The sequence below is a fragment of the Oncorhynchus gorbuscha genome, linkage group LG01, assembly GCF_021184085.1.
Source record: "Oncorhynchus gorbuscha isolate QuinsamMale2020 ecotype Even-year linkage group LG01, OgorEven_v1.0, whole genome shotgun sequence".
In the NCBI taxonomy this organism is placed as follows: Eukaryota; Metazoa; Chordata; class Actinopteri; order Salmoniformes; family Salmonidae; genus Oncorhynchus; species Oncorhynchus gorbuscha.
Genome location: NC_060173.1, coordinates 41,852,003 through 42,139,244, shown reverse-complemented (window position 1 = coordinate 42,139,244; position 287,242 = coordinate 41,852,003). Strand labels below are relative to the sequence as shown.

Here is a 287,242-nt window from a genome sequence, read left to right as displayed (position 1 = left end):
ACTAAAGTAAAAAATAAACGAGCAACAATAAAATAATGAGGCTATATACAGTGGGTAACGGGAATGAGTCAATGAGCGGGGGTACAGGTTAGTCAAGGTAATTGAGGTATTATGTACATATAGGTAGGGGTAAAGTGACTGCACAGATAAAACAGCAAGCAGCTGTTTTATGGATATAGTCCGGGTAGCCATTTGATTAGCTGTTCAGGAGTCTTATGGCCTGGATCCACAGACGATGCAATCTCTATTGCACTCAACACTTCCCTAAATAGACCTTAGCACGGGTTCTTCCAGTTTGAGTTTCTGCCTTTCGGAAGGGAGGAGAAGGTTTGCTGAAGGGAGGGCGGGGGAGGACCATGTAGCCATCCCGGAAGGGAGAGTATATGTATTTACAGTACCAGTCAAAGGTTTGACCACACCTACTCATTCCAGGGTTTTCTATTAGTCTACATGTAGAAAATAGTAAAAATAACAGTGAAGACATCAAATCTATGAAATAATACATATGGATTCATATTTTTTTTATTTTGTGTTGACTGTATGTTCGTTTGTGGGACTGTTTTGTCACATTGCTTTGCTTTATCTTGGCCAGGTTGCAGTTGTAAATTAGAACTTCTTCAACTGGCCTACCTGGTTAAATAAAGGTGAAATAAATCAAGTAAACAAAAGTGTTTGAAACAAATCAAAATATATTTTGAGATTCTTCAAAGTGGCCACCCTTTGCCCTGATGACAGCTTTGCACACTCCTGGCATTCTCTCAACCAGCTTCATGAGGTAGTCACCTGGAATGCATTTTAATTAACAGGTGTGCCTTAAGTTAATTTGTGGAATTTCTTTACTTAATGTGTTTGAGCCAATCAGTTGTGACAATGTATTCTTTTAATTTAACCTTTTAACTAAGCAAGGTCTAGGAACAGTGGGTTAACTGCCTTGTTCAGGGCCAGAACAGATTTTTACCTTGTCAGGTCAGGGATTAGATCTAACAATCTTTTGGTTATCCTGAAAAAAATGAACTTGTACTATGATTAACAGATTTTTTTATTGTTAAAAAGATAGTAAAATACACATGATTCACTGAACTGACAAATCGACAGTTCCAGTTATACTTGAAATATGGTGACTGCTCTGTGAAATCTTCACTGTATCCAGTAGCATATTGTAGTTTTCACATGGTCGTAGCCTGGATTGATGCAATGATGATGTATTCAGTCATGTTTGGATACTTTAAATTCTACTCCTAATACATGTATTACAACTGTATACAACCAGCAATAACACATTTCTGACTGCAATTCAGTGCATTAGGCCTTCATTTTCTTAAACTCAATCTGGTTTTTGCTCTCACAAAAATTAGATGTAGAACCACTCTCCTCATTGAGAACCCGGCATTGAACAAGTACTGCAGGGCAATCTTCCCTCTAAACTGCAAGTGGGTACGCAGTAGCCCAGAGACTGCCGTGCAGCTCCCCCGGGACTGTGGAGCAAAATAAATATCAGCCCAAAGAGAGAGAAGCATGGGATTAAACTTCAGAGTTTTCCCCGTTAGTTACACTGATAATGTTTTCCCTTTACTCTGACAATTGTGATCGAATCAACACAATATTAGCCACTTTCAATGCAACATACTGAAACAAAACAAACTATGCAAGAGATTTTGTTATTAAGCAGAACGCATCAGAGTAAGATTCTATTGCATTGACACTGCACGACTCAGCCCATACTCTGCAGTCTACACAGACCAGTGTGGCATAATCAGAGCTGCAGTAAGCCTATTTGCAAATAAAACATTGCCATATATGGATCTGTGCCGTTTCCTTTGAACTGGACTGTGTTTACAGCATGAGTGGTCGTTAGTAGATACGCTTGTGTTGAGATCAAAGCAAGAGCTGCATGTTGCCATGTGTGCACATTTTGTTCATATCCTTTGCTAGTTATTGAGTTAAGTAGCCAATATAGAGAGGGTAGGATAATTTGTCTTTCTGTAATAATGGTATGGGAATAATAAATGCATTTTATTTTGTAAAGTGGTTTCTTGCATCAAACTATATTTTTTGTCACCTTGTCTGAAGGACAAGTGGATAAACAAGTTAATGTCAAACCCTGCATGTTTTTTTCTAAAGTCTTATGGAATGTAGCCTACATTGAACACCACACATTAGCTGCTACTGTAGGCTGATTGATAGCTGTTCTATTTCCATGTTACAGGATGCATGTTTTCATTGTTTTTGATGGTAGGCCACACTGATAGGCCTACATTATGTTCAAATAGCAACAGTAGCGTACTTGACCACTGTTAAAACTAACTTAAAGTGGGTACATCCTCAGTGTTCACAGTAAATGTGAGTTCTCACAACATTCAAGTATGTGCACAGCAGACCTGACATTTGCCCAGTGCTGGAAAAAAAGAGGGAACATTGCTCTAGGGGGTGATAGGTTAGCAGTGTGTAAGGAATGTAAATAATGTGACACTACATAAATATGTGTTCCTAGGCATCATTTAGCCCCATGTTGGCCAGGACAACCTTCTCCCCAGGTTTAAAGGCAGGCATCCCAAGATACGGACAGCTGGCACATCGGAAGGCATCACCCAGGTAACACTGAAATACAGATCAAAAGGTCAGGTCAGCAACTACAAACTGGCTTCACAAAGGAGACATGTGCCGACACAAAGCTACAGTATGATGGGAAAAGAGTGACACTCACACTTCCACACGCTGACTTGGGCTGGCTGATCGTCTGGACACCCTTGCTTTCTTGTTCTAACTCCTCAGCAAGACCACAAGAGCTACATAAGAGGAGTAATGACAAATTACAATTATGATACAAGGCAACTATGTGTGATTATCTCCATATTTGCATAAGGGATATTCAATAATCAGTTGAACTTCATCACTCATGTCTCTTGGTTATGACTCCAGCAATCTTGTTGGTGTATGGATGAGCCCTCTTTTCTGTAACCAAAGAAAGGGTGAGGGGTGTTTCTCACCAGTTCTTGCAAGCTTTCTTTTTCTTGGTTGTTCCGTCACCACAAGAGGGCGCCTTGAGGGAGGCTGCATCTGGCTTCTTTAGATCATCTGCATCCAGGAGAGCATCGGAGTCCACCAGGTCCTGAAGGGACAGGTGAAAGGCATATTGAGACCACCATCGAATGCAGTAAATCATAGATTTATAGATCTACACACAAATACAACCAAACACACACCACATCATCATCATCCATGTCATTGGCTGACAGGGTCCATGCCTTTTCAACATTGGGGTCAAGAGCTGGTTTGTCTTCTGCAACAAGAAAAGGAATACATTTGTAAAGGCCAGAAGCAAGAGGAAAAGTTTGAAATAGTAACAGAAGGAAGGAGAACTTCACATACCTGGTTTTAGTGTCTTTTTCCCAAAGGAAAGCTTCAGCTGGCTAGAGGAGCCCACCTCAAAGTTGGGTTTGGAAGCAGACATGCGCACCCTGGAGAGAGTGTTCCCCTGGAAGCCTGTAGATGTCCTCAGGGCAGACAACATTTTTGGAGTCAGGGGTCCTTTACTGATCTGCCAATGTTGGTAAACAAAAAATGTGTCAGTGTATAAAGAGCCTGGAGGAGTGGATATTTACCAATCCAGTGCTGGTTTACTCACCTCAGTGACAGACACCAGGCCAGACAACTTCAAGGCTGACATAAGCTTTTCAGCAGTCCTCACTTGTTGGTCATTAGTTCCTGAGAAAAAGGACAGGTATCAAGTGTCAAGAGTCAGTAATTTACTATGTGTCCTCAATAATGACCATGGAGACTTTGCACTCTTCACCCCTCTTACCTGTAACAGGTTCCTCTAGCACTAGTTTCCCACCAGGTTTTATCACTCTGGCCATCTCTGCTAGCGTCTCTGAGGTGTGAATGGAAGCGCTGTCAGGGAGTAGACTTGAGAGGACCCAGTCATAAGTTGATGCTGCATGTGAAGCTGAGGAAAGGAGAGGATTGGCAGGCATTTTGGTGGCTCACCTTATCGTTGGAGTAGCAAGTACAATTTTACAATACAATGCCTTTTAACAAGTGCATAGAACATCAGAATGCAAGAGTTTTGATATAGCATTGGCCAACTGTTGAAACAGAACCTTAGGAAAGGGTCACTCACACATTAGAAGTCTCTCCATATTCTCCAGTGACACTCGGCCCTCAGAGCCAACCATGGACCCTAGACTCTCTGCCAGCTCCTTCAGGGCTGTTGGGGATGAGGGTTGGCGCCACACCAACAGCACCTTATCCCCCGCTTTTACACCAAGGTCTGCCATGGTCTCCTGCAAACAGAACAACAGTCAATACATTAACACACTTACTAGCATTTTAAGTTAAATCAATCCAAAGAAACCACCAAAATGTGGACACTGCCCCCTAATTGACTCCTCCCAAAATTGAGATACCCAAGCAGACAGAACATACAGTGCATTCAGAAAGTACTCAGACCCTTTGACTTTTCCATATTTTGTTAAGTTAGTCTTTTTCTAAAAATGGATTTAAATATTCAGACCCTTTACTCAGTACTTTGTTGAAGCACCTTTGGCAGCCTAGAGTCTTCTTGGGTATGACGCTACAAGCTTGGCACCCATGTATTTTGGGAGTTTCTCCCATTCTTCTCTGCAGATCCTCTCAAACTCTGTCAGGTTGGATAGGGAGCGTTGCTGCACAGCCATTTTCAAGTCTAGGCTCTGGCTGGGCCACTCAAAGACATTAAGACACTTGTCCCCCAAGCGTGCTGTCATTTTACTGAGGAGTGGCTTCCGTCTGGCAGGTTCTCCCATCTCCACAGAGGAACTCTGGAGCTCTCTCAGAGTGAGCATTGAGTTCTTGGTCACCTCCCTGACCAAAGCCCGTCTCCCCCCAATTACTCAGTTTGGCCAGGTGGCCAGCTCTAGGAAGAGTCTTGGTGGTTCCAAACGTCTTCCATTTATCAACTCAAATTGTATTTGTCACATACACATGGTTAGCAGATGTTCATGCGAGTGTAGCAAAATGCTTGTGCTTCTAGTTCCGACCATGCAGTAATATCTAACAAGTAATCTAACAATTTCACAACAACTACCTTATACACACACAAGTGTAAAGGAATTAATAAGAATATGTACATACAAATATATGAATGAGTGATGGCCGAATGGCATAGGCAAGATGCAGTAGATGGTATAGAGTACAGTATATACATATGAGATGAGTAATGTAGGGTATGTAAACATTATATAAAGTGCCATTGTTTAAAGTGTCTAGTGATACATTTATTACATCAATTTTTCGATTATTAAAGAACGATGGAGGCCACTGTGTTCTTGGGGACCTTCAAGGCTGCAGAATTTTTTTGCTACCCTTCTCCAGATCTGTGCCTCTAGACAATCCTGTTTCGGAGCTCTATGGACAATTACTTTGACCTCATGGCTTGGTGTTTGCTCTGACATGTACTGTCAACTGTGGGACCTTAGGGAGGTGACCAAGGCACAAGGGTGTGCCTTTCCAAATCATGTCCAATCAGTTGAATTTATCACAAGTGTAGAAACCTCTAGGATGATCAATGGAAACCAGATGCACCGGAGCTCAATTTCGAGTCTCAAAGAAAAGGGTCTGATAAGGTATTCTAAAAACCTGTTTTAACTTTGTCATTATGGGGTATTGTGTGTAGATTGATGAGGAAAATGTTACATTTAATCAATTTTAGAATAAGGCTGTAACGTAACAAAATGTGGAAAAAGTCAAGGGGTCAGAATACTTTCTGAATGCACTGTAACTGTCATGCTGATAAGACACCAAGTGTTGGGGACAGAGGAGTAAACTCAACCACCCAATAGTTTATCGGTACCTGATAGTAGCTGTCTCATGAGTCGTAGATTCAAGATTGAGAAACAGAAGTGAAAGTGACCTTGTACCATACAGAATGCTTTACTGACTTCTGTTGGGATATCAAAATTGTTCTGAATTGGTTACTGCCAGCACCATTTACAGACATAAGGATTAGGGTTAGTGTAAGGTGACCAGCCCTCTGTAAGAAAAAGTTTAAATTGCGGTTGATATTCCAATAATCAAACGCTGTATCCAATCAGATTTGCATTTACAAATTATGTCTATCCCTGTACCAACAGCATAGGCTACCAAACATGGGTGACTAAAAAATATACAAGGTAGGCCAAAAATGTTAAAACAGTGGAGGGGTAATCAATTGCTGTGTTATAATTAATAAAAGGACTATAGTGAAAATACATTTGTAAATTTAGTTCCATGTCATTGTTTTTTCCCACCAAGCTAGAAAAATCAGATCACCTCACCTCAGCAGTTCAGAGTCCAACCTCATGAACACACGTACAGTAGAAGTTGGAAGTTTACGTACACCTTAGCCAAATACATTTAAACTCGGTTTTTCACAATTCCTGACATTTAATCCTAGTAAAAAATACCCGTCTTAGGTCAGTTAGGATCACCACTTTATTTTAAAAATGTGAAATGTCAGAATGGTAGAGAGAATTATTTATTTCATCACGTTCCCAGTGGGTCAGAAGCTTACATACACTCAATTAGTATTTGGTAGCATTGCCTTTAAATTGTTTAACTTGGCCAAACATTTTGGGTAGGCTTCCACAAGCTTCCCACAATAAGTTGGGAGAATTTTGGCTCATTCCTCCTGACAGAGCTGGTGTAACTGAGTCAGGTTTGTAGGCCTCCTTGCTCGCACATGGTTTTTCAGTTGTGCCCACAAATTTTAGTTAGGGTTGAGATCAGGGCTTTGTGATGGCCACTCCAATACCTTGACTTTGTTGGCCTTAAGCCATTTTACCACAATGTTGGAACTTATTTATGGCGGTTTTGGAGCAGTGGCTTCTTCCTTGCTGAGACGCCTTTCAGGTTATGTCGATATATATATATATATATATATAGATATAGGACTCGTTTTACTGTGGACATAGATCATTTTGTACCCGTTTCCTCCAGCATCTTCACAAGGTCCTTTGCTGTTGTTCTGGGATTGATTTGTACTTCAAAGTACGTTCATCTCTAGGAAACAGAATGCGTCTCCTTCCTGAGCGGTATGACGGCTGCGTGGTCCCATGGTGTTTATACTTGCTTATATTTTTCTGAAGTCTTGACTGATTTCTTTTGATTTTCCCATGACGTCAAGCAAAGAGGGACTGAGTTTGAAGGTAGGCTTGAAATACATCCACGGGTACACCTCCAATTGACTCAAATTATGTCAATTAACCTATCAGAAGCTTCTAAAGCCATGACGTAATTTTCTGGAATTTCCCAAGCTGTTTAAAGGCACAGTCAACTTAGTGCATGTAAACTTCTTACGCACTGGAATTGTGATACAGTGAATTATAAGTGAAATAATCTGTCTGTAAACAATTGTTAGGAAAATGAATTGGGCTTTGTTTTGTACAGTGCCCCTCCTCACCACAAATGACTTAAATGATGGCAGTCTCAGACTCATTGTGTTTAAGACCTAGGACATCATGAGTAGCAATCTCTATAGCTAACATTCCACTCCTTGTCGTTGACAAAAAGACTGGTCTTTCAGCAATTTAAACTTTCAATATGCGCTTGATTTACGGCAGAATTGCTTAAAGGGTTGTTGGAAATAACATGAATATTTTCTACGACAACATGTGGAGCCTGAAATAGAATTGGAATTTATAACGTCAAAAACATTTATCTCTTAGCTAGGCAAATGGTTGAATTTTGAGGCTTAAACTCTGAATGAAGCAGTTTTGTGGTTCAATTGCAAAATGTAACTATTTAGTTTGAGAATTTAGACATAATGAGCTAGCATCTTTTGACAAACTGGTTTCATCTACTCTGGACAATCAAAAATCGGTTGCTTAGCAACGTGTTCTGTGGAGAGAAAAAAGTGATATAGTTCCAATATTTGCATTATAGTTGTACTTTGAGCATAGCTGAGGGTAATCAAATCAGGATCACGTCCTCTGAACTCTAGCTCATTAATGATGGAATGTTCATATTTGAAGACGGCAGAAAGCAGTGGAGGTTACTCAAGAGGGGGAGGACCATCCTACTCAGTGAATTTCCGAAAAATAAAAAGTGAAACAAAAAAGTTGTCCTTTTTAGATAAAACTCCACTAAATATATTCAAGGCACCAAATAATGGTTTAAAACACACTGTTTTGCAATGGTTTACAGTGGCCTCAACAGCACTCTCTGTGGTAGCACCATGGTGAAGCCAGAGGACAGCTATTTTCCGCCCTCCTCTGGGTACAACAAACTTCAATACTAAACCTTGGATGCTAATGGTTCCCACCCCCTTCCATAGGCTTACACAGTAATTATGATGACTTCCGGAGGACATCCTCCATCCTATCAGAGCTCTTGCAGCATGAACTGACATGTCCACCCAATCAAAGAATCAGAGAATTAATCTAGTACTGAAAGCATAAACTACAGCTAGTTAGCACTGCAGCACATCAAATTTAAAGACTTAACTTAAAGAGAGAAAGACAATAGTTGGACAGTTTTGAACAAATTAATGTCTTAAATTAAGAAGAAAAAGAAGAGATTTTGTATACATTTTTCCCACTTACTTAGCTAATGCACCTAGCTAATTTAGAGTTTTCAAACACTTGGATCAAACAGAGGTATTATATGTATGTTAAGCTAGCTGGCTCACACGGAACCCAAACAGGCTGCTTGCGTGCGCCATCGTGCATAAATGTATTTTGCCCCCCCCCACACCAAATTCGATCACTACACGCATGTTAAAATATCAAAACAAACTCTGAACAAATGACATTAATTTAGGGACATTAAACAAGCATTAAACATGTATGGCAATTTGGCTAGTTAGCTTGCACTTGCTAGCTAACGTTAATTTGACCTATTTAGTTAACTTGCTGTCGCTAGCTAATTTGTCCTGGGATATAAACATTGAGTTGTTATTTTACCTGAAATGCACAAGGACCTCTATTCCGACAATTAATCCACACATAAAACGGACATCCAAATCGTTTCTAGTCATCTCTCCTCCTTCCAGGCCTTTTCATTGTTTAATTTATATGGTGATCGCATCTAAACTTTCATTGTATTACCACGACTACCGGCAAAACAGTTCATCTTTCAATCACCCACGTGGATATAACCAATGAGGAGATGGCACGTGGGTAACTGCTTCTATAAATCAATGAGGAGATGGGAGAGGCAGGACTTTCAGCGCGATCTGCGTCAGAAAGTATTTTTTTATTTAACCAGGTAGGCTAGTTGAGAACAAGTTCTCATTTACAACTGCGACCTGGCCAAGATTAAAGCATAGCAGTGTGAACAGACAGCAACACAGAGATAGACATGGAATAAACAAGTCAATAACACAGTAGAAAAAAGAAAAGAAAAAAAGAGTCTATACACATTGTGTGCAAAAGTCATGAGGAGGCAGGCGAATAATTACAATTTAGCAGATTAACACTGGAGTGATACATTATCAGATGGTCATGTGCAGGTAGAGATACTGGTGTGCAAAAGAGCAGAAAAGTAAATAAATAAAAACAGTATGGGGATGAGGTAGGTCAATTGGGTGGGTTATTTACCGATGGACTATGTACAGCTGCAGCGATCGGTTAGCTGCTCAGATAGCAGATGTTTAAAGTTGGTGAGGGAGATAAAAGTCTCCAACTTCAACGATTTTTGCAATTCGTTCCAGTCACAGGCAGCAGAGAACTGGAAGGAAAGGCGGCCAAATGAGGTGTTGGCTTTAGGGATGATCAGTGAGATACACCTGCTGGAGCGCGTGCTACGGGTGGGTGTTGCCATCGTGACCAGTGAACTGAGATAAGGCGGAGCTTTACCTAGCATGGACTTGTAGATGACCTGGAGCCAGTGGGTCTGGCGACGAATATGTAGCGAGGGCCAGAGTTCTATTTTAGCCCTTGGCGTCGCAGATGCTCGTTGGCGCAATAATTGAATAATATGGATTTCTACATTTATTTTGCGACGCTCGAGCATGCGACGTGTCCTGTCTGGTCAGCATGTAAGGCTGTCCAACACTGGAACTCTTCCAAGTCAAGGTAAGCTTTTGGTTGTATTCATTTATTGCCACTGGGGCACGCCAGTGTAATTGATAAACTGTTTGCTGTACTGTGGGTTTACTAAGTACCTGGTCACAGACAGCTATTGTGGTGTTCACTGAAGTCCACAAGCGAAGGAAAAAAGTGAGAGGAGAGTGCATAGATGTGAGAAGGAATTATACAACAAGTAAAGCGATGATGCTGTTTGTATGTGGCTGATATGAATGTGATCTGTGGGTGCTGCTGATCAGGGGTGTATTAATTCTGTTGGAGAAAAAAATAAAATAAATCTTAAACGGAAGCAAACCGAACAGAGAGACTCTCGTTTTGGTTGCAAAGCGTAACTGTTTGGATTTATGATTACACCATAGATCAACTAGATGCAGGCAAGAGCGTGCAATGAGATACTGAATGTGTCACTCAGTTAGCTTGATTACATCCATTTGTACCGACATGTGCACCTACGTTATAAACTTGAATTCGTAAACTAGGTTATAGCAACCTCATTATAGGTCGAGTATCATATAGTAGTCTTAACCCATCGATGTTACATTGAGCTGGGTGAATGGAATATGAATGACAGTCATCCAATATGCTGTAATAGAAATAAAGCCATGCTCTTTAAAAAAAAACCTCTCTAATCTTAAACGGCACAGTCTGTAACCGTCAGAAAGGCCAGTCTCTTTGGCACATGACAGGGAGTAGATTAGCTAAAGAGACTGATATCCAGGCTATCAGGTGTAACTAGAACGTAATGACTAGAAACCGAACGTTTATGGCAAATGTACTGCCAGTCATACAGACATCATCAAGCCCATTTTAGCACATCACGTTTAATACATTGTCTTGGTCTTGACTCTTAATTAAAGATGTTCAAATGTGCTTTTCTCTTCGTGACAAGTTACCAACCAGCTAAATTAGTTAGCTAGTAAGCTAACGTTGTTTAACGAACAGCTAACAAAACGTCCACATCAAAATGTATGTCTTCGCTGTGCAAATTCACTGTAGATTAACAAAACCTGTGTGTGGTAGTTCCGCTTTGATTGTGAAACTTTCTGAACGTGAAATAAGGCAAAAAGGTTTTCGGTCAATGTTAGCTGACCTGCTAACTTACCTCTCCGGTCAAAGCAATGACGTGTATTACGTGCTGCGTAAGTGAGTCGCGTAAAAATGATGCGTCTGATGTCTAAATATCTGTTAGCAGCTGGATATGGCGGCGCTGCTACGAGGACTACGAGTTGGAAGGGCCCTACGGGGTTTTGGCAGCGGTGAGCCAAGACTTGCTAGTTGGTCTTTGTCTGTAGGCATTAACCAGTAGCTCAGGGACTTGACTTTAGTAATCGTGTACATTGATTTAGGTCTAAATCGCGAGAGAACTTGGGAACTAGCTAGCCAACCAATGTCACTTTAAGCAGAAGGTGATCATGAAGGACAGAATCTGGTAATATAATGTTGGCTACTCATTGTAATCTAAATCTCAACGCAAGAAAACACATGTAGTTATCACAACTGCAAGTGTTGAGCTCTTCGATCCAATAAACATAGTTAGCTAATTAGGCTAACCCCGTAAATTGTGACGGGGGTTACATTATCCAAGTATTTTCACAAACTGCTCACATAGAGACTCCTACCGAGAAACTACCCCCCCGGTCACAATTTACGGAGCTTTAATTATTTGCCAATATTAGGCAATTTAGTTCATACGTGTGCTCAGTCAGAATACAGGATGCATCGTGTCAGTATGAACATCATTAGAGCATACTTTTCTGATTGTTTCTCGTAGTGGTAGTTCCAAAATCATCCAGTCCCCAATGCAATGGCCTGAGACGAGGCTTCCACTGTGCTGCACTTCGTCTTCAGGAGGACAAGGACAAGTCCATCCCTGTCCCCCCATCCTCTGCTGCATCCTCAACTACAACCTACCACGAGCATTACCGAGCCCACCCATTTAAAAACAACACTGCCACATATACGCAGGAAGCGCCTGCACCCGAAGCTGATGCTAAGGAGGCTCCCCAGCCCAACACTAGGTTAGGTTCCACCAAACTGAACTGACACCCATTTTACCAGTGCATAATAACATTACAATACCATGTTGTGGTTTTTCCCTCTGAAACATTTATGTGACATTTTGCTCTTAAGTTACTTATGACGTGTGCATGCCAATGGTCTATGCTGTGTGCTCTCTATTGTCACTGCAGTTATGCAGACCAGAGTGGAGAACAAGGAGAAGAGTATGAAACAGAGGAGCAACTGCAAGCACACATCCTTAACGCTGCACTGGACTTTGTCCAACTACATGGTTGGACTCTTGAGGCCATTTCAGCAGGGGCTGAGGTAAGTGAGTGGAGGGAAGTTGGATTTACTGTAGTTGTGTGGATGGAGAGATTTACCTACGTGACTAAATGTAATTGTTTCTTTCCTGTTACTGTTTTTCTCGGAGCAGACACTGGGCCTCTCAGCAGCCTCCAGTGGAATGTTCCAGAATGGAGCAGGGGACCTGGTTTTGCACTTCATTGCTCAGTGCAATGCCCAGCTAACAGAGCAAATGGCAGAGCAGCACAACCAGGTCCAACTTGGTCAGGCTGAGTAAGCTCCCTCACACTCAAATTAGCAGGTGCAAGAATAGTGCACTTTTCGTGCGCAGTTAGGATTTAAACATGGATGTGATTGTTATTGGTGTGTGTGAGCATGTGTTAACCACGTGATTTCTTGCAGACCAAAGAAAACTGCTGAGTTTCTTAGAGATGCTGTGGAGACTAGATTGAGGATGTTGACACCATACATGGATAATTGGCCACAGGTATCTTGCACACAACACAGTATAACAATTAGATTTTAGACATCAACTAGACATGTGACAGTTAATCTCTTCACCTTAAACCAGTTCAAGCTACTGATTGGTATAAGGTAGCCTAATCTTGTAACATCGTCTTGATACACTAGTAGAGGCAATCATTTATTACATCTGTGCGTAGATGTGCCATATAGCTTACATGATCGAATGTATCACTTTGCCATCTACATTAGTCTCCCTCAAATTATTACACTCAGTAACAGACATCTGTTTTTTTTCCTGCTGATTTTAAAGTATATCTTCCTTTCTCCTCTCTCCAGGCTATGAGTATTCTGCTCCTCCCACACAACATCCCAGACAGTCTGAAGCACCTCTCCACCCTGGTGGATGATATCTGGTACTACGCTGGAGACCGTTCCACAGATGTGAGTCGACCTTCTCAGCCTAAGTACCCCTCTCCCAATGTCTTCCTCACCCCCGTTCATCAGGCACCTCATACTATCCGACCAGCCTCTGCGAAGGTTACTACTCGCCACCTATCCTCACACTGCACTCTCATTGTCCCTTTCACCTTTAACTCTGTCTACCCTATTAATCTCCATATTATATGTCCTCTCCTCTCATTAATTGTACATGTGCGCACAACTGACATGATTTTGTCAATTGTTTATAAATCAGCCCAATCCAAATGTTTCCTTTTTAAGTTTTTGTCTTTCAACAACCACTTTAATAGTATGTCTATGTATCAAAATCTTTGTTATTCAGTTTTCACTTTTTTCCTATATCAGTTGAACTGGTATACGAAACGGGCCGCACTGACAGGGATCTATAACACCACTGAGCTGGTGATGATACAGGACTCCTCAGAAGACTTCCAGGACACCTGGAACTTCCTTGAAAACCGAATCCAGGATATTGTCAACATGGCTGGCGCCGCCAAACGGGTACCATTTCCTTAGTCTGTGCATAGTCCCCTTAATTAGGTAACAGGTCACTAGTGATCAAATATAAATCATTAGAAAGAACTCACTAGTATACAACCTATATTAAGGGAACTCAATATGTGTAATTGACACCTATTTTGCTATTGTGTCCTGTAGGCGGCATCTACAGGAGAAGCAGTGGCGCAGGGGCTTTTGGGGGCTGCTGTTACGGTGAGGGTGCTAGAGAGATAAAATCCACAAAACAAAGGATTATTATTATGAATTGACTTTTTAAACACTTCTCCAGGCATTGTGAAGATCTGTTGTATCTGCGCAGAATGTGTCTTGAACATGTATAGCAGCATTGCTTGGAACCTTGGATTACTTTTTTTCAGAATCCTAGATTGTTTAAATGTTTTAAAGTCATGCACTGTATTTGTTTAATACCAATTGTATTCTGTGTGTTTAGTAGTGACTGGAGATTTTTTTCTTTTTTCCAGCTGAAGAATCTAACAGGGATTAACCAAAGACGATGAAAAAATATGCCTATTTCTGTTCCACCATCCCCTTCCCCTCTGATCTCTGCCAGTCAGTGGTTTGTGTGTGTGGCATTGAAGATCAGCTTCTGTGCTCACAGCTCAGACATTTCTTCTCTTATATGTAATACCCTATAGTGTTGGTTTGTTTTATTGCTTAGTCGCCTTTTATCCACAATACAAATATAATTGTGCCTTAGGTCTGGTATGAGGTTTCACTTTCATCCAGTTTGAAACGGTTTTCCCTCACATCCACTTCCTATCCATTTTTCTTTTTGTATAAAGGATGCAAAAATAGAGATTGTATTTTAAATGCTTTTGGTCAGCTCCATTGAGAGTTCCTAAATAAATCACAGATCATTTACAACAACAATCTTGTTTATTTTTTTCAGTTATTGATTTAGGATGAGGGGTCCTTGGGATGAACAACACTGCATGGATTTTACCATGTAGTCATACGATGCTGTTGGTGCTTTCAAGACAACTGGGAACTCAGGAAAACAATGATGACATCAGTGATCTTAAGGTCAGAAAGTCGGGAGTTCTGGAAAGGTGCCAGTTTCGATGAACGTTCAAGTTGATTTTTCCAAGTCAGAGTTCGGTTTTTTTCAGGAGATCCCAGTTGTCTGGAACGTGTCATTAAGTGTTTTACCTAGGCGCACTAAACTTTTATTTTGAAACATCTTTCTCGACGTCACGGGGGAAAGGTGTGACCCGGATGTTAAACACGCCCACCACAAATTGGTAACCAATCACAGACTATTTTATTTTGGCCAATGAGGACGAGTCGTCCTCGATTGAGGCTTTCGCGCCGTGCGGTTTTTTTTTTTTTTGACGGATCGATGAAGAATTTATACCTGTGCTTTTCTCATACTTTAACAATGCCGTATGCTAACCAGCCAATCACATAATTTACGGATGAGAATGTTAAATTTGTCATAGAGAACACCGATCTGTCGTGAGTAACCATTTAAATGAATTATCCAAACGTTAGCTTGCTAGTGAACGAGCTCGTTACGTAGCTTGTGAGAGCGTAGCCAGTGCAATGAATAGCTGGCGCCCGCTGATACTTGATTAATTTAAATAACTACAGCATGACATATGTCCATGTTTTAATATTTCTGTATGCACGTCAATGATGACGCAGCAATGGAATATTAGACAAAATCATGTGTAAAGTTACATAGCGTTAGGTCACTATTTGGCTTGCTGGGAGGGAGCAGCCGAGAGACGGGTTGCCTCCCACGATGTAACCAATGTATGTTCCAACATACATTGAATTACCGAAAGTATGTGGACACCTGCTTGTCGAACAACTCGTTCCAAAATCATGGATATTAATATGGAGTTGGTCCTTCTTTTGCTGCTAGAACAGCCACCGCTCTTCTGGAAAGGCTTTGCACTACACGTTGGAACATGGCTGCGGAGACTTGCTTCCATTCAGCCATGAGCATTAGTGAAGTCAGGCACTGATGTTTGGGGATTAGGCCTGGCTCACAGCTGGTGTTCCAATTCATCCTAAAGGTGTTCAATGGGCTTGAGGTCAGGGCTCTGCACAGGCCGATCAAGTTCTATCACTTTGTACACAGGGGCATTGTAATGCTGAAACAGCAAAAGGCTTTCCCCCAAGCTGTTGTCACAAAATTGAAGCACAGAATTGTCTAGAATGTCATTGTATATTGTAGCATTAACATTTCCATTCACTGGAACTAAGGGGCTTAGCCCAGACCATTATACCGCCTCCACCAAACTTTACAGTTGTCACTTTGCATTTAGGCAGGTAGCATTCTCCTGGCATCCGCCAAACCCAGATTCGTCCGTCTGACTGCCAGATGGTGAAGTGTGATTCATCACCCCAGAGAACGCGTTTCCACTGGTCCAGAGTCCAATGGCTGCGAGCTTTACATCACTCCAGCCAACGCTTGGCATTGCGCATGGTGATCTTAGGCTTGTGTGTGGCTGCTCGGCTATGGAAACACATTTCATGAAGCTCCTGACGAACAGTTCTTGTGCTGACGTTGCTTCCAGAGGCAGTTTGGAACTCGTAGTGAGTGTTGCAACCAAGGACAGACAATCTTTTCCCACTTCAGCTCTCGGCTGTCCCGTTGTCAAATAAAATATTTTGTGAGCTTCTGGGGCCTACCACTTTGCGGCTGAGCCGTTGTTGCTCCTAGACGTTTCCACTTCACAATAACAGCACTTCCAGTTGACTGGGGCAGCTCTAGCAGGGCAGACATTTGACAAACTGGATCCTTTGATGGTGCCACGTTGAAAGTCACTGAGCTCTTCAGTAAGGCTGTTCTACTGGCAATGTTTGTCTATGGAGATTGCATGGCTGTGTGCTCGATTTTTATACACTTGTCAGCAACAGGTGTGGCTGAAATAGCAGAATCTACACATTTCAAGGGGTTTCCACGTACTTTTGTATATACAAGGCAGGTCTGGGATTTTCGAAACAAGCGCAGAGTAGTAGTGCCTGCTCATCACCCCGAAGGGCTAGCTAGATCATAAGCTTAAATATTACATGAGACTGCTATTGGCTGAAGTTACAATTTTAATGTGTTCTTTCACATGTGTTGTCTGATTATACAGGGTTGCAAATTCCATCCGACGTGTCTTTGTCAGAGGTTGCAACAATAGGTAAGATACTCTATCGCCTGTGCTTGTTCTTATTAATAATATTATGAATGTGTAGCGGTTTGTAAGATCCATGTCCTCGCCACAATGGTTCGTGTAAATGTTAATCTCATGTCTCATTTCAGCTATTGATTGGATTCAAATTGATGCAAATTCTTCTGTGATCCACGATGAGTTCATTGCTCACAGAGTGGGAATGTAGTGAATTGTACAACTTTGTTTTTGTGCCTCCAGTGTTCCAATATTGCACTGATAACTATGATCACATTTTCAGGTCTTTCCCCCTCACAAGTGATGATGTTGTGGACAAGATGCAGTACTCCAGAGTAAGCATTTGAACACCTGATGAAGATGGCTGAAAGTATCATTGCCAGCCATGCTTACTTGAAGATGAAGCTCCTAATGCTTTGTCCCTCTCTTCCCCTCTACCGCAGGACTGTACATGTGACGATTTCTGCCCAGAATGCTCTGTTGAACTGACGCTGGACGTTCGCTGCACAGCGGACCAGACACGGCATGTGACCTCACCAGACCTGCTGTCCAACCACCCTTGAGTCATCAATGATCCCATTGACTGTTGAACAGGATGGTGAGCTGCTCTTCCCCATGATCTTATATTACAGCATTTTATTATAAATATTTGGTGTCTTACACACACTACCTCTGTTTCGCTCTCTCGACTCTGCCTCCTTCATATTGTCAGACATTTTGCCTGTGAAGCTTCGAAAGGGTCAGGAGCTGCGTCTCAGAGCTTATGCCAAGAAGGGCTTTGGCAAGGAACATGCCAAGTGGAACCCTACAGCCGGTGTATCCTTTGAGTATGACCCAGACAATGCACTGAGGCACACTGTGTACCCACGGCCGGGGGAATGGTGTGTTATTTTGTAATGTTAAGGGACAGAAAAAGTATTCTGTGAGGGAGTGTCACTTATTGTTATCCATTAGAATTGACCCTGGTATTCTCTGTCTCAGGCCAAAGAGTGAATACTCAGATTGAGGAGGATGAGGTGCAAGCCCCATTTGACCCATATGGCAAATATGAGAGGTAAATTACATGTTTGTTATGGAGCATTTAGGGTGTGCATCATCAGCAGGAATGGGCACGGTTATTCAAATATTCAAACAGATATTTGTATTCGATTACTTGGGAGAGTATTCATTTTTGAGGAGAACAAATATAGGCTTATTTTAGCAGTATAAGGGCTTTTTATAAAATGTAATCAAATTCTACACAGTGTCTTTGTAAAGTATTCAGACCTCTTGACTTTTTTCACATTTTATGTTACAGCCTTATTCTAAAATTGATTTTTTTTAAAAATAATTCCTTAGCAATTTACACACAATACCCCATAATGTCAAAGCGAAAACAGGTTTTTAGATAATTTTGCTAATTTATGTGATAAATTCAACTGATTGGACAACAAATATAGGCTTCATGCTAGGGGGATGTTTTTCAGCGGCAGGGACCGGGAGACTAGTCAGGATCAAGGCAAAGATGAACAGAGCAAAGTACAGAGAGATCCATGATGAACTGCTCCAGAGTGCTCAGGTCCTCAGACTGGGGCGACGGTTCACCTTCCAATTAGACAACAACCCTAAGCACACAGCCAAGACAACGCAGGAGTGGCTTCAGTACAAGTGTCTGAATGTCCTTGAGTGGCCTGGACTTGAACCTGGTTGAACATCTCTGGAGAGGTGGCCTCCCGGGTAGCGCAGTGGTTAAGTGCGCTGTGCTGCAGCGCCAGCTGTGCCATCAGAGTCCCTGGGTTCCCGTCCAGGCTCTTGTCGTAACCGGCCGACACCGGGAGGTCCGTGGGGCGACGCACAATTGGCCTAGCGTCGTCCGGGTTAGGGAGGGCTTGGTCGGTAGGGATGTCCTTGTCTCATCGCGCACCAGCGACTCCTGTGGCGGGCCGGGCGCAGTGAGCGCTAACCAAGGTTGCCAGGTACATGGTGTTTCCTCCGGCACATTGGTGCGGCTGGCTTCCGGGTTGGATGTGCGCTGTGTTAAGAAGCAGTACGGCTGGTTGGGTTGTGTATCGGAGGACGCATGACTTTCAACCTTCGTCTCTCCCGAGCCAGTAAGGGAATTGTAGCGATGAGACAAGATAGTAGCTACTACAACAATTGGATACCACGAAATTGGGGAGAAAAGGGGTAAAAATTCAACAACAAAAATAAAATAAAGAACATCTCTGGAGAAACCTGAAAATATATATCCAGCAACACTCCCCATCCAACCTGACAGAGTTTGAGGGTTTGCAAAGAAGAATGGGAGATACTCCCGAAATACAGGTGTGCCAAGCTTGTAGTGTCATACCCAAGAAGAATCATTGCGGTAGTCACTGCCAATCGGTGCTTCAACAATGTACTGAGTAAAGGGTCTGAATACTTAAGTAAATGTATATATCAGTTTTTATTTATTTATATAAATTAGTGAACATTTCTAAAAACCTGCTTTTGTTTTGTTATTGTGGGGTATTATGTGTAGATTGAGGGGGAAACATGTTTAATAAATTTTAGAATAAGGCTGTAACGTAACAACGTGGAAAAGGTCAAGGGGTCTGAATACTTTCCGAAGGGCACTGTATGCGACGATGATACATAGCCTACAAGGATAGACTGTGACATTCAACACATGTTGCGACCCATAGAATAAGTCACCTCTAGTTTACACACATTTCGGTCAATCAAAGTAGCGCTACAGTCGGTCTCCATGTGTAACAAGCGAAGTGGGAGATTAATAATCAATGCAAAATAGAATTGGCCAAATGAGAAGTAGGTGGCTACAATGCTCAACCAACAGGTAGGCCGTTTCATATGAATGGAGTTCTTGTAGACCAGTACGGGGAGCACAGCAAACTTTTCTCAATTAGCCATGCTACTTTAGCTAGCTAGCTAGCTTAGATGGCTACTGTAGCTGGCTAGCTTCTTTAGGTACAAAGATTTGATGCAGTCAAAACATGCACTACCAGATGGTATGATAACCTATGGCAGCAATAAGTTTGCCTAACTAGCGGATGTCGGTTTGGCTACTTTCTCTCCCTCCGTGCACAGACTGCCACACACACTGGCCCATGCTCCTCTCTCGCCCCACCCTTCTGCTGAAACAGATGGCAGATATCTGAAAAAACATATGATTTGAATGGTGGTGAAATCAATTAAAATACCCATCCTTAATCATCAGTGTCCATTCCTATGATGACAATACCAGTATGTGATAGAGGTTTTGATTGTTACAGCAGTATGTGATGATAAAGATGGAAGCGACGTCACGGTTAATTTCTGTTGTCTCAAACTTTTGCAGGTTCTATTACAATGTGGAGACGTGTGGCTCACTGCGACCTGAGACCATCGTCATGTCTGCTTTGGCAGTGTTGAAAAAGAAACTGAGTGATTTACAGACCCAGCTGAGCCACGAAATCCAGAGTGAGGTCCTCACTATCAACTGAGACCTGCAGTTGTAGCCAGTCCTACAACATTGAGACTTGGAGAGCAGATTCAGTTGCAAATCAACCTTTTTGGATGATGACAAACCTGATGTAAGCAGGAAAAAGGTTTATTCAAGAGCTCACCAACTGAAATCAGCAGTTTTTATATCGTCCACCACATTGTGTCCTTTCTCTTCGTTCTCTATGTTAGTATTTGTCCTTTTTGTTGAAGTTGTTTGCGGGAATATGTTTTGAATTGTTTATTTTGTCTACCGAAAGAATAAACTCAAATTTTCATCCAGATTGAATGTGCTTGCCTTTGAATGTAAATAAGGTGATGAATGTGAGCATAGGTGAGCAGTCACTGATGTGGGACTAAATTTTACAAAGAATATTCTAAATGCAAACAAGCCCTATATACCTTCTCTTGCAAAGTGGTCTCAGAACATTTCGTATTATTCTGTATGTAAATCAGAGACTCCATTTAGTATGTTACAATTCATATGATATGTATTATTAATGTCCATCCATTTCTTATGTTACGAATTCCAATTTCTTGTGGCTTACGTTAGCTAGGCTAGGGTTTAGGGTTAGTAGTTGGTTATGTTAAGGAAAGGGTTAGCTCACAGTAAGTATTGCAAAAAAAGTAGTAAGTACTTGCTAATTAGCTAAAAAACAAAAGTTATCCATGATGAGATTAACACGCAACCTTTGCGTTACACTCCTACCAACCACCCTGCTTTCATATTTGCCTTAAACTTTGGTGGCGTCTTCTAAACGAAGCATAAGATTGTATACTACCCAAATAAAGTACATTTCTGTTTCAACTATAAATCCTACAAACATGATAGTACTGTTAGAAAGGTTTCAGATAAAGGTGTCAGTGACTACTGCGGATCCCAACAACCTCGGTCCCCCTGTTGGGGAATAAGTGATTTTTAAAGTGTAAGTGTGATATAACGTGTCAGTTATTGTTCCAAAAATAATAAACATGCGCAAATTCCAATTGGAGCAGGGTTGGCGCAATGTGCCATTTCTTAATTTTTAATCTTACAGAAATTATATACATATGAGGAAGTGGCGGCTGTTGGGAGGAGCTATTGGAGGATTGGCTCATTGTTACGCTGGAATGGGTTAAACACCAAACGTGGAAACCACATGTTTGACTCCTTTCCATTAACTCCATTCCAGCCATTACAATGAGCCCACCCTTCAATTGCTACTCCCAACAGCCACTTATAGGAGAACGCTGAAGCCTCTACCTATTATCAATTTATGTAAATATATACTTTACTATTAATACTGGGGGCTGAGTCACTGGCTTGCTGGGGCTCTCTCGTGCCGTCCCTGGGGGGGGTGCGTCACCTGGGTGGGTTGATTCACTGTTGTGGTCGGCCTGTCTGGGTTTCCCCCCTTTGGGTTGTACCGTGTCGGAGATCTTTGTGGGCTATACTCGGCCTTGTCTCAGGATGGTAAGTTGGTGGTTGTAGATTTCCCTCTAGTGGTGTGGGGGCTGTGCTTTGGCAAAGTGGGTGGGGTTATATCCTTCCTGTTTGGCCCTGTTCGGATGGGGCCACAGTGTCTCCTGACCCCTCCTGTCTCAGCCTCCAGTATTTATGCTGCAGTAGTTTATGTGTCGGGGGCTAGGGTCAGTTTGTTTATCTGGAGTACTTCTCCTGTCCTATTCGGTGTCCTGTGTAAATCTAAGTGTGCGTTCTCTAATTCTCTCCTTCTCTCCTTCTTTCTCTCTCTCGGAGGACCTGAGCCCTAGAACCATGCCCCAGGACTACCTGACATGATGACTCCTTGCTGTCCCCAGTCCACCTGGCCATGCTGCTGCTCCAGTTTCAACTGGCCTGGGCCCTAGGACCATGTCCCAGGACTACCTGACATGAGGACTCCTTGCTGTCCCCAGTCCACCTGGCCATGCTCCTGCTCCAGTTTCAACTGTTCTGCCTTACTATTATTCAACCATGCTGGTCATTTATGAACATTTGAACATCTTGGCCACGTTCTGTTATAATCTCCACCCGGCACAGGAAGAGGACTGGCCACCCCACATATGCTCTCTCTAATTCTCTCTTTCTTTCTCTCTCTCGGAGGACCTGAGCCCTAGGACCGTGCCCCAGGACTACCTGACATGATGGCTCCTTGCTGTCCCCAGTCCACCTGACTGTGCTGCTGCTCCAGTTTCAACTGTTCTGCCTTATTATTATTTGACCATGCTGGTCATTTATGAACATTTGAACATCTTGGTCATTTTCTGTTATAATCTCTACCCGGCACAGCCAGAAGAGGACTGGCCACCCCACATAGCCCGGTTCCTCTCTAGGTTTCTTCCTAGGTTTTGGCCTTTCTAGGGAGTTTTTTCCTAGCCACCGTGCTTTTACACCTGCATTGTTTGCTGTTTGGGGTTTTAGGCTGGGTTTCTGTACAGCACTTTGAGATATCAGCTGATGTACGAAGGGCTATATAAATAAATTTGATTTGATTTGATTTGATTTGAATACTTTTGACAATTTTCACTCCACTACATTCCCGAAGAAAATAATGTGCTTTTTACTTCTTACATTTTCCCTGGCACCCAAAAGTACTGGTTACATTTTGAATGCTTAGCAGGACAGGAAAATCCCTGGTCATCCCTACTGCCTCTTATCTGGCAGACTCACTAAACACAAATGCTTCATTTGTAAATGATGTCTCAGTGTTGAACTGCCCCTGGCTATTTGTAAATGAATAAAATATGAAAATCGTGTCGTCTGGTTTGCTTAATATAAGGAATTTTAAATGATTTATACTTTTACTTTTGATACTTAAGTACATGTAAAACCAAATACTTTTAGACTTTTACTCAACTATTTTACTGTGTGACTTTCACTTGTGTCATTTTATTTTAAGGTATCTTAACTTTTACTATGAAAATTGTGTACTTTTTCCACCACTGATTTAGCCACGATGCTCCTGTACTGCAAATGTCTGAGTGATGGAACACCATCATCCCGGAAACCCGATAACCACTCCAATTCGTATACTGACCCACAGATAACACAATCTGAATTGCACTCTGCACTGCCCTTTCCCACCTGGACAGAAGGAACACCTATGTGAGAATGCTGTTCATTGACTACAGCTCAGTGTTCAACACCATAGTGCCCACAAAGGTCATCAGTAAGCTAAGGACCCTGGGACTAAATACTGTAACTGGAATCCTGGACTTCATCCCTCTGCAACTGGATCCTGGACTTTCTGACGGGCTGCTCCCAGGTGGTAAGGGTAGGCAACAACACATCTGCCATGCTGGTACTCAATATGGGCGCCCCTCAGGGGTGCGTGCTTATTCACATCCTGTACTCCCTGTTCACCAATAACTGCGTGGCCAAGCACGACATAAACACCATCAAGTTTGCTTACGACAAAACGGTGGTAGGCCTGATCACTGGAAATGATGAGACTATAGGGAGAAGGTCAGAGACCTGGCAGTGTGGTGCCAGGACAACAACATCTCCCTCAATGTGAGCAAGACAAAGGAGCTGATCGTGGACTACAGGAAAATGAGAGCCAAACACGACCCCATTCACATCGACAAGGCTGTAGTGGAACGGGTCGAGAGCTTCAAGTTCCTTGGTGTCCACATCAAGACAGTCGTGAAGAGAGCATGACAACACCAATTCCCCCTCAGGAGACTGAAAAGATTTGGCATGGATCTCCAGATCCTCTGAAACTTTTACAGCTGCACTATCGAGGGCATCCTGACCAGTTGCATCCCCGCCTGGTATGGCAACTGCTCTGGATCCGACTGTAAGGTTCTACAGAGGGTAGTGCGTAAGACCCAGTTCATCACTGGGACCAAGATTCCTGCCATCGATGACCTCTATACTAGGCGTGTCAGAGGAAGGCCCAAAGAATTGTCATAGACTCCAGTCACCCAAGTCATAGACTGTTCTCTCTGTTACCGCATGCCAGCGGTACCGGAGTACCAAGTCTAAGTCCAAAAGGCTCCTTAACAGATTCTACCCACAAGCCATAAGACTGCTGAACAGTTAATCAAATGGCTACCCAGACTATTTTCACTGAGCTCCTCCTCCCCCCTCCTCCCAGCTACTCGCTGTTTATTAGCAATGCATAGTCACTTTACCCATACCTACATGTACATATGACCTCAACTACCTCAACTTACCTGTACCTCTGTACATAGACTCGGTACCTGTAGACCCTTTATATAGCCTTGTTATGGCTATTTTATTGTTACTTTTTTACCTTAGATTATTTAGTAAATATTTTTGTAACTCTATTTTTCTTAAAACTGCACTGTTGGTTAAGATCTTGTAACTAAGCATTTCACGGTAAGGTCTACCTGTTGTATTTGGCACATGTGACAAATACAATTTGATTTGATTTTAAGCGGGGATAAATGGCTGTGGCTCTGGTGGCTGAGGTCTCTGATGATCTTGGCCTTCCTTTTGAAGGTGTCCTGGCTTAGGTACAATACTACCACAATAATAGTTGACAACAACTATTGCCCCTGACAAGACCACTAGATTGCGCGGTAGGGCTACTACATCTAGCCACAAAGGTATAAACGTAAACAGACCATCAGTCCCGACCGTGTTGCCTCACCCCTATGTATTGACCATTGAGAGGCTTTGAAGCTACCTTTCAGCCATGTTGGCACTCCCCAGTAGGAGCAGTCCTTCATAGGAATCAGTGGAGAATTCTACAGTATTTCAATCAGTGGAGGCTGCTGAGAGGAAGACAGCTCGTAATAATGGCTGGAATGGAGTAAATGGAATGGTATCAAACACATGAGAAGAAAAAAAAAACATTTGTTTGATACCATTCCATTTACTCCATTCTGGACATTATTATGTGCCGTCCTCCCCTCAGTAGCCTTCACTGATTTGATTAAAGGCAGACTCAGCTATATTTATTTTATTTTTAATTTCACCTTTATTTAACCAGGTAGGCTATTTGAGAACAAGTTCTCATTTGCAACTGCGACCTGGCCAAGATAAAGCATAGCAACAACACAGAGCGACACATACAACAACACAGAGTTACACATGGAATAAACAAAACATAATCAATAATACAGTAGAACAAAAGAAAACAAAAAGTCTATATACAGTGAGTGCAAATGAGGTAAGATAAGGGAGTTAAGGCAATAAATATGCCATGGTGGCAAAGTAATTACAATATAGCAATTAAACACTGGAATGGTAGATGTGCAGAAGATGATGCAAGTAGAGATACTGGGGTGCAAAGGAGCAAGATAAATAAATAAATAGTGTATGGGGATGAGGTAGGTAGATAGATGGGCTATGTACAGGTGCAGTGATCTGTGAGCTGCTCTGACAGCTGGTGCTTAAAGTTAGTGAGGGAGATATGAGTCTCCAGCTTCAGAGCTTTTTGCAGTTCGTTCCAGTCATTGGCAGCAGAGAACTGGAAGAAACCAACCAAAGGAGGATTTGGCTTTGGGGGTGTCCAGTGAGATATACCTGCTAGAGCGAGTGCTGTTATGGTGACCAGTGAGCTGAGATAAGGCGGGGCTTTACCTAGCAGAGACTTGTAGACAACCTGTAGCCAGTGGGTTTGGTGACGCGTATGAAGGCGAGGGCCAACCAACGAGAGCGTACAGGTTGCAATGGTGGGTAGTGTATGGGGCTTTGGTGACAAAATGCATGGCACTGTGATAGACTGCATCCAGTTTGTTGAGTAGAGTGTTGGAGGCTATTTTATAGATGACATCACCAAAGTCGAGGATCGGTAGGATGGTCAGTTTTACGAGGGTATGTTTGGCAGCATGAGTGAAGGATGCTTTGTTTACGATAAGGGAAGCCGAGTCTAGATTTAATTTTGTATTGGAGATGCTTAATGTGAGACTGGAAGGAGAGTTTACAGTCTAACCAGACACCTAGGTATTTGTAGTTGTCCACGTATTCTAAGTCAGAGCCATCCAGAGTAGTGATGCTGGACAGGCGAGCAGGTGTAGGCAGTGATCGTTTGAAAAGCATGCACATAGTTTTCCTTGCGTTTAAGAGCAGTTGGAGGCCACGGAAGGAGAGTTGTATGGCATTGAGGCTCGTCTGGATGTTATTTAACACAGTGTCCAAAGAGGAGCCAGAAGTATACAGATTGGTGTTGTCTGCGTAGAGGTGTACCAGAGAATCACCAGCAGCAAGAGCGACATCATTGATGTATACAGAGAAGAGAGTCAGCCCGAGGATTGAACCCTGTGGCACCCCCATAGAGACAGCCAGAGGTCCGGACAACAGGCCCTCCGATTTGACACACTGAACTCTATCAGAGAAGTAGTTGGTAAACCAGACGAGGCAATCATTTGAGAAACCAAGCCTGTTGAGTCTTCCAATAAGAATGTGGTGATTGACAGAGTTGAAAGCCTTGGCCAGGTCGATGAATAGGGCTGCACAGTAATGTCTCTTATCGATGGCGGTTATGATGTCGTTTAGGACCTTGAGCGTGGCTGAGGTGCACCCATGACCAGCTCTGAAACCAGATTGCATAGTGGAGAAGGTGGGATTCGAAATGGTCAATAATATGTTTGTTAACTTGGCTTTCGAAGACCTTAGAAAGACAGGGTAGGATAGATATAGGTCTGTAGCAGTTTGGGTCTTTTGAAGAGGGGCATGACCGCGGCAGCTTTCCAATCTTTGGGAATCTCAGACGATACAAAAGAAAGGTTGAACAGGCTAGTAACAGGAGTTGCAACAATTTCTGCAGGTAATTTTAGAAAGAGAGGGTCCAGATTGTCTAGCCCGGCTGATTTGTAGGGGTCCAGAGTTTGCAGCTCTTTCAGAACATCAGCTATCTGGATTTGGGTAAAGCACTAATGGTGGGGGCTTTGGCGGGTTGCTGTGGAGGGTGCCAGGCAGTTGACCGAGGTAGGAGTAGCCAGGTGGAAAGCATGGCCAGCTGTAGAGAAATGCTTATTGAAATTCTCAATTATAGTGGATTTATCGGTGGTGACAGTGTTTCCTAGCCTCAGAGCAGTGGGCAGCTGGGAGGAGGTGCTCTTATTCTCCATGGGCTTTACAGTGTCCCAGAACCTTTTTTAGTTAGTACTACATGATGCAAATTTCTGTTTGAAAAAGCTAGCCTTAGCTTTCCTAACTGCCTGTGTATATTTGTTCCTAACTTCCCTGAAAAGTTGCATATCACGGGGGCTAATCGATGCTAATGCAGAACGCCACAGGATGTTTTTGTGCTGGTCAAGGGCAGACAGGTCTGGAGTGAACCAAGGACTATATCTATTCCTAGTTCTACATTTTTTAAAATGTGTCATGCTTATTTAAGATGGTGAGGAAGGCACTTTTAAAGAATAGCCAGGCATCATCTACTGACGGGATGAGGTCAATGTCATTCCAGGATACCCCGGCCAGGTCAATTAGAAAGGCCTGCTCGCAAAAGTTTTTTAAGGTGCGTTTGACAGTGATGAATGGAGGCCGTTTGACCGCTGACCCATTATGGATGCAGGCAATGAGGCAGTGATCTTGATTGAAAACAGGTGTATTTGGAGGGTGAGTTAGTTAGGATTACATCTATGAGGGTGCCCGTGTTTCCGGATTTGGAGCCGTACCTGGTAAATTAATTGATCATTTGTGTGAGATTGAGGACATCAAGCTTGGATTGTAAAGGTAGATATGACGTAGATGCAAAGAGTAAACATCATAGTGGGTCAATTTCTGCAACAACTAAGAGTGTTGAATCGCAAGGCTCCACTTCTACGCTATTTTGGTCCCGTGGCTACCACGCTCTAACAGCCTGAAGCAAACCCTTGTGCAGTGACTGTGTCTTGCATCTGGCTTATTTCAATATCTGCGGTGCTGCTGGTGGCAATGTCATTTCGCTGAGTCCACCTTTAAATGTATCAAGGACAAAATTGCATGTATTTATTTTTTTTATTTTTTATTGTTGTATGGTTGACCGAAACATTAGTGATCTAAATATATATGGGGCGGCAGGGTAGCCTAGTGGTCAGGGCGTTGGACTAGTAACCGGAAGGTTGCAAGTTCAAACCCCCGAGCTGACAAGGTACAAATCTGTCGTGCTGCCCCTGAACAGGCAGTTAACCTGCTGTTCCTAGGCCGTCATTGAAAATAAGAATTTGTTCTTAACTGACTTGCCTAGTTAAATAAAGGTAAAAAAAAAATATATATATATATATATATACTTTAAGGTTTGTGTTATTTTACATGTTTTATGTTTAGCTCACATAATATAGTACAAAAATATGCATTAAGGTGTCTGTAATAGAGGCACGCTGGCTTTAACACAGCGCCCCCTATATGTCATCTAGTGTAAATATAAATCATTGGTCCGGACAAACTGTACCATCTGCATCATGATGACTTGCATGCTAACGGAATGGTGCGTGGATCGTGAACATGCAGAGAAATGGAGGCGTGAGATGAGTAGATATTCATGTTAAAATGATTGCCAATATGTTTTCCACATTTCTTTGCAGAAAGATCATCAATTCGAGGCAATTGATGTCAGGTCAGAACCGACTATTATTGCATGATATCAGTCATAAAAACAGCAACAATGTTGCGACAGAGACGAGGAGCAACAATATTGCGTTTGTTGAACGCTGCCTCGTAATCTACAAGGTGGGGGTGGCTCATGTGCAATTTATTTTAAAGCCTAATAATTCACTATGTAAATTGCTTCCCTGCCTTGACAGTAAAATGAATGAACATTTGTTTTTACTACCTTTGTCATTTTTACATTTATGAAGATTATAGCAATGCTTGCAAGTTGCAACAAGACAATCTCTGCTTTTTGTTTCAGATAGAGAAGTTGATGTGGATATCTTGATGTGCCTTTTCAACTTTGTCTGATGTACTGATGACACCATCAACACAGAGGCAGAGATGTCTGCAGCAGAACCAGAGGCCTGTGCCCTCTCCTCTTCTTCACTTGATGTGGAAGAGAAATGTCAGTACTATGGCAATTCTAGCTCTGATCCTCCCCCTGAACCACATCCAGACATGGACATGTTCTGGTACACATTCATATTAAACCTATATCTCTAAATCTCCAGATATTCCCATGATTTAGTTGTTATTGACTGAATATGTTGATGTCATTTTGTCACTGCAGCTGTCACAGTGTCCAGGATTCCTTACTGAGCTCTGACAGCCGCTTCACAAACTATAGAGGGATTCTCAACTGGATCATTATCCTTCTGGTGAGTCATTCTCTCTGGATACTAAATGTGATCAAGTTATATACGCTATGCAGGGAAAGAGAAGAGACCAATATTGTTTTATTTTGTGTGTTGTTTTTTCCAGATCTTGACCCATGCTCACCTGTTCCTGGATAACTTTATACAGTGAGTACACACACGGACACACACTCAATTAGCAATTAATGTGTTTTCTTTTTTCTCTGACATACCCTCTTCTGAACAGACATGGCTTCTTGATTGACTTGAGGAAAGTCTTGGAGCACCTTATGGAGGACCATTACAACTGGCCGTCTGTCAACCTCATACTGGGTGAGGCTTTGTCACCACTGCACTGTTGTCAGCTTAACCAACTGCACAAGGAATATACTGTTAATGAATTTGAGTAATAAACTCACTCATCCTTCATGCTTCTCTCACCTTTGCAGCTGCCAATATGTTTGCTATTGCTGCTCTGCAACTTGAGAGGTGTCTGGATAAGGTGAGACAGTTCTACCCTTGGCTTTTCAAATAACAGAGGCTAGGCTATGTGAACTGTCTCACAAAGGTTGATATGTGGGTGTTGATTCTAGGGAACACTATCCCCAAGTGCAGGGCACTGTTTACACCTGGGGAACCTGGGATTACTATCACTTTTCCCTGCTGTCATCATTCTATATGATACTTCAATATCAACAGGTAAATACCGCAAGTATGATCTGCACAGATATTGACCTGTACCTGAAATTCCAGGTTGTTATGGCTCCATTGCAATAGAGTATATTTAGCTTTGTGTGGATGTGCAACCTCAATTTAAGATGATGACTCACTCTGTCTGGTGAAACTGTTTCACTATCTGCCTATCAGGGGGAGCATATTTCTCACTCTGGACCTACACTGTTCTTGGGCTCAAGCTTTATTCTTACCAAGAAACCAACAGTTGGTATCGTCAGGGGTCTGTTCCATCTCCAGGTATGTCAGTGGGAACCGTTTTGTTTTTCCTTCGTGGCTGCAGTTACCGCTGGTTGATTTCCTGCAGTTATCACTATAATAATAATAATAATATATGCCATTTAGCAGACGCTTTTATCCAAAGCGACTTACAGTCATGTGTGCATACATTCTACGTATGGGTGGTTAATTGTAATTACTGCTTAGGCTGAAGATAATTCCTCTGTTGTTTGGGATTTCTGGTGTGGTGAATATCTGCATCTGTTTTCCAGGAACGGACAAGTGTGTATTACATGAGACAAAAAAACATATAGAACACCTAAATATTAAAGGTGAGAACGGTCACACTTTCTCACGCGTAATGGCTTGTGCACAATTTATGCCTGTCTAGTTGTAGACTAAGAACACATAGACAGTTAATGACATGGACTGTTCTCTCTGTCAGACCTTTACTACTTTCTCCTGGCGCCCACTTTATGCTACCAGCGAGACTTCCCCTTCACACCGAGGGTCCGTATCAACGTTCTTTGTAAGACACTGATAGAAATGGTGAGATAAACCTCACCCACACAATACCTATCCTGTGTAATTATAATGTTAAATGTTAATATGCATTGATTATCCACCATCTTATTTTGGGCCTCTACATTCAGATGGTCCTTACTCAAATTATTGTGGGAGTTGTGCAGCAGGTGATATGTTTTAACTTCTAGGTTTGGTATTCAAATATCCTTCTGTTTGCAAGTTTATCCATCTATCTAGAATTAATTTGAAATAGCTTTATCTTTGTTACCCATTGAAATTCTATTCCATGCGTACCTTTTGTTTTCCTATCAGTGGATTGAACCCATCTTCCAGAGATCAGAAAACTCCTTCTCTGTGAGTGAAAGCAATATCCCATTTTCATAAAAATGTAATGATATAATAATCTCACATTATTTCCTCTGACTTTTCCTTTCCTCTAGAATATGGACATCACTACCAGGGTGGAGCACTTGATGGAGCTTGTGGTAAGCATGTGTGTTTTAGGGTAGTGGAGCATTATTAGTATGTTTTGGTGGTATCAAACAATAGCTGTGTCAATAAAGAGGTGCAATTTCCTTTACAGGCTCCCAACCACTTCTTGTGGCTGATGTTCTCTTTCCTGTTTTCTCACTCCTACCTGAACTTCTGTGCTGAACTGTTGTGCTTTGGAGACCGCCATTTCTATGGGGATTGGTGGTCTGTTATATCCTAATCTTTCATTTTGGATGATCCACTTGTATGTGTTTATGTGTAATAGAGTAACATATGTTTAATAGATTCATATTTTCATCTGCAGGAATGCTAAAACACTAAAATGTTTTTGGGGGAATTGGAATATTCCTCTTCATAAGTGGTTCTACAGGTAGTAGTGACCCTTGACACCTAAGTAGACTTTTCCCATTCTCTCTCAGAAGAGATATGGACTATGTGTGTAAAACTAACTTCTATCACCTTTTATCCCTCGCTATCTCCGTCTCTTTCTCTTACATAAAGACACTTGTATACACCACTACTGAAAAAGAGGGTGTCACAAAAGCAAGCAGATCTGCTGGTCTTCCTGATGTCAGCTGCCCTTTGCGAGGTAGGACTGGTCATAGTAGGACTGGTTGTTGTTGTTATTATGGTGTAGATGGGGGAGTACAATCAGTTCAGTTATCATGTGCGAAGTAATGATTAGTTGCTAACTGCTTAAAGCTGTCCCCTGTGCTACTATGAGACAATCCATGGTAATGGGTAATGTATTTACATTTAGTTTTTTGTTCCTTGCAGTATGTCATTGCTCTGCCCTTACATAGCTGTCGTCTATGGATCTTCTTCATGATGATCTTTGAGGTGAAGGAAACTGAAATACCATCAAGTATATACTGTATGTGTTTATGCAGTGTGTGTGAACATGCATGTTAACTCCCTCTTTTTCCCTGTCCCAGCTCCTGGTAGATGTTTACCTTGGAGACTATTTCAAAGGAAACTATGGCAATGGGCTGGTGTGGCTGTGCTTTCTACTGGGTCCTCCCCTGGCTATGATGACCTATTTCCATGACCACTACATGAGTCACCATGGCCAACATCCTCCTGGACTGTCCGTTGCTAAGTGTTTGTCATGATCACTGTCGTATACACAATTGGATATAGCACTTTCGGATACCTTTGATAAGACTTATGTCCAGCAAAGGACCATTTGTAGGGACAGTTGGCATATCAGACAAATTGTTCCCATTTTTGTTGAAAAACTCAAGAAATTAACACCTTCACAGCTATTCATAATGCTTTTGAATTTGAACAATCTGTGGATACGTCATGTAATGATATGACTCAAACTCACATGAAAGATATGGCTGCTTATTCACTGTATATCAACATATGGTTTTGGTTCACCCAATGTTACTGTAAGCTTATGGATAATAGCCAACTTATTTCAGACAACATTAACTGCTGGGTGAAAACTATTGGTGAACCACAACATGTTGAATTTAAGCACTGTTTGAAATATGTAGCTTCCAATTGTTGTTACTCAGTATGGGGAAATGTGCTTTTAAATAAACAGCATTTGAAGATTTGTTATCTTTGGTTTATTAAAGGGGCAGTCAGCAGTTGCTACATACAGTTTTGAACTTGTAAATTAATGAAATGTACCCATTGATTCTTGAAGAATATAACATATAATATAACTTATAAATGCCTCATGAGCTTAGTTCAACTGTACCCCCATCAGAACCGAAAATATAAGCTTGTTTTACTCCAATATTTGTAAACAAAGAAAATGTAAAAAATATATATATATATATTTAGCGTCAACATGGTTAAATCTATAATGTTGATATCATGGATGGTCAGTCCTTGCATCCATAGCTCTGTCTATGAATTTATTTGAACGTGGTTACATTTCTCCATCCCCATCCCTCAGTTATGTACCAAAACGAGTCGTGATACCGCGTTAACTGCTGTAAAGCCGTCAGATACAGTACATGTGTTTCATGTTGTGAACCACAATTCAATGCGCTGGCCATTAATGAGAATCACGTGACACCGTCATTGAGGCAGGCGGAAATGAAAGTTAACTAGCTAGTTGAACCAGCGGACCACAGCTAAAAAAAAAGGTAATTACGCTATAATTAACAAAATACGTTACCAACAATGTCAAGTAATATAGTATTGTTTAATACATTTCTTAAATAGTACACATATCCATCTACGTTGACGAGAAAATGTGACAATTATCTTGTCCTTATGCCGACAACAAAGCTGTTCGCTAGCTTGCTAGGAGCTATCATCAATCTTCCGTGTTTTGTTTTTGAGTGCAGGATATTTAAATACGGAGCCAATGAGCCAATTTGAGTTACTGATATGCAGCTACAGTTAATCGATACGTTTAGCGAGCTAGTAGTTTGCAGCAAATGCGATGTCTCACCTTGGAACTAATTCGCTACATCTCTTACAGGCAGTAAATGTTGATGTTCTATTCTTGTCGATTTCGTTGGGTAACGCTGTTTACTAGTAACGTTAGGTAGTTACGGCTAACCGATCCGCTAGCTATATGCTTTCATAGTCGACATCAGTGATGAAATTACAAGGTGATTCACAAGGACTCGGCCACGACCCAATTTATTGGCTAAGAGATAGCAAACCTTATCATACTAGCTAACCGTCTCTTTGCTGATGTATGTGATAGCTAGCAAGGAGTTTGCTATGCTGGACGGAGGACGTGCATTTTAAGACGTGATAACACCCAGATATGAGCCGAAACTATTCGAGCTACTACTGTCTACTATGCTAGCTAGATATATAGAGGAAATAGAATCCACTGCCAGTTGTCTTTGTGCCAGACAGTTCTTTCCAAGGTGGTGAAGCTCAGGTGCCTAGATAGCTAGTATATGATCATTTGGCTGTAGTAGTGTAGATGGCATTGGCATGATATTGTTGGCTAGTTCATGTCTGTTGTAAGGATTCACTGAGACATGCTATTTTACTATGTATGTTGTTGTTTACGTTGTGGATGGTACACAGGGGAAATGCATAACTCATTGTTTTGAATTGCAGTCTGTGATTTAGGTCTACTTTACAGTTTGCCTTCATGTCGGTTATGTGTTTTCTGATTGTGCCTGTGTGTGTGTCTCAGGGCTGTGATGTCATGGCAGCTGCCAGCGTGACAAGACCTGGCAATGTCCAGACCACAGAAAAATCACAGTTGACCTTGAAAGGTAATAATCAATATGAAACTTTTAATTCCTCTCATCTATCACCTTCTATTGTAACCTACTCTAATACCCATCCTCCTCTTCCACCCCCAGCTCTTTTCATCATCCATTGTTATTCCAGTTTCCCATTTGCTCTCCCTGCCATTTATTCCCTCCATTTTGCTTTCTTTTCCCTCAGTGAATTGTTCATGAACTACTAATATGTCACTCATCACTCGCTCCCCCTCTCGTATAATATCAGATAAAACAGGTTTAATTCACCTTGACAGTTAAAAACGATTGGAAGATTTCTGGTCAATTGAAAAGATACAGCAGTAGCCTAACAGTTATTCGGCGCATATTTTCCTTAGCGGATATTTAATTAAGTTCATTCTGACATTGATAGGCAGACAGTTGTGACATTTCGAAGGCCAAGTGAGCATCACAGTAATATGGAACAATCAACAACTAATTTATTAACAGAACATGCAATCCAAGGGGCAATATCCACCTAGTTTTGCATGTATCAGCTAGAGGGCGATATTTGCATTTTTGTGTTTTCTTGCCATACATACAGTTACAAATGCAGAGTAGCTGTAATAAGAATGTTTTCATGGTTGATCAGAGTTCGGTGTACCACAGTCATTTAAATGGTCTCTTTTTGTCATATGCATATATGTTCATCAATTGTTATTTTTTTTCTTGCCGCAGTGGTCTCAGCAAAGCCTCAGTCACCTAAGCTGCCCACCCGTTCCAGACTCAGCTCTTTTGTGGAGGTGACTGCCGATGGCCTGACTAGTGAAACCAAGAAAACAGGAAAACGCACTGGACACCTTGAGTTACAGTGGAACGAGGACCTCACCCTGTGAGCAACCCCCCCCCCCTCACCTTCTCTCAATTCTGACACAACATGTCAATGCTATGCCGCTGTCCAGTAATACCACATGAATGTGTAATGTAGGTTTTTCTGTCTGCGTAACTGAATTTGACTTGTGTGTTGTGTAGGAATGTGACGCCTCAGAGCCACTTAGATCTGAAGTTGTGGAGCTGCCACACCTTGAGGAAGGAGTTGCTGGGAAGTGCCACCATTGACCTACTTGACACCCTGCGTACACATGATGGCAAGAGTAAGACAATAAAAGTGTATTTTTAAAGTTGTTTTAATTTTTATGTAGGCATATGTTCATGGATTGTTAATAGGATTCCTAGTCATGCAACTAAAGTAGTCTTTCCAGTTGAAAATATTTGGGGTTATCCTCTTCAGAAATGAAAGATCAAATTTACACTTGTGAAACAGACTCCCTCAGGATGTGTTTTTATACAAACATGTAAGAAGAAGAGAAAAAGAACTTTGGTTGCCTTTACGCAATTGATAGAGCACATATTATCATCTCTTACTTGCCCCAATCCTTCATTTTCTTTCTCCTTCATATTCTCTTTCTTCACACTCTCCTCCATCTATCCCTCCCTCCATTCAACACTCCCCACTTTCCCTCCAGTGGAGAATCTGCAGCTCAGTCTGGTCTTGCAGACAGAGAACAAAGGCTCAGTTGTAGCAGGAGGCGAGCTGAACGTCTGTCTGGACGGCCTGGTTGTTGATCTGGGATCTTTGCCCAATGGCAGCACAGCAACAGACAGTGAGTCCCGCCTTACAACCCACATTCTCTCTCACACACACACACACACTTACAAAAAAGTACACACTATTCTTAATGCAAACAAAATGCTCCCACACACACTTTCACTCTTTCTTGCATTTTCTCTCTCTCTTGGTCTCTGGTATATATTCACACTCATTACATTTAGTGACATGTTTGTGGTTACTTATATTTGTTCTTTTTCAGACTCCACCCAAACGAAAAGTGGGGCTCATTTGGAAAAAGAGTTTTTACTTTGAAAGTGTGGTGGTCTCAAATGTGATGGAATATGAGTTTTTTTGAGCCATCTTTGCTCGTGTGCAAGTTTGCACACAGTCTTTCATGGGTTTTGGCAGTCTTTCACATGTTTTGAAACATGTGGACAGAAATACTGGGGAGGACTATCTCTGTTTGACCACTTTCCACACTTTCTTGTAGGCCTAGTTGATACTCTTGCTTAACATTCACTAGGCCTATAACTTGTGGACACACTAACAGAATTAGATTTCAACAACAGTAACGGACCTGTCAATAGTTGACTACACGTATCCAAACAAGGGGTGGAAAAAGAGCCCAAACAGCAGACAAACTTTTGTCAGACAAAGATTGGGCTTTCCTCTAGAATAGTTTTTAATGAATAACAACCCATTAAACTTATTTATAGGGGTTGCTTGAGTTTCCCAGTTCATGCATCTCCCATCTTTGTATAAAACAACACACAAGCCTTTTCATACTGAATCACAGAGCCAGAGTGTTTCCTAGTGAATGAGCACCGCACAAGTCAGGGTTGGATCTCTGAGCATATGGTTCATAAATGTGTTACGTGTGTGTTTTATACATATCTAAATATGTGTGCATGAACATTAATATTGTTCTTAAAGCGATGAAAAAGCTTCACATCCTCTGTTCCTTTTGGATCTGTTACATTGGTGTTCTCCAAGCACTGTTTCACACACGCACGACATCATCACGCACAGCCATGCACACTTACGCACATGCTTGGGAGTACTTACGTGTAATTTGTTTCTCAGACTTCTGTAATTGAGTCTTATTTCTGTGAGCTGTGCAGGACAATCAACTCCTGTGATCCAGGACTGGGGGGGAGAGGTGTATTAAGGCAATGAAATGTGCTTTGTGATGTCATAATGGTCTTGTTTGTTGGGGACGGTTGTTAGTGAATAGAGGTCTTGAGTGTGCCCTCTGAGGTCAGATTTTTTTGTGGGGGGGATGTTTTTTCTGGGATGTATGAAGGTCTGGAGTGTGTGCTCTCTGGCAGGTTGGTGTATAAAGGTTCAAGTGTGTGCCCTGTTGCTGGGGGAAGGTATATTAAGACCCTCTGTGTTCTCTCTGAAGGCAGCTCTGTTACTTTAGTGTTTTAAATCATTTCCCCTGGCAGATTTTCTTTTGACACGCTGACACACACTGCCACCATAAACAGGCCTTTGTGCTGCAGCCAGTAAAAAAACACTTAGACCAGACAGTACTCACCTTTATGTACAGTGGGGTCTGAAATAGACACCCGTGATAAAGATGAGCAAAAACTTACTGAATAAAATGCATATTTAAAATACTGAGCTACATGTAACTGCCAAAATAAAGGATACACCAACATAGTGTCTTAATTGGGTGTTAGGCCACCACGAGACAGAACAGCTTCAATGCATCTTGGCATAGATTCTACAAGGGTCGGGAACTCTATTGGAGGGATGCAACACCATTCTTCCATGAGGTGTTTTGTTGATGGGGGTGGAAAACACTTGTCTCAGGGGCGGCTCCAAATTCTCCCATAAGTGTTAAATCCGGCTGTGATCTGGTGACTGAGATGGCATATGGTTTACATCGTTTTTGTACTCATCAAACCAATCAGTGACCACTCGTGCCCTATGGATTGGGGCATATTCATGGTAGCCAGAATAATGGCCTGGCAAGCATTTTTATAAGCATAATGGAGTCTTATGATAGGGAAACATTTAGATTTCTGCCTAAATAGACATACCCAAGCATACATTATTTTCATGAGATTATTATTGGTAATGTTGCATCGTTTTAGGAAGATCGGGAACTCACCTTTTTCAAGTAGTAGGGCTTGGAATGACTAAGATGCTTTCTAAATATAGTAGCAATCAAATAATTAACAACTTACGATAAGGTTTCACATTTCTTATAACTGTAAAATAAATATGATCATACTTAGTGACAGTACAGTATTGGCACTTTCATACAACTGACAAAATATAATTTTCTCCTTAACATCCACTGAGTGGTGCAGAGACACCATTCACATGTGTGCAGACTCGTTACAACTTCAGCTTTAAGCACAAAGTGATTCTGTCCGTCTGTGAGAAAGTGGTCATGTTTCAATGCTATGAAATTATTTAGTATTTCTTCATGTTGAGAGCTCTAAACCTTCCTGTAGGTTTTCACCCCAACCCCAGTTGTAACTAACCTGGTTCAGCTTATCAACCAACTAATTATTAGAATCAGGTGTGCTAGATTAGGGTTGGAGCGAAACCCTACAGGACAGTAGTTCCCCCATGAACAGGGTTGGAGAGCTCTGCGCAAGACTGTCAGATGGGGCTTACTGCCACTATGAGGCACGGGAACCACAGAGTGCTTTATACAATGCATTCGGAAAGTATTCAGACCCCTTCCCCTTTTCCACATTTTGTTACGTTACAAACATATTCTAAAATGTATTACCCCATAATGATAAAGCAAAAACAGGTTTTTAGTAATCTTTGCAAATCTATTAAAAACAGAAATCCCTATTTACATAAGTATTCAGACCCTTTGCTATGAGACTCAAAATTGGGCTCAGGTGCATCCTGTTTCCATTGCTGATCCTTGATGTTTCTACAACTTGATTGGAGTCTACCCGTGGTAAATTCAATTGATTGGACATGATTTGGAAAGGCACACATCTGTCTATATAAGGTCCAACAGTTGACGGTTCCTGTCAGAGTAAAAACCAAGCCCTGAGGTTGAAGGAATTGTCCATATAGCGCGGAGACAGGATTGTGTCGAGGTACAGATCTGGGGAAGGGTACCTAAACATTTGTGCAGCATTGAAGGTCCCCAAGAACACCATTGGACTCTCATTCTTAAATGGAAGAAGTTTGGAACCCCCAATACTCTTCCTAGAGCTGGCTGCCTGGCCAACCTGAGCAATCGGGGGAGAAAGGTCTTGGTCAGGGAGGTGACCAAGAACACGATGGTCACTCTGACAGAGGCCCAGAGTTCCTCTGTGGAGATGGGAGAATCTTCCTCAGACTGGGGCGAAGGTTCACCTTTCAACAAGACAACAAACTTAAGCACACACCCAAGACAATGCAGGAGTGGCATCAGCACAAGTGTCTGAATGTCCTTGAGTGGCCCAGCCAGAGCCCGGACTTGAACCCGATCAAACATTTCTGGAGAGACCTGAAGATAGATGTGCAGTTACACTCCTCATCCAACCTGACAGAGCTCGAGAGGATCTGCAGAAAAGAAAACTTCCCAAATACATTTGTGCCAAGCTTGTAGCATCACACCCAAGAAGACCTGGACTGTAATCACTGCCAAAGGTGCTTCAACAAAGTGCTGAGTAAAGGGTCTGCATTCTTATGTAAATGTGATTTCAGTTTTTCAGCAGAAATGTGTAAAAACCTGTTTTTGTTTCATCCTTATGGGGTATTGTGTGTAGATTGATGAGTGGGAATGTAATACATTTTAGAATAAGGCTGTAATGTAACAAAATGTGGATAAAGTCAAGTTGTCTGAATACTTTCCGAATACACTGAACACCAAAATGTCAGTTGGAACTGGTCCAGAACCACTCATAGTTCCCCATATCGGGGACTTAACATTTTAAGACTCAGTAACCACACTTTCAAAACACTTTGTAACCCTCATTTACTTAAGTGTTTCCATTATTTTGGCAGTTGCCTGACTATTGAGACATTATACTATATTTTCTACTAATACAATTGCTCAGAGAAAGAGAATTTGTTTAACAGGTAATACTTTTTTCTCTCAAAGGTTGAGGTCAAAATCAATGACACCAATACCTTTCAATTCCTCACCTTATGAGGATAATGGCACTGAACCTTTTCCTAAACTGTTTAATGAGTTGGAGAACACGTCGGTAGGGATCTTGGACCATTCCTCCTTACAGAATCCTTCCAGATCTTTGATATCCATCATTTGCACTTTTGGACTGCCCTCTTCAATTCAAACCACATGTTTTCAATGGGGTTCAAGTTCGGCGACTGAGATGGCCATTGCAAAATGTTGATTTTTGTGGCCAATTAACAATTTCTTTCTGGATTTTGAAGTGTCCTTGGGGCTATTGCCTTGCATGAAGATTCACCTGCGGCCAAGTTTCAGCCTCCTGGTAGAGGTAACAAGGTTTTATGGCTAAAATGTCCCGGTATTGGGTAAAGTTCATGATGCCGTTGACCTAAACAAGGCCCACAGGATCAGTGGAAGCAAAATAGCCCCATAACATCAAAGATCCACCACCACATTTTAATGTAGATATGGGGTTATTTTCTGCTCATGCGTTCTGCTGGTGTGCGTGGCCAAAGACCTCTATTTTCATGTATGGGGTAATAGTCTAAGATCCCTCCAAATGTGTTCTCCAACTCTTAATATATACATATTTCTTTAAATGGTCAGTGTCGTTAATCCTCACAAGGTGAGGTATCGAAAACAAGGGTGTCAATTTTGACCCCTACCTAATTTAGGAAAATGAATAGTTAAAATCTTTCTCTGAGCAATTGCATTAGTAATATCCCCCAGAAAATGTTTTTTATACAATATAGCTCAGTATTTTAATTATTTATTTTATACAGTCATTTTTTCTCATCTTTATCAAGGGTGTCAATCATTTTGGATCCCACTATATATAATGGAAACACCAGGCTGAATCGCATCCGGCTGTGATTGGGAGTCCCACGGGGCGGCTCACAATTGACCCAGTGTTGTCCAGGTTTGGCCGGGGTAGGCCGTCTATTGTAAATAAGAATTTGTTCTTAACCTGTCTAGGACTGGGGAACCCCTCGCCAACAGCCAATTAAATTGCAGGGCGCCAAATACAAATCAACAGATATCAAATTTCTCAAATCTACAAGTATTAGGCACCATTTTAAAGATTCTCATTAAAACCTTTACTGACTCCCCATCCCGCATGCGGGAGCGTAATCATTGCCTGAAACAAATTAGCATAACGCAACGGACGTAAATATCCCTAGAAAATATTCCTATTCATGAAAATCACAAATGAAATATATTGAGACACAGCTTAGCCTTTTGTTAATCACCCTGTCATCTCAGATTTTCAAAATACGCTTTACAGCCAAAGCTAGACAAGCATTTGTGTAAGTTTATCGATAGCCTAGCATAGTATTTTGTCCAGCTAGCAGCAGGTAACTTGGTCACGGAAATCAGAAAATCGGTTAAATCGTTTACCTTTGAGCTTCGGATGTTTTCACTCACGAGACTCCCAGGTAGATAGCCAAAGTTCATTTTTTCCAAAAATATTATTTTTGTAGGCAAAATATGTCCTTTTGTTCTTCACGTTTGGCTGAGAAATCGCCCGGAAATTGCAGTCACGAAAACGGCGAAAAATATTCCAAATTAGCTCCATAATATCGACAGAAATATGGCAAACATTGTTTATAATCAATCCTCAAGGTGTTTTTCTAATATCTATTTGATAATATATCCGGAGACAATTGTTTTTTTTTAGTAGGACCGATTGGAGTAATGGCTACCTCTGTATTTTACGCGAGAGTCACCCTGGGAGTCATCAGGTGACCACTTACGCAATGTAGCCGCCTATGGCTATTCTTCAACATAAATGCGTAAAACGACGTCACAATGCTGTAGACACCTTGGGGAATATGTAGAAAGCGTAAGCTAGTTGATGGCACATTCACAGCTCAATAGGGACTCATTGGATCGCAGCGCTTTCAAAATATGGGGCACTTCCGGATTGGATTTTTCTCAGGCTTTCGCCTGCAACATCAGTTCTGTTATACTCACAGACAATATCTTTACAGTTTTGGAAACGTTAGTGTTTTCTATCCAAAGCTGTCAATTATATGCATATTCTAGCATCTTGTCCTGACAAAATATCCCGTTTTTTTCCCCAAAAATGAAAATACTGCCCCTCGAGTCGCAACGGGTTAATCAAATCAAATTGTATTTATATAGCCCTTCATACATCAGCTGATATCTCAAAGTGCTGTACAGAAACCCAGCCTAAAACCCCAAACAGCAAGCAATGCAGGTGTAGAAGCACGGTGGCTAGGAAAAAACTCCCTAGAAAGGCCAAAACCTAGGAAGAAACCTAGAGAGGAACCAGGCTATGTGGGGTGGCCAGTCCTCTTCGGCTGTGCCGGGTGGAGATTATAACAGAACATGGCCAAAGTGTTCAAATGTTCATAAATGACCAGCATGGTCAAATAATAGTAAGGCAGAACAGTTCAAACTGGAGCAGCAGCATGGCCAGGTACTCTGGGGACAGCAAGGAGTCATCATGTCAGGTAGTCCTGGGGCATGGTCCAAGGGCTCAGGTCCTCCGAGAGAGAGAAAGAAAGGAGAGAATTAGAGAACGCACACTTAGATTCACACAGGACATCGAATAGGACAGGAGAAGTACTCCAGATATAACAAACTGACCCTAGCCCCCCGACACAAACTACTGCAGCATAAATACTGGAGGCTGAGACAGGAGGGGCACAGTGTCTGATTTTAAAAATGCTTTACAGCGAAAGCTCCACAAACGGTTGTTAGGTCACCACCAACCAAAAACCCAGCCATTTTTCCAGCCAAAGAGAGGAGTCACAAAATGCACAAATAGAGATAAAATTAATCACTAACCTTTGATGATCTTCATCAGATGACACTCATAGGACTTCATGTTACACAATATGTGTATGTTTTGTTTGGTAAAGTTCATATTTATATCCAAAAATTGTATTTTACATTGGCGTGTTACATTCAGTAGTTCCAAAACATGCAGTGATATTGCAGAGAGCTACATGCATTCACAGAAATACTCATTATAAATGTTGTTCACTCTGGTCACGCTTTTCATTCAAAAGTGAAAATGCTGTCCCCCTATCCCAAATAAGTTTTAACTGACTTACCTGGTTAAATAAAGGTTCAAATATATATACAGTGCCTTGCGAAAGTATTCGCCCCCCCTTGAACTTTGCTTCCTTTTGCCACATTTCGGGCTTCAAACATAAAGATATAAAACTGTATTTTTTTGTGAAGAATCAACAACAAGTGGGACACAATCATGAAGTGGAACGACATTTATTGGATATTTCAAACTTTTTTTAACAAATCAAAAACTGAAAAATTGGGCGTGCAAAATTATTCAGCCCCCTTAAGTTAATACTTTGTAGTGCCACCTTTTGCTGCGATTACAGCTGTAAGTCGCTTGGGGTATGTCTCTATCAGTTTTGCACATCGAGAGACTGATTTAAAGAAAAAAAAAAATATATATATATATATATATATACATACACACACACACATGCACTCTTATGTCCAGTGCGCACACATCATCATCAGAGTATATATGTCCAGAATAATTGTGAGCTGTGAAATTATATGGAAATATTGCCAATGCCAAACAGCAAACAAAATAAACTTTATTGGAGTTGGTGGAGAGGCTGGCTGCTGAGGATTGTTTTTTAGGGGAGCACATGAAATCCAAGAGGCTTTGGCTCAATTAGTTGAAACATTGACTTTTGCGAGAATTTCAATAAGCAGTATTCACCAGCAGATGGTCGACCCTTTAACCACATTCCAACTTACTTTTCCTCCCTCTCCGGAAAGTTAGCTAAGGCAACACAAACAAACATACACTACATATACAAAAGTATGTATGTGGACACCCCTTCAAATGAGCGGATTCGGCTATTTCAGCCACACCCTTTGCTGACATGTATATAAAATTGCGCATACAGCCATGAAATCTCCATAGACAAACATTGGCAGTAGAATGGCCTTACTGAATAGCTCAGTGACTTTCAATGTGGCACTGTCATAGGATGCCACCTTTCCAACAAGTCGATTTGCCAAATGTATGCCCTGCTAGAGCTGCCCCGGTCAACCTGCTGAAGCTGCCCCGGTCAACCTGCTGAAGCGCATAAAAATCATCTGTCCTCCGTTGCAACCCTCACTACCAAGTTCCAAACTGCCTCTGGAAGCAACGTCAGCACAATCATTGTTCATCGGGAGCTTCATGAAATGGGTTTCCTTGGACGAGCAGCCGCACACAAGCCTAAGATCACCATGCGCAATGCCAAGTGTCGGCTGGAGTGGTGTAAAGCTCGCCGCCATTGGAATCTTGAGCTGTGGAAACGAGTTCTCTGGAGTGATGAATCAAGCTTCACCATCTGGCAGTCAGACGGACGAATCTGGGTTTGGTGGATACCAGGAGAACGCTACCTGCCCGAATGCGTAGTGCCAACTGTAAAGTTTGGTGGAGGCGGTATAATGGTCTGGGGCTGTTTTTCATGGTTCAGGCTAGGGCCCTTAGTTCCAGTGAAGGAACAGCGCCCTGACCTCAACCCGATCGAAGACCTTTGGGATGAATTGGAATGCTGACTGCGAGCCAGGCCTAATCGCCAAATATTAGTGTCCTACCTCACTACTGTTGTTGTGGCTGAATGGAAGCAAGTCCCTGCAGCAATGTTCCAACATCTAGTGGAAAGTCTTCCCAGAAGGGTGGAGGCTATTATAGCAGCAAATGGGGGGTCCAACTCATGCCCATGAATTTGGAATGAGATGTTCGGCCAGCAGGTGTCCACATACACTACATGGACAAAAGTATGTCATGTCTCTCAGGCGGTATATGCGGACAACAGCTAGACTAGACGAGCTCTGTTATTATTGGATGATTCATTCAGAGCAATATGACACAATGGTTTCTCCCCAACTAGACCGATATGGCCTCTCACAAGGCCTTTTCAGATGGGTGAAACAGTAGCAATCCCTGGACAGACACACAGGCTTGTTTTTCTCAATGATTACATGTTAAGGTAGGATCTGAGTTATCTGTAAAAACAAAGTATTGAAGCTGTCGAGCTTCAGGAGCCGGTGTTAGACTGAATTCTTTTTTTCTTGGCGATTAGTTACTGCCGCCCATGCCCCACTCCTTATGTGTGTCCCTGTTTTTATAATGAAAAGCATGTTATATGGCTGGGGTTTCAGTCAGGGGAGGAATGGACATATAGACTCATACAGTCACAGACCACATTCGATATCAGTGGAAATGTGTCTCTGTGAAACAGTAACAGTCGTTTCATGACCACATTCTATAGCAGTGGAAATGTGTCTCTGTGAAACAGTAACAGTCGTTTCATGATCACATTCTATAGCAGTGGAAATGTGTCTCTGTGAAACAGTAACAGTCGTTTCATGACCACATTCTATAGCAGTGGAAATGTGTCTCTGTGTCACAGTAACAGTTGTTTCATGACCACATTCTATAGCAGTGGAAATGTGTCTCTGTGAAACAGTAACAGTCGTTTCATGACCACATTCTATAGCAGTGGAAATGTGTCTCTGTGTCACAGTAACAGTTGTTTCATGACCACATTCTATAGCAGTGGAAATGTGTCTCTGTGAAACAGTAACTGTCGTTTCATGACCCGGGGGGTTCTGGAATTTTGATCTGGTGTGATTTCCTCTTTAGATATTGGATGGTATATTATGAAGTTTGATATATCGATGGTGTGTCCTTTGTCTGTCCTGTTTGTACAGAGATGTTGCAGTCGGACAGACAAAACCTACGCAGGACCCAGAGTGAGGAAACCCCCAGTACAGCCAGCGGCCCCCACGGCTGGTGAGCAGCAAACATACACATTTTAATTGACCTGTATACTATTTATACTTTGTTGTATTCATACCCCTACAGAGTACATACTGTATGAACAAACACTTTCACACACATGGTCATATAGATTAATTTCACAACTTAGATGTACAGAGACTCACTGTTTCTCACACATACACACATGCACTCACTCACACTCACTCACTCACTCACTCACTCACTCACTCACTCACTCACTCACTCACTCACTCACTCACTCACTCACTCACTCACTCACTCACACACACACACTCTCAGAACTTACATTTACATTTAAGTCATTTAGCAGATGCTCTTATCCAGAGCGACTTACAAATTGGTGCATTCACCTTATGACATCCAGTGGAACAGCGACTTTACAATAGTGCATCTAAATCTTTTAAGGGGGGGGATGAGAAGGATTACTTTATCCTATCCTAGGTATTCCTTAAAGAGGTGGGGTTTCAGGTGTCTCCGGAAGGTGGTGATTGACTCCGCTGTCCTGGCGTCGTGAGGGAGTTTGTTCCACCATTGGGGGGCCAGAGCAGCGAACAGTTTTGACTGGGCTGAGCGGGAACTGTACTTCCTCAGTAGTAGGGAGGCGAGCAGACCAGAGGTGAATGAATGCAGTGCCCTTGTTTGGGTGTAGGGCCTGATCAGAGCCTGGAGGTACTGAGGTGCCGTTCCCCTCACAGCTCCGTAGGCAAGCACCATGGTCTTGTAGCGGATGCGAGCTTCAACTGGAAGCCAGTGGAGAGAGCGGAGGAGCGGGGTGACGTGAGAGTACTTGGGAAGGTTGAACACCAGACGGGCTGCGGCGTTCTGGATGAGTTGTAGGGGTTTAATGGCACAGGCAGGGAGCCCAGCCAACAGCGAGTTGCAGTAATCCAGACGGGAGATGACAAGTGCTTGGATTAGGACCTGCGCCGCTTCCTGTGTGAGGCAGGGTCGTACTCTGCGGATGTTGTAGAGCATGAACCTACAGGAACGGGCCACCGCCTTGATGTTAGTTGAGAACGACAGGGTGTTGTCCAGGATCACGCCAAGGTTCTTAGCGCTCTGGGAGGAGGACACAATGGAGTTGTCAACCGTGATGGCGAGATCATGGAACGGGCAGTCCTTCCCGGGAGGAAGAGCAGCTCCGTCTTGCCGAGGTTCAGCTTGAGGTGGTGATCCGTCATCCACACTGATATGTCTGCCAGACATGCAGAGATGCGATTCACCACCTGGTCATCAGAAGGGGGAAAGGAGAAGATTAATTATGTGTCGTCTGCATAGCAATGATAGGAGAGACCATGTGAGGTTATGACAGAGCCAAGTGACTTGGTGTATAGCGAGAATAGGAGAGGGCCTAGAACAGAGCCCTGGGGGACACCAGTGGTGAGAGCGCGTGGTGAGGAGACAGATTCTCGCCACGCCACCTGGTAGGAGAGACCTGTCAGGTAGGACGCAATCCAAGCGTGGGCCGCGCCGGAGATGCCCAACTCGGAGAGGGTGGAGAGGAGGATCTGATGGTTCACAGTATCGAAGGCAGCCGATAGGTCTAGAAGGATGAGAGCAGAGGAGAGAGAGTTAGCTTTAGCAGTGCGGAGCGCCTCCGTGATACAGAGAAGAGCAGTCTCAGTTGAATGACTAGTCTTGAAACCTGACTGATTTGGATCAAGAAGGTCATTCTGAGAGAGATAGCGGGAGAGCTGGCCAAGGACGGCACGTTCAAGAGTTTTGGAGAGAAAAGAAAGAAGGGATACTGGTCTGTAGTTGTTGACATCGGAGGGATCGAGTGTAGGTTTTTTCAGAAGGGGTGCAACTCTCGCTCTCTTGAAGACGGAAGGGACGTAGCCAGCGGTCAGGGATGAGTTGATGAGCGAGGTGAGGTAAGGGAGAAGGTCTCCGGAAATGGTCTGGAGAAGAGAGGAGGGGATAGGGTCAAGCGGGCAGGTTGTTGGGCGGCCGGCCGTCACAAGACGCGAGATTTCATCTGGAGAGAGAGGGGAGAAAGAGGTCAGAGCACAGGGTAGTGCAGTGTGAGCAGAACCAGCGGTGTCGTTTGACTTAGCAAACGAGGATCGGATGTCGTCAACCTTCTTTTCAAAATGGTTGACGGAAGTCATCTGCAGAGAGGGAGGAGGGGGGGGATTCAGGAGGGAGGAGAAGGTGGCAAAGAGCTTCCTAGGGTTAGAGGCAGATGCTTGGAATTTAGAGTGGTAGAAAGTGGCTTTAGCAGCAGAGACAGAGGAGGAAAATGTAGAGAGGAGGGAGTGAAAGGATGCCAGGTCCGCAGGGAGGCGAGTTTTCCTCCATTTCCGCTCGGCTGCCCGGAGCCCTGTTCTTAAACTTAAAACACAAATATACTTCTTTGAGGGTAATGGTCAGTGTAGTGATCCAACACAGAGATGCCCTAATCAAGTCAATGATAAGGTTCAGATAGGGAGCGTGCCCACGTGTTAGACAATAGTCTGCTCTACTACAAAGCACAGATTGTATTTTATGGTATTTCCCTGAAAACATTAGAGGGCACTGCTCTGGACCTTTTTTCCCTTATTTTTTTCTCGAACCCGCATTCAACGGCTCCATCCATCTGCCCCCTAAAGAGGGGAGCAGTAGAAAGGGTGGTGTAGATGGAGGAAGGAAGAGACAGGAGTGCAGAGTTTTCTATGTCGTGTTCTTTTGTTGCTTCTGCATTCTCCCATGACGAGAACCATGCCCCAGTGTCGGGTGCTCAAAGTTAATATTTTCTCCTGTCCTTTTCCAAACGGCTGTTCCTCTGTCCCTCTTTTAGTATAGGTAGTTGGTGATTTAAAAAAAAAATTCTGCAAAGACAGTTTCAGAAGCTTTCTAATAAAGTTTCAAATTTTGTACTCAGAATTCCAATGTCTGGGGGGTAAAAACCGACATGTTTTCATTGTATGAAAGAAAAGCTGTATTTAGCTTCAGGAAGATTAGTATATTTTGAGAGAAAAAGGAGCTCACACTGACTCCTCTTTGTGCATGTGTGTCCCGGCGCCTTGTTGTGTGTGAGCTGTGCTGGGCTCTTTTTAACATTTTCTTGGTTGTTTGGGTCATTCCTAAGCAGCACTCCAAAGAATCAACTGCAAACCAATTCTTTATCTTTTACAGTAGAAATGCACATTTACATAAGTAGCTTTGGTTTACATCACATTCATATTCTGTTCATTGTCACACAGTGTGAGTTGAGAGTTCAAGGGTCATTTTGTGTGTTGTGAGTGATTCTGACCCCTCCCCTGTTTCTGTCTGCGTTCTGGTCAGGACTCACAGACACTCTGCAGGGGGTTCGCGAGGGTGTTCCCCGGGGGGCTCTCTGACTAACGGAGAGCTGAGTGAGGACCAGTGTCCTGGGGCTTCTGGTCACCTCCGCTCGGCCAAGAACTCCCACAGCAGCCCTGGGAGTGCAGGTACGATAACCTTGGAGACAAAAAAACATTTTTCTGTCACTCTCCATTCACTTGACACTAGAATTGGAATAGTTTCATAAATCAGCTGTGAACTTCCATACTAAATACAAGTGTTTTAATCATTATGACATGTAGCTTTTTGTTCCTGTGTGGCTCAATCAACTCCTTTAACGACCCACCCCACAGGTAAAGTTGAGCTGACTTCCAACGGGCTGGAGAATGGCCGGAGTGGTCTGGCTCCCCATACACCCCCACCTTCCTCCCCGTCGGTCCGGTCCCCAGCCCCCAGCAGCAGCAGCAGCCCCTCTCCTGGGCCAGACAGCACAGTCCTCCCCCCTCCTACAGAGGCACCCCCTGCCGGCAGCAACCCATCCACTGCTACAGAGCCTGTTCCAGAATCACTACCGAATGGGTAAGATTTTGCATGTGTGTTTCTGTGACAGATGATTGGGGTTACGTTCAATCTCTCTTTCCTCACCTCTAACTAGACATGACCTATTATGCCTTCTGTCTCTCTGTCTCTCTCTGTCAGCTGGGAGCAGCGAATCCTGCCCCATGGCAGGGTGTACTACGTGGACCACAACACAAAGACCACCACCTGGGAGAGACCTCTTCCACCTGGGTCAGTCGGTGGAAAATGTTGAAATCCCAGTGTGGCCCTTGAGTCAAGATTACTGCCCACCCCTGGCCTACACACATAGACCTCTCCTCCTCCTGCCATCAGAGAAGAGTGACCACAGTTAGCCAGCCCAGTGCATGATGGGAATGTCTCTCTGTGGATGGGGAGATGTTGCCGACTTGTGAACATTCCCTGTGAAGTGGGCCCAGCAGGGAGTGGCAGAATCCCCAACTTAGACTATACTATCCAAGTAGAGGAGTCCTTTACTTACAGTATATGCGTGTCAGGTCTTTAAGTGTGTGTTTTATGTGTTTGGGCATCCATACATTAGTGATCTCTCATCTCTTTGAATCACCGGCACTGATTATTTGAGTCCAGTGGTGTTTCTCACTGTGTGCTGCGGAAACCCAGCTCTCTCTTTTGGGTTAACAGAGCCAAGCCTTTTATTGCCTTTTTATTTCTGTGATTATTTATTGATTTTCGCTTCCACTGTGTTTGAGGGAAAGGTCACTCCCGCCCCATCTCACTTTTTCCACTGGAGGGAACGGGCCGGAAAACAAAAGTCCTTTCTTAGAAAGAGCAGATGTATGCAGCGCTACGCTGAGCCCGTCCTGAGGCTCCATTAGCGTCTTGCCTCTTGGAGGCAGGGCTGGCTCTGTTTACAGCTGCAGGGTTTGGTGCTTAGTTCTTTGGCTGCGTATCTAGTCTGAGTTAGCATGGCGCTGCAGCCCATCGTAGTGCAGCTCAGATGAAAGGCGTGTGGTGCGGGGCTGCATTAATGGGCCTTGGGCTGAGCTCTTCTCTAGCAGTGTTGGGTTTAACTGCTCTCAGGTTCCCCCTCTAAGGATGGACTGTATGGGAGGTGTGGTACTGCTCTGTTTGATATAGTACAAGCCATAGTACTCCTCTGTAGGATAGAGGCTGGCACAATTATCATTTAACCCGGTAACCGATGGTTATGGAAAATAAAATGACGGTCATAACCGTAAAAAGGATAGGGGAGCCATAGTACTGCTCTGTAGACGACCTGTTCTCTCAGGGGAACAGCAGCACAGGGAACAGGGAGGGATTTTATGTTGTAGCTCTCAAAGCTATTTTTTGAGGAATTTCTCCTTTTTGAGTTCTGAGTGGTGTGTGTGTTAGCAAATGGAACTCTTAGCTGTTTTCTCTTCCAAATTCTGTTCTGGTTGAGTCAGAGATATGAGAATAGCAACAGCAGCCTCCACACTTGAAAAAACACTGCTGCACTTTGCTGGAAATGTGCTCATGTGTTGTTTTTATGTGTGTGTCTGTGGGATAATGCATATCTTAATCTTGTGTTTGTATATCCAGCCTTGTCTGTGTCCATGTCTGTCTGTTCTGTCTGTACATTCGTATGAGTCTCACTCCCCTCTCTCCGTGTCTGTCCCTCTCCAGTTGGGAGAAGCGTGTGGACCAGCGAGGCAGGTTCTACTATGTGGACCACAACACCAGAACCACCACGTGGCAGCGGCCCACGGAAGAATCAGTCCGGAACTATGAGCAGTGGCAGTCCCAACGCAGCCAGCTCCAGGGGGCCATGCACCAGTTCAGCCAGAGGTTCCTCTACCAGGTAACTCAAACTCAACATGAAATACTGTACTGTCTGAACTTCCTCTTTAGTCCCTTTATTTAGGTGTGGCCCTCTGAAAGCTTCCCCTCAGCAGAGCGTTCTTGGTAAAACGCACGGGTACAAAAGGGCGTTCGTTGAGATAAAAATAATGAATCTGAAATGGGCGTTCCATGGTACAAACAATTACTGAAATGAGCATCACTGTCATTGGGTTCTATTAAAACCTGCCTGCTCCCACCCAGGCTGCTCGACAAGCACAGTTCTGAGTCTCTTTCAAAATAACATCCACCTCCTCGTGTATTCTGAGTAACAATGGGTCTCTGAGAACTGGATAGCATGTCTGCTTCTGATCAGTGTTTCCGCTGCACAATGACACCCCCAAAAAAAATGTATTTATTATTTGTTTTAATAGTTTCTCAGTAAAGTTATTTTTTTTACATCATAGTTCTTCTACCAGACAATGCACATTCACTTTTACTCAGTAAATAGACCATCTAAAGATGATTTATGTCTTTGTGCCACTGTGGCAGCCAAACCTGCCTGCGTGCGAAACACAGTGCACCGTCCTCGAGAGAGAGACCCAGAGAGCCAGCATGACACTCACTGGTTCAGAATAAATATTAGGAACTTCATCATTCCTGTTCCTCAGACCTCACCCCTCACCTAGTCAAGTCTCACCCTTCCTCCTCAGCCATCACTCCTCTCCTAGTCAAGTCTCACCCTTCCTCCTCAGCCATCACTCCTCCCCTAGTCAAGTCTCACCCTTCCTCCTCAGCCCTCACTCCTCCCCTAGTCAAGTCTCACCCTTCCTCCTCAGCCCTCACTCCTCCCCTAGTTAAGTCTCACCCTTCCTCCTCAGCCATCACTCCTCCCCTAGTCAAGTCTCACCCTTCCTCCTCAGCCCTCACTCCTCCCCTAGTTAAGTCTCACCCTTCCTCCTCAGCCCTCACTCCTCCCCTAGTTAAGTCTCACCCTTCCTCCTCAGCCATCACTCAGCCATCTGAGTGACAAAACAAAACATTACTCCTGAATGTGTAATTTTTTTAGAATGTTAGATTCTCCCTGACTGTACCTTTTTTCTTTTTTTTTTGATAATTGTTAGTTCTCAAAGATGATCATCCAAAAAAATATATAGGTCTGTTATCTTTTCTACTTACTTAATCTGGTTTAAGACGTTTAAGATTACACTGAAAGGTTTTCCATCCCAAATTTAAAATACATTAAAAAAATTAGGTATTATTAGGTACACCCATCTAGTACCAGGTCAGAACCCGCTTTGCTTTCAGAACAGCCTGAATTCTTCAGGGCATGGGAACCTTGCTCAATTGATATCAAGGGACCTAACGTGTGCCAGGAAAACATTCTCCACACCATTACACCACCAGCAGCCTGAACCATAGACACCAGGCAGGGACGGGGCCATGGACTCATGCTGCTTATGCCAAATCCGGACTCTGCCATCAACATGACGCCACAGGAACTGGGATTCGTCGGACCAGGCAATGTTTTTCCATTCCTCAATTGTCAAGTGTTGGTGACCGCATGTCCACTGGAGCCGCTTCTTCTTGTTTTTAGCTGCTGGAAGAGAGGACCCGGTGTGGTTCTCTGCTACAATAGCCCATCCGTGACAAGGACTGACGAGTTGTGCCTTCCGAGATGCCGTTATTTGCCTGTTTGTGGCTCGCCTGTTAGCTTGCACAATTCTCTTTTGACCTCTCATCAATGAGCTGTTTTCGCCCACAGGACTGCCGCTGACTGGATGTTTTTTGTTTGTCGCATCATTCTTGGTAAACCATAGACACTGTTGCATGTGAAAAGCCCAGGAGGCCAACCGTTTCTGAGATACTAGAACCGGCGCGCCTGGCACTGACAAATATACCACGCTCAAAGTCACGTAGGTCGCTTGTTTTTCCGATTCTAATGTTCAATCGAGCAGAAACTGTGGATGCCTTTTATATAGCAAGCCACAGCCACGTGACTCACTTTATGTAGGAGCGAACCATTTTCGTGAACATGGTGGTGTACCTAATGAACTGTGAGTATAACTACACAGTCTACAAAATATTAAAAAAACCTTCCTAATATCGAGTTGCGTTACCACTTTTTTACCCTCAGAGCAGTCTCATTTCTTTGGGACATGAACTCTACAAGGTGTCAAGTGTTCCACAGGGATGCCAGCTGATTCTGACTCCAATGCTTCCCACAGTTGTCAAGTTGGCTGGATGTCCTATGTGTGGTGGACCATTATTTATACACACGGGAAACTGTTCAGCATGTAAAACACAGTAGTGTTGCAGTTCTTCACACAAACTGATGCGCCTGGCACCTGCTACAATAAACCATTCAAAGGCAATTAAATCTTTTGTCTTGCCCATTCACCCTCTGAATGACATGCATACACAAGTCACAGTTGTCTCGAAGGCTAAAAATAAATTTTTAACCTGTCTCCTCCCCTTCATCTACACTGATTGAAGTGGATTTAACAAGTGACTTATTCACACACTCATTCCACTCCATGTCGAAAAAAATGAGAACACCTACTCATTCAAGGGTTTTTCTTAATTTTTTTCTTAATTTCTACATTGTAGAATAATAGTGAAAACATCAAAGCAATGAAATAACACATGGAATCATTTAGTAACCAAAAAAGTGTTAAACAAATCAAAATATATTTTAGATTTCAGATTCTTCAAATAGCCACCCTTTGCCTTGATGACTGCTTTGCACACTCTTGACATTCTCTTAACCAGCTTCACCTGGAATGCTTTTCCAACAGTCTTGAAGGAGTTCCCACTTATGCCTAGCACTTGCTGGCTGCTTTTCCTTCACTCTGCGGTCCGACTCATCCCAAACCATCTCAATTTGAGTCCTCTTATGCAGCACTCCATCACTCTCCTTCTTGGTAAAATAGCTCTTACACAGCCTGGAGGTGAGTTGGGTCATTGTCCTGTTGAAAAACAAATGATAGTCCCACTAAGCGCAAACCAGATGGGATGGCGTATCGCTGCAGAATGCTGTGGTAGCCATGCTGGTTAAGTGTGCCTTTGAATTCTAAATAAATCACTGACAGTGTCACCGGCAAAACACCATAACAACACCTCCTCCGTGCTTTACGATGGGAAATACACATGTGGACATCATCCGTTCACCTACACTGCGTCTCACAAAGAAACGGCGTTTGGAACCAAAAATGTCCAATTTGGACTCCCGACTAAAGGACAAATTTCCACCGGTCTAATGTCCATTGCTTGTGTTTCTTGGCCCAAGCAAGTCTTCTTTTTATTGGTGTCCTTTCAGTAGTGGTTCCTTTGCAGCATTTTGACCATGAAGGCCTGATTCACACAGTCTCCTCTGAACAGTTGATGTTGAGATTTGTCTGTTACGTGAACTCTGTAAAGCATTTATTTGGGCTGCAATGTCTGAGGCTGGTAACTCTAATGAACTTATCCTCTGCAGCAGAGGTAACTCCGGGTCTTCCTTTCCTGTGGCGGTCCTGGTGAGAGCCAGTTTCATCATAGTGCTTGATGATTTTTGCGACTGAACTTACAAAGTTCTTGAAATGTTTCCCGGATTGACTGACCTTAAAGTAATGATGAACTGTCATGAAAAACCCTTGAATGAGTAGGTGTTCTAAAACTGTAGAACATGTGTGTGTGTGTGTGTGTGTGTGTGTGTGTGTGTGTGTGTGTGTGTGTGTGTGTGTGTGTGTGTGTGTGTGTGTGTGTATACAGTGCCTTGCGAAAGTATTCGGCCCCCTTGAACTTTGCGACCTTTTGCCACATTTCAGGCTTCGAACATAAAGATATAAAACTGTATTTTTTTGTGAAGAATCAACAACGAGTGGGACACAATCATGAAGTGGAACGACATTTATTGGATATTTCAAACTTTTTTAACAAATCAAAAACTGAAAAATTGGGCGTGCAAAATTATTCAGACCCTTTACTTTCAGTGCAGCAAACTCTCTCCAGAAGTTCAGTGAGGATCTCTGAATGATCCAATGTTGACCTAAATGACTAATGATGATAAATACAATCCACCTGTGTGTAATCAAGTCTCCGTATAAATGCACCTGCACTGTGATAGACTCAGAGGTCTGTTAAAAGCGCAGAGAGCATCATGAAGAACAAGGAACACACCAGGCAGGTCCGAGATACTGTTTCTGCACAGAAAAGTCTTGTGAGGGCCGCATATGTCCAAACGGTATGTAAATAAATATAAAATACACACATACGCACACACAAAGGTTTGGGGTCACTTAGAAATGTCCTTGTTTTTGAAAGAAAAGCTATTTAATTTTGTCCCATTTTAAAATAAAATTGATCAGATATGCAGTGTAGAAAGAATCAGCCTTTCCAGCTACAGTAGTCATTTACAACATTAACAATGTCTATTTCTGATCAATTTGATGCTATTTTAATGGACAAAAAATGTAAGCTTTTCTTTGTTTGGACATATGCGGCCCTCACAAGACTTTTCTGTGCAGAAAAGATTTGGTCACTCAAAAAAATACAGCTGCACCATTGAGAGCATCTTGGCTGGCTGCATCACCGCTTGGTTTGGCATGGCACTACAGAGGGCAGTGCGTACGGCCCAGTACATGACTGGGCCTGTAGCTCCCTGCCGTACTGGACCTCTATACCAGGTGGTGTCAGAGGAAGGCCCTAAAAATGTTCAAAGACTCCAGCCCCCGAAGTCATAGACTGTTCTCTCTGCATACCTCACGGCAAGTAGTACCGATGCAGAAAGTGTGGAACTAACAGGACCCGGAACAGTTTGTTCCCTCAAGCCATAAGTAGTTAGCCAAATAGCTACCCGGACTATCAGCACTGATGCCCTTTTGCACCAACTCCTTTGGCTCATCACATGCACTGCTTCTACTGCTTATTATCTATCCTGTCACTCTACCATCTACCTATATGTACATACTGTATCTACCTCAATTACTTCGTAACCCTGCACATCAACTCAGTACTGGTACCCCGTGTATATAGCCAAGTTATTATTACTCATTGTGTGTTTATTCCTCCTGGTATTCTTTTTCTATTTTTCTCTGCATTGTTGGGAAGGGCCCTTAAGTAAACGTTTCACCGACGCAAGTCACCAGAGCCAGCCCTTTCAGTTTATCTACAACCCCCCCTACTACAATTACCAGAGAAAACACTGGTGCTGATAGTCGTGTTCTGTTTCGGAATGCCTCCTCTGTTGATGGTTTGGTTATTTTTAGGCCGGTCTGTGTGAAAGTGAGTGGAGCTTGGGGAGGTAACATACACCACCCCTCCGTCCTGGGGGTTGACTCCAACCTTACAGCTGTGTGAGCACACACAGTTGTGCGCACACACACACACACACACAGTTTTGTTAAACAAAAACACACACAATTGTGACACAGCACACAATACACCCCAGGGCATATAGAAAGTATTCACACCCTGTGACTTTTTCAAAATGTTCTGTCACAGCCTGAATTTTAAAATAGATTAAATAGATATTGTGTTACTGGCCTACACACAATGCCCCATTTCAAAGTTCTTGTTTTTCGAAATGTTTTCAAATGAATTAAAAATTAAAAGCTGCAATGTCTTTAGTCAATATACATGTACGTAACAAGTCACATCATACGTTGCATGGACTCTGTGTTCAATAACAGTGTTTAACATATTTTTTTATGACTACCTCGTCTCTGTACCCCGTACATACAATTAGGTCCCTCAGTCAAGCAGTGAATTTTGAGCACAGATTCCGCCACAAAGACCAGGGAGTTTTTCTAATGCCTCGCAAAGAAAGGGACCTATTGGTAGATGGGTAAAAAAAAAAAAGACATTGAATATTCCTTTGATCATGGTGAAGTTATTATTTAGACTTTGGATGGTGTATCAATACACCCAGTCACTACAAAATACAGATGTCCTTCCTAACTCAGTTGCTCGAGAGAAAGGAAACTTCACCATGAGGCCAATGGTGACTTTAAAACAGAGTTTAATGGCTGTGATAAGAAAACTGAGGATGGATCAACAACACTTGATTTACACCACAATACTAACCTAAATGACAGAATACAACTTTTACAAAATATGCATCCTGTTTGTAGTAAGGCACTAAAGTAAAACTGTAAGAAATGTGGCAAAGAAATGTACTTTATGCCCTGAATACAAAGCGTTATGTTTGGGGCAAATCCTACACAACACATCACTGAGTACCACTTTTCAAGCATGGTGGTGGCTGCATCAAGTTATGGGTATGCTTGTCATCGGCAAGGACTAGGTAGATTTTTGGGGGATAAAAAAGGAACTGAATAGAGTTAAGCACTGGCAAAATCCTAGATGGAAAAACACTGGTTCGGTCTGCTTTATAAACATACACTAGGAGATACATTCACCTTTATTGTCCAACCTAAACACACAAGGCCAAGTACACTGGAGTTGCTTACCAAGACAACATTGAAGGTTCCTGAGTGGCCTAATTACAGATTTGATTTCAATCAACATGAAAATAATCTATGGCAAGACTTGAAAATGGCTATCTAGCAATGATCAACAACCAACTTGACAGAGCTTGAAGAATTTTAAATGGAATAATGTACAAATATTGTACAATCCTGGTGTGTAAAGCTCTTAGAGACACAGAAAGACAGCTGAAATCCCTTCCAAAGGTGAATCTAACATGTATTGACTCAGGAGTGTGAATACTTATTTAAATAAGATATTTTTGTATTTAATTTTCAATAAATTAGCTATATTTTCTAAAAACATGTTTTCACTTTGTCATTATGGGGTATTGTGTGTATGGATGAGGGAAATAATCTATTTAATCCATTTTCAATTCAGGCTGTGACACAACAAAATGTGGAAAAGGGGTATGAATACTTTCTGAAGGCACTGTAGATTAAGTAACACACACACAGTGGGGTTTTGTGTGAGTGTGCCTGTACGCATTTGGCCAGTAATTGCAGCTGATTAGGAACTCCCGAGAGAGCAGTCTCGGAGTCTTTAACTGCTGTTTCCGGCTCCTCCCAAATCCCCCCTTTTCTCCCTCCTGCTTCTTATTTGCTCTGTCCATTCTCACTAACAGAAGGACACATGCAGTAACACCACTGGAACTGGACCATTGTCTCAGTACTTGACTACCTACTTAAGACATTACTGTACACCTTTCTAAGATACCTCATTGTTATATAACCTGGTTAAAGGAAGTTTTGTTATTTTAGTCACTATCTTATTATGGGTCCTCCTCCTATCACTCTGCTTTGTTTCGCACCATTTGGGTGAACTATCTTTAATAGCGCTAACATTAGTTACTAAATCAGAGAGACACTACAATGTATGCCAGAGTGCAATGTAGGTCTATGTGACTTTTCCCACTCAGTCATTCATAACTGCCCCTTTTTTATGCAATTCTCTGATCCTGAAGTAGGATAGCAGGAGTCTTGCTATTTGCGTGCATTTATCACAAATAATATCTCTACCCAAATGACCTACTTACCACTCCATTGCCATATTTTGTGTTTTAGCGCTTTCACTTTATTATACCAATTTCTTACGACCCCGCTCTTGTTTTCCCTGTCTTTTCCTCCTCCTTTCCCTCTCTCACTCTCTAGCTCTTTCTATCCCTCTTGGAACAGGTTAGGAACTGAATTATCAGGGCATAGGAGATAATGTCTTCATTTCATTCTTGTCTTTTTTTGTTGTCACAAACACAGAAGGGTGGGTCTCATACATATATATATATTGGCTGTTGAGTGAATACATACATTCCCCTTTAACCCCATATGCGTCCTCTTCTTCCTTCGCACTCTTTACCATCGTATTCCTTACTTTCTTCTCAAAGTTTCCATGATGAATTCTAGGGCTGTGATGTTACCAGTAAAAAAAAAATGAACATGAAGCAGACCATGTTTTTGGTCTTTGGTCCTTTAAAAACCTACTGTATGTAAAATAGTGTGTGCTATAGCTTGAAAAATAAATAAATGTGACTGTAGATGGGATGACAACATAACAGAGTATGTGAGTTGAGCGGTCAGAAATCCAGCTCATTGCTCACGGAGTTGTGCAGAGGGATAAACTGCTGCTCCAAATTCACTCCATTCATTTAAAATCACCATTTAACCAACACCCATCTATTTTTGTGACTACCTGGACCGACCATTTGGTATCAAAACCATTTTGGTATTTGAATAAACAACATGACAAGGTGACTGTAAGAAGCGGTCATCATTTCAAAAAGGCTACATGTCGTATTAAACAGCATATAAAAACTAAGTTGACCAGGAGAAGGCTATATTAAGACAGTCTAAATAATACCTTTTTGTAACATGTTATTAGCCTTTTATTTCAAGTTAAATAAAAATCGCCCCTAAATTAAATGAAAAGTGCCTTTTATTAGGCTACAGTGCTTTTTTTAATGCACTTTTAGAAACACAAGCTTGGCCAGAGTCTGTGGCTTCAGGCTCATGTGACGGTGCCCGAAGAGCAGTCCAGTAGCGGAGAATACCCTCTATGCGCTTGCAGAGCCACTGGGGATGCTAAACACCCGTCGGGCCAGGATGGGCAGGGATGCAGAGTTGTTTTTAAAATATTTTTTATATAGGTAGGCCTCAAGGTTTTTGGGCTAATAACCCAATAAAAACAGAAAGCTCCTTGAAATGAGGTAAAATGTCAGGCCTATTGGGCCAAAATCAATGATAGCCTATTGTATAAATAATAAAATGAAAATGAACTAAACTTTTAAGAGATCTGATTTTTTTGTCAATAAATACTTTGCTACAGTGACACACTTAGCTAGCCACCTACCTCGTTCCTTTCTGTTAGCATGTGCACGTAGTACACCATCATGCTTTTGGGATACATTCCTTTTCAGGTTCCACAATGATTCTTTTAGTCGTGGACACTACATCCCAGCACTCCCTCTCTTACTCTTGGTCCTCCTCATCTTTGTAAGTCACCTTGATTTTTGCACCTGTGTTTTATCAGTTTCTTTCTGAAAATATTTAGCAAATTCCATGACAGTAGATAAAGCAAGAGGCTATAGCAGCACTAGTGCTGAGCGATTAATCAAAATGTTTTTTTAAACAACTAATTGATCAACGTTGAAATAAATTTTGCATTGTGAACTCAGTGCACGTTGCACAGTTTCTCTAGCGATAGATAAATCAGATCTAGCTTGAACTGTGCAATATAGTAGGTACAGTGCATTCGGAAAGTATTCAGACCCCTTGACGTTTTCCACATTTTGTTACGTTACAGCCTTATTCTAAAATTGATTAAATTGCCCCTCCCCATCAATCTACACACACAATGGCAAAGCAAAAACTGTTTTTTAGAATTTTATCAAATGTATTACAAATAAAAACCAGAAATATCACATTTACATAAGTATTCAGACCCTTTTACTCAGTACTTCGTTGAAGCACCTTTGGCAGCGATTACAGCCTCAAGTTTTATTGGGTATGACGCTACAAGCTCGGCAGACCTGTATTTGAGGAGTTTCTCCCATTCTTCTCTGCAGATCCTCTCAAGCTCTGTCAGGTTGGATGGGAAGCATCGCTACACAGCTTATTTCAGGTCTCTCCTGAGATGTTTGATCGGGTTCGAAGTCGCTCCTGTGTTGTCTTGGCTGTGTGCTTAAGGTCGTTCTCCTGTTGGAAGGTGAACCTTCTCCCCAATCTGAGTTCCTGATCACTCTGGAGCAGGTTTTCATCAAGGATATCTCTGTACTTTGCTCTTCATCTTTCCCTCAATCCTGACTCGTCTCCCAGTCCCTGCCACTAAAATATATCCCCACAGCATGATGCTGCCACCATGCTTCACCGTAGGGATGGTGCCAGGTTTCCTCCAGATGTGACACTTGGTATTCAGGTCAAAGAGATCAATCTTGGTTTCATCAGAACAGAGAATATTGTTTCTCATGTTCTGAGAGTCCTTTTAAGTGCATTTTGGCAAACTCCAAGCGTGAGGTAATGTGCCTTTTACTGAGGAGTGGCTTCCATCTGGCATTCTACCATAAAGGCCTGATTTGGTGGTGTGCTGCAGAGGATGTTCTCCTTCTGGAAGCTTCTCCCATCTCCACAGAGGAACTCTGGAGCTCTGTCAGAGTGACCACCGGGTTCTTGGTCACCACCCTGACCAAGGCCCTTCTCCCCCGATTGCTCAGTTTGGCTGGGCAGCCAGCTCTAGGAAGAGTCTTGGGGGTTCCAAACTTCTTCCATTTGGGAATGATGGAGACCATTGTGTTCTTGGGGACTTTCAAAGCTGCAGACATTTTTTTGACACAATCCTGTCTCGGAGCTCGGTTTTTGCTCTGACAGGCACTGTCAACTGTAGGCCCTTATATAGACGGGTGTGTGCCTTTCCAAATCATGTCCAATCAATTGAATTAACCTCAGGTGGACTCCAATCAAGTTGGAGAAACATCTCAAGGATGATCAGTGGAAACAGGATGCACCTGACCTCAACTTCGAGTCTCATAGCAAAGGGTCTGGATACTTATGTAAATAAGGTATTTCAGTGGTACTTTTTTTGTTAATTTGCAAAAAATGTTATGGTATTGAGTGTAGGTTGATGTTATTTTATTTAATCCATTTTAGAATAAGGCTGTAATGTAACAAATTGTGGAAAAAGTCTAGGTCTGAATACTTTCCAAATGCACTGTAGTTGTAGTTTACAAGAGGCCAATAATCTCCATAGTTTAGTGTATTGAACGTGGTAATTAACTGCAATGACCATAATCCATTGCACATCTACTAGTCCTGTGTTTCTTTTACACCTGCTACAGAAGAGGCAGAAGAATGCCTGATCGTGAGGGGATATAGAAAGCACCTGTTGCTTCGCTAGATATCTACTTGAAAATACATGATCTAAGTGATTGATAGTTGGTATTCAGCAGGCATAAAAGTATGTCTTATTTACTTTGAAGAACTACAATATAGTGATTTTTGTCAGCAGCAGCTCTATAGAGATGAAATGATGACTTGGAATTAAATTATAAAGTTATCAGATAAAACAAATGTAATATACAAAACAACCAAAATATTTTGTTAAACTAATGTGAATACATGGTTAATAATTGATAAGCATTAATGGGCAGTCACTACCATCATGGGACTTTGATTAATTGTTTTATTCTGTGTATTCAACCCAAATAATTTAAACCGAAATCAGAGTAATAAAATAATAATAAAATAAATAAATACATAATCAAACCGAAACCGAATCAACCTCAAAAATAACTAATTGCCCAGCACTAAGCAGGACACAAGTAGACTGCAAATGCATGCTGGAGCGGGCGAGAAGGCCGACTCTCCAGCCATTGAGGAAACTCGCTCCGCGCTTCAATCAAATTTGGCACGATCCACTCCTTGTGCCGCTCCTCTTTCCGCGCCATCTCCGCTCACATATACTCTGCAACATAATGATGTTTGTTTCCAACATTAGTGCTGTTTTCCTAAAGAAGTTAAATCCGCTTCATGTTTTGTTTCCTTGCCGTCCCGGCCCTAGTTAATTCTCATGAATGGGCACAGTATGAATATTCTGGGGAAATGTTGGGTGAAGTTGTGTGTTCAGTGACACATGGGCTGTTGTGAGGTACGTTTTGTTTCATTATAGGAAGAAATTGAAGACCTTCTGAGGTGAGGAGAATGAATGAATTAGATTTGCTCTGGAATTTTTCATCCACAACTACAACTCTCATAGTCATGAAACCAACAGTATGGGCACTAACTCCTCTCAAACATCTTAAAAATTTAATTTCTACTTGGAGGCAAATGTACACACACACACACACACACACACACACACACACACACACACACACACACACACACACACACACACACACACACACACACACACACACACACACACACACACACACACACACACACACACACACACACACACACACACACACACACACACACACACACACACACACACACACACACACACACACACACACACACACACGTATTCAAACACAAGGTCATACTCATTCAATTAGTATTTGCTATACACATTTTCCATACAGTGCCACATGCACACACACACTCTCTCTTTCTCTGTATGCACAGGCTGAATAAACCACACTGGTTCCAGGGCTGGGTGAATAAAGGTGCTTTTGTCATGAGGGGGTGGGCAGTCTGGAAAATGGATGAATGTTCTCTAAGTTGGCTCAGACTTCGCGCCTCCCTGCTTACTTTCACAGCACATCTAGAAGAGGAGGACCTCTGCAGATGGGTGGGGTAGGGAGGGGTGCCAGGGGGGCAGGAGACAGGGTGGGGCTTGAAGCCAGCCAGTGAGCTCATTGGAACAGCATGTTTTTTCTATCCTGAGCGGGTCGTTTTTGGAAGGCATACGAGCTGCGTCTGAGCCTCTCTGTCAGTCTCCTGTTCCAGCTGCATGAGAGAGGCCACCTCAGCCTTCTGGGGTACCCCACTCTGGGGTACCCCTCTGCCTGCTCCTGCTCCACCAGACTCAGGCTGTTAAACTGTGTGCTTTTTGAGGCATTTTCTGCATTCTTTCTTTCCCCCCTGTATGTTTAGTTTTTTTCTACCTCACACCAGTGTGTGAACTGAGTTGGGAGCTGTGTGGACGGACAGAAGAATTTCACACAGAGCTGCTGCCATGAAGCGAGTGTGAGAAGAAGACAAAGGTGGAAGAAGGTGGAAAGTGTCCTAATTGGAAACGTATTCTCTCTCTCTCTCTCTCTCTCTCTCTCTCTCTCTCTCTCTCTCTCTCTCTCTCTCTCTCTCTCTCTCTCTCTCTCTCTCTCTCTCTCTCTCCCTCAGTCGTCTGGTGTTCCTGCTGTGGAAAATGACCCTCTCGGCGCGCTCCCTCCAGGATGGGGTAAGTGTTCCCTCCACGTACACCTATATCTTCTCACCACACTAAGACTATTCGTAATCAGCGGCCCCCAGTGGTCCCAGGACATGAGACCGGACTGATGAGTAAATGGAGATGCTATTGAGTCCAGTGATGCTGAAGAGGGGCATCGACACCTGCACTGGTTGTTATGAGAGTGGGTTCTGAGGCTTTCAAGGGCACAGGACTTTGTTTTTGTGTTGAGGGGGAGAGCTGGTTTGTGTGTTTTTCTCACGCGTACACTCTCACACAGACACACAGCACTGTTGGCCCACATCTATTGTTTGGTATCTTGTAAACATTGTGATATACATCCTTGTCCTTAATCAAATGAGCTCATACAGAAGATCCTTTTATTCAGCCAAACTCATCTTCCAATTAGTTATTGGTCAACAAAATATGATTTGATTGAATTGTTGTTGTGGATTTCAGTCTTTTCCCTTATATTATTGATTAGTTGTTGGGTCAAGTGTAATCTCAAGGAATTGGTTGTTATACTTGTATGGCCGTTTTGTGCTCTACTCGTATATTCCTATGGCGCTCTGTTCTCATGCGTTCGTATATTCATTCATATTCTCAAAAGCGCATATTCGACCAACATTCCCACCAACACATTTATACAGGGTGTACACACAAACTCCATCACTCAGAATTAATGGTCATTGGCATTTTTTCTCTCCACCTCACATTTTCACATACTTACAGTCGCGCTCACCCACGTGCACACTCATATTTTCTAACCATGATGTGTTTTCAACATGTTGCGGCATCCTAAGCAAAAGCCTCAATTATACATTGGACTTTAATTTGGATGAATTTCCTTTTTTCATGCATTTCTGTGTCATCTGTAAATGCCTTCTTTCTTTGGGGCGTTGAAGAGGGGATGTATTGAAAGAAATTCTTTACAGGAAAAAGAAAGGAGAGAAAGACTTGACCAAGCGCGGGAACAGTCAAATAAAGGAGGGCTAGTGGAATAGAGGGGGTTAAGTGAAGGAGAGGGGGGAAATTAGCAGCCTAGTAAGAGTTGCAGCGTGAGCACTACTGTTCCTGCGCCCTCCACACACATCTGCTAATGAAAACAAGATGTCAGAGAGAGAGTGGTGGGGGTGGAGGGGGCACCAACTATGGTCACAAAATCAGCGGGTCGGGATAGAAGCAGCACAGGGATGCACAAAGTTGAAGATATCAACGCACCCAACACACATTCTTGGTGGAGGAAGTTGACATGGTTGCCATGTTATTATCTTCCATGTAACCATGTTATTATCTTCCGCGTAGCCATGTTATTATCTTCCATGTAGCCATGTTATTATCTTCCATGTAGCCATGTTATTATCTTCCACGTAGCCATGTTATTATCTTCCACGTAGCCATGTTATTATCTTCCACGTAGCCATGTTATTATCTTCCATGTAGTCATTGTTTCCATGTAGCCATGTTATTATTTTCCACGTAGCCATGTTATTATCTTCCATGTAGCCATGTTATTATCTTCCATGTAGTCATTGTTTCCATGTAGCCATGTTATTATTTTCCACGTAGCCATGTTATTCTCTTCCATGTAGCCATGTTATTATCTTCCATGTAGTCATTGTTTCCATGTAGCCATGTTATTATTTACCACGTAGCCATGTTATTCTCTTCCGCGTAGACATGTTATTCTCTTCCGCGTAGACATGTTATTCTCTTCTGCGTAGCCATGTTATTCTCTTCCGCGTAGCCATGTTATTCTCTTCCGCGTAGCCATGTTATTCTCTTCCGCGTAGCCATGTTATTCTCTTCCGCGTAGCCATGTTATTATCTTCCGCGTAGCCATGTTATTATCTTCCGCGTAGCCATGTTATTCTCTTCCAAGTAGCCATGTTATTATCTTCCATGTATTCATTGTTTCCACATAGCCATCTTATTATCTTCCATGTAGTCATTGTTTCCATGTAGCCATGTTATTATCTTCCACGTAGCCATGTTATTCTCTTCCACGCAGCCATGTTATTCTCTTCCACGCAGCCATGTTATCTTCCACGCAGCCATGTTATCTTCCACGTAGCCATGTTATTATCTTCCGCGTAGCCATGTTATTCTCTTCCGCGTAGCCATGTTATTCTCTTCCACGTAGCCATGTTATTCTCTTCCGCGTAGCCATGTTATTATCTTCCACGTAGTCATGTTATTATCTTCCATGTAGCCATGTTATTATCTTCCATGTAGTCATTGTTTCCATGTAGCCATGTTATTATTTTCCACGTAGCCATGTTATTCTCTTCCACGCAGCCATGTTATCTTCCACGTAGCCATGTTATTCTCTTCCGCGTAGCCATGTTATTCTCTTCCGCGTAGCCATGTTATTCTCTTCCGCGTAGCCATGTTATTATCTTCCGCGTAGTCATGTTATTATCTTCCACGTAGCCATGTTATTATCTTCCGCGTAGTCATGTTATTATCTTCCACGTAGCCATGTTATTATCTTCCACGTAGTCATGTTATTATCTTCCACGTAGCCATGTTATTATCTTCCAAGTAGCCATGTTATTATCTTCCATGTAGTCATTGTTTCCACATAGCCATGTTATTATCTTCCATGTAGTCATTGTTTCCATGTAGCCATGTTATTATCTTCCACGTAGCCATATTATTCTCTTCCGCGTAGCCATGTTATTCTCTTCCGCGTAGCCATGTTATTATCTTCCACGTAGCCATGTTATTCTCTTCCACGTAGCCATGTTATTCTCTTCCGCGTAGCCATGTTATTATCTTCCGCGTAGTCATGTTATTATCTTCCGCGTAGTCATTGTTTCCACATAGCCATGTTATTATCTTCCATGTAGTCATTGTTTCCATGTAGTCATGTTATTATCTTCCACGTAGTCATGTTATTATCTTCCACGTAGCCATGTTATTCTCTTCCACGCAGCCATGTTATCTTCCACGTAGCCATGTTATTCTCTTCCGCGTAGCCATGTTATTATCTTTCGCGTAGCCATGTTATTCTCTTCCGCGTAGCCATGTTATTATCTTCCATGTAGTCATTGTTTCCATGTAGCCATGTTATGATCTTTCGCGTAGCCATGTTATTCTCTTCCGCGTAGCCATGTTATTATCTTCCGCGTAGCCATGTTATTATCTTCCGCGTAGCCATGTTGTTATCTTCCGCGTAGCCATGTTGTTATCTTCCGCGTAGCCATGTTGTTATCTTCCGCGTAGCCATGTTATTCTCTTCCGCGTAGCCATGTTATTATCTTCCGCGTAGCCATGTTATTATCTTCCGCGTAGCCATGTTGTTATCTTCCAAGTAGCCATGTTATTATCTTCCATGTAGTCATTGTTTCCACATAGCCATGTTATTATCTTCCATGTAGTCATTGTTTCCATGTAGCCATGTTATTCTCTTCCGCGTAGCCATGTTATTCTCTTCCACGTAGCCATGTTATTCTCTTCCACGTAGCCATGTTATTCTCTTCCGCGTAGCCATGTTATTATCTTCCGCGTAGCCATGTTATTATCTTCCGCGTAGTCATGTTATTATCTTCCGCGTAGTCATTGTTTCCACATAGCCATGTTATTATCTTCCATGTAGTCATTGTTTCCATGTAGTCATGTTATTATCTTCCATGTAGTCATGTTATTATCTTCCACGTAGCCATGTTATTCTCTTCCACGCAGCCATGTTATCTTCCACGTAGCCATGTTATTCTCTTCCGCGTAGCCATGTTATTATCTTTCGCGTAGCCATGTTATTCTCTTCCGCGTAGCCATGTTATTATCTTCCGCGTAGCCATGTTATTATCTTCCGCGTAGCCATGTTATTATCTTCCACGTAGCCATGTTATTATCTTCCACGTAGCCATGTTGTTATCTTCCACGTAGCCATGTTGTTATCTTCCGCGTAGCCATGTTGTTATCTTCCGCGTAGCCATGTTGTTATCTTCCGCGTAGCCATGTTGTTATCTTCCGCGTAGCCATGTTATTCTCTTCCGCGTAGCCATGTTATTATCTTCCGCGTAGCCATGTTATTATCTTCCGCGTAGCCATGTTATTATCTTCCACGTAGCCATGTTGTTATCTTCCAAGTAGCCATGTTATTATCTTCCATGTAGTCATTGTTTCCACATAGCCATGTTATTATCTTCCATGTAGTCATTGTTTCCATGTAGCCATGTTATTATCTTCCACGTAGCCATGTTATTCTCTTCCGCGTAGCCATGTTATTATCTTCCACGTAGCCATGTTATTCTCTTCCACGTAGCCATGTTATTCTCTTCCGCGTAGCCATGTTATTATCTTCCGCGTAGCCATGTTATTATCTTCCGCGTAGCCATGTTATACTCTTCCGCGTAGCCATGTTATACTCTTCCGCGTAGCCATGTTATACTCTTCCGCGTAGCCATGTTATTATCTTCCATGTAGTCATTGTAACCATGTAGTCATTGTAGGACTCCGACTGCTAGAAATAGAAAATAGTCAGCAATTTTCTTTTTCCTGCTCTCCCTCGGTTTCGTTTTTTGCCTTTAACACCTCTGTAACATTCTCTCTGAGGTGGATTGTAGGAAGGGATTTTGGAACAAGCTCGAGTGAAATGCCACACCGACACGTCAGTTTTCAGTCAGCTTTGCCAGATTCAGCCATCCTTTTTTCTCTTTCCTCCCAACAATTCAACGTCTACTGCGGTTGACCTTCACATCTCCCCACACAGTCACTCTGTACTGAAACCAAATAGTAAACTGTTGATCTATCCTGTTGTTAACTGTAGTCACTTCTCTTGGTCCCTGTAGAGAAACGGCAGGACAATGGGAGGGTGTATTTTGTCAACCACAACACACGGACCACACAGTGGGAGGACCCAAGAACCCAAGGGTAAGCCAATCTGTCTTTGCTCCACTGTGAAAGTGTGTGCGCGTGTGTGTGCGTGTGGGTGGGTGTGTGTGTGTCTGTTCATGTTTGTACACACAGGTGTCTCAGAGAAATGCCACCATACATTGCTATTTTGACTGATATTACATTAACTAGTATAGGATAGGGACTGGTAGCTCGAGAGCCCAACGCTATGCAGCACACTCATCAGACATCCTTATAACGATAGGAATTAATCATGTGGAGTCATAGACATAATGTACCAGTAATTGAGATCAATATTTTGAAATCATTCTGCACAGGCCAATAGGGAAGTGTCCTATGTCGCCTCAATTGAAGGCTGCGTCAACATATCTCTGAGCCAACATATCTCTGAGCCGTGTGGGTGGGGTTTAGATTAGTATTGTAAGCTATTGGTCAATGAGGGACCTAGGGCATCTTCCATGGAACTAGTGTGGGTGGTACTGCTGTCTCCTAACATCAAATCGAACAACAAAACTACATCAAATGCGGATGTCCAAAGTATCCAAATTGTATCATTGTGGGTTTTTAGGACATTTTACAGTGTCATAGCATTTTATTCATTCATCAATTAGTTAATTCACTCCCTCATTCACCCCCTCAGTAAAGTTGAGTCATATTTTTCCTCATATATTTATATTTTCATGTTGTTCAACTACATCCATGTGGTCTCAGACGCATCACCACTGAGGTCAGAGGTTTTGAGTCCTGGTCAGGGAGAGCTGATAGAGGGACCGGGCCAGGGCTGGGGCCAGGGGGGGACAGGTGTGCATCGTTTGGGGAGCCTCACGTTTAGGCTCTGCTCACTGCCCTTTCCCTCTTACAGGATGATCCAGGAGCCCCCCCTGCCCCCTGGCTGGGAAATGAAGTACACCACGGAGGGAGTCCGATATTTTGTGGATCACAACTCTCGCACCACCAGCTTTAAAGACCCTCGTCCCGGGTTTGAGTCAGGGTAAATATTATTCTGCAGACCCATTTTTGAGAAGGGCAGTTACAGTTTCTGATCAAATCTACTGATAAAAGCACCGTATTGCTTTTTCCTTCAGGGATGGTGTGTGCAGGGATTCTCTCATCATAGCCTGCTTAAGTTTGGATTTCTTTCCCTTTTCCTTTTTTTTCGAATTTACGTTGACAATCTTTTGGGCATAGATAGCTAGCCTAGATATGAGAAAGGGTATTATAAGTACGCACACACACACACACACACACACACACACACACACACACACACACACACACACACACACACACACACACACACACACACACACACACACACACACACACACACACACACACACACTCTTATGAACATATGTGTCTTGCCTTAAAGCATGGCCCTATTTTGAAATCTTCCCAAAAACGAATGTAATGGAAATGAACAGGGCCAACAAATCAAGTCCAAAGCAGACTGCTCTGCTGTCTGACTCTGTCTGTGTGTACGTATGGATGTGTGTGTATGAGAGAGCGCAAGTGTTCATGCTGATGTTGAAACATAAGGAGGTCTTGGTGTTATATTTTTAGATGAGTGTTCATCTAGGGTTTTTAAACTGTCTTAAATGTTTTACATTTGATACTGCTGCAGTCCATATCTGTAGCCAAAGGGTTGCCTCTGTGGTCTGAAACTTCCTAACCAAGATGTGCCTGGCAGCGTTTGACAAAGCGAATAAGTGAATATTGGAGGCCCCTCTCTCTCTCTCTCCCTCGGGCTCCATATTTCCCCTTCCTTGCCCTCTCGGTTTATCCTCTGCTGACGAGGCACATATCCAGTATGTCTGTAGTGAAGTGGTGTAGCTTCTACTAACACAGCTGCACACCAAGGCATACCTCCATCTCTGGGCTTAACCCAGTTATTTCAATCCTGCTGCACGTCACATCTGACCACTTCAATAGAATACTGCCTCACTTCAATAGAATAAGTCCTCATTGCGCAGCTCGGCAACAGGGCTCAGCTCTATAGCGAGGCCCATTTTTCCAGTCTCTTAAGCATATGTGCATGGGACAGCCATATTGGCCTGTCGTTTCCCAGTACAGCTACAGTATCCTTCGCTGACATGTACAAATGTAAAACCTGGCTTTGAGATTTCCTTTGTTTCTTGCTGGAACAGCAAAAAATAAGCTCATTTTGTTTCTCTGTAGGTCGAGGACAGGTGATTCCCCTGGAGCCTATGATCGCAGCTTCAGGTGGAAATACCACCAATTCCGCTTCCTGTGCCATGTAAGTGCTGACTCTCGTCTCTTTAGACCTCTGTTATGAAAACAGGCTCTTACCTCGAGCCCAGTTCGTTTCTACTATTCAGACCTGAGATCTCTTTGTCTGCCTAGTATTGATGAAATTGATTTTTACACTTCTCTCTGCCTCTCCAGTCCAATGCCTTACCCAGTCACGTGAAAATCTCAGTGTCCAGACAGACTCTATTTGAAGACTCATTTCAGCAGGTAAGAATGACATGGAGTCATTTTCCCTACTGAGGATATTCTATTCTAAATGTTACGTGATTAAACTTGCATGAGGGTTGCTATAGTTGGTTATGTATTCATTAGTACCACCTATTTGTATTTGAACAACTACTATATGGTCGTAGGGTGGAAGTTTATTTCTGATGTGCTGTATGTGCCTGTGTTTTTTGTTCTATTTCCTCAGATCATGAATGTGAAACCCTATGATTTGCGTAGAAGACTCTACATCATCATGAGGGGAGAGGAAGGTCTTGATTATGGAGGCATTGCTAGGTAAGATGACCGTTTCCTGCCTGCATGTCTGGCCTGCTGCCTCTTATAACAGTTGTCTTTCTTTCTACTACCTCAGCTCTTAGTCTTCCTGGTTTACCCTGTATTCCTTACTTAAATGTCCGTCATCCATCGTTCATCATCTCCCTCACAGCCCCTGTTTCTTGCACTGTCATCTGTTGTTTGTGTGTGTTTTGGTGTTTGGGGACTGGTGACAGTGTGTGTCCACTTCTGGTTGATGTCAGCGGTGGGATCCCGGGCTTTGTTCCTCCCCCTCCTCCTCCACGTGGTCTGTGTTTGCGTGTGTGTCTGTCTCTGGTGTCGCGCCAGTGGTTTTACCCTATGGTAGGTTACGTCATGCTGTTCTACCACAGGGTAGAACCACGGACGGGATGTTTGGAGGTGTCTGCACTGCCCCGGTACGACCCCCGGGACTAGCTGGCCGGCCGTGGGGGCAAAGGTCAGGGGCTTGGTGGTGGCCGGGGCTTCATTCTCTACATGCATTTCATGTTCCACATTATACTGCTTGTCTTCATGGTGTTTTGTGTATATGTATATCTGTATGCCCATGTGCTTTGTGTGTACATGTAATGATTTGAAACAACAATTCAGTGATTGGACCATTCCCCAGTGTGGCAGCTTCTCTTTTATTTTTTTACTGACAGAAAATGGACATTTGAAAGCCATTTCTGAGTTTGGTTATGGAGTTGCAATATGAACATTGTTTGGGGTTCATTAGCATACACTGCACTACATTTACACAACTTAGTATGATGCTAAATGGAAATGTCATGACCAGAAGAAAATCAAGACGTGTTCTTCAGGAGTACACGTTTTTGTTGAAACTGCCGAACCGTGAATAACCTCCATATGTAGAATAATTTATGAATTTGACATTTTTGTTTTGCTTGTTTTAGTTGCAGGTGTGTGCATAAACCAGACCCCATTTTGACAAAGTATTTTGAAATTTTACCATCTATTTTAACAACCATGCAACTTTTTTTGTGCTGTCATGTTTGCTGCTGGTGTCAAATGTTGTGTGGTTTTGTAATGTAGGAGAAGTTTTGTAAAATTCTGCACGACTCAATACAAGGAACAGGTATGGCAAAAAGTAACCATTTGTAGCCCTCAAGCATAGGCAGAAGGGTTAAAGGGTTGTAAGTTAGCCTGTACACACCCTGCCTTTCCATGAGGGAAAACAATGTTCTGTCTCTAGATATAGATGTGTAATGCCCTTTCTCTCCCCAATACAGAGAGTGGTTCTTCCTGCTGTCCCATGAGGTGTTGAACCCCATGTACTGTCTGTTTGAGTACGCTGGGAAGAACAACTACTGTCTGCAGATCAACCCCGCCTCCTCTATCAACCCTGACCACCTCACATACTTTCGCTTCATAGGGCGATTCATTGCCATGGTGAGCAATGCTTCATTGGCAAATTTTGCCCAGATCTGCAACAACCGAAGTCAACTACAACAATAGTTATGGTTAGAATTGAGGAACATATGGTGAGGATGTGTAGCACATAGTTTTTTTTTTAGGAACATGAGTGGTGAGGACAGTGTATGATTGTCTGTGGGGGAGTGTTCTTCAGCTGTCAGTCGTTTCTAAAGCTGTGTGTCCTTAAGCCAAGTCTGTTATACAAAGAACCCTCCCCTCCCCCACCGCCCATCTTGCCAAACCCAACTCTCTCTGGGACACTATCCTGAAGCTACAGGCCCCAAAACCAACAGCTCCCCCTCTCAATCCCCTCCTCTCCTCCAGAGCATGACCTCACTGCCACACACATCCCACACCCGCCAATAATGGCCTATATTTAGTCTGCTAGCACACTTCACACAACACCCCTTATAAAGATGCTTGTCTCATCTAGCTCATGTCTTCTCTCCCTCTTTTCTGGGCTCCCTTTCTCCTCTTTTTCACTGCCTTCCATCTCCTCCTGTTCCCCACTTCCGATCTCTCCCACTTTTCCGTCTCTCGTTCCCTGCTTCATGTCCTGTTGCTCAGAGCAGAGGATGACGCTAGTACTGACGTTGCAGACTGAACAGACTGAGTCACACATTGGAGGGTGTCTATGTTGTTTTTGGACAGATATACACTGGGGCTCTGTGCTATTACATTATACAGTCTGGGTCTTAGCAACCGCATTCAGTACTAACTGAATCAATCAGTCTTTTCCACACAGAGACAGACTTGTGACTGACTCTAAGTGTTTGTGTGTGTGTTAACACTTAACTTTGGTTAGGCTAATAGATCAAATTTAATTTGTCACGTGCCAAATAGAACCGGTGTAGACTGTGTCATGAGATGCTTACTTACAGCCCTTAACTTACAGCCCTTAACTTACAGCCCTTAACTTACAGCCCTTAACTTACAGCCCTTAATCAGCAATGCAGATAAGAAAAATAAGAGTTAAGAAAATATTGAATAAATATCAAATCAAATTTATTTATATAGCCCTTCTTACATCAGCTGATATCTCAAAGTGCTGTACAGAAACCCAGCCTAAAACCCCAAACAGCAAGCAATGCAGGTGTAGAAGCACAGTGGCTAGGAAAAACTCCCTAGAAAGGCCGGAACCTAGGAAGAAACCTAGAGAGGAACCAGGCTATAAGGGGTGGCCAGTCCTCTTCTGGCTGTCCCGGGTGGAGATTATAACAGAACATGGCAAACATTTCATAAATGACCAACATGGTCAAATAATAATAATCACAGTAGTTGTCGAGGGTGCAACAAGTCAGCACCTCAGGAGTAAATGTCAGTTGGCTTTTCATAGCCGATCATTAAGATTATCTCTACCGCTTCTGCTGTCTCCAGAGAGTTGAAAACAGTAGGTCTGGGACAGGTAGCACGTCCGGTGAACAGGTCAGGGTTCCATAGCCGGAGGCAGAACAGTTGAAACTGGAGCAGCAGCACGGCCAGGTGGACTGGGGACAGCAAGGAGTCATCATGCCAGGTAGTCCTGAGGCATGGTCCTAGGGCTCAGGTCGAGAGAGAGAGAGAGAGAGAGAGAGAGAGAGAGAGAGAGAGAGAGAGAGAGAGAGAGAGAGAGAGAGAGAGAGAGAGAGAGAGAGAGAGAGAGAGAGAGAGAGAGAGAGAGAGAGAGAGAGAGAGAGAGAGAGAGAGAGAGAGAGAGAGAGAGAGAGAGAGAGAGAGAGAGAGAGAGAGAGAGAGAGAGAGAGAGAGAGAGAGAGAGAGAGAGAGAGAGAGAGAGAGAGAGAGAGAGAGAGAGAGAGAGAGAGAGAGAGAATACTTAAATTCACACAGGAGAAGTACTCCAGATATAGCAGACTGACTCTAGCCCCCCGACACATATACTACTGCAGCATAAATACTGGAGGCTGGGACAGGAGGGGTCAGGAGACGCTGACCCCTCCCAAAGTAAAATAAAAATAACGCACTAAAATTCCAATAATGAGCTTATATGCAGGGGGTACCGGAACCGAGTCAAGTGTGCTGGGGTACAGGTTAGTCAAGGTAATATGTGCATGTAGGTAGGGGTAAAGTGACAATGCATAAATAATAAACAGAGTAGCAGCAACAACAAATATTCCAAGTAGCCATTTCATTAACTGTTCTGCAGTCTTATGGCTTGGGGGGGTAGAAGCTGTTCAGGAGCCTTTTGGACCTAGACATGGCACTTCGGTACCACTTGCCGTGCGGTAGCAGAGGAACGGTCTATGACTAGGGTGGCTGGAGTCTTTGGCCATTTTTAGGGCCTTCCTTTGATACCGCCTGGTACAGAAGTCCTGGATGGCAGGAAGCTTGGCCCCAGTGATGTACTGGGCCGTATACACTACCCTCTGTAGCACTTTGCGGTCTGATGCCGAGCAGATACCATACCAGGTGATGATGCAACCATGATGCTCTCGATGATGCAGCTGTAGAACCTTTAGAGGATCTGAGGACCCATGACAAATATTTTTAGTCTCCTGAGGGGGAATAAGTGTTGTCATGCAGTCTTCAAGACTGTCCTGGTGTGTTTCGACCATGATAGTTTGTTGGTGATGTGGACACCAAGGAACTTGAAGCTCTCGAGCTGCTCCACTACAGCCCCGTCGATGTGAATGGTGGAGTGCTCGCCCCTCCTTTTACTGTAGTCCACGATCATCTTCTTTGATCACGTTGAGGGAGACGTTGTTGTCCTGGCACCACACTGCCAGGTCTTTGACCTCCCTATAGGCTGTCTCATCGTGATCAGGCCTACCACCGTTATGATGTCGGCAAACTTAATGATGGTTTCCTGCTTGGCCGTGCAATCGTGCGTGAACAGGGAGTACAGGAGGGGACTAAGCACGCACCCTTGAGGGGCCCCTGTGTTGAGGGTCAGCGTGGCAGATCTGTTGCTGCCTACCCTTACCACCTGGGGGCTGCCCGTCAGTAAGTCCAGGATCCAATCGCAGAGGGAGGTGTTCAGTCTCCGCTTCCTTAGCTTAGTGATGAGCTTTGAGGGCACTATAGTGTTAAACTCTGAGCTGTAGTCAATTAACAGCATTCTCACGTAGGTGTTCCTTTTGTCCAGGTGGGTAAGGGCAGTGTGGAGTGCAATAGAGGTTGCATCATCTGTGGATCAGTTGGGGCGGTAAGCGTTATTGGAGTGGGTCTATGGGATGATGGTGTTGACGTGAGCCGTATGTGTCTGTATCTAGGTGTGTATTGGCCCATAGGAGGGATGACGCTTATGGTATATTTTAGTTTTGGTATGGTACTTATTGCAACCTCTCCTCCCCTCTCCCTTTTAGGCCCTGTACCATGGCAAGTTCATCGATACTGGCTTCACTCTGCCATTCTACAAGCGTATGCTCAACAAGAAACCCACTCTGAAAGACTTGGAGTCTATTGACCCTGAGTTCTACAACTCTATCATGTGGGTCAAGTAAGTACACCGCCCCTTCATTATGTGTGTTTGGGACTGTTTGAATATGGTCGCCCCTTGTGGCAAACAGTGTCTGTGAAGATGGAAGTGTTTGACATAATTCCGTAGTTTAAAGCTTTATGTGTATGATGGGTCTGTGTGTTATGTCTACAGAGATAACTGTCTGGAGGAGTGTGGAGTGGAGCTGTACTTTGCTCAGGATATGGAGATTCTAGGGAAGGTGTCCACCCACCAGCTGAAGGATGATGGAGAGAATGAGCTGGTCACCTCGGAGAACAAGGAGGAGTACATCAGGTCAGCCATCTCCGTCACTACTTTGACTCCCGTCTGTATGCCTGTCAATCCCTGTGATGCCAGACATTGGCACTCCACAGACTAGCATTAATGTTGTTTCATGTTGACACTCAACTTGTTTCAATAAATATCCTCCCTTGTTGCTTAGAAAATGCTATATCTCATTCCTGTTTCCTCAGTCTGCTGACAGACTGGCGGTTCATGCGTGGTGTGGAGGAGCAGACCAAGGCCTTCTTGGATGGCTTCAATGAGGTCGTGCCTCTGGAGTGGCTACGCTACTTTGATGAGAAAGAGCTGGAGGTATATAAAGCGTCTGCAACAACATGCTGGGTTAGCTAGGGCGGTGTTATAGGTTATGAAGCTTTTGCAAAGTCTTATAAGTTGGTAGAGGGGACTATTTGTTGCAGATTCCCTCTCTTTGACTGTGGATTAATGGTACGGTCTCATTCCTTCCTCCAGCTGATGCTATGTGGAATGCAGGAGATAGACCTCAGTGACTGGCAGAAGAACACCATCTATCGGCACTATACCAAGAACAGCAAGCAGATACACTGGTTCTGGCAGGTATGGTGGCCTCTCTTCACAGCATCTTGTGTGTATATGAGACTGTCTATATCTCACTATGTGCATCCTTGACTTACCTGTCTTACCTGTGTGTTATACAGGTGGTAAAGGATATGGACAATGAGAAGCGGATCCGCCTGCTCCAGTTTGTCACAGGAACGTGCCGTCTGCCAGTCGGAGGGTTTGCTGAACTCATAGGTCGGTTGCTCCACCAATTCGGTGCCTTTTCAGATGTATAACTTGGTGGGGGAAAAACTGTTTTATTTCCCCTAATTTAAACATTCTGTCATATAGAGCACATGTTCAACTTAATAAAAAACATTCTCAAGAGGTTAAAGAAAATAATGACTCTACTAAGTGTATATTAAGTGCCAAATAAAGTAAGTGTTGACAATTTTGTCTTAAATCAGCCTTGTGACAGGGGGAATGGTAGGTTGTGTGCAACAGGAAGTGGCAATGGATGCAAAAACAAGTATGTAGTTAAAACATTTTGAGCCTGTCTATCTATGGGTAACAGGGTTGATGTGTTATTCTAACCTGTCTATCTATGGGTAACAGGGTTGATGTGTTATTCTAGCCTGTCTATCTATGGGTAACAGGGTTGATGTGTTATTCTAGCCTGTCTATCTATGGGTAACAGGGTTGATGTATTATACTTGACCCGCTCAGTCTTCCACCACAAAACACCAGAAAATGGTCAAAAAGAGAATCAGTTCACTGTTTCTTTTGAAAAAAATATTTAAAAAAATATATTTTTCATATTAAAACAACAGTTCAGATCAAGTAACAGGGTTGACCTTAAAATGAGAGACATGTTATTTTTGTCATTGAATGAATCACTAATCACATTAAATTAATAACACTCTTCAGAAATGACTTTGTCAAAGCAACAAAATAGCGAAACCTTTACAATGATGGTGAGAACTTGGAGACATTTTGGGGTCAAGTAGGTTAAAATCTTCCTGTAACCATGGGTTGCACAAAGGGACATGTCAAAATGCAGAAATGGTGCACTTTAGCTAATCTTTATTCAAAGAAAACATGTATTTATTGAATTCTTCATTGCCTGCCGTTGTGCCCTTGAGCAAGGCACATAACCACCCACAACAACTGCTCCACGGGCACTGTGTGGCAGCTCCAACCTCTCTAACGTGTATAAATATGTGTGTCTCTCAGAGGGGTTGAAATAAAGCTGAAGTCAAATTTTGGTTTGGACGTTGTGTACAATTGGCAAATAACTTTATCTTAATACAATAACCACCTTTACTGTCAAATGTCTTTTGACAGAAATGTAATTCCCTGCCCAAGAATCTTACATGGTCTCTCTTTCCCTTAGGGAGTAATGGACCACAAAAATTCTGTATAGACAAGGTGGGGAAGGAGACTTGGCTTCCAAGAAGTCACACCTGGTGAGACTGACATTTTCCTAAATTCCTCTGCCAAAGTTGATTTCTCTTTCCCATGACCATGTCCATTACTTTTGTATCTATGAATGTACCCCTGCTAACCACAAATATATCCCTCACTGTCAATTTTCTTTTAATCTCGAACACTCACACAGCTTCAATCGTCTGGACCTGCCACCCTACAGGAGCCTGGAGCAACTGAAAGAGAAACTTATGTTTGCCATCGAGGAGACAGAAGGATTCGGGCAGGAATAAGGGAGAAAAAATAATAATAATCACATTATGAGTGAGGGAAGGTGGATAGAGAAAGAAGAGTCATTCATTCAAATAGTTTTTTTTTGTCAATCATAGGGGATATGAACTCTCCAATCATCTAGACCCCACTTCCAGATCATGTGTGGTTGGGAGACCATATAGAACCATAGGACTGTGGGTGCCCACCTGTATCTATCATACTAGGCTGTGGAGGATGCTGGGGGGGTACAAGGGAACCAGTAGGGAAAAGGTGTGTGTGCTGAGGGGATGGTCCAGACAGGTTAGTGTTATATTATATGACCATAAACCCCCTCTCCTGACCGAAGACCCCACCCACTGGATCTAGAGACACACCAAAAACATAAAGGATAATGTCTTCAAATAATTATATCAACTGCAAATCGCAACGACAGCACAGCTACAGCAACTATATATCTTTTGAAGATAAATGAACATTTTAAAAAGAAGTCTATGTGAATGGAAGAGAGAAAGAGGTTATAATTAGTGACCTCTTAAGAGGATTGATTGGTGAAATGTGATTTTATTTATTTTTTGTTCATTGTGAAATTCAGCATTACTTGTACATAGCTCAAATAAATGACTCAAATCTTAGTGGGTTGATTGTGATGGTAAGAAATCACATTTTTTCAGAGCCTTGGTTAATTGTTTTCAACTGCTGATACTGACAGGAGACAATGACAATGGAAGCAAGTGATATACATGATGGCACAATCGCCATTGCACTGCACACTGCCCTATCCCATCTTAACAGGAGGAATACCTATGTAAGAATGCTTTCCATTGACTAATGCTCAGCCGTCAACACCATCGTGCCCTTCAAACCTCATCACTAAGCTTGGGGCCCTGGGAAGTGGTGTGTATTCATGGATGCCAAGGGAAGCCAGACTTCCCCCAAAAAATTATGAAGAAAAAAAATGTATATTTTGTCGCTCTGTGTTTCATACATTTCCTTCAGTTCGCAAGCGGCGCATGGTATCTCACCAAAGAAAGCATCCAAGCAAACTAAACAGCGCCCCTCAGTGTCTCTGTGTAGCCCATCTGTGCTGTCTGGTCAAAAAGAGTATGACATTGTTGCCACCTGTAGCATTGAATGCAAGGAAAGCCAGTGAACATTTGGCCTCCCTTGATAATTTAAAAAATAAAATAATAGCCAATCAGCGTTGAGCTAAAGCGAGTGAGCTCAGTTGTGAAAGGTTCTGGCACACCCAAAAAAAAGCTTAAAGGGAAGCCAGTTTGCATTTGGCTTCACACCAATCACATCACGTTAGAAGTCAAACGTCATTGACAGAACTTGAATTGTTGTGTCGTTGTCCTCCGGTGGCTACCTAGCTAGCTAAAATCGTCCCTTTCCTAAATTTTCCATGGATGGAGATAGGGATTTGGACTTGTGGTTTTACTCCGTTCTCCATGCTGGCCAATCATTATAACGGTGATTCGGATCCAACCATATATTGTCCCTGGCCTGAGAGGATGGAAGTTCAACACAGCTAGATGGAGTAACGGCTAATGTTAACTAGCTGGTGCATCGTTGCCCATGAAAGGAAGCAGTTTTAGCAAGGTAGCCTAGGACAACAAAAAATAAGTGTGTATGACAGGGTCATAGACCATTTAGGCAACATGAAATAGTAGGATGGCATTGGCCTTTCTACAAGTAGTGAGTCAACATGTTTTTTTCTAATTGCATGCACACACACATAAATCAGTACCATGGACAGCCATACCATATTTAGATTAGCTTTGGATATTTTTTAATTGTCATTGTATAAGACTAAGCATAGGTGATTAGATTATGTTGAAATTGTGCTACAAAACTGGAGGCAGCGCCTGTTTTCTTTACAACTTACTGTAACAATCCATGGTTCTAAATCAATATTTGTTTAGTAGTCTGAACATGTTGGAAATTTTAACTTGCTTGACCATGCTGTAGGTCATGTAACTGTTTGTTAAATGCAATATGGTTTGTGGACTTCCCCGGACAGCTGTTGCTCTCCGCTTTCGTAATGAAACAAAGGTGTGGTTGAATTTATTCTGCAACTGTGTCTTATTGTCTTGGCCTTAGGCCTATATATCATGGTGTTTTTTCTGGTTTGGCTTCCCTACTGATTTTAACCATGCACCGCTATTGGCCCTGTGTCAGAATCGCACCTTGTACAACTGGGTCCCGGACTTCCTGATGGGCCGACCTCAGGTGGTGAAGGTAGTCAACAACACCTCCACTATGCTGATCCACGGTGGTCTCACAAGGGTGTGTGGTCAGCCCCCTGCTGTATTCCCTATTCACCCATGACTGCGTGGCCACGCATGCCTCTAACTCGATCATCAAGTTTGCAGACAACAACAGTGGTAGGCCTGATTACCAACAACAATGAGACAGCCAACAGGGAGGAGATGAGTGCCCTGACATGATGCCAGGAAAATAACCTAAATGTCAATAAAATGAAGGAGCTGATCGTGGGCTTCAAAAGACAGCAGAGAGCATAGCTAGGTCAGATAAGGAGGTTTGCCAGCCAATGACTTAAATACATACATTCCAAATGCCACATATAGCCTATACAGTGCCTTGCGAAAGTATTCGGCCCCCTTGAACTTTGCGACCTTTTGCCACATTTCAGGCTTCAAATATAAAGATAGAAAACTGTATTTTTTTTGTGAAGAATCAACAAGTGGGACACAATCATGAAGTGGAATGACATTTATTGGATATTTCAAACTTGTTTAACAAATCAAAAACGGAAAAATTGGGCGTGCAAAATTATTCAGCCCCCTTAAGTTAATACTTTGTATTTGTATTTGTATATACTTTGTAATACCCGTCTATATGTTTTGACCATGACAGCTTGCTATCTAGTGTTACACACTTCAATGATGGATCTAAATCCAATAAATCAATTTTATTAGCTGGCAGCATACCACCCTGCATACCACTGCTGGCTTGCTTCTGAAGCTAAACAGGGTTGGTCCTGGTCAGTCCCTGGATGGGAGACCAGATGCTGCTGGAAGTGGTGTTGGAGGGCCAGTAGGAGGCACTATTTCCTCTGGTCGAAATATATAATAATAATATCCCAATACCCCAGGGCAGTGATTGGAGACACTACCCTGTGTAGGGTGCTGTCTTTCGGATGGGATGTTAAATGGGTGTCGTGACTCTCCGAGGTCATTAAAGATCCCCTGGCACTTATTGTAGGGGTGTTAACCCCAGTGTCCTGGCTAAATTCCCAATCTGGCCCTCAAACCATCACGGTCAACCAATAAACCCCAGTTTACAATTGGCTCATTCAACCCCCCCCCCATAACCATTCCCCAGTTTGTTGCTGTAAATGAGAATGTGTGGAAAAGGCATTGTTTGTCACCAAACTGTTCCTTGATGTTTAGGCGAAGTTTCTCTCTGAGGATGTGTTGGTACCATTCTTTATTCATGGCTGTGTTCTTAGGCAAAATTGTGAGTGAGCCCACTCCCTTGGCTGAGAAGCATGGTCTCAGGATGCTTTACTGTTGGCATGACACAGGACTGATGGTAGCGCTCACCTTGTCTTCTCCGGACAAGCTTTTTTCCAGATGCCCCAAACAATTGGAAAGGGGATTCATCAGAGAAAATGACTTTACCCCAGTCCTCAACAGTCCAATCCCTGTATCTTTTGCAGAATATCAGTCTGTCCCTGATGTTTTTCCCGGAGAGAAGTGGCTTATTTGCTGCCCTTCTTGACACCAGGGCATCCTCCAAAAGTCTTTGCCTCACTGTGCGTGCAGATGCACTCACACCTGCCTGCTGCCATTCCTGAGCAAGCTTTGTACTGGTGGTGCCCCGATCCCGCAGCTGAATCAACTTTCGGAGATGGTCCTGGAGCTTGCTGGACTTTCTTGGACGCCCTGAAGCCTTCTTCACAACAATTGAACCGCTCTCCTTGAAGTTCTTGATGATCCGATTAATGGTTGATTTAGGTGCAATCTTACTGTCAGCAGTATCCTTGCCTGTGAATTCCTTTTTGTGCAAAGCAATGATGACGGCATGTGTTTCCTTGCAGTTAACATGATTGACAAAGGAAGAACAATGATTCCAAGCAGCACACTCCTTTTGAAGCTTCCAGTCTGTTATTCGAACTCAATCAGCATGACAAAGTAATCCCGAGCCTTGTCCTTGTCAACACTCACACCTGTGTTAACGAGAGAATCACTGACATGATGTCAGCTGGTCCTTTTGTGGCAGGGCTGAAATGCAGTGGAAATGTTTTCTGGGGGATCCAGTACATTTGCTTGGCAAAGACGGACTTTGCAATTAATTGCAATTCATCAGATCACTCTTCACATTCTGGAGTATATGTATATTGCCATCATACAAACTGAGGCAGCAGACTTTTTGAAAATTCATATTTGTGTCATTCTCAAAACTTTTGGCCACAGCTGTATATTGCTGAGTCGTCAGCGTACATAGACACATAGGCTTTATTCAAGGTCAGTGGAAGGTCATTTGTAAAAACAGAAAACAATCATGGTCCTAGCCAGTTGCCCTGCGGTAAACCACTGAATTTGCATGAGAGAGGCGTTCATTAAAGAAAACACTCTGTGTTCTATTCAATAGGTAACTCTCAATCCATAGTAAGGCAAAGGATGCAAATCCATAACACCAGAGTTTTTCAGCAATAGGTTATGATCAATGACATCAAAAGCTGCACTGAAGTCTAACAAAACAGCTCCCACAATCTGCTATCAATTTCTTTCAGCCAATCATCAGTCATTTGTGACAGTGCCGAGCATGTTGAGTGCCGTTCCCTATAAGCATGCTGAAAGTGTGTTGTTCATTTGTTTTCTGTAAAATATGATCAAATACAATGATTTCCAAAAGTTTGTGACTCTCTAGTGACTCCCCACTCCCCATCCCGCATGAGGGAGCGTAATCATCGACTGACACTAATTAGCATAACGCAACAGACATAAATCTTCCTAGAAAATGTTCCTATTCATGAAAATCACAAGTGAAATATATTGAGACACAGTTTAGCCTTTTGTTAATCACCCTGTCATCTCAGATTTTCAAATATGCTTTACAGCCAAAGCTAGACAAGCATTTGTGTAAGTTTATCGATAACCTAGCATAGCATTTTGTCCAGCTAGCAGCAGGTAACTTGGTCACGGAAATCAGAAAAGCAATCATATTAAATCGTTTACTTTTGATGAGCTTCGGATGTTTCCACTCACGAGACTCCCAGTTAGATAGCCAATGTTCCTTTTTTCCCAAAATATTATTTTTGTAGGCGAAATAGCTCCGTTTGTTCTTCACGTTTGTCTGAGAAATTGCCAGGAAATTGCAGTCGCGAAAACGCCGAAGAATATTCCAAATTAGCTTCATAATATCGACACAAACATGGCAAACGTTGTTTATAATCAATCCTCAAGGTGTTTTTCAAATATCTATTCGATAATATATCCACCGGGACAATTGGTTTTTCAGTAGGACCGATTGGAATAATGGCTACCTCTGTATTTTACACGAGAATCACTCTGGGAGCCATCAAGTGACCAGTTGCGCAATGTAGCCGCTTACGGGTATTCTTCAACATAAATGCGTAAAACTACGTCACAATGCTGTAGACACCTTGGGGAATACGGAGAAAAAGTAATCTGGTTGATAGCCCATTCACTGCTCAATAGGGACGCATTGGAACGTAGAGCTTTCAAAAGATGAGTCACTTCCGGATTGGATTTTTCTCAGGCTTTCGCCTGCAATATCAGTTCTGTTATACTCACAGACAATATTTTTACAGTTTTGGAAACTTTAGAGTGTTTTCTATCCTAAGCTGTCAATTATATGCATATTCTAGCATCTTGTCCTGAAAAATATCCCGTTTACTATGGGAACATTATTTTTCCAAAAAGGAAAATACTGCCCCCTAGTCACAAAAGGTTTTAAGCAGTTGTAACAGGCTGATTGCTCAGCTGTTTGAAACATTAAAGGGTGCTCTGCTATTTTTGGGTACCTGAATGACCTTTGCCTCCCTCCATGTCTAAGGGCACACACCGTCTTCTAGGCTTAAATTCTAGATGTGGCAAGCTGGACTCACAATGTATTCCGCTACCAACCTCTGCAATTTGCCATCCAGGTTGTTGGTACCAGGTGGTTTATCCTTATTTATAGATAGATGGCAACAATGTTTTCACCTCTTCCACAGCCACCTTGTGGAACTCAAAACTACAGTGCTTGTCTTTCATTAGTTGGTCAATTATGCATGAATATGAAGGCACGGCCTTTGTTGTTTGCATGTCATAACTACGTTTGCTAATCTCGTCAACAAAAAAATTATTAGTGGTTGACAATATCAAAGGGTTTTCTTATGAACAAGCCATCTGCCTCAAGAAGAATAGTTTGCCTTTTTGCCTAGAATTTTATCCCAAGTACTCCAGAGCTTTTTACTATCATTCTTTATATAATTTATCTTTGTTCCATAGTATATTTTCTAATTATTTTTGTTTAGTTATGTGATTTCTCAATTTACTGCATGTTTGCCAGTCTGCTGTGTTGTCAGACTTCCAGTATTTGCTATTCTCTTTGCCTCCTCTCTCAGCCATAGAGTTTTTCAATTCATCATCTATCCATGGGGATTTGGCAGTTCTAACAGTCAGTTTCTTGATGGGCGCATGCTTATCAGAAACTGGAAGAAGCAGTTTCATAATTGCAGCATCTGGATATTCCTCATAACACACATCAGATCACCAAATATTTTTCATAGGAATCATTGCAAAACCTCCTGTATTATCGTTTATACACAATTTTAGGTCCAGTCTTTGGAACATCGGTATTTCTAGATATGGCTATTATATTATGATCAGTACATCTGCCAGATATCTACTGTAGGTCCATCCGCCCAGCTAGATAACAAGGTCTGACTGGCCAGATAGCTACAGTTGAAGTCGGAATTTTTACATACACTTATGTTGGAGTCATTAAAACTTGTTTTTCAACCACTCCACAAATTTCTTGTTAACAAACTATAGTTTTGGCAAGTCGGTTAGGACATCGTAACAAAATGTGGAAAAAGTCAAGGTGTGTGAATACTTTCCAAATGCACTGTATATCAGGAAAATATGCAGTCCACAAGAAACCGCAACAGATCATTTAAGATACTAATTGCATAAACAAGGTAACGGGAGTATAGTACAGTAATAAACTCATCTCATTAAAACCACACTTCTATATGTTATGATTATGCTACCATAATCGTTCCATTAACTCAGGTGATCTGAAATTCACCAATGTGAAAAAGGACACTTTTGGAGCCTATAGTGGTTGTTTAGAAATGTTATTTCTGGCCAAGTCAGGATAGGAACTGAGGACCTTTATGTCCATTCTTCCCCTTCCTCGAACATAGCAAAAACATAATTGTCATTGTTTTTCAGCTTATCATAATGAATAATAAACACATATTATGAAGAAGCCTCAATAGCATTTTTTAAATGCTTTTCCTCATTTCTTCCTCCTTTTTCTTCTACCCCCTTTCTTCCCCTTCTTTCTCGCACTTAACATATTATTGTTCCCCAGCTCCACCAGAAGCAACGCCAGGACAGTGGGTTTGATTCCCTGGACGCATGACTGTAAATTGCTTCGGATGAAAGCTTCTGCTCAATGGCATATACAGTATTATTATAATATATTGCACCGTAAACAATTTGCTGTAATTGTGTCACAGTAAAATGGTGGTCCATTCTACTCAGGAGCAAATCCAAAAGATGCAATGCATCCACAGAATTTACACACCCAGCAGCATCGTTGATACATTTTCTGCCGTTAAAGAGTGACCAATCAGATTAAATGCAGTACGTTTTTCATGTTGGACATACATATTGCACCATACATAATTGCCTGTATGCAGTGTCACAGTAAAAGGGCGGATCCATTCTACTCGAGCACTTTTAGTTTCCAAATCCACAGTTTACACCCCAAGGACTGTCACTACTCATATTGAGGCCCTTAAAAAGAGTGGCCAATCAGCCTACACGTTTTTCATATTGAAAATGAGTAGTGACACTCCTCGGGGTGTAAACTCTGTGGATTTGGAAACAAGAAGTGCTCCTGAGTTGAATAGACCCATTTTACTGCGCCACAAAGTAGAGGAAATTATGTACAACACAATATGTAGAGTGACTTATTCCACATTTTGTGTTACAGCCTGAATTAAATTTTTTTAAATATTTTTTATTCACCCATCTACACACAATACTCCATAATGACAAAGTGAAAATATGTTTTTTGAAATGTTTGATCATTTATTGAAAATGAAATACAGAAATATCTAATTTACATAAGTATTCACACCTGAGTCAATACTTTGTAGAAGCACCTTTGGCGGAAATTACAGCTTTGAGTCGTCTTGGGTATGTCTGTATCAGCTTTGCACATCTGGATTTAGGGATTTTCTCCCTTTATCAAGCTCTGTTAAATTAGATGGGAGTGCAGTGAACAGCAATCTTCAAGTCTTTGAACATATTTTGTTATGGGATTTGGTTGGGCCACTCAAGGAATTTCACATTCTTGTTCTGAAGCCATTCTAGCGTTGCTTTGGCTGTATGCTTTGGGTTATTGTCCTGATGGAATTGAAATCTTTGCCCCAGTCAGGTCGTTTGCACTGAATCTCCAGGTGTGCTATTATGTGCCTTTTTCTCGGGAGTGGCTTCAGTCTGACCACACTCCCATAAAGCCCAGGTTAGTGAAGTGCTGTCACGACTTCCACCGAAGTCGGCTCCTATCATTGTTCGGGCGGAAATCGGCGATCGACGTCACCGGCTTTCTGGCCATCGCCACTCCATTTCTCATATATCCATTTGTTTTGTCTTGTTACATTACACACCTGGTTTTCATTCTATAATTATTGCATGTATTTAGTCCTCTGTTCCCCACCATGTCTTTGTGTGTAATTGTTTATTGTTATGTGGATTTTGTCAGGCGCTATACTTTTGCCATGTTCCGTGTTTTTGGCACGTTATTGTTCTTATGTGCTGTCATTTTTGGACCGGAATTAAAGTGCGCCTGTTTATTATACTCTGCTCTCCTGCACCTGACTTCGCCTCCCGTACACACACCTGACAAGTGTTGTAGAGACTGGTCTCCTGGCAGGTTCTACAATCTCAGCCAAGGAACTGTAGTTCTGTCAGAGTGGTCAGTGGGTTCCTGGAGAATATGGTGCTCTTGGAAACATTCAACACTCTATAAATAGTTTTATACCTTTCTGCAGATATAAGCCTCATCACAATTCTATCTAAGAGTTCTACAGACTGTTATTTGGACTTCATGGTATAGTTCCTGCTCAGACATGCACTGTCAACTGTGAGACCTTATATAGATAGGTGTTTCTTTCTAAATCAAGTTGTTGTGACATCTCAAGGATGACTAAAGAAAATTGGATGCACCTGAGGTCAATTTGGAGAGTCAAGCAAACGGATGTGAATACTTATCTTGCCTATGCTGCTCTGTACCATCACTCATTCATATATTCTTATGTACATATTCTTTATCCCCTTACACTGTGTATAAGACAGTAGTTTAGGAATTGTTAGTTAGATTACTTGTTGGTTATTACTGCATTGTCGGAACTAGAAGCACAAGCATTTCGCTACACTCGCATTAACATCTGCTAACCATGTGTATGTGACAAATACAATTTGATTTGATTTATTTCTGTAACACAACACCATTTTTAAATAAGTCAAGGGGTATGAATAATATGAAAAAACAATTGGCCACTCTTTAAGGGCCACAAAATGAGCAGTCTCTCCTTGGGGTGTAAACTCTGGATTTGGAAAATAGAAGTGCTCTTGAGTAGAATGGACCCCATTTTTACTGCAATACAATGTGCAGGAAATTGTGTAGAGTCCAATAAATTATAGAAGTATATACACAAAAAACATCATTGACCATTTAGGCTTGAAAAAATAAGCAAATGAATCACATACCTTGTAGAAATACTTAAAATTATTTGTATGATAACTACAGGTCTATCGATAACTGTACACATTTTCGCCCTAATTATTCATTTACAAAGTATACAGGATTGGACTCTTATTCTGAAGGATTCCATATATCCGTGACCTGGAAGTGATTAGCTATTCTTGCCTGCTTCACACGGAGCATGTCTTGTGTGCAAATAAGAATATGTGTAATGCAATGAATATTGGCTGTATCGTTGAAATACATATATAAGAGAGACTACGAATAACCGTTTTTTATTCACTTTACGTACCTTCAGAACAGGCTGCTGCCACCATAGTTAACCAGATAGCTAGTTTGTTTAAAACTCGCTGCAATATGTGGACCGCCGATGAGATTTCCAAACTGTGCTACCAGCGCTTCAGCGAGTTGCCCAAGAGAGGAAAGCCCGAGCCGGGCAGAGAGTGGACGCTTTTGGCCGCTGTAGTAAAGTGTTCAGTGTCCCCGAATCAAGAGAAAGGTGAAATATAAATGCATGTCGTTAGCTTTGCGTCATCCCCTTCAGTTCATGTTAATACAAATATTGTACTTGATTTTCTACCAGAGTGAATGTCAGTACAACGAAGGCTGTTTTATCTCCTTCACAGTTGAGGAGGAGGTAGTGTCATTGGGAACTGGCACAAAGTGTATTGGGCGCTCAGCCATGAGCTCAAAGGGTTGGTATACCTACACAGCCCCCCACACACACACACACACACACACACACACACACACACACACACACACACACACACACACACACACACACACACACACACACACACACACACACACACACACACACACACACACACGGCATAGACAGGTAGTGGCTCACTCACTTTCTCTTCCAATCAGGAGATGTGCTCAATGACAGCCATGCAGAAGTCATTGCCAGGAGGGGTTGCATTAGGTGAGAGTGTGTCATGCATGAGAGCAAGACCTGTTGGTGACATTTGTTTGTGTGTATGTATGTTTTACCCATAATAACATAAGCCTACTTTGTTTGTGCAGGTATCTGACTGAGCAGCTGCGGATGGCAGTATGTGGGCAAGGCAGCGCTGTGTTCTGTCAGGGAGAGGAGATGGGAAAGTGGAAGGTGCAGTCAGGGGTGTCTTTCCTGTTCTTCACAAGTCACACACCATGTGAGTTTGGTTGTTTGACATTTTGTTGTTCATGAGAACTATAGGCCTTATGGTCAAAAATCAAATCAAATCAAATTGTATTTGTCACATACACATGGTTAGCAGATGTTAATGTGAGTGTAGCGAAATGCTTGTGCTTCTAGTTCCGACAATGCAGTAATAACCAACAAGTAATCTAACTAACAATTCCAAAACTACTGTCTCATACACACAAGTGTAAGGGGATAAAGAATATGTACATAAAGATATATGAATGAGTGATGGTACAGAGCGGCATAGGCAAGATACAGTAGATGGTATCGAGTACAGTATATACATATGAGATGAGTATGTAAACAAAGTGGCATAGTTAAAGTGGCTAGTGATACATGTATTACATAAAGATGCAGTAGATGATATAGAGCAGGGGTGTCAAAGTCAAATGGACGGAGGGCCAAATAAAAAATTTAGCTACAAGCCGAGGGCCGGACTGTTCGAATGTTCATTGAAAATTTTTTAAATGACGCATATAGTCTAGTGAACCTAATTGAACCTACTGAAAACCTAACAAATATATTCCAATATGATCAGATAAATAAAGCAATATTTTCTTATGGCTCTGTCAGTAATCTTTAATTTTCAACAGACACAAAAGACAAATTTCCTTTATATAAAAATCCCCATAACATGAACATTAAATGAAAGAAACCGGTATTCAAGGCACCATCAGTAGCCTATATTTTCTATTTTAGCAAAAGTGGGCTAAATTTACTTCAAAGAAAAAAACAATAATAGCAATTTTCTATCATCCACTCAACTGAAATATTTTTAAAATATAATTGGATTGAAATACAATAAAATAAAGTGCAAAAATCTATTAATCAAAAACAACACTTTGTTTAAGGAGAAGTAACATGCAGTGAAAACAAATATTAAACTTTAACTTTTAAACTTGAACTGAGTAAAAACTCTAAATATGTGATTGCACAGTAATGTTCACTTGTTTGAGGTTGAGGGTGATACTTGGTGGTGTCCCATCTTTTCCACAAGTTCATCAATGTTCGGGGTAAGGCTCTGAGCTGAGGAAATCCTCAGAATTGAGTGGAGGTGTTCAGCAGTAAGTCGACTTCTGTGTGATGTTTTGTTCAAGTTCATCAAAGAAAACAGTTGTTCACACAGGTATGTGCTGCCAAACATAGACAACGTTTGAGCAGCCTGGATGCGCAGCTGGGGCATTGTGTCGGGAGGAAACGGGCGAACTCCGCAGCACCCACTGCCGCATATTTTGCCCTCAGTGCATCATTGCATTGGAGGTCAATCAACTCCATTTGGAGGTTTGGTGGTGAGCTTTCCACGTCAACAGCAAATGGGTTACCGAGCAGTTCCAACCTGCTTTTTTGTGCTTCAAAGTCAGCAAATCGGCGCGTCGAAAGTCAGCGGCAAGCATACCTATTTTATCAGCCAACTGTGCGCTCGGGAACGCACTGGTAGAGAGCTTCTCTTTCATGGTCTGGCAGCTGGGAAAGTGGCTCAAATTTTCTTTCCGCATCTGCGTCTCCCACAGAGTCAGTTTGGTTTTAAATGCCTTCACTGTACTGTACATATCAGAGATGACACGATCCCGACCCTGCAGCTGCAAGTTCATTGCATTCAGATGACTCGTAATGTCACACAGAAAAGCCATTTCACACAGAAACATTTCGTCTCGGAGTTGTGTTGTGTCTTTCCCTTTGCTGTCCAAGAACAGACAAATCTCCTCACGAAGCTCGAAACATCTTTGAAGCACCTTTCCCTGGCTTAGCCATCGCACCTCTGTGTGATAAGGCAAATCACCATGCTCCGTTTCTAACTCCGTCAGAAATGCCTTGAACTGGCGGTGATTCAAACCTTTGGCTCTGATAAAGTTAACTGTGCGCGTGATGATGCTCATTACATGCTCCATTTTCAAGGCTTTACCGCACAACGCTTCCTGGTGTATGATACAATGATAAGCTGTCAGCTCACCTGTCGCGTTTTCCTCTTGCATCTTTTCCCGTATCTTCATTTAACATTACATTTACATTTACATCATCTTCATACATTTACATCATCTTCGTCACCAGTCCGCTCCTGTGTCCACACATCGCAGGTGCTCCGTCGGTTGTCAAACCCACGAGTTTTTCCCAAGGCAGCTCCATCTCATTTACACATCTTGACACCTCTTCATACAAATCATGCCCCGTAGTTGTGCCATGCATAGGACGTAAAGCCAAAAACTCCTCTGTCACGCTTAGGCTGGAGTCCACTCCGCGGATGAAAATTGACAACTGGGCAATGTCAGAAATGTCGGTGCTCTCATCCACAGCCAAGGAATATGCAATGAAATCTTTTCCCTTTTTCACAAGCTGCTCTTTTAGATTGATGGACAACTGGTCTACTCTCTCGGCAATGGTGTTTCTGCTCAGACTCACATTTAAAAAGAGTTGCCTTTTTCTGGGCAAACTTCGTCACAAACTTTAATCATGCAGTTTTTGATGAAATCCCCCTCCGTAAATGGCCGGGCTGATTTAGCGATCTCTTCTGCCAAAATAAAACTGGCCTTGACAGCAGCCTGGCCTTGTGATTTGGCTTTTTTGAACAGAGCCTGTCGAGATTTGAGGCCTCGTTTTAATTCCTCTGCCTTTTGTAGCCTTTGTTCCATGTCCATATTCTTGTTTTTGTCCGCGTGTTTCGTTTCATAATGTCGTCTCAGATTATACTCTTTCAGTACCGCCACACTTTCTCCACACAGAAGACACAGGTTTTCCAGCTACCTCCGTGAACAAATACTCCGACTCCCACCTTGTTTGAAACCCCCGGTTCTCAGTGTCCACCTTCCGTTTTGCCATTTTTGATGGGTATCTGAAAGTTAATTTTACTGTGATGCTGACAACTGCTGTGCCAATAAATATTGAAATGAAGCAGCCTACTGCTCGGTGCGTCACCGTTGCATTGTGGGAAATGTAGTATTGGTGCGTGTAAAAGATCTGCGGGCTGCCGGCTTGCTGCGGTCTGCGGGACGGTTCTAATAACAAATCAAGATCATCCCAGGGGCCGTAAAAAACCTTCTCGCGGGCCGGATGTGGCCCGCGGGCCTTGACTCTGACATATGTGATATAGAGTACAGTATATACATACACATATGAGATGAATAATGTAGGGTATGTAACAATTATATTAGGTAGCTTTGTTTAAAGTGGCTAGTGATATATTTGACATAATTTCCCATCAATTCCCATTATTAAAGTGGCTGGAGTTGAGTCAGTGTGTTGGCAGCAGCCACTCAATGTTAGTGGTGGCTGTTTAACAGTCTGATGGCCTTGAGATAGAAGCTGTTTTTCAGTCTCTCGGCCCCAGCTTTGATGCACTTGTACTGACCTCGCCTTCTGGATGATAGCGGGGTGAACAGGCAGTGGCTCGGGTGGTTGTTGTCCTTGATGATCTTTATGGCCTTCCTGTAACATTGGGTGGTGTAGGTGTCCTGGAGGGCAGGTAGTTTGCCCCCAGTGATGCGTTGTGCAGACCTCACTACCCTCTGGAGAGCCTTACGGTTGTGGGCGGAGCAGTTGCTGTACCAGGCGGTGATACAGCCCGCCAGGATGCTCTCGATTGTGCATCTGTAGAAGTTTGTGAGTGCTTTTGGTGACAAGCCGAATTTCTTCAGCCTCCTGAGGTTGAAGAGGCGCTGCTGCGCCTTCTTCACGATGCTGTCTGTGTGAGTGGACCAATTCAGTTTGTCTGTGATGTGTATGCCGAGGAACTTAAAACTTACTACCCTCTCCACTACTGTTCCATCGATGTGGATAGGGGGGTGTTCCCTCTGCTGTTTCCTGAAGTCCACAATCACCTCCTTAGTTTTGTTGACGTTGAGTGTGAGGTTATTTTCCTGACACCACACTCCGAGGACCCTCACCTCCTCCCTGTGCCTGGAAACAGCCATTAGCCGTGGTACATTGGACATATACCTGGAAACAGCCATTAGCCGTGGTACATTGGACATATACCACAAACCCCCAAGGTGCCTTATTGCTATTATACACTGGTTACCAAAAGTAATTAGAACAGTAAAACGTTACAAATCATACCTGTGGTATATGGTCTGATATTGAACCTTTATTTAAATAGACAAGTCAGTTAAGAACAAATTCTTATTTACAATGACGGCCAAACCCTGGTGACGCTGGGCCAATTGTGCGCTGCCCTATGGGACTCCCAATCACGGCCGATTGTGATACATCCTGGATTCGAACCAGGGTGTCTGTAGTGATACCTCTATCACTGAGATGCAGTGCCTTAGAGGCTACTCGGGAGCCCAAAATACACCACGGCTTTCAGCCAATCAGCATTTAGGGCTCAAACTACTCAGTTTATAATAACTAGTATACATGGGTTCTAGCTTGAAAAATGATTTGTTACTTGACAATTCATGCTACACGCATATAAAAACCACAAAGACTGCCAGAAAGGCCCAAACGCAAGATCGCAATTTTGATGACTCACACAGTGAGCTTACCGAAGCATACTGTACATGGTAAACTGGTGCGCACCAAATTGTACTTCACGTTTTAGTATGGGAAACGGCTGTGAGGATTTTGACAATATTCACAACATATTGACACAATTACAATCTTTATAGAATAAAATGTAATTGAATCAATTACATGTTATGAGTGAACATTATCGAGCCAGCAGCAGATGAAACAAAGTGAATTATCTCCCTGGTTTTAGCTTGCGGCTATCTGTCTAGATGGCCAGCTTTAGGATATTTACTAGCCCATACCAGTGACAAATTTGGATATGTTATCAACGAATGGCAGTACACATTCAAAATCTAGCTCACTTATTTTGCCAGCTAGAAAGGAAACAGACAACTAACTAGCTCCCCCGGCGCCACAGACACCATCCACACACAGAGAGCCCAAGTGCAGACAGCCAGCGGCTTCTTAAACACAACTCATGCGGCAAGCTCCAGAAATGCACTTGTCCCATTGAGCAAAATCCACAATCCACCCCTCAAAAAAGAGAACCTGGCTCCTTTCTCCGAAATGCCACCAGATCTATGATTGAATACATGGCTGACGCATCTCTGTTTAGCCCGACATCTACATAGACACAATATTTTGGCCACAGGGCTCTTTACAAAAACATTGACCTCCATTGTGACCAAATCTACTCTTTTCCAATAGGCTTGTACTATCTATAGCTCTCAAACTAGATTCTGGACCTCGAAGCCAGTTCTACTGCTTTTTTTCATTGTTCCCCTCTAATCAGGGATTTAACCCTGGGAATAAAATGTAATTTAATCAATTACATGTTATGAGTGAACATTATCGAGCCAGCAGCAGATGAAACAATATTCCAGGTGGGGGTACAATAGAGTATCAAGTACAACAGAAAACCAGCAGGCGCCGGACCTCGTAGGGTGAGAGTTGAATATCCCTGATCAACAGTATGACAGCACCAGCAGTTAGCTACCAACAGCTGGCAGACATGTTAATTTGGTTACTTTAGCGTTAATCAGTGTTATTTAGATGGAAGACGTGAGCTAAATGCGATAGGTCTATAACTTTAGTATTGAGGTAGTAAGATAGCTCTTTCACGTGGTAACATACATGGTTAGCAGATGTTAATGTGAGTGTCGCGAAATGCTTGTGCTTCTAGTCCCGACAGTGCTAACAAGTAAGTAACAATTACAATGGGAAAGAATGTTTGTTTTCCCCAATTTCCAACTGAGGTATGTGTTTGCTAGCATTATATATACATACATGCATAGTTGACATACCAGTTTCCTTATGATGGTTAGAAGTTGTTAGAGCTGATATGCTTACTCAGTATGTTTCGCTGTTATGTCTCCAGGTGGAGATGCCTCCATCATTCCCATGATGATTGACCGCCAATCCCAACCCTGCCCACCAATAAGGTCAGATGAGATCATCCCCAATGGAACCAATGAAAAAGCAGAAAGAGTGAACCTGAAACGCAGAGCGGAGACACAGACTGATGGGATCAATAAACATCCTCGATTAGAAGAACCGGAGAAGTCAGAGGATGAGCTACAGTGTGGTGGGAGCCTGGTTGAAAATCTTACTGACAGCCCTGCACAGGCCCCTGCAGAGAGTCTAAGGCTGGAGGGGGAGAATGCGTTGACAAACGTGGTGATAAAACAAAGGGACAATGTTTTGACAGAACAGTCTCTACAGGACATACACCGGACAGGTGCTAAGTGTGTCCCTGGAGGACCAGAGGATCCCCTCCAGCCCGGGTTAGGGTACCACAGTACTGGGCTGCTGAGAGTGAAGCCTGGTAGGGGGGAGCCCACTCTGTCTCTCTCTTGTAGTGACAAGCTGGCCAGGTGGGCAGTGCTAGGTTTCCAGGGTGCGCTGCTCTCCCATTACCTACAGGGGGCAGTCTACTTCAGCGCTATAGTGGTGGGGAGATGTCCATACAGCCATCAGGCCATGCAGAGAGCTCTGATCACCAGGTGAACTAGCTACTACATATGGAAAGAGGGATCCCTTAAGGGTTTAGGACTCTGAAAGAGTAAGATTAATGGAAAGTTGAGAAAAGATGTTGAATGTGGAGGTGGGGCAGCTGGGGTATGAGTACAGTTTGTTAGTAAATACAGAGGGTTACAGTTGAGTGGGAGGGACACCAATCTTTAAATTCCCACCATGTCGTCAATGTCCTGTTCGGCCTCTTTGCTGGCATGTGTTGTTTGTGTGAGCCACCCGCTGTGGTTTTGTTGACCACCATCTCTGGTGGCTCATCATGTTACATGGCTGCTCACTAAGCCCTGGTGGTGTGAACTGTAAAGGAGCAAAGCCTATAACCTGTTAATGATATTGCCTTGCAAACTGCCTTTTTTTGTCCCATATTTGTGTTTTTATGTTTCTGTTTGGTTGTGTGTGTGAGACAGAGTAGGGAAACAGATAGTGATTAGTGACCTGTTTAAGCAGATTTTAGTATAACTAGAAGTGATTGATTGGTTCCTCTGTGTTTCTACAGGTGTTCTGAAGTGACAGCCCTGCCTGCTGGCTACAAAGTGCAGCCTCCAGAGCTCCTGCAGTCCAGCCTGGAGTTTGCTCACAGCCAGGCACAGACTGAGCACAATCATCAGCCCGGCAAGGGCAGAGTCTCACCTTGTGGCGCAGGTGGGATTTAAAACATGTGTTTACCCATCTGTAGCTAAAGGGCCCAATGCAGGCTTTAAAAAAAATGTCAATTTCAAAAAATGATTTATGTTTAACAATTAAGTACCTTAGTCTAGTAGATGTCCATTAAAATGGGCAAAAATAGCTAACATTTTGGGAGTGGTCTGAGTGGGGAGGGGAAAACTAGCTGTTATTGGCAGAGAGGTTTGGAACTCTTTGTCGTTGGTCTATTAACCAATTTACCGCATGGTGATGTCACCATGGAAAGCTGAAACTCCCGCCCATGCAAACCTGTTGATTAGAAGTTCCTGTGTAGATTATATTTCCAACCAGTAACTATCAGGAAATAACACTAATTTAAAAAAAAATCAGCTGTTGTACAATATCATGTAAAAAAAGAGGAAAAATATATGTTTGATTGAAATGGGATTTTATTTTTTAGAAATAATATGTTTTTCGCTTAGAAAATAGATGTGACAATTGCCTGCTACAGTGCCTTTCCATTTAACGGTCTTGTGACAATTTAAAACAGCTTGATGTAATGACATCACACTAAACAAAAAACTAGAATGTGGATAAAAAATTCCACAGGCACACCACACAATTTCAACATTGCTAATTGGGGTTATATTTGGTTTACAGATTGTATTTGGAACCCCCTCGCCCCCGTTGCCTCGATGAATTGGTTTGACCTCTCTTTTTTGTTCAGTGCTTTTAGAAAGCATTAGTTACACCACTGGTGTTTTCAAATGAAAAGGCACCTGCAAAATAATATTATCTGTTTTGTTGTGCTGTTTTGTGTCATTATTTCATGTCCGATGGTGTTGGTCCAATGGTGTTGTTAGATATCATTTGAGCTGCGTTTACCATAAGGGAATTCATTATAATTTTACTTTGCTTGTAAGAACCATGATGCGCAATGGCATGTCTGATTAGGCTTTGAGGTAGCGCAGACTCTGTGAAGCCTTCCATCAGCCTACCAAAGGTTGCACCTTAGCAAACAGATTTCACAACACACTGTGTGCCCTCAGGCCCCTACTCCACCACTACCACATATCTACAGTACAAAATCCATGTGTTTGTGTAGTGCGTATGCTATCGCGTGTGTGTATGCATGTGTCTGTGCCTATGTGTTGCTTCACAGTCCCCGATGATCCATAAGGTGTATTCATATCTGTTTTTTAAATCTAATTTTACTGCTTGCTTAAGTTACTTGATGTGGAATAGAGTTCCATGTTGTCATGGCTCTATGTAGTACTGTCTGCCTCCCATAGTCTGTTCTGGACTTGGGGACTGTGAAGAGACCTCTTGTGGCATGTCTTGTGGGGTATGCATGGGTGTCCAAGCTGTGCGCCAGTAGTTCAAACAGACAGCTCGGTGCATTCAGCATTTCAATACCTTTCATAAATACTAGTAGTGATGAAGTCAATCTCTCATCCACTTTGAGCCAGGAGAGATTGACATGCATATTATTAATATTAGCTCTCTGTGTACATCCAAGGGCCAGCCGTGCTGCCCTGTTTTGAGCCAATTGCAATTTTCTTACGTTCTTTTTTGTGGCACCTGACCACACAACTGAACAGTAGTCAAGGTGCAACAAAACTAGGGCCTGTAGGACCTGCCTTGTTGATAATGGTTTTTAGAAAGTAGAGAATCGCTTTATTGTGGACAGACTTCTCCCCATCTTAGCTACTACTGCATCAATATGTTTTGACCATGACAGTTTACAATCTAGTGGTACTCCAAGCAGTTTTAGTCACCTCAACTTGCTCAATTTCCACATGATTTATTATGAGATGTAGTTGAGGTTTAGGGTTTAGTGAATGATTTGTCCCAAATACAATGCCTGTAGTGTTAGAAATATGTAGGACTACCTTGTCACCCACTCTGAAACTAACTGCAGCTTTTTAAGTGTTGCAAATAATTTCAGTCACTGTAGTATCTGACATGTATGCTGTTGAGTCATCCGTATACATAGATCCATTGGCTTTACTCAAAGCCATTGGCATGTTGTTAGTGACGATTGAAAAAATGAAGGGGCCTAGACAGCTGCCCTGGGGAATAACTGATTCTACCTGGATTATGTTGGAGAAGCTTCCATTAAAGAACACCCTCTGTTCTGTTAGACAGGTAACTCTTTATCCATAGTATAGCAGGGGCTGTAAAGCCATAACACACCTATGTTTTTCCAGCAGCAGACTATGATCAATAATGTCAAAAGCCGCTCTGAAGTCTAACAAGACAGATCCCACAATCCTTTTATCATTAGTAATTTATGTAAGTGCTGTGCTTGTTGAATGTCCTTCCCTATAAGCATGCTGAAATGCTGTTGTCAATTTGTTTACTGTAAAATACCATTGTATCTGGTCAAACACCATTTTTTCCCCCCAGAAGATTACTAAGGGTTGGTAACAGGCTGATTGGTCAGCTATTTGAGTCAGTAAAGGGGGCTACAATGTGATTTTCTGGATTTTTTTTCTAATTTTGTCTGTCATAGTTGAAGAGTACCTATGATGATAATTACAGGCCTCTCTCATCTTTTTAAATGGGAGAACTTGCACAATTGGTGGCTGACTCAATACTTTTTTGCCTCACTGTGGTATGTATGTATGTATGTATGTATGTATGTATGTATGTATGTATGTATGTATGTATGTATGTATGTATGTATGTATGTATGTATGGATGTATGTGTACATACATACATGCATACGTACTGATCATGTGACTCTTAGATTGCACACAGGTGGGCTTTATTTAACTAATTATGTCACTTCTGAAGGTAATTGGTTGCGCCAGATCTTATTTAGGGGCTTTATAGCAAAGGGGGTGAATAGATATGCACGCACCACTTCTCCGTTTTTTATATTATTTTTTTGAATTTTTAGAAAGAAGTCATTTAAAAAAATGTCACTTCATCAATTCGGACTATTTTGTGTATGTACATTACATGAAATCCAAATAATCTATTTAAATTACAGGTTGTAATGCAACAAAATAGGAAAAACGTCAAAGGAAATTAATAATTTTGCAAGGCACTGTATCTATCTCAATTACCTCGTACCCCTGCACATCGTTTTGGCACTGGTACCCAGTGTATATATAAGTTATCATTACTGATTGTGTATCTATTACTTTTATTATTACGTGTTTTATTTTTATATTATTTCTCAATTTTTTTTGTCTGAATTTTTGGGAACGGCCCGTAAGGAAGCATTTCACTGTTAATCCACACCTGTTGTTTATGAAGCATGTGACATTTGATTTATAGTTACGTGATGATATCGCTCCGCATACCTTCAAATTATTTGGCAGTCATTGTTAATTCGAAAATCATAGTTTCCATACTTTTTTAGACCAGTTCTCCTGTAGCTGCTGTTTCAATTACAATGTTTTTTTGCGATATTGCTTTTGTTGAATTAACCTGGGTCAATGGAAACCTGCCTACTGTCTCAACAGGTGACACCTTGTTCTTCATTCTTCACCCTATTTGTCCTCTGTCATCTCATTTAACCTCATGTGCCATTTCTAACCAAATGGTTTCTCAGCCTAAGGGTCTTGTCTGTTTTTATGTGATACATTTGCTGATCTACATTGAGTCATGACTGTTCTCTCCTGTTTTCAGCTATCAGCTGGTGCGCTGTGTCGGATCAGCCACTAGATGTCACTGCTAATGGCTATAAACACGGAGTGACCAAGAAGGCTCTGGGCACATCAAAAGCAAGGTAACAGCCAGTACTTAAAAAAAAACCAAATAGGTTTGTTGTTTAGGCACAAGTTAGAAATATTTTATCTGGCCAGTTCCCTTTTCATGTGTTAACCCAGAATTATGCACCTTTAATGCACAGGCTGCCTCCCTCTCATCACATTGGTATATGTGTTGTGTTAAGTCCCCTGAACTTCAGATTGACGCCTGACTTTGTCTTTTCAGGTCTCTTATTTGCAAAGTGGAACTATTTCATTCTTTCCTGTCACTGCTGGCTGTCACTGACAAGTCCCACCTCCCTGAATCTCTAAGGTAATTGTCCCTCTGAGAAGAATAGATGAATGCCGTCATCATAATGTAATTTCTAAATATCCTGTTCTCAAACACTTATTCTGTTTGATTAGTGGATAGCATGCTGTCTGTGAAGAGCCAAAAATATTCTATTAATTCATTTAAAAGGGGTTTCAATTTCCTGCATATGATTTGCTATTAGATCAAACGTGTGTGTGTGTGTGTGTGTGTGTGTGTGTGTGTGTGAGAGAATCCATTAACAGCACATTTAAACAACAATACCCAAGGATTCACAGGCATTTAGGGTTTGCTTTGCTTTCCCGTTTTTTATTTTATTTTTAACTCATTTCAATTTAAGTTACATTTTTCTTTATCCCACTTACATTTATGTATAAAATATTTACCATACATCATAAAAATATTATTTATGTATACTTTGTTCTGATCCAAATCCTGATTTATTAAGTAAAATATCCTTACCATTAAGCTGAAACCTAGAACCAGTTAAAAATAATGCCCAAAAAATCTTAGTGCCAATACAATCATAGAAAATTAAACTCCAAGTCATTTATTCTATTTGACAAAAAGCACACTTTAAAACAATGTGATTTTAAAATCTTGGAAGTACCTGGTTAACTGGATAAAATAAGTGAATGATTTTAAAAGACACTTCACGGACTTTGTTAGTGACGCAATACTTTCTATTTCAATTCCATACCGCTGGGTGCCTCCCGAGTGGCACAGCGGTCTAAGGTACTGCATCGCAGTGCTTGAGGTGTCACTACAAACCCGGGTTCGATCACAGGCTCTGTCACAGCCGGCCGTGACTGGGAGACCCATGAAGCGGCGCACAATGGGCCCAGCGTTGTCTGGGTTAGGGGAGGTTTTGGCCAGCCAGGATTTTCTTGTCTCATTGTGCTCTAGTGACTCCTTGTGGTGGGCCAGGTGCCTGCAAGCTGACTCTTGAGCGAGCAGTGTGTCAAGAAGAGCCAAAGAAGAGCCGACGCGGCTTGGCAGCGTCGGGTTTCAAAGTATGCATGGCTCTCAACCTTCGCCTCTCCCGGGTCCGTAGGGGAGTTGCAGCGATGGGACAAGTCTGTTACTACCAATTTGGATATCACGAAATTGGGGAGAAAAGCAGGCTCGGTACATATCTTCTGAATATCACTATTAGTGCACTTTTTATAATCCTTGAGGCGCACAACATGTAATGGGATGCTAAAACGTAATTCCTCTCATAAACATAATTTCCCTGTCTTTATAAGACTTGTGGGTATTGCATCAAAAAACTATGGCATACTCCTTCACATCACTGGAATTCCTCTATTCCGACAATTAATCCACACATAAAATCGCATCTTTCAACTTTTGATGACTTCTAATATATATAATAATAATATATGCCATTTAGCAGACGCTTTTATCCAAAGCAACTTACAGTCATGTGTGCATGCATTCTACGTATGGGTGGTCCCGGGGATCGAACCCACTACCCTGGCGTTACAAGCGCCATGCTCTACCAACTGAGCTACAGAAGGACCACTATTACGGTTACTTCTGTAACCGTAATAGCCTTGGTTTCATGCATGTTAACATTAGAAGCCCCCTCCCTAAGTTTGTTTTATTCACTGCTTTAGCACACTCTGCCAACCTGGATGTTCTAGCCGTGTCTGAATCCTGGCTTAGGAAGACCACCAAAAATTCTGAAATCTCCATCCCTAACAACAACACTTTCAGACAAGATAGAACGGCCAAAGGGGGCGGTGTTGCAATCTACTGCAGAGATAGCTTGTAGAGTTCTGTTCTTACTATCCAGGTCTGTACCCAAACCATTTGAACTTCTACTTTTAAAAATCCACCTCTCCAAAAACAAGTCTCTCACCATTGCCGCCTGCTATAGACCACCCTCTGCCCCCAGCTGTGCTCTGCACACCATATGTGAACTGATTGCCCCCCCATCTATCTTCAGAGCTCGTGCTGCAAGGCGACCTAAACTGGAACATGCTTAACACCCTGGACATCCTACAATCTAAGCTTGATGCCCTCAATCTTACACAAATGATCAATGAACCTACCAGGTACCACCCCAAAGCCGTAAACACGGGCACCCTCATAGATATCATCATAACCAACTTGCCCTCTAAATACACCTCTGCGTTTTCAACCAAGATCTCAGCTATCACTGCCTCATTGCCTGCATCCGTAATGGGTCAGTGGTCAAATGACCTCCACTCATCACTGTCAAACGCTCCCTGGAACAACACAGACCTTTCTCATCGACCTGGCCAGGGTATCCTGGAAGGATATTGATCTCATCCCATCAGTAGAGGATGACTGGTTATAAAAAAAAGCCTTACTCACCATCTTAAATTAACATGCCCCATTCAAGAAATTTAGAACCAGGAACATATATAGCCCTTGGTTCTCTCCAGACCTGACTGCCCTTAACCAACACAAACATCCTATGGCGTTCTGCATTAGCATCGAACAGCCCCCGTGATATGCAACTTTTCAGGGAAGCTAGAAACTAATATACACAGGCAGTTAGAAAAGCCACGGGCAGCTTTTTCAAGCAGAAATTTGCTCAAAACAGTTCTGGGGCACTGTAAAGTCCATGGAGAATAAGAACACCTCCTCCCAGCTTCCCATTGCACTGATGATAGGAAACTCACCACCGATAAAGCCACTATAATTGAGAATTTCAACAAGCAATTCTCTATGGCTGGCCATGCTTTCCACCTGGCTACCCCTACCCTGGTCAACAGCACTGCAGCCCCACAGCAACTCGCCCAAGCCTTCCCCATTTCTCATTCTCCCAAATCCATTCAGCTGATGTTCTGAAAGAGCGGCAAAATCTGGACCCCTACAAATCAGCCGGGCTAGACAATCTGGACCCTTTCTAAAATTATCTGCCGAAATTGTTGCAACCCCTATTACTATCCTGTTCAACCTCCCTCTCGTGTCGTCTAAGATTCCCAAAGATTGGAAAGCAGCTGCGGTCATCCCCCTCTTCAAAGGGGGACACACTCTTGACCCAAACTGCCACAGACCTATATCTATCCTACCTTACCTTTCTAAGGTCTTTCGAAAGCCAAGTCAACAAACAGATTACCGACCATTTCGAATCCCACCATACCTTCTCCGCTATGCAGTCTGGTTTCAGAGCTGGTCATGGGTGCACCTCAGCCACGCTCAAGGTCCTAAACGATATCTTGACCTCCATCGATAAGAAACAATACTGTGCAGCTGTATTCATTGACCTGGCCAAGGCCTTCGACTCTGTCAATCACCACATCCTTATCGACAGACTCAATGGCTTTGGTTTCTCAAATGATTGCCTCGCCTGGTTCACCAACTACTTCTCTGATAGAGTTCAGTGTGTCAAATCGGAGGGCCTGTTGTCCGGCCCCTGGCAGTCTCTATGGGGGTGCCACAGGTTTCAATTCTTGGACCGACTCTCTTCTCTGTATACATCAATGATGTCGCTCTTGCTGCTGGTGAGTCTCTGATCGACCTCTACGCAGACGACACCATTCTGTATACTTCTGTCCCTTCTTTGGACACTGCGTTAACAACCCTCCAGGCAAGTTTCAATGCCATACAACTCTCCAGACCGCACCTGCCTCTGGAGAGCCTTGCAGGTGCAAGCAGTGTAGTTGCCGTACCAGGCGGTGATACATCCTGACCGTATGCTTTCAATTGTGCATCTGTAAAAGTTTGTGGGTTTTAAGTGACAAGCCAAATTTCTTTAGCGTCTTGAGGTTTAAGAGTCTCTGTTGCACCTTCTTCACCACACTCTGAGGCGGCAGGTAGCATAGTGGTTAGGGCGTTGGACTAGTAACCGAAAGGTTGCAAGATCGAATCCCTGAGCTGACAAGGTAAAAATCTGTTGTTCTGCCCCTGATCAATGCAGTTAACCCACTGTTCCTAGGCCATCATTGTAAATAAGAATTTGTTCTTAACGGACTTGCCTAGTTAAATAAAGGTAAAATATTAATTTTTTAAATTCTGTCTGGGTGGTCTATTTCAGTTTGTCAGTGATGTGTACACCAAGGAACTTGAAGCTTTCCACCTTCTCCACTGTGGTCCACTCAATGTAGATAGGGGGGTGCACCCTCCACTGTTTCTTGAAGTCCACGATCATCTCTTTTGGTTTTGTTGACTTTGAGTTAGAGGTTGTTTTCCAGGCATCACACTCCGAGCCCACACCATCTCCCTGTAGGCTCTCATCATCGTTGGTAATCAAGCCTACTACTGTTGTGTCATCTGCAAACTTGATGATTTGAGTTGGAGGCATGGGTGAAAAGGGAGTACAGGAGGGGGCTTAGCACACACTCTTGTGGGGCTGCAGTGTTGAGGATCAGCGAAGTGGAGGTGATGTTTCCTACCTTCACCACATGGGGTTGGCTGTCAGGAAGTCGAAGACACAATTGCACAGGATTGGGTTGAGACCCATGGCCTCAAGCTTAATGATGAGCTTGAAGGGTACTATGGTGTTGAATGCTGAGCTGTAGTCAATGAACAGTGTTCTTACGTAGATATTCCTCTTGTCCAGATGGGATAGGGCAGAGTGATGGCGATTACGTTGTCTGTGGATCTATTGGGGCGGTAAGCAAATTGAAGTGGGTCTAGGGTGGCAGGTAAGGTTGAGGTGATCCTTGACTAGTCCCTCAATGCACTTCATGATGAATACTTATTGACTCAATACATTTCAGCTTTTTATAAATTAAAAAACAATTCCACTTTGACATTATGGGGTATTGTGTGTTAAGGCCATTATTAAGACAAAATCTGAATTTAATCAATTTTAAATTCAGGCTCTTTTTTAAATTTGATTAATTTTTACCTTTATTTAACCAGGCAAGTCAGTTAAGAACAAATTCTTATTTTCAATGACGGCCTAGGAACAGCGGGTTAACTGCCTGTTCAGGGGCAGCACGACCGATGTGTACCTTGTCAGCTCGGGGGTTTGAACTTGCAACCTTCCGGTTACTAGTCCAACGCTATAACCACTAGGCCACCCTTCCGCCCCCGCTCTAACACAACAAAATGTGGAAAAAGCCCAGGGGTGTGTCTTACGTCAGTGTGTCGCTTAGGAGTGACATGATCTGATGTAAGACGATGCCCACAGAGGACAGGAATCCTTAGGGCATGTTTCCACACCCTGGAAAAAATCTTTAATTTCCTCAGTGACAAGGGTTCATTCCACATAAATAGAATGACTCATTCTTATTCTATAGTTCATTTATCTAATGTCTTGTGATTGTTAAGACGTTAATATCCCATGGTAACTGCCACTGGGGTTCTGTGTTTGTTGATTGTGTCTGTAGGGGAAAGGAGCTCCAGACGTACTGGGACTACAAGCAGGTGGCTCAGTCGTACCAGCAGGCCTCGCTGCAGCTGCGCTCACAGGCCTTCCCACTGTGGCTCCGCAGTGATCGCGACCTGCTGCAGTTTCACTGAAACACAGCACAACTGTGTACTAACCAGAAACCGGTTAGTACAGAATGTGTGATTATTAGAGGGACATAGCCAAAAACATGTGAAAGGGCACAAACATACTGTCAGGAAGCATTATTTTACTTGTAGATGTGCCAAGGAGACCAAATTTGGCAGGACATGCAAAGACATGAGTTTAGAAAGGGCTTGGAGCTCACATGGTCAGTATCCCCATGTAGCCAACTCAGATATAAATCACTTGGCTTGGAATGTGTTCCACTAGAACAATGCATGACCTGTTTTTCAAATTGATTTATCTGTTCATTCTCATTATGTTCATGAGATCTGCGTCATTGAATTGTGTGACAGTCTTTGTTCCTGTATGTCCAGAATGTTATGTTATATTATTACAGTATTACTTCTGAATATTTTTCTGTTGCTAAAAATGCATTGGTTGTTTTGAATGAGTACAGATAGAGTAATTTAGTGTTTTTTTGTTATTAGGTAGTCTAGCTACCTTTCATATATTCAAAATGTTTGGTATATACTGTCTTTAAAGATAAACAAATCCAATGTTGTTAAATTAAAACAAAAAAGTTATTACTGTATAACTGATTATCTTTAACTGCTAATAGTACTGCAATAACATTGCAAAACATATTTTTCCTTTTCCATCCATCACTACCACAGAGAGGCGGCTGCCTACCTAGACTTGATATCATTGGCCACTTTAATAAATAGAACGCTATTCACTTTAATAATGCCACTTTAAGAATGTTTACATATCTCGCATTATGTTCAACTATACATCTCATATGTACAGTTAGAATTCGGAAGTTTACATACACTTAGGTCGGAGTCATTAAAACTAATTTTTCAACCACTCCACAAATTTCTTGTTAACAAACTATAGTTTTTGCAAGTTGGTTAGGACATCTATTTCGTGCATGTCACAAGTAATTTTTCCAACAATTGTTTACATACAGATTATTTAACTTAAAATTCACTGTATCACAATTCCAGTGGGTCAGAGGTTTACATACACTAAGTTGACTGTGCATTTGAACAGCTTGGAAAATTCCAGAAAATTATGTAATGCATGGTTTTAGAAGCTTCTGACATCATTTGAGTCAATTGTAGGTCTACCTGTGGAAGTATTTCAAGGACTTTTGCTTGACATCATGGGAAAATCGAAAGAAATCAGCCAAGACCCCAGAATAAATACTGTAGACCTCCACAAGTCTGGTTCATCCTTGGGAGCAATTTCCAAACGCCTGAAGGTACCATGTTCATCTGTACAAACAATAGTACGCAAGTATAACACCATGGGACCACGCAGCCATCATACCGCTCAGGAAGGAGACTCGCTCTGTCTCCTAAAGATGAATGTACTTTGGTGAGAGAAGTGCAAATCAATCCCAGAACAACAGCAAAGGACCTTGTGAAGATGCTGGAGGAAAGAGGCCCAAAAGTATCTATATCCACAGTAAAACTAGCCCTATATCGACATAACCTGAAAGCCGCTCAGCAAGAAAGAAGCCACTGCTCCAAAACAGCCATAAAAAAAGCCAGACTACGGTTTGCAACTGCACATGGGGACAAAGATTGTACTTTTTGGAGAAATGTCCTCTGTTCTGATGAAACAAAAATAGAACTGTTTGGCCATAATGACCATCGTTATGTTTGGAGGAGAAAGGGGGGACGCTTGCAAGCCGAAGAATACCATTCCAACCGTGAAGCACGGGGGTAGCAGCATCATGTTGTGGGGGTGCTTTGCTGCAGGAGGGACTGGTGCACTTCACAAAATAAATGGCAACATGAGCAAGGAAAATTATATGGATATATTGAAGCAACATCTCAAGACATCAGTCAGGAAGTTAAAGCTTGGTCGCAAATGGGTCTTCCAAATGGACAATGACCCCAAGCATACTTCCAAAGTTGTGGCAAAATGGCTTAAAGACAACAAAGTCAAGGTATTGGAGTGGCCATCAAAGGAGGCCTACAAACCTGACTCAGGTTACACCAGCTCTGTCAGGAGGAATGGGCCAAAATTCACCCAACTTATTTGTTGGAAGCTTGTGGAAGCCTACCCAAAACGTTTGACCCAAGTTCAACAATTTAAAGGTAATGCTACCAAATACTAATTGAGTGTTTGTAAACTTCTGACCCACTGGGAATGTGATGAAAGAAATAGAATCTAAAATAAATAATTCTCTCTACTATTATTCTGACATTTAACATTCTTAAAATAAAGTGGTGATCCTAACTGACCTAAGATGGAATTTTTACAAGGATGAAATGTCAGGAATTGTGAAAAACTGATTTTAAATGTATTTGGCTAAGGCATATGTAAACGTACGACTTCAACTGTATATACTGTATTCTACGCTATCTATTGATCTTAGCCGCTCCATCACTGCTTATCCATACATTTACATATTCTTATCCCTTTCCTTTACTAGATTGTGTGTTTTCGGGTTTGTTGTGGAATTGTTAGATACTGCTAAACTGTCAGATCTACAAGCATAAGCATTTTGCTACACTCGCAACATCTGCTAACCATGTGTATGTGACCAGTAAGATTTGATCAAATGTACAATTTATAGTTTCAATAGGATACTGAACTCAGCAAAAAAAAAAGAAATGTCCTCTCATTGTCAACTGCGTTTATTTTCAGCAAACTAAACATGTAAATATTTGTATGAACATAAGATTCAACAACTGAGACACAAACTGAACAAGTGTCACATATGTAACAGAAATGGAATAATGTGTCCGTGAACAAAGGGGGTCAATGCGATGTGCAATGTTGCCCCACTCTTCCACCAAGGCACCTGCAAGTTCCCGAACATTTCTGGGGGGAATGGCCCTAGCCCTCATCCTCCGATCCAACAGGTCCCAGACTTGCTCAATGGGATTGAGATCTGGGCTCTTTGCTGGCCATGGCAGAACACTGACATTCCTGTCTTGCAGGAAATCACACATAGAATGAGCCGTATGGCTGGTGGCATTGTCATGCTGGAGGGTCATGTCAGGATGAGCCTGCAGGAAGGGCACAGCGTTGAGATTGCCTGTAATGACAACAAGCTCAGTCCAATGATGCTGTGACACACTGCCCCAGAAAATCCCCAAATCGATCCTGCTCCTGAGTACAGGCCTCGGTGTAATGTTCATTCCTTCGACGATAAACGCGAATCTGACCATCACCCCTGGTGAGACAACCGTGACTCGTCGGTGAAGAGCACTTTTTGCCAGTCCTGTCTGGTCCAGCGACGGTGGGTTTGTGCCCATAGGCAACGTTGCCGATGATGTCTGGTGAGGACCTGCCTTCCAACAGGCCTACAAGCCCTCGGTCCAGCCTCTGTCCGCAATAGGCTGAGAGTCTGAGCACTGATGGAGGGATTGTGCGTTCCTGGTGTAACTTGAGTAGTTGTTGCCATCCTGTACCTGTCCCGTAGGTGTGATGTTCGGATGTACCGATCCTGTGCAGGTGTTGTTACACTTGGTCTGCCACTGCGAGGACGATCAGCTGTCCGTCCTTTCTCCCTGTAGCGCTGTCTTAGGCGTCTCGCAGTACGGACATTGCAATTTATTGCCCTGGCCATATCTGCAGTCCTCATGCCTCCTTGCAGCATGCCTAAGGCACTTTCACACAGATGAGCAGGGACCCTGGGCATCTTTCTTTTTGTGTTTTTCAGAGTCCGTAGAAAGTTTTCATAACTGTGATCTTAATTGCCTACCGTCTAAGCTGTTAGTGTCTTAACGACCGTTCCACAGGTGCATGTTCATTAATTGTTTATGGGTCATTGAACAACATGGGAAACAGTGTTTGAACCCTTTACAATGAAAATCTGTGAAGTTATTTGGATTTTTACAAATTTACTTTGAAAGACAGGGTCCTGAAAAAGGGACATTTCTTTTAGTAATACAGTTTAGTAATACAAATGAATCTGTAACATGATTAATGTTGAGGTTTTTCTTCCACACAAATCTTTCTATTTTGATAGTGATACAATCAAGCTTTTCTGGGAAAAAATGAGGGGGTTGTGTCAACTCTAAAGTGAAGGCCTACAACCAAATGTGTGTTTTCCACTGTACGCCATGCACAGAAAGCCGTCCTCGTCTCTCTCTTTCTCATACAGCTGGCCCATTGTCAGACTGCAAGGCAGTAAAAGACATTGGTCAAACATTTTGAACATACAGTTTCAAGAACACACACATATTTAACACATACATTATTCTCCATCCAAACACACTCAGAACCCAAACCGATGCAAATGCATTCACTCCTATACTAGTCTCGCAATGCTATACTCCCAAGTCTCGTGGGAAAGCTGAAAATCAAGGTTCCTCTTATATGTGCACCACACAGAATACACATGCAGCAAATCATCTGATATCTGAGTCAACTGTGATTTGTTAGAAAATGTCTTCAAACATCAGAATGGCATTGTCTAGGAAAGATGACGCAATTCCAAGGCCTATTCAATCAAACCCGTAACCATGTGTACTGTCTACCCCAGTAATGCATTAGTAGGTACAGTGCCTTCAGAAAGTTATTCCACATTTTGCCTGAATTCAAAATGGATTAAAATGATTTTGTATCTCACCCATCTACACACACACACATGACCTCATAATGACAGTGAAAACATGTTTTATATATTTTTAACACATTTATTAAATGAAATACAGACATGTCTAATTTACATACGTTTTCACACCCCTGAGTCAACACTTTATAGAAGCACCTTTGGCAGTGATTAAAGCTGGGAGTCTTTCTGGGTAAGTCTCTAAGAGCTTGTATTGTACTGGATTGTACAATATTTGCACATGTTTTATAAAATTCTTCGAACTCTGTAAAGTTTGTTGTTTATCATTGCTAGACAGCCATTTTTAAGTCTTGCCAAAGATTTTAAAGACTATTTTAGTCAAAGCTCTAACTAGGCCACTCAGGAACATTCAATGTCATCTTTGTAAGGACCTCAAGTGTATATTTGGCCTTGTGTTTTAGGTTATTGTCCTGCTGAAATGTGAATTTGTTTCCCATATCTGTTGGAAAACAGAATGAACCAGGTTTTCCTCTACGATTTTAGCCTGTGCATTGCTCTATTCTGTTTTTTTTTTTTTTTTTGATAAAAACACCCCAGTCACTCTAACGAGTATACTCATAACATGATGCAGGCACCACCATGCTTGAAAATATGAAGTGGTACTCAATGATGTGTTGTGATGGATTTGGCCTAAATATAACTCTTTGTATTCAGGACATAAAGTTCATTTCTTTGCTTCCTTCTTTTCAGGATGTTTTGGAATATGTTTTATTCTGTACAGGTGTCCTTTTCACTCTGTCATTTAGACTAGTATTGTGGGCTCCTGAGTGGCACAGCGGTCTAAGGCACTGCATCTCAGTGCTAGAGGCGTCACTACATACCTTGCTTCGATCCCCGGCTGTATCACAACCGGCCCTGATCGGGAGTCCCATAGGGCGGTGCACAATTGGCCCAGTGTCGTCCAGGTTAATGGAGGATTTGGCAGGGGTAGGCCGTCATTGTAAAATAAGAATTTGTTCTTAGCTGACTTGCCTAGTTAAATTAAATAAACCACAATGTTGTTGATCCATCCTCAGTTGTTTTCCTATCACAGCCATTAAACTACGTAACTGTTTTAAAGTCACCACTGGCCTCATGGTGAAAGCACTGAGCGGTTTCCTTTCTCTCCGGCAACTGAGTCAGGAAGGATGCCTGTATCTTTGTGGGGACTTGGTGTATTGATACGCCATACAAAGTTAAATTCATTAATCATCCTCAAATGGATATTCAATGTATGCTTTTAATTTTTGTTTTATTACCCATCTACCAATAGGTGCCCTTTGCAAGGCATTTGTGAACATCCCTGGTCTTTGTGGTTAAATCTGTGTTTCGAATTCACTGCTTGACTGAGGGACCTTAAATATGTATGTATGTGTTGGGTACAGAGATGAGGTAGTGTCAAACTAGTATTTTTGTATTTATATTATTGCACGAAGTGTGAGTCCATGTAACTCATTGTGACATGTTCAGCAAATTTTTACTCCTGAACTTACATTACATATACAAAGTATGTGGACACCCATTCAAATGAGTGGATTTGGCTATTTCAGCCAAATACCCATTTCCCTGAAATACCCATTGCTGACAGGTGTATCAAATTGAGCACACAGCATTGTGATCTCCATAGACAAACATTGGCAGTAGAATGGCCTTACTGGCCATTCTACACACCTCCGGGCTCTGTAAGGGCCAATTTACCAAGAAAGAGAGTGATGGAGTGCTGTATCAGATGACCTGGCGTCCACAATCCCCCGACCTCAACCAAATTGAGATGGTTTGGGATGAGTTGGACCACAGAGTGAAGGAAAAGCAGCCAACAAGTGCTCGGCATATGTAGTAACTCCTTCAAGACTGTTGGAAAAGAATTCCAGGTGAAGCTGGTTGAGAAAAAGCCAAAAGTGTGCAAAGCTGTCATCAAGGCAAAGGGTGGCTGTTTGAAGAACCTTTTTGGATACTACATGATTCCATATGTGTTATTTCATAGTTTTGATGTCTTCACTTTTATTCTACAATGTAGAAAATAGTAAAAATAAACCCTTGAATGAGTAGGGGTTCTAAAACTTTTGACCGGTAGTGTATGTGTGTAATTATTTTTGATTAGAATAGCCCACAGTGCATTCATCACAAAGCCCACTGATATTGCAAAGTACTTTAATGACTTTTCCATTGGCAAGATAAGCAAACTTTGGGATGACATGCCTGCAACAAACATTAACACTACACATCCAAGTACATATCAGACCCAATTGTGAAAGACAAGAATTGTACTTTTGAATTCCGTAAAGGATAATAGCAGACGATATTGCCACTCCTATTTGCCACATCATCAATTTAAGCCTAGTAGAGAGTGTATGCCCTCAGGCCTGGAGGGAAGCTAAAGTAATTCCGCTACCCAAGAATAGTAAAGCCCCATTTACTGGCTCAAATAGCCGACCAATCAGCCTATTACCAACCCGTAGTAAACTTCTGGAAAAAATTGTTTCCCCAGATACAATGCTAGTTTACAGTAAACAAATTGACAACAGCATTTCAGCATGCTTATAGCATGCTTATAGGGAAGGACACTCAACAAGCACAGCACCTAATATATGCCACTTCACAGTCCTACACAAATGACTGATGATTGGCTGAGAGAAATTGCTGATAAAATGATTGTGGGGGCTGTCTTCTTAGACTAAAGTGCAGCTTTTGCCATTATTGATCATAGTCTGCTGCTGCAAAAACTTGTGTTATGACTTTACACTCCCTGCTATAATGTGGATAAAGAGTTACTTGTCTGACAGAACACAGAGGGTGTTCTTTAATGGAAGCATATATAATCCAGTTAGAATCAGGAATTCCCCAGGGTAGCTGTTTTAGGCCCCTTGCTTTTTTCAATTTTTACTAATGACATGCCACTGACTTTGAGGAAAGCCAGAGTTTCGATGTATGCAGATGACTCAACACTTTATACGTCAGCTACTACAGCGACTGAAATGACTGCAACACTCAATCAAGAGTTGCAGTTAGTTTCAGAGTGGGTGGCAAGGAATAAGTTAGCCCTAAATATTTCTAAAACTAAAAGCATTGTATTTGGAGCAAAACACTCACTAAACCCTAAACCTCTACTAAATATTGTAATACATAATGTGGAAATTGAGCAAGTTGATATGACTAAACAGTTTGGAGTAACACTAGATTGTAAACTGTCATGGCCAAAACATATTGATGCAGTAGTAACTAAGATGGGGAGAAGTCTGTCCACAATAAAGTGATTCTCTACTTTCTTAAAATCACTATCAACAAGGCAGGTCCTACAGGCCCTAGTTTTGTCGCACCTGGACTACTGTTCAGTCGTGTGGTCAGGTGCCACAAAAAAGGACTTAGGAAAATTGCAATTGGCTCAAAACAGGGCAGCACGGCTGGCCCTTGGATGTACACAGAGAGCTAATATTAATAATATGCATGTCAATCTCTCCTGGCTCAAAGTGGAGGAGAGATTGACTTCATCACTACTTGTATTTATGAGAGGTATTGACATGTTGAATGCACAGAACTGTCTGTTTGAACTACTTGTGCACAGCTCGGACACCCATGCATACCCCACAATACATGCCACGAGGTCTCTTCACAGTCCCCAAGTCCAGAACAGACTATGGGAGGCACACAGTACTACATAGAGCATGGAACTCTATTCCACATCAAGTAACTGACGCAATCAGTAAAATTAGATTTAAAAAACACAGCGGGGACTATGAAGCAACACACATTGGCACACACACACACACGATAACATACACACTAGACATACATGTGGATTTAGTACTGTAGATATGTGGTAGTGGTGGAGTAGGGGCCTGAGGGCACACAGTGTGTTGTGAAATCTGTGAATGTATTAAAATTGTATAAACTGCCTTCATTTTGGAAGAGTAGCTGCTGCTTTGGCAGGAACTAATGGGGATCCATAATAAATACAAAATACAAATACATAAAAAACGTATATGTAGCCTGCACTGGAATAGCAAATGGAGGTTATGTGCAGTTACATTTTTAATATGCAAGCATAGGCGGGGCGTCCATAAAGCTAGGGGAAGCTTTTCCTAAAGTAAATTTAATTGTCAAAATCAAATAGCCTTATTAGCCTACTCCTCTGTCTATACAGAAATAAATAAAAGCATTCAAAATAGGCTACTGAATCATGACTTGGCCACAGAAGATAGGCCAATTTAGCTTATTTGAAACAAATTTCTCGTGGATTGTTTTAAATCGCATTGCCTATAGTTGGAAGGATAGGCAGCGGCACAATATTTCAAAATACAATTGGGGGAAACAGTTTGGAAAGCAAATGGTTATTGCTGTAAATAGAAGACAATAAAAGGACTAATCTGTCTTTTAGTCATCAAAATTCTCAACTTAATTGAGCATTAGTATAGCTTATCAAATTGTCACAAGCAGAGAGCATTGGCAATATCCCTGGTGAGTGCCTACAGCGCGTATTCACTATTTATCATTGTTTAGCGCTACTCAAGTTTTTTTTGGACAATAATTTCTTCCTCCAGTTTAGATGGACGTCATATTATATTTGTGTCTCCCCTTTTAGTAGGCCTATTATATGGAGAATGTAATTTTTATTAATATATTTGTCACTGTCAGCAGAATAGTTAGGCTATCCTTTAATTTGTCATGTTAATAAAAGATTCTGATAATGTCTCCAGTCATATATAAAGTTTTATTTTTTATAAAGGCCACGTTTTTCCCATGCAAAGAAAGAAAGAAGGAAGGTATCTGTTATAGCCTAGACCTACCATATGCTTTTGGAAAGTATTCAGACCCCTTGACTTTTTCCAAATTTTGTTATGCTACAACCTTATTCTAAAATAGAAAATATAATTCTACACACTATACCCCATAATGACAAGGCAAAAACGGTTTATACATTTTTGCTAATTTATAATAAAAAACGAAATATCCTATTTACATAAGTATTCAGACCCTTTATTCAGTACTTTGTTGACGCTCCATTGGCAGCAATTACAGCCTCGAGGCTTCATGGGTACAACGCTACAAGCTTGGCACACCTGTATTTCGGGAGTTTCTCCCACTCTTCTCAGAAACTTGTCCCGAAGCCACTCCTGCGTTGTCTTGGCTGTGTGCTTAGGGTTGTTGACCTGTTGGAAGGTGAACCTTCACCCCAGTCTGAGGTCCTGAGCCCTCTGGAGCAGGTTTTCATCAAGGATCTCTCTGTACTTTGCTCCGTTCATTTTTGCCTCAACCCTGACTAGTATCCCAGTCCCTGTCGCAGAAAAACATCCCCACAGCATGATGCTTTCACAGCCATGCTTCACCGTAAGGATTGTGCCACGTTTCCTCCAGACGTGATGCTTGGCATTCAGGACAAAGAGTTCAATCTTGGTTACATCAGACCAGATAATCTCGTTTATTATGGTCTGAGAGGCCTTTAGGTGCCTTTTGGCAAACTCCAAGTGGACCGTCATGTGCCTTTTACTGAGGAGTGGCTTCCGTCTGGCCCCTCTACTATAAATGCCTGATTGGTTGAGTGCTGCAGAGATGGTTGTCCTTTTGGAAGGTTCTCTTATCTCCACAGGGGAACTCTGAAGCTTTTTCAGTGACCATCAGGTTTTTGGTCACCTCCCTGACCAAGGCCCTTCTCCCCCGATTGCTCAGTTTGGCCAGGTGCCGAGCTCAAGAAAGGGTCTTGGTGGTTCCAAACTTCTTCCATTTAAGAATGACAGAGGCCAATGTGTTCTTGGGACCTTAAATGCTGAAGAAATCTTTTGGGTACCCTTCCACAGATCTGTACCTCGACACAATCCAGGCTCTGAGCTCTATGGGCAATTCCTTTGACCTCATGGCTTGGTTTTTGCTCTGACGTGTACTGTCAACAGTCTGAACTTATATAGACAGGTGTGTGCCTTTCCAAATCATGTCCAATCAATAGAATTTACCATTGCTGGACTTCAATCAACTTGTAGAGACACCTCAAGGATGATCCTTGGAAACAGGATGCACCTGAGCTTAATTTCGAGTCTCATGGCAAAGGGTCTGAATACTTATGTAAATAAGGTATTTCTGTTTTTAAATTTTGTTCATAAATTTGCAACAATTTCTAAAAACTTGTTTTTGCATTGTAATTATGGGCCTTTGTGTGTAGATTGAGAAATACAATTTATTTAATTAATTTTAGAATAAGGCTATAACGTTAACAATGTGTAAAAATTCAACGGGTCTGAATACTTTCCGAATGCACTGTAGGTCCTTGTTTTACAGCCTACTAGGCATACATGTTGAAATGTTGAAGCTTCTTATTACGATAGCCTACTTCAAAACCAAAAGGTACTGTCATGAAAGTAGATGGGGAGTTTGTTAAATTATCTTTATAAACAAATAATTTACGGAGGGAATTTGGAGTAGCAGTTTCTTTTTTTTTCTGTGAACACAGCGATTTTTAGCGGAATAGGGAAAAGGACTTTGAGTTCCGGAGCAGTGCGAAAAGACTGTCATGTCTAGATGGAATCCAGCTTTTGTCAAATGTACATTAAAAGTGTTTTTCTTTTTCATATTAGCTAACCATTTTCCAAACCTTAACCTAATTCAAATCAAATCAAAGTTTATTTGTCATGTGCGCTGAATAGAATAGTTGTAGACCTTACAGTGAAATGTTTACTTACAGGCTCTAACCAATAGTGCAAATTCTCCCAACCTACCAGGTGATTTATCCAAACCTGCTGCATAAGTTCTCAAACTTGCTATGAAAGGTGAATTCGGACAAAACCTGGATACCTTCTGGCCATGACCCGCAAAGACCACTCCTTGTGCATGAGTGGGATTTCCGATTGTCCTTGCTTTCAGGGATCCTTGGGACAAACATGGTCTCTTTCTTGCTTTCTGGAGTAAGGCAGCTCCAAAATGCAGGTGTTTCAGCCGATCTCAGTACTTTCTGAGGTGGAGGGGCAACCAGTGGAAAATGCAGAGCGGAGGCATTGGTAATCTTCTCTAGTTGTGCCGTGATTGGCTCAGTGTTCTGTCACTCACGGGGACACTACCTCATCACAGAATCTACAGGGAGAGCTAGGCAGTTCAAGACCCCTTGGATGCTGACAGGCTGTATTCCAATCACTTAACAGACACACCCTCTCCCCTTAGTCCTCAAATTAAGTGGACACTTCTGATGACATCATGACGTCTGACGAGTTTACACTTGCAGGGCAAGGGGTGAGGGAGGAAGGAATCCATATTGACGTGAAGGTTTTACGTTTTGGCTGAGTTTTCTTAGCGGATGTACAATCAAAGGGAATTGAATTATGGGGCGTTTCAGGCCCCGAAGTGAACATAATTATACTCTCGCAAACTCCAGTAAAAACGAGGGCTGAGGGGCTTACATTGCAATCTTCCCTTTCTTGGCTAATCATTTGGACCGACGACAAATGCTGCTGGGACTCTCCCAAGATCATAAGGCAAGGGAAGTGGACAAGGGTGTGTCTTTTATGAGTTTGAAGCGCAGCCATAGATTTACATTAGAAGTGCCCATCCAAGAAAGCTCAAGGTCATTGGCTACAGATGAAATTACGTCAAATCATGCTATATCTACCGTAGCTTTGATTGGACTGATCATGTCAACATTTTTTAAAACGTATTTTTTACTTATCTATTTTGTACTTAACACTTTTTTTTGTTCTTATTCTTAAAACTGCATTGTTGGTTAAAGGCTTATAAGCATTTCACTGTAAGGTCTACACCTGTTGTATTTGTCACATGCACCGAATAACGATTTGATTTGATCCTACTTTCAAAATCTTAGCATGCAAGCTGTCACATCTGTTCCTGCTACGCCCTCTGGTGGTATTCTGGTGTCTCCTTGACCTACAGTTCTTTCCCTGTTCTCTATCTCCCTCTCTGTTTAATTGTGTGGTTGGAGACAGGTGTGCTGGAGTCAGAGCAGATCCCTACCAGCTGCAACTCATCCATAAATCAAGACCTCTACATATACCCATTCCTGCCACTTCCACTCTGCCAGAATGTAATCTCTGCTCATTCAGTTATCATTCTAGCCTTTTGTCTATTCTCAAGATTCTGTTGCTCTGCTGTGCTCGTTTTCCTGCTTAGGCCATTTTTGTCCTCTCCTTGCAGTTACCTCTCTGGCTCCTGTCTCCTGTTCCACATCTGACCACCAACCACCTTGCTCTGGATATCACTCACCACCATTACCTTGGATTCCCCTCAGGACCTGTTCCCCTGTTCTACTCAGCCAACTCCAACCTCACTCTACACCCCTAGTTTTTGCAACTCATCTGTGCTACCCCGGTTCTGCACTCCCCATTTCTCTGTTCAATAAATTTTTTGGTGCATTCATCCCGGCTTCCTCTTCTGAGTCCGCTCTTGGGTTCCCCCCTTCGCTCATCGTAACACAAGCTAGACAAGCAGTCATCATCATGAATCACTTAGACAATCTACTACATTTACATTTAAGTCATTTAGCAGACGCTCTTATCCAGAGCGACTTACAAATTGGTGCATTCACCTTATGACATACTAGCAAATCCTTTTCAACCCTTGTCATATGAAGATAAATTATAGACAAAACGTATCGGTGCTCATCGGCCATTGGACATTACAACAAGTCGGAAATGTAAAATTCAACAATGAGCAATTCAGAAGTAATCAGTGTCTAACTGCAAGTGTTGCAAAGCAATCACTATGTTGCTTCCCCTGCCTGCTATTCGGTTAAGAGGGTCTCTTTCTAGAGCTTCAACCTGAAGATAACTGGTTCAACATTGTTTTCCCGGTAGTCTTGAAAGGACCATAAATCCAGAGAATGACAGACTTTGATGACAGAGTTTGCCCACAAGAAGGACAGTAGCGCCACATTACTGTTCAAGTGAACATAGCACAACAACAGTCTATGGCTTGGGTGGCTGGAGCTTTTAATATTCTGGGCCCCCCTTTCACACCATCTGATATAGAGGACCTGAATGGCAGGGAGCTCGGCCCCAGTGATGTGATCGAGGGCAGTGCTGTTGCCATACCAAGCAGTGAGGAGGCCAGTCAAGATGGTCTCAATGGTGCAGCTGTACAACCTTTTGAGGATTTGAGGGCTCATGCCAAAACCTTTCAACCTCCTGAGGGGGAAGAGTCGCCGTTGTGCCTTCTTAACGCCTGTGTGTGGACCATTTTAAGTCCTTAGTGATTTGGACACTGAGGAAATTGAAACTGTCAACCTGCTCCAGTGCAGTCCCACTAATATGGATGGGGGCGTGCTTGTCCCCCCTTTCCTGTAAGCCCACGATTAGCTCATTGGTCTTGTTGAGGGAGATGTTGTCCCGCCACCACACCTCCTACTTGTCTCATCGTCCAATGTGATCAAGCCAACCACCATCGTGTCGTCAGCAATCTTGATGGTGTTGAAGTTGAATGTGGCCACGCAGTCGTGGGTGAATAGGAGGGGACTAAGCACACACCCCTTTCGGGCCCCCATGTTGAGGGTCAGTGTGGCAGAGGTGATGTTGCCTCCCCTACCACCTGGGGTCAGCCCCTCAGGAAGTCCAGTTTCCAGTTGCAGAGGGAGTTGTTCTGTCCCATGGTCCTAAGCTTGGAGGGGACAATAGTGTTGAACGCTGAGCTGTAGTCAATGAATGACATTTTCAAGCAATGCTTATTACAAGGTTATTACTTAAACTACGCTATCCTATATTAACTAATGATGAACAGTCTATAACTACTTATAAACCCTTTCCAAGCTCTTATTTGTAGTCAGCTGGCTATTATTTCCTTGGGCCTACATATGGGTTGAATGTCATGAATGAGTTTCTGCATGATGCACTGCTTCTGTTGATCGCCCTGTAGCCTACTTTGATAGGATGGTGGGTTCAATATTTTGTGGGTTGGTTGGATGATGCTCTGGATGAGTGAGACAGGGGCGGAGCACAGCGGCTGTTGGGATACGCTGCAGTGGAGCCAAAAATCTGGGGAACCAGGCGGTCAAACCTAAGGTTATGGTCTATTCTCTCAATAACAATACGCGTTAAAGATGAATATATCTCTTCATCATTGTTTACCACGTATGGTCGGTCGCTGGTCAAACATTTTCAACAAGTTTTCCCTTTTTTTTCTCCTTGCAGGTTGATTGCGACACTGGCGTAAGGTTTCCGCCTCCTCTCCTTTCGGCACTGATTGAAATTCATGCAGATCAAAGATCGCTTTCGTTTACTGTTATGGTAACTCGCAGCTGCGGCAGTTGAGTTGGCGTGCTGTGGGGAAGGAAGGAACCCGGCGGGAACATATAATGGCCTCCGAGCCGGCGGAGTAATGGGATCGGTCGCCTACCGCAGCCATGGCCAGATCAACAAACAGAAGCGCCAAGGATGGAGATTCAAGGGTGTCTGCTTCCACGGACCGGGCAGAGGCGCGGGACCTGAGCGACCCCAGAGAAGTGTCTCTTGAAGAAGTGCTGAAATCTTACGAGCAGCCCATAAACGAGGAGCAGGCTTGGGCGATGTGTTATCAATGCTGCAGCTGGTTGAGAGTGCCGCGCCCGGCCACTGTGACTGGTGGAGTTTACAGGGTGAAGGACCCGTCCTCTATACTCCTACTCAGGGATGGGACGGTTTCCCCAAAGCAAGAACCAGGTAAGAGAGCTCTGTTAGCTCATTTATTTATCTAACTTCCTGACTGCCATGTGCTGCACCAAAATACCTTCATCTAAACTGTAGCCTACAATATAATTTATTATAGGCTTTTCAGCTATTGCTCAATGAATTTGATAGGCTATTGATTCCCTATTTGTAGGCTATAATTGCAACATGGTATATTGTTTTGAATGGGCAATTTACAATAAATGCGTCAGTCGCACTCCCTCCCCACACAGGGATGGCTTGGATTGGCAATTATTATTAAAGTGGAATTCCCCCATGTATCGACTTGTTACAGAAGGTTTAGAGTTTAGACATATTGTGCAGATTTGTAATCTGTTTACCATTCACAAGTGTTTCGGTTAAAGGATCCCTTTGGATGCCAAGAAAATACCTGGGTGCACTATGGGCTCAGGGCCCAAAGAAAAACAATAAAAACAGAGTTGCTGGCGTAACTAACTGGGCCATGGCATGAAAAAATAAAGGATACAATTGGGAGTGGAAAGAGATAGTAGGCTAGTAGATTACGAAATGTTGCAACATTATTAAGGGCATGGAAATAACACAAAGTAGAGAACAATATGAAATCAACTTAGCATTATGCTAATGTTCTATTTCATTTTAAATAGGTTCGTTTGTAAGAGGTAATACAAGTAAAATTATGTCACAAGTTGGACAATAATTCATCCAATAGTTTAGGCTATAGATCAGTTGCTGAGACAGAGTTGTATAGGCCCAAATATATAAATACTTTGTTTTTATTATGATTGATCAACGACAAAAAGTATATAAAGAACCATGTAAATCAGATTAATAACAGAGACAGTATTGATAGCTCACTACAGCCTCACTGGTCAGTCTTGGGAGTTGTTTACTTAGGAGGGGTGTTTCTTGGATGTTTTTGTTTTTGTTTACATTTATGGGACCATTTACAGAAGATAGTCAGTCAATTTAATGGGCTCAACAAAAGGATATTAGTGCATATGTATGGTACATATGTTCTTGCTGATGACCCAATTGTATTGCATTATTGATGCAGTTGGTCTGTATGGGTAGAGTTGAATACATATGTTGTTCTGAACTTTCATCACACATCACAACCTGTCTGGTCATCACAATTACTTAACCCTGGCAAATGAGTGAGTAATGAAGTAGGCTACAGGGATGGTTGGTTAAGGGTTAAGGTTAGCCTACTAAGGGTGTGTTTTATACTGATTATGAATGAGGTCACCAGGAAGTTGGACCTGGTGAGGTCACTAGTAATCTCACTCTCTCTATATTCTGTCCCCCGCCCTCTCTTTTCCCTATAGTTCTCTCTGATATGCTTGTATTTATTTTTTAACTCCCTCTGTTTTTTTTGTACATTTCTTGTCCCCCATATTTCCATGGCAACAGATGACATGGTCCATAATTTGAGTGTGGGGGAAACCACAGGGGCAGCAGAGATAAAACAGTACCAAAATAGATGAAATCTTGAAAATATTGCCTGAAAGAGAAATAAGGCTGTGTTTACACAGGCAGTCCAATTCTCATCTTTTTTTCCCGCAAATTGGTCTTTAGACTGATTGGCCAATTAGTGAAAAAAATATCAGAATTGGGCTGCCTGTCTAAACGCAGCCAAACTATCATCACCAGACATGCACAAGATGAAAGACTACATGTTCTCTCAGAGACGCTGTCTGTTTCATTGGTTACATGAACCTGACCGGCCATAATGAAACCTGTCTTATGGTTCAGAAAGGATCTATTACTCTGCTTCTGATGGGCTTGAATAGAAATGTCTTCACCCTCCTGAAAGAGAACAGTACTATCACTTTGTGTCAGGCAGATTCTTTTTCCCACGGCACAGATATATTTAGATAGCCTCTGTTTCTCTGGGCCTGGCCCTGCTTTCAGTGCTTTGTTCTGGACAGAAAGAGTAGCACTGACCCCTCACCCAGGCCTCTCCACCAGTCTCCGGTTCTGCAGGGCTGCTGTGCTGAACGTGTAGTTTCAGGCCTCCCAGGTGTCATGAATGACATCTGAGCCCTGTGCTTCCCTGTACACACAGAAAACTGAGCCGCTACTGGCTAGCTGAGTTGTGAATGCAGCACATGAGATATATAGAATGTGATGACTGTGAAATTAAAAAGGCGCATTCTAGAGCCATAAAGGGATCAAAGGTGGGAAAATGATGCATCTTGTCTGTATTTTCTTCTGTATATCATATTTTCTATTCATATTTAGACCCAAGAAATGCAAAGTAACCCAACGCTATATTAAGGGAGTTATAATCTTTTTCAGATCTAAGAAGCCAATATTTCTCAGATCAACACAGAATATATTGTATAAAAAATGTGTGAAATTAATGGAGATTTCCAGCCCATGTCAGGGAGGAGAGCAGGCATAAAACACTTTGTTGCCAAGGTAATGCAGCTGCATGCCTACTTTCTTGTCTTCATAGATGACACAGATGGACCTCCCCTTCCACCAATCACAGAGCGCCAGGTGAGTTTTTGAACCCCTCATCCCCACCCTGTAATATACAACCCACTGTCATAGGTGAATGTCAGTCTTTTCCCTCTTTTATCAACTATAAGCGCACGTCTGCTGTGCCGGTCTCCGTATTTGGAGCTGGCCATTTTCCCTCCACCTCAAGGTCTCCAGCGGTTCAGTCCTATTTATTTCCTCTATCACTCGCTTCTGTTTCCTCAGCTGGTTCAGTCTCTGGGCGTGGCCATCTACCAGGCCCTAGACTGGGGACTGGATGACAGTGAGGAGCGGGAGCTGAGTCCTCAGCTGGAGCGGCTCATTGAGCGCATGGCAGGAGGAGATCATAGCCTGCAGGCTGACTCCGGCAGTGGCAATGGAACAACAGATGAGGGCTACAGTGGACAGGAGGAAGAGGAAGAGGAGGGAGAAAAGGGGGCTATAAGACCAGTGTGTACATTCAGCCAGGTGATGACGCTGTGCACCTCCAGATTGGCAAACCCTGTTCTTGCTCCGGAGCACTACCAGGCTGTGTGCAGAGCCTTGTTCGTTGAGACTCTTGAGCTGCAAACCTTTCTGATCAAAATCCGAAATGCCAAGGAGGTATGTTCCCGATTTGTCTCTGTATCAAGGATTACAGAGCTGTCATGTGTAAAGCTCTGAAGTAATTGTTAACTGAAAAGTTGTGTTATCATCAGTGTATTATCATTTCACTGTAGATGTTGAAGAAGATCAATGGAGAGGATCCTCAGGAAGATCAAGCTGAGATCGATGCACTGAAACACACAGACTGGGTGAGATTCAGGGATTGTGTGTGTTGTCTGTGTCACTGTGTGTGTAGGTGAGGATATGTTCTTTCATTGGGTTGATGGGGTGTGCGAGGTACATGAGGGCTTATGTGTGAGAATACACTGCCTTCAGAAAGTATTCACACCTCTTGACTTTTTCCAAATTTGATTGTTTTACAAAGTGGAATTAAAATGGGTTTATAGCTGTGAGGGTTTCTGGGTAAGTCTCTAAGATCTTTGCATACCTGGATTGTACAATATTTGCCTTCATTTTTTTAATTCTTCAAGTTGGTTGTTGATCATTGCTAGACAGCAATTTTCAAGTCTTGTCATAGACTTTCAAGCAGATTTAAGTCAAAATTGCAACTAGGCCACGCAGAAACATTCACTGTCATCTTGGTAAGCAACTCCAGTGTAGATTTGGCATTGTGGTTTAGGATATTGTCCTAATGAAAGGGGAATTTGTCTCCCAGTGTTTGTTGGGATGAAGACTGAAACAGGTTTTCATCTTAAGATTTTTCCTGTGTTTAGCTGTGTTCCGTTTCTTTTTATCCTAAAAAACTTCTTAGTCCTTTCCGATGACAAGCATACCCTTAACAGCCACCACCATGCTTGAAAATATGAGGTGATACTCAGTGATGTGTTGTGTTGGATTTTCCCCAAACACAACGCTTTGTATTCAGGACAAAAAGTGAATTTCTTTGCCACATCTTTTGCAGTATTACTTAAGTGCCATGTTGCAAACAGAATGCATGTTTTGTAATATGTTTATTCTGTACAAGCTTCTTTTTTTCACTCTGTCATTTAGGTTAGTATTGTGGAGTAACTACAATTGTCACGTCCTGGCTATAGAGAGCCTTTTTATTCTCTATTTTGGTTAGGTCGGGCTGTGACTAGGGTGGGTGATCTAGTGCATTTATTTCTATGTTGGCCTGATATGGTTCCCAATCAGAGGCAGCTGTTTATCGTTGTCTCTGATTGGGGATCACATTTAGGCAGCCATTTCCCCACTGGGTTTTGTGGAATCATGTTTTTTGTGTTGATGCCTGTGAGCTCTACAGAACGTCACGTTTTGTTGCTCTTTATTGTTTTTGTGAGTTTCAATGAATTAAACGTGGAACTCTACGTACACAGCACATCTTTTTTCCCTTCCTCAACTGCAACTGAGTTAGGAAGGATGCCTGTATCTTTGTGGTGACTGGGTGTATTGATAGACCATCCAAAGCCTAATTCATAACTTCACCATGCTCAATGGGATATTCAACGTCTATTATTTTTGTACTTTTTTAAAATGTACATTTATCAATCACAAGACATTGCAAGACATTAAAAAAACCTCCCTGGTCTTTGTGGTTGAATCTTTGCTTAAAATTCACTGCTCGATTGAGTGACCTTACAGATAATTGTATGTGTGGGGTACAGATATCATATTAAGAACTATTATTGAACACTGAATGAGTCCATGCAAGTTATTATGTCATTTGTTAAGCACATTGTTACTCCAACACTTTTTAGGCTTGCCATAACAAAGGGGTTAAATACTTATTGACCATAGACATTTCAGCTTTTAAATGTTTTTTTTGTGTGAACATTTTCTACAAATAAAATTCCACTTGGACATTATGGAGTATTGCGTGTAGATCAGTGACACAATCTCAATTGAATCCATTTTAAATTCAGACTGTAACACAACAAAATATGTAAAAAGTAAAGGGGTATGAATACTTTCTGAAGGCACTGTATATGTGTATTTCAGACTCGTCTCTGGGTCCAGTTGATGAAGGAGCTGAGACAGGGGGTGAAACTGAAGAAGGTGCAGGAGCATGAGTTTGACACACTGCCCACTGAGTTCAGCCTCACTCCCTTTGAGATGCTCATGCAGGACATCCGCAGCCGCAAGTTCCAGCTGCGGAAAGTCATGGTGAGCTGGGTATTGGTACTGATAGATTCTTGATCAATGGATTAGACAGAATTAACACAGAATTATACAACCTATAATTCAACCCATTTTCATGGGAAATGTAGTGATTAATGTAGGACAGTAGTTATTTCTCCTGTATGTATCTCCCAGCCCTCACTCATTTTCTCTCTGTAGGAGGATGGTGACATCCCCACACGAGTGAAAAGAAATGCCCATGAGTTTATTTTGGACTTCATCAGGTCTCGCCCTCCACTGAAACCAGTGAGTGTCCCTTCAATTACATTTATTCTGTTGACTAGGGTGACCACATGTCCCGGATTGTGTGGGACAGTCCTGCATTTTGTCCCTTTTTCCCGCAACCAAACAACAATGTCCTGCATTTTATTAACAAATTCAAACACCATTCATTTGGAAGGCAAAAAAAAGTTCATTTGTCCCATATTTCAGTTAGAAATTCCAACCTGTCTCTTGCAGTCACGTTGGCTTATGAACAAATGTATATAATAAGGATGTAGTACTGGTGAGGTTAAACACTTCTCCAATTGTTATTGAGATCTGATATTATGTGTAGCGAGACATAGGCAATGTCATAGGCCTATCATAAACCAATCACATTTTTAAAATCCTTTCGGGCTAAATTCCAGCTAAACTTGGAGAGGACTATGGAAGTCCAAAGAGGACGTATGAATAAAGGAAAGTTGTCACGCCCTAACAATAGTTATCTCTTTTAAAATATTTTGCTTAGGTCAGGATGTGACTAGCGTGAGTACGTTAGTTTTTGTATTGTCTAGGGTTTTTGTATGTCTAGGGTTGTTGTAGGTCTAGGGGGTTTTGTATTTCTATGCTGGCCTGATATGGTTCTCAATCAGAGACAGCTGTTTATCGTTGTCTCTGATTGGGGATCATATTTAGGTAGCCATTTGGTGTTTGTGGGATCTTGTCTATGTGTAGTTGCCTGTCAGCACTCGTTTATATAGCTTCACGTTTCATTTTGTTATTTTGTTAGTTTGTTCTGTGTTCATTCTTTAAATAAATAAGAATGTACGCATACCACGCTGCGCCTTGGTCCCATCCTGACGACGAACGTGACACTCATTATATCGAGATCAAGAATTAATTATCTCAAGATCACGACATAACAAAAGTTGTTTTGTTCACCTTACGAGATAAACTCTATCAATAGGAGTGGACGTATTGATGGTAGATTGACAGCAGTGTCATTGTGGACCAAAGACTCTACAAAGATCTAAGACCTTTCATTAGGGCACATCTCTTGTCGGTAGCCATGTGCTAGTGTATAGGCCTGGGCCTATTTATTTAGAAACCTCAACATGTGATTCACTTCACCTGTTTGACTATTTATATTTTTCTGTACTACTTGTTAATTGTTGTTTGTAACTTTGTTTTTGCTGCTATTGACAGGCCAACCTCCCTATTAAAGAGATTAAACTAAATCTACAATGGTAGACTGGTAAACTTTCGTTAACTTTCATTGGTAGTCTGCAACCACAGTTGTGGTAACTTTTCTTGCACTGAACATTCCAGATTCAATCCGTTTAAAATAGTAATGCAACTGTACTTTTACATCTTTAAAATGGTATTGTATTGGAGTCAAAACTGGAAGCCATCTGTAACTGACAGACATAATGCAAATTCTACCTGGGTTAATCCTTAATCAAAATAAAAATGGATGTGCTGATCCACCATGGGCTCTGCCTCCCCAGCCATACTGTCAATCTATCATCAATAAGTCCACTCCTATTTATAGTTGATCTGATGATCTCAACAACAAAAAATGTTTATGTCCCAATCACAAGAAATGTATTTTGTGATGTCAAAATTAGGGATTTTAAATTGTTTTATTCATATGTCCGCTCTGGACTTCCATGATTGAATCAGAATATGGGAAGGCTATAACGTTTGTTAACACTGCTCTAATGTGCTCACAAAACAGTAACTCAATGCAGATTTGGACGTTTCGCTGTAAAACGTGAAGAATTCTCATTTACGAGAAAGTGATGATGGCCTATTTTGAAAATGAGGTATGCCTAACTTGGTGTTTGAGGGTATGTGGGTATATGCCCACACAGTATGGCAGAAATTGCAATTGGAGGATGCATTTTATGCATATTCTATAATGATATACAATAGGCTACATCTGTCGATCCAAATTTAAGAAATGATGATGTCATTAGCACTACACCATGAGCGGTGGGTGACAAAAAAAGGCTACACTGTGCCACGAAATCATCCCGCATTTGAGTATTTTAAATGCGATCACCCTTCTGTTGATGTGACTGCACTGTGCCAGTACCTTGTGCATAGACTGGTCAGTGAGACACAGTCTGAGACTGGGTCCTGTGTGTCTGTGTTTGTTTCTCCTGTGTTCTCAGTCTACCTGTGTGTTGTGTTGTGTTGCATGCTAGGCGTCAGAGCGCAACCTGCCCCCTCCTCCTCAGGAGCAGCAGTCCCTTCACGAACGCGTCCTTGCTGAAATCAAACAGGAGCGCAAACTGAAGCCTGTGGACTCACCCGGCTCCAAGAGATGTATGGGCATCACTGACAGTGCATTAACACTTAGAACTATATGGGTCGTTCTTCAATTATGGTGGCATTTTGGAAAAAATGTACTTCAGTTTTATTGATTTTTTTAAAATTGCAATATATTCTCATTCTAAATCAACTAATATGGTAGCTTAATGACTTAAAACATTTTTTTTACCATTATGATAATATTGTGCCTCCAGTAGGAGTAGTAACACTCCAGTAGGAGTAGGAACACTCCAGGAGGAGTAGGAACACTCCAGGAGGAGTAGGAACACTCCAGATTAGTAACACTCCAGTATGACTAGTAACACTCCAGGGGGAGTAGTAACACTCCAGTAGGAGTAGTAACACTCCAGTAGGAACACTCCAGTAGGAGTAGTAACACTCCAGAATAGTAACACTCCAGAGCAGTAACACTCCAGGAGGAGTAGTAACACTCCAGAGCAGTAACACTCCAGGAGGAGTAGTAACACTCCAGAGCAGTAACACTCCAGGAGGAATAGTAACACTCCAGGAGGAATAGTAACACTCCAGAGTAGTAACACTCCAGCAGGAGTAGTAACACTCCAGAGTAGTAACACTCCAGAGCAGTAACACTCCAGAGCAGTAACACTCCAGAGCAGTAACACTCCAGGAGGAGTAGTAACACTCCAGGAGGAGTAGTAACACTCCAGGAGGAGTAGTAACACTCCAGAGCAGTAACACTCCAGGAGGAGTAGTAACATTCCAGGAGTAGGAGTAGTAACATTCCAGGAGTAGGATTAGTAACATTCCAGGAGTAGGAGTAGTAACACTCCAGGAGGAGTAGTAACACTCCAGGAGGAGTAGTAACACTCCAGGAGAAGTAGTAGTAACACTCCAGGAGAAGTAGTAGTAACACTCCAGGAGTAGTAGTAGTAGTAACACTCCAGAGCAGTAACACTCCAGGAGAAGTAGTAACACTCCAGGAGAAGTAGTAACACTCCAGGAGGAGTAGTAACACTCCAGAGCAGTAACACTCCAGGAGGAGTAGTAGTAACACTCCAGGAGGAGTAGTAACATTCCAGGAGTAGTAGTAGTAACACTCCAGGAGGAGTAGTAACACTCCAGGAGGAGTAGTAACACTCCAGGAGGAGTAGTAACACTCCAGAGCAGTAACACTCCAGGAGAGGTAGTAACACTCCAGGAGTAGTAGTAACACTCCAGGAGTAGTCGTAGTAGTAACACTCCAGAGCAGTAACACTCCAGGGGAAGTAGTAACACTCCAGGAGGAGTAGTAACACTCCAGGAGGAGTTGTAACACTCCAGGAGGAGTCGTAACACTCCAGGAGGAGTCGTAACACTCCAGGAGAAGTAGTAACACTCCAGGAGTAGTAGTAACACTCCAGGAGTAGTAGTAACACTCCAGAGCAGTAACACTCCAGGAGAGGTAGTAACACTCCAGGAGGAGTAGTAACACTCCAGGAGGAGTAGTAACACTCCAGAGCAGTAACACTCCAGGAGTGGTAGTAACACTCCAGGAGTAGTAGTAACACTCCAGGAGTAGTAGTAACACTCCAGGGGAAGTAGTAACACTCCAGGAGGAGTAGTAAAGGAGGAGTAGTAACACTCCAGGAGGAGTAGTAACACTCCAGGAGGAGTAGTAACACTCCAGGAGTAGTAGTAATACTCCAGAAGTAGTAGTAACACTCCAGGAGTGGTAGTAACACTCCAGGAGTGGTAGTAACACTCCAGGAGGAGTAGTAACACTCCAGGAGGAGTAATAACACCAAGGTCATCAATCCTTTAAAAAATATATAATCAAATTTTATTGGTCACGTACACGTTTTTAGCAGATGTTATTGAGGGTGTAGCGAAATGCTTAATATATATATATTTTTCTTTTAAAAAACTAACCTATGGAGTTGTTTTAAGATGATCATACCACGAATTTGACCTTTACTACTATAGCCCATAGAAACGCATTGAATAACACAGTCATAAATGGCAGAAAAGACAGTCAAAAAATAAATCATGAGGAATAAAGTATTGAAGTGTTTTTAAGAAAGCTCAGGAAGTCGTTTTTTTGGACACGTTTAACTCCTTATTTTTGTTTTCATGAGGAGAGCGATTTTCGAGATTTCTCATGATCTGACAAACACCGCTGTAATTCGGCCACCTTCCACCGCAGATGTGGATGTGGTGAATTGAGACACAGCCCAGGCAAAAGAAAGTTATATTCAGCTTAAACTGACAGATTTTGATTGGGATTTTTCAAATGATGTTACTTAGATTGATGCAGGGGTGCATCAATACACTCTTAATGATTTGAAACAATGCATAAACATAAAGTCTGGCAGTATAAAGGACTTGCATTATGTTTTATCATTGATAAACAGATCAATATAAAACAAAAACATGTATGATGTGTAACTGGTAAGTGTCTTCACTGATATTTTCACCCAGTCTGTAATACCTACATGTTTCAAGCAGACCACCATAGTCCCTGTGCCCAAGAACACCAGGGTAACCTGTTTAAATGACTACGCCCCGTAGTACTCACATTTGAAAGCCATGACATACGTTTTAACAGAGTCCCACTCGGCCTATGTCACAACTCTCCTTCCATGGCAATAGATAACAGTAAACTCCAGCCAGCATGTTTAAAAAGGTAAAAGTGATACCAAATTTCCCAGCTCACATCAACACCATCATCCCAGACACCCTGGACCAGCTCCAAAAATCCTACAATGTGATTTTCTGGATTTCTTTCTCATTTTGTCTGTCATAGTTGAATTGTACCTATGATGAAAATTACAGGCCTCTATCATCTTTTTAAGTGGAAGAACTTGCCTATAGGGAGGAGGTCAGAGACGTGGCAGTGTAGTGCCATGGCAACAACCTCTCCCTCAACGTCAGTGAGACGAAGGAGCTGATCGTGGACTACAGGAAACAGAGGGCCGAGCATTCCCCCGTTCATATTCACGGGGCTGTAGTGGAGCTGGTCGAGAACTCAAAGTTCCTCCGTGTCCATATCACTAAGGATCTTTCATGGTACACACACACCAACACAGTCGTGAAGAGGGCACGATAAAGCCTCTTCCCTCTCAGGAGGCTGAAAAGGTTTTGCATGAGCCCTCAGATTCTCAAAACGTTCTACAGCTGCACCATTGAGAGCATCTTGATCCACTGCATCAACACTTGGTATAGCAACTGCTTGGCATCTGACCACAAGGCACCACAAAGGGTAGTGTGTATGGCCCAGTACATCACTGGGGCCGAGCTCTCTGCCATCCAGGACCTCTATACGAGGCAATGTCAGAGGAAGCCCCTAAAAAGATCAAAGACTCCAGCCACCCTATTCATAGACTGTTTTCTCTGCTACCACACTGCAAGAGGTACCGATGCACCAAGTCTGGAATCAACAGGACCCTGAACAGCTTATACCCCATGCCATAAGACTGTGAAAATAATTTGTTAAATAGTTAACCACAGGAGGCTGGTGGCACCTTAATTTGGGAGGATGAGCTTGTGGTAATGGCTGGGTCAGAATAAGTAGAAGGGTATCAAAAACATCAAACACACGGTTTGATGCCATTCCATTTGCTCCGTTCTAGCCATCATTATGAGCTGTCCTCCCCTCAGCAGCCTCCACTGTAGAAATGATCAGTCTATAACTTTAATGGTAGGTTTATTTGAACAGTGAGAAACAGAATAACAACAAAAAAATCCAGAAAATCACGTCAAAAATGTTATACATTTATTTGCATTTTATTGAGCGAAATATAAATTTGACCCCCTCTCAATCAGAATGATTTTTGGCTCCCAGGTGTATTTTATAAAGGTAATGAGTTGAGATTAGGAGCACACTCTTAAAGGCAGTGCTCCTAATCTCAGTTGGTTACCTGTATAAAAGACACCTGTACACAGAAGCAATCAATCAGATTCCAAACTCTCCACCATGGCCAAGACCAAAGAGCTTTCCAAGGATGGGCTACAAGACCATTTCCAAGCAGCTTGGTGAGAAGGTGACAACAGTTGGTGCGATTATTTGAAAATGGAAGAAACACAAAATAACTGCCAATCTCCCTCGGCCTTAGGGCTCCATGCAGGATCTCACCTCGTGGAGTTGCAATGATCATGAGAACGGTGAGGAATCTGCCCAGAACTACACGGGAGGATCTTGTCAATGATCTCAAGGCAGCTAGGACCATAGTCACCAAGAAAACAATTGGTAACACACTACGCCGTGAAGGACTGAAATCCTGCAGCGCCCGCAAGGTCCCCCTGCTTAAGAAAGCACATATACATGCCCGTCTGAAGTTTGCCATTGAACATCTGAATGATTCAGAGGACAACTGGGTGAAAGTGTTGTGGTCAGATGAGACTAAAATGGAGCTCTTTGGCATCAACTCAACTCGCTGTCTTTGGAGGAGGAGGAATGCTGCCTATGACCCCAAGAACACCATCCCCACCGTCAAACATGGAGGTGGAAACATGCTTTTTGGGGGTGTTTTTCTGCTAAGGGGACAGGACAACTTCCTCAAAGGGACGATGGACGGTGCCCTCAGCCAGGGCATTGAAAATGGGTTGTGGATGGGTATTCCAGCATGACAATGACTCAAAACACACGATCAAGGCAACAAAGGAGTGGCTCAAGAAGAAGCACATTAAGGTCCTGGAGTGGCGTAGGCAGTCACCAGACCTTAATCCCATAGAACATTTGTGGAGGGAGCTGAAGGTTCGAGTTGCCAAACATCACTCTCGAAACCTTAATGACTTGGAGAAGATCTGCAAAGAGGAGTGGGACAAAATCCCTCCTGAGATGTGTGCAAACCTGGTAACCACTACAAGAAACTACAGGAAATGTTTGAACTCTGTAATTGCCAACAAGGGTTTTGCCACCAAGTACTAAGTCATGTTTTGCAGAGGGGTCAAATACTTATTTCCCTCATTATTATTTATTTATCTATTTTCTTTTTCTCTGCATTGTTGGAAAGGGCCCATAAGTATAAATGAAATTTGATTGGACTATTTGTCCTTTAAGTGTTTTTCATGGTTGCAAATACCACCGCGATTCAAGAACGACCCATACACGTAGCATCTACCTAGCGTGGCATGTATTCTAAATGTGTTTGAGAGTTCAGTGTTTGTGTGTTGTGTTTCATTCCCCAGCGTTTGGCTCCTTGCCCTGTCTGGCACCCGCCTTCCTGTGTGATTTCAAATCTACTTCCTGCATTGACCTGTCAGTCTCAGAGCTTAGGTCCCACCCCCCATCTCATCCTCGTGTTCTGCTCAAAGCTCCTACTCTTCAGGAGATGGAGGAGATGAGTATTTTGGAGGTGAGAGGAAAGAGAGAAGATAACTACAACACCATCTAACAATTAAACCTCTCGCACAAGAAGTCATGTTCCATTTCCTCCTCCTCCTGTCTTGTTGTTGCTGCAGGATGAGGAGTCTCCAGGAGAGCTCTGCCGGGCTGAGAGTTTTCCCACATCCATGAAACGGGACCGCTCCTTCTCTGAACATGACCTGGCTGAGCTCAGGGGGGAGATTCTCCCCTCACTGTCCGAATCCGCCCATCTGGGAAGGGCTGTGTTGTGGAGGGGGGAGAGACCACGGTCACACACGCTCTCAGGGGCTGGGCCACACCCCACGCACAGAGGTCAGTATGCTCACTGAGCCTCCTTTCACTGCAGACAGTTTCAGGTCTTGGTCAACAGAGGGATACATTTACTGTATTCATGTGATACTGTAGCTCCAGTCATGAATTACTGTAATCAGTTTATGAAACAGATATTTTGGTATTTTTGTCATGTCAAATATTTATTTATGTTGAAAAGCAAGCCTGACAAAAAAATAATATAATTGCAAATAAAACACATTGGTGTAAACTGTTAAAAAATGTTAAATAAATAAATCAAATGCAATAGAGTTTGTTTTAGGGCTTCATGATGGATATAATAAACATATAAAGCTGTACAGATAAGAACTATATCCATAAAATGCTAGGAGGAAAACAGCTAATGGGTTTGATTGATTTCTTACGCCCCTTGATTGGTGAGATGAGGGAGATGTGTTGACCATAGTTAGTTAGTAAGTAAGTTCTCCATCTCCTTACACAAGCCTTAGCCAGAATGGAGGCCCTTACCCCCAATCTATCCCCTTAACTCTCAACTTTCCAATCTCAGGGCGGACTCTGTAACCACAAGCCGACCGAGTTGGTTTTGACCTGGTTTTGACCATAGTAGGAGAGAACAAAAACAAATGGGGGTTCAGTGAGTTGTCGCCACTCTTTTAGGGGAATGTCAGCCCCTTCTCATCACAGACTTGTCCAAAATGTAGTGATGAGCAGCTGATTTACATTAGCCTACATTTACCCTGCTGTTGTTTTCTAGTTGTTTGGTCCTTGGTCTAATCGTAAGACTTGGCTGTGGTTAAACCCCATAGGAGTCTACAGCCATGTCACAGGGTTAGTCCTCGCTCCTGCTTCCTTTACATTTAGCATTGGCACTTATTTAGTCTTAGAGGTTACATCACATACAAAGTCTTACTACTAATACCTAGCCTAATTTGGATTTACTCCGACCCCAATTTAGTTCCCCTCTTGAATGTCAAAAAAGGATCTGCTGTGATCTTCTTGCAAGTGTTCCTGCATGTGTTATACTCCACCAAAAACAAACAGATAAAAACACTAGATGTCACCACTCATTTATTTCATTGACAGCTCATTTTGTCTGTCTTTGTCTGTCTGTCTGTCTGTCTGTCTGTCTGTCTGTCTGTCTGTCTCTGTCTGTCTCTGTCTGTGTCTGTCTGTCTGTCTGTCTGTCTGTCTGTCTGTCTGTCTGTCTGTCTGTCTGTCTGTCTGTCTGTCTGTCTGTCTGTCTGTCTGTCTGTCTGTCTGTCTGTCTGTCTGTCCCCCCCTTCCCTCTCTTCGTCTCTCCCTCCCTCCCTCCCTCTTCCTGTGCCAGGCTGGGTGCCCCTCTCCCCTGCCCGTATCTCTCTCAGCTCAGTGGATGAGACCACAGAAGGGGCAGAGACTGGCTCCAGCTCTCGGGGTGGCTATAAACCCAAGTGGATGGTGAGTGGCCCATTGTCTTTGATCACCTCTCCACACTGCTTCCCCTGGGTGCTCCACTTCAACCTGACCTGACTAATCTATGCGATCTCCTATCTACCTACTCAACCCCTCTCTATATCCCTGTGAAGGAGGAATTCAGTCACCCAGTGGAGAGTCTTGCCTTAACAGTCGATGAGGTCATCAATGTGCGTCGTGTGCTGGTGAAAGCAGAGATGGAGAAGTACCTCCAGAACAAGGAACTGTATTACAATCTGAGGAGAGGCAAGGTACAGGCAGTTACATCATATTCTTTCATATTATTCTCTTAAAGCCTTATGAGCGAGGTTTTATTGATTGTATATGTATGTGTGTCCCAGGTGTGCTGTTGCTGCAGAATTAAATTCCCCCTCTTTTCCTGGCCATCCACCTGCCTGCTCTGTAAAAGGTCAGTAAACACTACACAGTATGTAGTAGTAGTGTTGCATTAGTACATGCACCTTTTGAAATAACACCATATTCAATTCATTTAAACTTGGTCAAGAAAAACAAGAATAATGTTGCTTTTTCACATACCATTGTGGGTTTGATTGAATAGCGCCATATGTTTTGTTGGCAGTGTAATTCAGGGGATTCTTAGCTCTGTCCCTGTGGTTCTCTCTCCTTCAGGTCTGTCTGTGGATCCTGCAGTGCAAAGGTATCCTACAGCCCCTTCCTATTTGACAGTGTAAATGCAAATTCATGTTTTTGGAATGTGTCATGTTTTCACAGTTCTTTCTGCTAATGTGGTCTGTATTCAATATACAGTATATATCTTTAGACGAGCAAAATATGTTCTGTGGTGGCTCATAATATTATTCTGTGCTTTTAATCATGTCAATTATTTTAATTTGTACCTCAGTCATCAGACCATTTGGATTTGTGTTTCTGTGCTAAATAGGTTTTAGGTCTGGGCTGTTGTAGTTTGTCGTGTGAGATTGTGGTTTGTCTTTGTTGTGTTGTTCTGTTTTGTAAGTTCATGGTTCTGAATATATACTGAACAAAAATGTAAACGCAACAATTTCAACGGTTTTACTGAGTTACATTTCATATAAGGAAGTCAGTCAAATTAAATAAATAAATTAGGCCCTAATATATGGACTTCACATGATGCAGTCATGGGTGGGCCTGGGAGGGCATAGGTCCACCCACTGAGAAGCCAGGCCCAGCCAATCAGAATGAGTTTTTCCCCACAAAAGGGATTTATTACAAACAGAAATACTCCTCAGTTTCATCAGATGTCCGGGTGGCTGGTCTAAGACGATCCCGCAGGTGAAGAAGCTGGATGTAGAGGTACTGAGCTGGTGTGGTTACATATGGTCTGCGGTTGTGAGGCCAGTTGGACGTACTGCCAAATTTTCTAAAACAACGTTGGAGGCAGTTTATGGTAGAGAAATTAACATTAAATTATCTGGCAACAGCTCTGGTGGACATTCCTGCAGTCAGCATGCCAATTGGACACTCCCTCAAAACTTGAGACATTTGTGGCATTGTGTTGTGTGACAAAACTGTATATTTTAGTGGCCTTTTATTGTCCCCAGCACAAGGTGCACTTGTGTAATGATCATGCTATTTATTCAGCTTATTGATATACCATACCTGTCAGGTGGATGGATTTTCTTGGCAAAGGAGAAATGCTCACTAACAGGGATGTAAGCAAATTTGTGCACAACATTTCAGAGAAATAAGCTTTTTGTGATATAGAACATTTCTTGGTTCTTTTAATCCAGCTCATGAAACATGGGACCGACACTTTACATGTTGTGTTTATTTTTTTGTTCAGTATAGTTTGTGATTGTGCTTTGAGGTTCTGTTGAGGTTGATGTTTTGTGACATTGTTTCTCCCTCATTCTCGCAGCTCTGTCTTCTCATATTTCCTCATCTTATTAAGTCTGCCATTTCCTCTTCACTTTCTCCTGCAGATATATGATCTCTCTCAGTTCTTCAAACGTCCTACTCCTCTTCCTCTTTCTCCTCACCCATGCCCATTTTAACTATCTATTTTCCCTCACCCTCTGCCACAGATGAAGATTCCTTCCAAGAAGATGGCCCACATCCCAGTCTACACTGTGGGCTTTCACAGCAGCCCAAAGAGCCATGGTCGCAAGAGTGAGGTTTACAAGTGAGTCTTGTTTACCTGTACAGTATATATTTCAGTCTATTTGAGTTACTTCATGGCCACTGAACTGGATCTCTTTACCTCAGCAGAGGACGTCTTTGCTCACCCCAGCCAATAGTAACTCACGTGCTTAATCCAATCACTTGCCATCCTCTAGATCTCTCAGCATTTGTTATGTAACTCCTCCATTTCACTCAGATCTCTAAGTATCCATTATGTAATATTTACCCATCTGATTACTCCGCAGTCAGTCTTTAATGTCCCCCTTTAGGCCATTATAGATGTGTAGGGCCTAGAGTTGTTCCAAACCATGTGCCCTGACCGGGAAAAACTCCAGGCCAATGCAACCTGATCAGAGTGTTCATGGTCATGTTATATACTCAGAGCACTCCACTGAAGGGTTATAACACCTGTCTCCCTCTCCACAGATCTTTGCGCACTCTCTCCCGCCGGTCTGTGGAGGAGGAGTTCCCCCACCTGTACGCCCATGGCTGCAGCCTGCGGGATGTCTGTGTGGACTGCACCAAGTTTGTGGCTGATGTCATCTCGTCCAGTCGCAAGAGCCTGGACATCCTCAACAACACTCCCAAGAGGGAGAGTGCTACGCCCAAGACACACCCCCAACCTCATGCGTCACCACATCCGCCCACCTTGAAGAGGAAGAACAAGTGAATAGATCGACTGTTGGTTTTTCCTGCGCCTCCTTAACAGGGTTGAACCTGTGCTGCACGACTAGCCTACTCAAATACCCCACCATTCCCCCTAACCTGCAAGTATCCCCTCCTCATGCTGAAGTGCTTGTTAAGGGTTGTTCCTCCCCCACTCCACTGTGGAGGTTCATAGGAGGATATGGACTAGGAACAACAATAAGTCTGCCCCATCGCAGCAGTGATTACTTCACTCACTGGTCTGATGCACAGCTGAAACTGAGAGAGAGGACGTAAGGGAGAAGTGGAGGGCAAGCAAAGGAGGCAAAACAGAGGGAGGAGGAAATAGGTGAGAGAGGAGGAAATAGGTGAGAGAGGAAGAGGTGATTGGAAAAAGTAGATATATCTACTGTAGGAGCCAAGAGTTTGGTTTAGGCTAAACATTTAGCTCCCTAGTTGCCTTGTTGTAGTTGTGAAACACCAAAATAACACATTTGAACTGTAAACACACCTTGCCATGACACACCTTAGAACACTGGATTTTTTTTTCTGGAATTTTAAAATAACACTATGGCAAGCTCAATAGAAGAGATATTTCACTATGACAATAGTTGTTGGAATGTGCTAGGATTGTCTGTGGTCCAACTTAATGATGCATGGTGACATTGTCGGTACGACTGTTTGAATGTAACCGGGTCTGAGAGGACTAGTAAAGGTCAGTTCTGGGTAAAAGAAATCCTGAGAGAGACCATTCCTGTTGGCACCACACGGGACTGGACCCCAGCCGTCTATCTCTGCTGCTTCAGAATGACATTTAAGCCCCCTCTCTCACCCTGTGAGATCTGCTCTAATTTTCTAAACACTAAGTAAACCTTAACTGCAATAAATCTAATGTAACCATGAAGTACTATGTCTACAGTGTGGATCTGTCCATCCTTCCATAGAAGGCTAAGTAAGCATTATACTGTATATTTCTATATAACTGTTGAAACCTAGTTTTCCTGTTGACCGTGAGTGACCATGTGAAGATCTTAAGCTTTGTTAGGGTAAAAGGTCAGATAAATTATTCACTAATAGCATGCGCTAGCCTACATGTTAAAACATTATGATCGTTCATTAAACTTTTAGATACACCTATACAGTGGGGCAAAAAAGTATTTAGTCAGCCACCAATTGTGCAAGTTCTCCCACTTAAAAAGATGAGAGAGGCCTGTAATTTTCATCATAGGTACACTTCAACTATGACAGACAAAATGAGGAGAAAAAAAAACAGAAAATCACATTGTAGAATTTTTTATGAATGTATTTGCAAATTATGGTGGAAAATAAGTATTTGGTATATACCCTTTGTTGGCAATGACAGAGGTCAAATGTTTTCTGTAAGTCTTCACAAGGTTTTCACACACTGTTGCTGGTATTTTGGCCTGTTCCTCCATGCAGATCTCCTCTAGAGCAGTGATGTTTTGGGGCTGTTGCTGGGCAACATGGACTTTCAACTCCCTCCAAGGCCACTCCAGGACCTTGAAATGCTTCTTACGAAGCCACTCCTTCGTTGCCCGGGCAGTGTGTTTGGGATCATTGTCATGCTGAAAGACCCAGCCACGTTTCATCTTCAATGCCCTTGCTGAAGATGAACGTCAACAAAACTAAGGAGATGATTGTGGACTTCAGGAAACAGCAGAGGGAACACCCCCCTATCCACATTGATGGAACAGTAGTTGAGAGGGTAGCAAGTTTTAAGTTCCTCGGCATACACATCACAGACAAACTGAATTGGCCCACTCACACTGACAGCGTCGTGAAGAAGGCGCAGCAGCGCCTCTTCAACCTCAGGAGGCTGAAGAAATTTCGGCTTGTCACCAAAAGCACTCACAAACTTCTACAGATGCACAATCGAGAGCATCCTGGCGGGCTGTATCACCGCCTGGTACGGCAACTGCTCCGCCCTCAACCGTAAGGCTCTCCAGAGGGTAGTGAGGTCTGTACAACACATCACCTGGGGAAAACGACCTGCCCTCCAGGACACCTACACCACCCGATGTTACAGGAAGGCCATAAAGATCATCAAGGACATCAACCACCCGAGCCACTGCCTGTTCACCCCGCTATCATCCAGAAGGCGAGGTCAGTACAGGTGCATCAAAGCTGGGACCGAGAGACTGAAAAACAGCTTCTATCTCAAGGCCATCAGACTGTTAAACAGCCACCACTAACATTGAGTGGCTGCTGCCAACACACTGTCATTGACACTGACTCAACTCCAGCCACTCTAATAATGGGAATTGATGGGAAATGATGTAAATATATCACTAGCCACTTTAAACAATGCTACCTTATATAATGTTACTTACCCTACATTATTCATCTCATATGCATACGTATATACTGTACTCTACATCATCGACTGCATCCTTATGTAATACATGTATCACTAGCCACTTTAACTATGCCACTTTGTTTACTTTGTCTACATACTCATCTCATATGTATATACTGTACTCGATACCATCTACTGTATGCTGCTCTGTACCATCACTCATTCATACATCCTTATGTACATATTCTTTATCCCCTTACACTGTGTATAAGACAGTAGTTTTGGAATTGTTAGATTACTTGTTGGTTATCACTGCATTGTCTGAACTAGAAGCACAAGCATTTCGCTACACTCGCATTATCATCTGCTAACCATGTGTATGTGACAAATAACATTTGATTTGATTTGGTTTGAGGTATCCCACTTTCCCCTTTCCCTTTCTAATATACCCACCACTATAGTGAGAAGGGAGATGGACTGGTCAACATAACATAAAAAGTAAAGATAAGCCTGTCGAGAATTTTTTTAAACCCCGCCTTTCATGAATAAGTAATTTAAGGTCCAATCACACATTATTGAATGTATTGGCTGTTTCTGTCGTCTGGCTCCAAGTTTTCACGCCACAGACAACGGGCTTAAGCGCGCTCAATAATAAGGGAGAGAGTCCGTCAGAGGCAACTGTTTTCCACCATCTGTGCGTAAGTGGGTGTGTCAAATGTAGGGTAGGCTAGCGCTTGGGTACGCGCTCTGAAAAGAAGAAAAAGTTCATAATGACTTTAGTCTGAAACCCGCCCCGGATTTACAGGATGGCTCTCTGGACACGAGCGGACAAAAATGGTCAATTAGACCTTTTGCTCCGGGATCGCTGGATTCGGGTAGCGGGCGAATTGACCAGCGAGACTTTCACATTAACTGCCGAAGCAGAGATAAGCGGGCACGCGAACAACTTGCATTGCAACAATTCAGCGGACCTACGAAATGGAATATCAAACGGAAACGACCCAGGGTTAACGTCGGGAAATTCGAACCATGGTCAAATCTTGAACCCAGAACTACATCCGAACCATGGTGCGCTAGGACGAAGCAGTAGCCCAGCGCACGGGGGAATCAACAGGGGTCACTACGAAGGTTTTAGCGCAGGCTCTAGCAAGTATAATCGTGATAACGGTACGAACTCTGATTTTGGCAGCCCGGGGTCCAGTTACGGTAGTCCTAGATCTAGCTTCAGTTCCAGGCATGGCGAAACTTCCATCAATTTAGAATCCTGCGCATCGGAAGCTGTGCGTAAAGTTCGAGTTGTAAAACAAGAGTCGGGCGGGTTGGGGGTCAGCATCAAGGGGGGTCGGGAAAACCGAATGCCCATCCTAATATCCAAGATCTTTCCCGGACTTGCAGCAGATCAGAGTCGAGCTCTTCGGGTCGGTGACGCGATACTGTCAGTCAATGGAAAGGACCTCAGGGAGGCTACGCATGATCTAGCGGTGCAGGCTCTAAAAAAGGCCGGGAAAGAGGTTACGCTTGAGGGTAAGTTTTCAAACGCAATAGCGGGGATTTGAGAAGGCCAGTCATTCTGACAGCTGCCTCAACCAGGCCTATTACCCTAAACAATGTGCGCTTGATAGCAAAATAAAACTTTATTCTGCTTCGTTCTTGATGAAGGCCTACTATGGAGCTGTGGGCTAAGTATTGCATGTTTTTGACAATCGGGAAATAGACACAGACCTAAATAAAAGAAGATTACGAATAGCCAGTTGGATGATTAACATTCAGTATGTTGAATGTATTGATGCCCAGGATACTTTTTCAATTATTAAAAATTTAGGCAGGATTCAGGCCAAACTTTAGGCTACAATGTTTCCATTCTATTACATTGCCAGACTACAGCACATAGCTATAGGCTACAATGTAACCAGTTCACAGCCACTGACTCATTAGGCTTATTGTAAATAGAAAAGTAAGAACAGTGATTACAAAATTAGCTACATTGTATATGGCAGTGGTTATTCTAGATAAGTCATTGTAGGCTAGAACAGTTAATCATCATGTTTGTGTATTCTTATATTGATTTTGGAGCACTTTGGTGTGAAGCCCTGGGGGTTGGAAACAACTGGTCAGGGGCTGAAATGCACTGTGTGGTGAATCGGCTTAATGCTTTGGAAATTAACCCTTTATGGGTGTAGAGAGTTGGTTTATGTGACACAGTTTGTCTCATTCTGTCAAATGAGGTCTCACTGTAACTCACAAAATAAAGTAGGCTTAATTTTTTTCTGCTTCTCATCTCAAATAGGCCCAATAGTTCAAAATAAGACTGTCTCTCCACTGAGGAACCTAGGAATTTGTTTAAGGAATGTGCCAGTTCCCTGTCAATGTTTGTTAGACTGACAGGGAGTGAGTTGTGATGTTAGTAAAAGGGCATCCTCTGAAGACTCCCATAGGCCTAACCACAGATGGACAAGGTCGAAATTAGATTTAAATTTCCAGACCACTATGCGATGTACACAATACATAAACCCTAGACATTGGGGCAATTAGTGACTTTACATTCCTTAACCAGGTTGCTTCCAAAATCTGCATAAAACTCGCACACAGGCATGAATGTTGTGTTTCTAACAAATACAATAGCTACTTTATTGAGCTTTTCCTAATAAATATGAGCCCATGGTAATGGAAATGTAATAACTGAATAACATTAGTCAATTGGATCGTGGCTGTCTGTGTTTAGTTTTCCTGCTTATTGGTGGATAGAGTAGGAGACCATTGTCCGGTTAAAAGGAATAATTAAAACAGTACAATGAGACAGACTCTAGTCATAAAATGGGGACAGGCCCAATTAGAGAGAGTTAGTTAATTTATGTTGTTCACAAACCAAAACTTACTGACCATTGAACATTTCACTTGAGTATGCAATGCACTATGAGTTAAAGCATTAAAAAAGGGCCATCACATATAGATGTGTGGATCCAGGTTAATGTTGTAACACTACCCGTTTTGATTCATATCAGTGGAACAAGCACGTTTGCTCTCCTTTCCCTCAAGTTGTTTGTGTTTGTAAACAGAAATGGATATCCACAGAAATATCTGAGTATAACCTACTTAGCTAAGATATTTGTGTATGTGGGATTCATTGCAGGAACAGTGAAGCAGCATGCACCTTGTGCATAGTGTTTGTGTAAAAAAAGATCCACCTACTGGATATATACACTCTTTCCACTCATTTCCATGCCCTCCTTTTGTGATCCAGGTCAGGGTGATCAGAGGCGAGGAAGGGGGCAGGTTTGTGTGTTTGAAGGGGAGCAGCAAAGGGGGGCTTTAAAAAAAAAATAGGCCAGATATGTACAGTACCAGTCAAAAGTTTGGACACACCTATTCAATCCAGGATTTTTCTTAATTTTTACTGTTTTCTACATTGTACAATAATAGTGATTACATCAACACTATGAAATAACACATATGGAATCATGTCGTAAAAAAACAAATGTTAAACAAATCAAAATATATTTTAGATTCTTCAAAGTAGCCACCCTTTGCCTTGATGACAGTTTTGCACACTCTTGGTATTCTCTCAACCAGCTTCATGAGATAGTCACCTGGAATGTATTTCAATTAACAGGTGTGCCTTGTTAAAGGTTAATTTGTGGAATTTCTTTCCTTAATGCGTTTGAGTCAATCCGTTGTGTTGTGACAAGGTAGAGGTGGTATACAGTAGATAACCCTATTTGGTAAAAGACCAAGTCCAAGAACAACTCAAATAATCAGAGAAATGACAGTCCGACATGCAGGTCAGTCAATCTGGAAAATGTCAAGAACTTTCCAAGTTTGTTCAAGTGCAATTGCAAAAACCATCCAGTGCTATGATGAAACTGGCTCTTATGGTGACCGCCACAGGAAATGGAAGACCCAGAGTTACCTCTGCTGCAGAGAATACGTTCATTGGAGTTAACTGCACCTCAGATTTCAGCCGAAATATTGCTTCACAGAGTTCAAGTAACAGACAAATCTCAACATCAACTGTTAAGAAGAGACTGTATGAATCAGGCCTTCATGGTCGAATTGCTGACAAGAAACCACTACTAAAGGACGCCAATAAGAAGAGACTTGCTTGGGCCAAGAAACACGAGCAATGGATATTAGACTGGTGGAAATCTGTCCTTTGGTCAGATGAGTCCAAATTTGAGATTTTTGGTTTCAACCGTTGTGTCCTTGTGAGACGAAGAGAAGGTGAACAGATGATTTCCGCAAGTGCGGTTCCTACTGTGAAGCATGGAGGAAGAGGTGTGATGATTTAGGGGTGCTTTGCTGGTGACACTGATTTTATTTTTTATTCAAGGCACACTTAATCTGCATGACTACCACAGCATTCTGCAGCGATACGCCATCCCATCTGGTTTGCGCTTAGTGGGATTGTCAATTGTTTTTCTACAGGGCAATGACTCCACTCACCTCCAGGTTGTGTAAAGGCTATTTGACCAAGAAGGAGAGTGATGGAGTGCTGCATCAGATGACCTGGCCTCCACAATCACCTGATCTCAACCCAATTGGGATGAGTTGGACCGCAGAGAGAATGAAAAACAGCCAACAAGTGCTCAGCATATGTAGGAACTCCTTCAAGACTGTTGGAAAATAATTCCAGGTGAAGCTGGTTGAGAAAATGCCAAGAGTATGCAATGCTTTCAAGGCAAAGGGTGGCTACTTTTGAAGAATCTAAAATTGAAAATATATTTAGATTTGTTTTAAAATTTATTTTGGTTACTACATGATTCCATATGTGTCATTTCATAGTTTTGATGTCTTCACTATTATTCTACAAAGTAGGAAAAAGTAGAAAATAAAGAAAAACCCTTGAATTAGTAGGTGTGTCCAAACTTTTGACTGGTACTGTATATTTGAAAGGAGCCTCTCCAGAGCCTTCTACAAACCCCCCTCCCCACTTGTGGAGTCTGACACACTGTTCTCATTAAAGGCCTGGCAGCACACAGTCTGGGGCAGGAGGAGAGAAAGACGTTCGTGGGGAGGAGAGGAAGGTAGAGCTGGACAAACCACAGGAGGATTGTGGTCAGAAGAAAAACATTGGTCAGGATCTGGGGTGTAGCCAGGCACATAAAGCAATACCCGGGTCAAGTCTACAAGAAGAGAAGAGCAAATGTGTGCATGATCAAACCATGGGGAATGGAGGGGGGTACACAACATACCATGGGTTTGAACCTCAACTCCTTCAGCCAAATAATGAGTTGGAGTCTGTCAGATTCCTCCAGCTCTCCCCTTCCTCCTCGGTCTCATTCCTCTGCATTGCTGTGGCCATATAGGTATGGAGGGAAGGAGGACAAATTATCGCTAGCTATGTGTGATGGCACCTCTAGGGACCCAGTCCCATCTCTTTCTCTCAAAGTCAAACACACACACCTCTGTGTACTGCCCTAATTAAAAGCAGTACGGTAGCTAACAGTTCTAATGAGATCTTTAAACAGCGCCAGCGAGGGACAGCAAGAGCAGCTTCTGGAACCAACTATCTGTCTCTGAACTTTTCACAATTGTTTAATGCCATGGTGGGACTGGGATTAACATCTTCCTTGTTTAGTTCATCAGAAAACACTGCCATAAAACACAACTAGCCCAAACTGCAATCTGCACTCACTCAAGCATAGTATTGACAAATGGAGATGGTGTGGTAAGCCTCCAACATGTATCTTTCCTCTGAGTGTGAGCCAGTGTCATGTTCTTTAGTCACCTATTCTTCAACCTGTGATGGCTAAAGCGTATCCGTAAAGATGTACCAGAGCTACAGTACAGTGGGAACAGAGGAATGAGACCGAGACCAAGCCTGTACTTAAACGTTCCATGGCATTTATAACCACACTGGAACACTGCAGTGATATTGTGGCTGGAAGTCTTGAGTGAGCATCTTTACAGAATCTTTTCAGTACATTGAATCTAGAGTTGTCATTCACTACTTCGTGTGGCTGTGTGTATTGGACATATGACACTCAGTGTAATGTATACTTTGCTAGCTCAGGATTGCGCTGTATAACTGTAGGCAGCTCTGCCCATCTTGATCTCTTCAGGGTTGGGGTTAGGTGGTTTCTAGTCATGCTCTGGCCCATGTCCAGAAGGCCAGCCACTTTCTAAAACATGCATGCACACACATACACTCCAAAAGACTTGGATAAGCAGACATATTCACTGACACTGTTAGTAAGAGCAGTGTGGTTAGCAGGGACTTGGAAAATAGGTTCCAGTCCTTGGCCCAGTGCCTTACCATGACTTCTCTCCTTCTGTCAAATTGCACACACACACAGTCCGCCCATACTTGTACTAGCAGATATTTGGGCCAATTACTTTCACAAGCCTAATCCTCGCCTACATCCGACAATGACCTTGTCTCTTCAGCTACTCGTTTTGAGTTTCTCAGTCAGAGCAGAGCGACCCAGAGCACTAAAGGAAGGAAGGGAGAGGGAAAGAGAATGTGTGAGGTGGAATGGGCCACGGGACCAAATTTGGAAACTGAATCCATGATTTCAGTCAAAACTATTATTCTCCAAGGAGCTGACCTGCTAAGCACACAACTGCCCCACCAACTCTCCAACTCAGAGCAACTCAACAAGAGACTAATACGTCCTTATAAAACATTTATTACTCTTTAATCGAGCGTTGCAACTTTTTCAACCACTGTCTGAAATATATGATCAATCTTGTGTTTCTTTTGGACACACTTTTTTACAACTTGAGGTCTATGCATATTTAATCACTGTTTATTTATTTTTTCTGTGTTTCTGTAGTGAAATATATCAGGGAGGTTTCCCCACTGTTTAAGAAGCCGTCCTTGGTAGCAGACCTACCGTGGGATGGGGTGCGTCCTCAATCCCCTAACTTCAGTTGCAGTGAGGACTCGGGGTCCCCCAAACACAGCGGGGCCAAGGACCGAAAGGTCATCCCCCTCAAAATGTGCTTCATCAGCAGGAACCTGACTATACCTGACCTGGAGAACAGGTAAGACCTGCGTGGGGGTGAGTGTGAGAGCGAATACAAAGAGGAGGAGTGTTGGTTTGGTATGTTTAGTAAGATAATGATAAGAATTAATCATTGAAATTAATAAGTTATTGCATTTTCTAAATTGGTTTTCATTTATACAGAATAATTTTGAAGTGCATATAATTACAAATGAAAACCAAACAGAAATAAAATGGACACAACTAGACACTATGATGATGAGTACTGTTGACTCCTACAGGCTCTTGGAACTGCATTCTCCTGATGGCCAGCACACGGTGGTGCTGCGCTGTAAGGACAGCCCCAGCGCCCACTCCTGGTTCACAGCCATCCACACCAACATTGCTTCCCTGCTGCCCCAGACTTTGGCCCACATCAACTCCTACCTGGGCTCCATCACCACGGGGTCACACCCCCAACTCAAACATATCAGCTGGCTGGCAGAACAGGTACTACACTCATAGGCCTTCAGAATAAATTACACAAACAAAACATTATTTAGAAATAACTAAATTATACTAAAAAGTACTGTATGCTGTTGTGAAATACACTTATGTACAGTTGCACACATACAGTATTGTTTTGTTGTTCAGTCGTGTACCTTACTGCATGTGTACTGTAAACAGTTTGTTTTATAGATGGTCACTATGCTTGTTGTGATATTTTATAGTCTTTTAAATGTGCCGTCTTATACTTTTGCTGTGCAAATCAGAAACAAATCAGAATTTATTTTAAATGCATTTGACATGGGTACACATAATTTAAAAGAACAATAGAGAACAACATTGAAGAAATTTGAAGAATAGGGAAAAGAGGGAAACAGCTGAACAAAATGAAAGCAGCAAATAGTCCACAAAGCAGGTAGTGGTGTAATGTCGGTACGCCTGTTTAATGTATGGATATTGTCTGTGCAGGGTTGTTTACTTGGCCTTGTTGGGGGTTGACAGGAAGTACTTTGAGACAGAAAACCACAGGAAGCTGCTGTTGCATTAACTATTTCCTCTGGGCCCATCTAGCATGACACACACACACCTACACAAACAGACATGGAAAAGCCTTATCAGTAATGACATAAGCACTTTGACACTTTCTCTCATGCTGTCTCTCTTTCTTTATGGTGTAGGTCCAGTTGGATGGTGGGCGGCACCAGTTCCGACCAATCGTCATGGCACTGACAGAGAAAGATATCCTGCTGTTTGAATCAGTCCCATGGAACTGCGAAGCATGGTCCACACCCCTGCTCACACACCCGCTACTCGCCACAAGGTACGTCAACAGGTGGCCAGACAGCATTAGAATGTAGGTTGTATCTCTCTTTGTCTTTTTCTCTCTCTGCCTCTTTCACTCTGAGATGTGTTGGTGTTTTGTTATCATAACTTATGAATCACTTAACTTGATAAAGATCACTCGTGGGAGGAGCAAACGATGAGCTGACCTTGTTTGGTGTGTACCCGTTTCTACGTAGACTGGTGCACTCTGGCAGTGCCCGCAGTTCCCCGGCGCAGGGGGCAGACCTGGTGTTTGCCACTCGGACAGGTACAGGGCGAGGCATTGAATCCCATGTGTTCCGGGTGGAGACGCACTGGGACCTGTCCTCGTGGACCCGGGCGCTGGTGCAGGGGGGGCATTCCGCTGCAGAACTGATTAAGGAGATCTCCATTGGTGAGTGGATGTGTATGTCTGTATCAGTGGAGGCTGCTGAGGGGAGAACGGCTCATAATAATGGCTGGAACGGAGCAAATGGAATGGCATCAAACACCTGGAAACCATGAGTTTGGTATATTTGACACCGTTCCACTGATTCAGCTCCAGTCATGACCACGAACCTGTCCTCCCCAATTAAATCAAATCAAATGTTATTGTTCACATACTCATGGTTAGCAGATGTTCATACGAGTGTAGCGAAATGCTTGTGCTTCTAGTCCGACAGTGCAGTAATATCTAACAAGTAATCTAACAAATTCACAATGACTACCTAATACACGGGGATGGAATAAGAATATGTACATATAAATATGGATGCGCAATGGCCATGCGGCATAGGCAAGATGTAATAGATGGTGTAAAATACAGTATATACATATGAGATGAGTCATGTAGGATATGTAAACATTATTACAGTAGCATTATTTTAAAGTGACTAGTGATACAATTATTGAATCCATTTATTAAAGTGGCCAGTGATTTCAGTCTGTATGTTGGCAGCAGCCTCTCAGTCCCAGCTTTGATGCACCTATACTGATTTCGCCTTCTGGATGATAGCAGGGTGAACCGGCAGTGTCTTGGGTGGTTGTTGTCCTTGATTATCTTTTTGGCCTTCCGTGACATCTGGTGCTGTAGGTGTCCTGGAGGGCAGGTAGTTTACCCCCGGTGATGCGTTGTGAAGACCGTACTACCCTCTGGAGAGCCTTGCGGTTGAGGGTGGTGCTGTACCAAGCGGTGATACAGCCCGACAGGATGCTCTCGATTGTGCATCTGTAGAAGTTTGTGAGGGTTATAGGTGACAAGCGAAATGTCTTCAGCCTCATTCTTCACCACGCTGTCTGTGTGGGTGGACCGTCTCAGTTTGTCCGTGATGTGTACGTCGAGGAACTTAAAACTTTAACTTTAAGATGCCACCAACCTCCTGTGGTCTGTATTTCTAACATTGGTGAGTGGATGTATGTATAACGTTGGTTTGTCTAACTATCTGTGTATATTACTGAGTGAGGCTTTGGAATCACGTGATTCACTTCTTACTGTGATACAGGAAGTGATGACAGAAAAATGTTAATGTTAAAAAAAACTACTGTTCAATGGTAAAAGAAGGGGGAATGTTTCCACTCACGTTGAGTCTTTTCATTCCCGATTCCACTCCAACACAAACATATTCAGACCTCTCACACAGGCACATGCATACTAACACACACACACACACACACACACACACACACACACACACACACACACACACACACACACACACACACACACACACACACACACACACACACACACACACACACACACACACAAAGTTCTCACCCTCTCCTCTGTTCCTCAGGTTGCATGCTGAACAGGCAGGACGTTCGCCTCACGCTTCATTATGAGAAGGGCTTCACTGTGACCCGGGAGTCAAGGGAGCCTGCAGTGGGCACTGTGCTCTTCAGATACCCCTTCGAGAAGCTCAAGATGTCCACAGACGATGGGATCCGCAACCTTTACCTGGACTTTGGAGGTCCAGAGGGTGAAATGGTACATCGGTGTTGGACACATTAGAGCATTTCAGAGAGTAATGGTCTAATAGTCCCTTTAATGTATTGATTGATCTACTGTTTCGTATGTTTTATTTGGTCTTTGTCTTTTTAGGTGTTTGACCTGCACTCTGGCCCCAAGCCCGTGGTGTTTGTTCTTCATTCCTTCCTGTCGGCCAAACTGTCTCGTCTGGGCCTGCTGACGTGAAGAGGCTGGGGTCAGGCACATCAACAAATATTCCTCTTATTACTATGCATCATTCATCACAAGCGTTCCAATGTATATGTGCTCTTTTTATGCATGTACTTTGTTCTTGTCAGGTGAATGAGTGATTTTTGTGAAGAACAGAGTATGTATTTGTTCATCTAAGTATGTGTAAATGCGATTGGGTTTGCAAGTTGTAGATTGAGTGTAAATGACCAAGAGCATACTGCCAGTGTGAATGGGTTTATACTTTTGCATTTGTGTTGGCTTTATAGTGCATGTTACCCAAAAAACAGATAATCTAGCACATGATCTAAAATGACTTATAATCAGGATTGCCAACTGTGCCTTGTTACATGTAGTGATAAATGCTATTTTTATTGTGTAAAAGTTATTTGTCTTCAAAAGCTAATGGGTTTTAAAGCAAAGTAAGCCTTAAACATGCACAGCAATAGTATTATTCTTATACTGTAAACATGTTATTTCTGTATTGTTTATTCTTTGTATGTATATACTATGTTTAGCATGACTTGACTATGGAAAAAGTTATCTTATTTTGGAGCATTTACAAAATCACGGTGTAACACCAGTGACCCCTATGTAACCTGCCTCAGACACCCTTCCCTCCAGTAGGCTAGCCACACCGCCAAACCATTGTCCCATGCTGCCTGAGAACACCACTTCCCTATACCACTCCATTCTGCATTGGCCTTAAGCCAAGTCTTTCTATTAGAGTTCATGATATGAGGTCATACCTAAGCTTCTCTGCCTTTCTACTCTCTTCTTTTTCTGTGTTTCCTGTGGAAGTTCCTCATACACACCATGCAAACATGAGATGTACTGTCAATATGCATCCACAGTAAAGTCCCTGAGGGGTCTGGGTCATGTTTTTGCCCATATACTCCATGGTCATATTACATAATTAAAATAAGCAAAATACTTAGAGCATTCAAAGATGTTCATTCAGCACTATGATATCTGGGAAAATGACATTTCAGCTGCATTATGGCTCATTTGTCTCAAGTCTTCTCTCTCTGTCTCATCTTCAAAACAGGCTTCAGGTCCAGTTAGTAAAAGCTTTGGATACTTTTAATAGCACAAATAGGATGCAATTATTTTGTTTTATCCCTGTGTAAGCGTATCATGCTGTATGTTACCACTGGCTCTGATTGTTACATTATGTCATGGCTCTTCTTCAGACCCTGCTTGACCACATGATCCCCCAGCTTGACTTAATATGTAAGCAGATACTGTAAGTGCCTAGTGGATGCTGCCAATTGTATGTCTGAACTCTATCCCACTTCAGTCTCTGTACTTTTAATAATTTGTAGGTATCAATACAGATCTGTCAAACATTGTTTAATTTTTTTTTTTTATATATCTTTCTTCCATTTTGTTTCGAGCAATGTACTGTTATTGCAAAGCATTTTTTTTAAGAAAGAGTGTTGAACCAAATGTATCTGTGGTAGCTTTGCGTTTGACACAATCATTTAGCAGGACAGCATTGAAGAAACATTGCTGCGGCAAACCTGTTACATGCTAAAAAAAATTGACTTCCAAGCCTGCACTCTAAAATATATACGCAATGTATGATCATCTAAAATGTAAATATCTATAAGAATAAAATCTGTTAATGCCCAGCTGTAACAGATGGTTTTGTCTGATCATTACAGTGGAAAGAACTGGTTTAGAAAACCACACGGGGTAAAAATTACAAAGATTTCGAAATAACTTCCCTTCCTACCCTCGTTTTTTTCCTGACTCCATATCCGCTAGGCGGCAGAACCTCTTTTTTTCTCTCTTCGGAGAGATGCAGGCGTTCTCATGTCTATGGTGTTGTTGGGGGGGTCGTCAGTAGTTACCACATCCACAAAGTCATGACTAATCCCCGTTTATTTCTACAATTTATCTCATTAAAATCTGATTTTAAACCTAACCACACTGATAACCTTATTACTAACTCTAAATTAAGGCCAAAAATGCATAATTTGCGATATATAGCCAATGTTGACTTTGTGGCTGTGGTAACTTGTGAAAACCATTGCTGGGCTGCGGCTGTCACAGAAAGAGGCAAGCGTAGTTACCTTAGTCATACAGCAACCTCCCCTCTGAAAATATTGCAAACATATTTTGAAAGGTAACTTGAATTGGTATCAGAGACAGGAATTTGGGTGGAGTGCAGAGTGAGATGAAATGACAACGTCAACATTACAGGTAGGTTAGCTAGCTAGATATCTAATAACTGTGTAAACAATCTCTCACCATTGATGTGCTAATACTGCATTCATTATGTGTAGTGTGATTAACCAGGCTGTAATAAATTAATTGTTATATACAGCCTGAATCTAATGTATGCAAATAGTGTAAATTACAAAACTTACAAGCCAGAATGTTATATACAATTACATTGGTCGGTTTGTCTTTCAGTTGCTTGTAATTTTAAACAAAATATCTACAGCAAAATATTGTTTACCCGACTTCTGAGAGCGGGTAGGTAGTTCTATGGACGGTTCAGCACCCAGGTAAAATTTGTTTTATATTGGATATTCGGTCTTCTCTCGTCAATTGTTATTGAACCATGCCATGACAATGAAAACACTAAATTAAATACAATTTTATTCGTCACATTTAACCTTTATTTAACTAGGCAAGTCGGTTAAGAACAAATTATTATTTACAATGACGGCCTACCCCAGCCAAACCCTAACCCAGACAACGCTGGGCCAATTGTGCGCCGCCCTATAGGACTCCCAACCAGGGTCTGTAGTGACGCCTCTAGGCTGCACCACTCCGGAGTTGAATACAACAGGTGTAGATGACCGTGAAATGCTTACTTAGCCCTTTCCCAACAATGCAGTTTAAAAAGTAAGGAAATTGGCAAATAAAAATAGTAAATAGCAATTGACTAGTCACGAGTCAATGTGCAGGGGGTACAAGGTAGTTGAGGTAATATGTAGGTAGGGGTTAAAATGATTAGGCAATCAAGATAGATAATAGAGTAGCATCAGCAAATGTAGAGAGTGTAAGGAGTGTGTGTGTGTGTGTGTGTGTGTGTGTGTGTGTGTGTGTGTGTGTGTGTGTGTGTGTGTGTGTGTGTGTGTGTGTGTGTGTGTGTGTGTGTGTGTGTGTGTTGTCACGATAGCAACATTTTCCTAAGGACTTGATACCAGGGCATGTATTACAATACTGAGTAGTATCACGATAGTGAGTAGTATCGCGATACCACAGTGGGGAAATTGAGTGGCTTAGCTTTCTGTTCGCCCCATCCCCCCAATGCTTATTCCTGCTTTCGAAACGTTATGCGCATTTGCTTGGCTACACAAAAAACCTGTCACTGATATTCACACTTCTACTCAATGCAGCACATATTGAATTTAAATTCACACTGTTTACTAAAACAGAATACTGCATAGCATGGCTGATTTACTAATATTTGCAAATGCCTACCTGTGATTTGGCTGGAGGAATAGGAGGAAGGAATATACATGCATAATGATCTGCATGTCATTGTGGCAGTAAGGAGAAAACACTGAATGAAACCTTCTTTACTCTTTAAAACACATTACATTTACATTTAAGTCATTTAGCAGACGCTCTTATCCAGAGCGACTTACAAATTGGTGCATTCACCTTATGACATCCAGTGGAACAGTCACTTTACAATAGTGCATCTAAATCTTAAAGGGGGGGGGAATGAGAGGGATTACTTATCCTATCCTAGGTATTCCTTAAAGAGGTGGGGTTTCAGGTGTCTCCGGAAGGTGGTGATTGACTCCGCTGTCCTGGCGTCGTGAGGGAGTTTGTTCCACCATTGGGGGGCCAGAGCAGCGAACAGTTTTGACTGGGCTGAGCGGGAGCTGTACTTCCTCAGTGGTAGGGAGGCGAGCAGGCCAGAGGTGGATGAACGCAGTGCCCTTGTTTGGGTGTAGGGCCTGATCAGAGCCTGGAGGTACTGAGGTGCCGTTCCCCTCACAGCTCCGTAGGCAAGCACCATGGTCACACACACTCTCCCTCCCTCACACACTCTCTGTATCCCTTTCTCAAATAAACACACACACACCACTCCCACAAAAACACAACCTACACACACTGCTCCCAACTTGAAAAACATTAGGCAACAAACAGAATGTAAGGAGCACCAGAAGGAGATTTATTTTGTATAAATAATGAACAGAAATATAAATGCAAAAGGGAACAATTTCAAAGATGTTACTGATTTTACTACAGTTCATATAAGGAAATCAGTCAATATACATAAATGCATTAGGCCCTAGTCTATAGTCTATGGATTTCACATGACTGGGCAGGGATGCAACCATGGGTGAGCCTGGGAGGGCATAAGCCCACCCACATGGCAGCCAGGCCCAGCCAATCAGAATTTGTTTTCCCCACAAAAGGGCTTTATTATAGACAGAAATACATAATTGAGTAACACAATCCATTTTTAGATACTTCAGGATGATTTGGACAGGAAGTGTAAAAAGTTTATATACAGTGGGGCAAAAAAGTATTTAGTCAGCCACAAATTGTGCAAGTTCTCCCACTTAAAAAGATGATAGAGGCCTGTAATTTTCATCATAGGTACACTTCACCTATGACAGACAAAATGAGGGAAAAAAATCCAGAAAATCACACTGTAGGATTTTTAATGAATTTATTTGCAAATTATGGTGGAAAATAAGTATTTGGTCAATAACAAAAGTTTATCTCAATACTTTGTTATATACCCTTTGTTGGCAATGACAGAGGTCAAACGTTTTCTGTAAGTCTTCACAAGGTTTTCACACACTGTTGCTGGTATTTTGGCCCATTCCTCCATGCAGATCTCCTCTAGAGCAGTGATGTTTTGGGGCTGTTGCTGGGCAACACAGACTTTCAACTCCCTTCAAAGATTTTCTATGGGGTTGAGATCTGGAGACTGGCTAGGCCATTCCAGGACCTTGAAATGCTTCTTACGAAGCCACTCCTTCGTTGCCCGGGCGATGTGTTTGGGATCATTGTGATGCTGAAAGAACCAGCCACGTTTCATCTTCAATGCCCTTGCTGATGGAAGGAGGTTTTCACTCAAAATCTCACGATACATGGCCCCATTCATTCTTTCCTTTACACGGATCAGTCGTCCTGGTCCCTTTGCAGAAAAACAGCCCCAAAGCATGATGTTTCCACCCCCATGCTTCACAGTAGATATGGTGTTCTTTAGATGCAACTCAGCATTCTTTGTCCTCCAAACACGACGAGTTGAGTTTTTACCAAAGTTCTATTATGGTTTCATCTGACCATATGACATTCTCCCAATCTTCTTCTGGATCATCCAAATGCTCTCTTGCAAACTTCAGACAGGCCTGGACATGTACTGGCTTAAGCAGGGGAACACGTCTGGCAATGCAGGATTTGAGTCCCTGGCGGCGTAGTGTGTTACTGATGGTAGGCTTTGTTACTTTGGTCCCAGCTCTCTGGAGGTCATTCACAAGGTCCCCACGTGTGGTTCTGGGATTTTTGCTCAACGTTCTTGTGATCATTTTGACCCCACAGGGTGAGATCTTGCGTGGAGCCCCAGATCGAGGGAGATTATCAGTGGTCTTGTATGTCTTCCATTTCCTAATAATTGCTCCCACAGTTGATTTCTTCAAACCAAGCTGCTTACCTATTGCAGATTCAGTCTTCTCAGCCTGGTGCAGGTCTACAATTTTGTTTCTGGTGTCCTTTGACAGCTCTTTGGTCTTGGCCATAGTGGAGTTTGGAGTGTGACTGTTTGAGGTTGTGGACAGGTATCTTTTATACTGATAACAAGTTCAAACAGGTGCCATTAATACAGGTAATGAGTGGAGGACAGAGGAGCCTCTTAAAGAAGAAGTTACAGGTCTGTGAGAGAGAGAAATCTTGCTTGTTTGTAGGTGACAAAATACTTATTTTCCACCATAATTTGCAACTAAATTCGTTAAAAATCATACTATGTGATTTTTCAATTGGTGGCTGACTAAATACTTTTTTGCCCCACTGTAGGTACCATTAACCAGGTTTCCATCCAACCATTTTATGCGAGTAAAGTACATGTTGGATAAAAAATGTCACGACAGGGCTGATGGAAATTTGTCAGGAAACCTTCCAAAATACGCTAGACCAGATGGGATCTTTTTGTGTCGGTAAAATTAATTATGTGAGAAATTGCATTGGAAACACCTTTATGTGCAAATATTCAGATAATAACCATCATATCGAAGTAAACTTAGATTCACGCAATGTATGTTGTGTGGTCCTCCCACTACGACTGGGGAAAGCATTCAGTTTATTAGGCTACTGATTAAATAAGTTATGATGAACTTCACAGAGTGGTGAAAGTACACGGGTATAAGCTTGATGCTTTTTTCCAATAAATATTGAGGGTCTTATTCTGGTGACATGCAACAAAAACCTAACGACTGACTCAACCATGACTCGTTTCTCAGAACAGGGGGGGAAAAACTCACCAAATTCACTGGGAATACATTACATAGGATGAAGAAACTACATTCCGAGCTGAAGCTCCATACTACATTTCAGACATAGAAAACTGAGATTGTATACTCATTATTGAGGTGGGATTGGCATGAGGTGTGAATGGTCCGTGGGTGGCTTTTGGCCGTTTCTTTGGATTCCTCATGTCTAACTCATTCTTAGTGCAGTCAATTTGCTTAATTTCTCAGAAATCCAATTATATATTTTTGAAGCAGGACTGTTAATTGTATATATTTCTAACAAAAACTAAAAACATTTCAGAACTATCTGAGATGGTGTGTGTCGAAATTCTCATTCTTGTGCTTTTTAAGGTGGAACGAACCCAGGTGCCTTTTGGTCCCAGACTTGGTTCAACGGTACCACTTGCCATGTGGTAGCAAAGTGAACAGGCTGTGGCTGGGGTCCTGACAATTTTCCATGCCTTCCTCTGACACCTCCTGGTATAGAGGTCCTGGATGGCAGGGAGATCGGCCCAAGTGATGTACTGGGCTGTCCGCACCACTCTCTGTAGTGCCTTGCGATCAAGGGTGGTGCAATTGCCATACCAAGCAGTGATGCAGCCAGTCGAGATGCTCTCACTGGTGCAGCTGAAAACTTTTTGAGGATCTGAGAGGCCGTGACAAATCTTAACATTCACCTGAAGGAAAAAGAGGCGTAGTCGCGCCTTCTTCACGACTGTGTTGTGTGTACCATGATAGATCCTTAGTGGCGTGGACACGGAGGAACTTGAAGTTCTCAACCCGCTCCACTACAGCTCTGTTGATGTGGATGGGGTCTGTTTCCTGTAGTCTACGATCAGCTCCTTTTTCTTGCTGAGGGAGAGGTTGTTGTCCTGTTGCTACACTGCAGGGTCTCAGACTTCCTCCCTGTAGGCTGTCACATTGTCGTTGGCGATCAGGCCTACCACCGTCGTGTTGTCAGCAAACTTGATGATGGTGTTGGAGTTGTGAGTGGCCATACAGTTGTGGGTGAACAGGGAGTACAGGAGGAGCCTAAGCACACACCCCTGAGGGGCCTCCGTGTTGAGGGTCAGCGTGGCAGATGTGTTGTTACCTACCCTCACCACCTGTGGATGGCCGTCAGAAAGTCCAGGATCCAGTTGAACAGGGAGGTGTTCAGTCCCAGGGTCCGAGCTTGGGGATAGCTTGGAGGGGACTATGGTAGTCAATGAACAGCATTCTCACGTACAGTAGGTATTCCTATTGTCCAGGTGGGAGAGAGCAGTGTGCATTATTCAATGCACTATATTCTCACATACTTTGCATTCGGAAACTATTCAGACCCCTTGACTTTTTACACATTTTGTTATGTTACAGCCTTATTCTAGAATGAATTCAATTGTTTACACACAATACCCAATAATGATGAAGCAAAAACATGTTTTTAGAAATATCTGCAAAATGTATAAATATGTTTAAAAAAGAAATAATGATAATAATAAATATCACATTTACATAAGTATTCGGACCCTTTACTCAGCACTTTGTTGAATCACCTTTGGCAGCGATTACAGCCTCAAGTCTTCTTGGGTATGATGATACAAGTGTGGCACACCTGTATTTGGGGAGTTTCTCCCATTATTCTCTGCAGATCCTCTCAAGCACTGTCAGGTTGGATGGGGAGTGTCGCTACACAGCTATTTTCAGGTCTCTCCAGAGATGTTCGATCTGGTTCAAGTCCGGGCTCTGGCTGGGCCACTCAAGGACATTCAGAGACTTGTCCCGAAGCTACTCCTGCGTTGTCTTAGCTGTTTACTTAAGGTCGTTGTCCTGTTGGAAGGTGAACCTTCGCCCCAGTCTGAGGTCCTGAGTGCTTTGGAGCAGGTTTTCATCAAGGATCTCGCTCTGTGCTTTGCTCCATTCGTCTTTCCCTCGATCCTAACTAGCCTCTCAGTTCCTGTCGCTGTAAAACATCCCCACACCATGATGCTGCCACAACCATGCTTCACCGTAGGGATGGAGCCAGGTTTCCTCCTGACGTGATGCTTGGCAATCAGCCCAAAGCGTTCAATCTTGGTTTCATCAGACCAATGAATCTTGTTTTTCATGGTCTGAGAGTCCTTTAGGTGCCTTTTGGCAAACTCCTATCGGGCTGTCATGTGCCTTTTACTGCGGAGTGGCTTCCCTCTGACCACTCTACTAGAAAGGCCTGATTGGTGGAGTGCTGAAGAGATGGTTGTCCTTCTGTAAGATTCTCCCATCTCCACAGAGGAACTCCAGAGCTCTGTCAGAGTGACCATCAGGGTCTCGTCAGCCTTTTTACCACAGTTGATCAGTTTAGCCGGGCGGCCAGCTCTATGAAGAGTCTTGGTGCTTCCAAACTTCTTCCACTTAAGAATGATGGAGGCCACTGTGTTCTTGGGGACCTTCAATGCTACAGAAATGTTTTGATACCCTTCCCCAGATTCCTTTTACCTCATGCCTTGGTTTTTGCTCTGACATGCACTGTCAACAACTAACTAACTAACAAATATAGACAGGTGTGTGCCTTTCCAAATCATGTCAAATCAATTGAATTTACCACAGGTGGACTACAATCAAGTTGTAGAATCATCTCAAGGATGATCAATGGAAACAGGATGCACCTGAGCTCAATTTCGAGTCTCAAAACAAAGGGTCTGAATACTTACATTTAAAAAATTATCGAAAAACCTGTTTTCACTTTGTCATTATGGGGCATTGTGTGTAGATTGATGAGTCAAAAATATAATGTAATCAATTTTAGAACAAGGCTGTAACACAACAAAATTTGGAAGAAGGGAAGTGGTCTGAATACTTTCCGAATGCACTGTAGGTATTTCTCTGTGTTCAATAGAGATTGTGTCATCTGTGGATCTGTTGGGGCGTTATGCAAATTGGAGTGAACCTAGGGTGTCTGGGATGATGGTGTTGATGTGTGCCATGACCAGCCTTTCAAAGCATTTCATGGTTACAGATGTGAGTGCAGTCATTGCGGTATATATTGGCTGGCAAAACTACCTCTAACTTCCTTAATACTGCCTGTAATCCTTGGCTTTTGGTGAGGGTACATACATATGGTCACTGTGGGGACGACGTTGTCGATACACTTATTGATGAAGTCCGTGACTGATATGGTAAACCCCTTAATGTTATCGGATGAATCCCTCAACATATTCCAGTCTGTGCTAGCGAAGAAGTCTTGTACCTTAGTGTCAGCTTTTGTCAGACCAATTCCGTACTGAGTGCGTCACTGATATTTCCTGTTTGAGTTTTTGATTCTAAACAGGAAGGAGTATGGAGTCATGGCTTGGTTTGCCAAAGGGAGGGTGTGGGAGGGCCTTATATATATTTCTCTAGGTAGAGTAAAAGTTGTCCAGATTGTTAGCGCCTCTTGTGGCGCAGGAGACATATTGGTAAAAGTGGGGTAAAATGCATTTTAGGTTTCCCATGTTAAAGTCTCCGCCCACTGCCTCTGGGTGTGCATTTTCTTGCTTGTTTATGGCCCTGTACAGCTCTTTGAGTGCCTACTTAATGCTATTCTCGTTTTGTGGTGGGATGTAGACAACAGTGATGATTACAGATGAAAGCTCAGGTAAGCAAAAGCTTGTGACTTCCTTCACACTTGAAGCAGCGCACCAGTTGTTTATGAAGAGGCCCACTTCTCCCCCTTTGATTTTGCTGAGTCCGCTGTCTGGTCACGACGAAGCATGGAGAAACCCTAGACTTTTATGTCCATATCACCCGTCAGCCAAGTTTCTTAAAAGCATAGAGTAGTACAGCTTTTCAAGTCCTGTTGGTAAGAAACTCTCAAACAGAGCTCATCCATCTTGTTCTCAAGTGACTGGACATTTGCCAATAAAACAGAGGGGAGTGCCGGATGATTTTTCTTTGCGTCTAACAAGGACTCTAGCCCTTGCTTGCGGCACTTGGGTAGCCCGAACAGTGGAGTAGGGTCCGGGGTAAACAACGGAACAGCTGAGTCGGAGTTGAAGTAGGAGCCAAAATCAATGTCGAAGTTGAGGTTTGTAGCTGTCGATTCATAGTTTAAAAGTACTTGGCGGTCATAGGTGATAATGGTGTGAGTTTTCTACACAACAAAAGTAAGGTTAAACACAAAGATAGTCACAAAATAACAAAGTCGGGTTGGCGCGGCGCACGTAAGATTTCGACAATCTCCATTGGTGCCATCTTATCTTATGGTAAATTCTGAATCAAGGGATGATGGAGAACAATTGGTAAATTTTGGGGTGTTTGAATTTTCTTTATAATTTATTTTTATTTTTTATCCCACACAAAAAAATGTTGGGATTGTTCTCCATCCTCCCCTGATTCAGAATATACAGTGCCTTGCGAAAGTATTCGGCCCCCTTGAACTTTGCGACCTTTTGCCACATTTCAGGCTTCAAACATAAAGATATAAAACTGTATTTTTTTGTGAAGAATCAACAACAAGTGGGACACAATCATGAAGTGGAATGACATTTATTGGATATTTCAAACTTTTTTAACAAATCAAACTGAAAAATTGGGCGTGCAAAATTATTCAGCCCCTTTACTTTCAGTGCAGCAAACTCTCTCCAGAAGTTCAGTGAGGATCTCTGAATGATCCAATGTTGACCTAAATGACTAATGATGATAAATACAATCCACCTGTGTGTAATCAAGTCTCCGTATAAATGCACCTGCACTGTGTCTCAGAGTTCCGTTAAAAGCGCAGAGAGCATCATGAAGAACAAGGAACACACCAGGCAGGTCCGAGATACTGTTTTGAAGAAGTTTAAAGCCGGATTTGGATACAAAAAGATTTCCCAAGCTTTAAACATCCCAAGGAGCACTGTGCAAGCGATAATATTGAAATGGAAGATGTATCAGACCACTGCAAATCTACCAAGACCTGGCCGTCCCTCTAAACTTTCAGCTCATACAAGGAGAAGACTGATCAGAGATGCAGCCAAGAGGCCCATGCTCACTCTGGATGAACTGCAGAGATCTACAGCTGAGGTGGGAGACTGTCCATAGGACAACAATCAGTCATATATTGCACAAATCTGGCCTTTATGGAAGAGTGGCAAGAAGAAAGCCATTTCTTAAAGATATCCATAAAAAGTGTCGTTTAAAGTTTGCCACAAGCCACACACCAAACATGTGGAAGAAGGTGCTCTGGTCAGATGAAACCAAAATTGAACTTTTTGGCAACAATGCAAAACGTTATGTTTGGCATAAAAGCAACACAGCTCATCACCCTGAACACACTATCCCCACTGTCAAACATGGTGGTGGCAGCATCATGGTTTGGGCCTGCTTTTCTTCAGCAGGGACAGGGAAGATGGTTAAAATTGATGGGAAGATGGATGGAGCCAAATACAGACCATTCTGGAAGAAAACCTGATGGAGTCTGCAAAAGACCTGAGCCTGGGACGGAGATTTGTCTTTCAACAAGACAATGATCCAAAACATAAAGCAAAATCTACAATGGAATGGTTAAAAAATAAACATATCCAGGTGTTAGAATGGCCAAGTCAAAGTCCAGACCTGAATCCAATTGAGAATCTGTGGAAAGAACTGAAAACTGCTGTTCACAAATGCTCTCCATCCAACCTCACTGAGCTCGAGCTGTTTTGCAAGGAGGAATGGGAAAACATTTCAGTCTCTCGATGTGCAAAACTGATAGAGACATACCCCAAGCGACTTACAGCTGTAATCGCAGCAAAAAGTGGCGCTACAAAGTATTAATTTAAGGGGGCTGAATAATTTTGCACGCCCAATTTTTCAGTTTTTGATTTGTTAAAAAAGTTTGAAATATCCAATAAATGTCGTTCCATTTCATGATTGTGTCCCACTTGTTGTTGATTCTTCCCCCAAAAAATACAGTTTTATATCTTTATGTTTGAAGCCTGAAATGTGGCAAAAGGTCGCAAAGTTCAAGGGGGCCGAATACTTTCGCAAGGCACTGTATCATTTTCATTGTCTTGGTTTAATAGCCATTGAACCATATACCTACAGGCTCTCTAAAAAGTCTGGTAAACAATACTATCCTGTGGACCTTTAGTCTCAAATTTCGTACAGCCGAAGGACAAACTGCACAGAAAACCAACAGAGTAAATAAAAATGTTATTGTATTCAACATTCTGGCTTGTAAGGAACATTTACACGATTTTGCAGGCATCAGTTTCAGGCTGTATATACCAATGTATTGTGTAGCTTGCAAGCCACATCATAAATTAAACTTATAGTTAGCGTTAGTTACCAGTTAACCTGTATGCTGTTATTTAGCCCAATAATAGCCTAACTTTTTTCCCCTTTTTTGTTGTTGATTTTTACCCCCTTTTCGTGGTATCCAATTGTTAGTAGTTACTATCTTGTCTCATCGCTACAACTCCCGTACGGCCTTGGGAGAGACGAAGGTCGAAAGCCATGTGTCCTCTGAAACACAACCCAACCAAGCCGCACTGCTTCTTAACACAGCGCGCCTCCAAGCCGGAAGCCAGCTGCACCAATGTGTCGGAGGAAACACCATGCATGCACCAGTCGCTAGTGCACGATGAGACAAGGATATCCCTACCGGCCAAGCCCTCCTTAACCCGGACGACGCTAGGCTGATTGTGCGACGCCCCACGGACCTCCCGGTCGCGCCCGGCTGCGACAGAGCCTGTGCACGAACCCAGAGTCTATGGTGGCACAGCTAGCGCTGCGATGCAGTGCCCTAGACCACTGCACCACCCGGGGGGTCCCTGTAGCCTAACTATTTATAGTCTCTACTTACATATGACATCAAAATAATGTCATAAATGCAAAATATACACTGTTTTAACCGGTTTTAACTTAGTTCTAGCCAACAGTATTTTTCAGTGACATGTTTTTGCGTCCGTCTTCCATTTAAACACAGGTGTTCGGAGATGCAGAAACTAATTAGCACAGATATGCCTCTTATCTTCAGTCTGTTTTGCGTAAACAAGCGCTGTAACATGCTATGCCATCTCTCTTGGAACGCCCGAGATGGCATAGCAGTTCAAACGTCTTTTGTCCTCGTCTTGTCGTGTCCTGTATATATATATATTTACAACTTTTTTTTCACATACATTTTTTTTAAATTTTCCATCAACTCATCTTCAAAACACTCTCCTGCAACCCGCCTCACCAATTTATATTTATAAATAAGTATTATTTACCTCAAATCTGCAATCCTCCAAGAAGCTAGCCAGAAGCTAGCCAGAAACTCCAAGAAGGTAGCCAGAAGCTAGCCAGGAGCTAGCTAGAAGCTAATCAGAAGCTAGTTCAGAAGCTAGTTAGCTTCTTTACTGGCAAATCGTTAGTATTCAGCTAACCACGGTTTGTGGTCATCAGCTATCCTTTAGCTTGAAAATCTATCGCCAGTTTTGTACGGCGCGGCTCGGAACGGAACATACCGGACCAATTTTTCTCTCCATGTCCTTGGATTTCAACTGCTCTCTGGACATTCATTCCCGGATCTCACAGCTAGCCAGCTGCTATCCGTGTGTCTATCTGCTCTCGTCGATTCCGGAGCAAACATCAATTACTCCTCACCTATCCGGACCCGTTTTACTGCCTACGCGGAGCCCCACCGGGCCTTCACAACTGGACCGTGCTTTTACACCTGCATTGTTTGCTGTTTGGGGTTTTAGGCTGGGTTTCTGTACAGCACTTTGAGATATCAGCTGATGTACGAAGGGCTATATAAATAAATTTGATTTGATTTGGTTTGACTGCCGACGTTGTCTACCCGAAGGAGATCCGGCTGGCTCCTCCGTCTCGACGTTACCTGAACGCCCATCTTCGGCCTGCTAACCGTTAGCTGTCTTACCGGCAGCTCTCAGAATAGACAATCGGACAATTTATTTATTTTTATTATTATTATTATGTTTATTCTTGGGCCTCTATAACTATATCTATTGTTTTTATTTTATTTTTGTTGTTGTGTGATTTGGACTAATTCCCTCTACCACACGGAACCCCACTAATCTACTGATGGAACGCAAGAGGTGGCTAACAACAGACCCCCTTCCTATGCTAGCTTGCTACCGATGTCCTGGCTAGCTGTCTAAATCGCCTTGACCCCGAAACCAACCACTCCACTCTCTGGACTCTTTTGATCACTCGACTAAGGATGCCTCTCCTTAATGTCAATATGTCTTGTCCATTGCTGTTCTGGTTAGTGTTTATTGGCTTATTTCACTGTAGAGCCTCTAGTCCTGCTCACTATACATTATCCAATTTATTAGTTCCACCACCCACACATGCAATGACATCTCCTAGTTTCAATGATGTTTCTAGAGACAATATCTCTCTCTTCATCACTCAATATCTAGGTCTACCTCCACTGTATTCACATCCTACCATACATTTGTCTGTACATTATACCTTGATGCTATTTTATCGCCCCCAGAAACCTCCTTTTACTCTCTGTTCCAGACGTTATAGACGACCAATTCTTATTGCTTTTAGCCATACCCTTATTCTTCTCCTCCTATGTTCCTTTGGCGATGTAGAGGTGAATCCAGGCCCTGCAATGCCTAGCTCCACTCCTATTCCCCAGGCGCTCTCTTTTGATGACTTCTGTAACTGTAATAGCCTTGGTTTCATGCATGTTAACATTAGAAGCCTCCTCCCTAAGTTTTTCTATTCACTGCTTTAGCACACTCTGCCAACCCGGATGTTCTAGCTGTGTCTGAATCCTGGCTTAGGAAGACCACCAAAAATTCTGAAATTTTAATTCCAAATTACAACATTTTCAGACAAGATAGAACTGCCAAAGGGGGCGGTGTTGCAATCTACTGCAAAGATAGCCTGCAGAGTTCTGTCCTACTATCCAGGTCTGTACCCAAACAATTTGAACTTCTACTTCTAAAAATCCACCTCTCTAAAAACAAGTCTCTCACCGTTGCCGCCTGCTATAGACCACCCTCTGCCCCCAGCTGTGCTCTGGACACCATATGTGAACTGATTGCCCCCCATCTATCTTCAGAGCTCGTGCTGCTAGGCGACCTAAACTGGAACATGCTTAACACCCCAGCCATCCTACAATCTAAACTTGATGCCCTCAATCTCACTCAAATTATCAATGAACCTACCAGGTACCCCCCCCCCCCAAAGCCTTAAACACGGGCACCCTCATAGATATCATCCTAACCAACTTCCCCTCTAAATACACCTCTGCTGTCTTCAACCAAGATCTCAGCGATCACTGCCTCATTGCCTGCATCCGTAATGGGTCAGCGGTCAAACGACCTCCACTCATCACTGTAAAACGCTCCCTGAAACACTTCAGCGAGCAGGCCTTTCTAATCGACCTGGCCGGGGTATCCTGGAAGGATATTGATCTCATCCCGTCAGTAGAGGATGCCTGGATATTTTTTAAAAATGCCTTCCTAACCATCTTAAATAAACATGCCCCATTCAATAAATTTAGAACCAGGAACAGATATAGCCCTTGGTTCTCCCCAGACCTGACTGCCCTTAACCAACACAAAAACATCCTATGGCGTTCTGCATTAGCATCGAACAGCCCCCGTGATATGCAGCTATTCAGGGAAGCTAGAAACCATTATACACAGGCAGTTAGAAAAGCCAAGGCTAGCTTTTTCAAGCAGAAATTTGCTCCCTGCAACACTAACTCAAAAAAGTTCTGGGACACTAAAAGTCCATGGAGAATAAGAACACCTCCTCCCAGCTGCCCACTGCACTGAAGATAGGAAACACTGTCACCACTGATAAATCCACCATAATTGAGAATTTCAATAAGCATTTTTCTACGGCTGGCCATGCTTTCCACCTGGCTACTCCTACCCCGGTCAACAGCACTGCACCCCCAACAGCAACTCGCCCAAGCCTTCCCCATTTCTCCTTCTCCCAAATCCATTCAGCTGATGTTCTGAAAGAGCTGAAAAATCTGGACCCCTACAAATCAGCCGGGCTAGACAATCTGGACCCTTTCTAAAATTATCTGCCGAAATTGTTGCCAACCCTATCACTAGCCTGTTCAACCTCTCTTTCGTGTCGTCTGAGATTCCCAAAGATTGGAAAGCTGCTGCGGTCATCCCCCTCTTCAAAGGGGGGGGACACTCTTGACCCAAACTGCTACAGACCTATATCTATCCTACCATGCCTTTCTAAGGTCTTCGAAAGCCAAGTCAACAAACAGATTACCGACCATTTCGAATCTAACCATACCTTCTCTGCTATGCATTCTGGTTTCAGAGCTGGTCATGGGTGCACCTCAGCCACGCTCAAGGTCCTAAACGATATCTTAACCGCCATCGATAAGAAACATTACTGTGCAGCCGTATTCATTGATCTGGCCAAGGCTTTCGATTCTGTCAACCACCACATCCTCATCGGCAGACTCGACAGCCTTGGTTTCTCAAATGATTGCCTCGCCTGGTTCACCAACTACTTCTCTGATAGAGTTCAGTGTGTCAAATCGGAGGGTCTGCTGTCCGGACCTCTGGCAGTCTCTATGGGGGTGCCACAGGGTTCAATTCTTGGACCGACTCTCTTCTCTGTATACATCAATGAGGTCGCTCTTGCTGCTGGTGAGTCCCTGATCCACCTCTATGCAGACGACACCATTCTGTATACTTCCGGCCCTTCTTTGGACACTGTGTTAACAACCCTCCAGGCAAGCTTCAATGCCATACAACTCTCCTTCCGTGGCCTCCAATTGCTCTTAAATACAAGTAAAACTAAATCCATGCTCTTCAACCGATCGCTACCTGCACCTACCCGCCTGTCCAACATCACTACTCTGGACGGCTCTGACTTAGAATACGTGGACAACTACAAATACTTAGGTGTCTGGTTAGACTGTAAACTCTCCTTCCAGACCCATATCAAACATCTCCAATCCAAAGTTAAATCTAGAATTCGCTTCCTATTTCGCAACAAAGCATCCTTCACTCATGCTGCCAAACATACCCTTGTAAAACTGACCATCCTACCAATCCTCGACTTTGGCGATGTCATTTACAAAATAGCCTCCAATACCCTACTCAACAAATTGGATGCAGTCCAAAGCCCCATATACTACCCACCATTGCGACCTGTACGCTCTCGTTGGCTGGCCCTCGCTTCATACTCGTCGCCAAACCCACTGGCTCCATGTCATCTACAAGACCCTGCTAGGTAAAGTCCCCCCTTATCTCAGCTCGCTGGTCACCATAGCATCTCCCACCTGTAGCACACGCTCCAGCAGGTATATCTCTCTGGTCACCCCCAAAACCAATTCTTTCTTTGGCCGTCTCTCCTTCCAGTTACATTTACATTTACATTTAAGTCATTTAGCAGACGCTCTTATCCAGAGCGACTTACAAATTGGTGCATTCACCTTATGACATCCAGTGGAACAGTCACTTTACAATAGTGCATCTAAATCTTAAAGGGGGGGGGGTTAGAGGGATTACTTATCCTATCCTAGGTATTCCTTAAAGAGGTGGGGTTTCAGGTGTCTCCGGAAGGTGGTGATTGACTCCGCTGTCCTGGCGTCGTGAGGGAGTTTGTTCCACCATTGGGGGGCCAGAGCAGCAAACAGTTTTGACTGGGCTGAGCGGGAGCTGTACTTCCTCAGTGGTAGGGAGGCGAGCAGGCCAGAGGTGGATGAACGCAGTGCCCTTGTTTGGGTGTAGGGCCTGATCAGAGCCTGGAGGTACTGAGGTGCCGTTCCCCTCACAGCTCCGTAGGCAAGCACCATGGTCTTGTAGCGGATGCGAGCTTCAACTGGAAGCCAGTGGAGAGAACGGAGGAGCGGGGTGACGTGAGAGAACTTGGGAAGGTTGAACACCAGACGGGCTGCGGTGTTCTGGATGAGTTGAAGGGGTTTAATGGCACAGGCAGGGAGCCCAGCCAACAGCGAGTTGCAGTAATCCAGACGGGAGATGACAAGTGCCGGGATTAGGACCTGCGCCGCTTCCTGTGTGAGGCAGGGTCGTACTCTGCGGATGTTGTAGAGCATGAACCTACAGGAACGGGCCACCACCTTGATGTTGGTTGAGAACGACAGGGTGTTGTCCAGGATCACGCCAATGTTCTTAGTGCTCTGGGAGGAGGACACAATGGAGTTGTCAACCGTGATGGCGAGATCATGGAACGGGCAGTCCTTCCCCGGGAGGAAGAGCAGCTCCGTCTTGCCGAGGTTCAGCTTGAGGTGGTGATCCGTCATCCACACTGATATGTCTGCCAGACATGCAGAGATGCGATTCGCCACCTGGTCATCAGAAGGGGGAAAGGAGAAGATTAATTGTGTGTCGTCTGCATAGCAATGATAGGAGAGACCATGTGAGGTTATGACAGAGCCAAGTGACTTGGTGTATAGCGAGAATAGGAGAGGGCCTAGAACAGAGCCCTGGGGGACACCAGTGGTGAGAGCGCGTGGTGAGGAGACAGATTCTCGCCACGCCACCTGGTAGGAACGACCTGTCAGGTAGGACGCAATCCAAGCGTGGGCCGCGCCGGAGATGCCCAACTCGGAGAGGGTGGAGAGGAGGATCTGATGGTTCACAGTATCGAAGGCAGCCGATAGATCTAGAAGGATGAGAGCAGAGGAGAGAGAGTTAGCTTTAGCAGTGCGGAGCGCCTCCGTGATACAGAGGAGAGCAGTCTCAGTTGAATGACTAGTCTTGAAACCTGACTGATTTGGATCAAGAAGGTCATTCAGAGAGAGATAGCGGGAGAGCTGGCCAAGGACGGCACGTTCAAGAGTTTTGGAGAGAAAAGAAAGAAGGGATACTGGTCTGTAATTGTTGACATCGGAGGGATCGAGTGTAGGTTTTTTCAGAAGGGGTGCAACTCTCGCTCTCTTGAAGACGGAAGGGACGTAGCCAGCGGTCAGGGATGAGTTGATGAGCGAGGTGAGGTAAGGGAGAAGGTCTCCGGAAATGGTCTGGAGAAGAGAGGAGGGGATAGGGTCAAGCGGGCAGGTTGTTGGGCGGCCGGCCGTCACAAGACGCGAGATTTCATCTGGAGAGAGAGGGGAGAAAGAGGTCAGAGCACCGGGTAGGGCAGTGTGAGCAGAACCAGCGGTGTCATTTGACTTAGCAAACGAGGATCGGATGTCTTCGACCTTCTTTTCAAAATGGTTGACGAAGTCATCTGCAGAGAGGGAGGAGGGGGGGGAAGGGGGAGGAGGATTCAGGAGGGAGGAGAAGGTGACAAAGAGCTTCCTAGGGTTAGAGGCAGATGCTTGGAATTTAGCGTGGTAGAAAGTGGCTTTAGCAGCAGAGACAGAGGAGGAAAATGTAGAGAGGAGGGAGTGAAAGGATGCCAGGTCCGCAGGGAGGCGAGTTTTCCTCCATTTCCGCTCGTCTGCCCGGAGCCCTGTTCTGTGAGCTCGCAATGAGTCATCGAGCCACGGAGCGGGAGGGGAGGACCGAGCCGGTCTGGAGGATAGGGGACATAGAGAGTCAAAGAATGCAGAGAGGGAGGAGAGGAGGGTTGAGGAGGCAGAATCAGGAGATAGGTTGGAGAAGGTTTGAGCGGAGGGAAGAGATGATAGGATGGAAGAGGAGAGAGTAGCGGGGGAGAGAGAGCGAAGGTTGGGACGGCGCGATACCATCCGAGTAGGGGCAGTGTGGGAGGTGTTGGATGAGAGCGAGAGGGAAAAGGATACAAGGTAGTGGTCGGAGACTTGGAGGGGAGTTGCAATGAGGTTAGTGGAAGAACAGCATCTAGTAAAGATGAGGTCGAGCGTATTGCCTGCCTTGTGAGTAGGGGGGAAGGTGAGAGGGTGAGGTCAAAAGAGGAGAGGAGTGGAAAGAAGGAGGCAGAGAGGAATGAGTCGAAGGTAGACGTGGGGAGGTTAAAGTCGCCCAGAACTGTGAGAGGTGAGCCGTCCTCAGGAAAGGAGCTTATCAAGGCATCAAGCTCATTGATGAACTCTCCGAGGGAACCTGGAGGGCGATAAATGATAAGGATGTTAAGCTTGAAAGGGCTGGTAACTGTGACAGCATGGAATTCAAAGGAGGCGATAGACAGATGGGTAAGGGGAGAAAGAGAGAATGACCACTTGGGAGAGATGAGGATCCCGGTGCCACCACCCCGCTGACCAGAAGCTCTCGGGGTGTGTGAGAACACGTGGGCGGACGAAGAGAGAGCAGTAGGAGTAGCAGTGTTGTCTGTGGTGATCCATGTTTCCGTTAGTGCCAAGAAGTCGAGGGACTGGAGGGAGGCATAGGCTGAGATGAACTCTGCCTTGTTGACCGCAGATCGGCAATTCCAGAGGCTACCGGAGACCTGGAACTCCACGTGGGTCGTGCGCGCTGGGACCACCAGATTAGGGCGGCCACGCGGTGTGGAGCGTTTGTATGGTCTGTGCAGAGAGGAGAGAACAGGGATAAACAGACACATAGTTAACAGGCTACAGAAGAGGCTACGCTAATGCAAAGGAGATTGGAATGACAAGTGGACTACACGTCTCGAATGTTCAGAAAGTTAAGCTACGTAGCAAGAATCTTATTGACTAAAATGATTAAAATGATACAGTACTGCTGAAGTACTGCTGAAGTAGGCTAGCTGGCAGTGGGTGCGTTGTTGACACTACACTAATCAAGTCGTTCCGTTGAGTGTAATAGTTTCTACAGTGCTGCTATTCGGGGGCTAGCTGGCTAGCTAGTAGTGTTGTTTACGTTACGTTGCGTTAAAAGAACGACAATAGCTGGCTAGCTAACCTAGAAAATCGCTCTAGACTACACAATTATCTTTGATACAAAGACGGCTATGTAGCTAGCTATGTAGCTAGCTACGATCAAATTAATCAAACCGTTGTACTGTAATGAAATGAAATGAAAATGTGATACTACCTGTGAATGCGACCGGGTTGTGAGTCTATTCGGTAGAGGTTGGCTAGCTGTCGGCTAGCTGTCTAGCTGTTGGCTAGCTGTTGGCTAGCTAGCAGAGTCTCCTACGTTAAGGACGACAAAGGACGACAAATAGCTGGCTAGCTAACCACGGTAAATTAAGATAATCACTCTAAGACTACACACTCTAAACCTAAACTACACAATTATCTTGGATACGAAGATACGAAGACAGCAAAGACAGCTATGTAGCTAGCTAACACTACACTAATCAAGTCGTTCAGTTGAGTGTAATAGTTTCTCCAGTGCAGCTAATCAGTGGACGTTAGCTAGCTGGCTAGTGAAGACTACGTTAGGACGGCGAAATACGATAATTACGCAATTATCTTTGATACAAAGACGGCTATGTAGCTAGCTGAGAAGAAATTGCTAAGATTAGACAAATCAAACCGTTGTGCTATAATGAAATATAATGAAATGTAATGAAAAAGTTATACTACCTGCGGGAGCGAAGTGCCGATGCGACCACTCGCTCCAACCCGGAAGTGGGTTCTCTGCTGCCAGTGACTGGAACGAATCTGCAAAAATCTCTGAAACTGGAAACACTTATCTCCCTCACTAGCTTTAAGCACCAACTGTCAGAGCATCTTACAGATTACTGCACCTGTACATAGCCCACCTATAATTTAGCCCAAACAACTACCTCTTTCCCAACTGTATTTAATTTATTGATTTATTTTGCTCCTTTGCACCCCATTATTTTTATGTCTACTTTGCACATTCTTCCATTGCAAAACTACCATTCCAGTGTTTTACTTGCTATATTGTATTTACTTTGCCACCATGGCCTTTTTTGCTTTTACCTCCCTTCTCACCTCATTTGCTCACATTGTATATAGACTTGTTTATACTGTATTATTGACTGTATGTTTGTTTTACTCCATGTGTATCTCTGTGTCGTTGTATCTGTCGAACTGCTTTGCTTTATCTTGGCCAGGTCGCAATTGTAAATGAGAACTTGTTCTCAACTTGCCTACCTGGTTAAATAAAGGTGAAATAAAAATAAATAAATAGATAAAAACATGGCCGTGTGGGAACCCTAACCCTGTAAAGGTGTCGTAATTTAACCTTTATTATTATTCCTTACTGATGTGAAAGAAATTCCTTATGTTTCCAAAACCGTACTGCAAGTTCTGCGTTTTAACATTCAGAATGAGCGTTGGGGCTCTTAATAAAACTTCCCCGGCCAGAAGATACCATTGTCAATAGGCGCTAAAGGTAGTTAGCATCGAAGAATGGGTTAGCTGTTATTGAATTGTACATTATTAGCTACCAACCATAGTTTAATCTAGCTAGGTAACTAGCTAGCTACACTTGTCAGTGACACATGTAACTGTTACTTTAGCTGAGAAATCTCAACTCTCCACGTACAGTGCCTTCAGAAAGTATTAACACCCCTTGACTTTTTCTACAGTTTATTGTATTGCAGCCTGAATTTAAAATGTATTAAATTGAAATGTATCACAGGCATACACACAATACCCCATAATGTCAAAGTGCAATGATGTTTTTAGAGATGTTTACAAATTATTTTATTTTTTTAAGCTGAACTGTCTTGAGTCAATAAGTATTCAACCCCTTTGTTATGGCAAGCCTAAATACGTTCAGAATAAAAAGTGTGCTTAACAAGTCCCATAATAAGTTGCATGGACTCACTGTGTGTAATAATAGTTTTAACATGATTTTTGAACGACTACCTCATCTCTGTATCCCACACATACAATTATCAATAAGGTCCCTCAGCCGAGCAGTGAATTTCAAACACAGATTCAACCACAAAGACCAGGGAAGTTTTCCAATGCCTCACTGTCACAGGCCGACTCATAGCCTGTGGCAAAAATGAGGGGACACGAACAACAGGTATAGGCCAATCAAAAAGGTTCTTTATTATAAACCAAACTATTAACTTTAAACAAAGAAAAAGGAATGAGGTGTGAAAGTATCATAATGTAAGGTGTATGTAAAGTGCAGGGATGTGTGAATCTGTGTGTGTGAATGACTGAGTGAAAACTATGCAAAACTACAAAGGCACAAACAAAACAGGATCATACCTGGAGGAGCAGATAGAGAGAGACAAGAGTGAATAGTGAAGCAGTTTAAATACCCTGAGCCCAGGTGACTCCAATCACTAACGACCCTCCTCTGCCTGCAGGAGGAACCGCCCCTGCACTGCAGAGGTGGGGCCGTGACACTCGCAAAGAAGGGAACCGATTGGTTAAAAAAAGCAGACATAGAATATCCATTTGAGCATGGAGAAGTTATTAATTATACTTTGGACGGTGTATCAATATACCCAGTCACTACAAAGATACAGATTTCCATCCTAAGTTGCTGGAGAGGAAGGAAACCGCTCAGAGATTTCACCACTAGGCCAGGTGACTTTAAAACAGTTGCAGAGTTTAATGGCTGTGACAGAAGAAAACTGAGGATGGATCACCAACAGTGTAGTTACTCCACAATACTAACCTAAATGACAGAGCGAAAAGAAGGAAGCCTGTACAGAATAACAAATATTCAAAAACATGCATCCTGTTTGCAATAGAGCACTAATGTAAAACTGCAAAAAATGTGGCAAAGAAATGCACTTTATTATGGACTGAATACAAAGCGTTATGTATGGGGCAAATCCAACACAACACATCACTGAGTACCACTCTTAATATTTTCAAGCATGGAAGTGGTTTTATCATGTTATGGGTATGTTTGTCATCGGCTAGCACTAGGGAGTTTTTTAAAAATAAAAATACATTGAATAGAGCTAAACACAGGCCAAATCCTAGAGGAAACCCTGGTTCAGTCTGCTTTCCAACAGACACTGGGAGACAGTCACCTTTCAGCAGGACAATAACCTAAAAACAAGGCCAAGTATACCCTAAAATGTTTTTACATTGGCATTATGGGGTTGTGTGTAAATTGGTGATAAAAAAAGTCTAGTTAATCCATTTTGAATTCAGGCAGTAGCACAATAAAATGTGGAAGAAGTTGAGGTGTATGAATACTTTCTGAAGGTACTGTACAAAGTACAAGGACATTGAGTGGCAACGAGTACAAAATCTTAAATTCATACTATTGTTTCTGTTTCTCGTGTAAAGTCTGGGCTTTTGTTTGCTGAAATCCATATTTTTTAATAAAACGTTTGTCAAATACAGCCACCGACTGTTTCCTCATTTGGACAATGAGTGTTTGTAAGCCTATGTAATCTGATATTCAACTGGCACATGCATTTGCGCTGAGTTGCCATTCTAGGCTGCATTTACACAGGTAGCGAAATTCTGGTATTTTATTCACTAATTGGTCTGTTGACCAATCAGGTCAGCTCTGAAAAAGATCCAACGTGAAAAGAAAGGGGATACCTAGTCAGTTGCACAACTGAATGCATTAAACCAAATTGTGTCTTCGGCATTTAACCCAACCCCTCTGAATCAGAGAGGTAAGGGGGGCTGCCAAAATCAACATCCACAGCGCAGGCAGTTGTCGGGTCAACTGCCTTGCTCAAGGGCAGAAAGGTAGATCTTTCCACCTTGACTTGCTCAGGGATTCGAATCAGAGACCTTTCGGTTACTGTCCCAATTAACCGCCAGGCTACCTGCCGCCCCCATGTGCTTGGTCAAAAGACTAATTAGTGGAAAAAAAGATCAGAATTGGGCTGCCTGTGTAAATGCAGCCTTAGAGCAACAGAAACGAGAAAACAGTCAGTGGTTGTATTTGGCCAAAGATTGATTAAAAGTATGGGTTTCAGCAAACATCGAAAGGCCGCTTTACACAAGACAAACATAAGTACACAGTAAGGCTTTAAGATTGTTTACAGCTAGTAAGTATCGACTGACAGTGACTCAGTGTAGTCGGAGCACCAGTCCGCCCACACTTGTCACAACTCAAATTCGTTGTACTTGTACATGGAGAGTTGGGATTTCTCAGCTACTGTTACTTAGGCTAAGTATTCCTTAATGGATTGTCTAGTCAAGTCTATTTATTATAGGTATTAGACTAGTAGGTAATTACTTCTGTCAGTGGAGGCTGCTGAGGGGAGGACGGCTCATAATAATGGCTGGAATTGTCACACTCGTCTGAATTAATGGACCAAGGCGCAGCGTACTTAGAGTTCCACATGTTTAATAAATATGAAACTCACCAAAAACAATACAGAAGAAACATGATGTTCTGGGCTGTTCACAGGTAGCTACACAAAAACAAGATCCCACAAACAACGGGTGGGAAAGGCTGGCTAAATATGATCCCTAATCAGAGACAACGTTAGACAGCTGTCTCTGATTGGGAACCATACCAGGCCAACAAAGAAATAGAAAACGTAGATTGCCTACCCTAGTCACACCCTGACCTAACCAAATAGAGGATTAAAAGGATCTCTAAGGTGTGACAGGAATGAAGTAATGGCTGGAATGGAGTGAATGGTATCAAACACATGAAAACCATGTGTTTGAACCCATTCCATTCACGCCATACCGGCCATTATTAGGAGCTGTCCTCCCCTCAGCAGCCTCCAGTGTTGTCTGTAAATGTCAGCTTTTACTTATCACAGTTACTGGACTCTACCATGATGTTTTCATGTATATCGTTCATCCCTTCCTTTCTCTTCACATACGCAGAAAGCGATAGATCTTGTTACCAAAGCCACAGAGGAGGATAAGAACAAGAACTATGAGGAGGCTTTGCGCCTTTACCAGCATGCAGTGGAGTACTTCCTGCATGCTATCAAGTGTGAGTGTAAAATGTCATCTTCTCCTGGCCGCAAGTCCAATTTTTTTAAGTGTGCAGAGGGAAACATAGCTTGTGTTTTTGGGAGGTAAACATTGATTTAGAAAATACTTAATGGATGGAAGGTGGTTAAAAATGAATGTTTTTTAAATGTATTTTCTCCAGATGATGCACACAGTGACAAGGCAAAGGAGAGCATACGTGGGAAGTGTATGCAGTACCTAGACCGGGCCGAGAAACTCAAAGATTACTTGAAGAACAAAGAAAAAGCAGGGAAGAAGCCTGTCAAGGAAGCACAGAGTAATGATAAGTAAGTTGTCACACATTTGTTCACACAGACACTGTCCTGCATTAATAAAAGCATACCTAGGAAATAACACTTTGAAAATTGGTCATAAAAACTGTGCATGCATGCATGCATTGCAGACAATGACAAGGGCCACACAGTCACCAGCACCAAGTAGTTTGTTTCACATTTAGAAATGTATATTCCTTCTAGGAGTGACAGTGACAGCGAGGGTGAAAATCCAGAGAGAAAGAAACTGCAAGAGCAACTAATGGGTGAGTGTGTTTGTCTCCTCTTTCACATGTCGGCTGTCAAAACTGTCTCTCATGTACATGAAGGAAATTAACTTAGATGCTTCACTGATTCTTGTCCTGGTACAGGTGCCATTGTAATGGAAAAGCCCAATGTCCGGTGGAACGATGTGGCTGGACTAGAGGGAGCTAAGGAGGCCTTGAAGGAAGCCGTAATCCTGCCCATTAAATTCCCTCACCTCTTCACAGGTTAGAATGTCTTTATTTCTCCCAAACATAATCTTTCTCACTATCTTCTGCGTGGACGTGTCACCATAATGATATACTACTGTATGTGTATTCTGTCTATTTGTTCATTATGCTTGAATTTGTCTCTGGTTGCAGGCAAACGCACTCCATGGAGAGGGATTCTTCTCTTTGGACCCCCTGGGACGGGAAAGTCTTACCTGGCCAAAGCAGTAGCCACAGAAGCCAACAACTCCACCTTCTTCTCTGTGTCATCATCAGACCTCATGTCCAAGTGGCTTGGAGAGAGTGAGAAGTGAGACATAATTTTTACTTGTAATTCTACTGTTTGTGTAAATCCCCATTATGCATGCATCCACAACTGATTAGAACCATTTTTTCTCACTGATACTTATGTGTCCTGTGAAATGTTTGTGCCTCTCTTTCTCTCTCCATCCATCAGACTGGTGAAGAACCTGTTTGATCTTGCCCGCCAGCACAAGCCCTCCATCATCTTTATTGATGAGGTGGACTCACTCTGTGGCTCCAGGAATGAGAATGAGAGTGAGGCAGCCCGGCGGATCAAGACAGAGTTCCTGGTGCAGATGCAAGGTGAGAGATTAGTCACTACACCCACTCCCCACCATCTGCCAAGACAGCTATTAAACTTCAGACCAAACAAACACCTCATCAGAGAAGACTTTAAACCTAATCCTGTCCATCAGTTGACTTGAACCTTTCTGATTCAATGCACCTTCCATATGAGCAACAGGCTTATATAGAGTTCTCATTCCTCCTCTCTGACTGACAGGTGTGGGCAACAACAATGATGGAATCCTTACCCTTGGGGCCACTAACATTCCCTGGGTTCTGGATGCTGCCATCCGCAGAAGGTCAGTGGTCAAAATAAGAGGACAGGGTCAAGTTGGGATGGGACATAGGTTTGTTGTTTATCATATTCACAAAAGTAATGATAAAGCCTGAATATATGCTGAAACTGTGTGTACCTATTCATGTAGATTCCATTGAGTGGAAGACCAGACCTGGATTTTTTTTTGTGTGTTTGTAGAACAATAGATACGCACCCAAAATGGGATTTTTTGGTTTTGTATTGTTCAAGCTAAAATAATTTCCTAATTTCGTAGAAATATTGGTCCAATTATATTTCTCAGATACCGGTACTTGTGAATTCATATAGACTTTACTACAAAGTAACAAGCCGAGCTGGTCCGTGGATCAACTGTTTTTCCCAGCCCCAGCACACTCCTTTTATACAGTTTAATCCTTACATTACATACATTGTCACTCCACTCTATGTAAATGTTCAACTATTTTATTATATTATATTTATTATATTTGTGGTGCAACTGTGAAAGTTTGGTTAAAGAATAATAGGGGCCCCTACCAGGCTGCAGTCACAAGTACATTCATTATATAGATTATATCAGCACCCACCAGGCTAAAGTCATAAGTACATTAATTATATAGATTATATCAGCACCCACCAGGCTAAAGTCATAAGTACATTAATTATATAGATTATATCAGCACCCACCAGGCTAAAGTCATAAGTACATTCATTATATAGATTATATCAGCACCCACCAGGCTAAAGTCATAAGTACATTAATTATATAGATTATATCAGCACCCACCAGGCTAAAGTCATAAGTACATTCATTATATAGATTATATCAGCACCCACCAGGCTAAAGTCATAAGTACATTCATTATATTGGTTATGACACTTCTTATCGAGGCATGCATCTGGATTACAATGTGTGTCTATTTCTTTTGTATATTGGCTTTTCTTATGCTATACAGGTGTGGTTACAGGTTCCTTTAAAGCTTTTAATGATTCTGTTTCATTACATTATTATTTCACAATATGCTACTGAAAAATCACCATACTAACAGATGCAATAAAGTAATCATCAAGCATTCTCATCAGTACATTATGTCACTGTCAGGTTTGAGAAGCGTATCTACATCCCTCTCCCAGAGGAGCCTGCTAGGTCCCAGATGTTCCGTCTGCACCTGGGCAACACACCCCACAGCCTGAGTGACGCAGACCTTCGTCAGCTTGCCAAAAAAACAGAAGGCTACTCTGGGGCTGACATCAGCATCATTGTACGAGATGCACTCATGCAGCCTGTCAGGAAAGTGCAGTCAGCCACACACTTCAAAAAGGTTATACACTTGATATAGTAACTCCATTGTATTCGATTCATGTACACCACATTAAAGGTGTATCTCTTTCCCTACTATTAAGGATATTTAAGATAGTTTGTTATGCTATTCTAGGTGCGAGGGGCATCCCGTGCCAACAGTCAATTGATGGTGGATGACCTTCTGACCCCGTGTTCGCCTGGGGACCCGGCTGCCATAGAGATGACCTGGATGGAAGTGCCTAGCGACAAGCTGCTGGAGCCCATCGTCTGCATGGTGACAAGCACGCATCCACAACCAGTTCTCTAAAGTGTGACCATTGTGGTCACATATGCTCCTAAATATTTTGCTATGCAACCTGACATTTTATTTTGGGAGTGATGTGCATCTAGATGAATTGTCACCCAGATAATAGTTGTTGTGTTGATAAGGCTTCGCTGTACAGTTGTTTTTGAGTGCCCAAGAGAGAAAGTGAGTGAGTGCAGATTCGTTACTGTCACGGTTGCACCATTGCTACAGGGAAAACGGAGTGTAAAAAGGTAAACAGGTACAAAGATATGATCCATATTACCAACGTTTTTTTGGCTTTAGCCTACAATGTTTTTTTATTCCGATAGTGAATTGGCTATACATTCATAAACCATTTAGCGGGCTGTTCCAAAACCACTCGCGGGAATTTGTTTGGACATTGTTCAATCATGTAACCTCATTAGCTAGCTAATAACCAGGTTACTTGAAGAAGATAGCTTCTTCAGGAAATCAGTGATCATAACTAGGGCCAGTTGTTTGTATTTTTGTGGGGGTTTTACCAGTAATGCCAGCATTATCCACTAGGTTTGCTGCAGGTTAAAAAATCCTAAGAAATGTTCTTTAATTGCGTGAGTGTTTGGTTGGGGATCGCCTAAGCCAGGGAAGGCGGAGCTCTATGAATCTTAATTGCACAAAGCCTATTATTTGTCAGGGAATATTATTTGTAGATCAGTGATTTTTTTATTTAACCTTTATTTAACCAGGTAGGCTAGTTGGGAACAAGTTCTCATTTGCAACTGCGACCTGGCCAAGATAAAGCATAGCAACAACACAGAGCGACACATACAACAACACAGAGTTACACATGGAATAAACAAAACATAATCAATAATACAGGAGAACAAAAGAAAACAAAAAGTCTATATACAGTGAGTGCAAATGAGGTAAGATAAGATAATAAATATGCCATGGTGGCAAAGTAATTAAAGTATAACAATTAAACACTGGAATGGAAGATGTGCAGAAGATGAATGTGCAAGTAGAGATACTGGGCTGCAAAGGAGCAAGATAAATAAATAAATACTGTATGGGGATGAGGTAGGTAGATAGATGGGCTATGTACAGGTGCAGTGAGCTGCTCTGACAGCTGGTGCTTAAAGCCAGTGAGGGAGATATGAGTCTCCAGCTTCAGAGATTTTTGCAGTTTGTTCCAGTCATTGGTAGCAGAGAACTGGAAGGAAAGACAACCAAAGGAGGAATTGGCTTTGTGGGTGACCAGTGAGATATACCTGCTGGAGTGCGTGCTACGAGTGGGTGCTGCTATGGTGACCAGTGAGCTGAGATAAGGCGGGGCTTTACCTAGCAGAGACTTGTAGATAACCTGTAGCCAATGGGTTTGGCGACGAGTATGAAGTGAGGGCCAACCAACGAGACTGTACAGGTCGCAATGGTGGGTAGTGTATGGGGCTTTGGTGACAAAACGGATGGCAGTGTTATAGACTGCATCCAGTTTGTTGAGTAGAGTGTTGGAGGCTATTTTATAGATGACATCACCGAAGTCGAGGATCGGTAGGATGGTCAGTGTTACGAGAGTATGTTTGGCAGTATAAGTGAAGGATGCTTTGTTGCGATATAGGAAGCCAATTCTAGATTTAATTTTGGATTGGAGATGCTTAATGTGAGTCTGGAAGTAGAGTTTACAGTCTAACCAGACACCTAGGTATTTGTAGTTGTCCACGTATTCTAAGTCAGAGCCGTCCAGAGTAGTGATGCTGGACAGGCGAGGAGGTGCGGGCAGGGATCGGTTGAATAGCATGCATTTAGTTTTCCCTGCGTTTAAGAGCAGTTGGAGGCCACGGAAGGAGAGTTGTATGGCATTGAAGCTCGTCTGGGGGTTAGTTAACACAGATTCTACACTTTACTTTGCTCAAGCTGATCCTCTCCAATGGACTTGGAAGAAAAACATTTGTCAATTAGGGGCAGTTTAAAGGGAGAGGGATTAGCTAGGTTTCTATCCATTTGACAACGGATTTTCATGCGAATATTCTAAAATCTGCATAAAGAAAATGTTCCCACCAGTAGTGTTTCCACCAAACAGAGTGGTTGTTTGGTGGAAACACTACTGGTGGGAACATTACACTCAAATGTGCCTACTATGGTATTGGCACGTGCACTCTAGCCAACAGCTCACAGATACAGTGCCAGTAGGCTAGTCTACATTTAGGTATTTGGTATTTTATTAGGATCCCCATTAGCTGCGCGAAAGCTGCAGCTACTCTTCCTGGGGTCCACACAAACATGAAACATGACATAATTCAGAACATTAATAGACAAGAACAGCTCAAGGACAGAACTACATACATTTAAAAATGGCACACATAGCCTATACAGTATAACAATACATACACACAAAATATATTTGACAAATAGGGGAGAGTTGTGCTGTGAGTTGTTGCTAGATCTGTTTTTTGAAACCAGGTTTGCTGTTCATTTGAGCAATATGAGAATCATAGAGCTACGCCTCCCTTGGCTTAGGTGACCCCCACCAAACATTTATGCACAACCAGGCAGGCCGATTGATTTATTGATTAATTGATCATTAATTAATGTCCATTTCCTAGGATGTTCTACCTGCAGAAAACCTAGTGGATAATGCTGGAAATACCAAAAAAAGAAAGAAAAGAAACCAACCAAAACAACTGGCCCTGATCATATTACAGCAATGAACTTGAAGCTCTTAAAGAAACGGTGTACAATGTAATGCATCTCAATAGGTAGTGCTTTAACACAGTGTAGAAACCTAATATTACAAAATTACCTTAACTTCAATTACAGGTGTTTGTATCAATATTTCTGCTTTTTATAATAAACAAATGTCTTTATAGGGTTAGTTTCTAGGGTTCAAAATATCAGTTTCTATGGTTCAAATGTAGCTGGAAATTAATATAAGCCCAATATTGACTGTATCTATAATAAATACAATAATTTAGAGCCACTCACAATGTTCAGTCACATTCTGTTCACACAGACAAGCTGTTTTTCAACATACACATTGAGGTATTACACATTTATACAAATGCTAAACCATGCTCATATGTTTGTCCGCTGTGTGTGAACAGTGCTAATGGTTTGTTATCTGCTTTGTGTCCTCTGCCCTCCAGTCTGACATGCTGCGGTCCCTGTCCACCACGCGCCCCACAGTCAACACGGAGGACTTGTTCAAGGTCAGGAAGTTCACAGAGGACTTTGGACAGGAGGGTTGAGAGAGCCTTGTCATCTGGAGCTTAACAACTCCTTACCCTGTGTGGTGGAAATTAAATATTAATTACATACTATACTGTTTAATTAGACATACTATGCTGTTTTACCTAGAGATTTGTCTATTGTTATATGTTAGTATTTTTACTGATACAGACTTGTCTTGTGTGACTTAGTGGGAAAGTGCAGGGAGGAACAGAGAGTGGTGGCGATATCAGCTATCTTGATCTACACAGACGAGCTAAATTACATTTTATATCTCTGTTCCCCGGGCCTGTTTGTGCACATCTGCTAAACTGCCACATAGACAAAATAGGTTGTACTTTTTCTATGAGAGGAGAGATACAACTCTGTTCATTGCGCTTTCCTAACGATGCACTGATTGAGTGGTTGTTATTGATTGCTTCATTTTGGCTAATCTTATAATGAAGTTGAAGAATACAGTCTCTCTCCTTTTGGTTAGAATTACCACCACACCTGCCACTTCTTCTCTCAAGCCCCATGCATGATGGAGCATTTTAACTTCATGTACAGTATATTCTTTCCCTCCGATCATTCACTATTGCAGTCCTGAAGACAAAAAGACTATTTATTTCTCTGCCATTTTGCACTTTTTAAGTTATTTGAAGTTAATAATTATGAACGAGAGGTATTGAAGCACTTTTGAACAATTACATATTTCATTGTTTTCTTGTCTCTCGTGTGTAAGTGCATACATGTCTTTTATTCAATGTGTCAGACTTAATGTATGTCTTTTATGTGTATGATTTCTCTGTTTGCTTTTTCATTTATTGAGTATTGACTGACCGTAGCTGCTCCAGTGTTGCCACCTCTCCCAATCCCCACTAGAGCTGTCCCTATGTTACAAATAGTGTTACTTACACTATTTATAATTATTTATTTTATTATATTTCATCTCGTCAAGATTTTTGTGTTGACCGACTGAGTACAGTTGTTGAGTGGGGGAGGCGTTTACATTTTAGTATTTCTCTGGGGACGAGCATTTTTGTATTTCTGGATTTGAACGTTGAAAATAATATTTCCACGACAGACACTATCATATCGTTCCAATACTGTTGTCATAATAGTATTGCCGTGTCTCTGTGTAGATGGGGGTATCGGTTCAGTAATACTTAAGTCAGTTCTGGTCCCAAGGGGATCTCACTCCTGTTACATGTAGCTATGATAACCAAGTTACCCTGACTTAATAAATCCTGAATTCAAAAAGAACAAGATGTGCTTTTCATGATTCAATTGTAACTTTTTATTATCCCCTTTATAATATAGATCACCGGCTAATATTTACACCCTTTCCTTATTAATTTCTAGACATATTTTTGTCCACAACTTTTTAATCAAGTAATAATTAAATAAATACATACTGACTGCTTTTCCAATTGATGTGAACATTCCACACAAATATTAATTTAAAAAAGTTTATTATAACTAAACTACAATATTCAAAGGATTAAAAATGGATATATACACATGAATAAAGCATAATAAATCCTCTGGATACTTGAACCTCACTGTCAAAGGTTAACCAACATCCATTCAAACAAAGCAATGTTGGTGAATTCAATTTAACCTATCATGTTAATCACATACTTTGGGGTATTCAGAAACAAAATCAAACTTAAGGCTGAACTGTGGAATAATTGAAAGCTTAATATTACCAAGTGGTGTAAAGTACTTAAGTAAAAAATACTTTAAAGTACTACTTAAGTAGTTTTTTTGGGGGGGGGGGGGGTATCTGTACTTTACTTTTTATATTTTTGACAATTTTTACTACATTCCTAAATCAAATGTACTTTTTACTCCATACATATTCCCTGACACCCAAAAGTACTCGTTACAATTTGAATCTTAGCAGGACAGGAAAATTGTCCAATTCACACACACTTATCAATATAACATCCCTGGTCATCCTTATTGCCTCTGACCTGGCAGACTCACTAAACACAAATGCTTAGTTTGTAAATTATGTCTGAGTGTTGTAGTGTGCCCCTGGCTATACGTCAATATAAAATAAAAATACATTTTAAAAAATTGTGCAAACTGGTTTGCTTATAAGGAATTTGAAATGATTTATTTTTAAGTATATCTAAAACCAAATACTTTTACTCAAGTATATTTTACTGGGTGACTTTCACTTGAGTCATTTTCTCTTAAAGTATCTTTACTTTGACTCAAGTATGACAATTTTGTACATTTTCCACGGCTACTGTTACCCCGTCCATTTGAATAATTACCGCATTCTATGACAATTAACATGCTTTTACAACCAGGCACATATTCAATGTGTAGTAGTAAACATGTGTCCATACAGTGCATTCGGAAAGTATTCAGACCCCTTGAATCTTTCCACATTTTGTTATATTACAGATTTATTCTCAAATGTATTAAATCGTTTTTTCCCCTGTAACGTAGATGATGGGAGTCGTGAAGCAGGTAAGTTTAATAAAACAAAGAATGATACAACATAGGGGTAACGTCTGAACGTGGAACATAAACAATATTGCCTGGGGAATGAACCTGAGGGAGTGCCAGATATGGGGAAGTTAATGAGTGAGGTAATGGAGTCCATGTGTGCCTTCAGGTGCGCGTAATGATAGATGCCAGGACCAGTGGTTATTAAACCGGCGACGTCGAAAGCCGGAGAGGGAGTAGATGTGAGAGTACCCCCAATCTACCCTGGACGCACTGCTCCAAGATCAGGACAATGCCTGCCAGAGGGACGGCCACGAGAACGAGGAGCGGACAACGAAGATGTGATTAACAGATGATGTTGGGATCCAGAATGTCCTCCACCGGAACCCAACATGGCTCCTCTGGACCGTAGCCCTCCCAGTCCACCAGGTACTGGAGTCGACCTCCACGACGTCGGGAGTCCAGTAGAGATCAGATGGTAGAGGTGGGACCTCCCTCAACATTTTGGGCGGCGGGGGAAAATAGAGGGGTGTCGTGGGAGACAACCTCAGCCAGGGGACCAGGAACCACCGGCCTAAGAAGGAGGGTGAGATACGGTAGTCAGAGGGGAGCTGTAATCTATACGTCACCTCATTGACCCTCCGGAGAACCTTGAACGGCCCCACAAACCGGGGGCTCAGCTTCTTGCAGGGCAGGCGTTTATGTCCACATATATGTCCCAGAACACAGGGGCTACGACACGAGAGAAGGGAAATATGGGTGAAATCGTAGAGACAGGACAGGGCATCGGTTTTGGTGTTCTTTGAACCTGGGCTATAGGTCAGCATGGAGTCAAATCTAGTAAAGAAAAGGCCCACCTTGCTTGGTGCGGATTCAGCCTCCTCGCTGTCCGTATGTACTTCAGGTTCCGATGGTTGATGAGGCTGACAAATGGATCCTTGGTGCCCTCCAGCCAGTGTCTCCACTCCTCTAATGCCAACGATCGCCAAAGTCATCATTCCTGTCTGCAGGGTACAGTTTCTTAGAGTAATACATTTTTTTGTGGATTACCTTTTCGTTGAGACAGAACAGCCCCCACGCCCACCTCTGAAGCATCCATCTCTCAACAAAGGGTAGCATGGGATCTGGGTGTTTGAGCAATAGGGCGGTGGTAAAACGTCCCTTCAGTAGGCGTAAGTCCTCGTCAGCTGCTGGACTCCACACCAACCTACGGGGACCACCCTTGAGGAGAGAGGTGAGACGAAGGAGCTAAAGTTCCTGATGACAAATCTCAAAAAACGCTGTAACCCCTTTATGGTGGTTGGGACAGGCCATGACCTAACCGTATCTACCTCCTTGACGTCTTCACTCCTTGCGGGCTGATTTGGTAGCCTAGAAAGGAGACAGCTTCCTGATGAAACTGGCACTTCTCTGTCTTGACATACTGTTGGTTAGCTAGGAGGCATTCCAGAACAACTCGGACGTGAGTGATGTGATCCTCGAAAGGTAGCCAAGAAGACCAGGACGTCGTTGATATACATGACCATCTGACATCCGAGCATGTCCCAGAACACTGCATTGACAAATCCCTGGAACACTGATGGAGCATTGGCTAAACCAAAAGGGGTCACCAAGTACTAGTAGTGACCAGACATCATGTACAATGCTGTCTTTCATTCATCCCCCCTCTCGGATACAGATGAGATTGTATGCACTTTGCAGGTCCAATTTGGTAAAGACCCGGGCCCCACGGAGCTGTTCTATGGCTGCCGGCACCAACGGGAGAGGGTATCGGTACTTGGTGGTAATCTCATTCAGTCCTCTGTAATCAATACACGTCCGTAAAACTTCCATCCTTCTTAGCCACAAAGAAAAAGCCTGCAGATGCAGGAGAGGTGGACGTGCGGATGAAAACTTGTTGGAGCACCTCTTAGATGTACTCTCCCATGACCTTGGTTTCAGCCACCGATAAAGAGTAGATGCGTCTGCACGGGGGAGCCTGCAAGCAGGTTGATGGCACAGTCCCAGGTGCAATGAGGAGGGAGACAGGTGGCCCAGGTTTTGGATAATATCTCCCGCAGGTCCTAGTATACCTCTGGGATGTTGGGCTGAAGGGCAACCACAGAACTCTCAACCACAGGGGATGGGAAAGTAGGCATTCAGGTGCCTAGTCCGTGATCTTAATAATGACAAATATATATATATTTTTTTACATTTTTGCAAATGTATATACAGTACCAGTCAAAAATTTGAACACACCTCTCATTCAAGGATTTTTCTTGAGATAATGCCACGAATGTGCTGTCACAAACGTGAAGGGTGGCTACTTTGAAAAATCTCAAATATAAAATATATTTGGATTTGTTTAACACTTTTTTGGCTAATACATGATTCCATATCTGTTATTTCATAGTTTTGATGTCTTCACTATAATTCTACAATGTAGACCATGTCAAAAATTAAGAAAAATCCTTGAATGATCAGGTGTGTCCAAACTTTATGCTGGTACTGTGTACATCACAGTTGAAGCACCTTTGGTAGCGATAACAGCCTTGAGTCTTCTTGGGTTCTTGGCACACCTGTATTTGGTGAGTTTCTCCCATTCTTCTCTGCAGATCCTGTCAATCTGTGTCAGTTTGGATGGGGAGCATCACTGCACAGATATTTTCAGGTCTCTCCTGAAATGTCCGATCGAGTTGAAGTCCAGGCTCTGGCTGGGCCACTCAAGGACATTCAGAGACTTGTCCCGAAGCCACTCCTGCATTGTCTTGGCTGTATGCTTAGGGTCGTTGTCCTGTTGGAAGGTGTACCTTCGCCCCAGTCTGAGGTCCTGGAGCAGGTTTCATCAAGGATCTCTCTGTACTTGGCTCCGTTCGTCTTTCGATTCTGACTAGTCCATGCCGCTGAAAAACATCACTACAGCATGATGCTGCCATCAAATTGCTTCACTGTAGGGATGGTGCCAGGTTTCTTCCAGATATGAGACTTGGCATTCAGGCCAAAGAGTTCAATCTTGGTTTCATCAGACCAGAGAATCTTATATATATATATATGCCATTTAGCAGATGCTTTTATCCAAAGCGACTTACAGTCATGTGTGCATACATTCTACATATGGGTGATCCCGGGAATCGAACCCACTACCCTGGCGTTACAAGCGCCATGCTCTACCAACTGAGCTACAGAAGGACCTTGTTTCTCATGGTCTGAGAATCCTTTAGATGCCTTTAGGCAAACTCCAAGCAGGATGTCATGTGCTTTTTACTGAGGAGTGTCTTCTGTCTGGCCACTCTACCATAAAGGCCTGATTGGTTGAGTGCTGCAGAGATGGTTGTCCTTTTGGAAGGTTCTCCCATCTCCACAGAGGAACTCTGGAGCTCTATCAGTGTCCATAAGGTTGTTGGTCACCTCCCTGACCAAGGGACCAAGGGGGGCTAACATAGGAGTGGTTAGAGGGGGTGGGATCCCCTGGGCTTGGGGTTCTTCATTTGTCTGTCCTGCTGTGATGTCGAGGCTATGGCCAGGGTCTGGGGCGAACTGAGTCCAGTCTCTAGACAACAAGGTGGATGAAATTAGGGCAAGGTTTGCCTTCCAGAGAGACATCAGAGATTGTAACATCCTCGGTTTCACGGAACATGGCTCTCTCGGGATATGTTGTCAGAGTCGGTACAGACACCGGATTTATTCATGCATCGCGCTTACAGAAACAAACATCTCTCTGGTAAGAAGAAGGGCGTGGGTGTATGCCCTAATGATTAACGACTCATGGTGTAATCATAACAATATACAATTCCTTCTGGTCACGACCTAGAATTCCTTACAATCAAATGCCGACCACATTATCTCCCAAGAGAATTATCTTTGATTATAGTCACAGCCGTGTATATCCACCCCAAGCAGATACCTCGACGGCCCACAAGGAACTTCACTGGACTCTATGTAAACTGGAAACCATATATCCTGAGGCTGCATTTATTGTAGCTGGGGATTTTAACAAAGCTAATTTGAGAACAGGGCCAACTAAATTCTATCAGCACATTGACTGTAGCACTCGCGCGGGCAATACACTGGACCACTGCTACTCAAACTTATGGAATGCATACAAGGCCCTCCCCTGCCCTCCCTTTGGGAAATCCGACCATGACTCCATTTTGTTCCTACCGTCCTACAGGCAGAAACTCAAAAAGGATTTCCCCTTGACCAGAACCATTTGACGCTGGTCTGACCAATCGGAGTCCATACTTCATGATTGTTTTGATCACGCAGACTGGGAAACGTTCCGGGAAGCCCCAGAGAATAACATCAATTTATATGCTGACTGGGGGAGTGAGTTTATAAGGAAGTGTATTGGAGATGTTGTACCAACTGTGACTATTAAAACCTAGCCTTACCAGAAACCGTGGATAGATGGTGGAATTTGCACAAAACTGAAAGCACGAACCACCTCATTCAACCATGGAAAGATGTCTGGGAATATGGCTGAATATAAACAGTGTAGTTATTCCCTCCGCAAGGCAATCAAACAAGCGAAAGGTAGGTATAGGGACAAAGGGGAGTCGCAATTCAAAGGCTCAGACATGAGACATATGTGGCAGGGTTTACAGGCAATTACGGACCACAAAAAGAAAACCAGCCACGTCACGACACCTACGTGTTGCTTCCAGACAAACTAAACACGTTTTGCCCGCTTTGAGAATAATATATAGTGCCACCAAAATGCTTCAAGATGGCCACCATTGTTCCTGTACTCAAGAAGGCAAAGATAACTGAACTAAACGACTACGTAGCACTCACTTCTAAACGACTCCGTAGCACTCACTTCAATCATCATGATGTGCTTTGAGAGACTAGTCAAGGATCATATCACCTCCACCTTACCTGCCACCCTAGACCCACTTCAGTTTGCATACCGCCCCAACTGATCCACAGACGATACAATCACCATCACACTGCATACTGCCCTATCCCATCTGGACAAGAGGAATACCTATGTAAGAATGCTGTTCATTGACTACAGCTTCAACACCATAGTACCCTCCAAGCTCATCATTAAGCTTGAGGCCATGGGTCTCAACCCCGCACTGTGCAATTGATTCCTGGACTTTCTGACGGGCCGCCCCCAGGTGGTGAAGGTAGGAAACAACATCTCCGCTTCGCTGATCCTCAACACGGGGTACCCACAAGGGTGCGTGCTCAGCCCCCTCCTGTTCTCCTTGTTCACCCATGATTGCGTGGCCATGCACGCCTCCAACTCAATCATCAAGTTTGCAGATGAGACAACAGTAGTGGGCTTGATTTCCAAAACTAAAAGACAGCCTACATGGTGGAGGTGAGGTCACTCGGAGTGTGGTATCAGGAAAACAACCTCTCACTCAACGTCAACAAAACAAAGTAGATGATCGTGGAATTCAGGAGACAGCAGAGGGAGCACCCCCTATCCACATCGACGGGACAGTAGTGGAGAAGGTGGAAAGTTTAAGTTCCGCGCCGTACACATCATGCAAAAACTGAAATCGTCCACCCACACATACAGTGTGGTGAAGAAGGCACAACAGCGCCTCTTCAACCTCAGGAGGCTGAAGAAATTTGTCTTGTCACCTAAAACCCACACAAACTTTTACAGATGCACAATTGAGAGCATCCTGTCGGGCTGTATCACTGCCTGGTACGGCAACTGCACTGTACTCAACTGCAAGGCTCTCCAGAAGGTGGTGTGGTCTGCACAACTCATCACCGGGGGTAAACTACCTGCCCTCCAGGACACCTACAGCACCCGATGTCACGAAAGGCCAAAAAGATCATCAAGGACAACAACAACCGGAGCCACTGCCCATTTCCCTCCACTACCATCCAGAAGGCGAGGTCAGTACAGTTGCATCAAAGCTGGGACCGGGAGACTGAAAAACAGCTTCTATCTCAAGGCCATCAATCAGACTGTTAAACAGCCATTACTAACACTGTGAGGCTGCCTACATACAGACTCAAATCATTGGCCACTTTAATAAATGGATCACTAGTCACTTTAAATAATGTAACTTTAATAATGTTTACATATCTTACATTACTCATCTCATATGTATATACTGTATTTTATACCATCTATTGCATCTTGCCTATGCCACTTGGCAATTGCTCATCCATATATTTATATTTACATTTTCCTATTCCATCCCTTTACATTTGTGTGTATAAGGTAGTTGTTGTGGAACTGTAAGATTACTTGTTAGATGCTGCACTGTCGGGAACTAAAAGCACAAGCATTTCGCTACACTTGCATTAACATTTGGACGACAAGGGACAAAAAAAAAATCAGCTTCATGTCATGTGACTGCCAATAATGGCCTCTTCCTATTTGGCTTCAGCAACAGAAACGCCTTTCTCACGTGACCCGTTCTGAACCAGGAAGAGTGTCGTCATACACGGACATCTATACAATAGGGCAATTAGCTCATTTGCAAAGTAAAACATTTTTTTTTAGGTGAAGTGGAACTCAAATACATGCGGACATGGATGGTAAGTCGTTTTCGACTTTTGATATGACGAGGTTGTCATCATATTTTTAACTATGTCGCGCTAGCTAGCCGACATAAGCTAGCACCAGTCGGTGAGCTAAATCACGTTTTCAAGTTGTAATACCACAGCCACAAGTACAGTGAAATGTCTTTAATACATTTTATTATGTTTTACCAAATATAGACGTGTTTAATAGCTAACTAAGATACCTGCTGCTATGTCAGATGTCACCAGAAACTAAGACTAGTTCAAAGAAGGAAGGTTCAGACGAGTAAGTTAACATTACATGGTTATTATTGGAGAGATGATTTTGCTTAACTGTCTGTAAACCTAGATAGCTGTCTAACGTTAGCTACTCCCCACTTTAATTGATTCAATGGAAGGTAGTTAGCTATCATTACGTACGTTATTGCCATGGGAGTACAGTATAGTTTACAGTGATCAGAAAGCATTGACGCCCTATACAATTCTATGATTTGGACACAGAGCTCACTACCCTCACTCTGTCATATTGTCATTGCACAATGTTAGTGCTAAGGAAGGTACGCCCAATTCACTCGGCTGTATCTATCACCCCTCATCGTATTTTTTAAAAATGTCTTTATTTCAGACACACTCTTCCAACTGAAGGTATGTAAGAAATATGCATTATATTTGTGAAGTTTAATTAAACACATCCATATGTTTTTTTTTTACACATCTGAAATGTCTACTAATACTTCTCTCTTTTACAGTTTACAGCAAAACAGCTTGAGAAACTTGCCAAAAAGGCAGAGAAGGATTCAAAATCTGAGCAAGCCAAAGTTAAAAAGGTCAGTAAGAGTGTGCTTTCTGGGACACAAATGTAGGCTAGTAAACAGTTGTGCAGTAAGGAGAAAATATTTTGAAGTGTGAAGGTACTGCCTGAACAGATTTTAGTTTTTTTCTGCAAAACGTTTTGCTATGTGGTGTATACTGTTCCCTACTGAACACGACCCCCGTTATGGGTATTAGTGTTGAATGGCAGGAACTGGGTTACATGCTATTCTACTCCATTTTCCCTGGATAAATAACTGCGAGAAATCCATCAATTATATATATCAACAATATGGAGTGAAATGGAACTGTTAAATTATATGCAATGTCTAAATCTGATTTCTCTACTGCCTCTGCATGTTGAATCATCAATGCTTAGGGTGGGGCCAGAGCCCATCTCAGTATGGAGCGCAGTTCACAATGCATGTAAACCTATCATCTCATCATGGTAACTTTTCTTATTTTCTTGTGACAGGTAGGCCTGCATTTTCTGCAGCATAGTCTATCCTACAGTAATATAAAGACCGAATTAGCATCTAATTTACCCATCTCCATCTGGCGTTTGGGGGTCACCATATTTTTAATTGTGAAGATCTTATTTATTGCAGCAGCAGAGTTTTAAAACAGCCTATCACTTTATTATCGTTGCTTTAAATCAGAGCACGCGCGAGCACTCTTGCAGTCTCCATTTTCATCAACTCCATTGAAATTGATATTCTTGTTCTAGATTGATATATAGCCCTATATATAAACTCAGCAAAAAAGGAAACACCCTCTCACTGCAGTTGTTATTGCCGTCCTGTACCTGTCCCGCAGGTGTGATGTTCGGATGTGTTACACGTGGTCTGCCACTGCGAGGACAATCAGCTGTCCGTCCTGTCTTCGGCGTCTCACAGTATGAACATTGCAATTTATTGCCCTGGCCACATCTGCAGTCCTCATGCCTCCTTGCAGCATGCCTAAGGCACGTTCACGCAGATGAGCAGGGACACTGGGCATCTTTTGGTGTTTTTCAGAGTCAGTAGAAAGGCCTCCTAAGTTTTCATAACTGTGACCTTAATTGCCTACCATCTGTAAGCTGTTAGTGTCTTAACGACCATTCCACAGTTGCATGTTCATTAATTGTTCATGGTTCATTGAACAAGCATGTGAAGCAGTGTTTAAACCATTTACAATGAAGATCTGTGAAGTTATTTGGATTTTTACGAATTATCTTTGAAAGATGTGGTCCTGAAAAAGGGATGTTTATTTTTTTGCTGAGTATAGATGTTCTAGGAAAAAGACATGTATAGATGTCCTAACCTAGCCTACCTCTTTCAGGTAATAAATTAAATTCAGTATTAACCTTTTATGTTTAGCTAATTAATGCGTTCCTTAGCTATTGGCGGCCCATGCAGTCAAAGTTAGGCAAGAATAGTTTGCTGGACATTTTTTTTTCTGAATTTCTTCTACCAATAGACTATTCGAAGAGGGACGCAAGCTCTTGTTTGCTCAATGTTAAATACTGCAGCCAATAGAATTCACAGGCAGTTTGAAAGAAGAGCGAACACGTGATGGCGGTAGCCATTCAATCTTCATGAAGAGAAGTGAAAGCCTTTTCCATCTCATTCTAGTCCTATATTATTCAAGGATGACGTTAGAATGATGAAAAATGAGGACGACAACAATTTATAACAAAGTGAGGAAGGAATGATGCAACAATAGAGAGAAAGGGGAGGTAGGCTAATAACATTAGGGGAAATATTATGGAAGATGTATATATGCTTCAGCCACTAATCATGCAAAAATACCTCATTATATTTAAAGATCAAATGTCTAGCCTATACTTGTAACTTCGTAGGCCGCATCAGCTGCACCAGAATCACATTCTCTCCCTGCTTTATCCTTGTTTGAACAATGTGTGTAATTCCAGTCCATATAATAGCATACAGTAATACAGTTCACTCAAAAATATTAGCCTACTGGAGCTAGTTTCAGTTATTTGCCCAAGAGCGCAAATAAAGTGCTTTCGGGAAGTATTCAGACCCCTTGACTTTTTCCACATTTTGTTAAGTTACAGGCTTATTTTAAAATATATTTTTCCCTCAATTTACACACAATACCCCATAATAACAAAGCAAATACTTTTTAAAAGTATTAAAAATACACTGAAATATTACATTTGCTTAAGTATTCAGACCCTTTACACAGTATTTTGTTGAAGCACCTTTGGCAGTGATTACAGCCTCGAGTCTTCATGGGTATGACACTGCAAGCTTGGCACACCTGTATTTTGGGGAGTTTCTCCCATTCCTCTCTGCAGATCCTCTCAAGCTCTGTCAGGTTGAATGGGGAGCGTTGCTGCACAGCTATTTTAAGATCTCTCCAGAGATGTTCGATCGGGTTGAAGTCCAGGCTCTGGCTGGGCCACTCAAGAACTTTCAGAGAATTGTCCCTAAGACATTCCTGCATTGTCTTGGTTGTGTGCTTAAGGGTCATTGTCCTGTTGGAAGGTGAACCTTTGCCCCAGTCTGAGGTCCTGATCACTCTGGAGCAGGTTTTCATCAATGATCATCAGCTCCAAGCAGGCTGTCATGTGCCTTTTTTTACTGAGGAGTAAAAAACTCTACCATAAAGGCCTGCTTGGTGGAGTGCTGCAGAGATGGGAGAACCTCCCAGAAAGACAACCATCTCCACAGAGGAACTCTAGAGTTCTGTCAGAGTGAGCATCGGGTTCTTGGTCACCTCCCTGACCAAGGTCCTTCTCCCCCGATTGCTCAGTTTGGCCGGGCGGCCAGCTCTAGGAAGAGTCTTGGTGATTCCAAACTTCTTCCATTTTAAGAATGATGGAGGCCACTGTGTTCATGGGAACCTTCAATGCTGCAGAAATGTTTTTGTTACCTTTCCCCAGATCTGCCTCGACACAATCCTGTCTCGGAGCTCTACGGACAATTTCTTCAACCTATTTTTTTTTTTTTGCTCTGACATGCACTGTCAACTGTGGGACCTTATATAGTCAGATGTGTGCCTTTCCAAATCATATCCAATCAATTGAATTTACCACAGGTGGACTCCAAGTTGTAGAAACATCTCAAAGATGATCAATTCAAACAGGATGCACCTGAGATCAATTTCCAGTCTCATAGCAAAATGTCTGAATAATTATGGAAATAAGGTATTTTTGTTTTATATTTCATACGTTTGCAAACATTTCTAGAAACTTGTTTTTGCTTTGTCATTATGGCTTATTGTGTGTAGGTTGAGGGAAAAATGATATCAAATCAAATTTATTTATATAGCCCTTCTTACATCAGCTGGTATCTTAAAGTGCTGTACAGAAACCCAGCCTAAAACCCCAAACCGCAAGCAATGCAGGTGTTGAAGCACGTTGGCTAGGACAAATGTAATCAATTTTAAAATAAGGCTGTAATGTAACAAAAGGTGGGAAAAGTCAAGGAGTCTGAATACTTTCCAGAAGGCACTGTAACAAGCTACATTTGTGGGATTTATGTTTTTCTGTTGTGCTTAATGTGCAGTAGCCTATATCCTATCATATAGGTATTGGATAACTGCGCAATCATTTGGGATTTTTTGGGCTTGGGTCATGAAATGTCTTTTAATGTAAGGCTCAAGTAGGATCAGTGTATTGTTCATACTAGTACTCAAACGACTAGGCAGGATCCGCACTCAGTAAACCCCATAGTGTATAAACAACGTGAGAATATTGAAACAATTTGTGTCATTAAATACACTACACTGCTCGTCAAACACCAAAATCATGGGCATTAATATGGAGTTGGTCCCCTCCTTTGCTGCCACTGTATAACAGCCTTTCCTCTTCTGGGAAGGCTTTCCACTAGATGTTGGAACATTTGCTGTGGGGACTTGCTTCCATTCAGCCACGAGCATTAGTGAGGTCGGGCACTGATGTGGAGCGATTTAGCCCTGGTTCGCAGTCGGCGTTCCAATTCATCCTAAAGGTGTTTGATGGGGTTGAGCTCAAGGCTCTGAAGGCCAGTCAAGTTCTTCCACACCTATCTTGACAAACCATTTCTCTATGGACCTCGCTTTGTGCATGGGGGCATTGTCATGCCGAAACAGGAACGGGCCTTCCCCAAATTATTGGAAACACAGAATCATCTAGAATGTCATTGTATGCTGTAGCTTTAAGATTTTCCTTCAATGGAACTAAATGCCTAGCCTGAAACGTGAAAAACAGCCCCAGACAATTATTCCTCGTCCACCAAACTTTACAGTTGGCACTATGCATTCGGCAGGTAGCGTTCTCCTGACATCCACCAAACCCAGATCTGTCCGGACTGACCGTTGGTAACGCGTGATTCATTACTCCAGAGAACGCGTTTCCATTGCTCCAGAGTCCAATGGTGGCGGTCTTTACACCACTCCAGCCGACACTTGGCATTGCGCATGGTGATCTTAGGCTTTTGTGCGGCAGCTTGGAAATGGAAACCCATTTCCCGACGAACAGTGCTGTGCTGACGTTGCCTCCAGAAGCGTTTCAGAACTGTGAGGTTCTGTGGCTACCACTTCACGACTGAGCAGTTGTTGCTCCTAGACGTTTCCACTTCACAATAACAGCACTTAGTTCACTGGGCCAGCTCTAGCAGGGCAGAAATTTGACTGACTTATAGGAAAGGTGGTGTTCCAATGATGATGCCACTTACGAACTCCCTCATCCCAATCTTTCTCAGATTCCAAACAATATTTACATAGCATAGACTTCAGTGTCTGATGCCATCTTTCAAGTGCACCCTGAGACTCTGGGTGATTGGCGCTTGACACACGGTGCGTAATTGACAAAGATTTTAACACCTGCCTGAAGAGCTTGGATAGGAAATTGGTTCCTTGATCGCTTTGTACCACCCTAGGTAACCCGAATGTCGTGAAGAATTTTATTAAGGCTTTACTCACTACCGGGGCTGTAATCCTTCTCAGAGGAATGGCCTCGGGGTATCTTGTAGCCATACACATTATCGTTAACAAAAACTGGTTACCCGATTTTGTCTTCGGTAACGGTCCGACACAATCAACCACCACATGCTCGAATGGTTCACCTATGACAGGTATGGGACAAAGAGGAGCGGGAGGAATAACCTGATTTGGTTTTCCTGTTATCTGACATGTGTGGCATGTCCGACAGAACTGAGCCACATCTTGTTTTAAACCCGGCCAAAAGAAATGTCGAAGGATCCGATCATAAGTTTTTGATTCCTAAATGACCAGACCACTGGTGATCATGAGCAAGGGATAACACATTTTGTCGAAAGGCTGTAGGAATCACTATTTGGTAAACAGCATTCCAATCTCCATCCGCGTCAACATGGGATTTCCATTTACGCATGAGGAGATTACCATCAATGAAGTAAGCCACATTCTTCTTCTTCACATCTTCCAATGAGACAACACTAGAAAAACATTTAGCAAGCTTGTTGTCAACCTTTTGGTTAGCAATCAGCTGCTCACGAGTGACTGGTAACTGTATTGCATCAGCAATAAGTTCAACGTTCTTTGATTATTTCCTGGGCTGTTTGTCAGAGGCGATCAGCTTCTCAGAGGTATCACACAATCCATCCTCTTGATCAACCTCTTTGAACAGAACAGTGTTCGACAAATCTCTCGTCACCCTCTTGTAGTGCCTGAGCACGAGTGACAGCACAAGCGGGGAACACATGTGGATAACTGTGCCAGCTCAGAGAGAGAGTGGTCACTTTTATCCAATACTTCCAATACGGGTACTACCTTTCCTCCGGCAATATAGTTACCCATTATAAAGGTCACACCTTTCACTGGCAACATAGGACGTACCCCCACTCTGAATATTCCACTGATTTAACTCAAGAGTGTACATTTACAAAGTGCAATGGTACTGGGACAAAACCCATTTCAATACCCTGCACTAACACACTGGAACCACAGTATGTATTGTCAGATAAGGGCAACACATCAGACAATATAAACTACTGCTCCGCACCAGTATCTCTAAGGATTTTAACCGGTCGTTGAGACGCTTCGTCATTCGTTAGGGACACAAACCCCTCAAATGAATGGTTCATAACGGCGGTCGGGGACTGAGACTTTCAAACTACAGTTACCCTGAGGCACCTGTTTTGTTGCCGACCTCTTAACCGTACAAATTAGAGCAACACCTGTTGGTGGCTTGGCACGAAGTGGCATCCCTTGTTTGCGTTTAAGCAGGAAGCAATCATTAATCATATGTCCTACTTTATGACAATAGAAACAGGGACGCTCATTCTTCTGGCGTGCTTGATATACTACTGCTGGCCGACTAGGGCTAAAGGTAGGAAACTCAGTGGCTCTACTCTCGGTTTGAGCCGAAAACACACTCTTGTGCGTCAACACAAACTCGTCTGCCAACACAGACGCTTCTGCCAGACAGGATACTTTCTGTTCGTTTAGGTAAACTACAATGCGTTCGGGTAAGCAATTTTTAAACCCTTCCAACAAGATTAACTCCCGGAGAGAGTTGAAATCAGTTACCTTACTAGCAGCATGCCATTTATCAAACAGATTTCCCTTGTCTCTAGCAAATTCCACATAAGTCTTACTAGAAGACTTTCTATGAGACCTAAATCTCTGTCGGTATGCCTCAGGCACAAGCTCATAGGCACGAAGAACAGTAGCTTTGACCACTTCGTAATTCAAACTGTCCTCCAGAGGTAACGCTGACAAAACCTCTTGGGCTTTACCAGTTAATTTACACTGAAGTAATAGGCACCATACCTCTTCAGGCCATTTCAATGCTACGGCTATACGCTCAAATACACAAAAATAGGAGTCAACCTCTGCCTTAGTACCTTTGTTCAGAGAGTCAATCTGCCTACTAATGTCAAACGTGTTTGAGGACACAGTAGGTGAGGACGGCTCACAAACAGGCACAGTAGGACCGGAGGCTAGCCTCGCTGTCTCTGCCTCCAGTTCCATCTGGCGCATTTTGAACTCCAACTGCCTTTGTTCTCTGTCTGCCTCAATTTTACACATCTCCAAATGCCGTTGTTCTCGATCTCCAACTGGAGTCTCTTGCCTAATTTGGGCTCTCTTCCACCTCCAGTTGGAACTGTGCTAAACGGACATCCCTCCTGGCATCACCATTTGACAGTGGGGAGAGTGGATCAAAACAGGACAATGTGGCTGGTGTTTTAGCCTCGCCCTCATTATCAGACACCAATGGGCTTACAGGAGCAGCAACATCCCCTACAGGGGTAGTAGACTCAGGCAGCGGTAACACAAGCACCTGCTCTTCCAACAATACATTTAATACTAGCCGTTTAACCTCCGCCTTAACTAAACTCTGCGGAATCGATACTGAATAATGGTCAGCCAAGGTCATTAAATCAACTCTACGACATTTGTCAAAAACCTCCCATGAAGGGTTATCCAAAAAGGATCTCAAATCAAAAATAGTCATTTTACACTACTTCACAAGTGCCAAAAAAAATAGAAAACACTAATGCTACTTCAGCTATGAAGCTCAACACTGAACTATACCACTACAACAATCTACATGAGCGGCATGGGTGTCAGTTATGACATATCCCGGACAAGCCCCCACTTATGTTACGAATCCCTTTTGGCCCGACAGTCTAGGGGGGATGGTAATGAGACCCGTAACATAACTCTTGCAAATTATTATTGTGACAAAGTAAAAGTGTGCACGAAATAACCACGACAACAGAAATCTACCGTCAAACTCTAGGTTTATTTATAAACACACGGTAATGGGGGGAGCAGAAAAAGGGGCTGAGCTGGACCCAAGGAAAGAAACAATAAATATACAAAAACACACCCCTAAGCTAGACTAGCCTACTTTAACAACAGCTAACTAACTAACCAAAAATACAGTGGGTGGTCCACCCAGTTCTAACTAGTGTATTTAACAAAGTTCACCTACGGGTAGTGTATGCCCATGGGCGACTTGTCTTGGTTTCCCCCTTTTCCCACCAGCAATCAAACACAAACACCATAAACAAAAACAATACTCACAGGTGATGACAAAGTGCTATGAGGTGCTTAAACAAAAGAGAGGTTAAGACATAAAGCGAGAGTGAAACACAAAGACCTACAGATATGGCATTTACAGAGAGATTGAGCTGAGCTGAGCTTTAGAACAAACAAATGATGGGGTTTTTAAACCATGGGGAAGGAACTGTGATAGGTCAGGAAATAGGAGGAGGTGTGTCTTCTGATTGATGATTGATTGTTGACTGATTGGGGAGTGATGATTTTCACCTGTGAGGGGAGAAGGAGAGAAAAGAAACACACACACAGGATACACACACACACACACACAGGATAACTGTATCCGTAACAACCACGTTGAAAGTCACTGTTCTTCAGTAAGGCCATTTTACTGCCAATGTTTGTCTATTGAGATTGCATGGCTGTATGCTCAATTTTATAGACATGTCATCAACGTGTGGCTGAAATAGTCGAATACACTAATTTGAAGTGGTGTCCACATACTTTTGGTGATTTAGTGTAGCTCATTTTAACATAATAATTATTACGCATCGTGTTCTGTTGGCGTTTGACTGGACAGGTCAAATAAAGAGGTGTGCTACACATTATCCAGCAGGTGGCCGTGGATGATCATGGTTGAGGCTGCCTTGGTCCATTACTGACCAAAGGATTTACGACCAGGGGCCAAAACTCTGAGTAGGAGTGCTGATTTGGGATCAGTTTTCCTTATAGATCACAATTAATAAGATTACATGGACGTGGGTGGACTTGATCCTAGATCAGTACTCTTACTATAAGATGCTTGTTACACATATGGCCCCTGAACTTGTTTTCATAGTACACTGAAGTGACTTTTGATGTTTGTTTGTCTCACCAGGCTCTTCAGTTGAAGAATGTGGACGTTGCCAGAGTGTATGCAGAGAATGCCATCCGTAAGAAGAACGAGGGCCTTAATTGGCTGCGCATGGCATCTCGTGTTGATGCTGTAGCCTCCAAGGTCCAGACTGCAGTCGCTATGAAGGCGGTGAGTCTATTCTTTCTGCCTAATAATATGTGCTATCATTAAATTGCATCTCACTCATCAGCCAATGTCATATTTCTCTTGACCCCCAATCTCTACCATCTTCTATATTGTCTACTTTCATGAGCATACACTCTGTCCTACCTTCATATGTGGCTGTCTGCTTATCTGATCCTGTCTGGCTTTTTTTCTCCTAGGTCACAAAGAATATGACGCAGGTCACCAAGGCACTCGACAAGGCACTGGGTTCCATGGACCTGCAGAAGGTGTCTGCTGTCATGGACAAGTTTGAGACACAGGTCCAGAACCTGGATGTTCACACCTCTGTGAGTGGCACAAGTTGTAGAAAGTATTCCTCATGTGCATAACTGTTGTACTCCTAACCAATTTAAATCATTTCTTCACTCACCTCTTATTCACTTATCACATTCTTTCCCAAGACCTCTATTTCACTAGGCCTCCTCAACTATTATACTCCTAATTAACTAACCATTGTTGTTCACTTAACCCTCTATCTCACAATGTATTACTGTACCTTTCTGGATAATCATATATGTTGTGTTAATGGTGAAACAACATAAACCCACTCACTGTTCCCATCCTGTAGGTGATGGAGGACTCGATGAGCTCGGCCACCACGCTGACCACGCCCCAAGACCAGGTGGATGACCTCATCCTCCAGATAGCAGAGGAGGGTGGTCTGGAGGTGATGGACCAGCTCAGCCAGGTGCCTGCAGGGGCCACCTCACTGGGAGAGAGTTCATCACGCTCACAGCACGAGAAGGAGGACCAGCTGTCCCGCAGGTACACTAACAATCCAGCTTTCACTGCTGCTTTAATTGGTTACTGTGTGACATTTTGCTTGTTTTCTAAAATAAGGAAATGTGATGATGACAAGGCGACCTAAGCTATTCTCAAATTATTTTAGACTGTGAAGTAGTGTAGATTCTGGTTAGATGTGTTGGAGCTTTGATAGACCCCTTTTTATTTAAGCAGGTGATATTCCATGGACTATAGAAAACACTTAAAAAATAATGATTCAATTAATGACTGTTTATATTAAATTATTTAGTTGTTTAACCCTTTCAAGCAGGGAGCTCTATTGAGACCAAGGTCTCTTTCTCAAGGGAAACCGGCATGACAAGATCAGCAGCAATTACACAAAGTTACACAGCTACTAAAATCAATGCAGGAGCATAGGAAACACCTCTAAAAAACACAATTATAAAAACACCAACATTCGTCATTGAGGAGGTTCTCAATCAAAAATCTGAATGCACCGATGTGTTCAACTGTAGGGTATTCTGAAAATTGTTCCATAAGTGAGGTGTGAAGAAACGAAAAACTGTTTTAACGAAATATGTAGTAACCGATAGAATTTCAAGGATTAGCCATCCCTGTGAGCTGGTATGGTACACTCGTGCTTCTATAGGTTGGTGACAATGTTAGCTTACGCGCCAGTTTTTTCAAAAGGGCTTTCTAAATTAACAGAATGGAATGTTTCGATCTATGTGACGTCATAGGCAAAGATTTTCATATAAATAAACGATGACACTTTAAAAAAAATTTGTTGCAGGTTGGCAGCGTTGCGGAACTGAAGATATATCTTGGGTATTTGCGAGACAGATGGAGGCTTGACAGCTGCTTGGGAACAGACAGCGGGGAGCTGTGTGACTCTATCGAACTGTTCTTATCGTGATGACCTAATGAGCCTATTGATTTCCATTCCCACTTCTATTTATATACACACTCACACTGTGTTGCTGAACATGCCACCTGAGAAGGCATGGGTCTCTCCTTTGTCTCTCTGTCCATCTCTCTCTGTTGCACAACAATCTATTTTTCCCACCTCTGGTTTTCCCTCTCCCATATCAGTCTTTCTGTCTCTCTCACTCTTGTCTTCTCTCCTTCAGGGCTCCCTTAAATATTCCCCTTGGTTGGTTAGTTCTTGTGAATTTCGGTACATTGCCACTTGAGATTTTTTTTAAAAATGTATATTTGAATGGGAGGGTTTTACAAAATATATAAATCCTATAGTGGAAAGGGGTGTTTTAAAACTGACATATTCATGTAATATAAGCTTCGACCCCTGGCACTTATTGGGTGTTGTATTTCAAATGTGGGGTTGTCTTTGTTTTTATATTGAATATCTTTTGTTTTCTATTTGCTACCGGTCAGATGGAAGGAGTAAAACACAGGTTAGCTTCAACACAGTGTAAAGGGGAGGCCTTCTTCTACCAAACAGACCATCAATATGAGTGCTCTGATGTATACCAACTTTTCCACAGTTTGACAACACAAAGAAAGTCAAGACACCACACACACTACTTCTTCTTAACTCCTATGAGAAATTATCATTTGACATAATGTAACAATTTACATCATGCAAGCATTAGTTATATACTGTACAGGGAGGACAATTCTCAGTCGTTTTTTTTAAGCAGTCAATTTAACTACTTTTTGTTTCTTTATTTCTCTTAATCTTTTGCTAAATCATACCTATTTGCTTTGAATATGTACGCCTTATTGGGATGCAGGTATTTGCGTAGGTGCTCCTCCTCAGTGCCTGAATTAAACTAGTTCTAGTGATTGATCCTATGTAGGTTATATGTCAGCATATAATAAGGATTCCCCCTTTCTGTACCCATCAAACCAGAAATGTGGCTGCTGTAGCTACAGTAAGACATTTTGTGAATCATTTTTATTTTTCAGGGGGAGGTTTATTTATACTCAAATGTATATTATCTTGTGGAAATAAAAGCCCTCTGATATGAATATGTGGCTCTACTAATATAATTTCAACACTCAGGAAAGGACAGCAGCAGATGGCAGCACAAGCAAACTGATATACTTATTGCTTAGTTTGTAGCAATTTTAAATGTAACCAGGTACCATGTAACCACATGGGTTCAATCCATAGACTTGGGGCAACCTGTCTTATTTTGTGATTGATAATTGATTTAACACATACATATTTTACTCTTTGCTCTAGTAAGCTCACATACTTCACAGTTCAAACTGTTGATGGTTCTCTGTGATGCTGTGAAATTTCACTGCTGCACATATATGTTGGTTCCTTTTCCTGGTGAACTGATGGTCCTTATTTGCCAGATAAGATTATATAACGCCAATGAAAGCTGCTGAGGGGAGGACTGCACGTAATAATGGCTGGAATGGAGCAAATGGAATGGCATCAAACACACAGAGTTGATACATTTTCCACCTATTCCGCTCCAGCCATTACCACATGCCCGTCCTCCCCAGATTAAGATGCCACCAACCGTGTGTGTGTGTGTGTGTGTGTGTGTGTGTGTGTGTGTGTGTGTGTGTGTGTGTGTGTGTGTGTGTGTGTGTGTGTGTGTGTGTGTGTGTGTGTGTGTGTGTGTGTGTGTGTGTGTGTGTGTGTGTGTGTGTGTGTAACACGCTTGCCTACACCCATCTAGTGTAAACAGGTCACTGTGTCATGTAGATAACTTTTATGTATGTTTAGTCTTTCAGTCAGAGGCAGACAGACTAATTGTTGTATACTGTACATGCCTTAGTGCCTAACTTCAAAGAAACCTCTAATTTGTCACCATGGCCATACTGGAACAACTGTCTACAGTAGGTGTGTGTGGAATTCTACCCAAGAGCATTTTCCGTGTCTTTTGTGAGTTATATTATCATAACAGCTGGGAAACAAAACACTGGGCTGCCTTGTGGCTCTTAACATCAGTCACTCTCCTAAATGTCAGGAAAGCTTTCCAGATCAGCAGGTTGTCTGCTGAAATGCTTTCACAGAAGACCTCCCTCTTTTCATGGAACCTCTGTTTGAGTCATGAGTCAAAGTACTGTAGGCCACACTGCACAATAGATGACTGCGCTCATCATTAAATTGAAAGTGGCTGCACTCACTATCTATGATAGTTTGAATAGCTGTCTCACTAAAAATACTGACTGGACTTACTTAACCTTTTACAAAGTAGGAGACACATGCCATAAACCCATTAATCTTATGTGCACTGGCTGTTCTGAGAGAACAGGGGTTCCCTTACATAATACAAATGTTGGTATCACATTTCACAATTGTATTTGTTGTGTACGAATGTCCCATCAGCAATACTTGGCAGCGACCTGGAACTGGACACCATGCAGTGTGTGTTACTGGTCACTGTGCTTTGCTCAGTGAGGAAATATGCAGCGGGCAAAAGATCAAGACAATTTGATAGTGAAACGTTGTTGTTCCTGCAGTGGCCCGACAAGCTTCTAAAGATAAAACAATGAAGGTTACAAAACCTCAAGATGCCTATTAAGTTCAATGTAGATTTTCAATGGAACACAGACGATGTGTTATTCTAGAGCTCACAAGACATCAAACATCTGGAACTGGAACAGATTAGCTTGAACACTTTCCACCCTCCTGCTCAACAAACATTCCAGGTGCTCTCTTACATACAGTATAGTAGGGAAAGGAAATTGTCTCATCAAGCCCCCCCCCCCCCTGGTCTGATCTATGAATGTAAATAAGAATTTGTTCTTAACTGACTTACCTGTTAATAAAATATATTAAATCCATGATGTGACCAGTAACACCAGTGACATATCTGCAAGCTAGCTGGCATAGCTAACACAGTGGCCAGAGTAGCTCAAACCACACTTCTTATTTTGTAAGTAAATCACTTATTATTTTAATCAAATTTCCTTTCTCCTTTCTTTAAACTGTAGAACACAGTAAGTGGTGTTTTGGACTATGTGTTTATCTTATTCCCCCATTTGGCTTTCGTCAACATACTGTAACATGGCCACAGCATTTTGCAGTGGGTCCTCCCCTTTATAAAGAAGGCAATATTAAACATGTTATCCTCCACGAATGACGCAGTGCCTTGTCAGATATTGCTTGGTTAGTTAGATTCACATCCCTGAGCATGTGTGCCAAATTTCAACACTGAGTCAAAGAGATCAAGATATATAAACATGTGCTCGTTATAGCGCCACCACGTGGTCCATATGAATGTTCTTGTAGATGTTGAGTCTTGACAGTGTTCGCAACATGTGTACCAAATTTTGTTACAGTTCGAATATCCTTGACTGATATATATGCATATATGTGTCAGACCACTCCCACATGAATGTTTACTGGTCAATAGTGGCCATGTTGTTTTAGGTAATAGTCTGGAAAATATTGTGTTGAGAGACTTGTCTATAGATGCCACATATCAAGTTTCGTGCAGATCGGCCATTTGGAAGAATCTATGTACGGAATTGACTTAAGGTCAACCGAGGTGAGGGGCGTGAATTTTCAACATTACGTTTTCAATCTATTGTTACTGATTGGCCATCATCTGTAATTGTGTAAATTCCGATCTCTGTGGCAAGACCCCGATCATATAGGACCGTCATCAACAGTGTTTCCTCTATGATGCTGAGAATTCAGCCCATATAGGGAAGAAAGAACACCCCCGCTTTCAGATGTTCAAATGTGACGTTGGTGCTTATTTGGTAAGGGAACTAGAGAGTTAACGCTGGGGCTGCTCTGATTGGATTACGGGAGGGTTTAGTGAGTGAGTGAGAGGAGAAGCAGAGGAAACGATCGTTGTGACAGTTGCTATCAAGTAAAGACAGTAAAAACCGTAACGTGCAGCGAGAGTTTACCGAGGTAGACATTTTTTTGTTAGTACGTTAAAAGGAATCTTGAATCGATATAAATTTTGCTCTGAATTTAAATACGGTTAATATGGATGGGCGGGTGATGTTTAATTAAATTCCGGTAGAAAAAGAGCAAGAACACGGGTGACGCTAAATGGGTGCCAGAAGAAATTTAGACCTGGCTGCCTACCAAGCAATTATATCAGGGGATCTGATAAGTTTTATCGCATTTTGTAAAAGGGAAGCCGTTTAAGACGGACTGGGGAGGTCGCAGGCTGGGCAAAGGCGTGTATTTGCGGCGCCCCTCTGCCCCCTGTCCGTCAAAACAATGAGGACGCTATTTCTATTCTGTTTTCTCTTCTTGATGAAGAGAGGAGCAGACTGTTCGAAGGCGGTCCGGTCCCTGACAGACATCAACACGAACGTGACGGCCGACAGCAGCAGAAGGTATATACAAATCGGGGACGGGACCTCCCAGGAATTTGAGTTTCCCGAAAACACTAAGGGCGTGATTGTAATCTTCAGTCAATACCGGAGCACAGCAAGTAGGAAGGACCGCGAGAGCTGGAAGCAGACGGTCAAGGTACGCTCCCTGGACCCGGAGGTTCTTTCCATTCTGAATGTAAGCGACAGTGGGCATACGGGGCCCTGGAAGAGTTACATAATCAGCATACGGTCTGGGTGGCCAGGTCGGGCACAGCTGCTCATTCAGCTACTGGACTTGTACCAGGATTCTGGTTCGGCTGTAATTGAGGAAAGGACAGACTACTCCATCAGGGTGGCTCCTGGCAGTGATGACCCAGCCGCCCAGCTTATACAGTCGGGCGGGCTGTCCCATTTCTCTGAGAACCCTGTCCTATTTGCCTTGCTGCCACTCATCTTCATCAACAAGTGTGCTTTTGGGTGCAAGGTAGAGGTAGAGGTGCTGAGGGGTCTCCTGCGGAGGCCTGTGCCCCTCATCTTAGGGGTCGCAGGTCAGTTCCTGGTCATGCCACTGTACGCATATGGCCTGTCCAGGCTGGGCTCCCTGCCCAAGGCCCTTTCCCTGGGCCTGGTCATCACATGCTCTGCCCCAGGTGGAGGCGGAGGCTACCTCTACAGCCTGCTACTCGGTGGGGATGTCACTCTGGCCATCTCCATGACACTAGTGTCCACAGTGGTAGCTGCAGCAGCCATGCCCCTGTCCTCTGCCCTGTATGGCAGGTTACTGGGGGTCCACGCAGCCCTCCATGTGCCCTTTGTCAAGATCCTGGGCACTCTTCTTTTCATTGCCATCCCCATCTCCCTGGGCATGCTGGTGAAGCTACGTCTGCCCAAGCTGACCCGCGTGCTGCTGGCACTGATCCGTCCCTTCAGCTTCGTGCTCATTGTGGGCGGCATCTTCATGGCCTATCAGATGGGGGCGTCTATCCTGGCCAACGTGAGACCTCAGATAGTGGTTGCGGGGGTGACTGTGCCCATGTTTGGCCTGCTGCTGGGGTTTGGGATGGGGAAGCTGGCAGGGCTGGCAGTGCCACAGAGGAAGACGGTCAGTATTGAGGTGGGGGTGCAGAACAGTCTCCTGGCGCTGGCGGTTATGCAGCTGTCGTTCCGGCGGGCGGAGGCTGACTTTGCGTCGCAGGCACCCTTCATAGTGGCGCTCAGCAGCACCTCTGAGATGCTACTCATTGTCCTCTGCCATTTCGCCCATCGAAAGTTCTGTGCCCCGAGCGCTCCAACTGACACCTGATTGTTAGCAGAGTTTCTGTTCTGAACCAAACCTGTAGAGGTCCCACAGATTTGGCTACAAATCACATCGAACAAGATGAAAACAATCAATGACATTGACACTGTACATAGGATAGGGAATGGACATTTACGTTTTCTTGAAACCAAAGGCCTTTCTTTTATGCCATTTTTTATTAGATTGTACTGATAAGTACCTAATGTAAATAGGCAGAAGATAAATACCTATGACGGGAAAGATATTTTTCTATCAGATTTCTTTTTTGTAATTGAAAGTATTGATTTGTGTCATGTTTACAAGAGGTCAACGTGTCTTAGGAATGGGAACGGTTTTTAAAACGGATGGAAAATGTGTGGTGTTTTGAAGTACTGCTACTGATTGTTTTTTTTTCTTCTGGAATCATAGGTGGTTATCTAAGAATCCATGTACTTGAATTATAAAGAGAAGACAAACAATAAAAGCATTCATAAAAGGAGCCTTGAGTTTGTCCAAGTCTCTGAAGACATCCGTGTTGCCTCCCACTATTTTAAAACGCTCCGGCTTGTCACTGTTGCATAGGATCTGGTATTCGAGACTACGTTTGTCCAAGGAGGAGCTTTATTTTAAAAGGAATCTTCATACTGAGCTGTACTAAAGTAAAGATTGTGCTGCAGCACAGCTGAGCAATATAGCCAGTACTTTTGTGTCTGAGAATATTTGCTTGTTATATTTGTGGACTGATTAACATTGGTTTCTTTGTGTGTGCCAATGTGAGTACATTTGCATGTCTCTTTGCAATGTGTCTTTGTGTGAATAAAAAAGCAAAAATGGCATTACGGATCTAGCTTTACATGTTAATTGGTAACTTTTTCAAGAGGGTCAAGATCCAATGTTTATCAACCTTTTTACTGCTGAATTGGAGGTTCTAGTTTACAGGCAAGAAATACTTATTTTTTTGTGTGTAGTTCATAGGTCATTGTATGAGAGTGCATGTTATGACTGAAAGGAACATGATTTTTGGTAGGTAAAGGTCTTGAAATATTCGCATACAGTTAGAATCGCTGTCTATGTATCCATGTTCTGGCTAAAGCAAAGCTGATGCCTGAGGGGAGGGAGAGTGTTTTAGAAAAGGCATTTATGTAGGAGAGTGTTTTTCCTGTTCAGTAAGTATTTTAATTACTGTGTTTGTGTCTGCATTTGTAATGGGAAAACAGCATTAGAACTTGGTTTTGGCCCAAGATATGTGAGTAGGCCCTGTAGCGTAGTGCTCAGCTCTATGAACTGAACCCAGTTGTTTGGTGTAAGAAGAGGCTTTGTCAATATTGACCTACTTCAACTGCTGAGCGAGGTGGATTTTATTATGCTTTCCTGTAAATGAGAAGTGATAGTTACAACAGGAAATTGAGATATGACTCAACTACCCCCAAAATGAATCTTTTTTCCTGTCAATTATAGACACCTTTCCATAGCAAGGAGTGAAGTTTAATTTAGATTATTATTTTTGTATAAATATATATATATATACATATAGTCAGTTGCAGACAGTGAAAACCTGGAATATTTTTTGTGGCAAGTTCATTTTGTGTTTTTCCATTACAAAATGCACACATACTGAAACACTTGTGATCCACTGTAAACACGGGCTATTTTGTTTTGTGATTGCAACTAACCCCTAAAACTAATGGAGTAACACACATTAAGCTGAGGGTAAAAATTACCACAGGGCTCTGTACTAATAGCATGGTCTGGACCCTCCTGTGCAATGTCATAAGCCTTGCATATCAATTACGCTCAGATGCGCAACATATCACCCATTCAATTCATATGTCTGCTGTTATTTTTAGCTAAAGCTATTTTAAGCATTTTAAGCTTTGTTTGAAAATGATGCAAATCCACACACTGAGCTACAATCGTGAAATTACCAATGGGAGAGTCATCCATTTTTTCAATGCATGTCTCTTTCCCTCTCTTTCACTGCCATGCACCCCGTCTGTAATATAAATGAAAGGCTCTAAAGCTGCACAGCCTCACTCTCAATTGGTAATTTGACCTTTAATAACCACAGATTTCAGACAGACCGAGACATAGGGCCTACACTATTTCACAGATACACACAATATACCATCATTTACCTGGTATATTTATCTTCTTGGCATTACGGAGCCATGAGGTTACCATCTGAGCTGTGTGGTTTGTAAAATCCGATTCAAACTGTTTGTACATTGACCAACTGCCTAAAGTAATAGTGTCACTTTCTATTGGGGAAACATTTGAAAGTACCTGACGTGAGTGCAAGGACAGTGTCACGTCCGCTTGAGCGACAGTTCAGATCGTTTGCCCCAGGTAACTGTGTCCGCTGTACTTTACAGGTTGACAGGTGATTTCCTGACACTGTTCAAGGCAGCTGCAGTATTTAAACTTCCTATGCTGCGGTTTAGTGACACAGTAGGAAAAAACACTTAATGACACAGATGGGATGACATTTTAATTAGTTATTTTCACCTCCCATGAGCAGGTTTCCTGCTGCAGTGCCAATCTTACAAAATATTGTCATTCATGTGTGCAAGTATCTCCAGTAGGTCTATTCACTGGAACCACAAACGAGGGAAGACTGTCTGAAGGGCATCAAATTCTCTGATCTTACATTAAACCATTTGTGAACCACGACTGGTCTTATCTGGTCCATCGATGGATAGCTCATAGTCAAAGCTGTACTGCCTTCATGTCGATGTTCTAGCAGCATTGGTGTTGTTAGGATATATACATTACTCAACAAAGATATGCACACAGAGAAACATTCTGTTCAATGGCAACTTGTTTACTATAAACCAGCACTTCCTAAACTCGGTCCTGGGGACCCCAAGGGATGCATGTTTTGTTTTTTGCCCAAACAATGCACAGCTGATTCAAATAATGAACTCATCATCAAACTTTGATTATTTGAATCAACTGGGTAGTGTTTGGGCAAAACCCAAAACGTGCACCCCTTGGGGTCCCAAGGACCGAGATTGGGAAACCCTGCAAGCAATGTGTCTGCTTAGAGTAATGCACTAAAGTACCTCTCATTATTGTTGTTGCAGACACTCATCATCCCAGAGACAGTGTAGCTCTAATTGGACTAGTTGGTGCCATTTATCTTCAATGGATCGATCGTGTGCATAAACACCTGGGCCCCAGATCTGCCAGTCGGCAAGAGAGAGACTGAGACAGTGAAATGTTAGCCTTGCCAATCCTGATATGCATTGATCTGTTTTTCCCCTGTTCTGTCTGAGGATATTGATCTTTAGATGGTCATTAGTAATGCCTCTGTTTTTATTATTTTTTATTGAACCTTTATTTAACTAGGAAAGTCAGTTAAGAACAAATTCTTATTTACAATGATGGCCTACCAAAAGGCAAAAGGCCTCCTGTGGTGACGGGGGCTGGGATTAAAATCAATAAAATATAAATATAGGACAAAACACACATGACAAGAGAGATAACACAACACTACATAAAGACAGACATAAGACAACATAGCAAGTCAGCAACACATGACAACCCAGCATGGTAGCAACACAACATAACAACATGGTAGCAGCACAAAACATGGTACAAACATTATTGGGCACATTACTGTTCATTGTGTTATTTCATTAAAAATAATTTTAGTTTAGTTTGATTTCTTAAAATAGCTTATACCTAAATATCAGTTATTGCTAGAGGGATTACTGACAGGGTCAACTATTATTTACTATATTGGATAGCTGAATCCAGATGGTCTACAATCAATCTTTCCACTATCTTAAATGTAGATGCCAACTATATTAGTCAATCATTTAAAAAATAAATCATTTAAAATGATAAAAAAGCTACGTTTTTAGCCTTCAACAAAGCTTTAAATTCAGGGTTGTTTATGATTGGCCTGGTATGTCAACAGCATACCGTCCCTGGATTGGCTGCGCAAAACCAGACTCAGACCAATGAGAGTAAAGAGCGGGACATGGAAGTCGCTCGACAACAACATCCGACCATGTCAAAAAATTATTAGCTAGTTAGCCAACCAAATATATATTAACGTTACCAGCATATGAAAAATATTCTCAATAACTTGCTAGCTAGCTGACTCACTTTACTATGAGGTGAAAATACTTGTTCTTGTTGCATACTAACGTTAATTGTCATAATCATGTCGCTAGGTGCGTCAAGTATGTGTCCCACTCAGAAAAGGACACTCTCGTGTCTGCTCGGTAAGTTGGCTAGCTAGCGGTAGCTTTGCACCACAACCCAAGGTTTTGAACAGGGTAGCTAGCTGGCTATCTCTAGTACCCCATTCGTAGATGCGAACTGTTTTAGCGTCTATTGACGATAGTAGCGGTGTTAATTAGCTATCTGCGTCTCCAAATATTTGTGTGTAAACGGAAGACGGACGCCACAAACGTGTCGTCATTGTCACTGAAAAATACTGTCGACTGCAATGTTAAAATCCGAAATTATTTTTGATGTGATATAAAAGTAGAGGGATTTATGTTTCTAGAATCGTACGGCAATTGAGAATCGATTGAGTATTTGGCTGTTTTGGCAAGTTTCAGAGCTAATTCGCCTTTATTAAACAGAACATGCAAGGTCATTGGACTATAAGGAGTAACGTTAACGTCACCGCAATAATGGACTACATTATACCCTATCTCCATGCCAGGTCTTCCTCTCTCCTCCCGTTTTATTTTAATCTCTTCCATTCTCTAGTTTATCTAACGTTATTCCGTAGCCTCAACTTGATCTTGACCCATGTCTTGACTCAAAACCCTAACCAATCCTTCATTGTCAAAGACTTTACCTGACTTACAGATTTTATGATGATAAAAGAACACGGTGTTGATCCTTCCACAGCAGGGCGTGTTGGGAAGAGGCCAAAGCAGGAGAATATACAGGAGCTGCAGGAGGCAGCAGTCCAGCTGCTGAACATGCACCAGAACCTCTCAGATCTGTTTCTGGAGGTGGGGGTGAGTGAATGAGTCTAGACTGGGATGGAGTCAGTGGACTGGTAGCAAGGGGCACTAACATTTTGTGCCCTAAATTAGACCTGTCAGATTTAGACAAGTTACTTACTTTATCCTTCTTCTAGAGTCCAAATCCTTGCAATTTAATTTGCAAGGAGTACTCTGGACAGAAAAAAGCAGCTAGTGAAAGTCCCTCACCTACAATTGGGGGTTCACTTCTGGGTGAGTTTTCAGGATATGTCCTCCATCAAGGTAAATACTTTCAATGTGTCAGTGGTGTATGTACTAGAATGCTACACTGTGTGTGTGTGTGAGATAATTATGTAGAAATTGATATGCGTGTTTTCAGTGAATGAGTTGAGGAGGAAGGCTGGGGAGCTGGGGGTCCCGGTGGCAGCCCTGTCAGTGAAGATAGTGGTAGAAAGACTGTTGGACCTGACCGGCCATATCAAAGGGGACCGAGAGCAAGTGTTGCTCAACTCCACTCAAAGGGTTTGTGCTGGGAATAATGTCTGGATATGCATCTATGTCGATGTTTGTTGTCCCCCACAATTAAATTGTCCATCATTGTAAATAAGAATTTGTTCTTAACTGACTTGCCTAGTTAAATAAAAAATTGCAAAAATATAAAAAATAGAGGGTATTGTGGATCTGTCGCCGTACAAAAGTCATGCGATATCTCTGACAATACTGGCTCAATTTTGATGAAACTTTGGTTAATGATGCATCTTGCCATAGAGATTTGGCATTTACAAAATTACTCTGATTGTCCCAAGGTGGAAGCTATAGAAGTTAACTGAAATTTGTTAGTCACAGGATACCTCAATTGGCCCAAGGGGGGTGGGTGCTGCATCATTTGTGTGGGACGACATGTTTACTGTTGCCTTATTTCAAGTATGATTTTTCATCATCCAACATCTAGGCCTATAGGTAGGGGTGAAAGTAAGCCTGTCCAGTAGGGAGTCCCTGCAAAATAAATAGTGGAGGTTCAGTGTTCTGGTAAAACACAACCCTATCACAATAATTAAAACAAAGATGTCTGTGACCTAAGTGACTTTGAGCGTGGTATGATTGTCGGTGCCAGGCACGGCGGATCCAGTGTCTCAGAAACAACCACCCTGTCATGGGCTTTTCGCGCACGACAGTGTCTTGGGTTTACAGAGAATGGTGCGACAAAAAAAAAACATCTGGTCAACGGCAGACGTTGTGGTTTAAAAACAGCTTGTCGATGGAGAATGGCACGAATCATGCACGCTGACAGACGGAACACAGACAAATAATGCTGCAGTATAACAGTTGCCACTATTGTAGCAGACGACCACACTGGGTTCTGCTCCTATCAGCTAAAAACAAGAAGCAGCAGCTCCAGTGGGCACGCGATCACCAATGCTGGATAATTGAGGAGTGGAAAAACATTGGCTGTTCCAACGAATCCCAGTTCCTGTTGCGTCATGCTGATGGCAGAGTCAAGATTTGGCCTAAGCAGCATGAATCCATGGCCCCATCCATCCTGGTGTCAACGGTACAGGCTTGTGGTGTACTGGTGTGGGGATTGTTTTCCTGGCTTACATTAGGTCCCTTGATACTAATTGAGCAATGGTTGAATGCCACAACATATCTGTGTATTGTTGCTGACCAAACCCAATAGAGCAAGGATGGGTAACTTTGATGGGGGTCAGTGCACTGTTGTAGATGCTGGATTTATTTTAGAATGGACAATCGTGCTCAGGTAGCCTGCTGTTTTGAAGTGATTTGTTTGACAATCAGATGAAAACATGCCACATTAAAAAGTTTTACGGTTAAATTATATGTATTTACTACTAGGCCCATAAAAAAACGGGACGTACCAGGAAGAAATTACATCTAGTTTCACCCCTGCCTATAAGACTATTGTTTAAGATGTTACATAACCTATGCCTTTAGGAATGTTCACTGTCCTCTGTCCAGGTCCAGCTCTCCGTGCTTTTCCAATCAACCCGTGAGCTTCTCTCTCTTGAAGCCTTCTGCTCTAAACTCTTCTGGCAGGAGTACTGGAGGCATCAGGTGAGTGTGTGTGTAGACACACCAGACTCTTGTCTTTATACTGCCAATGCCATACCTTCGGGTTTTGGCAATTTGAGCCTATTGTCGATTTTTTTTTTTTTTTTTCATTTATCTGTTTGTGTGTACCTGACAGTTGCTACAGTTTTTTTCCATTAACTTGTCCAGTGATTTTTGTTGTCAACAGTTAGAAAGTTTGCATAGAAAATAGATGCCAGAATTGCCTGTTACGGTGCGTTTCCATTGATCTGTCTTGTGTCGATTAAAAACATCTGGACGTAATGTCACAAAACAAAAGTTTCCGCAAAAACCTAGGACCCTGGAGTGTTGAATAAAAGTGTTTCCAATATCCATTTCGGCAAATTGCACATTAATAAATTGGTGACAGCCTGTATGCCCTCCCACCTATCTGATTAATGTTCTGCAAAAGCTAGCATGGATAGAAGGCAATAATTAATTTGCCGAATTCTAATAATTCTCATGTGCCAATGTATCGCCATGTACCTTGCCATGGGGAAACTTGCATCCAGAAAAGTAAAGCGAACCAATTAATTAATTCTTGAAAGTCAGGACAATCCTTGTCCTGCATATATATATATATATTTTATAGTTGAGAGAACTTATGTAGTAGGCATGTATAACTAATGTGAAGTCGAGCTTTATAGTTACGTGATGACATCACGTCTCCTGCGTACCTTCAGAATTATACAAAGATTTTTTTTTTTTTTTAATGTGATTTTGTTTCGTCAGAGAAAATATGTGTAGTGATGCCATGTGTTTTTAAAACATTTTTATTGTAATTTATAATAGGTAAAAAAATAAAATAAGGATCATAATTTACATAAACACTTTACATTATTTGTCGCAAATAAAGTTTGACAAAAGAAAAATCCAGCCCTGGCAAACAGACATTTATCTTTAGAACATTTCTCCTATAGCTACCGTTTCCATTACACATAAAGCAATGTTATTATTGTTTTACTAGACAAGCAATCAAAACCTGCCTAGTGACTTCCTTCCCTGTTCCTTGTGTAGAAACGGCCCATGCTGGAGGTGGTGTACCACTTACACACTCAGAATATCCTCTCTCTGGAGTACATGTTGGAAAGGTATCTGAAGTTCTAGCTGATACAGTGTATGAGATTCTGTGTGTTGTGGGATTGAAAAGCATTTCAGATTGAAATGAGCTATGAGGAATAGAAACACAATCGCTATTAATTGCTAGGCTATTAATCTTCATATTTCACATGGGCTCTTATTGCAGTGAGAATGGGGTGAGGTCATGGTTGATGTCTGAGTTGAAGGCTCTGTGTGGTAGGACAGCTACTGAGGAGGGAGATGGAGTACCTCAGCAGGTTCTCTCAAGTAAGTCTTTACAGTAGTGTCTCATTCATCACAGTGAATCAGTACTATGTATACACATCTATTCTTATCTGGCAATCACCTCACCTCAGTCTGCCAGTGTTGTGTCCATATGTGCTCTTTCTATACGTGCAAATTTGTATTGTGTTGCAGCTGTGGTATCTGTGTTGGTGCGAGCTGTTTTTGAGGAAACACAGGACTCCACAGCAGCACCATGCAGGAGGCTCTCCCAGGTGTGCCGTTCAGTGCTGGATGACATGCTCTCCTGTGAGTATACAATCCCTCTCATTGCAGCTCAAAGCTGCGTTCAATAGACAGAGGCTCTAGCTTGTCCAACTGCTAAGATTCTTTTGTTAACCTTTTGTGATGTTTGTCCATTATTTTTAAGGGGTACTGGATACTTTGAATTGCAAGCCAACCCTGCAGTCTGGCGAAACAACAGCTGAATTATGGTAAAGGAGAAAAGGCTGCTAACCAAACGGAATTTTAGAACAGGCATAATAATCCATATTCACTCTTTTTATTCACTCTTTCTGTTTGAAAAGGGTACAGATGTTTGATGCTTCCTTGTGTGGTGTGTCTGTATCACCTGATGCACTGCGCCATTTCTTCACCCACTCTCTCACACACACTCTCACCTACAGACCTAGACTCAAAGGTAAGATCACAGAACATATCATTGACATCTCTCTTTAATATAGCTTCTCTTGTAAAACAGCCACCTATGTTGTCAAGTTCTATCTCATCCTGTCATCTGAGTGTTCTCCTCAACCTGTATTGTCTAGTGTCTGATGCCATTGCCATGCAAAGAGAGTGGAGCTTTGCTAAAACCTGCAGACTGTTGACCTCCTTGTTTCGGAAGGTAAATGACTTGTGCTTTGCTCTACTCTGTTCTAAAGACATGTAAATACCTTTTGTAAATCTATAAATAGATTAACCTGTCTGGTTAATGTGAGCTGCTTTTCAAAATATGTATTTTCCTATGTAGTTATTTGTGTGGGTGTGACTACATGTACATCAGAACGGGAATGATAATATCCCTGTGGGTGTGATTTATGACATCATGGTATTTTCCAGGACATTGTGATCTTTTGTGAAAGTACGGTAGGGGGTGTTCATTGTATTATTAAGATTGACATTTTAAACATGTACATTTTTCTTTGTTAACTGTGTAGTGGAAATTTCCTGTGTTAACCAAATCATGAGAGCAAACCACACACAAGTCAGAGTTATCATAAAGTCCATCTTTAATTATATGAGCTCCATCACAACCCTGTGACTCTCAGATCAATTCAGTGTCTATAAATTAATTCTCTGAGAGTGCTTACAAAACAGTTCTTAGTATCATTTATAGCCAAGAAACACCCATCTCAACTCACATGACGAATAACAGATCTTAGGAACATTACAAAGGAAGACTTTACTTGAGAGACGAGTATTCCATAGCCAGACAGCATTAGCTATAAATTATCGTTCAGTTTGGTCTCCTAAAATGAGGTTCTACTTCTCGTTCTTGGTACAACATAGTACCAAGACATTAGGATATATATCAATTGTCATTTTAGACACTCCCATTCTGGACAAGCTCACAGAGACACAGGGACTGGCACACAGACATTGTGGAGCCAAGAGATAATTGGTTCCCCCTCAATCATCCCTTAACATGGTTTAAAAGATTTGTTTACAAATGAAGACAAGCTTGACCTCTCTGCGGCCCAAGTAACTGAACCCTGACAGAGAACAGATAACTGCAACCGGCCAACAGTATTATCCAAAAATAGACATTCTAATGACATATCTCACATAAGCATGAAATAAAATAAATAAAACATTTTATTTATAAATGTTACCTAAATAATTCTGATTCTGCCACGACAACTGTCAGGAATTGTGAATTTGCCCAAGGTGTGGGAATACTGGATATAAGGATGAGGCAAACAAATTCTATATTTAAAGGTTTATTAGACTGACATATGCATATGGGGCGACAGACACGTTCCTCTGAGAGGTTCATAGTAATCTGCCAACCTACTCAAGGGCAGGCATAAATACTCTTTCTTATCTGTTCGTTCTCCAAGTGTTCCAGACCCCTTGTCTGATTACTCAGAGCAGTGGAAGAATTCAGTCTATGTTTGCAACATACAGTGCCTTCAGAAAGTATTCACACCCCTTGGCCTTTTGCCATTTGTGTTGAGTTACAGCCTGAATTTAAAATGGATTAAATAAATCTTTTTTTTGTCACTGGTCTTCACACAAAAAACAATAATGTCAAAGTGGAATTGTGTTTTTAGACATTTTATAAACTCATAAAAAATGAAAAGCTGAAATGTCTTGAGTCAATAAATATTCAACCCCTTTATTAGGGCAAGCCTAAATAAGTTCAGGAGTAAAAATGTGCATAATAAGTTGCAAGGCTTCACTCTGTGTGCAATAAGTGTTTAACAGGACTTTTGAATGACTACCTCTTCTCTGTACCCCACACATACAATTCTCTGTAAGTTGAGTCAGTGAATTTTGAGCACCGATTCAACCACAAAGACCAGAAGTTTTCTAATGCCTCACAAAGAAGGGCGCCTGTTGGTAGATGGGTAAAAAAAGTTGAACAGATACTGAATATCCCTTTAAGCATGGTGAAGTTATTAATTATACTTTGGATGGTGTATCAATACACCCAGTCACTACAAAGATACAGATGTCCCTCCTAACTCAGTTGCTGGAGAGAAAGGAAACCACTCAGATTTCACCATGAGGCCAAGGTTGATATTAAAACAGTTAGAGTTTAATAACTGTGACAGGAGAACTGAGGATTGATCAACAATATATCAGTTACTCCACAATACTAACCTAATAGACAGTAGAAAGAAGGAAGCCTGTACAGAATCAAAATATTCTAAAACATGCATCCTGTTGTCATCAAGGCACGAAAGTAATACTGCAGAAAATGTGGCATAGCAATTCACTTTTTGTCCTGAATACAAAGTGTTGTGTTTGGGTTAAATCCAATGCAACAGTGAGTATGACTCTCCAATTTTCAAACATTGTGGTGGCTGCATCATGTTAAGGACTGGTGCATTTTTCAGGGTAAAATTGATTGGAGCTAAGCACAGGCAAAATCCTAGAGGAAACCCTGGTTCAGTCTGCTTTCCAACAGACACTGGGAGATGAATTCACCTTTCAGCAGGACAATAACCTAAAACACAAGGCCAAATCTACACTGGAATTGCTTACCAAGAGGACAGTGAATGTTCCTGAGTGGCCTAGTTACAGTTCTGACTTAAATCTGCTTGAAAATCTAATGCAAGACCTGAAAATGGTTATCTAGCAATGATCAATAACCAATTTGACAGAGCTTGAAGAATTTTGCACAGTCCAGGTGTGGAATGCTCTTAGAGACTTACTCAGAAAGACTCAGCTGTAGTTGCTGCCAAATGTGGTTATAATATGTTAGAACATTGATTCAGGGGGTTGAATACTGTATCTAATCAAGATATACGGAACAAAAATAAACTGCAGTTAGGTGAAGACCCTGGTGAGGATGACAAGCACGCAGATGAGCTTACCTGAGGCTGTTTCTGAAGGTTCTATTTTAAAATATATATTTTTACAAATGTTAGATTTTTCTTCCACTTTGACAGACTATTTTGTTTAGATTGTTGACAAAAATGTGACACCACCGATGTCGATTTGGCGATTCCTAACCTGTTGGAAGTCACTCGGGCTGAGTTCAGATTTAAGAGGGGACATGGCTCCAGTCCATTTAGTAATTGACCTGTAAAACCGGTCTATAGAATAACAAGTGTAAACTTTTTATATTGGGGAGTTGTGACTTGACTGTCTCTGTGGTGTAATACAACTTCCAGCCCTTTCTCTTTGTCTTAGTTGGCAGTGATATTCAAGGTAGAGGAGCTTCTCTCTCACCTGCAACAAGTATTGGAGACGCATGAGGTCAACTGGCAGCATGTGCTCTCCTGTCTCTCCACCCTGCTGGTGTACAATCCAAACACCCAGCCTAGCCTAAAAGGTACGCACAAATCAAAATAAAAGTTTATTCATCATGCGCACAGGATCCAGTGGGTGTAAATGGTACACTGAAATGCTTACTTGCAGCTTTTCCTTAACAGTGCAGAATAAATGTGAAGTAGCAACACACACACACTTAAATGTCATAGGAGTGTTGTTGGAAATAATATTTTTTTTCTGTACCTCAGAGCTGCTGTCCAGGCTCCTAAGCTCAGCGTTTGAGGGGTATGACTTGGAGAACATGATCACTGCCTTCCTCCTGGCCCGTCAGGGTGCGCTTGAAGGGCCTGGTGTTTTCCCCTCCTACAGCGAGTGGTTTAAGGTAAGACCCCTCAGAGCTTAGTCAGTGGCTACTAGAATATAATTTATTGGTCCCCTATCTTCTTATGTTTGGCTCTTTTTCAATAAAGTTGGCTTCTCTCCTGTCTTCCTAGATGTCTTTTGGCGGTGCTAGCAGTTACCATGGCAACAGTAAGAAGTCTTTGGTGTTTCTGCTAAAGTTCCTGTCGGACCTGGTGCCCTTTGACCCCCCACAGTATCTGAAGGTCAGGTGACAGACACTGTTTGGCTCTACTTTAACACTTTACTGCTGGCCTGGGCCCAAGTCTAAATGTTTCTGAATGCTAATGTCTCTGGATGGTCTGGTCTCTCAGGTCCACATCCTCCATCCACCCTACGTGGCAGTGAAACACCGGGCCCTACTGCAGGAGTATGTATCCCTCACCAAGACCAGACTGGCTGACCTGAAGGTAGGGCCTAGATTCGCTGAACCAGTATTTGACGGTACATAGACAAACTGAGAGACATAGTTACATTGTTATAACTGTATTAACTCGGACTGGTTGACGTGTCATACCACAAGCCCTCTCATCATGCAGCCCATTAATCTACTCTCCTCCAGCTGTATAAACAGGGTCGCCATGTCTCTGTCTGCAGGTCTCAATTGAGGAGATGGGCCTTTATGAGGATATCTCTGGAGCAGGAACCTCAGTGCAGGTTAGAGTGCTTTCTGCTGGTTGTTTATGCATTTGTGTACTGTCCCTTTTCAAAAAATTGTTTTACATGTGCTCATGAATGTGTGTATCACTCTTTGTATTTGTTCAATGTGCCTTCTCAGCCCCGGTGTCAGGCACGTCAGGATGTGGAGAAGGCAATCTCGTTGTTTGGGAGCACAGGAAGGATATCTGCCACTGTCATGGAGGCCAGGTACCCTACAACAACAGCATGCTACATAACTCTCACAAATCACCTATTGAGATCAATGTACTGCATGACCTACTTATCCTGTTGTCCTACACTGTCTTTAAGTTTTACAACACTCATACTCTTTTCCTACTCCAGCATTTTCAGAAGGCCTTATTTCCTGTCTCGTTTCCTTCCTGCCCTCCTAACCCCACGTGTGGTAAGTCTTATGCTCTCTTGCTTTAGATTGAATGCATTTGACTGAATGGTGTGTTTACGTGGTCTGTCCAGATTTTGTATTCTTTGTCTCTGTCCATTTCAGCTTCCTGTGAAGCCTGACGCCAGGATGAATTTCATAGATTCTCTTAAAAAGTATTTTCTGACATTCACACTCAGCCATACAACCACTCACCACACAGTTTTCTGTCATATCTTTGAGGCTGATACAGATGTTTTTTGTATATTGATTCCAGTTTTGTTTTCTGCTCTCTACTAGAGCGGAAAAGATCCCAGCTGCCCAGCACTCCTCCTACATAGAGTCATGTCAGAGAGAGAGACAGAGGCAACAGGACAGTGTGTACCATCACATTATCGCATGTTTAACACCCTACGCATTTTAATATAATCATATATTTAATATTAGCTTATTCCACCCTAAGCACCACTGCAGTCATATCTCTGTGCTTTTGTCCATGTTTGAAGAGCTGTTTTTTACTTGTGTGTTATCAGGTAAAGGAGTCTCTGTGGTGAATGATGATGATAACCCACAGGAGGTTTTACAGGTCCAACTACAGGAACATAGAGCCCTGCTAACAGAGGGGGGCAGTGGCGGAGGTGAGCAGACTGCGACACGCACACGCGCACACACACCAACCAAAGCAAACCTAACTTATCTTATTCTCTCTGGCTTTACAGAGGTGTCAGCCCAGCTGGCCAGGATCTCCCACACTCTGAGTATTGTGTTCCCTGAACGTGCTGAGGAACTGGTCAGCCAGGCAGTCATCCAGCTTCATGTAGATGAGTCCACTTTCTCTGAGCTGCACAATAAAGTAGGAAGGAATGCGAGGAACTTCTGTATTTCTCTCTTTCTTCTATTCTTTTCCCTCTGCTGTGTCTCACCTTTTCGTTCCCTACTCGATTTGTCTGTCTGTCAGGTTATTTGTGCTAGCCACGCTCACCGTCTGTCTCTCACACTGTCTGCTTATCTGTCCTGTCTTTGTTCAGGTGGTGAACATGATCCTGAGGAGCTTCTGCCAGAGCCTTTTGGATGCCTCCAGAGTAAGCCCACCAAATAAGTAAGGAACTAATCATGTCACTTCGTAAAAATCTGAAAGATGTATGGAAGAGTGCGATCGTTTTAAAGTCTATCAAATCAAATGTTATTAGTCAGATTGTCGTGCATATTATGGGCTTGTTAAAGGCGGTATGTGTGTGGTCAATCTGACGTCTGCATTGGGCGTGCAGCATTTATAGTGGTACGGCCTCTGCAGAAGTCTGGGTATTCATACTTCTTGCGCTTCACAGAGCAGCGCAGAGCTGTTGAGCAGAGCTGTTGTGAAGGAAGTGAGTTTGTGTTTATACAGGACCTCCTGTCCCCACCTACCGTCAACCAATCATGACAATGCGGCACTATATGGAGCTCTCCGCATTGTCAAAAAATGTGTGAGGCACATGGCAATGTGGTATGGAGCTCAATTTGGCTTCTGCGTACCCCCGGACCACATTTTCAGATCATGCGTAAATGGGCTCTTAACCTCCACCAATCAGCATAAAACACAAGTCTGCATAAAACTACACTACTCTCATTTGAGTTTAATGTGACCTGTGACCCAAGACAGAGCCCCTGGGCATCCCAGTTTGTCAATATCCTGCTGGGACACAGACAGCTGCTCACTGCCCTCCTTCACCGCATGTGGGACCTGCTCCACAACCAGGTATCCATCTCTCTTCCCATTTAATTTTTACTGCCCCTTTCTTTCTCTCACTCTCTCCTTTTTACCTATTTCTTACCCCCCCTTTTCTAACTACAGTCATCTTCTGTCCTTCTCTATAGGGGGTATCATTGAGTGCTGCACATGTGCTTGGACTGGCAGCCTTTGTTGTGCACCTTCATGCCTCCCAGACCAAGTGCCCCAAGGTGCAGCTGTGCCCACCCCTGCTGCCCGGCCCTGTGTCAGTACCAGAGGCACTGACTACTGCTCTGCCCTGCACCACACAAACCAACATGCTATTCTGTGTTAGGTGGGTGAGACTGGAGAGGGACCCTGAGCATCTAGGAATACATAAAATAATTATACAGTATATTATAAACCAAAAGGCACAGTTAACTTTAGTTCAATAGGACAGTGTTATCATAAGATGTATTTATGTGGACAGCTTTGTTTTTGTTTGCCAGGTTCTGTGTGGCTGCAGTTTGCTATGGTCTCTGCAGGAGTGAGTCACTGTGTGATCAGCCGCAGCAGTATAATCCCTGCAGCCTCTATAAAAAGGTATGCACGTTATTCTTTCAGTGTCACTGTAATTATGCTCTCTCTTATCACCCAGCCACACTCTGAGATGCCCTTTATGCAAGCAGCAGGGGTCTGGTGTTTGAGCAGAATGTCACATACAGTAGGGCTGCAGTTGTACCTCTCTGCTTGCCTGCACAGATCCATGTCCTGCCTATTCCTGAGTGTGTGTGTGTGTTTTTTGTATTTGGTATTTTTAGCTGCTGTACCTAATTCCCAGACTAATGCCAGATATGAGGAGGTTGCCAATTGAAGCGAGTGGGGAATCGGAGTATGTAGGGGCAAACAAACAGGGTGAGGAGGAGAATCGTGGGTTGTGGAAGAGTGTTACTGACACAAATACAACCTGGAGGAAGTCAGCCTGGGCACTATGGAAACACGCCCCCTTCCGTCTCCTAGTAAAACTCCCAGAATACCAGGTGAGGAAAACTGTCTAAACATTGGTGTAAAGCACCACCAGCCTTCTCAGCACATTGACATGTCTGCTTCTCATTTTCTTGGAGAAGTTCTAATTTTCTTCTTCGTCTAGTTCTCATTTTCAGAGTGGCTTGCAGCTGAACTCAGAGTTCAGAGGAGTGAGGATGCCCTGTCTGACCCAGATAGGTGAAGCACATGCCTAAATATGCAGCGCATACACACATTAATATAAAAGTTTGGTATATGTTGATCTCTTTTTGGTATTTTATTAGGATCCCCATTAGCTGTTGCGAAAGCAGCAGCTACTCTTCCTGGGGTCCACATGAAAAATGACTTAATACAGAACATTAATAGACAAGAACAGCTCAAGGACAGAACTACATACGTTTAAGAACGGCACACACAGCCTACATATCAATACATAGACACAAAATACACTACATGACCAAAAGAATGTGGACACTTGCTTGTCTAACATCTCATTCCAAAATCATGGGCATTAAGATGGAGTTGGTCCCTCCCTTTGCTGCTATAACAGCTTCTGCTCTTCTGGGAAGGCTTTCCACTGGATGTTGGAACATTGCTGCTGGGACATGCTTCCATTCAGCCACAAGAGCATTACAGGCTAACTATACTGATCGCGTTGCAAAATAAATGTCAAAATCTTTATTATTCAGTTATTGCACCCACAGTGCTCGTGCGCGCCAACGAGTGTCTGCGTTGCCAGGGACTAAAATAGAAGTCAGTTCTATTTGTGATGCAGATCGCGCTGCAAGTCCTGCCTCTCCCATATCCTCATTGGTTTATAGAAGCAGGTACCCACGTGCCATCTCGTCATTGGTTATACCCACGTGGGTGACCGAAAATATGGATTAATTGGTGGAGTAGAGGACCTTGTGCATTTCAGGTAAAATAACAACTCGATGTTTATATCCCAGGACAAATTAGCTAGCAACAGCAAGCTATCTAAATAGGACAAATTAGCTAGCAAGTGCAAGCTAGCTAGCTAAATTTGCATAAATGTTGAATGCTTTTTGACCTGTCCCCAAATTAATATAATTGGTTCAGAGTATGTTTTGATATTTTAACCTGCGTGTCATGATCGCGTTTGGTGTGGGGGGACAAAATACATGTATGCACGGTGGCGCACGCTCACAACCGGTTGTTGTTCCGTGTTAGTGAGGTCTGGCACTGATGATGAGCGATTAAGACTGGCCCGCAGTCGGCGTTCCAATTCATCCCAAAGGTGTTCGATGGGGTTTAGGTCAGGGCTCTGCAGGCCAGTCAAGTTCTTCCACACCAATCTCAACTAACCATTTTGCTTTGTTCACTGGGGCATTGTCATGCTGAAACAGGAAAGGGCCTTCACCAAACTGTTGCCACAAAGTTGGAAGCACAGAATCGTCTAGAATGTCATTGTATTCTGATTTCCCTTCACCGGAACTAAGGGTTATAGCCCGAACCATGAAAAACAGCCCCAGACCATTATTCCTCCTCCATCAGACTTTACAGTTGGAACTATGTATTCGGGCAGGTAGCATTCTTCCGGCATCCGCCAAACCCAGATTTGTTTGTCAGACTACCAGATGTTGAAGCGTGATTTATCACTCCAGAGAACACGTTTCCACTGCTCCAGAGTCCAATGTAGGCAGGCTTTACACCACTGCAGGCGACACGTGGCCAAATAACAAGTATCCCATTTCAGGCTCAATGTATAGATAATTCTGACCAATCAACTTGCCACATGTACAGTGCCTTGCGAAAGTATTCGGCCCCCTTGAACTTTGCGACCTTTTGCCACATTTCAGGCTTCAAACATAAAGATATAAAACTGTATTTTTTTGTGAAGAATCAACAACAAGTGGGACACAATCATGAAGTGGAACGACATTTATTGGATATTTCGAACTTTTTTAACAAATCAAAAACTGAAAAATTGGGCGTGCAAAATTATTCAGCCCCTTTACTTTCAGTGCAGGAAACTCTCTCCAGAAGTTCAGTGAGGATCTCTGAATGATCCAATGTTGACCTAAATGACTAATGATGATAAATACAATCCACCTGTGTGTAATCAAGTCTCCGTATAAATGCACCTGCACTTTGATAGTCTCAGAGGTCCGTTAAAAGCGCAGAGAGCATCTTGAAGAACAAGGAACACACCAGGAAGGTCCGAGATACTGTTGTGAAGAAGTTTAAAGCCGGATTTGGATACAAAAAGATTTCCCAAGCTTTAAACATCCCAAGGAGCACTGTGCAAGCGATAATATTGAAATGGAAGGAGTATCAGACCACACTTCAAATCTACCAAGACCTGGCCGTCCCTCTAAACTTTCAGCTCATACAAGGAGAAGACTGATCAGAGATGCAGCCAAGAGGCCCATGATCACTCTGGATGAACTGCAGAGATCTACAGCTGAGGTGGGAGACTCTGTCCATAGGACAACAATCAGTCGTATATTGCACAAATCTGGCCTTTATGGAAGAGTGGCAAGAAGAAAGCCATTTCTTAAAGATATCCATAAAAAGTGTCGTTTAAAGTTTTCCACAAGCCACCTGGGAGATACACCAAACACGTGGAAGAAGGTGCTCTGGTCAGATGAAACCAAAATTGAACTTTTTGGCAACAATGCAAAACGTTATGTTTGGCGTAAAAGCAACACAGCTCATCACCCTGAACACGCCATCCCCACTGTCAAACATGGTGGTGACAGCATCATGGTTTGGGCCTGCTTTTCTTCAGCAGGGACAGGGAAGATGGTTAAAATTGATGGGAAGATGGATGGAGCCAAATACAGGACCATTCTGGAAGAAAACCTAATGAAGTCTGCAAAAGACCTGAGACTGGGACGGAGATGTGTCTTCCAACAAGACAATGATCCAAAACATAAAGCAAAATCTACAATGGAATGGTTCAAAAATAAACATATCCAGGTGTTAGAATGGCCAAGTCAAAGTCCAGACCTGAATCCAATCGAGAATCTGTGGAAAGAACTGAAAACTGCTGTTCACAAATGCTCTCCATCCAACTTCACTGAGCTCGAGCTGTTTTGCAAGGAGGAATGGAAAAAATTTCAGTCTCTCGATGTGCAAAACTGATAGAGATATACCCCAAGCGACTTACAGCTGTCATCGCAGCAAAAGGTGGCGCTACAAAGTATTAACTTAAGGGGGCTGAATAATTTTGCACGCCCAATTTTTCAGTTTTTGATTTGTTAAAAAAGTTTGAAATATCCAATAAATGTCGTTCCACTTCATGATTGTGTCCCACTTGCTGTTGATTCTTCACAAAAAAATACAGATTTATATCTTTATGTTTGAACCCTGAAATGTGACAAAAGGTCGCAAAGTTCAAGGGGGCCGAATACTTTCGCAAGGCACTGTAGGTATGAGTCCTGGACTGAAATTTCTCCCGTGTCCCTGACCCATTAATCTTCAGTTCCCCATTATAGGAAAAACAACTTTTTCCATATCATTAAGTCCCTCTTGACCTTTAGTCCTCTGCTATTGTGTATTTATCTTTAAATATTTTTACACTCCCACCTAGACAATTTTTAAAAGAAATATACTTCAAATGTATTTTTAGAAAACATGAAAAAATAGACATAACTTTTTTTGTTATAAGCATAAAATCATTCACATTAAAACCTGCATTTCTATAAAACATAAAGGGCATATTTGACTTGCTTTTGCAATAAGAAATAGATTTCAAACCAAGTTAAAGAAAATAAGTATTAACAGATGTAATGATGCAAGACAATAATATTCAATCGTTCTTTTGGCTTGGTAATCATTTAGAGTCCTGTAAAAGTGACCAGCTCTTCCACACCGGAAGCAGTCCGACAGATAACTATTAGAAATGATGTTCTGACGGTAGTGAGGAATTATTCTTCTGTTCCACTGGTTGATAAGAACCTCTTTAATTAACACTTCACCGGTGATCTTGTATTGTTTCAGGTACAGGCCTTGGGTCAAGGAATATTGCTGCAACTTCAGATGATAGATTCTCATAACCTGTAACGAAGGAAACAAAAAGTGAAATTAACATGTTCTGGTTTCAAGAAAAATTATATTTCACATAGATTTCCCTAAATAAGCATATCCCGATATCACGATTGTTGTAATTGTCATTATTACATATATATATATATATATATACATTTGTAATAATAACAATTACAACAATACTGAATGAACACTTTTTTAACTTAATATAATACATAAAATATATTTAGTCTCAAATAAATAATGAAACATGTTCAATTTGGTTTAAATAATGCAAAAACAGTGTTGGAGAAGAAAGTAAAAGTGCAATATGTGTCATGTAAAAAAGCTAACGTTCAAGTTCCTTGCTCAGAACATGAGAACATATGAAAGCCGGTGGTTCAATATTCCCAGTTAAGGCGTTTTAGGTTGTAGTTATTATAGGAATTATGACGCGTCAACGATTTCTCTTTACCATTTGAATTTCATATACCTTTGACTATTGGATGTTCTTATAGGCACTTTAGTATTGCCACCCTAATCTCAGGAGTTAGGCTTGAATGATAGGCTTGAAGTCATAAACAGTGTTGTGCTTAAGCATTGCTAAGAGCTGCTGGCAAACGCAGTAAAGTGCTGTTTGAATTAATGCTTACGAGCCTACTGCTGCCTACCACCGCTCAGTCAGACTGCTCCATCAAATATCAAATCATAGACTTAAGTATAATAAACACAGAAATACGAGCCTTTGGTCATTAATATGGTCAAATCCGGAAACTATCATTTCGAAAACAAAACGTTTATTCTATCCGTGAAATACGGAACCGTTCCGTATTTTATCTAACGGGTGGCAACCCTAAGTCTAAGTACTGCTGTTGCATTGCACAACCTTCAATGTTATGTCATAATTATGTAAAATTCAGGCAAATTAATTCAGTTTGCAACGAGTCAGGCGGTTCCATATACCCTGACTCTGCTTGCACTGAACGCAAGAGAAGTGACACAATTTCCCTAGTTAATATTGCCTGCTAACATGAATCTTTTAACTTCATTTGCAGGTTTAAAAAAATATATAATTGTGTATTGATTTTAATTAAGGCATTGATGTTCAAGGTTAGGTACATTATTGCAACGATTGAGCTTTTTTCAAATGTGCTTTTTTATCACCCGTTTGGCGAAGGTGAAGTAGGCTGTGATTCGATGATAAATGAACAGGCACCGCATTGGTTACTAGCAACGCAGGACAAGCTAGTTAACCTAGTAATATCATCAACCATGTGTAGTTAACTAGTGATTATGTGAAGATGGATTGTTTTTTTAAAGATAAGTTTAATGCTAGCTAGCAACTTACCGTGGCTCCTTGCAGCAATAAGGTCCTTTTGACGCAGGTGGTCAGCCTGCCACGCAGTTTCCTCATGGATTGTAATGTAATTGGCTTCCAAAAAGGCAGATTACCGATTTGTTATGGAAACTTGAAATCGAGACTAATAAATCAGCCCTAATCAGTCGACCTCTAATGACAACTCCCGTGTACAACATAGAAGCTTATCAGGTTCTGATCATCTTACTATGCTTCACGAGATTGGCCTCCGACTGCTAATCAATCTGCTCTTTATTCTCCAGGCTCTGCTTTTTTTATCAAAATGTACAAGCTTGCAGTGAGTGACATGTATCCATTGTGATTTTCCCTGCTGACCTTTTTATGAGCAAAACTTGACAAGGACCTTCCCATTTTGGCCCTGATTGTCTCTGTTAAATATTTTTTTTTACCATCACCCATCCTTTCTTAGTAGAGTAGGCTTCTTCAACCCATCGTGAGAAACAATCAACAACGACCAGAACATTTTCCTTTACATTTGGCTAGCGTGATGTAGTCAAGCTGTAGATGTCTGAAGGTTCCTGGTGGGGGAGGTGCTCGTAGTGTCTACTTTCACTCATCCCTTGGTGTTGTTTTCCATACAAATGTTGCAATTCGCCACAACAGCCTCAGCCTCTTTCTGCCTCAGGATTCCACCATTTCCCCACAAAATTATAAACTATCTTGTCCACACCAATGTGTCACCACGTAGGGTAAGATGGTATGTGTCACCACGTAGGGTAAGAGTGAATTTGGCGCTACACATCTCAGGTTGTATTTCCACATACACCTTCTTGATTGAGTTTGCACCCTGTAGCCATCCATTCCCACACTTCATCTTTTGGAGCTCTGCTTTGCATGTCTCCAATGTGTTACAATGTATCCACGGTGTATTTCCTAATCAGTTTAGGTGACAGAGGTGTTTTCTTGGCAGCCGTCTTGGCAGCTCTGTCAGCCAGGTCATAACCTTTACTCTTGTCTGTACAGATTTTTTCCATGTGCTTTCATTTTCAAGATCGAACTTGTCCAGGTAACTGGAGAGCATTCAGTAGAGCCATCACCTCTGGTCTATTCTTCACAGGAGCTCCCAGTGATGTCATGAATCCTCTCTCTGTTTTTTGATATTTTTCCAAAATCATGGTTCAGGCTGAAAGCATACCTTGAGTCTGTAGATATTAGCTGTACAACGTGTGCCACGTTGTATGATGATGTTAGGAACCTCCAACACAGTCGATCACTCCACATCATCCAGTTTCTTCTAATAGTAGCCTGCAGGTTTCTCTTCTGCTGAATGAGTAATGTTTTTGGGTTCACTTGGAACTTGCACAACTCAGATAACAGCAGGTTTATTATGTTGATTGATGTCTCTATCCATTCGGGACAGCATGTCGATGATGTCGCCACAGTTTTGTCTCTCCCAGTCAGTAGTTGTGGAAACAAAAGTTTTGCACTAATCATTGTGTATGGATTGCATCAACTGTGTGATTGCCCCATTTTTGGAAGAGATGAGTGCATCGCCATCTTTCATGATGGGTAACCCACTGTGTCTAACCTCCTCTGCTCTGAACCTTTCTTCAAATTCAACAAACTGCTCTTTCGGTTTTTGAACACATTTGGTTATCTCACCCCAATTGGTGGTAGAATTGGTCAGACCCTTAAGGAAAACAAGTATTGCTCTCCATCCATCGGCCACATCTTGCTCTTCACCACCCACAGCTCTCTTGACCATTTCTTCAAGTACGCCATGTTCACGGTTGTTCAAAACAAAGGCTAATAACTAACCCATCATAAGGATGTAGATTGTATAGTTTCTTATTGCTTTAAATGGTCTCACATCTTCATACCCACATCTCATGGTGGATGCTTCAAAGTCTTTGACAACTCATCCAACTGTTTTGGAGATGCTGATTCATGTGATTACTGTCACCTGGTGTTTGTCTTTACTGCCTTTAACAGCCTGTGTTCTGGTTGGCATAAGACATTGTTTGTCACCGCTGTCAGAATCTATTGACTCAAAGCCAGGCAGTGCTAATCAGATGCCTGAAACCTGATCATCCTTGCGCAACTCAGCATGAGGGTAGATTGAGGGAACAAAGGGCCCACAGGTGGGGGCAAAATATGCCACTCTTGCCTCCTGTAATTGTTGAATTTTGCCTTTAAGGTTTTTCTGTTCCCCAAGAGCCCTCACTCTTTATCTCTCTACAATGTCCTATCATGATTATGAAGAAATCATTTCTCATCTCGTTTTATTACTTTGTGTCCATCGTGTCGTTGTCAATGAGTTAGACATTCTGCATTTTTCCCCAAGCGTTTGTATATCAGACAGATTCCATGTTCCAGCGTTGTCAACAATAACGGAATATTTCTTTATCTCTTGCCTACACTTCAATCAAAGGTAACACCTAGTAATTTAGTCTCCTCAACTTGTTCAACAGCCACACCATTCATTACCAGATTCAGCTGAGGTCTAGAGCTTAGGGAATGATTTGTACCAAATACTCTTAGTTTTAGAGATGTTCCAGACCAGTTTTATTACTGGCCACCCATTCCAAAACGGACTGCAACGCCTTTTATTTATTTTTCTATTTTACCCAAATTTTCTCACAAATATCCAATTACGATCTTGTCTCAACGCTTCAACTCCCCAATGGGCTCAGGAGAGGTGAAGGTTGAGTCATGCACCCTCTGAAACATGACCCGCCAAATCGTGCTTCTTAGCATCTGCCCGAGGAATCACTGTTCAACTGACGGCTGAAGTCAGCCCAGCCCACCACCAGGAGTCGCTAGAGCATGATGAGCCAAGTGACATAGATTAGATTAGATTAGACGTAGATTAAAGATGGGAGTGGCCAGATTTGTCAATGCCTGGAGGTTTGTCATTATTTGTTATTTTTTTAAACTCGGTTTATTTTTAAACACACAGACAAGACAACACAAAGCAATATAAATAATATACTCAACTAGAAAAAAAAATACAAATGAAAAAATGGCTTTAAAGATACCATACTTTAGACAAGTTAAACACACCAGGCAGAAGGCTACAAAGGTTAAAGGGCAATCTATAGTACAGGGACAGAGCAAACACCTCACCATTGTTCCTGTAAACAGTCAAGGGATAAGGGTGGAGAAATGCTACCACTCACAGACAGTCATGGCCACAGACCGACCAACCACTGGACCAAAAATGAAGTTTATAATGCTTTAAAATATATAAATAAATAGAATGATTATTCATGTAGGCGTGAACAAAATGTAAAAAATAACTGGGGAAAACAAGCTCACACTTCAGTCTCTGCCTGGGCAAGATGAACAAGGCATCCGCGGGTCACAATCAATAAGCACATGGACCTTAATAACCCCCCAGCAAAAACACAGAGAGAAGCTCCTCCAACCCTTAAGTCACAGGGGGGTCAAATACAGACTTAGTTTTAATTGGAATGCCGTCAGAGGATGGACTGTTTAAAGTAAGACCGGAATGGTGCCCAAGCCTCATTAAACAGTTTGAGGTTCCCACGTTAATTGAATTGATTTTTTTCTAGTTTCAGAGAGCACAACACATCTCACCCAATATTTATAAGATGGCGGAGCTGCCATCTTCCAGTTCTATATTATTAGCCGTCTAGCTAAAAGAGTTGTATAAGCAACAGTGTCCGACTTGATTCTTGATAGGGGGGTACCCATGGGCAGTACTCCAAAAAGGTCTGTAAGGGGAGATGGATCTATAACAGTGTCATATATATCAGAGAAACATTTAAATATTAATTCCCAGAAACCTGACAGTTTATGACAGCCCCAAAACATATGCAATAGTGTGGCTGGTTCCACTTTACATCTGACACAGGATCAAAATCAGAGAATATTCTTCCAAGTTTGGCCCCCGACCAGTGGATACGGTGAACCACCTTGAATTGAATGAGGCTGTGTCTAGTAGGTTTGTCATTATTGATCGATAACAATAATGTTGCGTACTGGTATGTAACAGAGCCTGCGTGTGTATCAGACAGGAGTATCAACAGTGGGCGTGTCAGCAGTTATACCTGCCATCTCCTGTGGACAAGGGGGGCTGTGCAGGAGACTTAAGGACAGCCTGCTCCCACATTCTCAATGCTGTCATGGACCAGAAGACAGTATGGTCAGCATGATTTGGCTTATGGCCTCCTGCACCTCAGATAATCCTGATTATTGGAATAATAGACATGGTTGAGTTGTTTAGTCTTTATCGCTTCTCTTTGTGTCCTTAGTGCTCCGATCCAGGAGAACACTGATCACAGACCCTCGGAGGCAGGCACCTGTCTCCCAGACATTTTCTCCAGACTTCAGGTACAGTACACAGGCCTTTTGATTTATATGTTAGTTTGTTTCTGTACATGATTTCCTGTTAATGCTTCGTATTTTCTGCATATGTTTTGCACCGATTTTCCTGTGTGTGTCCTTTGATGTCTTTATAGGAGATTGTCTATGAGATGGAGCTCACTAGTCGCTCTCAAAGGACTCAAGATAAGGGACATTTCCTATTGGATCTGATTTCACATAGATGCTCTGTGACCTCTGACCTACAGAGTATCAGCAGTGAGCTTAGCATTCAGCAAACATTACATACGTGGAACAGGTAATGTACAGACGCACAGACACATCCTCTATACTAGGGCTTTGGCAGTCATGACATTTTGTCAGCAGGTTAATTGTCATGCAAAAGAAACATGACAATGAGAACATGTATTTCAGAAGAACAATATGAGTTGGCCTACTATATGTTATCTGACTATGTGTCCTGCTGTAGGTTTGTTCACATAGCAGATATGATAAGATATGCTTCCAAGTCCTGTACCATTATTTTATATTATGATTTTATAGTATGAATATAAGAAGAACATTATTTTCCTCAGGCAGCACATGCTGTTCTCTCACCAATTTATCATATTTTCACCCATCAGATTATTCTCAATTTAATCTTGTCTTTACTAATATGTCAAATTTATTTCGATTTAGAATGGGAAAAAATACATGTAATCTGTATGCACTCGAATAGCATTTAGAGGCCGCTTTCTTGACGGTGGGTTTTTCAATCATGCCGGGTAAGCTGGTGATTTCACTCTACACATCAACCACTGTTTGAGGAGCATGGAGCCTCTCGTGATATTTCGCCCAAACTCTGTATGCCATGGGCTCTCCAACCTTGTCCTTGCAGCTACCCAGGGCTTAATTTCGGAAACCAAGTCAAATCTGTTTTGAAACATTGATAGTAACATGTTTTCAGAAGGAAACATATTTCAATAAACTGTTGACAGCTCCTCTCTGTGCGCTGAAAGGAATGAAGGAGAGAGGGGAGGAGATTGATATGTGCGGTGGTGAGATTTTCTGTAGCTAAAGGTAATGTGTCAGCCTATTAATTATGAAAATATAAAAAATACCCTATTGCTAGGCTATTGAAAGTCAAATGCAAATTCACTATAATGGTAGACTAACTCTGTCAGCTGTCCGGCTAGACCAATTATGTACCGAAGAGATCTTAAATATATTTGTTAATGTTTTTTGGCCATGCATAATATGCGGGTAGGCTATGTATTGTATAACGGCACAATCATTATTTTAATTCAGTTTTTTGGGGGGTGGAGTTCATGTATAGGCCTATGTGTATTTATAAGCTATAATATGCATATGGTGTTCAGAATTTATTATCACCTTAAAGAAAGCCCTGTCCATTTTGTTGTTAGGCCTTGAAACAACATACCGTACACAACGACCATGTTTTCCACTCAGTTTCAACCTGTTGTTGAACATCTCTCTTCAAATTGATCAATCACAATGAGCACAATAGTCATGAGTCTTGCCGCCACTACTGTCACCGCAACAGCCCTACTTTATACCAGTGATTCCAACAGCCCTACTTTATACCAGTGATTCCAACAGCCCTACTTTATACCAGTGATTCCAACAGCCCTACTTTATACCAGTGATTCCAACAGCCCTACTTTATACCAGTGATTCCAACAGCCCTACTTTATACCAGTGATTCCAACAGCCCTACTTTATACCAGTGATTCCAACAGCCCTACTTTATACCAGTGATTCCAACAGCCCTACTTTGTACCAGTGATTCCAACAGCCCTACTCTGTACCAGTGATTCCAACAGCCCTACTCTGTACCAGTGATTCCAACAGCCCTACTCTGTACCAGTGATTCCAACAGCCCTACTCTGTACCAGTGATTCCAAACATGGTCACCCCAGGGTTGCATATTGTTGTTCTAACTTAACTCACTGAACTGATTTAACCCGTGATTAGTTGATTTAGGTGTGTTAGTGCTGGGCTAGCAAAAATATGCAACCCTGGGTGGGTCTGCTCTACACCATAGAGATCTACTGTACTACAGTGTGAACTTGTGTGTGTGTATATTAACTTTAACAAAACGTGTGTTTGTGTGTCATAGGGTGATACTGGCACTCCCTGCAGTCATGTTGGTTACAGTGAAGACTGGAGGAGGGAAGAGGACTCTGGACTGTGAGACCCTCATGGAACATATCAACCAGTATCAGGTACGCCACAATGGGGGTTGAGAGAGGGAGGTTAGATTAATGAATCATTCATTCAAGCAAATGTATTGTAGCTACAGTCTGTGTGAATCGATCCGTAGTTCACTTCTCATCTTGACCAAACCACCTACTATAGATGCGTTTTCCCAGATTTGATCATTATCGTTATACAATATCTCTTTGTGTATCAGAGGAAGGGCTGTTCCCCAGCTGGACTGCTGCCCTACCACCTCACAGCACACTTCTTAAGAGTAAGTTCCACTCACAGATTATTAACTGCTCTAGACCTGGGTTGACAGTGTTCACAACATATTGTGATATTTATCATATGAAGTCATTTCTCATAGGCTGTACTCATGGCCAGTGTGAGCTGTGACTGTGCATCAGGAGAAGTGAACAAGGCCATGTCCCTGATCAGTCTTCAATGTCCACTGCTCCTCGTCTCTGCCGGGGTACCGTACATTATACTTCCAGGATCAGGTCTGATTTGTTAATCTGAGAGTTTTAATGTATGATGCTGACTGAGTAATTTGTGTGTGTGTGTGTTGGGCAGCACTGGTGGGGCCGCCTCTCCCCTGTATTGGTGTCTCTCTGGCATCGCCTCACTGACGGACAGCCCCTGCCTCAGCAGCTGCAGGTCCTGGCTGATTGTCACTTGTGGGGCTGCAGGTAAAACAGGATCATGCGTACATGCCTGTGTATATAGACAGTATTTACTGATAATACTCCTTTAGAAACTAAATATGTTGACTTTTATTTCTGTAATTTTTTGGCGCAATGATTGAATGTGTTTTTTGTCCTATGTCCTTGGCAGTTCAAAGGATGGAGTGTCATGCCCTGTCCCCTCTGCCCCGCCCCTGCTCCTGGCAGCTTGTCTGCACTGTGTATGGGAAGGCCAGGCGAGTGGCAAGAGCATCAGGACAAGCCTGGAGATGTTGGGACAGCTGACAGAGCAGCACAGTCAGGTAAGTACACTTCTCTTCCCTATCACCAAGTGTTTCAAACTCAACCTAGATGTTTGTTCAAAAGGTTCACTAGCCATGTTTGTAAGCTTTGATGGAGTGGACACAACACCGCCAATTGAGAAAATCTATTTCACACCACATGAAGGAGGTCAAAGTGCACAGGGGGGGAAAAAAATCCCGATTTATGTAGGTTTCTTGGGATATATAGGTGTCTTGGAATATATTATTGGAATGTATTGGCAGTTGTGACACATTAGTAAGACACTGACACTCACATGCTCAGAACTAACCTTCGGTCTCACACAAACACAGTTTCTTGTTCGTGATTTAGGAGTAGAGACACTCAGATGATTAGGGAACCAACTTAGCAGTTTTCTATTAGAGACGTGATCATTGTCACTAGGCTCCATTTTGTCATTAGTTAGTAGACACCAGGGAAACTGCCATGTAACCTAAAATAATTTGTGATGCCATTTGTCCCCAGCTGCTGGTGTTTCTGCTATTCCTCTGTGTGACTGACCTCCTCACAACTTTTCTCACGCCCCAGGTACATTTACATTTAGCAGACCCTCTTATCCAGAGCGACTTACAGTTAGTGCATTCATCTTAAGAAAGCTAGGTGAGACAACTACATGACATAGTAAGTACATTTTTCCTCAATACAGTATTTATTAGCCAAGTCAGTGCTAATAGGAGAAGACAACTACAACTTTTTTTGTGGGAGAGGGAGGGGGGGTCACTGGGACTTAGTCAAGATACTGAAGAGGTGGGTTTTCGGAAGATGGGCAGGGACTTGGCTGTCCTGACGTTAGAAGGAAGCTTGTTAAACCATTGGGGTACATCATTCCTACACCTTAAGGCCAGGAGTGTTCCTGGCTAGGGCACATGGGAACACCTAGCCCAGTGGTTCCCAAATGTTTTTGGCCCGCGACAACTTTTTAAAATAAATTGTTTTTGTTGTTGCCCCCACCATGTAAAAAAGTTTTGTTATCAACTGCCAATGTTTACTTTTTTAATTGGGGCTATGACAGTCTATTACAAATCAGTCAGACTGTACTTTTTACATTATTTTTATCTGAGGGAAGTATAGTGACAGAAATGTATCAGAAAGGTATTGGCAAGTTCAGAAGATCATCAGGCAATAATTTATTAACTTCTGTGTCGAAAAGAACATTATCATTGATGTTCTGTTTCCTCTCCAGTCTGTTCTGAGTCCTGCGCGGCTACAAGTTCCTGGGAGTCTTATCTTTCAGTGACAGGGCCGTATGTTGTAGCTTAAACTGTTGAAAAGATAGAGCCACATTTGTAGGAAGAAAACAGAAACCGCTCTGTTTATTACAACTGCATCTAGGTGCTCCTGGAGTAACGTAATCCCGGTTCTATGAACCAAACATGTTAAAAAAAAAAAAAATTATAATAATAATTTAGGAGTTTCTCTGATCCCATTTTAAAATCAGGCGACCCCTAGTTTGGGAAACGCTGTCCTAGCCCTACACACTCAACAGTGTAACAGTAACGTATTCAACAGACTAAAACAACTTTTCTGCTAACAAAACATCACAATTACAACGTTTCATACCACTTTTGTGTGTCATGCTACATAGAGGGTGAAGGGTCTTCAGAGAGCTCAGGAACTCTGTAAAGATATCCTGACTGTCCTTGTGGACTCTGCTGACTGGCTGTTACTATTCAAGACACCTTGCTCTGGTACAGTATATAACTTGCTTATTTACAGTAGCCTCTGGCTTTGAATATGTCCCATTTTGTGTCTCTGTGATGTTATATTTGGTATTTTATAATATTTTGTTTTTCCTATTCAAGAAAAAGGGCTATATCAGCCTGTGGCCGTGGTAACATCAGATGAATACACAAGACTGATGCCTTTAGCCTTTTACAGGTATATTTACTTGTTGGTCAAACTGTCAGTGTTGTCATCCATTTTCTTGTTTATATGTGAGTTCTGTATGTGTATTGTTTCCCTGCCAGCCTGGTCCCCCATCTTAACTCTGAGATATTGGAGAAAACAGTGAAGGCCCCAGGGTTCCTCCACACTGCTGTGCTCTGCTACTCCTCCCTTATCAAGCTCTTTATGGATGGCCAGACTCCCTGCCCTGTGACTGAGCATCTGACTGACCAGGTGAGCTTATTTTGATATGCAGAAAAGCAAAGATAATCATGTTTATTCATCAGACACGGTCACTGTGGTTGACTGGTATGTGGTCTCCAAACTACTGACAGTGGTGGCTTTCTGAATCCGGGTTTTGGTCTCGCAGATGGACCCCTCATATATTCTGACTAGGGCCCAGCAGGTGCTTCTGAAGACTATATCTATGACATCCCCAACCTCACTGTCTCAACATCAGCTGAACCAGGTAACACATTTGTGCACTGACCACCCAGAGTAAGGCTGATCTCAGTCTGTATTCCATAGAGTAGGACTGGGTTGTGTAGTACTGGGTTGAAATCAGATGGATATGATACATTTGATTGGATTTTCACAAACATCACACAACTACAGCCTATGATTTCTTTCTGGGCTTTACCTCGCATCAGACTGTTTTTTACCAATGGCTCTCAAAACTCAAAATAATGATATACCCTGATACTTCCTTTTGAATGACATAATACCCTACTTGTGACCTTTTCTCTCTCCTGTTCCTAGCTGGAGGCCTTATGTGTTGATCTGGACCCGGAGGTGGCAGCAGCTCTGGTCTTTCACCTCAGCTCTTCCAGCCTCAGCCCAGAGCTGGACTTCCTGTGAATGGATGTATATGGCTACAGGCACACCAGACTGTTAATGACACTAACTTGGCTTCCTTCATGAACAAGATATATAAAGATGATTAGTATGGGTGCGAGAGGACTTCGTCTTTGTCCTCCAATGAAGAATATACTTGGAATAGCTACAATATAATATTGCCTTTAGGTTATGTGGTTGGCAGTTGTATTTTAATTCTGTGTGTGTGGAAGGAATTGTGGTTTTGGGAGCGCAGTGTATATTCAGCATTGTAGAAAGATACCTATACACAGAAGAGCCTGATCACTTGTATAGCCGTCTAAGTTTCACCAGCCCTTATGAATGTTGTAAGGAAGAAACTTAATCAAATAACTTCATTTAAAAAAGCACTGATCTACACAATTTCTCATCATTAATTTTCCACTATCAAGTATGTTGTGGGGGAACTGTTGGGGTCTCAACATACCGAGTTAGAATAGTATTATACAAAGTGTAATTTGGTTGTGCATCAGCAGTTTCCCATCAGTCACGCAATTAGCCCATGTCAGCAAAAAATAAAATGTGCTGGCAATCATGGTCAATTTACTGACCGGGGGGCCACTGATTTTGTTGCCCCATGGCAAAATGGACAAAAGTAACTTCTATTTTTTGCATTTAATAGAAAATTACTCAAGTCAGTCACCCAGTATTTGGTTTTAAATATACCTAAGTATCAAAAGTAAAAATAAACCAGATGGCATTCAAAATGTGTTGAGGAAAATGGAGTAAAAAGTACATGTTCTTTAGGAATGTAGTGAAGTAAAAGTTGTCAAATATAAATAGTAAAGTACAGATACCACCCAAAAACAACTTAAGTAGTACTTAAGTATTTTTACTTTACACCACTGATGAGTTTATTTTTCTGTGGTCCCAGTCAGTTGCCTATTCCTGGTTTAGAGCATGAACAGTACAAGTCAAATCAAATGTTATTGGTCTCACACATATTTAGCTGATGTTATTGCAGGTATAGTGAAATGCTTGTGTAGTAGTATCTAATACTTCAACAATTCACACATCTAAAAGTAAAATTATGGAATTAAGAAATATATAAATTAGGACTAGCAATGTCTGAGTGGCATTGACTAGAATACAGTATATACAATTGAAATGAGTACAACAGTACAAACATTAAAAGTGACTAGTGATTCCATGTCCTGTTCAATTAGTCATTGTACCCATGACCATTCTATACCAGACTCCTTATAGAGGCTCAAGGGACGTTGTGTTCTTTGCAGCTCCTTGTCGGTCACGGACCTAATCAAGTCTATCAACCGGTGTATGGGTTCAGATCCCCAGTCTCTGATGGTTGGTTGTTGGAGGGGCTGTCAATGTTTCCTCTGACAGCTGCTAGTGTGAGGGGAGGCACCGTGGCTGTTGAGGTTGTGGGCCTTCTCAAAGCGCTCCCACATAGGTCACATGCAAATTCCAGATCAGCCTCTGCCTTGTTTGGTCATCTTAAAGTAGACAAAGGCTTAGTGAGGGTGCCAAATACAAGCTTGCATTCTTGTGCCCCTATGCATCCCTTCCATTATTACAGACTCACCCAAATCATACCACATAATCAAAGGCTTGGCTAAATCCTGACAGACTCACCAGTACTTGAGCCCCTCACAACACAATTCAGCAGAACTTTGCCACCTGATATGAGCTTAATCTCTCCCCCTGTAGTGGCTTAACCCCCTGAGTGGCACATCTGGTGCAGACAGGTATTTCCTCTGCTTGAAGGTCTGACCACATTGGTCACAGATGTAGTTCCCCAACTATAAAAAGGAAAATGATCTAACTTAATACCAACACACTCTGGTAGCATCCCAAATGGCAACCTATTCCCTTCATAGTGCATTACTTTTGATCAGGTGACCAATCAGGCTTTCTAAAGTAGTTCACAATATTAGAACTAGGACACCTTTTGGGACAGACGCATATCTCTGTCTCCAGTAAAAGCGCTGTGTCCAGTCCAAACCTACCTGTGTGAATGAGTTGGACGTGTCGCTGCAGATAGCAGTCAATGATGAAGACCTTGTTGCAGCCTATGGTGAGGGCAGGGCCACTTGCAGACCTCTTCATAGTACTCCTTAAAGTGTTTCTGTACCCGAGACACTACCGCACTCACAAAACGGTAATGTACAAACAGAACTGTTCATTGTCATAAGAGAATTAACAGTGCTGTAAGGAGGACTTTTTATTACAGATAAGCAGCCTGGTTACGGACATTTGTAGATTGGGCATCTCCTCTCTGAAAACCAAAAACAAACATGGGATACTACACCTCAGTCCAATTGCTTCTTTTATTCTGGTTCTCTTCTTCGGGGAAGCAATTCTGCAGGGCATGGGAAAAGGAAGAAAACACTTAAGATAAAGCCACGTTGCCCTTTTTCCGCTAGTAATTAGAGATCTTTCTGTCCACTGATGTGTTATGTATAATTTTGGTTTGATATGCAAAATAGCTAGAACCAGGGGCATCATGCACTCAAAATGCTTAATTCTTTGTAAAGAAAAATGTATATTTATCTGCATAGCTAAGCATACCTCTTGAGCTGTCTGTATCCTGGGTAAAAAAAAAACTACAAAACGAAATATGCTTCTCTGCTAAATTCTGAAAAGAATGTCAGTCTTATTCAGTACATTTAGCTATTGCTTGCTTTTATAGGCATGCCAGTTAAGATAGACAAGCTAGCTACTCTTAACTTGATTGATAGACTGAAATGGCATCTTGGTAGCTAGTTGAGGTTGGGAGCCTTTCTGGGCTAGCTAAAGTCAGCTTCATAAAATTGCTAGGTGGCTTGTGCCCCCTATGGGCATGTCACCTCTGGCTGGAACCCACATCAATCCACTCACTCCTTCTCTAGGTATGGCTCAAATAATTCAGAGGATACACTTTTCCTTTTCTCTTCAAACACATCCTTGCTGGACACGTTCCTAAGATTTGAGACAACAGCTTATAGTTTAACCAATCTTAACTTTCCAGCACTGTATAACTTGAATCATGTTTTTCATTGTTGATTCACCTGGCCTGTCTATGAGCAGGGCTGATGCAGGAGAGGGTGTCTCCTCACCAAAGAGAAATTCTAGGGACAAGAGGGTCAAACACATTAATTTGGACTGGCAACAGACAATAAGATGGTAACCACCTGCAAAGAGCCATACATTTCAATGCAGTCAAGACCATACTTCAGTAAACACTGAAATTAAATACTGAGTGTTCTGTTTCCAGGGTAACTTTGGAGGTACCAAAAGCTGTCTGACCATCTGCACTGGTGGTGGTAGCATCAGTGTGGACGGCGCTCTGAGTCTGGGGGGTGGCAGCTGTACTGGGCTGGGACATGGTGGTGTTGACAGGGTGTTGGTTCCCTCGAAGCTGCTCCTCACCTTCCAGTAGGGGATCACTCTCAGTGTGTCCAGGGTTTGCTCTGGGCTTTGTGGCCTGTGTGTCCATTCCGTAACTATGTTCATCCACACACCCCTAGCGTGCACTTACTGAGCCCCAGCACTGCCTCTCCAGCACTTCTTTCAGCTCAGGGCAAGAGCAGCAGTCCTCTGCATGGTGGTGAGCCCAGGACACCAGGCTGTGGAGACACTTGGGATGGAGGGTGCTGGTAAAGGAAAGGTGGTTGTCAGGTTGGAGGTAAAAGAAATGGGACAATTGGTAACAGTGGTTATAAACATGAAAGCCATCTCTGCCTATCAAAATCTGGTAATCATCTTGTCCTGATGGAATGTATCCACTTACACAAGAAGATGGGGTCCACCGTTCATTGAGAGCCCTCTGAACTCTTCCTGAAACCAAAATCAATATCATGTTATGGTTTCACTGCTGTTTTGGGCCAGATTTGCAGACTAGCTCATTGCTGACCCTCGTTTTGCAATTGCCGCTCTCAACATTGTGACATTACAGTTGCTTGCAGTTTCTCACCTGTCTCTGGTGCCCACATTCACAGAGGGCAAGATATTAACCCTCTGCATAAATATGAGCAGTATTGTGTGGCACTTGTAGCATTTTGTGTGGCAGGTCTTGCAGACAAACTGAGTGACGTGGACCACGGTTAAGTGGCACTCCAACTAGGCCCTGAAAGTCTATGTATAAAAACAGTGGCGACTGGGCTGGCTCTGTCTGGATCCCCTGGCCACTTGTCGAAGGCATGCCGCAGCCTCCGAGGTGAGAACTTTCCATGACAGAATGTAGTGCTGAGTCTGCCCATACCTGTAGGATCAGACAAGGAAGTAGGTTGCATTTGAGAACGTTTAACAGCTGATACTTTACCTTATGGAGGTAAAACACCTGACAACCAATCATTGACCTCAAAATCTAGACTGCTTGTCAAGAATTTTGAAGGGGAATCACAGGATTTCTTTGATCTATGCTGTGGCCGCTCCTCCCCTTCTGTCGCCACAGCTGACACTGCTGTGCTCAATTGTAAAATTGTAGATCTGTCACTGATGGTGAAGTTATCTTTGCAGCATTATTATTGGTTCTTCCTCGCCGCCCAAAATGTTTCTTGACCCCGACAACTAACTGAGTCTGGCTTCTCTGTCCTGCTGCCACATCGGAAAACCGCGCACGCCTCACTCTCTTCTTCATAACACAGTCCTAAGAGAATACGGAGGATCCAAAGGAAAATCCTATCAATATAATGTAGCAGTAGCTTTCAAAGTAACTTGAGCCTTAAATGGGAGCTATTCAGAAAGCTGTTTTTTACCAAAGTTGGTTTGAAAGCTGCAGCTGCGACTTCCAATGAGAACACTATTCGCTTCAAATTCTATCAGTCATATGTAGTTTAACCACTTCGTTGGTGGTTTAGTAAAATATACAGTCTTTTAAACAATAACACAATATCGTTAAGCACGAACTGGTAACGGTTTATATTGTAAACAACAAAACCCGGAAGTAGTACGAAAATAATAAACATCAAAGAACCACCAGACCGGAGTGCATATCCGGAACGTTGATTGGCCGCAGTTGGCGCTGCGTTGCAATGAAGCCCCTTCAAAATGCCATGAAAATGGCTAAAGTGGCTATACAACTGGACGCGGGGAACCGAGAAAAGGTATTATAATGTCTATATTTCAACAGATTTACAATTTCAGTGGCAAACGAGTTATATTGCCAGGAGGTATACGCTTTATCGTTGACGTAAACAACCACAAAATAGGCGGGGCTATCCGATGCCAGCTGCAGTCTATAGTGTGTGATTGCGGCCTGAAATTCGGAGCTTCCTTGCTTGTGGGCATTCCTGCATTTGCAGGAACTTCCTATTGGTTCCTGCTTGTGTTTAAGTAAACAAAAATATATTATAGATTTCCATAATTGTCCATGGGATTGAAATGTGGGCCAAAAGGGAAATAAACGTATTATCAGAGTTTTCTTCCGTTTAGGCTATGCCATCGTTGTAGTATTATACATGTGCAACGTTTTATCTTAAAATGTATGTGTAATCTGATGCGATTGATAACTGATGGGTGCTTTTTGCAACGCGGATGTATTTGCATACACTACTGTAGCCCATTCTAGAAGCTTAGAATGCCTGACCCTAGATTTTTGCTTGTTTACACCTAGCTGCAATGGGGCGGAAATGCAATTGTGGTTACATTAAAACACCTGTAATCAGATTAGATACTTTTGAAGAAATAGATTACTTTATTTTATTTAACCTTTTTTTTTTACCCGGCAAGTCAGTTAAGAACTAATTCTTATTTACAATGACGGCCTAGGAACAGTGGGTTAACTGCCTTGTTCAGGGGCAGAACGACAGATTTATACTTTATCAGCTCAGGAATTTGATCTGGCAACCTTTTGGTCACTGGCCCAACGCTCTAACCACTAGGTTACCTGCCGCCACTGAGGAAAAAATATTTGTTCCGCCATAGCGAGGATGACCACAAGTCAGAGACCACTATGATTATGAGCAGGAATATCCTTTTGTCGGCTACAGTCCGAGATATGTCTTCCAATGGCAAGGGTGTGGCTTACAGTCGATATGGATATCAAGTTATTAATATCTGCATAGTGCATTGATGTGAATCACATTGCTGATCTTTCGTTTAGCTATTTGCGCCTTACAGATTGTGGTTGTTGTGGATGGCTGTTAATAAATGAATATGGGTATTTTTAACTAATTGTTGAATTTAATAAGTTAAAGCTGCCTATCAATATTTTTTTTTGCAACCAGCGGACATCCAATGAAAAATTACCTCTTGCAACAAGTTTGAGGGAGTTCAGCTCGGGTAAAACAATTTTGCTAATATGCACAGTACCAGTCAAATGTTTGGACACACCTACTCATTCAAGGGTTTTTCTTTATTTTACTATTTTCTACATAGTAGACATCAAAACTATGAAATAACACATGGAATCATGTAGTATATTTGAGATTCTTCAAAGTAGCCACCCGTGATGAAATCTCCAATTTGGACTCATCAGACCAAAGGACAGATTTCTACTGGTCTAATGTCAATTGTTTCTTGGCCCAAGCAAGTCTCTGATTCTTATTGGTGTCCTTTGTAGTGGTTTCTTTTCAGAAATTCGACCATGATTCATATGCAGTCTCCTCTGAACAGTTGATGTTGAGATGTGTCTGTTACTTGGAACTCTGTGAAGCATTTATTTGGGCTGCAATCTGAGGTGCAGTTAACTCTAATGAACTTATCCTCTGCAGCAGAGGTAACTCTGGTTCTTCCTTTCCTGGGGGGGCTATATTCTGTGTACCACCCTTACCTTGTCACAACACAACTGATTGGCTCAAACACATTAAGAAGGAAAGAAATTCCACAAATGAACTTTTGCCAAGGCACACCTGATAATTGAAATGAAGCTGGTTGAGAGAATGCCAAGTGTGCAAAACTGTTATCAAGGCAAAGGGTGTCTACTTTGAAGAATGTCAAATTTAAAATGTATTTTGATTTGTTTAACACTTGGGGGGGGGGGGGGGGGGGGTTACTATATGATGTGTAATTTCATAGTTTTATGTCTTCACTATTCTACAATGTAAAAAATAAAAACCCTAGAGTAATTAGGTGTGTCCAAACTTTTGACTGGTACAGTACATCCATATGTCCAAGTCCTATTCTTGAATGTCAAGGGGTATTACATTAAATGGAATGACTGGAAATCTGACAGACTTTGATTTTTAATGTAATGTACCGGTACATCCTGTATATAGCCCTGCAATTGTTATTTACTGCGGCTCTTAAATTAGTTGTTAGTCTTATCTCTTAACTGCATTGTTGGTTAAGGGATTGTAAGTAAGCATTTCACTGTACACCTGTTGTATTCCGCATGTGACAAATAACATTTGATTTGATAAAGATAAAACCTAATTGTATTATTTTCTGTAGTAGAAAGCAATGAGTTAGAACAAGCCTACATAACCACCCCATAAAGTAAAATGCAACATCCATTTATAGCCAGCTATGTGAACTCTAACATTGATTTATCCTGCAATAAATGTTCTTCAATTGGCAAACTTCATTTGTCTTCTAATGCCTCTTAAGGGGAAAGTAATGAAAATGAACCAGAACTTTTGGATTACCCAAATTCAATAACATAATGTTACTAATTACAATTTTGGAAAGGTAACTGGAACGGATTACATTTAGAAAGTAACCTACCCAACCCTGTATGCCACTGTACTCCAACTTTGACCTTTATCCACACTGCTCTATCGAGAAGATTGAAATACTGCTAGTTTGCCCTTTTCATCCCCATGCTAGCTAGCATTAGCCACAACAGCCGTTATGGAATTGCACATCGCGTTGAACAACAAAGGAGCTGATTGGCTGTGGTGATTACTGCTAGCTAGCACGAGGACGGAAAGGGCAGTTTTCCAGGAAAACTGTGTATAAAATGTGTATAAAATGTAAGTAGTCCGGGAGGATTAATGGTACTTCTGTAGCTCAGTTGGTAGAGCATGGCGCTTGTAACGCCAGGGTAGTGGGTTCGATTCCCGGGACCACCCATACGTAGAATGTATGCACACATAACTGTAAGTCGCTTTGGATAAAAGCGTCTGCTAAATGGCATATATTATATATTATTCAGCAGACTTATGGCTTGGAGGTAGAAGCTGTTAAGGAGCCTTCTGGTCTTAGACTTGGCACTCCGGTTCCGCTTGCCATGAGGTACCAGAGAGAACAGTCTATGACTTGGGTGACTGGAGTCTTTGACAGTGATGTACTGGGCCATACACACTATCCTCTGTAGCGACTTAAGGTCAGATGCCGAGCAGTTGTTATACAAGGTGGTGATGCAACAGGTTAGGATGCTCTCGATGGTGAATCTGTACAATGTTTTGAGGATCTGGGGACCCATGCCAAATCTTTTCAGTCTCCTGAGGGGGAAAAGGTGTTGTCGTGTCCTCTTCACAACTGTCATTGTGTGTTTGGACCATGACAGTTTGTTGGTGATGTGGACACCAAGGAACTTGATACTCTTGATCCGCTCAGTCCCATCGATGTTAATGGGGGCCTGTACGGCCCTTCTTTTCCTATAGTCCACAATCAGCTCCTTTGTCTCGCTCACATTGAGATAGATTGTTCTCCTGGCACCACACTGCCAGGTCTCATCGTTGGCGGTGATTAGGCCTACCACTGTTGTGTCGTCAGCAAACTTAATGATGGTGTTGGAGTCGTGCTTGACCACATCATTTGCGCCAACGTTTTGGAAAAATAAGGAACCATGTTCCAGCACTTGTTTATGGAAAACAGATGGAAGACAGTCGACTACCTGTGCTAATTATTTATCTGCGTCTTCGAACATCTTTGTGTAAACGGAAGATGGACGCCACAAACGTGTTGTCACTGAAAAATACTGTCGACTGCGACTGTTAATCATGAAATTATTTTGATGTGATATGAAAGTAGAGGGCTTTATGTTTCTAGAACCGTACCGCAATAGCGGCTGTGCATAAAATTGATGGCCCCCATGCATTTACCACAAATGCCTTGTTGGCTAATTTTGCCATATTACACATTGCTCTCGGTAACACTTTTTTTTTGTGGACCTCATTCGTCTTTCAATCACCCACGTGGTTATGAGCCTAAAAACCAATGAGGCAGGACTTGCAGGGCATCTGGATACCTGGCTACGCAGACTCTTGCGGGCAATTTGGGATGAAATTATTGAATAACTTATGTGTACATTTATTTTGCAATGCTCGCACAAGCAACACGTCCGGTGTGGTCGGCATGTAACGTTAACAAAACTGTGGGAAAGCAGTGCATAGCTGGTGGTGAAGGACACTGTCTACCGGTGTCCTAGCTAGCTAGTACCGGGGTCACCCCGTCTCCTGTCTGTGTAAAGTTTCTGCAGCTCTAGCTAGCACTCAGTGACCGCGTTTGCATGCACACAGTATTCCGGATAGTAGCTCATATCCCGCTTATTCGGGATAAGCTGTTTACATGCACCTTTGATATCCTGCTCATGAGTATCCCTGTATCCATGAACATAATATTCCTCATAAGTATAGTGCATTCGGAAAGTTTTCAGATCCATTTTACACATTTTGTTATGTTACAGCCTTATTCAAAAATGTATACAAACTTTTATTTTCTTCATACATTTTTATTGGTCACTTCCCTTGGTCAGGGAGGTGACCAACAACCCGATGAAGCTCTGTCAGGGTGACCAGAGTTCCTCTGTGGAGATGGGAGAACTTTCCAGAAGGACAACCATCTCTGCAGCAATTCACCAATCAGGCCTTTATGGTGGCCAGGCAGAAGACACTCCACAGTAAAAGGCACATGACAGCCCGCTTGGAGTTTTCCTAAAGGACTCTCAGACCATGAGAAACAAGGTTCTCTGGTCTGATGAAACCAAGGTTAAACTTTTTGGCCTGAATGCCAAGTATCACGCTTGGAGGAAACCTGTGGGGATGTTTTTCAGGGGCAGGGACTGGGAGACTAGTCAGGATTGAGGCAAAGATGAACAGAGCAAGGTACAAAGATATCCTTGATGAAAACTTGCTCCAGAGCACTCAGGACCTCAGACTGGGATGAAGGTTCACCTTCCAACAGGACAACGACCCTAAGCATACAGCCAAGACAATGGAGTGGCATTGGGACACGTCTCTGAATGTCCTTTAGTGGCCCAGCCAGAGACCGGACTTGAACCTGATCGAACATCGCTGGAGAGACCTGAAAATAGCTGTTTTGCGAGGCTCCCCATCCAACCTGACAGAGCTTGAGAGGATCTGCAGAGAAGAATGGGAGAAACTCTCCAAATGCAGGTGTGCCAAGATTGTAGCGTCATACCCAAGAAGACTTGAGGCTGTAATCACTGCTGAAGGTGCTTCAACAAAGTACTGAGTAAAGGGTATGAATACTTATGTAAATGTGATATTTCCGTTTTTAATTTCTAATACATTTGCAAAGATAATAAAAAGGTATGTCATTATGGTGTATTGAGTGTAGATTGATGACAAAAATAAAAATGTAATCCTTGTCAGAATAAGGCTGTAACGAAACAATGTGGGAAAAGTCAAGGGGTCTGAATATTTTCCGAATGCACTGTATATGGGTTAAATGGAATAGTAACAGAAATATGGACACTGACTGTAGGCCGTTAACCTGACATGTAGCGTAATATATTATTAGTTCCTGCAGAATTATGCATTTCTTACAGTTAAATTATGCAACAAAAATGTATTTTGTCTCAGGAAAAGGAGTGGAGAAATATGATTTCTTTCTTTCAGCATCTCTTGCGAAATTGCGAATGCGAGGGTTATGTGTTAGCTTTGAAACTGCAGACAGTATTTCAACCACAAAATATGCACCCAAGATGAACTGCATTCTTATCAGAAATGTCTTGTAATTTGTCTCCACTTTGCAATTTCTATAAAACCAGTCAAATGGATAACATTTTGCACAGGAATAATCTTTCTACTATTTTGAAATTATTGCATTTTCTCCCCAGTCCCTAAACTAAACAGACAACTTCACTGGTGTTAACTGTAGATTACTAATGCATTCTTTCTATCGATGTAAAACATTATTCTGGTGAGCACTACTTTATTTAGTCTTCTAGGGCAGGTATTCCCAAACTGGGGTATGGGTACGTGCAATGCTGTCGGGGGTACGCCAAATAAAAATGTGATTCCCATTAAAAATTAAAAATAGTGTTCTTCACATTTTCAAACAAGTTGTCAGGCATTCCCTTGGCAGCAAGAGCCTCTCGGCGGATGCTGTAGTGTACCCAAGTGGCGTCGGGAGCCATGACAGGGATACATAGTGAAGTGGTAACGCGTGTGCAAGCAGTTGCTCCCGACACCACTTGGGTACACTGCAGCTTCCACTGAGAGGCTCTTGCTGCCAAGGGAATGCTTGAAAGATGTTTTGGACACTACAGTGAAAGTGGTTAACTTTGTTAAAGCAAGACCCCTGAACTCTTGTGTATTGTTTGCACTGCACTATAGGCACTGACCATATAACGCATACATTTCTTTTTTTAATTGAAAGATGAGCTTAACATTTTTTTTACTGGCCATTTTCACTTGTCTGACCGCTTGCATGATGACGAGTTTCTCACGCGACGGGCCTATCTGGGTGAGGTTTTTTCTTGCCTGAATGATCTGAATATAGTATTACAGGGACTCTCCGCAACTATATACAATGTGCGGGACAAAATTGCGACTATGATTAAGAAGTTGGAGCCCTTCTCTGTCTGCATTAACAAGGACAACACACAGGTATTTCCATCATTGTATGATTTTTTTTGTGTGTGTGCAAATGAACTCATTTGACGGACAATGTCAAATGTGACATAGCGACGCACCTGAGTGAGTTGGGTGCGCAATTATCCCTCATCGAAATTGCAACAAGCGGTTCTGTGACAATTGAATTTAATCAGAAGACACTACCAGATTTCTGGATTGGGCTGCACCCAGAGTATCCTGCCTTTGCAAATCATGCTGTTAAGACACTGATGCCCTTTGCAACCACGTACCTATGTGAGAGTGGATTCTCGCATGACAACCAAATACAGGCACAGACTGTGTGTGGAAAATTATTTAAGACTTAGACTCTCCAATTCAACCCAACATTGCAGAGTTATGTGCATCCTTTCAAGCACACCCTTCTCATTAACCTGTAGTGAGTTATTCACAATTTCCGATGAACCAATAAGGTTTTATATGTAAGATGGTTAAATAAAGAGCAAAATTATTGATTATTTTTTGTTACCTGGTCCTATAAGAGCTCTTTGTCATCACAACCCGGCTCGTGGGAAGTGACAAACTCACCCTCATTCTTATGTTTAATAAATGTATCGTATAGTGTGTGTGTGTGTGTCAGGCCGGCAATGTTGGTAAAAAAAAAAAACATTTGAGTGCGCTGACCCTGGTGCTAGAGGGGGTACGCAGCTGGAGGTTGAATGTTTGAAGGGGTACGGGACTATAAAAAGTTTGGGAACCACTGTTCTAGGCCAACAAGTTATGACAAAAGAGACGCTGCATGTATCACACTATAGTTGACAAATAAATGGCCGACCAAATGTTGGAAATTATAATATAGTTTTATAGTAATATAATTTAAATGTAAGTAGATTAATTATGGTCTGCAAAATTATTATGGTGGATCGAACTGCACAGGTAATTGCGGGCTGCAATCACACCCTTCTCTGCAGTGGCAACATGTAACAATTTTTTTCCCTGTCATCATGACTGTAAAATAAAAAAATGTAACTGCTGCGATATCATTTGTTACGGTAGTTGCCCTGTTGGTATTATGTGATCATGTTCTATCTATATGTTTTAATGCTATTATGTTTCAACTGTTGGAAGTTTACAGCTGACTTTTTCTCTCTAGGAAGCTTACTGTGAATACTTGAGGAGTATCAATTTCATCTCCCACGCACTTCTGGAGGATGCTGAATCAAGGAGTAAGATGAGACCTGGACTATATTCCATTATGCAAAACTAAATAAAGGACAGTTCATACATCTCCTTTCATTCAAGATGTGCTCTGTAAATGAGTTGTTGTGATGCTTTCAAGATGGGACTGCAACTACATCTTAATGGCTGTGTTTATTTATCATTTCTTCACTAACTGCTATTTTATTTTCTCTTTCCTCACCCAGAGGAGGAGGAGATGGTAGCAGTAGAGGTGGAAAAGATGTTGAGGCTAGCTGAGCAGTGTTTGGAGAGAGTCAAGTCCTTCATAGGAAAGAGAGATGAAACCCCTCCCTCTTCCACCACCACACCAACCAACTCAGCAGCACTCAGCCTGACCACAGCCGTAGCCCCATCTGTTGCAGTAAACCCTGGAAAGATTGGTAAATATATTTATCCTCAAATTTTGTTATGTTTTTCATATGACTTTTTCCCAGAATGTATCATCCTCCTGTCCCTCCTCTAGTTTTGCCACAACCACAAGAGAAGATTATTGACTCGGGACCTAAATATAACCCCAGGCCTGGACACCGCAGAGTTCTCTCTGAGGGTGGAGGGGTGGTCTCCCTCTTCCTGCCCCCAGAAGTCTTCCAGAGGTTGCAGACAGTGGAGTCACAGGACACCAGGAAGTGAGTTATCATAGAAACTGAGGACTAAACAATCGGGGTGCAAATGGGAAATATAAATAGCCCTTCAGTGACAGCAGAAGGACTCTGTTTACAGTATTCATGAGACGCCTTCGTCAGAAGTCAATTGGAGAATGGTTGTCAATTTAGAACTTTTTTACATTGTGAAAGAGGCAGGTGATTAAGTAATATACATGTAGAATGTGGCCCCTTGTGGAAACTAAGCGAATTGCAACAACAGCCTGAATTCAAACAATTCTCCCCCTGCTAGCTTTACTCCCCTCCCCCACGTTTTTTCATCTTTTTACTCTCGGTTTTGAACACCAGTTTCAAACATCTGAAAATACAATATTTTTGGTTATTTAAAATATGTTTCACATCAGTTTAGATGTACAATGATTCTCTACACTATACTTGCTTGTTTTGTCACAAACTGACCTTATTAAAACCAGGAAATGGCAGAGCGAATTCTACTACCCAAGTCTACCATTGTTTATTCTGCTCCTGAGGAGATTACCAAGCCTCCATGAGACACTGAAGGGAGGGTGCAGCTTTCCAATTTGACAACGTCTTTTGTTGTCAATTAGGAAGGCTGCACCATCAGAATGCAATTTTGTATCGTTCCAAAATATTTGTTTTGTGAATAAAATTCCACTATTATTGCAGATACACTGAGTGCACAAAACAGTAGGAACACCTTCCTAATATTGAGTTGCACCCTCCTTTTCCCTCAGAACAGCCTCAATTTGTCGGGGTACGGACTCCACAAGGTGTCTAGCGTTCCACAGGGATGCTGGCCATTGTTGACTCCAATGCTTCCCACAGTTGTCAAGTTGGCTGGATGTCCTTTGGGTGGTGGATCATTCTTGATACACATGGGAAACGGCTGACTATTCAGACCCCTTCCCTTTTTTACACATTTTGTTACATTACAGCCTTATTCTAAAATGGAAACAAAAAAAATCCTCAGCAATCTACACACAATACCACATAATGGCAAAGCGAAAACAGCTTTAGGTATTTTATTTGCAAATATATTACAAATGAAAAACATCTAATTTACCTAAGTATCCAGACCCTTTGCTATGAGACTCGAAATTGAGCTCAGGTGCCTCCTGTTTCGATTGATCATCCTTGAGATGTTTCAAAACTTGATTGCAGTTCTACTGTGGTAAATTCAATTGATTGGACATAATTTGGAAAGGCACACACCTGTCAATATAAGGTCCCAAAGTTGACAGTGTATGTCTGAGCAAAAACCAAGCCATGAGGTTGAAGGAATTGTCCATAGAGCTCTGAGACAGGATTGTGTCGAGGCACAGATCTGGGGAATGTTACCAAAACATTTCTGCAGCATTGAATGTCCCCAAGAACACAGTGGTCACCATCATTCTTAAACTGAAGAAGTTTGGAATCACCAAGACTGATCCTAGAACTGGCCTCCCGGCCAAACTGAGCAATCGGGGGAGAAGGGCCTTGGTCAAGGAAGTGACTAACAACTCGATGGTCACTCTGGTAGAGCTCTAGAGTTCCTCTGTGGAGATGGTTGTCCTTCTGGAAGGTTCTCCCATCTCTGCAGCACACCAATCAGGCCTTTATAGTAGAATGGCCAGACAGAAACCAATCCTCAGTAAAAGGGACATGACAACCCGCTTGGAGTTTGCCAAAAAGTCCTTGATGAAAACCTGCTCCAGAGTGCTCAGGACCTCAGACTGGGGTGAAGGTTCACCTTCCAACTGGACAACCACCCTATGCACACAGCCAAAACAAGGCAGGAGTGGTTTCGGGAAAAGTCTCTGAATGTCCTTGATGACCCAGCCAGAGCTCGGACTTGAACCTGTTCAAACAACTCTGGAGTGACTTAAATAGATGTGCAGCCGCGCTCCCCATCCAACCTGACAGAGCTTGAGAGGATCTGCAGAGAAGAATGGGAGAAACTCCTCAAATACAGGTTTGCCAAGAAGACTTGAGGCTGTAATCGTTGCTTCAACAAATTGGGCCTGAATACTTATGGAAATGTATTTAATTAGAATTTTAATATAAATTAGCAAACATTTCCAAACCTGTTTTTGCTTCATCATTATGGTGTATTGTGTGTAGAATGAGGGAGAAACTATTTATTACATTTTATAATAAGGCTGTAACATAACAAAATGTGCAAAGTCGAGGGGTCAGTATACTTTCCGAAGGCACTGTCTCAAGGCTTAGAATTCCCTCTTTAACTTGTCTCCTCCCTTTCATCTACATTGGTTGAAGTGGATTTAACAAGGGACATCAAGGGATTATAGCTTTCACTTGGAGTTACCTGGTCAGTCTGTCATGGAAAGAGGCGTCATGTTTTGTACACAGTGTATATTATGTTTTTTTTAAATGAATGACTTAAAAACAGACTTGGATAGTGCAGAGTATTTTAATACTGCAGAACTGAAATGCACATAGTGTGCCCACCCCAGTTGTAGTCTTGATACTTTTTAAACCTTTGGTAAGATGTGACTAAATATTTCTGTATGTTTTTGTGTATATGAAAGGGAGCTTACACCCATAGAGGAGGCATCACGGTTGAACCAGAAGTTGAAAGCAAATTGTGAAGCTCGTCTGGCCCGACTGCCCCCTGCTCAGGCCCGGACACAGAAGACTTCTCTGGTCAGTGTTTGTGTGTTATGTCACTTCTACCAAACAGACACCACACACCATATTCAGTTTAACAAAGTTTGTGTGTGTGTCAAACTTTTATGTAGTGGATATAACGTCTGTGTGGATATCACAAACGGTCTTTTTAGCTTTGTTCTACTGTAATATGACACACAGTATTAAAATTACTAACTCGTTTACTAACAAGTACCCTCAATTTATCACAATTGAAATGTCATCCAAAGTAAAGAAGAAAGGTTGTGAAATCCACACAGCTGTTATATTCACTACACATATTGTGCACGGGCACACACACACTTGAGTACCTGATGTTGGTATCAAATCAAAGATGGACCCAACAAGAGCTCAGGAGGGAAAATGGTGGAAGTGCAGGTTGATTCTGATGCTGCGCGATTGAATTAATTAATTGAGAATGAATGGAAGACGGGAGAACTTCGGTTTCTGGTGGGAGTGCAATTTGTCAACAACTATCAATTTGAGGTCACAAATATGTTAAAGGAGGCATTAAGAAAGGTAGTCAGAGGGACCAGGAGTGGTTTTGTTTTGATTTCCTTTGTCTCAAAAGAGGAGGAGGTGAAGGCATTGTAGCTCTATAAATGATCAGAATCTGAAATGGAGAGCTTTTATTCTCGGCTCAATCAAATCCAATTTTATTTGTCACATGCTTCGTAAACAATGGGTGTAGACTTACGGGCCCTTCCCAACAATGCAGAGAGAGAAATATTAGAAAAGTAATAATACATAAACAATGAGTAACGATAACTTGGCTACATACACAGGGTACCAGTACTGAGTCAGGATGTGCAGGGATACAAGGTAATTGAGTAGATGTGTACATACAGTACCAGTCAAAAGTTTGGACAAGTTTTTTGCATTGTTGTTTTCCTTTCTCGTTGTCTTTTGTTCATTTAGTTTGTTTTTGGTACATTTGGGGGGTCTTGGGGGTGGGGAATGGAATTATGTATATATATTTTTTTAAACATTCTCGGGGTGGTGGTGGGGGTCTTGGATGGTTGAGGGGCAGCTCTTGAGGAACTGTGGGGGTGGGAATCTTGGAGGGCTGGCGGTTGGGAGCTTGGGCCAGTGGCTGATGGATCGCTGATTCGGATCCCCATTTTTGAACTTGTGGGAGATCCGTCGATGTGCCCTTGAGCAGGGCATTGACCCTTGTTGCTTCTGTGTGTCACTCCGGATGCGAGTCTGTTAGATGACTAATGTGATGTAGTTGTTGAGCGGCTTCACTGCAAGTATATTGTATGTTCTAAATAGTCGATAAAAAGAGAAAATATGAAAGAAATTAGCATACACAAATATTTAAAGTAACTACATTGTAAAATAATAGTGTAGACATCAGTGTGCAAAGCTGTCATCAAGGCAACAGTTTGATTACTTTGAAGAATCTCAAATATAAAATATATTTTGATTTGTTTAACACTTTTTTTTCTTCTTTTTTTTAGTTATTACATGATTCCATATGTGTTATTTCATAGTTTTGATGTCTTCACTATTATTCTACAATGGAGAAAACAGAAAAAGTTAACCCTGAAATGAGCAGGCGTGTCAACTTTTTACTGGTACTGTACAACTAGGAATAAAGTGAATAATCCACAATAACAGAAAATTAACAGTAGCAGGAGTAGGGTGGCTGGAGTCTTGGAAAACCTTTAGGGCCTTCCTCTGACACCGTCTGGTATAGGGGTTCTGGATGACAGGAAGCTCGGCCCCAGTGATGTACTGGGCAATACGCACTACCCTCTGTAGCGCCTTGCGGTCGATGCCATGCAGTTGCCATGCCACACGATGATGCAGCCAGCCAAGATGCTGTCAATGGTGCAGCCGTAGAACTTTTTAAAGATCTGAGGGACCATGCCAAATCTTTTCAGCTTCCTGAGGGAGAAGAGGCGCTGTCGTTCCCTCTTCACGACTACGTTGGTGTGTGTGGACCATGCTAGATCCTTAGGGACATGGACACAGAGGAACTTGAAGCTCTCGACCCGCTCCACAACAGCTCTGTTGATCTGAATGGGGGTGTGCTCAGCCCTCCGTATCCTGTAGTCCACGATCAGCTCCTTTGTCTTGCTGATGTTGAGGGAGTTTTTACTGATGTTTGAAGAAGTATCTGCCTACTCGTGAAGCTGGGATATGTAAGATACGCAGTGAGAGCGTTTGAAAGCCGTTGCTGTGCCGAAATTGCAAAAGTCATGTGTGTTCATATGAAATCAATAGGCTGGTGAAGAATGTGATGATCTACAGAATTGCAATTGTGGTAGGCCACAAGTTCACAGAACGGGACCGCCGAGAGCTAACGCTCATGGCGCATAAAGATAGTCTGTCCTCGATACTACCAAAAAACTGCCTCTGAAAGCATCGTCAGCACAATAACTGTTCGTCGGGAGAAGTGTTTGCTCTGTAGCAGTGGAAAAGTGTTCTCTAGATTGATGAATCAATCTTCACCATATGGCAGTTCAAGGGACAAATCTGGGTTTGGAAAATGCCAGGAGAACACTACCTGCCCGAATGCATAGTACCAACTGTGAAGTTTGGTGGATGAGGAATGATGGTCTGGGGCTGTTTTTTATGTTTCAGGGCTAGGCCCTTAGTTCCAGTGAAGGGAAATCAGAATACAATGCCATTCTAGACGATTATGTGCTTCCTACGATTCTGTGCTTCCAACTTTGTGGCAACCAGTTTGGGGAAAGCCCTTTCCTGTTTTAGCATGACAATGCCCCTGTGCACAAAGCGAGGTCCATACAGAAATGGTTTGTCAAGATAGGTGTGGAAGAACTTGACTGCAAAGAGCCCTGACCTCAACCCCATTAAACATGGGATGAATTGGAACACCGAATACAAGCCAGGCCTAATCGCCCAACATCAGTGCCCGACCTCACTAATGCTCTTGTGGCTGAATGGAAACAAGTCCCCGCAGCAATGTTCCAACGTCTTGTGGAAAGCCTTCCCAGAAGAGGGAGGCTGTTATAGCAGCAAAGGGGGGACCAACTCCATATTAATGACGAACAGATGTCCACATACTTTTGTACTTTTTATATCCATGTACTTTAATTGTTCCAATGATGCGTTATGCACACTAAGAGATGTAGCACAGACTTCCTCGTATATACTCGCAGGGTGGTTAGTTCTCCAGTAGCCTACTCGAGTGCAATCAATGACAACCCTTAAACTATGACGTTTCATTGTTCAGACCCTGATAAGCCATATATAATGCAATCGGTCAGCAGTTAGCCGACCTCAGGCTAATACTGGTTGTAGTGTTGAGGTGATAATAACTTATCTTTACCTTTCAACAAGAGTTCTGCCTCCTGGAAAATATTGCTTTTCTTATTTACTAATTACATTGTGTGTGAGATATCTGACATGCATGCTTTTAACATCTCTAGAAAGGGTTTAGAAATCCTAAATATTTATACATTTTCTTTCAGACTCTCTCTCTTCAGAGGCAGATGATGGAGAACCTGATTATTGCCAAGGCCAGGCAAGATGCTGTATCCTTTGTTTCTGATATTTAATGTGGACTTTCAGTTGCCTGGCTACCAGTCCTTGCTCCAGCCAAACACTAAGCCACGGACGTTAGTTTCTTCTCTGCAGTGAGTCTGGATCTGAGTACCTCCCCGACCCTTCATCGAATACGAACACATTCGGGACCGTCTGATTTGTTGGTTGGGCCGGAGCCAGAACACACGTGGGTAAAGCAGCAGTTTGACATTGTCATTGGCTTTGATACTATGACTGGTTAGAGAAGATCCAATCGCTGATTACTTTGTTTTGTACAACGCCCCTCGTCATCACAAACACGATTTCAATGATGGCAGTCTCAGACTAAAGTATGTAGCGAATGACAGAGCAGCGGAAGAATTTGGTGTGAGTTATCGACTCGTCAGGCTAGACTTTCGGGATTAGTTTATTATTATTATTATATAAGTCTAGGGGTTATTGGGTAAGACTGTCCACTTGAGTAAGACCAGGATCCAAATGATGGGATCTTGGTTCAAGGATCCCTACGTGTGATCCTTGGAACACACATCCCAGACACCTCATGCACTGGTGTACCGGACACCCCCGCAGACCATGCAAGGAGTAGCCTAAAGGTTTACATCATCTATTATAGTGATCGACCTATTGGTGTTTTAAAGGTAAACACCTTCTGAGATAATGAATGCTGTTGGTTGTCCATGGTGGTAGGCATATAGCTTTGGGGTGAGCTGCTATATTATGTTTAGAGCTAGTGGACATTTGGGAAGATTTCCTTAATGTCTGTGAAGCTCCAAAGGAAGATGGAGGAAAGGAGACTGAGGCTGCAGGAGGAGGCCAACAGGTGAACATTCATCCACCTAGACAGTAGAGCTCGTTACACATCACAGTACAAGCCTCACAGTTGTATGGCCTTGCAGGCTAACAGCATAAGAAATGTCAGAATTATAACTGTGTAGGGATTAGAATCAGAACAGAAAGCTGATACTTGTGTGCTTGCAGTTAAGTATAGAATATTTCCAAACGATTTCCCTTCATTGACCACTCAATCCACCCATGAATGAAAGTCAATGAATGGTGCTTGGAGCTGAGCTCCAGTTACATCCATATATCAGATTAGTAATCTGTCTGTGCTGTATGCAGGAGGTTTGCTGCGTCTGGAACAATTAATGGAGAAGAACAGGAACAACGTGTTCTGTACACAAATATTTTGGAATATGAACAAGATCATGTGAGTTCAGAGTTCAGTAACAAATTGACAAGCCTTTGTGTTGATAAGTGAACTTCAGTGTTTTCAGGGAATGATAAGGTTATTGGCTAAGTGACTGTTGTCAAGTTGTGTCCTCATCCTGTGTATGTGTTTGACCTACAGGACTGGCCCAAGCTTTGGAAAGCGAAACTCAAGAAAAATCCTGATGATGCAACCTTGGTCACCGGCCTTGTTTCATGTCTTCTCAGGTACTGAACACGAGGCAGCACAAGGCAGTCATATATTTTGCCAAACATAATGTTACTTCATTTCCATTTCAATAGAGGAGTAACTTGTTGTGTGCTCTGTGTATCCTAGCTGTCCAGACCACCCTGTGATTAAGCTACTGAAAAGGCTCCAGTACAGAGTTTACAACAGGCTTTATCCAATCGTGAGCAAGAGTCTACCTGCAAGTCCTGCCCTGCCCATGAAACCCTCCCGCAGCACTCAGAGCTTGTTGATCTCAGACTCTCATCAGAACGTTTCAAAATCTGGCACAGGTCACAGTCTGTCCTCCGATGCCTCTCTCAATATCTCCTCCTCCCATGACCACAATGCCAACGAGGCAGAGTTGGATAGTGATGTTCCCCATACTCTGGACAGGGAGAATTTGTTTGAGGATATGGAGCAGTTCCTGACACAGATGGACCGGGACCCCTCTCATTGGGACCCTGACATGATCTTTGAACCATCACAGGTAGATCAGGAGTTCCTCGTTCAGGACTTGGAGATGCATGCTCTCAAAAAGCACCTGAAGGCTATAGTGAAGGACATCCATATTGCCATTGGTAAACCTCACTTTGACAGGAAATGTGTTCTCTAATGTAAAATATATAGAAGAAATTATAAACATATTTGTTTGTGTTCCAGATCAACTGCTGTCTCTGTGTCTGCTCTCATTTGAGTGTCTGAACACAGCCAATTCTAAGGACCTGTGTGTGGCCAGCATAGAGGAAGCCTTCTTCACTCCCATCTGGAGCCCTCTGTTGACCCTCTTCAGGTAAAGCAGCTTCAGGTCTTAACCCCTCGTTTTTACAATTTTCTAGTCTTTTAATTTACAGTCGGTGCATATGACTACTTAAATTTTTATGTCCAATATACTAAAACCCAGTCCAACACTATGTATTTTGCTGCTCTGATCACATTTACATATTTTGTGATGATGATGCTGATGATGATTGAAACCTCCTTGTATGCAGAATGAGTCGGATGCTAGGCAGTGGTCAGTAGATGGCGTCAGTAGGCTACAAGTAGAAGCTGTTCCCTCTTCTCCTATTGTTGATTTATGCTATCAGTTTAGTGAGATGATTTCTAGACCTGTTACAAGTTTGTTGCGCAACTGTTCGTTGATCTATTCAGTCTAATGTCCACTTAGAAAGTAGTTCAGTATGACAGCTGCTGTCAGTCATGTCACAAAACCTGTTGATTATTCATGTGTAACCCCTTGTATCTTTGTGTGTCCTGGACTATGCAGGAAGGTCCACAGAGAGCGGGAGCTGTCGTTTGAGTCCAGTATGAGGCTGTATCAGGACGCCTCACCGGGTGACGTTGGTGTCGCATCAAAACTGTACCCCCAAGACCATGTTGTGCTGCATGGTTCCTACCCCTATGAATCAGCAGTGCAGGAGCTTCGCTTGCTGTGCAGAGATTGCTGTCCCCAGAAAAAGCTGGAGTGCATTGGTGAGTGAATCCCTTAACCGTTACTGGACAATGATAGTGTGGGAGGTGTTCTTCACATTGCTCATACAGGGGAAGCATTTGATCTCTACTAGCACCACTGTTTATTGTGCTGAATGAATGAAATGGGGGGGGGGGGGAATCCATGTCTCTCTGGCAAAATAACATCCAGTACACTTTATTTTAGACAGGCTGGAAGCTGAATTGACTTGTTTGGTCTAATTGTGTAATGTAATTGATGTTGTTTTCCATATCTATCTATTAGTCACCTTTTTGTTTTTGCTTTCTGTTCTGTTGCAGTTCGGACATTGCGTCTGATCTGTGCTTGTGCTGAGGACTACTGCTGCCTTCATGAGGCGGATTCCAAAACAGCAACCATGTGAGTCTAATACTGCAACATTGCTTTTATGAACATGATCACGTGATGGATCATGCTGATTCCCCTCTCAGGTCTCTCTCTCTCTTTCTCACACTGACTCGCACACATTTCAAATAGTGTTGTTTATATTTCAATGTTTTTTCCCCTCATTCTTCGGTTTGTGCTTTATAAAGACTAGGACTTACGGTACAGAATATTTTTTTTGGGGGGGGGGGGTATCCTAATATAATTTAGGACCTCTTGCCTCAGTCAGTGGTCGACTTGTCAGACTTAATCAGGGCTCACTAAGGCCAGACGCAGTAGGGGTCTGGCCAAGGATCACCGCCCCCTGCAGAGTGCCTCATCCTGGCCGACCCTCAAAGTGGGTCGCCTTGTCTGGAACTTACCCTGGCAGGTCCCAGCTGGCATAGGAGCCGTGGGAGGGAAAGCAGCTCTGAGTAGCAGAAAGGGCTATAGATCAGAGACCATCTGAAGGGAATACAGAGCGTAGACGCTAAGGCATGCTTGAGGTTGGTGTTGGGGGCGAGTAATATAGTGAGGAGGTTTACTGGGTTGTTTGCTTGATTTAGGGGTCTGCTACTTGAGGATTTAATGAGGCTTGCCAGTGTAGGCAGGAAACTGATGAGGTAGATCACAAACATTTAAGAGCCAGTCCACAAGCTACCTAAATGACACCCAGTAAATGGCTGTCTGCATCGTAGCCCATTGCATGAGCTTCTACAAGGCGCCTTTTAAAACTAAACTGTTAGAGGATTGTGGGCTCCAATTCTATGCTCCCACGCCCAACAAAACAAATCTCTGGCCCTCTCATTTTCTCTGTCTCATATTCATGTTTTAGGGGCATTCAGAGAAAAGCTCATGCTCTGTATCTGTCTCCTTGTATCGATGTAGTCGGAGCTGAATTCCACAAAGCCTGGTCTCTGCTCCACTCTGTTGGTGGAGTTCATCAGGAACTTCCTTCAGCCTGGAGTGGAGTTTAGTCAGCTAGGTCTCGTCAAGATATTTTGGGGTGTGTGTGATGTTTGGTTTTGAACATGGCATACTGTTTCCAACAGTTTCCATTTTAGGGGGTAATATCTTTTCTCCATTGCTTCTTAATGTTCAGTGTGTTTCACTTTCACACTATTGAAAGAAGTGCTTCCTATTCTGAGGAGTCGGTTTGGGACTGTAGGATGAATGGCTTCAATGTGACCATTATTCTCACTAATTACTTTCTATTGTGTTCACATGAAAGTATGAATGCAGTACGCATGTGTGAACATTATCAATCCATTTCCCCTTTTTTCTTGTCACCTTAGTTTCCTTTTAGCATACACCCCCCCCACACACACACACACAGTCTGCAGCCAACTTCCTCATTCATTGTTCGTCTCATTCTTTCTTTTGTTTCTGACTAGGTGGGGGCTCATTTTGTCCTCTATCCTCTTTTGTCTGAACCAACTCCCATTTCAATTTTTTTTTCCCTCACACTCCTCTACATCTCTCTTCACTTTGTCTTTTTCAATATCAAAAAGATTTTTCTAAGATTTTTCAGAACACTGTAATGTCTTTTTAAATATGTCAACTTTGTCTATGACTGGTTGCATTATGACGCTTCATGTTTGACCCTGAATTTGATATTTATGCTAAAACTGGAATTTATAGACACTAATTTGAAGGTTCTAGGAATGTATGTGTCTCTGCGTATTTACAGTAAAGGAGGGTGTGATTTAAAAAAAAAAAAATCATTATTATTTTTGGTTTTGATTATGGGTGTGAAGTTTGAGCCCTGGCTCTCTGGGGTTATATGACACGGTCCACACCTCTTTAACTTGCATGCCAGGGATTTGGTTACCTCTGGCTGGGTCAGTAAGGGGACAGTCATCCACCTTCTCACACAAATAAATCTGTGATTGCGGTAGATGGGTGATTTAATAAGGGTCACTGGAACAGTGGAGATATTATAATTTGTGAAAATGTGTACCACAACAGATTATATATTTTTTTTTAACAATTGAATTCTAACACAACCATTTCAAATATTATTTGATTGAATTTCTTCTCTGTTTCTTTGTTAGTGGGGCAGATGACTTGTTGCCCATCCTCTCCTATGTGGCTCTGCACTGTGAGCTGCCTCAGCTGGTGTCGGAGTGTGCGGCCCTGGAGGAGTTCATTCATGAAGGGTAGGTCTCCAACTTACATACACACTTTTAAAGTTCACCTCACAGAAAACATGTCCCCAACTCCATTGTACCTCTCCCCCTCCAATCTCAACTCTGGAGACTGTCAACCTCTGGCTTAGTCTGTATCAGTTTCCCTTTGCGTGTCAGCTCAGACCACACCCGAGAGCTCTATTTATCTTAGTAAAAACAGCCTTTAATAGGCTGGTTAGATTGGCAGTGATAAAGGAATGTGGGGATATTCTGGTTTGGTTTTCCTTTCCAATAAAAATACAAATAAAAGCCTACTTGATGTTTATACAGCTCAGTGGTTTGGAAGAGCAGAGTGTAGGGAAGGCTGGGCTCACTGGGTCCAAGGCCCTACAGAGGCAGGCCCCCCATGTAGGAATTATTGCTGTGATTTCCAGAATGACACGTCAAAAAGTAAAGAGGGTGGGGTGATGTTATTTACATGCCTATAAAAGCACGTGCCCCCGGCCCACCCCCACCATAGAAGCTTATGGATAGATATCTTTCTTTCGATCTCTCTTTCTCTCACTCGCTCACTCTCACACACACAGCCCTGGCATGAGTTGCTCTCGTGTCTTGGTCTCATTAGCTTAAGGTCACCCAGAGTTGACTTGAGGCTCAGGCCTTTCACTGCTCCCTTATGAAAACCTCCACCCTGCTTACTGTCCTGCCTTTTTATCCTCCCCACAAATCTGCTCTTCCCTCCCCATTTTATATACAGACAAAAACACTTGTTTTACTGGACCATTTGCCTTGTTTAGTCATGGAATGGTCTGATATGAGGAGGGAAGTTGTTGCATAAAACCATCTTTATGGTAATCCTCAGAAGGAAATGATGTGAGCGTTGATTTGTTGTTAAGGGCAAAATGAATAACATATCAGGTGTTGGTATTCAATCACTACAATGATGATGTTACAGTGGGGCAAAAAAGTATTTAGTCAGCCACCAATTGTGCAAGTTCTCCCACTTAAAAATATGAGAGGCCTGTAATTTTCATCATAGGTACACTTCAAATATGACAGACAAAATGAGAAGAAAAAAAATACAGAAAATCACATTGTAGGATTTTTAATCAATTTATTTGCAAATTATGGTGGAAAATAAGTATTTGGTCAATAACAGAAGTTTATCTCTACTTTGTTATATACCCTTTGTTGGCAATGACAGAGGTCAAATGTTTTCTGTAAGTCTTCACAAGGTTTTCACACTGTTGCTGGTCTTTTGGCCCGTTCCTCCATGCAGATCTCCTCTGGAGCAGTGATGTTTTGGGGCTGTTGCTGGGCAACATGGACTTTCACCTCCCTCCAAGGATTTTCTATGGGGGTGAGATCTGGAGACTGGCTAGGCCACTCCAGGACCTTGAAATGCTTCTTACGAAGCCACTCCTTTGTTGCCCGGGCAGTGTGTTTGGGATCATTGTCATGCTGAAAGACCCAGCCACGTTCCATCTTCAATGCCCTTGCTGATGGTAGGCTTTGGTCCCAGCTCTCTGCAGGTCATTCACTAGGTCCCCCCGTGTGGTTCTGAGATTTTTGCTTGTGATCATTTTGACCCCACGGGGTGAGATCTTGCGTGGAGCCCCAAATCGAGGGAGATTATCAGTGGTCTTGTATGTCTTCCATTTCCTAATAATTGCTCCCACAGTTGATTTCTTCAAACCAAGCTGCTTACCTATTGCAGATTCAGTCTTCCCAGCATGGTGCAGGTCTACAATTTTGTTTCTGGTGTCCTTTGACAGCTCTTTGGTCTTGGCCATAGTGGAGTTTGGAGTGTGACTGTTTGAGGTTGTGGACAGGTGTCTTTTATACTGATAACAAGTTCAAACAGGTGCCATTAATACAGGTAACGAGTGGAGGACAGAGGAGCCTCTTAAAGAAGTTACAGGTCTGTGAGAGACCAAATACTTATTTTCCACCATAATTTGCAAATAAATTAATGATTTTCTGGATTTTTTTCTCATTTTGTCTGTCATAGTTGAAGTGTATATGTGATAAATTACAGTCCTCATCTTTTTAAGTGGGAGAACTTGCACAATTGGTTGACTAAGTACTTTTTTACCCCACTGCATGTTGATTTTCTTTTATTGATCTGTCTGTAAATTGTACAACGATGGTGCAGAGAGTTCTAACAGTTCTTCTCTATCTCAGGTATCTGATTGGAGAGGAGGGCTACTGCTTGACCTCTATGCAAAGTGCTCTGCAATATGTGGAGTCATTGCACACAGGAGGTTTTCAGTTGCACAACACTAAATCGGCCTGATACAGGTAATATACATCCAAGATGATCAAACGTCACACTGAGTACAAACAAGATCTTTCTGAAATATATCCTTGTTTAGAGGCAATTCTTCAATATTATTTAGTTTTTAATCTCAATTGTTTTGATGTTACCCGTAACAATGGTAAAATGAAATGTTAAATTGAGAATTCTATGATAACATTGAGAAAGGGCCCAACTAGAAGTGATGGAACTGATTGGGGTTGGAGGGTTCATTGTTCTCAGTATCTATGAAGTTGGATGAGTCATATAGTATAGCGGGCCATTGAGCAGTCTTCCCAGAGCTGGAGAAGTTACACAGGGATTAATTATATATGACATCATCAAACAGTCCCACCTAAACCCCCGGTGACATAATTAATCCATGCTAACTAAACATTTGACTTAAAAGTGTGCTCTGTCTGCAGAAAAGTCAGTTATGCAAGGCTGTTCAGTTATGAGGAGGACTCCTCTGTTTCACATTTCAGATGGGATAACAGATTTAGTTTAAATGTCAATCCGATCTCCTCCTAATTCATGCATCCTAAATGGAACAGTCCGTTGTCGCCATGGATATAAAGGGGGGTGATTTGGAGTGTCCCTGTAGCCTTATTGAGTGGCCAATGAATGTTTTACAGAATTTAATCAAATAATTTTATTGGAATTTGGGGATTATTGACATTCTTAGTTCATCTCCTATTGATCTGAAAAGATTCTGTAGAACTACACACTTGGGCTCTGTACTGCATTACTACATAACATGGAGGTGCAGGCTAGTGCTGTAGTCCGATTCTCTCCCCTTCTCTCTGACGTGTGGACTCTTTCACCCCTTATGGATGTCAGAAGGAATGGACTGGTGTAAAAGGGAAACTCCCTAGCCCATGCTTACACTAATCCAATGCTTTTAACTCTACGAGGGTGTAAGCAAGTGTACACTTTAGGTAGAAGGGTAAAGGATCGGAATGCAACCCTGGACCAAGTGAATAGCAACTTTTCTACACCTAAGAACATTCAACCCACGAGTTCATTGATTGAAAGGGCATCCATTAAATACAGTAACGGGACACTTGAGCACATTGTTGGTCTCACATTGTGTATCTGGGTGTTGGGTACCAATGCATTGAGTGCTTATTGTTTGCTGTTTCAGGGTGCTGCTTTGAAATGGAAACCTGTGTTTCCCCTTGTTGCAGTGCTCTGGACTGGCAGTGCCTGTTAGCTGCAGACTGGACCACCATTCAACTTAATTCAGATATTCTGCGCAAGAAAGGATCCTATACTTCGGCTTTCAAATAAATTTTCTTTTTTTAAAGTGATCCTATTGAACTGTAGTTTCTATGCAACAATGGTTCTGATGGGCTGGACATGATTTCCAAGTTCTGTCTGTGTTCAGCCAAGTGATGTGACATGGCCTGTTGACTGTTACTTGGACTAGCTGCAATGTGATATGGTCTGGATGGACTACAGCGTCTGTGGTTATGAGTTGCCTTATTTGAGGGGCATTTAGGTCAAGTGCTTGAAGCTTTGTCATAAGTCACTGAAGTCTGGAAAATATTTTATTGCTATTGTCCAATATTGCTAATTTTTATTGCTTTCATTTATGAACTGACCCTGTCATTTAATTCAGTTCATGTCTGAAAAAGCACTATTTACCACCATAGAGCAAAATGTGTGTATTTTTTAAACTCTAAAAAAGCATGGATTGATAAATGATTGTGTAGATGCTTACAGTATATTATGATGAATTATTCTTATTTCAGGAGAGGAGGTAGAAATTAAGACCCGTATGCCTTTAGATGTATTTAGATTATAGTTTCATTTTAATCCTTGCATTCAGGAGATGTTTTAGGATCATTCTAAAGAAAATAACTAGGTTGGTATTTATTGTGCTACCTGGGAATGTGTGTGTGTGCAATAATATGTGGGATCAATTCCTCTGTGTAAAAGTACATGCAAAATTGAGATATGGGGCCCCCATGTGACCATGATTAAAACTAATTTACTTTTGAAATTATTTGGTAATAACTTGTTGGCAGATATTTCGAAGTAATCTTTTGTATTTTGTGCACTTGGGTGGATGGTGTAATAGAGGGGATTCACAAGGGGGGGTGGTGGGTGTTATTAGCTCTTTAGGAGCATCTTAGAACAGAAATTGGTAATACTTACATTTTAATTTAATCATAACTTTTGCACTTTAGGTTTGTCCCACTTCTGAAATCCCCCTCACAAAATCATTGTAATAGTGTGCGAGCAAGCAGATAACATGTTAAGATATGAAAGGCATTTTGACATGTTTTCACAACAATAGTGTTTAATACTTACAGAATTTAACATGAATTTATCATGAACTGGTGTTATTACAGTATAAAGTTGAGGCATGTTAATTAAAGAGTTTTATCCAATTTTATTTGTCACATGTGCCGACTACAACAGGTGGATCTTACCGTGAAATGCTTACTTAAAAGCCCGTACTGAATCAATGTACAGGGTAGTCAAGGTAATTTGTACACAGAGGTAGGGGTAAAGTGACTACACATGGATGATAAACATCGAGTAGCAGCAGTGTAAAAACAGGGGGTGATCAATGTAAATAGTCTGGGTGGCCGTTTGATTAATTGTTCAGCAGTCTTATGGCTTGGGGGTAGAAGCTGTTACGGAGCCTTTTAGACCTAGACTTGGCACTCCAGTACCGTTTGCCGTGCAGTAGCAGAGGGAACTGGCTATTACTTGGGTGACTGGCGTCTTTGACGATTTTTTTGGGGGCCTTCCTCTGACACCGCCTAGTATATAGGGCCTGGATGGCAGGACGCTTAGCCCCAGTGATGTTACATTCCCCAGTTTCTGTGTTTTGGGTTTCTTGTATGTGTGTATTTCAGGAAATGGCTTCCTGAAGTCCAAAGCAGCTGATTGGTCGGCCCCATTTCAGATTGGAGCTCTGACCCCGCCCTCTCGTCAGGAGATACAGCTGTCGGCCATTACAAACTCCTTCCCCAGCTGGATAAAAGCCAGTGTTCCTTTGTTAGGAGAGAGAGCTTCTTGGTATGTCTTGTGTTTTGTTGTTGGTCTGTATAATTGTTGTGAAGTATTTTGTAGCTGGTCCTGCAGACGTATGTGCATATCAAAAGGACTTTTGATTATTGAAATTGTTCACTTTACGTTAGTAATTATTCTATTTTTGTTCTCAGGGGGAAAGGGAAGGCACCTTGGGAATACATATTCCCGTAGTATTTACTATGTCTATGCACTCTAGGTAAGACCTGGGCGGACCGTCCCCTGTATTGGCGTGCTAAGATAGGTAGGAGAGGGGGCTCTTTAACTTTTTTTACTTTCTTTGCTTTGGTTCTGTCCAGCCCCTTTTCCCCCAAATTACAGTGTGAAGGAAATACATTCCATGTTAACGGTAAAATTCTCTGCCTATGTCATCCTTACCCGCACCTGCAATCCCATACCTCTTTCACTCCACGGGGAGTTGAGTGTAGCAGGGTGTTGCATTCCTTTCTCTAAGAGGTGTGCATAACAACAAATGTATAGAAACATTTCATAATGTTTAGAAAAATAATCCAGTTGTCTGGATATTTGGATTCTATTTCTATCCGTTTTATAGTGTCTAGGGGACATGTGCTGAGAGGTGTCTAGTTTGTTTCTACCAGGCTCTAACAGTCACTCACAGCACTGGAGATAAATGCAATGGTCACGTTTCAGGCTTGACTACATTGCAGACCCATGCTAGATCTCACAACAACTGTATAGGTGTTTAACATATCTGCAAACCACATATGATATTGCAATCTGATGCCCAACTCTACAGTTGATGACGAAGCACGCAACCATTGGTTGATGCAACATCTGCGATGTAGTCTTTTGCCTCTTCTCTGCACATCTACACTGCATGAACAAAAATATGTGGAAACCTGCTTGTCGAACATCTCATTCCAGAATCATGGGCATGAGTTGGTACCCCCCCTTTCTTGGAAGGCTTTCCACTAGATGTTGGAACATTGCTGCAGGGACTTGCTTCCATTCAGCCATGCGCATTAGTGAGGTTGGGTCCTGATGTTGGGAGATTATGCCTGGCTTGCAGTCGCTGTTCCAATTCATCCCAAAGGTGTTTGATGGGGTTGAGGTCAGGGCTCTGCAGGCCAGTCAAGTTCTTCCACACCGATCTCGACAAACCATTTCTGTATGGACCTCGCTTTGTGCACGGGGGCATTGTCCTGCTGTAACAGGAAAGGGGCCTTCCCCAAACTGTTGCTACAAAGATGGAAGCACAGAATTGTCTAGAATGTCATTGTATGCTGTAGCATTACATTTTCCCTTCACTGGAACTAAGGGCCCTAGCCTGAACCATGAAAAACAGCCCCAGACCATTATTCCTCCTCCACCAAACTTGACAGCAGGCACTATGCATTCGGGCAGGTAGCATTCTCCTGGCGTCTGCCAAACCCAATTTGTGTGTACATACAGTTGAAGTTGGAAGTTTACATACAACCTTAGCCAAATGCATTTAAACTCAGTTTTTCACAATTCCTTACATTTAATCCTAGTAAATATTCCCTGTTTTAGGTCAGCTTGGATCATCACTTTATTTTAAGAATGTGAAATGTCAGAATAATAGTGATTTATTTCAGCTTTTATTTCTTTCATCACATTCCCACTGGGTCAGAAGTTAACATACTCATTTAGTATTTGGTAGCATTGCCTTTAAATTGTTTAACCTTGGTCAAACGTTTCGGATAGCCTTCTGCAAGCTTCCCACAATAAGTTGGGTGAATTTTGGCCCATTCCTCCTGACAGAGCTGGTGTAACTGAGTCAGGTTTGTAGGCCTCCTTGCTCGCACATGCTTTTTCAGTTCTGCCCACAAATGTTCTATGGGATTGAGGTCACCAAAGCACCAAAGTATGCTCATCTCTAGGAGACCGAACACGTCTCCTTCCTGAGCATGTATGATGGCTGCGTGGTCCCATGGTGTTTATACTTGCGTACTATTGTTTGTACAGATGTACGTGGTACCTTCAGGCATTTGGAAATTGCTCCCAAGGATGAACCAAACATGTGAAGGTATATTATTTTTTTGTGAGGTCTTGGATGATTTCTTTCGATTGTCCTGTGATGTCAATCAAAGAGGCACTGAGTTTGAAGGTAAGCCTTGAAATACATCCACAGGTACACCTCCAATTGACTCAAATTATGTCAATTAGCCTATCAGAAGCTTCTAAAGCCATGACAAAGTTGAGTTTTTACCAAAAAGTTATATTTTGGTTTCATCTGACCATATGACATGCTCCCAATCTTCTTCTGGATCATCCAAATGCTCTCTAGCAAACTTCAGACGTGCCTGGACATGTACTGGCTTAAGCAGGGGGACACGTCTGGCACTGCAGGATTTGAGTCCCTGGCGGCGTAGTGTGTTACTGATAGTAGGCTTTGTTACTTTGGTCACAGCTCTCTGCAGGTCATTCACTAGGTCCCCCCGTGTGGTTCTGGGATTTTTGCTCACCGTTCTTGTGATCATTTTGACCCCACGGGGTGAGATCTTGCGTGGAGCCCCAAATCGAGGGAGATTATCAGTGGTCTTGTATGTCTTCCATTTCCTAATAATTGCTCCCACAGTTGATTTCTTCAAACCAAGCTGCTGTTTTAGGTTGTGGACAGGTGTCTTTTATACTGATAACAAGTTCAAACAGGTGGCATTAATACAGGTAACGACTGGAGGACAGATGAGCCTCTTAAAGAAGTTACAGGTCTGTGAGAGCCAGAAATCTTGTTTGTTTGTAGGTGACCAAATACTTATTTTCCACCATAATTTGCAAATAAATTCATTAAAAATCTTACAATGTGATTTTCTGGATTTTGTTTCTCATTTTGTCTGTCATAGTTGAAGTGTACCTATGATGTAAATTTTAAGTGGGAGAACTTGCACAATTGGTGGCTGACTAAATACTTTTTTGCCCCAGTGTGTGTGTGTGTATATGTATATATATATATATATAGGATTTGCCCTGGGGGGATTTACAATTAAATTAATTAAATTTCATCATGTATGGTACAATTCAACATTAGAAAATGGCCTTGTTGATTTGTGTGCTGGAATATGAAGGAAAAAGGTGTTCTTATTTATCAGGATGCCTACACCTCCGCTGTTACTTCAGTAGGTGGCAGCATAGGCCTCTCCAACACTGCTCCTCTCTTGGAAATTATTCAGACACCTTGGCTTTTTCCAAATGTTTCCTTTACAGCCTCATTCTAAAAATGAGGAAAACAAATTACTTATCAACGCACACATATTGATAAAGTGACTACATTTTTTGTTTTTTTGCCAATTTCTTGAATAAAAAAATATACCTTATTTAAATAAGTATTCAGACCCTTTGTTATGAGACTCAAATGAACTGAGGTGTTTCCTGTTGTTTCTACAACTTGATTGGAGTCCACCTGTGGTAAATTCAACCCCATAGTATTACTTACCCTTTTGCATCTCAGGATCTCTACTTGCACACCATCTGCACATCGACCACTCCAGTATTAATGCAAAATTGTAATCATTTTTGCCTCTAGGGCCTATTTAGTGTCTACCTCCCTACTCTTCTACATTTCCACACACTGTACATAAATAGATTTGTCTTTCGTGTTATTGACAGTACGTTTGTTTGTAACTGTGTTGTTTTTGATGCACTGCTTTGCTTTATCTTGGCCAGGTCGCAGTTGTAAATGAGAACTTGTTCTCAACTGGCCTACCTGGTTAAATAAAGGTGAAATAAAATAAACTATTTTATTTATTTTAATTCAATTCATGAACATGATTTGGAAAGGCACAACATTTTTGCTCTGACATACACTGAAGTCTAAGGAATTGTCCTCAGAGCCCCGAGACAGGATTGTATTGAGGCACAGATATGCGGAGGGGTACCAAAAACGTTCTGCAGCATTGAAGGTCCACAAGAACACAGTGGCCTCCGTCATTCTTCAATGGAAGAAGTTTGGAACCACCGAACTGAACTCTTCTTAGAGCTGTCCGCGAGGGAAATCGAGGGAAAAGGACCTTGGTCAGGGAGGTGACCAAGAACCTGATGGTCACTCTGACAGAGCTCCAGAGTTCCTCTTCGGAGATGGGAGAGCCTTCCAGAAGGACAACCATCCCTGCAGTACTCTACCAATCAGGCCTTTATGGTGAGGGGCCAGACAGAAACCACGCCTCAGTAAAAGGCACATGACAGCCCGCTTGGAGTTTTCCACAAGGCACCTAAAGGACACTCAGACCGAGAAACAAGATTCTCTGTTCTGATGAAACCAAGATTGATCTCTTTGGCCTGAATGCCAAGTGTCACATCTGGAGGAACCCTGTCACCATCCCTACGGTGAAGCGTGGTGGTGGTGGCATCATCCTGTGGGGTTGTTTTTCTGCAAAAGGTACAGGGATTGGACTGCTGAGGACTGGGGTAAAGTCATTTTCTCTGAATCCCCTTTCCGATTGTTTGGGGAATCCGGAAAAAAAGCTTGTCTGGAGAAGACCATGTGAGCGCTACCATCAATTCTGTGTCATGCCAACAGTAAAGCATCCTGAGACCATTCATGTGTTGGGTTGCTTCTCAGCCAAGGGAGTGGGCTCACTCACAATTTTGCCTAAGAACACAGCCATGAATAAAGAATGATACCAACACATCCTCCGAGAGCAACTTCTCCCAACCATCCAGGAACAGTTTGGTGACGAACAGTGCCTTTTCCAGCATGATGGAGCACCTTGCCATAAGGCAAAAGTGATAACTAAGTGGCTTGGGGAACAAAACATTGATGTTTTGGGTCCATGGCCAGGAAACTCCCCAGACCTTAATCGCATTCAGAACTTGTGGTCAATCCTCAAGAGGCGGGTGGACAAATGAAACCCCACAAATTCTGACAAACTTCAAGCATCGATTATGCAAGAATGGGCTGCCATCAGTCAGGATGAGGCCCAGAAGTTAATTGACAGCATTCCAGGGCGGATTGCAGAGGTCTTGAAAAAGAAGGGTGAACACTACAAATATTGACTCTGCATCAACTTAATTTAATTGTCAATAAAAGCCTTTGACACTTACGAAATGCTTGTAATTATACTTCAGTATTCCATAGTAACATCTGACAAAAATATCTAAAGACACTGAAGCAGCAAACTTTGTGGAAATTAATATTTGTGTCATTCTCCAAACTTTTGGCCACGACTGTAGGTTCTAACTGTAAAGAAGTTGAGGAAAAATTGTTCCTTTTGAGAATGTGTTCTTTCCCGTTCAAACTCACTTGTCCTGATACGATATGCCCAATCCAAATTTGACAGTCAGCCAAATCCTTACATAGCCCTTCTATATGCCCCTCCCCTCTGCACAAAGTGAGTCGACTGACTCCAGAGTCTAATGCAATAGAATGATTTGTTTAGAAAAGGAAGACTTAGCCCCAGACAGAGTGGTTGGGGCAGTGTAAACCTGACGGAGCTGTGTGCTGGAGGCTGGGCAGGGAGAAGGAGAAGACGTAGGCTCTGTCGGGCAGATGGCTGGACTGTTCAGTGCGTCTCCGGACCAGAGGAGAAAACATGTCACTCTGAATCAGGAGGAGTCCGTAGACAACCTCCCCCAAACCGGAATACCCTCTCCCTCGCCTGTGGAGAACATTAATAACTTTAATGCAGATCTCTTGCTCACTGCAAGTCCTGTTGAATCTCTTCCAGTCCACTTACCTTGTCACCTACATAAAATCTGAAATCCCTGTCAGAGACGGGTCCTATCAGGGCCCATTATGCCATAACAGACTGTACTCAGTCCAAGCCTTCTCTCCTTGCAAGACACAATCCCTGCACCATTCCAACAATCACTGCTCCAACATTTTGGCGGCCCCCCTCTTGACAACGGAGAGGGAAACAAGGTTTTGGAGTTCATTTCCTGCAATCCTACACGTTTTGCAATGGGGCTAGAGAAAATGTTGCAGTTTTAGCAGAAGTTTGATGTAAGTCTACACATTTTGCCAATGGAGAGAAGATATTGCAATTTTATAACAGATTTCATGCAATTCTACAGATTTGGCCATAAGCAGGAGAGAAATGTGTGCAGCTTTTAAGGAAATATCCTGCAATTCTACACATTTTGTCTTGACTTATGCCATTCCTTTACTTTAGATTGTTTGTATCGTTAGATATTACTTATTAGATATTACGGCACTGTTGGAGCTAGAAACACAAGCATTTTGCTACACCCGCTATAACATCCGCTCAACACGTGTATGTGACCAATAAAATTGGATTTGAGTGAGAGATAACAAAATCAATGGGGGCCTCCTCGGTCTGTAATTTGACCATGTATACTAGAAATTGAGATATCTGGCTAGACTAACTTACCGGTCTTAAAAGTATTAGCTGACATGGGCTAATTAAGTGACTGACATAAGAGAAACACTGCTGATGAAGAAACAAATTTCTAAATTGCAAGTTGTGTATTCTACTAACCCCACTGAGTTAATATATAACTCAGCAAAAAAATAAACATCCTCACTGTCAACTGTGTTTATTTTCAGCAAACTTAACATGTGTAAATGTTTGTATGAACATAAGATTTAACAACTGAGACATAAACTGAAGTTTCACAGACGTGTGACTAACAGAAATAGAATAATGTGTCCCTGAACAAAGCGGGGGTCAAAATCAAAAGTAACAGTCAGTATCTGGTGTGGCCACCAGCTGCATTAAGTACTGCAGTGCATCTCCTCATGGACTGTACCAGATTTGACAGTTCTTGCTGTGAGTTGTTACCCCACTCTTCCACCAAGGCACCTGCAAGTTCCTGGACATTTCTGGGAGGAATGGCCTTAGCCCTCACCTTCCGATCCAACAGGTCCCAGACGTGCTCAATGGGATTGAGATCCGAGCTCTTCTATGGTCATGGCAGAACACAGACATTCCTGTCTTGTAGGAAATCACGCACAGAACTTGCAGTTAGGCTGGTGGCATTGTCATGATGGAGAGTCATGTCAGGATGAACCTGCAGGAAGGGTACCACATGAGGGATGAGGATGTCTTGGATATACCGATCCTGTGCAGGTGTTGTTACACGTGGTCTGCCACTGCGAGGACGATCAGCTGTCCATCCTGTCTCCCTGTAGCGTTGTCTTAGGTGTCTCACAGTACGGACATTGCAATTTATTGCCCTAACCAATTCTGCAGTCCTCATGCCTCCTTGTAGCATGCCTAAGGCACGTTCACGCAGATGAGCAGGTACCCTGGGCATCTTTCTTTTTGTGTTTTTCAGAGTCAGTAGAAATGCCTCTTTAGTGTCCTAAGTTTTCATAACTGTGACCTTAATTGCCTATCGTCTGTAAGCTGTTTGTGTTTTAACGACCGTTCCACAGGTGCATGTTCATTAATTGTTTATGGGTCATTGAACAGTATGGGAAACAGTGTTTAAACCCCTTTACAATGAAGATCTGTGAAGTTATTTGGGTTTTTACGAATTATCTTTGAAAGACAGGGTCCTGAAAAAGGGAAGTTTATTTTTTTGCTGAGTTAATTTTTTAAAATATATATATATAAACAAGGAAATTTCTAAGTGACCCTGAAATACTTATGTATTTTGGGGTCATTTAGAAATGTCTTTGTTTTTGAAAGAAATACTTTTTTTTTCTCCTTTTAAAATAACATCAAATTGATCAGAAAGACGGTGTATACATTGATAATATTGTAAATGACCATTGTAGCTGGAAACTGCAGATATTTTATGGAAAATCTACATAGGCGTAGAGCCCATTATCAGCAACCATCACTCCTGTGTTCCAATGGCACATTGTGTTAGCTAATCCAAGTTTATAATTTTAAATGGCTAATTGATCATTAGAAAATCCTTTTGCAATTATGTTAGCACAGCTGAAAATGGTTGTTCTGATTAAAGAAGCAATAAAGCTGGCCTTCTTTGGATTAGTTGAGTATCTGGAGCATTAGCATTTGTGGGTGGCAAAACACCAATCTCAACGTCAACAGTGAAGAGGTGACTCCGGGATGCTCGCCTTCTAGGCAGAGTTCCTCTGTCCAGTATCTGTGTTCTTTTGTCCATCTTTATCTTTTATTTTTATTGGCCAGTCTGAGATATATATTTTTGCAACTCTGCTATGGAACCTTTTATAGACAGGTGTGAGCTTTTCCAAATCATGTCCAATCAATTGAATTTACCACAGGTGGACTCCAAGTTGAAGAAACATCTCAAGGATCATTAATGGAAACAGGGTGCACCTGAGCTCAATTTCGAGTCTCATAGCAAAGGGTCTGAATACTTATGTAAATAAGGTTTTTTATTTTTAATGTAAGGTACCAAAATATGGAAAAAGTCAAGGAGTCAAAAGTTTGGACACACCTACTCATTCAATGGTTTTTATTTATTTTTGCAATTTTCTATATTGTAGAATAATAGACATCAAAACTATGAAAAAATACATATGGAATCATGTAAAAACCAAAAAAGTGTTAAACAAACCAAAATATATTTTATATTTGAGATTCTTCAAAGTAGCCACCGTGTTCCCACCGTGATGCATGGAGGAGGTGTGGGGGTGCTTTGCTGGTGACATTGTCAATGATTTATTTAAAATTCAAGGCACACTTAACCAGCATGGCTACTACATCATTCTGCAGCGATACGCCATCCCATCTGGTTTGCCCTAAGTAGGATTATCATTTGTTTTTCAACTGGACAATGACCCAACTCATCTCCAGGCCGTGTAAGGGCTATTAGACCAAGAAGGAGAGTGATGGAGTGCTGCATCAGATGACCTGGCCTCCACAATCACCCGACCTCAACCCAATTGAGATGCTTTGGGATGAGTTGGACCGCAGAGTGAAGGAAAAACAGCCAACAAGTGTTCAGCATGTGTGAGAACTCCTTCAAGACTGTTGGAAAAGCATTCCAGCTAAGCTGGTTGAGAGAATGCCAAGATTGTGCAATACTGTCATCAAGGCAAAGGGTGGCTACTTTGAAGAATCTCAAATATAAAATATATTTGAATTTGTTTAACACTTTTCTGGTTACTATAATATTCCATATCAAATCAAACTTTGTCACATGCACCGAATACATCAAGTGTAGACTTTACTGTGAAATGCTTACTTACAAGCCCTTAACCAACAGTGCAGTTCAATAAGAGTTAAGGAAATATTTACCAAGTAGACTAAAATAAAAAGTAATAATAAAAAAGTAACATAAGAATAACAATAATGAGGTTATATACAGGGGGCACGGGTACCGAGTCAGTGTGCAGGGGTACAGGTTAGTACAGGTGGGGGTGAAGTGACTATACATAGATAATAAACAGCGAGTAGCAGCAGTGTACAAAAGGGGGGGGTCAATGTAAATTGTCCAGTGGCAATTTTATTAATTGTTCAGCAGTCTTATGTCTTTTGGGTAGAAGCTGTTGAGGAGCCTTTTGGTCCTTGACTTGGAGCTCTTGTACCGTTTGAGAAACAGTAGCTGAGAAAACAGTCTATAACTTGGGTGACTGGAGTCTCTGGTAATTTTATGGGCTTTCCTCTGACACCACCTGTTATATAGGCGGTGTCAGAGGAAGCTTGTACATGTAGTGTTGTACTGGACTATCCTCTGTAGCGCCTTACGGTCAGATGCCAAGCAGTTGCCACACCAGGCGATGATGCAGCCGGTCAGGATGCTCTCGATAGTGCAGCTGTATATATTTTTCAGGATCTGGGGACCCAAGACAAATCTTTTCAGTCTCCTGAGGGGGAAAAGGTTTTGTCGTGCCCTCTTCACTACTGCTTTGGTATGTTTGGACCATGATAGTTTGTTGGTGATGTGGACACCAAGGAACTTGAAACTCTCGACACGCTCCACTACAGCCTAGTCGATGTTAATGGAAGCCTGTTTGGCCCACCTTTTCCTGTAGTCCACGATCAGCTCCTTACTCTTGCTCACATTGAGGGAGAGGTTGTTGTCCTGGCACCACACTGCCAGTTCTCTGACCTCCTCTATATAAGAGGCCTACAACTGTTGTGACATCAGCAAACTTAATGATGGTGTTGGAGTCGTGTTTGACCACCCAGTCGTGGGTGAACAGGGAGTACAGGCCATAGTGTAGCACTATGTGTTATTTCATAGTTTGGATGTCTTCACTATTATTCTACAATGTAGAAAATAGTAAAAATAAAGAAAAACCCTTGAATTAGTAGGTGTGCCCAAACGTTTGACTGGTACTGTATATATATCTATGCACATATAGTCATACCTCTTGACTTTTTCAACATTTTGTTGTTTTACAACAATTCAAAATGGATTAAATATATTTTTTAAATCTCACCCATAATAACACACAATAACCCATAATGCCATTGGGGAAAATGTTTTTAGAAATGTTTGCAGATTTATTGAAACTGAAATACAGAAATATTTCATTTACATTAAGTATTTACACCCCTGAGCCAATACATGTTAGAATCACCTTTGGAGGTGCAGCAGCAGAATTCATGATAGAGGACACTGAGGGATTCCCTTTAACCGGAATGGGGTGGCTGCTGCTATAACCTAGACAGATAACAATCCAGACCCCAAGGACTACACCACTGGTAGTCTGTTATATCAGCCTATAACCATGTGTGGGGTGTGGTGCCCTTGCTCTATTGTGTGATCTATACCAGCGGGAGCAGCAATAGGAAGCCCTAGGATGACATTGTAGGGCTGAACTTGACTGCATCTCAGGTGTGGTCTTCCTCATACAAGGACCATGGCCAGTGTGCCCTGGAAAGCATGAATGACAGCTACCCAGTGCATTTGTCATCCTATTGTCAGTGCCTGCTGACATCTACTGTTCACGTCAACATTGGGAACTTACCTGATAAACTGTGTGTGGCCACGCCCTGATGATGGTTGCGTGCAATTAGCTGCTATTTCCATCTCCCTCTGACCTCAGAGCTGGCCACAGATGTGATAAATGACTCTGGAGTGTGTAAGCCTATATCACTGGTTTCCAAAAACACCAAATGACCATCTGTTTTTAATAAGATACAGAATTAAACAGATCACTCTGCTCTCTCTGTCATCACACTACTCTAGGAGTTGTTCCCCTATCTGTCATATGTGGGACCACACACACGTCATCGTAACTAAGATGAATTGTAACTAAGACACACACAAACACTTACATGTGCTTAAATGATACACAAGCACACATATTCTTATACAAAATGTAAATAATATTTTCTCAGTTTCCCAGAATGTATCAAGTTAATCTGTTGCCTGTTTGTTTGTCAGCCTGACTGTATGTTGTGGTGTCTTTTGGCCTGTGAATGTGAGGCATGTGTTTTTAGAAATGTTAAACTAAATAAGCATTTTGGTCTGGACTTGCTACACTCGCACGGAAAGGGGAGCATGATACGGCCAACGTCTCATATCAGTTTTTCCGTCCGTTTCAATAGTTCAATCCCTCAGCTGATTCCTGTTTTGAGGAGTCTGGGTCAGTCCAATTTTTTTTCTCAAAACCAGAGGAGAAATTTGACACCCACTTCAACTGTCCTGCTTTGCTCCTTACCATGTCTTCAGCCTGTCCTAAGTGATTTGTTGTGTCATCAGGTACAGGCCCAGTCCAGGCATTAACATATTACACTTAAGTAGTGCAATTAATCAGCTGCATTTCAATCATTTTCAGTACTTTTTTGAATTACATCTGTAGTTATGTCTGCTCGGTCTACTGCAGCTTGAATGCCTCTTAATGATATGGAAAATGAGGTCAGGTGCCATACAACCATCATAATACTCTTTCTTCTCCTTAAAATATTAACGTTACCTTTGTCCTTTTCCCATACATTCAAAAATCCCTTCTCACCCTTCTTCCTCCTCCCTTTGCCCACTTTTAGAGGCTGATTCCCAATTTGACCTGCCTTGTAAGAATTTGTAATCTCACTACCATCCCTCCTTGGTCTCCCTACAAAATATTCTATTGGAATAAAAAAGGGCATCATACATGAGGGTATGTAGGCATTAGTGTTTGTAAATGTTTTGTGTGTGATGGAGTGAGAGACTGGCGGATTCTCCCCCGCTGTTCATTCAAAGTTGGCCTAATTGAGCTGTCAGCCGACACGGTCAAAACAAAACCACTGCCAACAACCTCTGACCCAACTGCATAAGCCCCCCTCATTTAGTTAGCGTTGCCTTAACACAATTCAGGTTTCTTTATTGGCATGACAAATATACATTCTTGTTGCTTAAGCATGTATGCCATTAACAGAACAGTAAAACAAAGACAATGCACTCTGGGATATTTATTTTCCCTCTATCAGACCTCCCACCACATTGTTTATTTATGGGATGTGCTGTCCCAGATAAAGGGGTTGGGTGGAGGGCGCCTGTGAACAGGACAGAGAGTCACGCTAGGGGGACAGAAATGTGCCAAGCCCCCCATCGCCGCCCCTACCGTCTACCCTCCCTGTCCCCCCGCTGTCTTTTGCTGCCTCAGTCATCCTGCACTTTCCCAGTAGAGCACATCTAAATAATCTACTATGCACCTGCACAGTTCCATTGACATCCTGGAAGGTAGTGCATTATGTGGTTATTAGTGCATGAGCACCGAAACAATTAAGGACTATGCAGATTCTGGCATGAATTTACATAAAGCTTGGCATCTTCCTTACAGGGTTAGGGTTATAATGCATGCAAAGAAAAGCACATTCCTGACTATACAGTAAAATGGATGTGGAATGACTCCAGCACTATAGTTGAGAGTCTGCAGGGACTTATGACAGAGCAGGGAAGCCTTAAAGGTTACCCTCGAGAATGACTTTTTTTAAGTCTGCCGGGGAGTTGACAGGGAACACTGTGTGGGTGGAGTTCTTTCTCTCCACCAACGTGGCCACAGCCTCACCAAGGTCCAGATGGTTCAGGTAACCAGGAGCCATGCGCTCTGGAGGGGCCACACCTGTGTTGATCTTTACCTGTGAGAGCAAGTGAATGGAAGCCAGTTGGCATTGGTTAACAGTGGCATAAAGTACTTAAGTAGTTTTTAAAAATCTGTATTTACATTTGACTCTACAACATTCCTAAAGACAATAATGTGCTTTTTAAGCCATATATTTTCCCCTGACACCCAAAAATATTTGTTACATTTAGCAGGACAGGAAAATTGTCCAGTTCACACTTATCAAAAGAACATCCCTCGTCATCCCTACGGCCTCTGATCTGGCGAACTCACTAAACACAAAATGCTTTGTTTGTAAATTATGTCTGAGAGTTGTGTGCCCCTGGCTATCCATAAATTTAAAAACAATTGCACTGTCTGGTTCTTAACAAGGAATTTGAAATTATTTATACTTTTGATACTTAAGTATATTTAAAACCAAATACTTTTACTCAAGTAGGATTTTACTCCGTGACTTTCAC

The 287,242-nt window shown here is 42.5% G+C and overlaps 13 protein-coding genes, 1 long non-coding RNA gene and 1 pseudogene across 34 annotated transcripts in view; 12 read left to right on the top strand and 3 right to left on the bottom strand.

Annotated features, from left to right (window-relative positions):
• Nucleotides 1-1,021: 1,021 nt before the first annotated feature.
• LOC124037862 (anamorsin-B) lies at nt 1,022-11,275 on the bottom strand. Of its 2 annotated transcripts, none has more exons than XM_046353027.1 (9): nt 11,146-11,275; nt 4,121-4,283; nt 3,803-3,946; nt 3,626-3,705; nt 3,370-3,538; nt 3,204-3,280; nt 2,988-3,109; nt 2,705-2,786; nt 1,022-2,598 (listed from the first exon to the last, which is right to left on the bottom strand). In XM_046353027.1, the coding sequence occupies exons 2-9, from the start codon at nt 4,275-4,277 to the stop codon at nt 2,488-2,490; spliced, it is 942 nt and encodes a 313-aa protein (XP_046208983.1). In that variant the 5' UTR covers nt 4,278-4,283; nt 11,146-11,275; the 3' UTR covers nt 1,022-2,487. The 2 variants fall into 2 exon arrangements, with proteins under 2 accessions (XP_046208983.1, XP_046208993.1); XM_046353037.1 differs by having other exon boundaries at nt 11,134-11,153.
• Nucleotides 11,199-14,660, top strand: LOC124037856 (ubiquinone biosynthesis protein COQ9-B, mitochondrial-like). Its single transcript, XM_046353014.1, has 9 exons — nt 11,199-11,299; nt 11,815-12,061; nt 12,233-12,368; nt 12,478-12,620; nt 12,750-12,834; nt 13,149-13,253; nt 13,617-13,772; nt 13,929-13,982; nt 14,252-14,660. The coding sequence occupies exons 1-9, from the start codon at nt 11,242-11,244 to the stop codon at nt 14,285-14,287; spliced, it is 1,020 nt and encodes a 339-aa protein (XP_046208970.1). The 5' UTR covers nt 11,199-11,241; the 3' UTR covers nt 14,288-14,660.
• Nucleotides 14,661-14,680: 20 nt separating this feature from the next.
• Nucleotides 14,681-20,658, top strand: LOC124037870 (annotated as a pseudogene).
• A 5,434-nt stretch (nt 20,659-26,092) lies between these two features.
• On the top strand, nt 26,093-33,071 carry LOC124008059 (diacylglycerol O-acyltransferase 1-like). Of its 3 annotated transcripts, none has more exons than XM_046319096.1 (19): nt 26,093-26,141; nt 28,838-28,982; nt 29,164-29,377; nt 29,476-29,563; nt 29,667-29,707; nt 29,787-29,872; nt 29,989-30,041; nt 30,133-30,238; nt 30,407-30,511; nt 30,763-30,822; nt 30,936-31,039; nt 31,144-31,182; nt 31,328-31,369; nt 31,456-31,500; nt 31,599-31,711; nt 31,812-31,877; nt 32,009-32,096; nt 32,285-32,347; nt 32,443-33,071. In XM_046319096.1, exons 3-19 carry the CDS (start codon nt 29,247-29,249, stop codon nt 32,617-32,619), a joined length of 1,407 nt encoding a protein of 468 aa, XP_046175052.1. In that variant the 5' UTR covers nt 26,093-26,141; nt 28,838-28,982; nt 29,164-29,246; the 3' UTR covers nt 32,620-33,071. The 3 variants fall into 3 exon arrangements, with proteins under 3 accessions (XP_046175052.1, XP_046174960.1, XP_046175136.1); XM_046319004.1 differs by lacking the exon at nt 26,093-26,141 and adding an exon at nt 28,699-28,740; XM_046319180.1 differs by lacking the exon at nt 26,093-26,141 and having other exon boundaries at nt 28,700-28,869.
• A 405-nt stretch (nt 33,072-33,476) lies between these two features.
• Nucleotides 33,477-80,265, top strand: LOC124037839 (NEDD4-like E3 ubiquitin-protein ligase WWP2). Of its 5 annotated transcripts, none has more exons than XM_046352985.1 (24): nt 33,477-33,609; nt 34,630-34,713; nt 35,401-35,554; nt 35,695-35,816; nt 36,189-36,326; nt 46,083-46,173; nt 49,450-49,595; nt 49,782-50,007; nt 50,128-50,217; nt 51,631-51,805; nt 64,587-64,644; nt 69,429-69,510; nt 70,355-70,483; nt 71,671-71,749; nt 71,899-71,970; nt 72,176-72,264; nt 73,515-73,674; nt 77,001-77,134; nt 77,288-77,428; nt 77,608-77,728; nt 77,888-77,992; nt 78,094-78,190; nt 79,329-79,401; nt 79,554-80,265. In XM_046352985.1, exons 2-24 carry the CDS (start codon nt 34,644-34,646, stop codon nt 79,651-79,653), a joined length of 2,652 nt encoding a protein of 883 aa, XP_046208941.1. In that variant the 5' UTR covers nt 33,477-33,609; nt 34,630-34,643; the 3' UTR covers nt 79,654-80,265. The 5 variants fall into 5 exon arrangements, with proteins under 5 accessions (XP_046208941.1, XP_046208950.1, XP_046208930.1 ...); XM_046352994.1 differs by having other exon boundaries at nt 33,549-33,612; nt 34,632-34,713; XM_046352974.1 differs by lacking the exon at nt 33,477-33,609 and adding an exon at nt 33,900-33,956 and having other exon boundaries at nt 34,632-34,713; nt 46,092-46,173.
• A 9,512-nt stretch (nt 80,266-89,777) lies between these two features.
• adat1 (adenosine deaminase tRNA specific 1) lies at nt 89,778-108,169 on the top strand. 2 transcript variants are annotated; one of them, XM_046318912.1, is made up of 9 exons: nt 89,778-90,107; nt 90,235-90,303; nt 90,485-90,539; nt 90,641-90,771; nt 96,625-97,120; nt 97,774-97,919; nt 101,545-101,644; nt 101,851-101,937; nt 107,247-108,169. In XM_046318912.1, the coding sequence occupies exons 1-9, from the start codon at nt 89,966-89,968 to the stop codon at nt 107,377-107,379; spliced, it is 1,359 nt and encodes a 452-aa protein (XP_046174868.1). In that variant the 5' UTR covers nt 89,778-89,965; the 3' UTR covers nt 107,380-108,169. The 2 variants fall into 2 exon arrangements, with proteins under 2 accessions (XP_046174868.1, XP_046174798.1); XM_046318842.1 differs by having other exon boundaries at nt 96,625-97,249; nt 107,247-108,167.
• Nucleotides 108,170-121,493: 13,324 nt separating this feature from the next.
• LOC124037833 (protein spire homolog 2-like) lies at nt 121,494-141,024 on the top strand. Its single transcript, XM_046352950.1, has 16 exons — nt 121,494-121,933; nt 122,063-122,569; nt 125,016-125,059; nt 125,267-125,644; nt 125,761-125,835; nt 127,586-127,750; nt 127,925-128,011; nt 130,177-130,297; nt 135,431-135,597; nt 135,704-135,920; nt 137,227-137,336; nt 137,465-137,602; nt 137,693-137,760; nt 137,982-138,009; nt 139,376-139,473; nt 139,899-141,024. The coding sequence occupies exons 2-16, from the start codon at nt 122,275-122,277 to the stop codon at nt 140,140-140,142; spliced, it is 2,235 nt and encodes a 744-aa protein (XP_046208906.1). The 5' UTR covers nt 121,494-121,933; nt 122,063-122,274; the 3' UTR covers nt 140,143-141,024.
• Nucleotides 141,025-143,145: 2,121 nt separating this feature from the next.
• Nucleotides 143,146-154,503, top strand: LOC124007872 (beta-2-syntrophin-like). The gene is made up of 7 exons (XM_046318715.1): nt 143,146-143,958; nt 149,208-149,418; nt 149,660-149,867; nt 150,542-150,684; nt 150,884-151,080; nt 152,462-152,652; nt 152,767-154,503. Exons 1-7 carry the CDS (start codon nt 143,241-143,243, stop codon nt 152,857-152,859), a joined length of 1,761 nt encoding a protein of 586 aa, XP_046174671.1. The 5' UTR covers nt 143,146-143,240; the 3' UTR covers nt 152,860-154,503.
• Nucleotides 154,504-154,902: 399 nt separating this feature from the next.
• On the top strand, nt 154,903-186,559 carry LOC124037826 (vacuolar protein sorting-associated protein 4A-like). The gene is made up of 11 exons (XM_046352938.1): nt 154,903-155,070; nt 178,783-178,894; nt 179,057-179,201; nt 179,391-179,452; nt 179,558-179,677; nt 179,813-179,969; nt 180,117-180,265; nt 180,465-180,546; nt 181,624-181,843; nt 181,958-182,098; nt 185,233-186,559. Exons 1-11 carry the CDS (start codon nt 155,050-155,052, stop codon nt 185,332-185,334), a joined length of 1,311 nt encoding a protein of 436 aa, XP_046208894.1. The 5' UTR covers nt 154,903-155,049; the 3' UTR covers nt 185,335-186,559.
• Nucleotides 186,560-194,107: 7,548 nt separating this feature from the next.
• Nucleotides 194,108-206,819, top strand: LOC124037821 (charged multivesicular body protein 1a-like). The gene is made up of 7 exons (XM_046352924.1): nt 194,108-194,251; nt 194,862-194,881; nt 194,986-195,063; nt 203,901-204,047; nt 204,242-204,370; nt 204,652-204,848; nt 205,621-206,819. The coding sequence occupies exons 1-7, from the start codon at nt 194,245-194,247 to the stop codon at nt 205,640-205,642; spliced, it is 600 nt and encodes a 199-aa protein (XP_046208880.1). The 5' UTR covers nt 194,108-194,244; the 3' UTR covers nt 205,643-206,819.
• Nucleotides 206,820-209,554: 2,735 nt separating this feature from the next.
• Nucleotides 209,555-212,207, top strand: LOC124007794 (P3 protein-like). The gene has a single exon (XM_046318598.1). It carries the CDS (start codon nt 209,998-210,000, stop codon nt 211,396-211,398), a length of 1,401 nt encoding a protein of 466 aa, XP_046174554.1. The 5' UTR covers nt 209,555-209,997; the 3' UTR covers nt 211,399-212,207.
• Nucleotides 212,208-215,341: 3,134 nt separating this feature from the next.
• LOC124037776 (Fanconi anemia group A protein-like) lies at nt 215,342-244,417 on the top strand. Of its 3 annotated transcripts, none has more exons than XM_046352820.1 (42): nt 215,343-215,603; nt 216,244-216,356; nt 216,479-216,605; nt 216,703-216,845; nt 218,301-218,396; nt 219,429-219,502; nt 219,658-219,758; nt 219,909-220,022; nt 220,144-220,207; nt 220,301-220,413; nt 220,541-220,617; nt 223,635-223,776; nt 223,964-224,097; nt 224,210-224,320; nt 224,429-224,524; nt 224,712-224,771; nt 224,893-224,981; nt 225,117-225,177; nt 225,280-225,329; nt 225,454-225,530; nt 225,687-225,791; nt 225,873-226,006; nt 226,182-226,252; nt 226,792-226,891; nt 227,011-227,198; nt 227,353-227,446; nt 227,665-227,883; nt 227,994-228,067; nt 237,217-237,348; nt 237,458-237,536; nt 237,665-237,825; nt 239,647-239,752; nt 239,941-240,000; nt 240,097-240,201; nt 240,303-240,418; nt 240,564-240,714; nt 241,199-241,261; nt 242,319-242,421; nt 242,536-242,611; nt 242,701-242,851; nt 242,988-243,086; nt 243,377-244,410. In XM_046352820.1, the coding sequence occupies exons 1-42, from the start codon at nt 215,543-215,545 to the stop codon at nt 243,473-243,475; spliced, it is 4,389 nt and encodes a 1,462-aa protein (XP_046208776.1). In that variant the 5' UTR covers nt 215,343-215,542; the 3' UTR covers nt 243,476-244,410. The 3 variants fall into 3 exon arrangements, with proteins under 3 accessions (XP_046208794.1, XP_046208776.1, XP_046208785.1); XM_046352829.1 differs by having other exon boundaries at nt 216,479-216,575; nt 243,377-244,407; XM_046352838.1 differs by lacking the exon at nt 241,199-241,261 and having other exon boundaries at nt 215,342-215,603; nt 243,377-244,417.
• Nucleotides 244,133-251,113, bottom strand: LOC124037805. 9 transcript variants are annotated; one of them, XR_006839238.1, is made up of 4 exons: nt 251,096-251,113; nt 247,221-247,691; nt 245,458-247,083; nt 244,133-245,250 (listed from the first exon to the last, which is right to left on the bottom strand). It is a non-coding gene; the product is annotated as an uncharacterized LOC124037805 (long non-coding RNA). The 9 variants fall into 9 exon arrangements; XR_006839242.1 differs by lacking the exon at nt 251,096-251,113 and having other exon boundaries at nt 245,458-246,409; nt 246,499-247,083; nt 247,221-248,632; XR_006839240.1 differs by lacking the exon at nt 251,096-251,113 and having other exon boundaries at nt 245,458-246,558; nt 246,737-247,083; nt 247,221-248,632.
• Nucleotides 248,011-274,265, top strand: vps9d1 (VPS9 domain containing 1). 3 transcript variants are annotated; one of them, XM_046352869.1, is made up of 16 exons: nt 248,011-248,535; nt 256,286-256,358; nt 256,557-256,751; nt 256,835-256,997; nt 259,523-259,637; nt 263,084-263,146; nt 263,924-263,976; nt 264,276-264,363; nt 264,505-264,590; nt 264,700-265,169; nt 265,252-265,381; nt 265,856-266,061; nt 266,359-266,437; nt 268,495-268,599; nt 270,754-270,870; nt 273,736-274,265. In XM_046352869.1, the coding sequence occupies exons 1-15, from the start codon at nt 248,464-248,466 to the stop codon at nt 270,863-270,865; spliced, it is 2,010 nt and encodes a 669-aa protein (XP_046208825.1). In that variant the 5' UTR covers nt 248,011-248,463; the 3' UTR covers nt 270,866-270,870; nt 273,736-274,265. The 3 variants fall into 3 exon arrangements, with proteins under 3 accessions (XP_046208825.1, XP_046208809.1, XP_046208817.1); XM_046352853.1 differs by having other exon boundaries at nt 248,012-248,535; nt 272,053-274,265; XM_046352861.1 differs by having other exon boundaries at nt 248,012-248,535; nt 272,010-274,265.
• An 11,758-nt stretch (nt 274,266-286,023) lies between these two features.
• The window catches only part of si:dkey-238o13.4 (uncharacterized protein LOC560780 homolog), a 4,108-nt gene continuing 2,889 nt past the window's right edge, over nt 286,024-287,242 (bottom strand). The window contains exon 6 of the mRNA XM_046318485.1: nt 286,024-286,797. Within this exon, the coding sequence (XP_046174441.1) occupies nt 286,621-286,797 (177 nt within the window). The 3' untranslated portion in view covers nt 286,024-286,620. The remainder of the gene's footprint in view (nt 286,798-287,242) is intronic.

What these genes read in the sequence shown, in the direction of transcription:
- LOC124008059 (XM_046319096.1), top strand. Translation starts at nt 29,247, where the DNA reads ATGTCTGCAGCAGAACCAGAGGCCTGTGCCCTCTCCTCTTCTTCACTT. An exon ending in GTAAGACACTGATAGAAATG is followed by an intron (nt 31,040 to 31,143) that starts GTGAGATAAACC and finishes CTCTACATTCAG; the next exon opens with ATGGTCCTTACTCAAATTAT. An exon ending in TCTTCATGATGATCTTTGAG is followed by an intron (nt 32,348 to 32,442) that starts GTGAAGGAAACT and finishes TCCCTGTCCCAG; the next exon opens with CTCCTGGTAGATGTTTACCT.
- LOC124037821 (XM_046352924.1), top strand. An exon ending in AGCAAGCCAAAGTTAAAAAG is followed by an intron (nt 195,064 to 203,900) that starts GTCAGTAAGAGT and finishes TTGTCTCACCAG; the next exon opens with GCTCTTCAGTTGAAGAATGT. An exon ending in GAGGACCAGCTGTCCCGCAG is followed by an intron (nt 204,849 to 205,620) that starts GTACACTAACAA and finishes AATTTGTTGCAG; the next exon opens with GTTGGCAGCGTTGCGGAACT.
- LOC124037856 (XM_046353014.1), top strand. Translation starts at nt 11,242, where the DNA reads ATGGCGGCGCTGCTACGAGGACTACGAGTTGGAAGGGCCCTACGGGGT. An exon ending in CCATTTCAGCAGGGGCTGAG is followed by an intron (nt 12,369 to 12,477) that starts GTAAGTGAGTGG and finishes TTCTCGGAGCAG; the next exon opens with ACACTGGGCCTCTCAGCAGC. An exon ending in ACATGGATAATTGGCCACAG is followed by an intron (nt 12,835 to 13,148) that starts GTATCTTGCACA and finishes TCCTCTCTCCAG; the next exon opens with GCTATGAGTATTCTGCTCCT.
- LOC124037826 (XM_046352938.1), top strand. Translation starts at nt 155,050, where the DNA reads ATGACAACGTCAACATTACAG. An exon ending in CTTCCTGCATGCTATCAAGT is followed by an intron (nt 178,895 to 179,056) that starts GTGAGTGTAAAA and finishes TATTTTCTCCAG; the next exon opens with ATGATGCACACAGTGACAAG. An exon ending in ACTGCAAGAGCAACTAATGG is followed by an intron (nt 179,453 to 179,557) that starts GTGAGTGTGTTT and finishes GTCCTGGTACAG; the next exon opens with GTGCCATTGTAATGGAAAAG.
- LOC124007872 (XM_046318715.1), top strand. Translation starts at nt 143,241, where the DNA reads ATGGCTCTCTGGACACGAGCGGACAAAAATGGTCAATTAGACCTTTTG. An exon ending in ATACCTGACCTGGAGAACAG is followed by an intron (nt 149,419 to 149,659) that starts GTAAGACCTGCG and finishes TGACTCCTACAG; the next exon opens with GCTCTTGGAACTGCATTCTC. An exon ending in GAGGTCCAGAGGGTGAAATG is followed by an intron (nt 152,653 to 152,766) that starts GTACATCGGTGT and finishes TTGTCTTTTTAG; the next exon opens with GTGTTTGACCTGCACTCTGG.
- vps9d1 (XM_046352869.1), top strand. Translation starts at nt 248,464, where the DNA reads ATGAAGCCCCTTCAAAATGCCATGAAAATGGCTAAAGTGGCTATACAA. An exon ending in GAAAAAGCTGGAGTGCATTG is followed by an intron (nt 266,062 to 266,358) that starts GTGAGTGAATCC and finishes GTTCTGTTGCAG; the next exon opens with TTCGGACATTGCGTCTGATC. An exon ending in GATTCCAAAACAGCAACCAT is followed by an intron (nt 266,438 to 268,494) that starts GTGAGTCTAATA and finishes TTTCTTTGTTAG; the next exon opens with TGGGGCAGATGACTTGTTGC.
- LOC124007794 (XM_046318598.1), top strand. Translation starts at nt 209,998, where the DNA reads ATGAGGACGCTATTTCTATTCTGTTTTCTCTTCTTGATGAAGAGAGGA.
- LOC124037862 (XM_046353027.1), bottom strand. Translation starts at nt 4,277, where the DNA reads ATGGCAGACCTTGGTGTAAAAGCGGGGGATAAGGTGCTGTTGGTGTGG. An exon ending in ACATGGATGATGATGATGTG is followed by an intron (nt 3,110 to 3,203) that starts GTGTGTGTTTGG and finishes CTGTCCCTTCAG; the next exon opens with GACCTGGTGGACTCCGATGC. An exon ending in AAGAAAGCTTGCAAGAACTG is followed by an intron (nt 2,787 to 2,987) that starts GTGAGAAACACC and finishes CCTCTTATGTAG; the next exon opens with CTCTTGTGGTCTTGCTGAGG.
- adat1 (XM_046318842.1), top strand. Translation starts at nt 89,966, where the DNA reads ATGTGGACCGCCGATGAGATTTCCAAACTGTGCTACCAGCGCTTCAGC. An exon ending in GTCCCCGAATCAAGAGAAAG is followed by an intron (nt 90,108 to 90,234) that starts GTGAAATATAAA and finishes TCTCCTTCACAG; the next exon opens with TTGAGGAGGAGGTAGTGTCA. An exon ending in CTGGGCACATCAAAAGCAAG is followed by an intron (nt 101,645 to 101,850) that starts GTAACAGCCAGT and finishes TTGTCTTTTCAG; the next exon opens with GTCTCTTATTTGCAAAGTGG.
- LOC124037839 (XM_046352965.1), top strand. Translation starts at nt 33,915, where the DNA reads ATGTCTCACCTTGGAACTAATTCGCTACATCTCTTACAGGCA. An exon ending in GCGTACACATGATGGCAAGA is followed by an intron (nt 35,817 to 36,188) that starts GTAAGACAATAA and finishes CTTTCCCTCCAG; the next exon opens with TGGAGAATCTGCAGCTCAGT. An exon ending in CTTCCAAGAAGTCACACCTG is followed by an intron (nt 79,402 to 79,553) that starts GTGAGACTGACA and finishes ACACTCACACAG; the next exon opens with CTTCAATCGTCTGGACCTGC.
- LOC124037833 (XM_046352950.1), top strand. Translation starts at nt 122,275, where the DNA reads ATGGCCAGATCAACAAACAGAAGCGCCAAGGATGGAGATTCAAGGGTG. An exon ending in CTCACCCGGCTCCAAGAGAT is followed by an intron (nt 130,298 to 135,430) that starts GTATGGGCATCA and finishes TTCATTCCCCAG; the next exon opens with CGTTTGGCTCCTTGCCCTGT. An exon ending in GTGGATCCTGCAGTGCAAAG is followed by an intron (nt 138,010 to 139,375) that starts GTATCCTACAGC and finishes CCTCTGCCACAG; the next exon opens with ATGAAGATTCCTTCCAAGAA.
- LOC124037776 (XM_046352820.1), top strand. Translation starts at nt 215,543, where the DNA reads ATGTCGCTAGGTGCGTCAAGTATGTGTCCCACTCAGAAAAGGACACTC. An exon ending in CCTACAGCGAGTGGTTTAAG is followed by an intron (nt 224,098 to 224,209) that starts GTAAGACCCCTC and finishes CTGTCTTCCTAG; the next exon opens with ATGTCTTTTGGCGGTGCTAG. An exon ending in ACATTTTCTCCAGACTTCAG is followed by an intron (nt 237,537 to 237,664) that starts GTACAGTACACA and finishes ATGTCTTTATAG; the next exon opens with GAGATTGTCTATGAGATGGA.